Here is a 243793-nt window from a genome sequence, read left to right on the forward strand (position 1 = left end):
TTACTTCTTATTTTTTGTTTGTATATACAATACCTAATTATTAAAAGGGAGAAAGGAAGTATATATTGACTCAGATAACTGCTCAGAATGAAGCAAAAAAAAATTATCAGTTCAATAATTAAACAAAATTATCAAATGACAAAGTTTAAATCATTTTCAGCATCTTTTAACACAATATTTTTGCTTTGATCTGTTAATGTAGATAATAACATTGATTTTTCTAGTGTTTTTTTTTTAAATCTTGTGTTTGTAGGATAGACAGAACTTAAGTATATTGTATCATTTTTTAGACTTGCTGGATTTTTTCTTATCCTATAATGCAGTGTAGTTTATATTATTCCTTACAGGTAAACATAAACCACTAATAACAAGCTATTCAAACAACATATAACAGGGCAGCCATGAGCTGCGGTTCAGTCTGTTTCTTTTAAACTTTCATATACTGAACAACTACTAGATGCCAGTATCAACGCCAGTGTTTCTGAACATTTTGTTTCACTGCAACCTAACCAGATTCTGTCTTTTATTTTCAGTTACAGTTGACATTCATTATTATATTATTTTCAGGTATACAGCATAGTGGTTAAATAGTTATTTAACTTATAAAGAGATCCCCCTCCCCAATAAGTGTAGTACACTCCTGGTACCATATGTAGTTATTATAATATTATTATTAACTATATTCCTTACACTGTATTTCCCTGTGACTATTCTGCCAATTCCTACTTCTTAATCCCTTCGCCTTTATCATCTAGTCCAACACCCCACCCATCCAGCCACCATCAGTTGCTTGGCTAATAATTTAAGATTGTTGTATCTGTGCTTCTGAATGAGATTCACTTGCAATTTTCCTTTCTTGTATTGTTCACATCACGTTTTTGGTATCAAGGTTACAGCTGCCTCATAAAAGTAGTTGGGCAATATTTCCTCTTTTATTCTACTTTAGAATAGTTGTTTTTTTTTTTTTTAATTTAAAGTATCTGTTCCTTTAATATCTGGTTGGACTCCATGTTAAAACCATCTAACATCTGGAGTTTTCTCTGTGAGATTTTTAACTACCTGTCAATTTTGCTAATAGTTAGATGATTGCTCTATGTTTTCTTGAATCAGTTTCGGTAAGGTGCATTTTTCTAGGAATTTGTCCATTAAATATAAATTTTCAAATTAACTGGTATGGAGTTGTTCATACTATCCTTTTACTATGTCCTTAATGCTGGCAGGCAGTTATATCCCTTTTTCATTCTTCATGCTGTTTAGTTGGGACAGCTTTATTTCTTGATCAATCTTGCCAAAGATTTGTCAATTTTATTACTCTTTCCAAACAACTGAATTTTATTTTTGTTCATCTTTTTTATTCAATACTTATATTCTATTATATTAATTTCAGCCCAGGTCTTGTTTCCTTTCTTTCAGAGAGAGAGAAAGAGATGTTTTTAAATTAGTAAGGAACCAATTCTTTATTGGTTTTTCTATTAATAGAATGCCAAGGTTAAATTCTGAATTCTAGTAATTTGAACCAGAAAAGTAAAAAGCCACGGCCATCCATGTGTTCCAAGGCTCTCTAATACTAAGACAGGAAAAGAGAACCAGCTCCATTTATTTTAGGTTCGAAAACAATACCCTTGATCATGCAAAACACAGTGTAGAGTTAAAAAAAATAAAAAAACAAAAAAATGGATAAAATTATGCAGCAAACTCTGCCAAAAAAAGAAAATAAAAGGCCTATTTTTCCAAATAAGTCATAAATATCAATTGGTTAATATAAAATAAAATGTTTTTCATAGCTGCGTGGCTACATCTGACCAAAACTCCGGTGTTTGGTGAGTGTTGCTGCCTCTGTGTGCAAGAATGGGAGAGGCTTGACACTCTAATTTCAGAACATCTAAACCAGACAGGGTCACTGTAAGGATACATGAAAGTTGTTATAATCCTAAATCATAAAAGTAAATATGAACACATCTAAATGCCAATATCTCCTCACTATTATCTCTTGCCAAGTTTGTACTGACAGAACTAATAAAAGGAAAAGTGACATTTTTCCACATTTATCTCATTGGTAAAATATCAACCACATGACTAGCTTTTGAACTGTCAAGATAATGGCAATATTTAACACTTCTCAATGGAAGATGTCAAAGGAGACCCAAACTGTTACTTAATACTGTTACCCCTTTTCAGATATTAAGCTATGATTCCAAGGATAGCAGTATTTCAAGAATGGCACATCTGTAAAACAAAAGTGATCGTGATAGAAGAGTTCTTTTATTTGTTTGTTTGGCTTTTTCCAGATATGTTCTATGGATCAAAGTTACTTTCACAATTCTGAAATGCAAAATAGTCATTAGCCATGCTATGGAAGGATATCAAAATTTAAGAGTACTTAGATATTTCCTCACGAATACAGGAATCATAAGGAAAGTGGAGTTTGAGGTCATCTAAGGTATATCTCCTTTCCCAACTGAGAGACAAGAAAAGCCGGGGAAGTGAGCCAGTCAGGAGACAGTTTGGAGTTAGTGCAAAAGTGTATAGGACCAGTTGTTTACAAGTCCCCAGAAGCAGTCCTGGGGGAGGAATTGATAACTAGGACTTAAAGGAGTGAGGAAGCAGGTTTTGGACACCTGCCTGGCATACAGTGAAACTTTACCCTAGAGTACTAATACACCAAGGCAGGACCAGGACACTCGGCACAATCTGAAACAGCAACAGAGGACAAACAAATATCAGCAACTAGATTGGACACTAATATGAGTCACCAAGGGAAATGCATAGTTAAATATAAGGGCATTAAATTTTTGAGATATAGATACAAGAAAATTGCTGAGTTTATTAATTTCTGAATCTGCTCCCAGCCTTAAACTTGGAGCACATGCTGATGATTGTGTCATTTGAATCATGAGCCATAAATTATCTTAGTTCCAGAACCAAAATAAGAGTCTCTGTGGAGACCAAGCAGTTCTATATCTTAAGGAAGGGGTGCGGGGGGGAGATATCCTGAGCATTTAAAGGATTTTTTTCATCTTCACCTACAATAAAAATTGAGGGCCAAATCAGGCTCCAGAAAGTATTCCCTAAAGCATAACTTCCAACCTACCCAAAAGTCCTTAGTTTTTTACTCCCTAGCACTGTGCCCTGTTGAACCAATTGTATTGTGAGGCCATCCAGTTTAGGACAAATAGGTGTTATACCTATTTTGTGCCAGCAAGGTTTCATGAGACAAACACAAATAAGACATGGTCCTTGCCATGGAGCAAACTTTTTTTTTAATAAAGGATCCATAAAGCCTACTAGGGGAACCCTGTATAGTCACTTATTTCTAGTTTTTATGCAGGGTTTGTGTCCATGGAGCTCTAGACATGGCAAGATGCTCCATAAATATCATTGAACGAAAAAGTATTTACCTCATGCATTAGTTTTCTATTGCTGCCATAACAAATAACCATATATGCCATGGCTTAAAACAATAGCCATTTACTATCTCACAGTTCTCTGGGTCAGAAGTTCAGGAACAATTTATTTCAAGGTATCTCTACTCACGGATTACAAGGCAGAAATCAAGGTGTTAGCCAGGCTGGGATCTTACCTGAAAGCTCTGGGGAAGATTCCATTTTGAGACAGAATTCAGTTCCTGATGTTGTAGGACTGAGAGCCCCATTTATTTTAAATATAGCCTCTTCATCTTCAAGACAAGAACAAGACCTCATGTCTTTGACTTACCCTTCCAATACCAGCCAGAGAAAGATCTCTGTTTTTCAGGACTTGTGTGATTAGATTAGGTCTCCCTAATCTCCCCATTATAAATAAGATCAGCTGATTAGTAACCTTAATTACAATCTGAAAAATCCCTTGTGCCATGTAACTTAACATATTCATAGGAGTAGCATAAGTAGGTCAAAATTCTGCCTACCATAGCTCACTTGATTTCAAGTGATACAAGTCTCCCTCAAGCAATTTAAATTGTGAGGGAATGTATTGACTAACTGGGAAGTTAAGGAGTGATGCTGCGTTTATCATGGATGGAGCCATGCCTAAAGACACCAGATCTCAGCTCTGCCCCCTTCTGGGTATAGGCTCATTATTTCCTACTGCAGACTTATTTCCTTCAATTCCAATTTTTTGTGTTCCCCAATCAGTGACCTACAGAAAAAAAAGGAAGTTTTCTATTCAAATGTCTAATCAGAGCCCCTCTCTCTGAACTTAGAATTTAAGCCGAGTGTTCCATTAATAAGAAAATGGTTTGGTGCTCATTTATTCCAATACCATAATAAATCATTCTTGATACTGATATCCACTGTTGCCTCCAGATCACTCTGGACCCTTGACCTTTTCTGAGTCTTACCTTCTTGCCTTCCTTTAGTAGATGCAAGGGTGTCCTACCTAAATCCTCTTTACCAGCCAGTATATCCATTACTCAGCTTCTGTGTGAACTATATCTAGCGACTTTCTCCAAAGCATTGCCCTTGGCTGACTGGGACACATCACTCAGAGATGCCTGGAAGGTTTTGGTATCTCCCATCCCAAGGCAGCCAATGACTGATTGATAGGAAGGTATGAAAGTCCCAACTCCTTTCCTTAAGATATATACTTCCAAACTAACAGTAGACTTTACCTAAGATCACATCCTTGCTTAGCTCCTCACCCTTACTATATTGCTACAAGTTTTCCTGAAGAGCAAACCAAAACCTCAATAAACCATAAGCACCTCAATCCTTGTCTTGGGCTGTACTTTTAGGGAATCTACCTAAGATACTTCCTTTTAACTCTGCTATTACCTAATGTCCCACCCAAAGTCCCAATTTTGCTCAACTCAACCAGAGTTCATTTCTGCTGTTTAAAATTGAAGAATTCTAACTATACTCTGAGGACAGAGAAAAGGTAGAAAGGGGAGAGTGCTCCATGACAACAATTCCACTAGGGCCTCATGGAGTGGAGAAAAAGGTTGTGATGAGGAAAGTGGTTATTTTTTAGTGTCTTAAATCCCTGACTAGTTTGTAGTATCCAAGAGAGAATCATGTGCTTGTCACCATTATGTCCTCCATAGCATGTTGTTCAAGGCCTTGCACAAAGCAGATACTTAATAAATAAAAATGGTTGATTTTACAGAGGTAAATTCCCCAAAGTGATTACAATTGATCAAAAGACAAAAAGGAAACAAATTGAAAATGAGAGTGTTTCTTCTTACTTACTTTCTTACATGGTAAACTACAGTTTATAAAGTATGCCTACCTACATCATTTCTTTTACTCATTACAGTGATTGTACAAAGTGAGTATTAATAATAGACCCATTTTACAGGTAAGCCTTCAACCACTAGGCATTGGTACAAAATTCACAGCTAGTAAGCATTTAACAAGAACAACTGATTCAAATTCTATATGTCTTCCACTAAACACAACCTGGCAAAGGGGGTCAGTCCCCTGCCCACTTGGTCTTAGGTTCAGTTTTCTTGGCACCTGAGATTAAAGAGAATGACTGAACTGTGATCATGAGAAAATGTGTTGTGTTTTAAATACTCTCATTTTTCTCAAAAGGAGAGTAATCGCAGCATGAAGGGAAGCGACACAGAGTGCCAACATGATGTGTGAAAGATGGTGGGCGACGAAGCATGTCGGGGGCTCAAAGAGTTAGGTTTTATTGCTACTCTTTTTTAATTCCTGGCATCTATTGTTTCAGCTTCTGAGGCCTTTGAGTTTCTTCCCCCCCAAAAAAGGCAGAACTAATCCAATTTTTTTTCAATTATCTAGTTTCACTCACTTTAAAACATAATTAATTAGTGTGGTATATGGCCACTTCCAAACAAGGAGCCCAGATTTTTACCTTACCCATTAGGAAAATATCTCCCACTCAAGGAGAGAGTTCTCCTTGTTCATTCTCAATGCCAAAAAGCAGAACATGAACAGGTCATCTGTCTCAAACATACAGGTATCATGGGCCCCACATCTGATCTTTGAGGTCCAAGAAAACACAGAATCTCATCTGAGTAGCTCGTGAAAAATCCTCCACAAATCTGTTTGAAATTGTCTGCTGGCTGCAACTTTCCCATTCACACTGATGGTGTCTGATTTACCATTATTTTCTTTATTAAGGTTTTTATACCTGGGGCCATTGATTTCAAACTATTTTATTCTTGGGCTGTTAGGCTGCACACCAGCTGGAAAAACAGGAAAACCTTTCCTGGGCTCCAGGCTTCCCCTGCCCGCCTACCACCCTCTAGGGGCTCAAGAGGAGTCGCTCTGATCTTGTCTGGTAATGTTCTAACATCAGCCAGAAAATTCTTCCAAGTGGGATCCAAGCATACACCAAAGATAATACACCTGATGCACTTGTCCTTTGACTAAAAATTTTAAAACACCCTTCAAGAACCAAAAAATGAAATCTCCCTCCATAGACAGAATTTTGTTGGCCTGTATCGTTACAGCCAGAATGGTTCCAGTCACATATCTGTCTACATTCTGATTTAAGGGTCAGAGATGTTAACGGACACATGCTCAGTAACCCAGGGGTTCAGCAGTCAAGAGTGGAGTTTCTTGTCCACACTTCTCTCCCTGGGTCTCAGAATGGTTGTTTAGAAATACCATGTCCGTTGAAAGAGCTTGTAAGTTTGTCTTAAATCAAACTGATTACTTTGGTTCCAGATTCCAAATAAAGGACCACTTCACCACTTCTTTTATCTTTAATCCCTCCTATTTAAAAGATCATTATTTTTCACTAAAATAACATCTAATGCACTCATATATTTCTTAGTGCAAGGGTGTGAGGTTGAGGAAAGTGGGGCTACAATCCATTGGTAGTCCCAACAGGAAAGATAATTGAAAAAGAGGATATATTCTAGGGGTGTGATTCACCAATGTATGGATTTAGGGGAGCAACATGTAGAGAGTGCAATAACCTGGAGACCATGACAGCTGAGGTCTTTCCACCAGTGGCCTTAAAGGGAAGGGAGAAGAAGCAGTTCTCGGAATTCAGAAAGAGAAAGAGTTGGATGGAGTCTGCTGTGTTTTTATTGACTTTTGGTAGAGAGACACAGCCAGGTCTTACAGGGAGCTCACTGTTGTCCCTCTCCCGCAGCTTCCTGCAAGCCTTCCCTTTGGCCAAACCCAGAAGGAAGCCTGAGGGCCTAGGAGCCCCAGTGATGTAGTGCATATAGATCAGCCTGTCAGGACCAATAATTTTGCTGGGTCTTTGTGATCCTTAAGCATAATAACAAGAACCACATATTGTATCACTGGTAGGTACCAGACATCGGGGCTTGCTTTCTCCTAATGACTTTATCACCCTCTACTGTTGGTATTTTATCTCTATCTTACTAATGTGGAAATCAAGGCTCAGAAATTTTCAATAACTTGCTCAGTGTGGTCACACAGCTAATAAGTGCCCTATCCTGGTTTTGAACTCCATTCTGTCTACCACCAAAGTTCTTTTTTAGTATGTCCCACTGCATGCAAAGTATCCATCATTGTGTTTAGTACTTAATGAGGTTCAGTAAAAGCTAGCTTGGCAGGTAATACCATTAATGATGATAAGAAAAGAGCTGCCTCTTATGCAATCACTGTGTGATATGTGCTGTGTCCTTTATATAAGTTATCTCAGTTCATCTTCCAGCCACAAATAGATCTTATCCAAGAGGATCCATTGTCACTGGAGAGATGAGCAAATTTTGAGCAAAGAAAGGACTATGTGGTAGCCATGAGATCATGTCTCTTGGATCTCCCTCTGCAGGGAGTCTAATGGACTAACAGCCCCAGCGGCTGTGTTCTGAAATCTCATTACTACTGCCTTTGCTCCAGTGTCACACTTTCCACCAGCTACTCCCAATAAATGACTGAGTGCAACAAGCTCATGCAATGTCAGGCCCTTTCCTAGGGGATATGGGATTTTTCTGATAAGCAACTTTGGCTTGAGCACTCCTGGTGGCCTCACCAAACTTCTCAGAACTGCGCTCAGTCTAACATGTTTTGGAGCAACCAAGCTCCCTCCCTCTCCTCTCCTTTCTTTCCCCTTTTCCTTCCTTCTGTCCTTCCTTTCTTCTTTCCTTCCCTCCCTCCTTCCCTTATTTGGGGTCAGATCTGCATTATAGTCTGAGGCCTCTCCCAGTCTTTCCCAGCTTCCTTCCTATTTTTGCTGAGGCATTTCCCCTAAATTTTTCTTGGAAGTTTAATTCTGTCTTAGTGTCTACTTTTTGGCAGATCTGCTTCCTAGCAGATCTTAACACAGACCTAGCAGTCTACTGAAACTGTAGTTTTAAATATAGCATTTTACAGATGATTACTGAGTATCTGTTGAGTGCCTGCTATTTACAGAGTTGTATAAAAGATAAAAAGAGAAATAAATCAAGCACCTATCCACAAGTAGTTCACAGCCTAGCACCACAGTTGGTATGTACAAAGATACACATGCTTTAGCTGGTTACCTGATATGCCAGAAGTAGAGACCATACTGGGCAGTCGGATTCCATCTTCTTGTGTCTTATGTTAGTATCAGTGGGAATTCCATGCATGTTCCCTGGCAATGTGTTTCTTTGAAAATTTGGTTCTAAATCCAATATCAAACTGTGGTTTTTTGAATCATAAGTGTAAATGGCTTGGCAGGAAGAAAAAAATGAACCAGCTGTCTTTGTCCAATTGTATAAAATATGTATTTTCCAAGTATCCCATTCTTTCCACTTTTTTTTTTAAAACAAAGACCCCAGAAAATATGTTTGCACTCAGGAAGTCCTCCCCTTCTCTAGGGCAAATGAAGGTAGCAACAAAGTAATTCGTATGAAGTGTTCATTTCACTTACATAACAGATTACTACATCTATCCGTTCCCCACACCCCAAAAAGAAAAAAGAAAATTTTGTTGAAATTTTCTTTCATAGGTATTTTATTTCCTCCATAATGAGTTTTTGGGGTATACATGACACACACAACGAGACAGAGGGAGACACACAAACACACACACACACACACACACACACACACACAGAAAGATAATACTATTTGCCTTTTTTGTTGTTTCTGAAGCATATCTTTTACAAGTCAAAGAATTATGGGATAAAATACAATTTTAATTTTCTATCATTTTCTTGCTTGAAGGAGTCACGGGCTTTTTGTTTAAAAAAGACCTACTGAAATTCATACAAAATAATACTGAATGAAAAATGTAATTTAAAAATAAAATTTAAAAAAATAGAATAAATAAAAAAACAAAAACTCACCTAAAAAAACACCTAAAGTCCTCAAAAATAACAGCCATCATTTTAATATGCATGGAGTCTATCACAACTAATTAATCCCTCTGGAGGCAGAAGTGTCAAGATATATATCATTTATATAACTTCTGGTTACATTGTTATTTTATTTAGATTTCTCTCCTTTGATATATTACTGAAAAAACAAACAACAAACAAAAACTTAGTCAAACTATTGTCTAAGGGAACAGGAAGCCTCTGAAGATTTCAGATACATTCTTACCTGCCAGGATGCCCTCATCATATGTACCAAAACAGCCTATAAAATGTAAGCAAGAGGTTAATGGAGAAAGCCTGTTTTCTAGTGGTCTCTAAATTAGATGGCCAGATGTCTTCAGTTATTACACTGGTGGCATCTAGCTGATTCTGAGAAGCCCAACACTAGTTCTAACTAGAACTCAATGAAACGAGGGTCCCAAGCTCTTTTCTCCTCCACAGTGACACCAGTGAGATCTCCCCCAGCTCCACCTGTCAGAGGCCTCGGGCAGCTGCCTGGCATTCCGGACACCTACTCCACTGCAAGGGCAGCATCCTTTCTTCCTTACATTTCAGACACCCCCAAACAAGTACTCTTATTTTGAAAATAATCTTGACAGAATAAAAATAAGAAAGTGTCCAAAACTCAATGACATGAGTAAAATCTCTGGTCAATTTCATCAACTTTACTGTGGCTCAAGAAAAGCCTTTTTACAGAAACTTACCACCCTTCTGTGTGGTCTTAACATTTCACTCCTATGTAATTTAGTCACTATCTGTTTTAAATGTGCTATGCTTACCTTCTTCTAATGCAGCTTCCTTAGTGTAAGAATCAGTGTATACTCTCCTTCCCCTGAACTATCCCAGCCAGCAAAGTACAGAGTGGTTTGTGCTTACTAGACCAAGAAATAGGCAATGAAAATTGGATGTCCTGTAAAAAATAAATCAATTATTTTTGCCTTCACATATATTTTAACTTTCTGGACTACTGATGAATGACCAAATTATAAAAAGAGAAGAATTTCAAATATTCATAAAGATCTTTCCTGTAAAAAAATATAAATGAACAATATTTGTCTTTGAATTTCTGGGGCCAAAGCTAATTATGTGACCACAGAATTGATAACTGGTTACTTTTGTCATTTAAAATCATTTTTCATTTCTTTCTCATTACTGACTCACTTTCTTCCATTAAGTCTTCCTGGCAAATTTTCCTTTCAAATTGGGTCAAAGGCTACAGATTTCCTCCTTTCTGTGAGGCAGCCCATTGGAGGAAAACAGTAACTGACTAGATGGTACAGAGATAAGACTCCTCTGAGAAATAGTTGAGCTTCAACAGTTATTCTCCAAGGTTATATATAATGGCATTTTGAATTGTGACTGATGTAAGGAATTAGGATTATAGTAGGAAGGTTAAAACATTCAAAAGACAAGGCAGCACTGATCAGAAGATTTAAGGAGCCCTCTGGGAAGCAATTCTGACTCCAAAAGTAGCATTTGCCAGTCTACCCATTTTGTTTCATACTCAAAATTTTTGGAGATGAATTGATAAGAGGAGAGAGCAGGAAGAGGAAAAGTGCTTAAAGAAAGCTTGCCATGCGAAGACTTTTCCTTTATGTTCCCTTAACTAAGCAACAAACCATAATCTTTATTAAAGACAAACACAATGAGGCCATTTTCACCTGAGAATTGCACTCTATAACAAAAAACTATCACGTGCTTTTCCTAGTACATCTGGTGTTACTAATGGCCTGGATTATTGAAAAAATTTTCCAATCCCTCAAACAAAAGCAAAAGTAGCCACATCACTAGTCAGCAATAAAGAGAAGTTTGAGCATCTGGATATTTCAGTAATTAACATGTCCCAGAACACTTCAGTCTGTTATTAAGCACAGACCAAAAAAATCGTTTCTACCATTCACAGACACATTCCCTGCCTTATCTTTGGAAGCTGAGCACTGAACTTAGAGTCTCAAAAACTGTAATTGAGCCCCAGTACTACATGCTATCCTATAACTTTGGGCTAGTTATTTAGTCCCTCTGAGCATAAATTATTCTACCTATAAAATTGGAATATTTTTATTTCAATTAAACAAAAGAGGTTTTTTAAGGCTCAAAAGGGGACATGAATATGAAAACATTTTATAAAGCACAAATCACTGTGAAATAGATTGTGTTAAATGGATTGGCTCGTGCTGGGGGTCTCTTGATGCTCTTTGCTTGAGTTCCCGTACCATAAAACATTTGGATGGTCCTAATCTGACCCTCATTCAGTCCTCAAGCAGACCTTCCATCGCCTGAATCCAAGGTTGGATGGAGCATGAATGAACCGAAAACAAATCAAATCTATATTCTCCTTGTTCCTGACAGATATCCTGGTAATTAGGATTCCATAGTTGTTTTCAAAGATAAAGATTGGAAAAGAAATCACAGCTGCATTGGTTTAGGTCCTTAAAAACTATAGGGAATTTTCTGTTTCATGTATTCTATTAAATTTTTGGGGGGAGCCCAAATTGACTGACATACATTTTTATGTTCCATATAATGTATATAAATACAAAATGGGGCAAAAGTATACAGCTTTTCATATGGAAAAGAATACAATAATTAATACAGAATAATATAAGAATAAACTCTGTGTTTCACGTATTCACAACTGTAAACCTAATTTTGTCCCAACCTATATTCATTTTCTTCATTCAAGTTCTAGAAAACTGTGGTGAAAAATGTTCCTCTGCCCCTTGGATTTCAGTAAAAATGTTTTATTCTTCCTACTAAAACATTTCAAATTACAGTCCATGCCAGGGGTGTGCGTTACACATCTTGCCAGTCAATAACTAGGCTGCAATGGCATTCATCCAGATTCTCATTTTTTACATAAATAATTTTAAAACACACTCTCTATATTACATCCTAATCTCATGCTGCCTAGCAAAATATATATGATTCAATATAATGCAAATAATATATTGTGCGAAAAAGTTACCAAGGAGTCAAAATGATTTTTAAAGACTTACTATAAAATCCATATGCTCACTCTGAAAGTGTTCCAAATAAGCACTACAAACTGACAGTTTAATGTGGTACTGAAAAGGTCAGATCAAGAAGCAGGAAGGCTCATGAAACAGAAGCACATGCAAAAGATATAGCCAAAAGAGTATCATGACTCCTGTAAAGAATTCAATATAACACAAGGCCCAAATTTCTAGCCCCAAGCTTAATATACTTCTGTTCACATAACAGACAAAATATTCTTTTTAGAAGCATTGGAAAAGTAAAGCAATGTAGGTATTATGTGTTTGCACTAATCCAAATAAATGGAAAACTTAGCCACAAGATCCCTTCATAGAATTAATAAATATGAACACTTAGACTTTCAATCTCCCCATATATAAAGATTTTACATATCCATCTGCCATTTAATTCTGTCGTCTGATGAGAATTCTCCATGTACATTATATTTGATGTTTCTACACAGCTTGCTGCCAGCTGTTTTTAAATAATGTTTCAGATATGATTATTGGTTTATATATTCCCATGGTACTTTTTCAGGGTTAATCTCTTAAATAATTTTTGCTTACTTAAATGTAGCTTCAAATGTGCTTCTTTTTAAAGGGAACTTGAGAAGGAGGGAAACATGGAGGAGGAGTGAATGGAAGTCACACTGACCTCCTCCCAGGACCAATCTGGAATTACAACTAAATTGTGGAGAAATCACCTGGAACAAACAACTGAACAATAGTGAGAGAGGAGCCTTATAATCTCGGACAGACAGTAGAATCCACTTTAGCACAACCTAACTGTAAGGAGCACAGTAGAGACTCGAAAAGGCAGGCAGGGCACTCACAGGCAGCAGCACCAGAAGGATATTGAAACAGCCAGTTGGATCACCCTATGAAGAACGGGGTCCAAACCATAAGCGGGATCTCTAGCCTACAGCACCAAAGCCCAAAAAGTAAACAGATAACATCCAGCTGCGAACTGTCATAGTTGCTCTCTACCAGAGACAGGTGACTGGATAAGCAAAGAGCCTTTTAAAGGGCCAATGCATCAATTTTTATTTGCAGCCACTTACCCAGGGCTCTGGCAAAGGCAGGGGCACTGTGCGTGAGAAACATCTGAGGAGGGACTGGGGAAGGAGGCTTTGGAAAGAGAATTGAGAGAGTGGCCAGTGGGATCCCAGTGCTGACTCCTCCCCCATACGGCAGCAGCCATTTGGCTCAGGCAGGCCACCCCTGAGTGGCACCAGCCTGAGAGGACACAACAACCCTGCCCCCCCAGGAGGGACTCTGCCCCACCTTGTGGTGCCTAAGCCTGACTGCTAAGTGCAGAGTAACTATATTAACAAGTGAAGACGACAGCCACAGACAGTAGATCCCTAGAAGCCTTGAACAATCTGCCTAAGGTCAGATGGGTCAATATCTGACATCATCAGAGGCAGATCTGTAAAGAAAAAACATGGTATGGCAGTCTCCTACCATAGAAATTCACACCACAAAGTGAGGAAGTCAAGACAGGTCAATTTAAGAAGCAGAAGCAAAAAGAAGAGTCTCACAAATAATGGGAAGATTAAAAAAAAACAAACCCCAGCTGAAGGGAAAGGAGGAATTCCCAGAAAGAGAAGTAAATGAAAGAGAGACAAGAAAACTATCAGGTATTGAGTTCAAAACAATGGTTGAAGGAAGCTCAATGAGCTGAGTGAGCTCAGAGAGAATTACAAAAAACTACAGGAAAACTACAAGGAACTCACTGCAAACTATATAAGCATGAAAAAGAACATAGAAATTATCAATAAGAGGCAAGAGGAAATGAAGAATACAATTTCCAAATTCGGAAACACAGTAAAAGGAATCAAAAGCAGGCTAGATGAAGCAGAAGATCGAATCAACAAGCTGGAGGATAAGGTAGAAAAAAGCTCCCAGAAATAGCAAGAAATTGAAAAAAAAAGACTCAAAAAGAATGAAGAGGCATTTAGGGACGCGCAGGACAACATGAAACATAATAATATCCATATAATAGGGATACGGGAAGAAGAGGAGCAAGGGATAGAGAACCTGTTTGAAAAAGTAATGATGGAAAACTTCCCTAATTGGAGGAGAGAAAAAGTCACACAAGTCCAGGAAGAACAGAAAGTCCCATTCAAGAGGAACCCAGTGAGGCCCACTCCAAGACACATCATCGTTAAAATGGCAAATATCAAGGATGAACAGAGAATCCTAAAGGCAGCAAGGGAGAAACAGGGAGTAAAATGTAAGGGAGCCCTGATACAGCTAGCAGCTGATTTCTCCACAGCAACACTACAAACCAGAAGGGAATGGCAAGAAATATTCCACGTCATGAAAAGCAAAGGGCTGCACCAAGACTGCTCTACCCAACAAAGTTCTAATTAAAATGGAAGGTGAAATAAGGAGTTTCCCAGACAAAAGAAGCCTAAATGAATACACCTCCACCAAACCAGCACTGCCAGATATGCTAAGGGACTGCTTTAAGAAGATGAAGAAAAAGAGTGAGAAAGAGAGGAACACAGATAAAAAGGAAAAAGATGAATAAGTTCCTATCAATAATAACTTTAAATGAAATGGATTAAATGCTCCAATCAAAAGACATAGGGTAGCTGAATAGATAAGAAAACATGACACGCACATATGCTGCCTACAAGGGACCCAGCTCAAAACAAAAGACCTACAGAGACTGAAAGTAAAGGTATGGAAAAAAGAATATTCCAAGCAAATGAACAGGAAAAGAAAGCCAGGGTAGCAATACTTATATCAGACAAAATAGATTTCAAAACAAAGGCCATAAAAAGAGACCCAGAAGGACACTTCATAACACTCAAAGGAAGAATCCATCAAGACATAAACATTATAAACCTATATGGACCCAACATAGGAACACCCAAATATATAAGGAAGATCTTGGAGGACTTCAAGAAAGATATAGACAGAAACACACTGATAGGAGGGGATTTTAACACCCCACTGTCAATAATGGGTAGATCTTCCAAACAAAACATCAACAAGGGTATTGTGGAACTGAAAGACACATTAGATTAAGTGGACTTAAGTGACATATATAGAAGCTTTCATCCCAAAGAAGCAAAATACACATTCTTTTCAAATGCACGTGGAACATTTTCAAAAGGCTAGATCATATGACAGGACACAACACAAGCCTCAACAAATACAAGAAAATTGAAAGCATAACAAGCATTTTCTCACACCACAAGGGCTTGAAACTAGAAACCAATCTCAAGGAAAAAACTCAAAAACATTCAAACTCATGGAGACTGAATAACATGCTATTAAACAATTAATGGGTAAATAATGAGATCAAAAAGAAATCAAAGTCTCTGGAAACAAGTGAGAATGAAGGTATGTCCAAAACTATACAACAGTCCAAAAACTATGGGACACAGTAAAGGCAGCCCTGAGAGGGAAGTTCATAGCAATATAGGCCTTCCTAAAAAAGATAGAAACATTTCAAATAAACAACCTAAACCTACAGCTTCAAGAACTGGAGAAACAACAACAAACAAAGCCCAGAGAAAGGAGAAGGAAGGAAATAATCAAGATCAGAGCAGAACTGAATGACATAAAGACTAAAAACAATTTAAAGGAACAACAAATCCAGGAGCTGGTTCTTTGAAAAGATAAACAAAATCAAAAAGACTTTAAGTAGACTCATCAAGAAAAAAAGGCAAAAGGCCCAAATAAATAACATCAGAAATGAGAGAGGGGAAAAGCAACTGATACCACAGAAATCAAAGAATTGTAAGAAATAACTTTGAACAACTATATGCCAAGGAATTCAAAAACCTTGATGAAATGGAAAAATTTCTAGAAAAATATAACCTTCCAATAATGAATGAAGAAGAAGCGGAAAGCACGAACAGACTGATAACAGCTGGTGAAATTGAAGCACTAATCAAAAAACTCCTGGCAGACAAAAGCCCTGGATTGGATGGTTTCACAGGAGAATTTTATAAAACATTTAAGGAAGAGCTAACCCCTGTCCTTCTCTGAGTAGTCAAAAAATTCCAAGAGGGAACACTCCCAAATTCTTTTTATGAGGTGAACATCATTTTACTCCCAAAACCAGATAAAGACACAACAAAGAAAGAAATCTCCAGGCCAATTTCACTGATAAACATAGATACTAAAATCCTCAACAAAATATTGGCAAACCGCATCCAGCAATACCTTAAAAAGATCATCCACCATGGTCAAGTGAGATTCATCCCAGGGATGCAAGGATGGTATAATATCCATAAATCAATGAACATAATACATCACATAAAAAAAGGAAAGACAAAAATCACATGATCATATCAATAGATGTGGAAAAGGCATTTGCTAAGGTACAGCACCCATTTATGATAAAAACATTCAGGAAAGTGCAAATAAAGGAGGCATACCTCAACACAATAAAGGCCATATATGAAAATCCTACAGCCAATATCATACTCAAAGGGCAAAAACTAAAAGCTTTCCCACTGAGATCAGGAACAAGACAAGGTTGTGCTCTTTCACTACTTCTATTCAACATAGTATTGGAAGTCCTAGCCACAGTGATCAGAAAAGAAAAAGAAATAAAAGGCATCCAAATTGGAAAGGAGGAAGTAAAACTATCATTTGCAGATGACATGATAGTGTACATAGAAAACCCTATAGGCTCTACCAAAAAACTACTCGATATAATAAGTGATCTTGGCAAAACAGCAGGATACAAAGTCAATTTTCAGAAATCGAAGGCATTTTTGTACACCAACAATGAAATATCAGAAGCAGAAATCAGGGGGAAAAACCCCATTTGCTATAGCAACAAGATAAATAGAGTACCTAGGAATTAACTTAACCAAGGAGGTAAAAAAAAACTATACTCAAGAAACTACACAACACAGAAGAAAGAAATTAAGGAAGACACAAACAAATGGAAACATATACCATGTTCATGGATTCGAAGGATTAACATCATCAAAATGTCCATAGTACCCAAAGCAATTTATATATTTACTGCAATGCTTACTAAAATACCAATGATGTATTTCACAGATATAGAACAAACATTTCAAAAATTTACATGGAACCATAAACGACCCCAAATAGCTGCAGCAACTTTCAGAAAGAAGAACAAAGTAGGAGGTATCACAGTACCTCATATCAAACTATATTACAAGGCTACTGTAATCAAAACAGTCTGGTATTGGCATAAGAACAGACATATAGATCAATGGAATAGAATAGAGAGCCCAGAAATAAATCCATGTCTCTACGGTCAGTTAATATTCGACAAAGGAAGCAGAAGCATAAAATAGAATAAAAATAGCCTCTTCAACGAATGCTGTTGGGAGAGCTCGACAGCTACATGCAAAAAATTGAAATTCGACCCTCAACTTACACCATACACAAATATAAACTCAAGATGGATAAAACACTTAAATATAAGTCATGATACCATAAAAATCGTAAAGGAGAATATAGGCAGGAAACTCTCAGATATTCCACACAGCAATATTTTCATTGATATGTCCCCTAGAGCAAGGGACAAAAAGGAAAGAATAAACAAATGGGACTTCATCAAAATAAGAAGACTCTGCAAGGCTAAAGAAAACACCAGCAAAATGAAAAGGGAACCAACAGTATGGGAAAACACGTTTGCCAATGATACCTCAGGCAATAGTCTGATCTCCAGAATATATAAAGAACTCACAAGACTCCACTCCAGGAAGACAAACAATCCAATTAAAAAATGGGCAAAGGATCTGAACAGGAGAATGTACAGAGGGCCCAGAGACATATGAAAAGATGCTCATCACCACTATCAACCAGAGAAATGCAAATTAAAGCCACAATGAGATACCACTTCACACCAGTCAGAATGGCCATCACAAATAAATGAACAAACAGAGGGTACTGGAGAGGCTGTGGAGAAAAGGGAACCCTAGTACACTGTTGGTGGAAATGTAGACCGGGGCAGCCACTGTGGAAAACAGTTTGATATTTCCTCAGAATTAAAAATGGAACTACCTTTTCACACAGCAATTCAGCTGCTGGGATTATACCCTAAGAATCCCAAAACACCAATTCAAAAGAACCCACGCACCCCAATGTTCATAGCAGCACAATTTACAATAACTAAGTACTGGAATCAACCTAAGTGCCCATAAAAAAATTAGTGGATCAAAAAACTATGGTACATTTAGACAATGGAGTACTATGCAGCAGAAAGAAAGAAAGGACTACTACCCTTCGCGACAGCATGGATGGAACTGGAGAGCATTATGCTACGTGAAATAAGCCAGATAGTGAAAGACAAATACCATATGATCTCACCTATAAGTGGAACCTAATCAATAAAACAAACAAGGAAGAAAAATATAACCAGCAACATTGAAAGAAAAAAACAAACCAACAGTAATGAGAGGAAAGGAGGGAGGGGGGTAATGGGGAAAAGAATGGGAAGGGTCAAGTCAAGGAACATGTATAAAGGACCCATGGAAGAAGCCAAAGTGGGGAAGGACTGAGGGTGAGAGGTGGGGGTGGGTGGGGCAGGGGAAGGTGGTGGGGGGAAAATGGAGACAAATGTTTGTGAACAATAATTTTACCTTTATACATTTGTGTATTTTTTTAAGAAAAGAAAAGAAAAATATACAACAATGATTTGCCAAAGCCTACTTACTGTGTTAACTATGCTAAACTGTGTTAAATGTATGGCCTACTTTCCTGGCTGGGTGGCTCAGTTGGTTGGAGCATTGTTTTGTACATCAAAAGGTTGCAGGTTCTACCCCTAATCAGTGCACATACCTAGGTTGTTGGTTCAGTCCCCAGCTTGGGTGTAAATGAGAGGCAATCGATCAATGTTTCTCTCTCATATCCTCTCTCACAACGATGTTTATCTCTCTTTTCTCTCTTCCTCTCTTCCTCTCTCTCAAATCAATAAACGTATCCTCTAGTGAAAATTTAAAAAATAAAAAAATAATAATAAATAAAATTTTAAAAATGTATGACCTTTTATAATACCATCCCTATAGTTTACCACATTCCGGTATTCCAGAAGGAGAAATTGAGGCAGAAAGTGGAGAATTTGACTGAGATTATTCAGCGATAGAGTCCAGAGAAAGAATTCATGTTTCCAAATTCTTTTATTATGATAGTTTTCTGGAGCTGCCTTAGAAGACCTTCCGCCAGGCATGTTCAGAACTCTGACAAATAACCAACTGCCTTTAAAAACAAGAAACTGACTTCTGTAACTCCATCTAATTGACACTAGTGAAATCAAAAGCCAATAGGACCAAATAACCCTGTACCAGGATGCGGGACAATTCTGACAGTAAACTTCCAAAATGCAAACATGCAAATGTTCAGCAGAAAATAATAAACAGCTTCAACATGTCCCTGGATCCAACATAAATCAAAACAAACAATATTAGAATCATATCAGGTGCTTCCAAATGGACCTAGACAAAGCAAATCACTAAGAAGTGTGAAATATTTAAGAAGCCCTCTTCTTGGAACTTGGCAATGAACCCCAGGGTGATATGTGCTTCCCTCTTTTAATTTTGCCACCAATGCAGGCAGCCACCAGACTCAGTATGAACGGGACCCTGCCTGTGCACCAGGTCCAATGGGAACTTGTAACCAACCCCCAACTTCCATTAAATGAGAATAAGAGTCAACAAAGTATTTAATCAGATATTTTCTGTAATGAGGAAAAGCACAAGAAAAACAAGAAAAGAACAGACATCATAGGCAGAAGGCTATCCCAGGATTCCCCTACCCTAGAATGAGAAGTTGGAACAATGACAAAAAAAAAAGATTAAATTTTGAGGATTTTTTAGTATGTGACTATTGCTCAGTATCCCTATATTTTTATTCAAAATTATTAATTCTTTGATTCAAAATTATTAATTCTTACGGCAATATTGGTAGCAACACGCACTCAGAAATGGGATTTTTGGTTCCAAAATTGAGAGATTATTTCTGCCTCAAAAAGTAGCCTGTAAAGTGAGAATCAGAGAAAAACAGAAATAACATTGCCACAGCAATCACTTGTAAATCAGAAAAAATAAGAGCAACAGAAATAAAATCTTAACTTGCTGGCTTAGGGGCACTACCCCCTTCCTTCAAAACTGCTTGTTACAGGTGTAGTTTCATGTTTACCTCACCATGTATTTCATGACAAGTTCTTCCTCAGTTGAGGAGTCATTTTGAAAATGTTTTCAATGGCAAAGTGTGTTTTGAATCATTCAAGAATACATAGCACATTAAGTTATGCTAAAACAAGTTTTATATAGCTCCTAGACCTATTTCTAAATTGAGAGTCATTCAAAGAAATTTTTTACATATATGAGGGGAGAACCCCCCAAAATGGAATTTATTTATTAAAAAATTGTGTTTATTCTTAGATGTTTAAACTTCACTTACCTTCAAAGTGCTCTCCATCTGATGCAAAACAACTATCGAGGTGTTTTTTCCATTGCTCAAAACAGTTTCTGAACTCTCAATTTTGATGCCTTTTAGTACTTCTGCCATTTTTTCTTTCACCTCTTCCTCATTGGCAAAATGTTTCCCTTTGAGGACTTTTTCCATCCTGGGAAACAACAAAAAAGTCACTTGGGTGGAGATGGGGTGAACAGGGAGAGTAGGGCACAGGGGTCCTGCCATTTTTAGTCAAAAACTGCTGAACACACAGCATGGTATAGGCAAGTGTGCTTGTAAACAACCCATCATGAAATGGGCAAATGCCTTGAAAGAGTCTTAAAAAAAATTCATTAAAGCTGCCCACAGCCTCTCACAACACCACCAGCTGGTACACTGATACAGATGGGTTCCTAGAACACTTACCTAGTGGGGAGAAGCCAATACTACACATAGCCCACTCTCCAGAAGATAATTCCATTTTTTGGGTCCCCCATCATATATAAGTATTTCATCTGTTACAAATTCATGACTTTTTCAATGGAAACCATCCATAACAATCATGAACATGATACGCTTATGAGCATTGGAGACTACCTACCTATTAGAATCCCCTCAATAGAATATGAGACTGGATTGATAATCCTATTCAAACCCTCAGCTAGATAGCTTTAAATAGAAAATAAACCTATTAGTAAGTTGTTCTTTCATTAAAGGCTTATTTCAATCCTTTCTCACTAACTCCAAAAGAGAAAAAAAAATCAAATAAAATCTTGTAACTTGCTTCCTAAATATAAGAAGCTATGAAAATATGCTTAATGTCACTAATCATCAGAGAAATGCAAATTAAAACCACAATGAGATATCATTTTACACCTCTCAGAATGGCTATTATCAGTAAATCAACAAACATCAAGAGTTGGTGAGGATGTGGAAAAAGGGGAACCCTCATGCACTGTTGGTGGGAATGCAGACTGGTGCAGCCACTGTGGGAAACAGTATGGAGATATCTCAAAAAATTAAAAATAGAACTATCTTATGACTCAGTAATTCCACTTCTGGGAATATATCTGAAGAAACCCGAAACACTGATTTAAAAGAATATATGCACTGCTATGTTCATTGCAGCATTATTTACACTAACTGAGATTTGGAAATGGCCCAAAATTCCATCAATACATGAATGGATAAAAAAATCTGTGGTACATTTACACAGTGGAATACTACTCAGCCATAAAAAGGTAAGAAGAACCTCTTACCTTTTGTGACAGCATGGGTGGACCTGGAGAATATTATGCTAAGTGAAATAAGCCAGCTAGAGAAAGACAAATACTGTATGACTTTACTTATATGTGAAATCTAAGAACAAAATTAACAAAACTGAAACAGACTCATAGATACAGAGAACAGACTGACAGCTGTCAGAGAGGAGCAGGGCTGGGGAGCTGGGTGAAATAGGTGAAGGGATTAAGGAAAAACAAAAAACAAAAAACAAAAACCTCATAGATGCAGACAACAGTATGGTTAGATTACCAGAAGAAAGATGTGTGGGGGCAGGTAGAAGAAGGTAAATTGGATAAATTGTGATGGAAGAAGACGAGCTTTGGATGGTAAACACACAATACAATGTACAATTGATGTATTATAGACTTGTAAACTTGAAACCTATATAATTTTATTAACCAGTGTAACTCCAAAAATTCAATAAAAAAGAAGTTATGTGCACACACAGCAAGTGCTTTCTACTTTTGATTTTCATATATTTTTATTTCTATTTTCTTATCCCTTAAGAGAGGTGATTTTCAACCAATGTGCCCCAAGAATTTTTAAAACATGCAAAACCTAACTTTTTAGTCACGGACACTGACCTTTTTCCCTTAGACTGTCAAATTTAAACAAAAATGGCAATCTAAGGGAAAAAGCCAACACAACTATAATTGTCCAGTGTGAATGAATCAAAAATATACCTAGTTTGGTCAGATCAGCAAAAAGTATATTTTTCGGTGTGCCTCAGAATTTTAGTGGTTTATGTGCGCTATGAAATGAAAAAGGTTGAAAATCACTGCCTGAAGATAATAAATTTTTCAAAGCTGTGTGTGGGAAATGTGTGTGTGCATATATATGCATGTATTTTCAAGAAACATGAGCATAGAGGGAACCTGAGTATATACATCTCTGACGCCATTGGAAAAGAGCAAGAATTAGCATTCATGGCTGAATATAATAGATTTTCACTGTTGAAATCACTGGGACAGTCTCAAAACTTCTGAATGATTATAGTAAATATGTCATAAATTACACCTATTCATTGTACTTTCTTCCTGCAAAGAGAATGTACTGAAGTTGTGGGTGTGACTGACATATTAGAACGTGCCGGCTCATGGTTGCCTTTGACCTAAAGAAGAGACTCCACTCGATATCTACTCTTTTATGCCAGATAAATCCGAATTCTAAAAGCCTGTATTTCATTGAAGTTGAAGGGCAGATACAAAGCAGGATGATTCCTGCAAATCCTTGGAAACAAAATTGAAGTTTACCTGTCAAGGAACTATACAACCCTAAAACTGAGACCATCGTATTCAACGTCTCCATTTCCAACATAGTGAGAAACATCAAGCCTAGAAAGGTGAAGTGCCTTCCTCAGTATCACAGACACGGTTAATAACAAGAACAGGCCACTGGAGTTCTCCAGTGGTTCCTCTGAGTGACAAATTCATGAAAAAACATAAGATGGCTTATTGTGGTTCTCCCTGAAATCAGGCTGCAACCTTAGCATTTACTCAAATTTTTTCATTTGTGGTTTTGGATTAGTACTCAACTATCATGTTGATTTGGTACACACATGTTTATAAAATAAAATTAACTCCAACTCCTCTAGACTATTACTATTTAAAATAGACATTGTGTTCCCTCAAACTCTTCTCTTAAAACTTTGACATGAAAGGCCCATCTATAAGTTAAACAATATCTTAGATCCATCTCCTTCATGATGATTTTCCACAGGCCTCAGGCAGAAAAGGAACCTTCTGAGCCCTAGGACATCTCATTTACACCTCCTATTTAGCATTATTGCATACTTCCTTGTATGGGTGTTCTTCCTATGTGCATTTTATCTGCTTCATTAAGTCCAAAACTCTTAAGAGCATAAGTGGGTACAGTGCCTCTTTCTCAGTTTTATTCCTAAAGCACTACCTTTTATCTTTCAGGACAGCCCATCAACCCTTGTGAAGTCAGTCTAATTTGTATTACAGTAGATTATTTATGATTCTGGATCCTGCAACAAATTAGGAAGGCCTGATTTGTTTAGGATTGTGTTTGTTAGTTTTTAAAATTCCCCATTGCATTTATTTATTTTTGTATCCTCCACTTAGGGAAATTATATACTGAAATAATACCATGTCTGGTATATAGTCAGTGCTCAAAAAATATAGCTACACAATACCATGGAAATCTCTCTAAGGTGACATTGTTAAGCTAACCCATTTTTTTAAAAAGGCTGTGCAGTGTTCCATAGCATGAATACACCCATTTTATTCAATCACATCTCTACTAAGAGCATTTAATTTGCTTCCAGTTTTTTTGGCCGCTACAAACAAAGCTTGAATAAACAGTTTTCTAGACTAAATTCTGCTATAGCTTGATAAAAATACCTAAAAATCACCCAGATATGCAAAATTGTGCAATAAAAACCACGGGGCTTCTGGAAAGTAGAATGTGCTAAGGGGGCACCACATACAAAAAACTCCAAAAAAGGCAACATGTTGAGAAATATATAGGAACCTAAAAATAATGGTAGCACAATACGGCACATGTTAAATCGTTAAGAAATACACAAATCCTATAATAAACACCGCACCTGACCCTGAAAGAGACCTGCAATTTGCTTGAGGACGTGGGTATCAGAAGGGTGGGTGTGAGTCACTGTGAAGTGGTGAAAGGAGGGTTCTCTGAAGTCAGAAGGGAAGCGATAGAACAACAGATGTGGGTGGGCGCGTCTCGCACACACAGGGAACTGAGGTAGCTGGAGATGTATGAGGGGTCTGTGTTTTGTGTTTTCCCAGGCAGCCTGGTTCAGCTGGGTGCAGTTTCCTGCCATCCCTTAGTATTTCTTGCAAAGGAAATTGTGCATCAGCCAAAGCGAAATTCATGTTATTCTCAAAGTGTTCCCTAATATATCAATTGCATTGGAACAAATTTGCATTTTCAGAGTAAAGCATTACAGCAAAAGGGACTGCCTATGTATTTTTAGATGCCAGGCTTTCATTCCCATGGATAAGATTTCCAGGATACAGACTGATGGGTTAAAGAATTTGTGCTTGTGTTTTGTTTGTTTGGAGGGTGTGTGTGTGCATGTGCATGAGTTTAGATATTACCAGATTTCATCCTGATCAGTTCTAACAATTTTAAGATGTTTTCTATTATCACATCCTCAGAGAAAACAATTCAGTCCCACACCCAACACTGCATTGATTTTTCCCAGTTTGAGATGATGATTGTGAGACTGGGTGAGATTCCAATAAGGCACCCTGGACCCTGCTTGTTATAGTCAAAGCACCTAAGTGGTTAATCTACAGGACCAGGCACTTCCTGGGACAATTAGGGCTGAGAGCTACTCCTGCATATCTGCCCTTCACCTCTGTCTATGCAGCTCAGGACCAGAAATAGACGATTCTTCAGCACCAGGGTACTTGTTAAAATAATATTTTGTCATATTACAAAAGAAAATCTGTTTTGGTAACAGTTGAAACTTATTTTTAAAAAGAAGAAAATTATTTATTTATGACTCCATCAGGTGAAAATAACCATTTTAATATTCTGGTGAAGGCTATGTGTATTGATAGCATATGATAATTGAGTTTTATCTGGACTATTTTCATGTCATAACTATTATTAAGGTACTTACTTTTAACACTAACTGCAAAATACCCCATTTTACAGTAATTTATCTCGATGTTTTTATTATTAAAATGCTGATTGTTTTCAAATGTATTCTATTATAAATATCTCTTCCATTGCCATTTCTCTGTGTATTTAAATGTATACATATCACACATACACACATTACATATATAATTATTTCTTTAGAATAGTCTCCAAAAAGAAGAATTTCTTGAGTAACATAAGAATATGTTTAAAGCTACTTCTGTCTTCAGTAAAATTCCTTTTCAAAAAAGTTACCCTAATTTACAGCTCCACAAATCCAGACTTAACCAGATTTTAATATTACTTTTTGTAAACCTATCCTAATTTGATGTTTGAAATATATTTCCTTTTAATTTGGATTTCTATTACTGGTAAGAATAAAATATTTTATCTTTCATAGTCACCACCTTTCTTCTACTGAATAACCTCAGGTTCTATCTCATGCCTCTTAATTTATTGCAATATACTCAGATTTAACATATTAAGCATATTAATGCTTTATTGTATTGATTGCAAATATTTTAACAGTTTATTGTTCATTTTTTTATCTTTGTAAGGCTTTTGCATATCACAGAAGTTTTACTAATGTTTAAAATTTTTATCTGGTTAGACTTAAAGTTTAAGTCTTTAAACTTTGATCATTTCAACTTGTTTGCAATGGGAGAGTTTCTTTTTAATTTTTCAATTTACTTACAAATAAAGTCACTCTTGGTGACTTACAGTTCTATGGGTACTGAAAAAATAAATAGAGCCCTATAACACCACCACAATTGTAATAGAGATCAGTTCCATCACAGCAAGAAATTCCCTCATGCTCCCTCCATGTAGCCAGTCACTACCCCGAGGCCTAATTCCTGGCAACTACTAACTTGCTTTTTTATCCATATAGTAATGCCTTTCCCAAACATATGATGGAATCACGAAATATGTAACCTTTGGGGTCTGGCTGCTTTCACTTAGCAAAGTAGAGATTCAGTCTTGTTGTGTGAGTTCATTCTTTTCATGGCTAAGTCTCTCACAGTTTGTTTATCCATTAACTAGATGAAGGACACCTCAGCTGCGTCCAGTTTGGGCAACTCGGGATGAAGCTACTGTAAGCATTTCCTCACATATTTTTGGGTAAATATGTTTCATTTTGCTTGGATAAATACTTAGAAGGATTTCTGCATCATATATTAAGTTTATATTAAACTTTATAAGAAATTTTTCAGGTGACCATAGATTTTTGCATATCTACCAGCAGTGACTCAGAAGTTATAGTTGCTCTAATCTGGCCAGCATCTAGTATTATCAGTTATTTTTAGTTATTTCAATAGATATGAAATAGTATCTTGTTTTGGTTTTAATTTGCATCTCCCTGATGACTAATGAAGTTGTGCATCTTTTCGTGTGTTTGTTTACTATCTGTGCTAATTCTTTGTAGAAGTGTGTATTCAGAGGTTTGTTGCTATGGTTACCCTCTGTGCACCTCAGGCTTCAAATACTGTAGCACTACCTTGAGTTTAGAGTGTGGACAGGTTGCCTAGACATGTTTTCTCAACATGTAATCCACCCTGAGCCTTAGTCTGCCCTTTGCACTAACCTCAGAGAATGTATGGCTCCAGACTCTTGCAATTCTCCCAAGAGTTTTCTGCTGGTATTTGTTACTTTATATTTGAAGGCATCGTGCAGGGGGTGGGAGGGTTGGTGGTGGTGGTGAAAGCATCTGTTTTAATTAAGACTCATTGTGAGACATACACTCTGTCCCTGAGTCTGGAGTGTGTGTCATTCTAAGTGATCCCGCCCCTCCTACAGCTGTAGTGCTAGACCCAGCACTAATGTATACCTGCCCTTCCCTCAGGAATAAAGGGTTTTTCTATTCACTTCCCTCAGATGCAAAAGCTTTTACCAGTGCCTCGTGAGCAACATTTGTTGCCCTCCACAGACACATAGGTTGAAGCTTTTGTTTCATGGACAACATTGGGAAGAAGTGTCCTGGTTGGGCTTTGGACATTCAGCAGTGAGAGTAGCCCTATTAGTCTTGGTGAGTGGGAGCCCATGCTGCTGAGCTCTTGCATAATCTCCGTCCCGGTCACTTAGGGCTCACTGTGCCAGCACTGGGGAGACCAATGGCAAACTGGCTGACAACAACTGGCCAAGACATGGTATCTACTTGGTGTTCTGTACTTATTTGAGGGTTGATACTCTGGTAAGAGTTAACATCCGGTAAAAAGACTTTCACACTTTTTCCCCATGCCATAGATCTAGCCATGTGCCTGCCCCTTCCCCAAACTTCCTTCTCCCCAAGATCCCAATATTCCTCCTTTCCCCACCCTTGTCACCACCCATCCCTGGTCCAACCACCAATCCATTAGCTACAACTCAAGAGTACATGTATATTCTTACCTCAAGCTGCTTCTCTTTCCACACATAGTGGATGGCCAAAGCTCTGCTCATTGAGACAATTTCCCGTCACTACTGTTTTCAGGCTTATTCCAAGCGGTGATGCAAGGCAACGGCAATCCTCTTATAGCTTTCTCCTATGTGTGAAACCTGTACATACATGAAATAAGCTTCTGCCTTCATTAACTGATTTCAAGGAACCCCCATGATCATAAACTGAATGAGAGGCTCTGGTGTAAAAGTTTTATATGGCACGTAGGTATGGCCAAACTGCTCATGCCTGACCCTAGATTTGCCATGATAATGGATTACCATTTGCTTTCTTCCCAATATTCTGCTCATGAGGAACAGCTCACGGGATGTACCTCCACTCTTCCCTAGTCCCAAGCCAAGAGCTATTTTCCAGCAGGTTTATGCTGCAGATGCATAACAATATCTGTTGCATTATAATAATTACAAATGGCATGGCCCTATTTCAAAGCCACAGAGGTCTACATTGTGATTCCTCAACTGGAGCTTTTCATAATCTCCACCTGGCCATCTTTTCCCACCACAGATAAAATTGGGATAGCAGGCCTACTTGGTAGGGCTTATACTGTAGCCTCAGCTGTCAGAGAGGCCTTTTCTGCCTTGAGCCTCACTCAAAACAGTATTCTGTGTCAGCTAGGAAATGAGTCAGAGCAGTACCCAAGTATGGAGTATGCTGCCTCTGGAATCAAAAAGGCCATGAAGGCCCTGTACTTCATTCTTAACAGTAGGAGTTCCCTTCCCATTGGTAGGGTGTCCTGCTCACCTCATTAATATGATGGGTCACTGAATCTTCAGAGCTTATTTCTTATCATGTACCTTGCCAAGGTTTCCAGCATACTTGTTTGTCGGGTCCAGGTAACATGGTATCACCCAATGTGATGTTTTATGGAACACAGAGATGATCTGGGTGCTGTTGGACCATATTATGACAAAAGGTGGAAGACTTATTTGTGGCCCTGAGGTAAGGCCAAAATGTATGTTGTTTTTTATCTCACGTGAATAAGACACACTTCTTGAAGTTTAGTAGTTCTTTTTTTCTTTCTGCTGCGTAGTATTCCATTGTGTATATGTACCATAATTTTTTGATCCAATCATCTACTAATGGGCATTTAGGTTGCTAAGCGAAATAAGCCAGGGGGCGAAAGACAAATACCATATGATCTCACCTATAAGCGGAACCTAACCAACAATACAAAGATGCAAGGAAAATAAGACCAGCAACACTGAAAGGAAATCAACAGAGACAAGAGGGAAGGAGGGGGGAGGCGGGGAAAAGGAAGGGAAGGGGAAAGTCAAGGAACATATAGCAAGGACTCATGGACAAAACCAAAGGGGAAGAGCTGAGGGAAGGAAGGAGGGAGGGAGGGGGCAAGGGAAAGTGGTGGGGGGGAGGCAGAGACAATTGTATTTGAAAAAATAAATTAAAATTAAATTAAAAAAAGAAAGAAAGAAAGAAAGAAAATCCATGGAAAATGCTTGAAATACCAGAATTATATTGCAGGAGGACTATATAGAGGGCAGTCCAATAGGAGAGAAAAAAAAAAAAAGACAGGCTTCTTGATCCTAATTCTTAATAGCTATGGAAAATAAAGTGTTTTTTCAGATCAGTGGTTGCATGCTTTGTACTTGAGTTTCTTTTATTAATCTGTCCTAGTGAAGATACAGAAGCTATAATTGGAAGTATCCTTGGTTGAATTTCCTATCATGCCCTAGCATTCAATCAGGTTTTTGAAATGAAGATGTGATAAGGAACTCTTCCTATGCATCCTTTATTTTTTTAATAGTTTTTTATCATATTTTTTGATTACCATTTATCCCCTTTATATCCTCCTCCACATCCAACCACCCCCTACCACCAGCAATGACCATATTGTTTCCATGTCCATGAATCATTTTTCTTTTTGGCTCGATCCTTCCACACACACCTGCCCCGCTAAGAGTTGTCATCCTGCTATCTATGAGTCTATCTCTATTTTGCTTGTTAGTTCAGTTTGTTCATTAGATTCCACATATGAGTGAAATCATATGGCATTTGTCTTTCTCTGACTGGCTTATTTCACTTAGCATGATATCCTCCTGGTCCATCCATGCTGTCACAATTCTACATGTTTTAAATCTCCAAAGGTGGCATTAATGTATATCCCCACCCATCTACCTGAGATGTGTAATTCACTTTGGTTCACTGTTTTTACAGTGTAGTAGAGGCCAGTTTCAGAGATGCCCTTGATTCTCTGCCAGCATAAATTGCAATAGCAATTATTTTACAGTTTCAGAACTCAACTGGCCTATTCTGCCAGCTACCAAGTATACATCTATTCCAATTATATATTCAGGAACTGGGAAAATAATGGGGTGGGTCCCTAGTTCTAATGAATGCATATAGCTAGTCTTGGGCCAGAACTCCATCCCTTACCTGGCCTCATATAACCCCATTCCAACAAGGGTATTATGATGATATTCAGGGTTCTAGGAGTCAATATCAGCTTGGACCCTGTGTCCACTACTCCTCAAAATATCTGAGTATTCCTCTTTTCCCAATGACATTTATCTGAGTAAGTATTCTAAGTCCCTTTGGGGAAGGACTGAGGGAATTATTGCTCTATATACTTGCCATGGTGTTGCAGGGCCCTTCCTTGTGGGGATCAGTCCTCTCCCTATGTCAGTGGGTCCAGGAAACACAACTTTTATTTAGCTGCCTGCTTTGGTATCTTGAACATCCATTCTTGTGTTTATTTTGTGTAAATTAAGTAATATGCTTATTGGCTGCCCATCTATCCTCACCCTGAGAACCCTCATTATTTTTAATCATCCCATAGCTCCCTGCAGATCAGGTCCTCTGACTGCCATGCTGACTATGCTATTTATTATGATAATTGCACCCACCTTGCTTATCATAGTTAGGTGCTAACACCTAGAGTAGTTGCCTGCCCAATGGAAAGATGACAGCTATCATTTAGCTTCTCAACCATGCAGTCACACCTCTCACAAGCAAATCCCTCACCAATTTAGTAAATAGCATGTCCTCCAGACCCTCCTGTGGAACTTAGTTAGCTGGTGAGTATTCCAACTTTACTTAGATATCTACTCAAGGAGGACTTGTTCTCTCAGTCTTTTGACTCCTACCTCTTTTGTCTACCATGAGAATACTGACATTTCCACTTCACCTAATGTGGTCCATTATTTCTCCCAAGCTTCCAAGAGACATCTTAGTAGTATATTAGCTCCATTTTCTGTGTTGTTGATAGGGAATTAAATCCTACAATCTGTGAGAGTGTTCTCATCTAGATAAAGTCTCTATTTTCCAACTTGATATTCTATATCAAACCTTGATCTATACCCTCAATACACATACACACACACTCATCTATCTCTCTGTATCCTGCCAATACATATTAGCCTGGACTGGTATTTCCCTGAACATAAGAGTCTATCTGTTCCCTTAGGCTTATCACACCTTGGCTGGGTTATGTTGTGCATAACACTAGTTCTTGGTCTAGTGTCCAGGAGTGAAGGTAGGGATAGTTCCTGAAAGGAATGTGTGTTGTCTCTCAAAATCTGGATGTCATCTTCAAGCAATGGGGGAAAGGGTGGCTAACTTTTTATAGAGTGAAATAGGATACTTCTGTGGGCCCAGAGTTTAAGGAAATAGAAAGACTCAAGCTTTTTGAAAACATAAATATATATGCCCCCATTCCAAGACTCAAGGTTCTACTTCTTTCTAACTAGGGCCCTAATCTCAGGAGAGTGAACTTGCTGGGGTTAAAACATCAATATTCTCTGAAGTTCCACTACCCTCACAATTAAGCCCTGAGATTGATACTCATTTTGTTCTTTTTCTAGTTTTAGGAGATAAAATTTTCTTCGTACGCTGCCAAGAATGTCCTCTGGCTTCAAAACTTCACATTAAATTATTAACTACCCTTAGCCTTTAATTCTCTTTCTCCAAAGAATTGCTTGCACATAGAAAAAGCCATATGATTATTTTGGGCCCATAATTCTACTTTACTAGGACCTCTCAAATGTCTGAGATATTGCCCCTGCCAGGTCATTCACATACACTGTACCCTATCCCAGTTCACCACGTAATGAAAATAAACAGCTGCACTGCTACTGCATGCCACAGCCGAGTAGCGTCCTACGTGCCACCAGGGACAGGGTTCTCATTGCCCTCAAGAACCAGCAAGTGATCTACTTCTAAAATTCCATTGTAGAGTGTGGGTCTTCAGATAACAGCAGGTACCAACTAGTATATAAGTCGGGTTCCCAAGAAAATATTCTAATGCTAAACAACAGTCATAAAGGAGAAAAGAATGAGGATTTGGGAGAGGAAGAAGCTGAATGGCAGTTCTGGTATAACTATACCAGAGCCCTCATCAAATCCTTCAAGAAGCTCTGAAGCTAGAATGGCTCTTCAGGGTTTTTTAGAATTGAGGCAAGGATACTGGATCTTTGTACAACCACAAAGATCAATTATTTAATGTGAGCTATCTCCAGGGAAAGGGTGTAACCTTGAGCAAAGCTGCACCATTTATTCTAGAGAATTTTCCAGAAAGATACTCAGCTGCCAGTACTCCTCTCAGATGTATGAATGGGTGCCACACACTATAATAACAAAACAGTGTTTGGAAAAGGTGTTCATGAAAGTCAGCATTATGACAGGTAGAAGGAAAAATGATGTTATAAATGGGGAACTCAATATACTCAGGCAAAATTGAATTTTGCATATTAAAATTATCAGATAAGAAGTTGATAAAAATCTGCATAATTAAATGAATGCAGGTTAGAAGAATAAGCTGTACTATTTTTTAATTTAAATTATATTTTACTGTTTATGCTATTAGTTGTTCCAATTTTCCGCTTTTGGCCCCCTCCACCCAGTCTCCCCCACTCCCTCAGGCAATCCCCACACTGTTGTCCCTGTCTGTGGGTCATGCATATATATTCTTTGGCTACAATATTCCCTATGCTGTCCTTTACATCCCCCTGACTATTCTGTAACAACCAATTTGTACTTGTAATCACTTTACCTTTTTCACTCATCTGCTTCTTACTCCTCCCATCTGGCAACTATCAAAATGTTCTCTGTATCTATAATTCTGTTTCTGTCCTGCTTTTTCATTTATTTGGATTTTGGGATTTCATTATTGAAGGATATGCATTTATTGCCATTTTATTGTTCATACTTTTGATCTTCTATTTCTCTTTAAAGAATACCCTTTAACATTTCATATAATACTGGTTTGGTGGTTGAACTCCTTTAACTTTTTCTTGTCTGAGATGTTCTTTATCTGTCCTTTGATTCGAAATGATAGCTTTGCTGGGGAGAGTAATCTTCATTGTAGGTCATTGCTTTTCATCACTTTGAATATTACTTGTCATTCCCTTCTAGCCTGCAAAGTTTCTTTTGAGAAATCAGCTGACAGTCTTATGGGAGCTCCCTTGTAGGTAACTAACTACTTTTCCCTTGCTGCTTTTAAGATTCTCTCTTTGTCTTTAACCTTTGACATTTTAATTATGTGGCGTGGGCCTTTTGGGGTTCATCTTGTTTGGGACTCTCTATGTTTCCTAGACTTATATGTCTATTTCCTTCATCAAGTTAGGGAAGTTTTCCTTCATTATTTTTTCAAATAGGTTTTCAATTTCTTGCTCTCTCTCTTCTCCTTCCAGCATCCCCATGATGCTAATGTTGGTACACTTGTACACTTGACGTTGTCCCATAGGCTCTTTACACTATCCACATTTTTTGGATTCTTTTTTCTTCTTGCTGTTCTGATTGGCCTTTTTTTTTGCTATCTTATATTCCAAATCACTGATTTGATTCTCCACTTTATCTACTGTACTATTGATTCCCTACACATTTTTCTTTATTTCAGTTAGTAAATCTTTCATTTCTGACTAGTTTCTTAGGGTTTCCATGTCCTTTTTACACTGTTGAAGTTCCCTCTGAGTACATGTGCTCTTCTCCTAAGTTTTTTGAGCATCCTTATAACCAGTGTTTTGAACTCTGCATCTACTAGTTTGCTTCTCCCCATTTTGTTTAGTTCTTTCAGTACTGTTTCTGGAGTTTTGTTTTGTTCTTTCATTTGGGCCATGTTTCTTTGTCTCCTCATTTTGGAAGCCCCCCCCTTGTGTCTGTTTCTATCTATTAGGTAGAGTTGCTATGACTCCCTGGCTTGGTAGGGTTGCCTAATGTAGTAGGTATCCTGTAGGGTCCTTTGGCACAGCTTCCACTATCACCCAAGCTGGATGCTCAAGGTACACCCACTGTGTGGGCTATATGTATCTTCCTCTTGGTTTCTATTGGAAGGTCAATTGGAGGGATTTACCCAGGAAAATCAGCTGCAAGGACTGTCTATGATCACTAACTACCAACCTCAGACCACTGTGGAGGATCATCTGTGTACGGGCCCATTACACAGAGCAGGACTAACTTCAGCAGGACTCTGGTGCATGCTCAGTCCACTTCTTGAGTGTATCACTTGTGGAAGTGGTTGGATGGTGCTGCTCTGATGTGGTCTGATGCTGTCCACTGGGTGCGCAGATACTGGAGTTTTGTGGGAGGTTCAGGTCTAGACAGCCATCACCTGTGTTCTGTCTGGGGCTACCCAGCATAAGCTGCAAAGCAATATGCTGATGGCTGTTTCTTGTGCTGGCTTGAAGGTGCCCAAGTGAGGCCAAGCTGTGAAGCAAGGCCAGCTGCTGCTAGCTTCAGGGCTACTTAGCAAAGAGGTAATGAGATACAGGGTATACAGAGGCCAAATGCTGCTTGTTTGAGATAACTTAGGAAAATCTGAAGCATGAGCCAAGACAGGCCATTCCTATGGAAAAGCCACTGGAAACAGTTTTGGTGGGCTGAAAGGTTGGGTGGGGCAAAGCTTCAGGGAATTAATGGGGTGGAGAAAACAGTGTGAGCCAGGTTGATGGAATCTCCAATATGGCACCCACCTGCTGGCTCTGGGGTGTGGGAGGGCTCAGAAAAGGAACAATGGCCCCTGCCAGCTCTTCTGTCTGGGAGAAAGCTGTCCTTTTGCTCTTGCTCTGATAATGGACACTTCAGTTATTCCTTGTATGCCTCTGGTGCCTTTTGAGCTGCTTCCTGAGCAATGGAACTCAGAATGAGTAAGTGTGGGTAAGTAATATGTAGGCCCTTTAAGAGGAACTGCCTGGGAATTCAGCATTTTCTGTCTTCCACAGCCTCAATTCCCTCCGGTTTTTACAACAGAAGTTATAGGGACTTATCTGCCTGGCCCTGGAACTCCTCGATCCTGAGATATCCCTCCCAATTTTTATCTGCCACACATGGGTGTGCAACCAGACTGTTCTATGTCTCCACCCCTCCTACAAGTCTCAATGTGGTTTCTTATTTAATTCCATAATTGTAGGACTTCCATTCTGCTCAATTTCTGGCAGTAATTAACAATGGTTGTTCTTTAGTTTAGTTGTAAGTTTCATGAGGTTGTACAAGAGGTGAGACGTTCACCTAGTCTTCCATCTTAGCTTTCTTCTCCGAATAAATTGTAGTATAATATAAATGGAGAAATTAGTATCACTTAGCCACTGGTAAATTAAAACATGGAGGGCCAAACAAGTTCTGGTTAAGAGAGAAATCTCATAGTCCAAGATGTGTTCTGTCAGCTGCACAATCTTCCCACCCTTGAATCTCTCTCCACCTTTAAGTTTGTACACTGGTCTACTCTAAGTTTCATCTGCTTCCCTTCCATGCTACCACTCACTGTGTTCAGCCTCAAGGGCAGGAACAACTCTTGGTTTCCAAAATGGATATTGTTTTGTGCAATTACACAATAATTACTATTCAGTCAGCTCTCTTCTTTAACTGGGAAAAAGCAGTAAAGAGAAAAAATTTGGGAAAGGGGATCCGATTTGTGTTTCCACATGTAAGAAGCTCATAAGTTGGCACTCCATCTTAATAAGTAGAAAGCTGACCAGGCTGAAAAATCAACAACTCATCTTCTATCTGTAACAAAAACATCAGGCAAACTGCTTCCCCCAAGATCAGAGAGGCAGACAGGTGAATATGGGGAGTCATGGTTTTTTGGAACAGAGACTCACCTTGGGAATCAAGTGCCACGCAGGAAACCTGAAACTGCAATTAATGAATTGCTGATGGCGGGGCATGGACAGGTCAGAGAATTAAAATCTCTAAGGCAATCTGGTCATAGAGTTACCCCCCAATATTGTGAGATTTACCTCCAGAAGCTTGACCAAAAATATTGGAGAAAAGTCCCCTCCTCCTCAGGCAAAGGGAGGGGGAAAAGGAACTATTCTAAAATACCGCAGAATATTCAGTTCTTCTTAAAAAGGTCTGCCTTCAGAGGAAATTAATTAAGCAGAGGCTAACCTGCTGGGTATTTCAAAAACCCAATTGACCTGGGGGAAAGGAAAAACTTCACTCAGCTCTAGTCATGTTGTTCCACCTAAAGGAAAAGAAAAAAATCTGACAAACATTTGTGAAGTTTACAGCTGAAAGGCATAGTCTCACTAAAAGACAGACCTACTTATAGGGCTAGGGGACACATTCTCCCTCTCTACCTCACTTCACATTACTGAGGGCCTATTTACAGCAGTTCCCTTCACCTAGTATATCATGTACAGCTATCGAGAAAAAATTATAAGGCATGCCAAAAGACAAAACACAATTTGAAAAGACAAAACAAGCATCAGAATCAGATACGGCAGGGATACCAGAATTATCAGACTGGGATTGTAAGCAGAGAAGTAGAAATCCTAAGAAAGAATGAAAAAGAAATGCTAGAAATCAAAACACTGTAACAGGAAAAAACAAAAAAGCCTTTTATAGGTTTATTAGTAGACAGGATATACCTGAGGAAAGACTCTCTGGGCTTGAGGATGTATCAAGAGAACCTCCAAAGTTGAAAAACAGAGTGAACAAATACTTTATTTTTTTTATTTTTTTCAGTTTTTTAATTGATTGTTATTACAGTTGTTCCAATTTTTCCCCTTTTGTTCCCCTCCACCCAGCACCCCTCACTCCCTCTGGTGATCCCCCTCCTTTGTTCATGTCCATGGGTCATGCCTATAAGTTTTTTGGCAATTCCATTTCCTATCCTTGCTCTTAACATCCCCCTGTCTATTCTGTAACTACCAAGTTGTACTTCGTATTCCCTTCACCTTTTCCTCCATTTTTCCAGACTCCCCTCACAACAGGCCACCATCCCAATGTTCTCTATATCTATGATTCTTTTTCTGTTCTACCTGCTTGCTTAGTTTGTTTTTTAGATTCAAATGTTGATAGTTATATATTTATTGCCATTTTAATTTTCATAGTTTTGATCTTCTTTTTCTTAAATAGGTCCCTTTAACATTTCATACAATAGTGGTTTGGTGATGATGAACTCCTTTAGCTTTACCTTGTCTGGGAAGCACTTTATGAGCTTTTGGATTCTAAATGGCAGCTTTGCTGGATAGAGTAATCTATATTGTAGGTCCCTGCTTTTCATCACTTTGAATACTGCTTGCCAATCCCTTCTAGCCTGCAGAGTTTCTTTTGAGCAACCATATAACAGTCTTATGAGAACTCCTTTGTAGGTAACTGTTTTTCTCTTACTGCTTTTAAGACTCTCTCTTTGTCTTTACCCGTTGGAATTTTAATTATGATGTTTTGGTGTGTCCCTCCTTCCATCCATCTTGTTTGGGACTCTCTGTGCTTCCTGGACTTGTATGTCTATTTCCTTCACCAAATTAGGGAAGTTTTCTGTTATTATTTTTTCAAATAGGTTTCCAATTTCTTACTCTTTCTCTTCTCCTTCTGTCTCCCCTGTGATGTAAATGTTGGAATGCTTGAAGTTGTCATAGAGATTCCTTACACTATCCTCATTTTTTGAATTCTTGTTTTCTTCTTGCTGTTCTGATTGGTTGTTTTTTGGCTCCTTATGTTCCAAGCCATTGATTTGATTCTTGGCTTCATCCAGTCTACTGTTGTTTCCCTGTAAATTTGTGTTATTTTACTTAGTATAACCTTCATTTCTGATTGGATCATATTTATGTTTTTGAAGTACCCACTGAGCTCCTCAAGCATCCTTATAACCAGTGTTTTTAATTCTGTATCTGATAGATTGCTTATTTCCATTTTGTTTAGTTCTTTTGCTGGAGTTTTGTTCTGTTCTTTCATTTGGGCCCTATTTCTTTGTCTCCTCATTTGGGCAGCTACCCTGTGTTTGTTTCTATGTATTATGTAAAGCTGCTTTGACTCCATGTCCTGGTAGCATGGCCTAATGTTGTAGGTGTCTTATAGGTTCTAGTGGCACAACTGCCTCTATCCCCAAAGCTGGGTACTCGAATGTGCCCTCTATGTGGGCTGAGTACTCCCTGCTCTTGTGGATGAGTCTTGATTATTGTCAGCAGGTCAATGGAATAGATTTACCTGGCCCAGACAGCTGGCAGCAAAACCTGTCACCCCTGGCCAGCAACCACCTCCCTCCATGGTTGTGGAGGTGGTTGGGTAGTGCTCTGACATGGTCTGTATCTGTCTTCTGGGTGTGCAGGCTCTGGGGTTTCCAGGTGGTGCAGGCCAAGGTGAGTCTCTACCTGTGTTCTGTCTGGGGCCCTTGGTATAAGCTATAGCGCAATCTGCAGATGGCTGCTGCTGGTGCCAGGCCTGAGGCCACTCAGTGAGAGGTATGGGGGCTGGGCTCAGTTGTTACTGGTTTGAGCAGATTTAGGAAGGTCTGAAGCCTGTGCCTAGCCCAGCCCCTCATATGGAAAAGCCACTGTTACCAGCTTGTGTGGATCCTTAGGTAATTGTCAGCATGGGGCTTAATGTGTAAACCAGATTGATGATGGCTCAGGTATGGTGCCACTGCACTGTGGTTCTATGTGAGGGAGGGCTCAAAAAAGATACAGTGGCTGTGGTCTGCAGTTCTGTCTGGGAGGAAGCTGTCCCTGAGCTCTTACCCTAACCGTATACTTCAGTTTTTCCCCATATGGCACTGGTGCCCTTCAAGGTGTTGCCCTGGTGCTAGAGCCCAGAGGGAGTGAATCAGAGTAAGTCCACATTCATGGTCTTCCAAGAGGAGATGCCTGAAAATCCCTCAGTTCCTTCCACCAACCCAACCACCACTGTTTTTTACAGCCAGAAGTAATGGGGACTTTTCTTCCTGACACTGGAACCCTGGGCTGGGTGGTCTGGTGTGGGGCTGGCATCCCTGGATCCTGAGATATCCCTTTGTTTTATATCCACATGTGGGTTTGGAACCAGCCCATTCTACTTCTCTGCATCTCCACCCTTCCATCCCTCCTGTCTGAATAAAACGTGGTTTCTTAAATTCCTTAGTTGTCAGACTTCCATACAGTTCGATTTTCTGACATTTCTGAGTGATATTTGTCATGCAGTTTAGCTGTAATTTTGCGGCATTTATATGAGGAGGTGAGCTTTGTTTATCTCTACCTCCATTTTGACCAGAAGTCAAGAACAAAGACTTTAAAAAACAGAGTAACAGAGTCTTTTTTAAAAAGACTTTAAAGAAAAGGAATATTGGGCAGTAACAAAAGGTGTAACATATTTTGTGTAATGAAAAGACCAGAAAAAAAGAAAGGTAGGAACAGAAGAAATGTTTGAAAAAATAATGATTGAGAGTTCCCCAAATTAATGTTAGGGAACACCAAGCAGGATAAATACCAAAGAAAAAAAACTGGAATTCTTGAATCTTCTTCCCTCCAATCTGAGGGTTATTAATCAGAGTAGGTTATTATAGGAAGAAATATTTCAAAAATTCTGCAGCTTACGTGATTCTGACCAGTTTTCCAGGCCAGTCTTCTTCATTCAATTTGGTGAATAAGCTATTCAGAGACTCTGAGACCCACTAGTGCCACTTCTCCTGTTTTCCATGCCCCCAAAAATTCTTAACCCCGTTAATAGTAGGAATGGCATCATTTTAAATAGAGTTGAATGGTGGTTTCTGAACTTTATTAAAGTCATAAGTAAGTTATCTTGCTATATAAAAAGTATAGAAGTTGTTACATTATAAATATATTTTACTAACCCACCCAATACCAACTTCAATTTGGCCTAGCATAGTCTTTAGATTTAAATAAACATAAGTTCAAGTCCTAGTTCTGCTGACTAGTAGCTTTGTTTTCATGGGCAAATTATGTAATTTGCTTAAGCTTCAGCTGCCTCTTACATAAAATATATATGTGTGATACCTACTTCTTTGAGGTTCAATAAGGATATTTTTCCAATAGCATAAGCAAATAGCTTTGGACCTGGCACTGAGAAAGTCTTTAATTAATGATACTTATTAAAATTAATGTTATATTAATGGGCAAATTATTTCCATCAATATTAGTCACTGTGTAAGTAATCTCCTTTCCCAGTGTTCTTGGGTTGTCAGAACACAGCCTAACAGGAGCAAAAGTCCATTTTTTAGTGTTTTAAATTGTGGGCCCTCCAGTAACCCAACTGTGCTTGTTTAATGTGGTTTGTTCTGCACCATATGCGTGTGGGCTTTTAATAAATGCTATTTGATGATGATGATGAGTTCCTGGAGACAGAGCTGTGTTCAGTAGAGTCACTACATTATGCTTGGCCTCACTTTCTGCTACTCAACTCCAGGAATACTCTTGTGAGCAATACAGAAACTTCTGAAATTTCCATTTGAGGTGAAGGAACACTGCCAGCAAGCCTCATGAAGGGAGTCATTAACCCTCACCCTTTTTTCTTTAGCTCCTTCCAAACTGACCCTCCAAAGGGATTTCTCAGCAGTCTTCCCTGGGGTTCTCAGCAGTCCTGCGCATTCCACAGCAGCATTATCTGCCATACTTCTCAAAACAGCAAAGGGCTAACAGCTGCTGAGCTCAGTGGGCCAACTACCAAAGTCCAAACTATAGAGAACAGTTTATTACAACTCCACCAAAAGGAAAAACAAACCAAACCAAGGACTCAGTCTTCAATCCCTAATAGATACAAAATGAGCTTACAGCTCCAGGAACTCAAACAGGATTTAAACTTTTTTGAAATTTCTGCATTAAAAACAGTGATACATTAAAACACGAAGCCTGAAAACTAAAATCAAAAGCAATGACTTTTGGTGCATGGCTCTCTCTTTCTCTAGAACACATCCAAGCCTTCCCTCCTCTCCTTCCCCCGAGCACATATATCCTTACTTTTTCTCCTAAGCTTCAATGCTCTTTCTTCTGCCTCTGTAAGTTGTTTCCTGAGCCCACGCAGCCCAGCTGGCTCACTTCTTCCATGGCTCACTCCTTCCATGGCTCACTCCTTCCATGGCTCACTTCTTGTACCTCTGTGACTTTCTAAATAAACTCTTGCTTGTATTTGAGTTTTGGCTCTGAATTCTTTCTTAGCAAGAACTCAAGTATTGAGGTTGCTTAAAAAAAAAAAAAAAGCAAAGACTTAGACTTAAAGCGACTGGGAAGCATGAAGGGCATATCATACTCTGGGATCAGGCCATTTCAAAGAGCATAAGCTCTTTTTCACAAGTAGTTCACTTTCCAATCCAAGAAGGCCTTTCAACTGAGTTTTGTGTTGGTAAGTTCTTCTCACTGGTAGAAAACTATATTTACCAACTGTATCTTTTTATTGTTGTTCAAGTACAGTTGTCTCCATTTTCCCCCCACTGCTCTCCCCTGCCCCACCAACACCCACCTCCCACTCTCAATCCTACTCCCCATTGGCTTTGTACATGAGTCCTTTATACATGTTCTTTGATGACTCTTCCCATGAAAGGTATTTAATTTAAAAATGTCTTTTGTTTCAGATGTGCCCTTTGTTTTTAGAAAATAAAGAATTTCTTCTTGGGTAAAATGTCAACTTTCTTACCTATGAAACTTCTACCATTCTTCCCAAGAGTTGTAACTGCAAAGGGATGAGCCCTGGTACAACCTGTCTAAGGAGGATGCTTTGGACAGAGTGCTGTAAATGAACAATGCTTCCTTTCAGACAACCTGGGTTCTCCAAACACAGAGATAGCTGTGATGCTTTGCCAGATCAAAAGAGAGCCTTGTATTTAAAAGTGGTGACCTGGGCCTGTAGCACTGTTATGAGTTTTGCAGACAGTCCGCCTATGCAGGCTTAGACATGGTTTCCAAGGTTCATTGAGACCATTGCCTGAAATAGCAGAGAGAGTAAAAAGAGATTCGAGAGAGCAGAAAGATATCAAATCACATTTGGGGGCAGAGACAACTGTGCTTCTCCTTGAAAAACAACAATAAGACTATAGATTTAATATTACAAAGGTCACAGAAATAAGAAATCTTGCCTTACTGCACCTAAGTTTAAGTGTTCACTGTTATACTCCAAGTCACTCTTTGATCCTTAATCAAATTTTACAGCCACTTGATCAATCATTTCATCAAGTTTTTAAATTCATCCACAGAGACTTTGTAACAATATTCCAAAGATTTTTTTTTTCTTTTGCATTGTGGACAAGTCTGTTGTTACTGGCAATGTGTGTAGGAACCAGTCCTGGTGACCTCTCTGTGAACCCACCAAAAAGTCAAAATTTGCAATTTCTTGCTCAGTGTAAAGCAAAGCTTTGACCTTGAGGACTTTGTTGTGGTGGCTTTCCCCAGGAAATCAAAGAGACTGGTCATTTCCCAAGTCCCTAACAGCAGTTCTGTTATGAAAATCTCTCTGAGGCCTCTGAGTAAGCATCTTTCAACATAATGACTTAAGTACAAGTTTTCATTGGTACACAGAGGCTACAATCTAAATCTCAAGTCTTTCAAGAGGTGACAAGAAGACAGAAAGGAAACTATTTTCAGCTAAGAAAAGGTGAGATAATATAAAACCTAATAGAAGGGGGTCTGTTTGTGTTGCATGACCATATCAGTCTTCCCATCTTTTTGGAATGTCTCATTTCTTTTGTCGGGTCCATTCCATTGTTCTTGCTGGCTCTTCTCATGTAGAGAGCAAATACTTTCTCTGCCAATTACAATTGCATCTCTTACACCTCTGCTGGGAACATTCTGTAGGTTGGACTTTATTCCGATTTACTTGGATGCCCTTTCTGTTGGCCTTATTTTCCTTGTGTCTCACTTATCAGCCCTCCCTAAGAAGTTAGGTACTGCTAATCTACACCTCACTCAGATGTTGACATAACTTTGTCACCAGCAGTTCTACTTGTCAAAAGCAGTTGTGTATGCTATCAGGTGTTCAGAGCCCAGATTATCTTTATGATAAATTTCAGGCAGATGTTCAATTTATAGATTTATTCACTCAAATCCTTCTCATCTTATTTACCCAACCCAAGGGATCACTTCCCTCTCTTAGAACCACATGGATTTGTGAGGGCCAGGATTAGTCTGTATTTATTAAATAAATGCTCACTCATTATTTGCCAAAACTTTGTGAGAGAAATGAAATATAAATCATTAATAGAGCCTAAAATGGCCCTGCAGCTTTAGTCTAAAAATGTCATGTCTCAGACAAAGAAATTGATATCCAGAGAAGTAAAGTCAATTTTTTTCAAGTCATCCTACACCATAGTGGTGGGAATTAAACAAGAAAATTGTTCTTATCACAACCGCTGGACTTTCATATGTCCTTGGGACTTCAAATTCATTTGCAATGACAACTTAAAATTCCATAACATCATGGCCCCAAAACATTTCCATATAAACTTACATGGTCCCCTCTAGTTAAAACCTTTTATGCTGTTTTTAAAATGTTTATTGATGCCTTATCTTCCTAAGGTTTTCCACAAAAGCAAACTTTAAATAGAAAGCTAACAAATTCTTTTATTCTCTTCATTGTTCAAATTCTCACTGACCTCATAGGTCCTGGGAAATCTTCCCTAGCAACAGTCTTACAAGAGTCATAAAGCAACACAGAGTCTGCAGTGACCTTAGTGAATTCAGAGCAGTATGTGACAAGAATCCTCTGAGAAGGAAGCCTCAGAATCACATGTGAGAATTGAAAGATTGTAACTTTTATTTTGTCCAGTAACAATTATAGTAAATTAGGCTGAGCAAATCATGCACAGTTTGTCCAGATTTTCATCCAAACTAATCCATTCACTGCTAAACACATGTCCCAAATCTGGTCCAGAGTCCTTCCATAGTACATGTATGCTTTATTCATACAACTTTCACTTAGTAAGAATCTGTGGAATAACTACAGTGTGCAGAATAGAGGGACTTAGAGAAGAAATAAGAGTCATACTTCCTTGTATTAGGAGCTCAGCCCTCAAACGCACTTGTCTTCATCCAGGAGTCTCATATTTTGACTTGGACTAGATATATCCCAAGGTTGTTGGGAAAGTATATATAAAGAGCATTACCTACTTCAGGCTACCACCACTGCCGAAATGAGCTCCACACAGTTCAACAAGGGGCCCTCGTATGGGCTTTCGGCCAAGGTCAATAACGGGCTCCTATCCAAATATGACCCTCAGAAGGAGGCAGAACTCTGCAGCTGGATTTGGGGACTCATAGGCCTGTCTATCAGTTCTGACTTCCAGAAGGGTCTGAAGGATGTGATTATCCTGTGCACACTCATTGATAAGCTGCAGCCTGGCTTGGTCCCTAAGATCAACTGCTCCATACAAAACTGGCATCAGCTAGAAAACCTCTCCAGCTTCATCAAGGCCATGGTAAGCTATGGCATGACCTCTGCGGACCCGTTTGAAGTCAATGACTTTCTTGAGAGTGGCAACATGACACAGATGCAGGTGTCTCTTCTGGCTCTGGCAGGGAAAGCCAAGACAAAGGGGCTGCAGAGTGGTGTGGACACTGGCATCAAGTACTCAGAAAAGCAAGAGTGGAATTTTGATGACGCTACCATGAAGGCGGGCCAGTGCATCACTGGGCTCCAGATGCACACCAACAAGTGTGCCAGCCGATCTCAGGCATGATGGCATGTGGCACAAGAAGACATCTGTATGATCCCAAGAACCATATCCTGCCACCCACAGACCACTCAACCATCAGCCTCCAAATGGGTACCAACAAGTATACCAGCCAGGTGGCCATGACGGCTCCTGGGACCTGGCGGCACAGTGGTGACACCAAGTTGGGGACCAACAAGTGTGACAATTCATTCATGTCTCTGCAGATGGGCTACACACAAGGCACCAACCAGAGTGGCCTGGTCTTTGACTTGGGCTGGCAAATATACAACCCCAAGTACTGCCCACAAGGCCCAGTGGCCTATGGGGCTCGAGTCAGCAGGCAACTACCCAAGCCCAGGAAAGACCCCAGAGTATCCCCTGCTACTACCAAGAGGAGGCAGGTTACTGAGGCCCTCTTTGTCGGGTGTCTCCCAATATCATCACCCCACCTGGGATTTTAGGTTTTTCTGTGTCTTCATCTTGTTTTTCTATGTGTTCAAGTGCTTCCAGCTGAGGGTCTGTGAAGGCCAGATCCAGATGCTTGTGTTTGGGGGGAGGAGGGCAGGGGAAGGGGTTCCTGCCAGGGCACATCTAGGTAGCAAATTTCCCATCAGGCTTTGGGCCAAGCTGGGGGCACAGGGGAAGAAATCTGTGCAGGGAGGGAAATTGGCCCCAAATGGCTTCAGGTTGCTTCTGCCCTTCTTCCCTTTTCTCTGCTGATCAGTTTATGGTTTCTGTACCCACAAAAGTTTCAGGCGCTTTTAACAAAAGTAATTTTTTGGGTGGTGGATGGTGGGAGGGAGTAGTGCTGAGAAGGAAGTCACCTGGGAGAGGGCCAGGCCACATCCCCCAGATATTTTAGGCATCGTGAGGAGCTGGATTTCTCCAAGGGCCCAGTGAGGAAACCAAGGCCAAGACAGGATAGTGGAGTTCTGAGTGGTTGAGGCAAAGCCAGACCCCCCCCACACACACCTTTTATACTAGTCCCTTCTCCCCAGTGAAGTACTGCACAGGGACCCCCACCAGGAGGCCCTCTCTGGGACCAACCCCACCCAGGGGCCCTGGGAACAAGAGAGAATGTGAAATATCAACTGTGGACCAAAGGCAATAAAAACCTTTTTAGCAAAACAAAACAAAAACAAAAACAAACAAAAAAAAGACCAAAAAGAGCATTAGCTACTTCAAATTTTTTTCTTTATATTTATTCTATGCTGAAGTTCATTCTCGTTTCTGGCATGTGTCTCCACTTCTTCATATCTTTTGAGTCAGATCCTTAACCTCAAGTACAGACCCTTGGCTTGGATTACCAATGCTATGTGGTCTGATCCTTCCTGTACCATTCCCCTTGAAGGTCTTTAAGCATCCTTGCCTGGATTCCCTGTCCCTGCAGCCCCCATTCTCACTGACTTTAACCCAAGACACCTGCTTGCTGTCCCCTTGATCTCTATCTGGATCTGACCTATGATGCTTTTGATACAGTCATTGCTAGTAAATTTCTGACTTTCCAGTATCTTCTATTCCTGATGTTTGAAAGATTCATGTTGACAAACAGAGGACATACGAATGACATCTTAAAAAATATCAGGCTGGGGATAAAACCCTCTGGGTCCCAGCATGATCAAAAGTAATTCACGCCCTGGCTGGTATGGCTCAGTTGGTTGGAGTATTGTCCTGTAAACTGAAAGGTCATGGGTTCTATTACAGGTCAGAGCACAAGCCTAGGTTGCAGATTCAGTTCCCAGTCTGGGCACATATAAAAGGCAACCAACTGATGTTTCTCTCTCCCTCTCTCTCCCTCCCCCCTCCCCCCGCAACCATCTTAAACAACAAACAAAAAATGTCATTCATTAAAATTCAGAATGGCTATGAAAAGAACAGAACCTGCTTAAATCTGACTTTCAAATAATCCAAACATTTTTTAACATGATCAACCCTTTGTTAGAAAATTTTAAAGGCATTAAACAAATTTACATAAGGAATTTGACCTAAAATCTAAAATTTTTTTCCGAGATGTCTATCCTGGGGTCAGTATACATTCAAAATGATATCTTGCATTCTAAATTCAATTCCAAAAATCTCACACTGCCAATCCTGGAGCAATGATAGTCTTTGTATTCATGGTTTAAGATTAAAATGGCCCATGGCCTTGTACAAACTAAGATAGGAGCAAGACACTGATTTCTGTTGAAATAATTTTCAATGTCAAAAGTTTGATTCCTTATTCCTTTGGCAAAAACTAATTAACTTCTAATATTTCAGTTTTAAAATAATGAATACAATGGAACCCATTATAACCTGACTTTTGTATACCTGAGAATGAGTGTCAGTTCCCTAAAATAAGACTCCACTGAGATGTCATCACTAATCCCACATCTACCAATAACTATACTTAATCAAGTAACTGAAAATCTTTACGCCTTAGTTCTCTCAAGTGTAAAATAGGGTGTAAGGTGTTCAACTAAATGACTTTTAAAGTCTCTTCCAGCTGTGAAATAATTTGATTATGTGGGTTTTATAACAAATATGACCCTAATATTAATCCTGTCCTCTGGTAATAACAGAAAAAAAAATAAGCACAAAATAAAGTCTCATATGATGTCTCCAGTGTGCTCAAAGCCTGTAATTCTCATTGACTCTGAAAGGAGTTTTGCAGATGTGGAAGGAAGAACATAAATAGTGTGTCTCTGTGAAATGAAACTGAATGAACCAGCCAGCTGCACCGAGAGTGACTTCACTTGAACTGTGCTTTGATACCTAGTACTCAAACCAGCTGTGCCACAATCCCTGACCCAATTTTACTTGCAACAAGAAAGTGCTGGGAGATGCAAGGGCGACTATTTACTTGTGGAAGATTAGAGATTGAAAGTTAACGAACAAACTTGCAAGTCATTGCTAACTATAGGAAATTTCTCAAACATGCATTTGCTAGGGTTTTTTTTTTGTTTTACTTTATTTTAAACTAATATTTAGTTGAGCATCTGCTGTGTACCAGATTCTAGAGGGATAAAAGACATAGTTCTTGCCTACAATTCTGTAGGGGAGATAAGACATACCCAAAACTATGAACATTAAAATGGTAACAAATTCACAACTATCAACAACTACATCTAAAAGAACAAACTAAGCAAAGAACCAGAACAGGAATAGAATCATAGATATGGAGATCATTTGAAGGGTTATCAGCTGGAAGAGGGAAGAGGGAGAATGGGGGGAAAAAGTACTGCAATTAAGAAGCATCATTGGTAGGTACAAAATAGACAAGGAGGTGTTAATAGTATAGAAAATGGAGAAGCCAAAGAACTTATATGCATGACCCATGGACATGAACTAAGGTGAGGGGGTATTGATGGAGGGAATGAGGGTACCAGGCAGAGGGGAGCAAAGAGGGAAAAATTGGGACAACTGTAATAGCATAATCAATAAAATATATTAAAAAAAAAACCCAAATAGATGTAGCCCAACTATATGGATTGACCCATAGTCACTGACTGATACAACATTATCTAAGAACTCCAAATAGGTTTTTGGCTAATAACAATCAAGTCATTGTGACAAAAGTGATGCACAGATACACACACACTTTTGTTGCATGCCAAGAAGTATGACCATGGTAAATAAATATTTTAAGAAAACATTAGCGAACTGGATAAATAAATGTGGTGAAAATTCAGTGAGTCATGTAATTATAACCCTAATGACCTTGTTTTATCTCATTAACAAAAGTGCTGGCATTGGTTATTCTAGCAGGGATTAGTAAACCTGTTCAAAGTAAATAAATATTTCATACATGTCCCTCTATTAAATGAAACATTTCTTGGAAACACTAAATTGAACACAAAATGGATGACTTCACTCCAACCAACACACGACTCCTTGGAATTTCTGACAATTTTGTTTAAAACTTAAAGCATTACAATTCCTAATTGTCACTGTGTTTTTATCTAACTAGTTTTAATGGAATATTTATTATCTTTAGTGGAAATGGTATATTTAATAGAAAATAACACTGAATTTTTATATACAGGCAGTTTAAACTTCCTTACAAGATTGGCCACATGCATATAATTCCATTCTCCAAAAAATGTGTTTCAATGTCAGAAGAGGAATAAAAAGATGTAGATCTTTCTTAGAAGGACAACAATAATGAGAAAGAAAACAACAAAGCATCAGCAGTTTCGACAACTTTTTGGAATGCAGATGGAGCAACAGTAACTAACTTAACTGGAGGAGGAGTAATTAAATTAACTACAGGCACACCTTGGAGATACTGCAAGTTCAGGTCCAGACCTTTACAGTAACATGAGTACCACAATAAAGAGAGTCATAACCGTTTTGCTCGTGGAGGGTCTTATCTTCAATTTGTAAAAAACAAAACATGTGCAAAGCACAGTGAAACGAGGCATGTATGTTCAATCTGAAGTGCCTGAAAGGAGGGCTGTAAGTAAGGTTCCTTAGAAGCAGACACTGAAATAGGGATTCCTGAATAAATGGTTTATTGAAGAAGTGCTCTCAGGAGAAACTTGTAAGGACATCAATGAGGGGATCAGGCTGGAGGAGAAGAAAAGGCTAAGCAAACGTGACTTTGGAGAAAGTTCTAGTCTCAGCCTGATTCCACAGAAAGCTCTGGAATCCAGGAATGTGCTTTAAAGATTATCCCATTCTTTTGGGGCTGTTATGCCCCCGCATCAGTTACTCCATCGCCATGGGGCTGCCCCAGGGCAGAGGGAGAGAAGTGTAACCTCACATGTATTTCTGGCAAAGAGACTTCTCCTTAGCAAGGACCATCTTTCGAAAAAGTGTGTGCAGGTGTATGCCATTAGCAGCCAGCTTTTACAATGTCTGGGGGGCTGGTGTACACCTCTAATAAAGGGAATCGGGATGGAATACTGTCAGCATCTTTTATCCCTTGTACAGCTGAGTCCACCTGCTTCTCACATTAAGTTTACTCCATCTAGTCAGTCCCTGCTTCTCAAGAATTCTCATTGGTTGTAATTTCCATTAAAATTTAGAGGAGTACAGTTAGTGAGATGAGCTACTGCTCCTCTGCTGAAGTTGGTTCCAAGATCATAACTGACATATATCGCCATTTTGGTCCACACTTTCTAGATTTGCCTCCCAGTCTACTAGTACTTTTGGGGAATTTTGTGACTCCTCTGATGGGATGACCCAGACCCTCATCCTTCAGTAGTCTAAGTCCCTGGTTATCAAGGCTTCATTGCCTCACTTGCCAATTTTCAGTTAAAATTGAGCATGGGAATGCCAAGAGATGTCCCTGTGGGTCATCTGAGTGCCAAATGTAGTCCACTCTACCCCGATTATATAACAGTAACAATTGCTCCTGCCAGCATGGCAATTCCCTCCTTTGACTGCTGGTCTGCTGGAGCCCATTCCAGGTGGCAGCTTTAGTTTAATTTACTTTGGACTCCTACATCCTCAAGGGGGAGAATTCCCCTTCTAGGAACCAGAATCTCTAAAGCCACAGAACTGAGAGGTGCATGGTGATGGTGATGATGACGGTGAGGTGGATCATCCTTACTTATATTCTTTAGGTCCCAGATACATGTACTCTATCTGCCAACAGCAAAGCAACATTGCTGTTGCATTCATTGGTTTAGGGCAAATACTGGATTCTGATGAACAGTGCCCAACATTTGCAGGTGTAATAGGTCCCTAATTGCACCATTAAGAGGTCACTCTAATGTTCTATCAGGTCAGAAGCTTCCACACAAGGCTGTAGATTTAAGCAATTAGCAAGCTAACACCCTCTGAAGCTGGGAATGCCAGCACCAACTTATGAATGGGAATCTGGGTGACACCTACAGTACTTGCTACAGAAAGATCAACCTGAATTGAAAATTGTGCTGATTCACAGCTCAGAACAGTGGATCTGATAACCAAGAATAATACCAAATGACTGATGGGCAGGTAGTGTATACAGCCTAGATACAGTCAACAAAGAGATGATTCATATGCCAGTCAGGATGAAGCAGGACCTTGTGAGATTTCATCACACTACTCAGAATGACACACAAAACTTATGAACTGTTTATATCTGGAGTGAAATGGATATTTATATCCATTTAATATTTTCAGACCACAGCTGACTATGGGTGACTGAAACCATGGAAGACAAAACCATGGATAAGGGGAGACCACCGTATCTGATAAAGGACTTATATCCAGAATATGGAAAGAACTCTGATCCACTTTAAAAAACAAACAATCCGATTTAAAAAAAAACAACAGGTAAAATATTTGAAAAAACACTTTACCAAGGAAATATATGGATGGCAGATAAGCACATAAAACTATGCTCACCATAATTAATTATTAGGGAAGTGAAAAATAATCACAATAAGATACTACTACATTCCTATTATATTGGTTAAAATTAGAGGGATTGTCTATACCAAGTGTTGGCGAGGATATTGAGAAACTGCAACACCTGTACTGCTGGTAAGACTGTAAAATGGTATAATCACTATATAAAATAGTTTGGTGGTTTCCTACAAATTCAGAATATACCATATTTAAACATTTTACCATATGATACAGCCATTCTACTCCTAGATATTTATTTATCCCAGAGAAAAGAAAACATATCCACACAGAGACCTATATATGAATATTAATAACATCTTTATTTATAATAGCCAAAAACTAGGAGTAACCCAAATCATCAATAGATGAATAAATAAAACGAATTGTGGTATATCCATATAGTCAAGTACTACTCAGCAATAATAACTAGTGAATTTAAAAAAATGAATTATTGACTCATTCAACACAGCAACATGGATAAATCTCAAAATAATTGTGCCAAGTGAAAAAAGCCATATAAACAAAAGAGTACATTGTATTATTACTTTTATATAAACTCTAGAAAATGAAATATAATTGATAGTGACAAAAAATAGTGGTTGCTTGGGGAGAAGATATATGGACAGTGGCAGGATAAAGGAATTATGAAGGAGCATGAGATACATTATATATGTTCACCATGTTGATTGTGATGACAGTTTCATGGATGTACACATCTAAACATCAAATTGTACTCTATAAATATGTGCAGATTATTGTAGTTAATTATAACTTGATAGCACTCTCAAAAATATATTCAAAGGAAAATTTTTTAAATGAATATATGAATAAGTAATCCATATTATTCAGGCACAGTCATTAACTAATTCACTCAATAATTAACATATGGCTCCTATGGGATGAGTATTGTACGAGATACTGGGAACATAAATACTTGTAGAATATGATGCCCTTCCCAAGGACTTCATAGATTTGTGAAATAATAGGCACCTACCATTTGGGAAAGGTAAGCTATGATATCTTTTTTGAAGATGGTAGTTCACATTCCTTATGTTACATGTTCATGTGTATGTTAAGTTAGATAAAGCAGAGAACTGAATCAGCGATATGGAAGACAAGATAGCAGAAAATACCCAATCAGATAGTAAAAATAATTGAAAGAAAGAAAGAAAAGAAAGAAAGAAAGAAAGGAAGAAAGAAAGAAAGAAAGAAAGAAAGAAAGAAAGAAAGAAAGAAAGAAAGAAAGAAAATAAGTTAGTTTAAGGGACCTAAAGGGCAATATCAAGCATAACAACATTTTCATCACAGGGGTACCAGAAGGAGAAGAGAGAGAGCAAGAAATTGAAAAACTATTTGAATAACTGAAAACTACCCTAACCTGGCAAAAAAATAGACATACAGTCCAAGAAGCATAGAAAGTACCAAACTAAATGAACCCAAAGAGGCCCACACCAAGCACATCATAATTTAAATGCCAAGGTTAAAAGCAAAGAGGGAACCTTAAAGCAACAAAAGAAAAGCAGTTAGTTATCAAAAGACTGTCAGCTGATATCTCAACAGAAACTTTGCAGGCCAGAAGGGACTGGCATGAAATATTCAAAGTCATGAAAAGGAAGGATCTAAACCAAGTCTATTCTACGCAGCAAGGCTATCATTAAATGTAAATGGATTAAATGTTCCAATCAAAAGACACAGAGTATCTGAATGGATAAGAAAATGAGACCCAAGTGTTCATTGATAGAAGTTTCGATAAAGATGCAGTCATATATAAAGTGGAATACTACTCAGCCATAATAACTAGTGAATGCTAACCATTTGCAAAAACATGGATGAAACTAGAGGGTATTATGCTAAGTGAGTAAGTCAGTCAGAGAAAGACAAACAACACATATGACTTCACTTTATGTGGAATCTATAAAACAATATAAATTAACGAACAACATAGATACACAGAACAAACTGATGGTTGTCAGATGGGAGGAAGACTAGGGGATTGGGTGTAAAAGGTAAAGGGATTAATTAAGCACAAATTGGCAGCTTAAAAACAGTTATAGAGATGTAAAGTACAGAATAGGGAATATGATCAATTATTTTATAATAATTACATATGGTGTCAGGAAGTTTTTAGACTTATTGGGATAATCACTTCATAAATTATATAAATATGTAACCACTATGCTATACAGCTGACACTAATATAATATTGAATGTTAATTATAATAGCAACATAAAAAAATAAAAATAAATTTTAAAAAATAGAGAAATAAGGCATAGGTTAGCTGAATGAATAAGAAAAAAAGACCATTACATTTACTGTCTAAAAGAGACCCATTTAAGATCAAAAGGCATACAGAGACGAGACTGAGAGTAAAGAAATGGAAATAGATATTTCATGCAAATAGAAACAAAAAAAAAAGCGGAGGTTATAATGCTTATATCAGACAAACAGACTTTAAAACAAAGTGTATAACAAGAGACAAAGAACACTAGATAATTATAGAGATCAATCCAACAAGAGAATATAGCCCTTATAAACACTTACATACCCAACCTAAATGTATAAAGCAAATACTGATGGGCATAAAAAGAGAGTTTGGCAGTAACACAGTAATTGTAAAGGACTTTAACACTCTATTTACATCAATGGATAGATCATACAGACAGAAAATCAACAAGGAAGTGGCACCTTAAATGACATGTTAGACCAGGTGGATTTAATTGATAATTTGAATATTTCATCCAAAAGCAGAATTCACATTCTTTCAAGAACACATAGAACATTTACCAGAGTAGACCACATGTTAGGACACAAAACAAGACTCAATAAATTTAAGAAGACTGAAATCATATCAAGCATCTTCTCTAATCACAGTAGTATGAAACTAGAAATCAACTAGTAGAAAAAAACTGAAAAACACACAAACACAAGGAAACTAAATAACATGTTATTAAACAATGAATGGGTTAATGACAAGATCAAGGAAGAAATCAAAAGATACCGTGAGACAAATTAAAAATAAAAACACGATGACTCAAAATCTATGAACATAGCCAAAGCAGTTCTAAAAGGGAAATGCAGCAATACTGGCCTACCACAAGAAACAAGAGAAATCTCAAACAATCTAACTTTATACCTAAAGGAACTAGAAAAGGGACAGCAAACAAAGCCCGAGTCAGTACAAGTAAGGAAATAAAGCTTAGACCAGACATAAATGAAATAGTCTAAAGAAGCAATACAAAATTCAATGGAACCAAGAGCTGATTCTTTGAAAAGATAAAAAAAGTATTGATAAACTTCAACGAGACTCATCAAGAAAAAAAATAAAAAAGAGGACCCAAATAAATAAATCAGAAATGAAAGAACAGAAGTGACAAAATGTCACCACAGAAATACAAATGATTATAAGAAAATACTATGAACAATTATGTGCCAACAAATTAGGCAATCTGGAAGAAATGGATAATTCCTAAAACATACAGTCTTTAAGGACTGAATCAGGAAGAAACAGAAAATCTGAACAGACTGATTACAACCAAAGAAATTGAAGCAGTAATTTAAAAAAAGACTCAAAACAAACAAAAGTCCTGGACCTGATGGCTACCCAGGTAAATTTTACCAAACATCCAAAGAAGAATTAGCATCTATCAAACTATTCCAAAAAAACTCAAGAGGAGGAGAGACTCCCAAATTCATTTTGCAAGGCTAGCATTATCCTGATTCCAAGACCTAACAAAGACAATCCTCAAAAAAAAATCCTCAACAAAACACTAACAAACTGAATTCAGCAATACATTAAAGATCATACACCATGATTAAATGGGATTTATTTCTGGGATGCAAGGTTGGTTCAATATCTGAAAATAAATTACCATGATATAACACATCCACAAAGTGAAGGATAAAAATCATGATCATATCAATATGTGCAGAAAAATCATTTGACAAAATCCAGCACCCATTTATAATAAAAAGTACCAGCAAAGTGCTAATAGAGGGAACATACCTCAACATAATAATGGCCATACATGACAAACCCACAACTAACCTCATACCCAATAGTGAAAAGCTAATAGAATTTTCTTTAAGTTCAGGAACAAAACAGTGATGTCCACTATCACCAGCTTTATTCAACGTAGTATTGGAAGTCCTAGCCACAGCAATTAGACTTGAAAAAATAAATAAGAAGCATCCAAATCAGAAAGGAAAAAGTAAAACTGTCATTATTTACAGATGACATGACACTATATAGAGAGAATCCTAAATATTCCACAAAAACACAATTTGAATTGATCAATGAATTCAGTAAAGTAGCAGAATATAAAATTAATTTTCAGAAATTGGTTGCATTTGTATACAAACTATCCAAAAGAAAAATTAAGGAAACGATCTCATTTACAATTGTAACTAAAAAATCTGGGAATAAATTTACCCAAGGAGGTAAAAGATCTATAGCCAAAAAATTTAAGATATTGAAGAAAGAAATTGAAGAAGATAAAAGTAAATGGAAGCATGTACTGTGCATATACCATGGAAAGAATTAACATTGTTAAATGTCCATACTACACAGAGCAATTTTTGATGCAATGCAATCCCTATCAAAATATCAATGGAATTTTTCAAAGAACTAGAACAAATATTCCAAAAATGTATATGGAACCACAAAAGACCCTGAATAGCCACAACAATCTTGAGAAAGAACACAGATGGAGGTACCATATTACCTAATATTAAACTATTAAAAGCTATAATAATCAAAATGACATGATACTAGCATAAAAAACAAATACATAGCTCAATGGAACAGAATGTAGGTACCAGAAATAAATCCACTTCTATACAATCTATGACAAAGGAGGCAAGAATATACAATAGGGTCAAGACAGTCTGTTTAATACATTGTGTTGGGAAAACTGGACAGACCCATGCAAAAAAAATGAAACTAAACCACTTTCTTACACCATTCACAAGAATAAACTCAAAATTGATTAGAAACTTAAATGTAAGATACAAAACCATAAAACTCCTAGAAGAAAAAACATAGGCAGTAAACTCTCTGACATTGCTTTTAGTAATTTTTAAATATAAATCCTTGGATAAGGGGACCAAAAGGAAAATACAGACAAATGAGGCTACATCAAACTAAACAGATTTTGCACAGCAAAGGAAACCAACAAGACAAAAAGTAATACTACCAATTATGGGAATATATTCTCCAATGATACATCTGATAAGGGGTTAATATCCAAAATTCATAAAGAATTCATACAACTTAACACAAAAAATCAGCAATCCAATTAAAAAATGGCAGATTTGAAGAAACACCACTCCAAGGACATACAGATGGCCAATAGACATGTGAAAAGATCTAAACATCTGAAAATAAATGAACTAATCATCAGAGAAATGCATATTAACACCACAATGAGATACCATCTCACAACTGTCAGAATGGCCACCATCAATAAATTAACAAGCAACAAGTGTTGGTGAGGATGTGGAGAAAAGAGAGCGCTAGTGTGTTGACAGGATCACTAATTGGTGCAGCCACTATGGACATGGAAGTTCCTCAAAGAAACCTACGAATAGAACTATCTTATGACTCAGCAATTGCACTTCTTGTTATTTATGCAAAGAAATCCAAAACACGAATTTGAAAACTATATGTGCACCACTGTATTCACTGCAGCATTATTTACAATAGGCAAGATATATATCAACAGATGACTGGATAAAGAAGATGTGGTACATATCCACAATGGAATGTTAGTTGATCATAAAAAATACATAAAATTTTACCATTTGCAATAACATGGATGGACCTAGGCAAGGGTGTCCAATCTTTTGGTGTCTCTGGGCCACACTGGAAGAAGGGTTGTCTTGGGTGACACATTAAATACATTGCAACAGGTAATCACAAAAAAAAATCTCATGTTTTAAGTGAATTTATGACTTTTTGTTAAGCCACATTCAATAGCCATCGTTGGCCACATGCAGCACACAAGCCACAGGAGGGACACCCCTGACAGAGGATATTATGTAAGTGAAATAAGGAAGACAGAAAAAAACAAAGGCTATATAATTTCAATTGTCTGTGGAACCTAAAGAACAAAGTAAATGAACAAAAAAGAGAAACGGACTCATAGATACAGAGAACAAACTTGGTGCCAGATAGGGTTGGGGAGCTGGGTAAAAAAGAGGAGAGATTAGGAAGTACAAATTGGTAGTTACAGAATAGTCATGGGGATTTAAAACACAGCATAGAGAATATAGTCAATAATATTAAAATAACTATGCATAGTCCCAGGTGGGTACTAGACTTATTGGGAGGATCACTCAATAAATTATATAAATGTCTAACCACTATGCTGAAAATAACATAAAATAACATTGAATGTCAACATAATTGAAGAAAAAAGATTAGTGGCATTATAAGAAGAAGAGCCCCTCTTTCTCTTTTACTCTATCTCCCCACCTCCCTCTCCCCCTCCCCCTCCCATCCTCCACGAGGACACAGCAAGCAAGAAGGTGGCCATCTACAAGCCAGGAAGAGGGCCCTCACCAGAATCTGACCACGCTAGTACCCAGATGTCAGACATCCAGCCTCTAGAAATGTGAGAAAATAAATTTCAGTTCTTAAAGTCACCGTGTCTATGGTAGTGTGTTATTGTAAGCCCTAGTTCACTAATACAGTTAGTCTTAGGAAGACTTTTTTGAAGTCTATCAAGAAATTTTGGGGCTCAAAATACTTTGTTGCACACCTCAAGTCAATTTAAAGGATGCTACAGACTCATTTTTATTGAGATCACGTAACTTAGTCTTAACTTACTGATTTTTACTTTTAACAGAGCACAGAGAATGTGGAAGAAAACGAAAGTTTGTTAAGGGGGAGACAATGACTAGATTCTGGATTGAACTGACTAAGATCATTTAACTTAACTGATCCTCAATTCCTCTTCTATAAAAAGGATTAAAATTTTAAATGATTCCAAAGCTTCCATCCATCTACAGGCACTCTCCAGATCTTTCAATCTAAAAAGATCTTTGAATTAGAAGAAAAGGACACGATTTGTAATCAGTTAGGGTGAATGTTCAAAGAATTTTACAGGTAAGAGGAAGTGATAATTACTTGCTAACAAAGAGCATTATAGAACTCTTCTTAAAGGCATTGAATTTTTCCTATTAAGAATTAAAGTATCCTAAAAGTGAATATTCTTATTATTTAGGGCTCAAGTGTGGAAGGAAAAATAATAGTTGAGGCCTTCAAAATGTAGTTTGTAATTTCCCCCTTCTTTTTTTTTAAAGATTTTATTCTTTTTATTTTCAGAGAGAGGAGAAGGGAAGGAGAAAAAACTCAACATGTGGTTTCCTCTTGCGTGCCCCCAACCAGGGACCCGGCCCACAACCCAGGCATGTGCCCTAACTGGGAATCGAACCAGTGACCTTTTGGTTCACAGGCAAGTGCTCAATCCACAGAGCCACACCATCCAGGGCTTCCTTTCTTTCTAAAATGATTCATTCATTCAGCATACACTACAGACTCAGATACAAAGACAAAGTTTGGTTCCACTCCTGGGTATCAAGAACTGGTAAGTACTCTATTAGTCAGCTTTTCTAGTGAACTCAACCAAACCTTAATACCTGTAGGGCTGTTGATCTGCAATATAATCTGTCTATTTAATACGACAAAACGTACACACTGAAAGGGAATGATATACTAGATTCAGGGATTTATAATGTGGGAAGCCACTTCAGATGACCTCAGGAAGGGCAAGCCACATTCCCCTTGCTGGAACTCCCACAGAATTTGATTCTCTTCCCTGTGACTGCGTCTAGTTATATTGTAATATCCATTTAAATCTGTCTAGATATCAAGGGGCATTAGGCAGAGAAACCAAGCCTTACTTATCTATGTTTCCCACGCACTAGTACCACATCTGATACAAAGCTGGTGCTCAATACTAGAGCCCAAGATGAGAAAAATTAACCTGGTTGAACAGGTTGACGAGGGGCTCAAGTTCACAGTTACTTGTCCAATATCTCATAGACAGGTGTGGTAAAGCCAAGGCTAAGCCCCAGATCTCAGGCTCACAGTTCAGTGTTCTGACATTCTGCAGGTAAGGAACTAGTACCTCACTCAATCCCACTCTGTGTCCATTTGGGAGTAATCAGAAAGTCTAACAGTATAAAGAAAAAAGCAAAATTTAAAACAAGAAAAGATGGTGTAAAAAGAAAGAAAATGAATTTAAGTACACATTTCTCCAAAGAAAGTATACAAAAAGCCAATAAGCACATGAAAATATGTTCAACATCATTAGTCATCATGGAAATGCAAATCAAAACCACAATGAGATACCACTTCATATCTAGTAGAATGGTTATAATTAGGAAGACTGACAACAAGGTTATAATTATTTTTTTAAAAAGACAGGCAATAACAAGTGTTAACAAGGATTTCTACAAAGTGAAACCTTTTTACATTGCTCATGGGAATGTGAAATGGTACTGCCACTTTGGAAAACAGTGTGGCAATTCCTTAAACAATGAGCACAGAGTTACCATATGACCCAGAAACTCCACTCCTAGGATATTCCTGAAAGAAAACATGACTGCACAATACTTTCACATCAATGTTCCTACCACATTATTCATAATATCCAAATAATGGAAACAACCCAAATGTCCCTCAACTGATGAATGGATAAACAAAAATATAGTATATCCACGCAATGGAGTATTATTTGGCAATAAAAAGGTAGCATGAAGTACTGATGCATGCTACAACATGGATGAAGATTGAAAATGTTATATTAGGTGAAAAAACTCAGACCAAAAAAGGCCACATATTGTATGATTTCATTTGTATGAAATAGATTATTATAATAAAAGTAGATTAGTGGTTGGCAGGGTGTAGGAGAACAGAATGGGGTGTAACTGTTCATGGATATGGGTTTCTTTTGGGAATGATGAAATGGTATGGAATTAAATAGTGGTGTTGCTTGAGTAACTCGGTGACTATAAAAATAATCACTGAACTGTACACTTTAAAAGCATGAATTTTATGATATGTGAATTATAAAAATACAATAAAAATACAAAATAAAAGTACAAATATTTTAAAATACAAAAAAGAGAGAGAGAAAATAAAGGAAACTACATAAACTGGCCAAACTTAAGCAAAGTAAATGTCTTTATAAAATAATTTTTTAAACGGTGCTATGTAGACTCTATTGTGTCTCATGAGGGAGACTGAAGGAAACCAGTGTTTATTTAGTGCCTAGTTGTACCAAGTACCAGAATAAGTGTTTTCTGCTTTCTCATTAATCTTTTGAGGAATCTATTAATCACTTTAGAAATGAGGAAAACAGGTCTCAGAGAGGTTGAGTAATTTTCCCAATATTACACCATAATATAGGGCAGACCTAAAATTCCTGTTCAGATGTGCCTAATTCCAAAGTATGTAATCTTTCCACTCTAGCACTCCTTAGATAGACTTCAAATTGCATAAAATCTACTTTCTTGCAAGTTCCTCCAGAAGTTACAAAAAAAAAAACTAGAAAAAAAAAATCTTCAAAAGCTTATGCAAATGTTGGACAAAACTGGTAAGTCCAATGTGCTCTCTTATTTGTCCCACATGCTTTCCTGGCCACCTCCTTCACAACTGCCAAAGTTGGGGAGAGCAGTTTACCCCAGAGCCCCTCCTATGCCTACTGGACGCTGTATCCCTGCAGGATGTCTAGTCCATCATTATAGTTCCCAAGCACTCAACTGCACTTTGAATTCAATAGAAGTTCAATGCATGATTGTGGTGGTTGAGTGAACAAACACTTCTCTTCCCCTTAAAGTTCTCATAATGCATTGATGGCATAAGTTGAAGACACCATAAAATAACCACTTTACCATTTCATGACCAGGTGCACCCCAAGAAACCTTGTTTGTAGGAGAGTGAAGCTATGGACAGACTTGGTAGATGTGAGGCTATTCCCCAACCCTTCTTGTAGAGGGTTATAGACTGATGGCAGTGGCCATCTTCCCCATTAACAATAAGTTTATACTCTATAGTCCTCTGGGGTAGGACCACGTGGCTTGTTCTAGATAATGGGTTGAAAGTTAAGGGGACAGGTGTTACTCCTTGACTGAGCATAATTGCTCATCTCAGACACAGCTCTTTTTCAGTGTGCAGTGGTCTGCAACTTCTGAGATGGTAGCTGCTATATCGGGCACATGAGAAATGTGGTGCAGAGCTTTCAACTGACCCACACGGATATTTCCTAAGTAACTAAACTTTTTAGTTTGTTTTTGTTTTTAAAGCATGATCTAGCCTGTCCTGACTGATTCAAGTGTCTAAAGTCAAGATTATATGTGAAAATAGTGAGAAGTACAATTTAACTGGAGCTGGATGACCCTGAGAAACTGGAGGAGATAGGATCAGACAGACAGTTTGGGGTCAAACAATATAAAGCCTTGAAACACAGACTAATGTTAAAGGTATATGGAAGGAGGAAAGTACTACAGGAGAAAAAAGTTGTTATGTTAACTCCAGAGAAACTACTGGAAGAAAAGAAACTAAAAGTAGAGGAATATACAGTCAGCACAGATATCAAGGCTGGATGATATCTTCCCTTGGAGATACAAAAAGGTTTGAAAATAGATAAATAGGGTCAATATAGAGAGACCACTAGGCAGGAGATACCAAAAGTCAATCTAAGAAGTACAAAATTCCATGGCTCAGAAGGGAGTTCTCTATTGTTGCCATGTCAAATTACCACAAATACAGTGGTTTAAAACAACACAAGTTTATTATCTTGCAGATCTGTAAATCAAAAGTCTAACCTTGCCTATGGTTCTGTTTTGTTCATTAGTTTATGTTGTTCATTAGATTCCTCTTATATGTGAGATCGTATGGTATTTATTTGTCTTTCGCCACCTGGCTTATTTCACTTAACGTAATATTCTCCAGTTCCATCTATGCTGTCACTAAAGGTAGGCGTTCTTTCTTTCTGCTGTGTAGTATTTCATTGTGTAAATGTTAAGAGGAAGGGACTAGACAAAAACATGAATGAATGACCCAAGGACATGGACAAGCAGTATGGGAATTGACTATGGGGGTTAGGGGTGGGATGGTCAGAGGAGGGCAAAGGGGGGACAGTTGGGACAGCTGTAACAGAATAATAATAATACATTTTTAAAAATCTGAAAAAAAAGTCTAACTTTGATTTCACTGTCTAAAATCACAGTATCAGCACATCTGAATTCCTCTATAGAGGCCCTAGGGCAGAATCCATTTCCTTGCCTTTTCCAGCTTCTAGAGGCTGCCTGCATTCCGTGGCAACTCAGCCCCGTCCTGACCCTTCTTCTTCTATCACATCTGTTTCTCTTAACAGAGCTAGGAAAGATTCTGTACATTGGGCCCATCCAGATAATCCAAGATAACCCTAATCTCAATGTACTTAACAATAATCACAGCTGCCAATCCCTGGTGCCACTGAGGTAACATTATTCTCAGATCTGAGAATTAGAACATGGCCATCTTCAGGAGGCCATTACTCTGCGCACCCCAGTAGCCAAGTAGTAAAAATGAGGAACAATGAAGGTATCAAGAAACAGAGTATGATACTGGATAGAAGAATGGCTCCATTTTAATATTGTCTGTGTACAGTGGGTCCTATTCTAAGGCCCTTAAAGAGCAAATTCAATGGACTAAATGAGAAATGATTAGGGCTGTACTTTGCTAGTGTTAAGGAATGGTGTATTACAGAGAGCCATGCCCATGATGCCTTGAGATTATCCCTTTGTATGCACAAAGTAGGTCAATAAATACAGGCTGAGTGAAAAGTGTGTGAATGAAATGTTGACCAAGTAAATAAGACTTGACAATAGTCTAGATACAGAAGGCAGATGAGAGATAAGGATTAAAAAAAAAACAAAAAACAAAAACTGACAATCCTCGCTTGGGGAGGTACAAGGCTAGACATTGAAGAAAAAATGGAAGAGGGTTACATAAAATTTCCTCCTACCTGTGCTCTGAAAATTTCATTGTTTTTCAGAATTTAATTTTTTTCACAAAACTGAAGAAGTGAATATACTGGCAAATCATTATAAGCTAAAGAAATACAAGAAATTATCTTAATCAGATGTTTAGAAAAGGATTACTGGGAAAATGTTTTTCAGGAACCCAAAAGTAGATATACTATTTGTGAAAAGAATTAGGGGAACTGCCAATTAGGAAAGTAGGATCATTTTTAAAGGAGCTTTTATTTTTAAAGAAATCTAAAGATATGGAATCACGTTTTAATTATGAAACAATGTTTTTGAACATCTGTGCCTTAGGTCTCCATAGTGGGGGTAGGCTGCACCTGGGTCTACTGCCTCAGTAACATGTAGTGAAAACTGAAAACCATAACCCATCACAACCCTCATGGACAACACCTGATTAAATTTCTTTCTGGCTTTTGCACAATGGTGGCAATGGCTGTAATCCAGAACATAAACAAAAACTCATATGGAAGCAACAAACACATTTGAAAAAAAACACATTATTCCCCAGCCCCAAGAACTTTTAGTCTAAGACTTCGTCTGTGACTTATTTATATTACTGAGTAACTCTAACCACTGAACGTAATGCACAGATGACTACAAAAAGGCAGCATTTATTTAGTCTAATGATTCCCATATATGGACAATAGATATGCATGCCAAGAAGTTTGGCAATTCCTTTTTGGAAATTGACTTAATAAGATGGTGACAAGTAAAGTGTGTACACTGTCAGTTCGATGATAACCCAGACATTTCTATCCTCATCTCTGGAAAATCAAGCCATTTATTCCCCATTAGCAATGTGCTTTAAAGTAACGTGTAAATAGTGGGCAAACTGACACAAGTTGAATTTGCTTAAAAAACAGTCCCATGGCATAAACAGAAACCAGAGCCATAACCACTACTAATGCAATATGAGGGGGGATAATAAGTGATGAGAATGACACAGTCTTAAATCTCTTATTTTTTAAAGCTTACTCTAGGGACTTGACAAACTGATAAACAGGGACCAGAAAGAATCAATTTGGCCTGCCACTTGAATTATGGGTTCTTTCAGATATCCACGTCAATTATCCTACTAATGTAGATTTTCTCTGGTTATTTGTTAAATTTATGCTGATTATCCCTGTCACCCAGTACATTCTTGTTGACTGTGCTTCTATGTACAACAGTATTGCTTACCAAGGAGCACTGCCCACACAGGAAATAAAAGAAGATTTGAAATTCCCATTGAGTCTTTCTGTTTCTTTATCTAAAGGGGTTGTATAATTGGAAACTACATAAAAAACACTTAAGAAGAACTGATCCCATACTATGAAAAAGTTAACAAATATATGCCAGTGTACAATACGTATAAGATGCAAACGTGAATTTACCACCAATATGTCTAGCGTTTAATAAGGGCATCTAGAGTCGTACCCTCTACACACTCTTGTTCTCCTTCTGTCTCTATTTCCAACACTATTTCAGTTTGCATACAGATACAATCTAGGTATGAGCTTTTGTCTCTTCATCCTGGATACCTTCTTGGACTCAACACAATCCCTGAGTTCCATCCTGCCTGTCCCCACTAGACTTGGTATCCTTACTTGGTATCCTTGTCATTTTTAATCATCAATCCATATTTTCCCATATTTATTGAACATGAATCTATGTTTCAGGCATCGTGATAGGCCCGGAAAATGTATTGGAGACCAAGAGAGATGTCTGATTCTCAACTTTCCTTAACATATCAAGTCTTAGCCTGATTCTTCCACCTATACCCCCTAGATCTTGAATAGTTCAGTGCCCCAAGAGGGTGCCTTTGCCCACTAACCGGGCCCTCATCATAGACAAGCGTCCCAGTCAAAATGACCCTGACCCACTCAGAGAAAGTAGCTTGATGTTAGTGTGGATTAAGGAAAATAAAAACAGTAATGGAAATTTACTGCAAACTACACATGTCAAGAATACATGAATTTCCAAATACAAATTAGGGATAGATGGAAGTTTCCAAACTATTCCAAATGAGTTGTCTATGTTCAGAATGTCTAACAAATCTGTATAAAATTACCTATTACAAAAGAGATGCTTTGTATGGATTTTGAATTTTTCCCCCAAGTTCCCCTTAATTCTATTATAGTCTAATATTGAGTCAATCTGTTTCACATAGGCAAGTTCACTTAGAAAATTGAGTCAAATTACCTGAAGTGTACCTCCCTCCACATGAGACAGTATCTTAAATCATATGGGTATCACCACATAAAGCAGAACATTTTCCTCTAGTCAGAGTGCTAAAAGGGAGCAAAACATTTGCAAAATAAAAAAACAGGGAAAACTTTACTCTTTGTAATTACAAGGATTCTCGAGACATGGACTTGTGTTCTCTTTACTCCAATGCAGCTCAACAACTCTCTTACAACTAAGGAAGCAACTATTGGGATAAGTGTCTATTTTCTCAGCTACTAGATTGTAAAGCAATACACTTGCCTGAAATTAATCACAGCTAATGAAAATGAAATGATACTATATGTGGAAATGTTTTGGAATGCTATCTGGACTAAGAGGGAGTGGTGATGTTGGTATTAATGGTGGTCCTAAGGTGAGGGTGTGGCAATTTTTCTGACAAGGTTTCCCAATTTAGGGCCTGAAGAACACAAGTTCTATGAAAAGTGGCTTGGAGAGAGGACTCAGAGTGGGGTTGGAGAGAGGATTAAGAGTCAAATAATCTTAGAAAACATTATGTATAATACCTCTATGTTTTAGAATTTGAAAAGGCACATAAGCCATTCAAGGCTTGTAATAGCCCTGAAATAAAGAAATCTAATTTCAGTAATGCAGAATTTCTGAAACACAGATTGGAAATATATTTTCTTCATGGCACCCAATAATATTTCATTGCACTAGAGCCCCACTTAGCATTATTAGTCTTCAGACAGAAGAGAGAATTAGATGCTCACCTAATGTTCATTGTACAATAATGGGCTAACTGCTTCCCCTTATGAGATCCCAGACTCTTACCCATACTGACATCATGAAAAGTGGGATTCCCAATTTATTAGAAAAACCAGTGGTCCTGACATACCCTTCAAAAATTAAAACCCAGATTTAGAACCTAAAAATTACGTCCCAAATACCTACCATTTACTATTTTCTATACCTAGGTTTATAAATATTTTAATCATAGAAAGAATATTCAGACAAAAATATACTGGTAGATTTTAGGACATGTAGTCTTCACTGTCTCAAAGTTGAAATAAACCAATGTATTCATTATTAATGTTAGCCCTGTGCTAGCGCTTTGAGTAACACAGTTTCCTGCTTTCAAGGAATTCACAGAATTTCTGACTTCTCAGTTTGAGAAATTAATAACCTAGAAGGCAAAAGTGAGGACAAGATAACACAAATTAAAATAACAAATAATATCCATTTGTGCAGATACAGACATGAGTAATCTTCAGAAATGTCACCATCATCAGGAAATACTTTTGGTCTAGTTAGAGAGAAAGTGGGAAGTGGAAAAACCCCTTATATGCTTAACAGTGTTCTTCCTGTGCCATGTGGCCAGATAAGATCCCAGCACCCAGCTGAAGCTCTGTAATAATAAATCCAATGCCAAAAGTCTAATAAAAATGAAAGCCCCAGAAATCATGCAGAATACACACAAGATAAAATTAAATTGAAAACGAAGAAGGGGAAGAAATTAGAACATGAAAGAAATGAGCATAGGAAAAGATGAAACCAAGATAGAGTCACTTGAACTCCTTCTCTAAAATCCAGTGGGACCAATACTGTAAGTAACAACTTACAAGAATTTCATGGGATCTGGCCACTTTTACAATTCAGTTCTCACTTCTTAACAGGACATTTCTTTTCCCACTACTTTACTTAATGACCTCAAGCTCCATTAAACCACATGTCAGTGGCTATGATGATTTTAAGATTATATTAAAAATAGACTTCCCTATTTCCTTTTGCGTGGATTGAAACCCTTAAGAGTGTAACTTTCCTCCTAGGAAAACAGGTGGGCTTCCAGGAATGAAGATACCTGGTATTGACCCACTGAATATTCTCACAAGACCATATGGTGAGTCTAAGCAGAAATGATAAGGGCCAAACATTATATGTATACATTTAGGAAATAAATTATTGGATAATATAGAAGCCAAGGTATGTGGGAATTTTCACCTTGTTGTCATGGAGGGTCTCTAAGAATATCTTGGACAATGTTTTTCCTTTCAAGGAAATATTTGGAAAACCAACACCATGAGATAGTATCCAGCCATCACAAAGGGTCTGAAAATAAGCAACTCCAGTTCTTGAGTGCCCTCAGCATTAGGAATAGCCTACTGTTCATTCATTTCCTCAGTCAAAACTCAGTGTGTGATGGTGTAAACCAGAAGAGTGTATTTGGGCCCTTTTTATTCCAAAGCAATATGAAAACACATCTGCTCAAATAACCCTTGCACTTCAACTGACTCACCAGGCAGGAAGGCTCAGCTTGCAGGCCAACATGCAGACTGACCCTTCTGATCTCCAACCAAAAACATAAAGCATATCATTGTATTTTCTCCCAATAAGCACAGAGAAGGATGAGAATTTATGTGTATGTGTGTTTCTTGATGTCATTCTCTGACTTACACCTCCTATCCTACGTAACCACCTCAAGGCTCCCCCCAATAAGCAAGGACCTTTTCTAGTTCCCATAGTTCCCAGTACTTACCTCAACCATAGAATTTACAATGTTTGAATGAACATTATCTATTTATCATTCCTTATCCCCTAAAATACTTTAAATTCCCCCAAAATGGGAATCAAGCTATACTGGTCTTTTGAGCCTGGTTTCTACAAGCCTGCCAGAAACATAGTAGCAACTCTAAATGTGTTTTCAAGCCAAATTAGGTAAAAGGGGCTAGAAGTAAAGAAAGGTATGAGAGGGTTTAATGATTTATTTTCAAAAAATGTTTACAATCCACAGATATATATTGACTACCTTCTCTATGGCAAGACTAGTGCCAGGCCTTCAAGGAGAGAGCAGTGAGGTTAAGGAGAACAGAGGTAAATATGTGTATAAAACAGTAGACAGTGAAAAAAAAGTCACAAGAGAAGTACCAATTTCCCTGGGAGATCCAGAAAGATCAGAAAACATTCCTTGAAGAAGGTGGTCTTGAAGAAATAAAGGATTTGAACACGTGTCCACAGGTGGACCTGGTGTGGGAGCTCTATCCACCACCACATAGAAGATGAAAAGTCAAGGGCACTATGAAAAACAAATTGTTTCCCCCTGACTTAAACATAGGGTATATGAGACTAGAAATAAAAACTGGGCTGCGATCTTGGAGAGGAGACTTGAATGCCAGAATACCAATTCAGATTTTTCTATAAGTAGTGTTGTGTCATCAAAAGTGTCTAAACAAAAGTGTGACATAACCATTGTTGGGTTTAGGGTGATTGCTTCGGGGGCAACATGCAAGGTGATTTGGGGACAGGAAAGATATGCCTATAAATACATGCCAGTCTAAGGCCAGAACACCTGTTAGATGTCTCATCTCACATAAACAATTGTGCCTGTAAAGTTAAAGTCTTTCATGAAAATCCTAAATTCCGTAAGTTATATTTCTGAGCAGGAAATACAGCATTTATTAAAAATTGAACATGGGGTTAATAAGAACATAAGAGCATAAACCACAATTAGAAAGAAAGGAAAGTTGAAGATAAAGCAGGATTAAGAATTATTCAACAAGCAAAGTCTAGAATCAAGGCAATTTCCATATTGATAGGGTCTAAGTGGCACAGAGACGAGACGAACTGTATTTCTCTAGTACCCTGCAAGGCCTTCACTTTTCCACTCTTGAGTAGGGAAAAAAAAAAATCCCTGGTTTATATTTCTCCCTCTTCATTGCACAACCACCATGAAAGAATTCCTACAGTGAATTTTTTTAAGTTATAGAAAAAGAATGGAGTGACTTTAGGTGCCATTGATATGGGCAGGGTAAGAGCTGGACAAAAGGCTCAGAGACCCTAGTAAAAGTCTAATAGTTTGGGAAACTAAAAAGAGTTATAATAATTTAGTCTGTATCAAAAAGGGCAATCAAATTTTTCCTAATTAAAAAAATAAAGAGGTGAGGCACTAAAGAGATAAAGAATTTATAGTGAAAATAGAGTACAGAGCTTCTTAGGAAATCAAATCAACTAATTTGGATATGTCAAAAATAGAATTTTTAGAAACCAGGGATTTGGGTGATATGTTTCCATTTCCATCAATCAAAAGGAAAGTTACTGATTCAGAAGGAGAGAGTTAAAAGGCTTCAAGGTTTAGAGCCTGGGGGCTAAATCTGGGGGACTTCTGCTAAATTCTGAGATTTAGAGAGACAACAGTGACAGGTAAGTGACAATAGTACACTCTACCTTTTGGGATTCTGTATCCAGAATACAGGCAAGGTTTAATGTGGGGGTTAATCCCCTTGTAGCAACCACTGGACTAATGCATTTAGAGCTCTTACTCCGATGCCTAAAACTGAGCACCAAGTATCAATGAATGTTGGGTTGACTTCCTGAGGATGTTGATTAAAGGAACATCCACTGATTAGCACACAGCAGGCTTCTGAAAGGTGGAAAGAACTTTAAAGAGTGTCTAGTTAAGCCTTGTTATTCTACATACAGACACTGAATCCAAAAAGCATAAAATGTCTGCCCCAGGTTTTCATGAGTAGTTAGTGGCCGAGCTGGGACTAGACTGCAGATTTCCTGACTGCATCCAGTTCTCTTTACAAAGCCAGTGGGAGCTGTGAGGCAATCATCTGCGGGATCACCTGAGTCAGTCAGCTCTCTACCATCTGGACTAACAGGAAAACAGTGACTCACAGAATCCAACGTGCCTTTGGAGTGCAGGAGAGGTGTGCCTTTCTGCTGTGCTGTGAGCCTTTTCAACTTTTGTAAATAAAACCCTATTTTAAATGCCCTGGGAGAGCTGGTAATTTTAAGTGCCTTGCAAGCCAAGGCCATATTTGGTGATACCTAGATACCTAGCACAAGCTTAAGCTGACTGATGGGTCGCCCATTTCCTAGATGGAGAGAGGATTTCTGTACTTCGAACTTCAAATAGTTAGTGGTGTGTGAATGTGTGTGTGTTTGCGCACGCGCACGGGTATTTTTTTTTTTTTTTTTTTTTTTTTTTTGCTTAGTCCTAAAGCCCTGTTCATTTGCATTCTGAAGCACTTAGGAGTGGCAGGAATAACAGGAGGTTGAAATTTGCCAAGGGTAACACATATAAAACGATTGAAAGTTGGCTGTTTGAAAATGTGCAGGTAAAGCTTTCAAAGCCAGACTCCATTGTTTTCTAATCCAGGAACCCTTGAAAACTCAAGAATCTCATACATCAGACCTCGTATCTTAGGACAGATACTTTTTGATAACTTTAAAGCTATTAACAGGTGAAGAAGAGACTGGTTGCTCTGACACACAGAGCAGACACCACCCTTCACATTAATTCCATCTGTCATCCTGGCCATACCTTGGGAGAATCCTGCCTTCCTCTCCTTACAACCACAAAGGGCGCTATAGAAACACTCTGGGCTACAGCCACCTGTATTTCTGCCACTGCACACAGGCCTCCAAGTCTGCAGGGCAAAGACACTTAGCTTCCTCTATTTCCAAGTATGGTAATAGCCCTAAACTACCAGCAAACATTTACCAGCAAGACTGCTGTAAAGACACTCTTTAAAGAAAAGTGAAATCTTAATAATATGCCATTTCCATCATGTCATGCTTCTGCTCAAAAGTCTCCAATGACTCTTCATGGCCTACATTATACAGTTCAGACTACTGAGGTGACGTTTATGGCCTTCCACAAGCTGACCCCATCTCTCCTTTCCTGTTTCTTAGCCTCATAATTCTGCTACATAGGCCCTTCCCATCAGTCATGCTGACCCATTCACCACCCTCCATTCATGTATCTTTCCCCGCTGAACCCCTTGCCCTACTGTTCATCACCCATCTATGCAAATACTACTTTCCATGTCTCGGCTCAAATACCACCTCCTCTCTGAAGTCTCTTTGCTACCCAGTGACCAGGATTTCATGCTTTTTATCCACCATGAGAACAAATCTACATTCTTGTTTTCCTCTGCTTTACATACCCCACACCATCTGGTGTCCATTCTTAATAAATATGTGTTAATTAACTCCCACTAAGCCCCCAAAATTTCTATTTCCAAAGCTCTTTAAAATAAGGTAGTCATCTGTAGCTGCTATTATATCCACACAATGTAAACGTCATAGTATCTAGTATGTTGTCATTGGATTCCTTTCTCTCCACGGAAGACCAAACTAGGTCATTTCAAACCTCAGTCACTTTCAGAGAGATTCTAGAAGGGCACACTGAGAGTCAGCAAACAGATCACATTCCTAGATTCTTGACTTATTATCCAGGTCTGCTACTGAATCAGATTCAGGGAAGCATGAACTGGAGAAATGAACTAATCATTAGCACCATCCAAACAAAATGAAAGGAGCTCTTCTGTTACATTGGTTAGATATTCAGGTTGGAAAGGAGGGGGTACAGGAGGAAAAATACAGCCATCAATTGCCTTCCTTTCAAATCAATGGGGCATTCCTCAACGTAATAAAGGCCATATATGAAAAACCTACAGCCAATATCATACTCAACGGGCAAAAACTGAAAGCTTTCCCACTAAGATCGGGAACACGACAAGGATGTCCGCTCTCACCGCTTCTTTTCAACATCATATTGGAAGTCCTAGCCACAGCGGTCAGACAAGAGAAAGAGATAAAAGGCATCCAAATAGGAAAGGAGGAAGTAAAACTATCATTGTTTGCAGATGACATGATAGTGTACATAGAGAACCCTGTAGACTCTACCAAAAAACTCCTCAACCTAATAAGTGAATTTGGCAAAACAGCAGGATACAAAGTCAACATTCAGAAATCAAAGGCGTTTTTGTACACCAGCAATGCAATAGAAGAAGAAGAAATCAGGAAAAATATACCATTCGATATAGCACGAAAAAAGATAAAGTACCTAGGGATAAATTTAACCAAAGACACAAAAGACCTGTATGCAGAAAACTATACAACATTGAAAAAAGAAATTAAGGAAGACACAAATAAATGGAAGCATATACCGTGCACATGGATTGGAAGAATTAATATCCTTAAAATGTCCATATTACCAAAAGCAATTTATAGATTCAACGCAATCCCTATTAAGATACCAATGACGTATTTCACAGAAATAGAACAGACATTTCAAAAATTTATATGGAACCATAAACGACCTCGAATAGCTGCAGCAATTTTGAGAAAGAAACACAAAGTAGGAGGGATCACAATACCGGACATCAAACTCTACTACAAAGCCACTATACTCAAAACAATCTGGTACTGGCACAAGAACAGACCCATGGACCAGTGGAACAGAATAGAAAGCCCAGAAATAAGCCCAGGTCTCTATGGACATCTAATATTTGACAAAGGGGGCAGAAGCATAAAATGGAGCAATAACAGCCTCTTCAACAAATGGTGTTGGGAGAGCTGGATGGCTACATGCAAAAAATTGAAATTGGATCATCAGCTGACACCATACACAAAAATAAACTCAAGATGGATAAAAGACTTAAATATAAGTCGCAACACCATCAAAGTCCTAGAGGAGAACATTGGCAGGAAACTCTCAGATATCCCACGCAGCAATTTTTTCACTGATATGTCTCCTAAAGCAAGGGACATAAAGGAAAGAATAAACAAGTGGGACCTCATCAAAATAAGAAGCTTCTGCACGGCTAAAGAAAACATCAGCAAAATGAAAAGGGAGCCAACCATTTGGGAAAATATATTTGCTAATGATACATCAGACAGAGGTTTGATCTCCAAGATATACAAAGAACTCACTCGACTTTACTCCAAGAAGACAAACGATCCAATCAAAAAATGGGCAAAGGACCCGGGCAGATGCTTTTCTAAGGAGGAGATACAGAGGGCCCAGAGGCATTTGAAAGGATGCTCTGCATCACTAGCCATCAGAGAAATGCAGATCAAAACCACCATGAGGTACCACCTCACACCGGTCAGAATGGCCATCATAAACAGATCCACAAACAACAGGTGCTGGCGAGGCTGTGGAGAAAAGGGAACTCTAGTCCACTGTTGGTGGGAATGCAGACTGGTGCAGCCACTATGGAAAGCAGTGTGGAATTTCCTCAGAAAGCTGAAAATGGAACTGCCTTTTGATCCAGCGATTCCCCTGCTGGGACTATACCCTGAGAACACCAAAACGCCAATACAAAAGAACCTATGCACCCCAATGTTCATAGCAGCACAATTTACAATAGCCAAGTGTTGGAAGCAACCTAAATGCCCATCAGTAGATGATTGGATCAAAAAATTATGGTACATATACATAATGGAATACTACGCAGCAGAAAGAAAAAAGAAGTACTAAACTTTGCGACAGCATGGATGGAACTGGAGAGCATCATGCTAAGCGAAATAAGCCAGGGGGCGAAAGACAAATACCATATGATCTCACCTATAAGCGGAACCTAACCAACAATGCAAAGAAGCAAGGCAAATATGACCAGCAACACTGAAAGGAAAAGAAATCAACAGAGACAAGAGAGAAGGGGGGGGCAGGGAAAGGGAAGGGAAGGGGAAAGTCAAGGAACATATAGCAAGGACTCATGGACAAAACCAAAGGGGAAGAGCTGAGGGAGGGAAGGTGGGAGGGGGCAAGGGAAAGAGGGGTGGGGAAGGCAGAGACAAATGTATTTAAAAAGTAAATAAATTAATTTAAAAAAAAAATTGCCTTCCTTTCAAATGTGCTTTTATTATGTCTATTTTTCACAACCATGTGATAGGACTGGAATATTTAGGAAGCATTAAATCAGGATTGAAAAGATCTGCTGCAATCTGATGAGAATATCTACTAACATGTTTATCACCCAAATGCTCCTCTAACTGGGTCCTGTTTAGTTTGTCCAGAACACAGTTCTTTGCTAAAATAAAAAGTGGTACTCTGCCTGTAAAATCACATCTGATTTCAGGGGTCAGCCCCCAAATAGTCAATGCAATCCTATTTCTAGGTCCAGTAACAAGGGTTATTCATTTCATAGACTTCATTTATGGATTTAGCCACACTCTGAAAAACAAGCTGACTTCTTTCAGAAGTGTACTTTTTCAGAAAGAGGAAAGCTGAGTTATGGAGGATAGGAGGAGAATAAAACCAAATAGAAAATGGCTGTAAAGCTAATGTGAAAGTTCTAGCTTTCTAATAGTTCATTAATTCTTTTATTCCTTCATTAAACTAATAAATGCTGACCATTCTTGGTATGAGTGTTCAACAGTCTCATTTATTCAGACTATACCATCAATTAAGTATTTATTTTCTGCTAGCTAGTTAACCACTAGATATAACTTCTTCAAAGTTCAGAAACTTACTGAATATAATTTGAATGAGAGGCATAGAAGTAAAAACTTATACATATTAAGAAAAATAATGAATGTCAAAAATTATAACATTGGATAACTGTTCTAATGTCAAATTTGTTTACAACAGAGATCTTAAAGTTTTCCTCTCATATAACATTAATCTTCCTTCATACTCCAGCACATTGGCTCATAGTTGTTGATTCACAGGTGTACCCAATTGAGAAGAAGCTTAGTTACAAAGGAAGCAATTGAGACTTCAGTCTCTAGAAGCAGACATATAGGAATATGAATGTGTAAAAAAAATAAGTCCAATGTAAACTTAGCACATATGACAGCCAGTATTATTATTATCCAAATACTACTATTGGATATTTTCTTAATAGATTTCTTTAAAATCCTTTTTTATAGTTGCGGACCACTCTAGACCAATGGTTCTTAAAGGGAAGAGGGAATCTTTGACACTCACCCCAGGGGCATTTGGCCAAGTGTAAGGACATTTTTGATCTTCACCACTTCGGTCAGTGGGTGGGTGGAGTGCTACTGGCATCTGGTGGGTAGAAGCCAGGATGCTGCTCAGCATTCTACAATGCACAGAAGAGATCCCTACAACACAGGATTATCTGATCCAAGATGTCAATAGTACCCACTTGGAGAAACCCTGCTCTTGGCCATCATTCTCTTGGAGCCTGGTAACCTCCAAAGACATCAGGATCTAACTTGAGACCAAGCTAAGTGTTTTATCTGGAGGTCAGGTGCAGAGTGTGCAAGCTGTGCAAACTCACTAGTTGTGGCTCCCCCTCTTGTTAGCTTCAGCTAGTTGTTTAACTCCTTTGAGAGTTCTTTCTTTAAGAAAAAAAACCTACACAATAATGGATCATACTTACCTCATAATATGGTTGTGGTGAACACTGAGTCGTTATATATACATTTATATCAAGTTATATGTAGTCATATATAGCTTTATATAGAGTTATGTATAGTTTTATGCATAGTTATATATGGCTATATATAAATATATTCAGTAAAAATTCCCTTATTTTTCCCAGCCCACCCACCCATTCCCCGGCCCCTCCCTAACCCTCATCAGTACCCCCATCCCCAAGGCTCAGGTTCTCTCTTTTAAAATACTTTAATTCCTTTACTAGCAAATACGAAGCTTGGGCTAGGAAGTGAGTCACACTCAGAAGCTAAAGGAGCTTGTTTTTCTTTCTCTGAAAGTATTTGTTAAGAATTTCTGTCTAATCCTTCAGCCTCTTGGTTGAATCCTCTCTTAATGTTTCACACACACACACACACACACACACACACACACACACACAGAGCGAGCTATGGCACCAAGACATTTTCCAATGGTTAGGAATGAGTTTTTTAAATACCGAAAATAACCAGAGGGCAGAGAGCCCTGAAATCCTGTTACATAAGCAGATGTTGGAGGACCGAGGCTGGTTTTTAGGTTCCTTTCTCCACAAGCCAATCTCTGCTGATCCTCCCCAACCTTTGCTGGATTTACCTTAATGCTGCAGAAGTCTCAAGAAGGGTCCCCGGATGCTGCACACTACCGGCAGCAGGAGGAGAACTTTCTTGTAAACTAAGCATGACTGGGGGTGCTGAGTGAAGGGGCTGGGTTTTCCTGCGGGCGGTGGGCTGACCGGCCGGGGGCGCAGGGGGCGGGCGCGTCTGTCGCGCGAGTGGAAGTCCGCCGCCTGCGCTCCTGCCGGCTCCGCGTCTCGTCCGCCCAGCGCCAGGGCTCTCCGACGCCCAGCTTCCCCTCCTTTGCCGGACTTAGGAAGATTTCACTGGCCTGAACCGTTATTTAGCTCTTCGAATCCACAGAAAACACCTTCAGTGATAACAGTCACCCACAACCCCACCTCGCCCCACCAAAATGAAAAATAATCCCATTCCCCTTTTCTTTCGAATCTTGCGTGTTTGGGTGTTTCTCTGTCTCCCGTTTCTTTTCTCCGCAAACCTTTTCCCTACATGTGATCTACATCCCTCTCTCTATTTCTCTTCGTTGTTTTCCTTCTTCCTTCCTCTCCGGTGTCCACTCCTCCCTCTGCTCCTACACCCCCTCCCGCTACCCCCATTTCTCCTCCTTCTCTCGGACTCCTTGCTCTGCCCTCTCCGCCCCTCCCCAGAGAAGGGTGTCCAACTCCTCCCGGGGCTGCCCGCCCGCGGCTCCTTCCCTGCCCACCTACTATGAAGAGCGACTCCTCCCACCTGCCCATAAAAGCCAAGTGCATGTTACCAGCACCGGATCAGAGCCCTTTCCTGGTCTTCTCCTGTGGGAGCCCCCAGCCTCTCTCCTGGACCTTACATGCTCAAGGTAAGATAACACCTCTGCAGGCATCTGACTAATAGGGGTTTCAGCTGGGAGCAAGTCTCTGGTCAGCACACGTACTGCCTAGTTAGAACTGATTCTTAGGGATGCCAGATCAGCTGCTCCTTTAACTAGAAACTGGTTTGAAAACAAACTTCTGTTTGAACGGTAAAATAAAAGTTCATTTGGGGCAGAAACAGAAGCATTAAGTATTGCAAAAACCTTTTCTCTTTTTAAATCACTTTTCCTCTGGTGCTGACTGTTACTGAGCTTAAAATGTATCTGTTTGGGGTGTTTTACTGACGTTTTTCATTGTAAATATCTCACATATCAGTGGGGGCAAGGAAAACTTTGTCCCATTGTCAAAAATGTGCTTTAAAAGAACACAATTAGTTTCCTAAAAATAGCACAGTCAAAAGGTCTGCTAACAATTTTGCGATGTTTTCCAAACCCCCAAGACAGCTTCTGTGAGTCCTTTAAAAAAAATATCTTTCCAGGTTTAAGTGCTTGGAAAAAATGATTATGTGAGCGGGTGCCCTTTCCACAGCGACAGTAATCAGGTGGTTGGTAGATAGGAAAGAGCAAATCCAAGTTTACAAGCCATGGCAGAATATGCTCTCACAAAAAGCTATCTTTTTAAGACACCCTAAAATGAGAATTGGATTGGAAGAAAGTGTATAAAAGGACTTCATGAACTTCTATACAAACACCTAAACATAAAGCGTTTCAATATGTTTCACAGTAGAGAAAAATACAGGCCAGATTATACAGTACTTCTGTATACACCAGTCAGTTATAAAGAAAGATCAGCCAGAAGGCTTTGGAGGCTTGAACCCTGCTTGCCACCCACTTTTCCCTCATCTAGTAAATTAATAGCGACCTGATTGGCAGCCAGTTCTCACAGAGACATCCAGTGGTTAAGATACCCTCATTTTTAAAGTCTTCTCTTTTCTGAGATCTGAGAAGGAGCATTGTGCACCTGTGGAAGGAAAAACATATTCCACTGCTATTTCTGTAAAACCAGACACTTGGTCCATGAAGTTTGCCATCAAAATCTGTGGGCTGTGTGGGATGAAACTCTCTCATGTGGGAGAAAAACCCTCTTCCAATGTTTCCTCTAGGGAATTGCACAAGCCCGCTTACAGACGGCAAATCAAAGCTGGCAGTCAGGAAACCAAACCACTAGTTCAGCTCTTAAGGTTCTTAAAGTAAGAGAGGAAAAGTTTCACTTCTTTTTCTTTTTATTTTTTTTTGGGGGGGGGCGGTTGTTTATATTGTTCAACTTGAAAAGGAAAAACTCACAAAAACTATAAAAAATGCTCCACTATTAAGGAGACTAGAATCATTAGAAGTTTAACTGAGGGTCTCCAAACTTATTCTCCTTACGGTTTGCATATCAAAAGAAATAATAAAGATATTTTAAAATTCTGTTTGTCATGGAGGGGATTCAATGCTATTATTCAAATGAAAGAGTTATATATAAAGCTTTGTGTCATGTGAAATTTTGTTTCATTGGAAAAAATTATTGCAAGGAGTGCGGTTTCCTTTAAGAAAATGATATAAAATTACTGTTGGCCAAGATAATATATGACCTGGGCATATTGAAATAGCTTTTATCTCGAGCCACAGTGCAGACAGCTCGCTTCATATCTGATGTAAATGAGTGATCAACCGTGACAAGAGCACAGGTATGGGACAAGGCCAAACCAAGTGTGTGGCATGTCCAAGTTCATTCTTCTTTTATGGTAGTGCCGGATTCACGCCCATCATCACAAGAGTGGAATACACTGCTTCATTCAGCTGATCCCCTTCAGGGAAGTTATCTTTTCTGGGAGGAAAAAAAAAAAATAGTGCTCCCAGTGTAAGAGAGCTCCCTGTTGTTCTTAAGTTTGGAGATGCAAAGTGTTCTCCCAGGGTTTGCTTCTGCTTTTCCTGGCAGTTGATCCACTTCACCAGCTATGAAACATTTAACAGTAACTGCCTTCCCCACGTGCCATCGAGTTCAACACCCTGAATAACTGGGTGAGATTATCCTAGATTGCTCACGATCTAACTTCCACAGGGGCCTTTACCAGATGCTTAAAGTGATTCTTTCTTCAGGCAAGAGGATACTTCACGTAAATGTTTAACAAAGTAATCAGTGGTGGGATTTCATGGAGTTACCCCAGTGTCTCTCCCTTTGCACAAGATGTGGCAATATAACAGGAGTCTCCTCTTTATGCCATTGTATGGCTACCCCCAGATTGGGTTCATCGCCATACCTGTGCACCATTATCCCAGCAGGCCTTGAGTGACTCCTTTAATGTTTCTCAGAGAAGAAAAGGTGAGTGGCCACTGCGTTCCTCAGAGACACGGGGAGGGTACTCTGCTAATTTTAAGGGCCGCTACTCCCAGGGGAAACACACGTTTTAGATTTTCTACTACTCCCAAAGGTACAAAATCACATTCCTTTCATCATCAGAAAGTATATCCCACTGTGTTTCCATCTGTGAACCAAAATCAAGGAGAGGAGAATGAGAATAAGTAGAGAATTGTGAGGGAAGCTGGGAGGAATTACTCCTAAGTGACCCAGGAGAGTAGAAACCTCAGAATCTCTGTTACAAACATGACTTCTTTTTGCCCCTCTTTATCTGGGATATGAGAAGATGAGAAAGAAGAAAAATGCGTATGTGCCCTCGTTTTTCTTTCTTAAACCAATGAGAGTACTCCCACTAGTAAGTTAAGATGCAGCTCTACTGTGCCCTTCTCTAACAGAAGAGAACAGCTCAGTCCTAAAGACCAGAAAGATTTCTGGTCTGTCCCACATTAAAACCCACACAATTTTACCAATTATAATTTTAGAGGCTATATCATGGGTATAAAAATCCTCAAAACATACTTGTAACTGACGGGTGATTTACATTCAAAAAAACAACCCTAACTCTCCTAAAGAACCCAGGGCTGGGTAATTATTTGTAATTTAGTAGCAGCGATTTACTCCTTCTCATCCATGGCCATCCAGGCTTCGGTATGGCATTTGCAGAGTGATTGAGATGCAGCCTTATTTCTCAAGCTTCAGTCCTCAAGGTGCCCTCTGAGAGTTAAGTCTTTCTTCCTATCTAGGCTTTCTCTACCACCAGGCCTCCACCAACATTGATCTGCATAATTTAAAGAAGATCCAGATCTTGAGACTAAAGTGCAGTCTTCTCCTTGAAGAGGTACATTGCTCCAACTATTGAGGGAAAAAGAAAACAGGAGAGGAAAGGAGAAGGTTAAGGGGAGAATGAATGCCCTTTGGAATTGAGAGACTCTTTCTCTTTAGCTTTGTGTGAAAAGGACCCCTTACGAACCCAAAGCATCCGGAATATTTTTTAAATGACCAGCTCACAAATTGTTACAAAATGGTAAGGACGTAAGGAAACAGATCTTCCAATGACCTGACAGTCCTTAACAGCAGTTTACACCCCACAGTATGAAATTAGAACTCTGCTGAACTTCCCATTTTTAGAGAGACAAGGAGTAACGAGTAGGAGAATTAAGCACATTTCAGCACCAAAAGACAGAAGGCACTAACCTGGCATTCCACAGTCACTTTGGTAAGTGTTTGCCGTTTGAGGAAAATGATTCCGTAGAGTCTTTCCTCGAAGAAATAAATTTGCAGGAAGGGAGTTAAGGGAGTCAAACGCAGTCAGGATGTCTATAATCTGAGGGTCCTATATATGCGAATCTACAAAGCCATTGAAATTACATGGTATCACACTGCAGTGACTGAAACAAGCATGTTTCCAAAACTGATCCTAGAGTAATCAGTTAAATAGTTATGAATGCTAACTTGTCAATGTAGCATAATAGCAAAAGCAGCTTCCAGCTCCCATAGGTGATTATATAAAATACTGAAACACACCTGAAGGTTCACCTTCAATCTCCTCCATTAATTGGGGGAGTAAATTAATTTCCTTCCATTATCTTTCCTGGAAAACAAAAGCTGCCCTTCTGCCGTTCAGCACAGGATTTGCAAATACAGTAATGACCCCCCTGTTCTATCCCTTTTTTGTTTCACTGGAAGAAATCTCTTCTCAGTTCTTATAGATCAAGTTTCTGGAGCACCACTCATACTTGTGGCTTTTCTCATTACCAAAAGCCTCATACTTCTCTTAAGCAGGATGTAAATTTTTACTTCAACATATAAATAAAAAAGCTTTACATTTACTAAAGCTTAATCCATATACCCAGAAGGGGGGGGGAAAAGGTAATTTAAAATTGCTGCTCGCCTTCAATAGGCTCTCTGAAATAAAGTTTCTAAGCAATTTTATTTACCTAGTCCCTATTCTAACATCTTGTGGATTAAAAAACTTATTTAGAAAATCACAGAATATAAGTGTTGGAAGGATCCTTGGAGCAAATTTTAACCGAAGGTAATTTTACAGATGAGAAAAGACCAGAGAGGTTAACGTATTGCCCAGGGTCACCCAGAAGTGCATAGCAGAGCCAGGGCTGGAGCTCAGGGAGCCAGACCCTCCAGCCAGCACTCCGTCTGGCACAACAATAATGGTCTTCCCCACACAGTGTGTATCTAAGATGTCTCTGACTATACTGAGAATCCTGTTGGAACTTAACATTTAGGGTTCTCAGAAACCATAACCTGGTAGAGGTTTTTGGGCCGCAGCTGTACCTCTACTATGGAATGTCTAGAAACATTGATCTAGACCCCTGTAAAGAGTGAAATCACTGATTGTCATCATCACAGGGACTTTGTATGTTTTCTCCATTCCAGGATCTGGTATGTAGTATAAATCTGTGTTGAGTGGGTGGGTGAATGAGGGAAAAAAGTTAAGTATAAAATATATATTTTTCTTTATTTGGTCCAGAAAACTCCTTATAAAGAGTCGATAGGTACTTTTAGGTACTCAGATCTCAACTATATCAAATTTAAGATTCTCCCTTGCTTTAGGAAATTTAGGAGAGTTCTTCAGCCTCATCAATGGCTAAGCCATTTTTCTGCCTGCAGTACTTTCACTAGTCCTCCCACATTTACCCGAATACTAGAAATTATACTATTTTTTTTACAGCAGGCTTAAAAAATCTAGTTCCAATATTAATGTGACAGAACAAATGTATTATTCTGTGATGAGTTTACGGCATAACCTGTTTTTCCCACCCAATAAACACTTGCACCTTCCTGGGTCTGTAATGAGAAAGAAGGCAAAATATGTATAATGGACAGTGAGAGGAAACTTTGAGGGACATACTGGTTGAGAGGTATAGGCATGAGATGTGCTGTTACAAAGGGGAGGGGCCATCAAGGGACTGAGAGTATAGTACCTGAGAGGCAGGATGGTGCAGCTGAGAGGGTTTAACCCTCTGAAACAGAAGAGGGAGAAACTTGAGAGTTTTGAGATGCAGGAGAAGAGGTTGTCTGAACCAAGACCCTCTCAAATGTTTGGGAGATGAGATCCTATTTGGGTCATGCTTCTGTTGGTACAACACCATGTGAGGACTGGCTTACAAGGGAAAGGACTTTATAAGCATTATATTTATCAAAACTCTTTTTAACCCTTGACTACACTTCAAGTAGGGAAAGAGCCTCATTTGACCTCATTTAAACTTGACTCTAACACAGCGTACTAACTCTATGTCAGCAAAATGTTCTCTGCTAAGATCACAATAAACTTTTTGATAGTATATAAAGTTACTCCAATATAGCAAGTGATGGAGGTAGAAAAGAATATTCGTGTAACATTTCTGGAAACACTTTACCCTATATAAGTGGACAGATGTTACCCCAGATGTGTCTTCACTTTCCTCTAAAGCATGCCTGACAATTGTTTGCATATCTTTGAAATAATAATTGTGTTTCTGAAATTGATTTATTGTATGTTAAAACTTACATAGTCTATGACTAAGCATCATTGTGAAAACATTCTTTTAAGTAAGTCTTTCTTGAAGACTGCCTCTCTTAAGCTCTCTATTGATGTGTTTACATCACAGGATATTTAGGCATTGGCATCATTTGATGTGCTGAGATTAAAGACAATTAATCACTTCATATGCTACTTTTCCAACTCTAACTGAATAGGCTTGGGTGTGGGTGTCAGCTGTTGGCTTCTCTGGGAAATAAAATGGATCCAGTCTGTTGGGGAGCTTCTCCATTCCCTTCTGTTAGCTAGATAAAACAGCTGTTTTTCTCAAAGTCTGGGCCAATGGCCTCCATAATTAAGGCTTCATGTACTATGATAATTGTGGCTCGTTTTTTGTAGAAACGTTGCTACCCAGAAGCGGAGTGGCTGAGCCACAGCTGCCTTCAGTTCATCGGAAGGACAGTGAGTCTTGAGCGCTGGTTCAGGAGCATTGTCCTGGGGCAGCCAGGATGCATTTGGGTGGCTGTCATCCCATTTAGTCTGTCACTCCAATTATTGCCATGTGCACTCTAAACATAAACCTAAACTTGGTTCATAAATTCAAAGTGATGACTGTATATCATTAGGTTTCTTTAAAGAGCTCTGCTTAGCAACTATTCATTCTTAAAGTCCAGGGCTCATGGTGTTCATCAGTGCTATAAATTCAGACAAGCAGCTTCCCATTAAAAGGCAGATGCAAGATAAGGCCAAGAAGTACATGAAGGGAGACTCTAGGTGGAGCTAAAAATTTGTGGCTTAGATGGCCAAGATTGTTGAGGTTGGAAGAATGAAGGGAGAAAAGGGATCTGCAGCAAAAATATTCTATTGGATCCACAATTCCTAGTTAAACAACATGTCTAGGACTCCTTCCAGCTCCCAGCTTATTCCAATCCCCTGCTGTTCAAATGAGTGGGGAGGATAGTCCTTGACCAGTAGAGGGAACCAGGGGGCTGAATGTTTCAGAATAGAAAACTGGCCTATTCCCAGAGGGGGCCTTTAGATTTGAATTTTTCTGATAAAAGGCAGAGCAAGGTGTCCTTCGCCACCAGTGGCTAAAATGCACCATGGGAGAATGTCCAGGCTTCTAGAAGTTTTTTTAGAAAATCAGAGCAATCTTAGAAAATGTTATTTCCAAGGCCACCACCAGCCTACACTAAATGCTCAAGACTCACAGCTCAACTCAGGAACAAATAAACCCCAGCAGCTGGGGGTCAACAAGAGACAAACACAGAGAGCCGAGGGCTCTCATGAGTTTAAAAGGGACATTGTGGGGCCCTGCTATGACTAGACCCTCCTGTCAACAGGAGAGAGGGAGGAAATTGGAAGAAAGTAGGAGGCGGAAATGGGCCAACCAGGTTTCTCCAACCAAGATGGCCCAGAACTTGCACTTCTAGTCCTGGGTCTCTTCAGGGAGCAGCTAGAGCCGTGCCTAGACCAAAAGTGAGTAACTTTCCATTGTTCGGTTATGTGGGGATGGCTTGTTAAGACTTGAGATAATTTCATAATTCAGAATCCTTCTGGGGATAGAGATCAATTAGGACAATAAAGAAAAAAGTCCCTGGCACATGAGAGAAGGGCTGCTTGCTTTGTAAAAATTATAACATTCACAGGAAAGCAAAGCAATCCTCTAAGGCTATTTCTAATGTCAGTCGAGATGACACTATGAAGTTGGTATGCTTGTGGCCTGGGAATCCCTGTTCCAGAAAATCTTCAGTGTTTTAATTTCAAAAACACCTTTACTCTTTCTGGGCTTTGGGCAAGTCATTGATCATCTCTGTGCTTTCATTTATCGTACATAGAAGAATGATTCTTAAATAACCACTTTCTTTACCGTTTAGAGATAGAGGCCTTGCCAAGTATTTTACAGAATGATGCTACTCATGCATATGTTGTTACTGTTACTTAGTGTAGTAAATGGATTATACTCACAACATCTGGGAATGGCTCATGGTATTTATACAGTACCAAGTCAAAAAGGAATAAAATTCCAAATAACCACATAACCTTCCAAGATACAGCAAGAACATTTTTGAGTTTTAGAATACAAAGGGTAATACCACATGTCTCAAAGGGTTGGACAAGGTCAAGAGTAAGTAGAAAAGGGAAAGGAAAAAAAATTATGGCTTAAGAGTGTCAGAAGGCCTATATGTTCACTTGTCCATATTTTGACACCAATCAAGAGATAATTACTCACACACACACACACCCAAAAAAAGGGTCTTGCAATTTTAAATTTTTACTTTAACTGGAGAAAGATGGGAATTTTGATAATGGCTGTTGTATTTTGTAAAATCTCTGAATGCTACTTTTCAACATTTTCCAAAGTGTGTTTCAAAACAGCAACACCTGGGGCATTGATATATGTTTGTGCAGAAAAAGGTTGAATGGTCAAATAAATTTTAGAAATAGTCAAGCAATATGATCAATTTTATATACTGCAAGAATTCACAAAGACCTTAATATGCTATGTATATTTTCATTCTACAAAAAAGTTACAGTTAATGGTGTACCCTAAATTGATTCAATAATAAATCTTTCCAAGCGGAGAGAATCTCTTGGGACTGGTGTTCTATGGAACAGTTTAGGAATCACTGTCCAGCTTTACTACTTCAAGATCTATTAGGGCATGGTACTTTCAGTGTTGCTAATTATTTTGTAATACATATTGACTGTCAGTATAAGTTATATGTTATGTCAAACAATAAAATAAGAAACAAGCCCAGTGTGATTTCCAAACCCAGATGAAAAAGGAAGGAGCAGATGAACATGTCTTGGGCCCCCAACTCTGTTTTTTGTATAGTAATAATAAGAGTAGAAATGCCAGAATAATTTAAGTATTTTTAAACTCTAAGGAGATGGATGAATGGATGGGTGGATGAGTGGATGGGTGGGAGGATAAAATAGAAAGAAGAGAGGGAGAGAAGTCGAAGGTTGAACAGATTGAAATGATCTCTTCTTTTCCACTGTCTGAATATTGTATTATAAAGAGAGAAAGGCAACAGTAAGCAATAAATCCAGTAAACAAAAAGCCTAGATAATTCCATGGATTAGCTCAGATATCTCCAAGCTGATAATTCTGTTTTACCTTAATCGTCATTAATTGAGATCATTAGCCAAACATCTTCCTTGAGCATTTACTTCCTCATCATCTGTAGGCAGCTACTTCTTATAATAACACACTTACTGATATTTTTGTGTATCTTGCTACATTGGGGATTATTTGGTTTATCTATGACACTTAGACTTCCCACCCCCAGCAAACTTCCCATTTCTCTTAGTGCCCTATTCTGGGAATTCTCTTTCCCTTTCACAAAGATAATACCTGGAGGCTAGTATCCTTTAAGAAAATAAATAGCCCACAGTCATCCAAGAGAGAAGTTCAAACTCATCATTACTACTTAATAATAATAGATATTATTTATTAAGTGTCTAAAAAGATCAGGCATGGAACTGGTCTCATTATCTCTGTTCCTTATATTAACCCTTATATTATATTATCCTTATATTTAACTTGGTATTATCATTCCCAAGTTAAAGATGAGAAAACTTGAGCCTCTACTTGGTCAAGCAATTTGCCCAGGGTCACACAGCTAGGAAGGAGCAGAGCCAGTATTCCCATCAAAATCACACTCCAGACACCATAGTCTCTGGCTCCTCCGTGCTGCATTTCATGGTGTCATGTCCTGTCATATATGGGAGAAGAAACATCAACTCCCTGTGACAATGCCTCTGACTCATAAAGTGAGAGAATTCCAGTGGCTTTGTTCCTAGACACTGCCGACTGGCTCTGTTTCTTGTTTAATACTGTTTTTAATTTCTTTTTCTTTCTGTATTCCTTCCTAAAAGCATGCTGTCATTTCAGAGCCAAGAAAGTAAGGACTGTGTAACTAAAAAAAAAAAAAAAAAAAGGCAACTAAAGGCAACTATCATTTCTCTCAAGGGTAATTTGTAAGGGCTAAGGTTTCTCCATAAATTCTTCCCAAGTTGTTTGGCATTGATCTTTTAAAGAGAGGGACAACCTAGCCTGTCACTTCTAAGGCAGTAGAAATCCCCGTGATTATATGAGAAACAGATTAGAACAAGAGCACTATGGCACATTAAAGATACTTGAATCTGGCTCATCAGAACATTCTCTTTGGCATTACATTTACTACAATCCATTGCCAGATGGTGAGAGTCAAGACAACTTAAATGATTCCCCCAGGCCATATGAGTCACCTAGACAAATGTCTATGTTGTCTGCACCTACTGCTGAACCTGCCATGAGGGTATACATAGAAATAAGTACACCTCAAGCCCTTCCTTCCTACTGTGCCAAAGACAAAAGAGGAAAGAAGGTCTAGCTCTTTCCATATGACCACGTTCTAAACTTTTTTGCTTTTGTACTTGATCTGCCCTCTCCACATGCAGTATTCCCTACTTAATCTACTGAATTAATCTGCACAACTTCTCCAAAATTCAGATGAGGTGCCCTCCTCCGAGAAGACATGCCTGCAGCCAGCCTGCACCAGGCTACATTGTGTACTGCCTCCAAGCTGCCTAACACTCTGTGCACAGCCCTCTCATGGCATGGCACTCTGCCATGGCCTTGGCTTGTTTTAGGTATAGGACTATGAGCTCCTTGCACAAGGATTTGTCTTATCTGTGTACCCTCAATAGTTAGCACATAATAGGAGCTCAATAAATGTGAAAAAGAAGAAAGAGAAAAGGGGCTGGGGAAATAAAATGCAGTGATGGTGAATGAGAAGACTCTAAATATGCTTTTCTCTATACACATATGTTGTTCCAAAATACAGCTTAATCTAAGTCCGTTCGTGTGCATGCCCACACTTTCAGTGTTACTAGGCTCAACTCTGGAGCTATCAATGGGACACAAGATGAACTCACATTGGTATGCTAATATTAAATACCAGCCTTCTATATACTAAACTATATAAGAAAAAAAATATTTGCTGGGTGGTGCCACTGTCCCAGAACTGTCAGTACTCTGCTCAGAAATACTCCGTGGAATCTGAACTACAGAACAATCAGCTTTGACAGCCATGTTCCTCAATCTCTACCCAGTCCACCTTTCCATCTGTATCCCTTTGCAGCCTGTAACAAGAATTTGACCTAAGCTACATCAGCTATTATTCTCCCAAACATTCCTTTTTTCTTTCTCCACTGAATAGCCCCCATTATCTGTCCCACCTGTCAAAATAGCCAAAATTCAAGTTCCTATTAAAATCTTCCAAAATATTACATCTTGCATTGATCTTTCCCTATTTTCAATTGATAACCAGTTACTATAAATGTCAGATATGTGTTGCCTATACACTGTATTAAAGAAATCAGAGCTACCTCCTAGAACTTTCTGTAGTGATGGAAATGTTCCAAATCTGAGCTGTCTGATATGGTAGCCACAAGCCACATATGGTTCCTGAACACTGAAAATGTGGCTAACATGATTTAGATACTGAATTTTACAATTTTATTTTACTATAACCTTTTTATATTTGAAATTAAATAGCCATGTGTAGCTAGTAACTACTGTATTGGACAACTCAGAATATTAAATGTTCATGTGCTGTGCCTTGATCCCTTGATGAAAATATAAACTACTAAAAAAGTTGAATAAGATGCTTTTTTGGACCCCACTAAATGCCAAGACCACCGTAGTGTTCATTAAATGTTTCATTCAATGCATTGCTTGACTACTGGGTCTGCCTCCAATTATAATATTATCTTAAATAAGTCTCCCCTACATAAATAATTAAAAATAAAATAGTGCAGATGGCATTTGCTTTTTACTTTAATGGCTGAAACTCAGAATGGCACTATATCACTATTTGGATCCTTTATCCCAGAATGAGATGAAGAATGACTTGTATTGAGCCGCTTACAGAGAAAGTTCCATTATTCGTTAGCACTTCTTCCCTTTTGGAGGAAAAACATGTTTTAAATACCTGCTGAGATATAGAATTGCTTCAACTTTCAATAAGACCATTTCTACTGAGAAAGACTGCCCCCATGTATCTAAAGCAAATTCAGTTAACAGATTCTTTTTGCTCTCTCTCTGAAACCCTATCACCTTCTGAAGGAAGTTCTTTATCATAGATTTTCCAGAGCATTTTTGTCTCTACTTCTGGTGAACAACCTGAGGCACTATGAAGAGGGAACCCTCTACCAGCAGGACAAGGGGAGGTGGCAGCATGTCGTTGGAATTTGGCAACGATGTGCCCCTGGCGCATGCTGGCTTACCAATGGCCCTTCAGGAATTATCATGCCAACAGGCCAGCCATGCAATAAAATCCTGTCCCTGGCAAAGCCAAAAGCAAAGTGATCAAACCTTCTGGCTGCGGATTAGATTCTGACTTATTAATAAGCCTTCAGAAAATAAACCAGAGTGAGTCTCTAACAGCAACAGTTTACAGGAGATGTTTAATGATTTCAGAGGTTGGCCACACCACATGCCTTCCTCCTGACTCAGTGAAGAACGGGACAAGGGCAGAGGGGACTCTCAAGAAGCCAGGGCAGTCAGCTGCATCTTTTCCATGAGCAGCTAAGTTTATTTGGAGTGACTGGAAAAACTTTCAATGAAAACTTTTTAAAAATAGTAAAAGAATTTACCCTGTTATCATGAGCCAGACAACATCGAGAAATAATTACGGATCTGTATTTTACCCTGCCTTGTAAAATATTTACAAATTGCAGCATAAGCAAGCTCTAGAGTAAATGGTAAAGATAGCAATAACATTTAACTTGTAAATTTTTTATATTTAGCCATAAAAGAATCACCATGTGTTTAAGTCACATGTGAATATATATGAATAAAATTCTCATCTGCAGACATAAGCCAGTGACTAAAGAAAGAATCCATTATTCCTTTTGTTTTTATGAATCTTGTTTTTATGAAATAAAATTTACTGTTGCCACGTCAGCAAAAGAGTATTAGTAAGTATCATAATTTGTGAACTTTTAAACTTGAAGACAGTGATGATGATGATAAAGTAACTTTGTAGAGAGATGTACAGTTTATGATCTGGATTTTATATACATTCCTTTATTTGAATTAGATAAAGAAGGATTTTGTCTACATTTTACACATGAAGCAGTGGAGGCTTAGAAAGGTTAAGTAAATTTCACATCATTTAGGTAGAGAGTGTTGGAGATGGAATATGAGCCTGGATCACCCCATTCCTGAAGTCCTCCTTTCTGCTAATCCAGACTGAGTCTTAACAGAATCATATCCAAGAATGGTCCAGGACATCCTGGCAGCATAAATGAGAAACTGTAGCAAAGAAAAACAGAATGGTCTGTAAAGGTTACTTTAGTAAGCTAGATTTAGTGATTGAAAATGTGGTTTTCAAGAAGGTAGAACCCAAATTCTCAACAATAATAGCAGTTAATGTGTATTGGAAGTTTACTCTGTGCCAAGCAGGATGCTAAAAGCTCATTCTTATATTAGTGCATTCTATCCCAATCACTTCCTGTGAGGCAGGAAACTGTGTGAGAGGTTAAGTAACTTCCTCAAAGTCAAATAGCTATAAGTAATGGAACCAGAACATGAAAACAATAGATCAGATTCCTATGCTCTCTTCTTTAACTGGTACATCATGGACATTTTATCCCCAAAGAATAATTCACAACATTCTATTAATAGTCTGTGGACAAGCAGATTTGCAGTGGGGGAAGGACCAGCAACATAAGAAATGCCACTGATAATCAGCAGGAATAGTTTTGTAGTTTGTCTGCTGTACAGTTAATGATTTTAAAGAATACACAATCCATTTAAAGCCAGCCTGTATTTTTAAAAGGATGTTTTATAGATTAAGTTTCACTTATAGGTGAGGTCATACGGTATTTATCTTTCACCCCCTAGTTTATTTCACTTAGCATCATGCTCTCCAGTTCCATCCATGCTGTCACAAAGGGTAGGAGCTCCTTCCTTCTTTCTGCTGCATAGTATTCCATTGTGTAAATGTACCATAGTTTTTTGATCCACTCCTTTACTGATGGGCATTTAGGTTTCTTCCAGCACTTGGCTGCTGTAAATTGTGCTGCTATGAACATTGGGGTGCAAAGGTTTTTTGAATTGGTGTTTCAATATTCTTAAGGTGTAATCCCAGCAGTGGAGTTGCTGGGTCAAATGGCAGTTCCATTTTTAGTTTTCTGAGAAAATTCCATACTCTTTTTCACAATGGCTGCACCAGTCTGCATTCCCACCAACAGTGCACTAGGGTTCCCTTTTCTCCACATCCTCACCAACACCTGTTTTTTGTTGATTTGCTTATGATGGCCATTCTGACCAGTGTGAAGTGGTATCTCATTGTGGTTTTAATTTGCATTTCTCTGATAGCTAGTGATTCTGAGCATCCTTTTGTATGTCTCTATGTCTTCCTTGGCAAAGTCTTCAGGTCCTTTGCCCATCTTTTAATTGGATCTCACCTATAAATGGAATCTAATCAACAAAACAAACAAGCAAAATATAACCAGAGACATTGATATGAAGAACAAACTGGAAGTAACAAGAGGGGAGGTAGAGTGGCTAACGGAGGAAAGAAGGGGAAGAGTCATCAAGGAACAGGTATAAGGGACCCATGGACAAAACCAAAGGAGGGTAGGACTGAGGGTGGGAGGTGGGGATGGGTGCAGTGGGGGAAAGTAGTGGCGGGAAAATGAAGACAACTGTACTTGAACAACAAAAAATATAAAATAAATAAATAAAAGGATATTTTAAAATCTCTCTTTTAATTGATGCCAAAATGCATTTATGGGGAAAATAACAAAACGTCTGAAATCATCTATGAGGAGCCACCATAGTGTTGTGAGTTAAAAGCACTGAATGTAGCATAATAATTCACGGGGTCAAATCCTGCTCCTACCACCTCGCAACGCAGCCATACTGATCAAGACAGTGAGTCTCACTGAACCTTCATTTCCTCTGCTCTAAAATAAGTCTACTACTCAGGATTGTCATCTATGTTTGAAAAGATAATATGTGCAAAAGCATCTGGAACTCAGAAGGTGCTCAGTAAAAGTTATTTGATAAGTACTGATTATTGAATGCTTACTTAAGTGCCAGCATAGTGGGCATTTGGATGAGTAGAAGCTTCAAGTGTGGCTTTCTACATATTGCAGATAAGGACACCAAGGATCTCTTTGCCTTGTAGTTTATTGAATGAACTTGATGAACTCCAATGTGCTGCTATTAGCTTGTCATGATGGCAGGGTGGCCTATTTATGCACTAATTTAGATGTCTAGTCTTTTAGGTTTGGGGAGTTTTTGAGGAGGAAGGACGATTTACCTTTTTTGGTTTTGGTTTTGTTCTTGTTATTTGTTTGCTTATACTGAATGGCACTACTTCAATCTCCCTACCAGCTCCCCAAAGGAAGAAATTCCTATGATTTGTACATCCCTTCCAATCCAAGGCCACTCCCTCCTTTCACCATGGCAGCGCACATTGTGTATAGGCAGCTGTGCCATCATCAGGGAAAACATGGCTATCCTCGGTGTCTCAAATAAGGTTTTCGTCCAGCCCGTGGGCTTTTGGAGTTTTATGCTCCTGTGCTCTACAGCACTCCCATTGAGGTTGCCTAACATCCCTGCATTCCCAATGCATCCCAAATGCATCCAGGCCCCTGCATTCTGATGCAGTAATATACCTTAAGCTATGTGCATGCTCCCTATGACATTCAACGTCAGCACACCAGAATCCTACCTTATATAAATATCATTGTCCTGGTTAAAAATAAAAATAAAAAAGTCCTAACCTTTTTTATCACTATACCTTCATTATCAAGAAATCTTTCAATTCAAGCTTCCTCAAAAAAAAAAAAAAAAAAAAAAAAAAGGACTCTGAGAACCCAATATTAGAATAAGGGAAATTGCAAGCTACAGTGAAGGCATCTGAGTTCAAAAAGGCAAAGGACGAAAGAGCAGAGGATTTTAAAAGATTTTGCCCCTCAAGTTCGATTATCCTAGTTTTGTTTGTTTAGGACCCCAATCTCAGCCTCACATACTCATTCAACAAATAACTATGGGGACCCACCATGTTTCAAGTTCTATGCTGTACACCAGGAAGACTGTTTTCACCTACACCATGGTTCGCAGCTGAAAGGCATAGAAACCAGTAAAAAGCCACTTGGAACATAAATGCACAGGAAGTACGAGAACCCCTTTTCATCTTTTTATTCAAAGAGACCACTTTTTCTGCAGTTTTCATGCTAATCAAGGTGTGGCGAGCCTTCCCTGGGGCCGGTGTCCTCTCTCACCATGTCCATCTGCACCAGCAAAGAGCTCCCATTCAGTGACTGTCAAAGATAATAAATTCAAGCTCTGTTCCACTCCCTGGGTGCAAAAAAATAAGAAGTTAGCACCTTATTAGATGTATTTTCAGACTTTCAACACACATGCGCATGCGTGCATACACACATATGGACAAAACAGTAGACTCTCCTTTATTTGATATTCTTTCAACTAAAATTGTTATGAAATCTTCTTAATTTTGTTGCCAACAGGGTACGGTGATTACCGATGGCCCCAAGGACAACCCCAAGCCTTGGGAGATCCCGAGGCTCTGTCTGGAACAGTCGGGCACTTTGCTTTCAATAATTGCTTGTTGGATAAATCCTATCTTACTCACTGGAGAAAAATTCAATTATTCCAAGTTGAGTATTAGAATTAAAATATACTTAAGGCAACTTTTTAATTATCTAGAATTCTAATTCCTGAAAACTTCCACCCTATAGAATACAACTGAGGACAAAAGTCCAAAGGACTCAGAAAATGAAAAAGACAGTGGTCATTAAGGTTTATAGTCATAAGAAATCTCATGAAGTCCTCACTTTAAGCCTGTTCACTTCTACTTTACAAATAATTCTAATAAACATGGTCCTCTGAATCCTAAGAATGGTGCAGATTCAAGTACCTAATTAGAAAAGGGAAAGGGGCTGCAACAAGTAAATATACTGGACAGCAGGAAAACCGGAAGTATGGAAGCCTAGCACAGAAAAAGGAACATAAAGGAACAGAAAAAGAAACTATGAAAAGATAAGAATTACAAAAGCATAAAGGCATTCATTGAAGAGATAGTCATATAGCCTCAGGAAGTTCCTGAAAAAGTCACTGAATTACAGCTGACTATAAATGCTAACATATTTAGTAGCATCTTTTGAGAATTAAGAAAATTATGTAACTTAAATATATTATGTCAAAACAAGCATATTTTGATCCTTATGCATGTAAAATACCAGCTGTTGGGAAAATTTTACTTATCCAAAATGTCTCATTCCATAAAGATTAAGGAAACTTGAGAATAACCATTTTAATATGTATGAGTGTGTATGTATATACACACACACAAATATACACAGTCCACCCTTGACCAATGCAGAGGTTAGGGGCACCAAATGCCCGCACAGCGTAAAACTTTTTACTCCCCCAAAACTTAAGTTGTCCCTGGAAGTCTGCAGGGGATTGACTCCAGGACGCTCCACAGATAACAAAAGCCAGAGATGCTCAAGTCCCCTGTATAAAATGGTGTAGAACAATGCATCCAGTCAGCCCTTGAATCATGAACTCCCAATTGCTGTTGGAAGGAGCACGGGGGAGAAAAATATCCACATATAGGTGGACCCACAGGGTTCAAACCCATGCCGTTCAACAGTCAACTGTATGCATAAATTACATAATGTTAGAATTACTGTTAAGCTAGAAAACCTCATCTCCCTAACACACAGTATAACGGATTATTAACATTTTGATTGTCAGCTTCCAATAAAAGCAAGATCAAAGGGATACCTGGAATCCAAAACCTTGAGTTTTTGCTTTCTTTTCATCTAATGCAACTGAGATCAGGGAAATTACCTCACTGCTCAGTGACTCAATTTATCTATTTGTATAATGAGAAAAACAAAAGCTTACCTCACAAGGGCATGGTGGACTTTGTTCCTGTTTCAAAACTTGGAAATACTTAATATAAATCGCAATAATAGCCTGGTTTGGGGTTATTATTTTTTTAAGCAAACACCCCTCAAGGAAAAGATGCAAAGGAAGTTAGTCTTTTTTTCCCTGCTTTTCTTTCCTTACAATCTTTTCTTTCCAAAGAACACCACAAAGAGACAAAGAGCCAAACACACTGACTCACGTCTTTTTCTAATAGTGTTGTGGTCAATTTGCTCCCACAGAAAAAAGTAGTAGTGAAGCTTTGAACTCTGGGTTTTGGAAGGCCGAGAGTGGAAAAACGTTTTTGCACAAAGAATGGCACATTCCAAATCTGTCCAAATCTGTCCAGTGTTATGCATTTGTGAGAAAAGTCTGCTTGGGCAGGCAGTCCCCATTGAAGCCCTTTTCTGTTGTTAGAACTTTCTGACAAAAGAAGGGGCTGAACTTTGCCTCTCAATGAAATTGTGAGTTGGTTTTTCGTTGGGTTTTGTTTTTTTTTTTTTCAGGCCATAAGATGGTTTCTCAGTTTCAATTTGCTCTTAGGACAAATAGGAAAATGGTGCAGCTTTGTGCCTAGAAAAGCTGGCCCCATCCTTCATTGGTAGGAAAATGTCTAACATGGTTCAGAGAGCTGAGGAGGCACTGAGAATTCGAACCAAGAGATTTCTGATACTGAAAAACATCATTACATCCTAAGATTGATCAGATGTCATGCTTTCTGTTGTCTTAGATGTTACTTTCTTACAATCTGTCACAATCTAATATAGTCATACAACTTTATAGCGTACAAAGAGCTTTTATGCATATTAATTCATTTGTGAGACTTAGTATGTCCCTGACTTCTTAATGTTTTATAGTTGTTTTGGTTTAAATGGTAAATACACTCAAAATCTGAAAAAAAAATAGTTTCTGTACATTTCTAAATAGCTAGTGTCATATAAGCTATTGACACTATGGACGAACACTTACTGTCCTGTGTGATTCTGGGTTGGCTGATAAGATTAAGTCTCTGGTTTATCCTACATATCAAGCAGTTGAAGAATTTATCTCAGTGTGAAACCCTCATTACCTAAAATGCTCTAAGGACATCTCAAGTGTCACTCTTTTCTCCCTGGCAGGAAATTTCTATAATAACATCCTCAACTTACTGTTACCAAACACATCTCACCTGCAGGCCATTCTATCCTTTGCTCCTTTCCTCTTGTTACAGTGGAAGAGATATTTGTCTTCCTAAGTCTCTTCCATCACATGTTCTGTGGGTGCTCTTCATCCCACCCCTCCTGCCTTCTAGAACTTCACTCTGAATCATTTGCACTGTCTGCCTCTTGCAGCTGTAGCCTTCCATCTCAGCACAGACTAGATTGTGACCCAACCATGTATAAAATCTTTCAGAGACACGAGTATTACATGGCCCTCAAATTAAAACCCAAACTCCATCATAGAATTTACCAGGCCTGGTCTGGGCCTGCCCACCTCTTTTCAGATCCATTCCATGCCACCCCACCTGGTGTCCCCAGCCCCACTCTACCCTAGAATCACAGCATTCTCTGAAAGTGCCCTGTCTCTTATCATTAAAGGCTTTCATTCACATAGCTCTGTCTTTCTGCCTGGAACACTCTGCCTTCACATCACCTCCCAGCTCCCTAAACATTCCCAAAAGCCTTCCTTGACCCCCTGGACTGGATCATATCGCCTCATAGTCCTCTGTGGCATCTAATACTTTCTCTGTAGTTGTTTTAATTAACTGGCTGTCTCTCCTGCTGGTCTAGACACCATGATGACCTAAACTGAGTCTGTCTTACTAAGCAAAGTATTCCCAGAACAGAGCCTGAAACCAAGTGCAGGTGCTCAGTGCTGGTTGAATGAAAGAATGAATAAAGGATGCACAAATGATAATCAGAGGAGCACAGATATCAGAGGCAAAATAATAGATTCCAGGCTTGGCTAGGGTTCTATAAAAAGTGAATGGTCACAAGTCTGGTCAAAGTAGTTCAAAGCCAAGAGAAGTCTTTAGTAACCAACAGTGCAAGGCATGAAGGAAGGTCTAAGACAGGCCCTTAGCAATCATGGCAAGGAAGAACTGATTTCACAACACCTAGCCAGTTCCCCTCATCCTCATCCTGGGCAGAGTTTCCCAGAGTGTGTCATAGTGTGGTCCAAGGACTACCTGCATTGAGGTTCCCCACCCCCGGCTAACTCTGATGAGTTAGAATCTCGTGTTTGAAATATGGCCAGAAATTGTACTTTGAATCAGCATCCCAAATAACACTTTTGCACTTTAAGGTCCTAGGCTGGGAGTGGGGACAACTATCATATCTGGTTAAGCATGGAGAATAAGAGTAGGAAGCAAATATCCTTCCCTGATGATGGCTAGCTCAGCACTGTGAGCCCCCAGTTGCTCTGCATATGATATATGTCTCATGGATAATGCATAGCTGACTCGTGGTTGGCCCTTAGAATTTCCAACCAGGGTCATGTGTATGGCAGTAGGGGGGTACTTTATGGCACTTTAGTCAAAACTCCCATTTAAGTTTTCACTGTGGCCTCCCTCCTCCTGTTTGGGGCATGGCCAGTATAATCCATCTATGCATTCTGTCTGGACAGATGAATATTTAACCAGCATTCAATAAAACAATATTTCCTTGTCCAGGGCCTGGACATAAAGGCCAATAATAATAACTATGAAGAATTTATTGTAAGCTATTACTTCTCTGAGGAAAACAAAAAATGTCCCCTTTAGGCCCACTGAGCCTGTGGTTTTAAAGCTCTTTCCAATTTTGCGTTATTGTCAAAGAAAAATAATTAGATATGGCTGCCTGAAAAAAAAGAGAAAAACCTAGAAAGTTCTATCTGAGGAAAAGAGGTTCACCTCAAACCAACATTTCCTGTTTTGGTCTTCTGTCCTGAGCAGTCTCATTTTTTTTCCTTTGCGTTTTACATATAGTTTTGTCATTTATGGTCCTGCCCATCATCTGTCATGCTCGCAATGAGTCCAGAATAAACACTGATTTTTGTTACTCCTCCTATTATTTATAGCTTCAGATTACTCTGCACCTTCCTCCCAAGACTCTGTTCTATCACTGGCCATTTGATGTCAGTGCACACTGCACCTTAGGTCCCCAGTAAACCAGAATGTATGTGATGTGGGCAGGAAAAACAATACATCTGACGTTCCCAAAATCAGTTGAGTCGAATGTTTTAAGTGTAATTGAAAACATATTTTTACAAGCAAATAGAGCCAATAAACTAAAAAAGCTGTATGGAAGCTCCAGGCCCCACTTCTCTGGTTTTTAATAAACTGCAGTAGAGGAGCTTAGGAACAGTGAAACACTTGTGCTCCAACCCAGAATCACACAGGACAGTAAGTGTTCGTCCATAAGCATAGTTCGTCCTTCACAAGTGCTCTGTGGAGAGTCCCCGCAGGGAAAGAAGAGGCAATGTGTAAGGACAAGGTTTCTTTGCAAAACCTCCCTAACGGTAGTGCGGGGACCGCATCTGCCTTTACACAGGTGATATGGTTTAAGGCCAAGAACCTCATTGCTTTTGTCCGCTGCTGGTCCCAAAACCTAAAAGCACGATTATCTTCCTGTAATTATTTTTTAAAATATAAGCACAATATATCCTGATTGGCCAGGTTCTTTTCCCAGTGCCATGAACAACTCCCACCAAGTCTGTGGGACATTGTTGCGCATCGTCCCAGTGACAGACATTTTGGTTCGCTCGGCTCTTCTAGCCCCTGCAACGAAGTCGATGGTGGTGCAGAGGGGCTGGCACTGGGGAAAATTCTGGGCTGAGAGACTGAACCCTTGGCATAGACTTGAGTCATTCTGGCATACTGGCTGCTCCTATAATTTTTCTAGCTATGAATTGGAGTGGATTTATTTACTCAATTTATAAAATGGCACCATTCATTAAACTAAATCACTTAAGGTAAAAGAACTAATTATAGAGCTTTTAGTAAAAAAGCAAAAGCTTTTTACCCTAAGGCTGGGGGCAGAACCAATTTCTAGGTTATAGTTTTTTACTATATGTATGTGTTAAAGGTCCAGGGAACATTATTTGACCAAAATACATTTAATAGCTAACCGTGATGTAACAGGCTTTTACTGTTTGAAGAACAGAGTGGCTGTGTATAAAAATATCCTTTTCAACATCTATGTCAATTTTTATAATATATCTCTTATGTAGTGCTGACAAGGGAATGGAGATGGGGGAATAGTCATACATTATTGGTAAGAGTGTAAATTGGTACAACTTTTGGAGGTTTAACCAGGAATTCCACCCCAAGAACCTATCCTACAAAAATATTCACATTTGCCTTAGGGTATAAGAATAATGATGTTCATAAAAGAACACAATTAATAAAGTGAAAAGTCACCTATGGAATTGGAGAAAATATTTGCAAATCACATATCTAACAAGGGGTTAATATCCAAGGAACTCCTACAATTCAACAAAATAAATAAATAAAACAACCCAATTTTTAAAATGTGCAAATGACTTAAATAGACATTTCTCAAAGGAAGATATACAAATAATCAACAAGTACATGAAAAGATGCTTAACACTAATTATTAAGGAAATGTAAATCAAAACTACAATGAGATACAGTCTCACATCCATTAGGATGGTAACTATTTAAACACACACAAAGTAACAAATATTGGCAGGAATATGGAGAAATTGGAACCATATGCACTGTTGGTAGGAATGTAAAATGGTACACCTACTATGGAAAACAGGGTGGCAGTTCCTTAAACAAATTAAAATAGAATTACCATGTGACCCAGAAGTTGTACTTCTGAATATGAATATATACATATACACATTCATATATATTCATATATATGTATATGCACACAAAAGAATTGAAAGCCTAGCCTCAAAATTATAGTTGTGCACCTCTGTTCATAGCACACTATTCACAATAACCAAAACGTAGAAGCAACCCAAGTGTCCATTGATGGTTGAATGAATGCATAAACAAAATATGGTCTATACATATATAATGGGATATTATTCAGCTTTTAAAATGAGTAAAATTCTGACACATGCTAAAACACAGGTGAAACTTGAGGGAATTATACTAAGTGAAACAAGGCAGTCACAAAATGAAAAATATTGTATGATTTAACTTACATGAAGTCCCTCAAATAGTCAATAGTCAAATTCACAGAGAGAAAATAGAGTGGTTGTCACCAGGAGGTGAGGGGAGTGGGGAATGGAAAGATGTTTAATGGGTATAGAACGACACTTTTGCAAGATGAAAGGAATTCTGGAGATTGCACAACAATACGAATGTACTTAACACTACTGATCTGAAACACTTAAAATGGTTAGGATGGTAAATTTTATATTTTGTGCGTTTTACCACAATTTTTAAAAGAATAATGGTGCTAATTATAGTAGTGGTGAGAACATGCAAATCCTTTAAATGAAAAATAGCCATTGAATAGAATGCCATGCAGCTGTTGAAAAAATGTTGTATACATGTAGTAACTTAGAAGGATGTAGAAGATTAATATTTTAAGTTAAAACAGCAATTTTAAGAACAACATGCTTATAATGACCATATTATTATTTAGCTAAGGCAACTATAACAAAATACCACAAATTAGGTAACTTAAAACAATAGAAATTTATTTCACGATTCTGGCAGCCAGAAGACCAAGATCAATATGCCAGAAGAGTTAGTTCTATTGGAGGGCTGTGGGGAAGACTGTGTTTCATACCTCTCTACAAACTTCTGATGGTTTACTGGCAATTTTTACCAGGATGCATCCCCCCAGTCTCTCCCTTTATCAGTGCTCTCCCTGTGTTCACGTTTATCTCTGTGTCTAAATTTCTCCTTTTTATAAGGACTCCAAGTCACATTGGATTAGGGGCCCACACTTCTTCGGTACGACTTCATCTTAACAGATTACATCTGCAGTAACCTTATCCAAACAAGATCACATTCTAAGGTATTGGGAGTTAGGAGTTTAACATCTGAATTTTGGGGGAAAACAATTAAACCCATAACAATGATCTCATTTATTCTAATTAAAAAATCTATATACATGTACACATGCATATGTGTATGTAAGTGGCATGTGCATGTATGAATATATAAAAGACTGTGGTATACATCAAACTGTTAATTAGATTACCCACTGGGCAATGGTGGCACTAAGGAGGGTAGATGGTTAGTTCTTATACTTTGTATCTCCACACTTTTGAATTGATTGGAAAAGGTTCAACAAACATGTACAGCTATTGCAATATCATGGGGGGGGGCGACGCATTGCAGGGAGCGCAGGGCGCGGGCGCTCCTGGATCTGAGGGTCACTGTCCAGAGCCAGCTGAGGAGGGAGCGGAGCTCTGAATCCCGCAGAGCCCGTCCCGGGGTTGTCACGGATGGGGGAATAAACACGAGTCATCGCAAACACTCCTCTGCCAGGAGAGGGGACATGGCAACTTCCCTCTAGTGGAGAAGGCCCCAAACCCCCCTGTCCAAAGGCTTTTATTGAAAACCATATGCACAGGGGTATGGATGCAAAGCTCATCAATCAATGTCAAAAGGCTATGCTTCCAGAAAACAAATAGAGATCACAGATAACAATTGGAGGTACACAAGGGATCTGCCTCAGGTCAGGATCTATGAATAATGTAAATCTCCTTCTCTGTTGTCATCACTTTTGAGGGAAGAACAAAGCATGCTTAGAGGAACTTACTTCTAGATCTGATTGTCCCTAAGAACTTCCCGATCCAGTTTAGGGCTGTAGCTCCCTTTAGTATTGTCTCAAGCCTGAGCCAGGCAGGGTGGGGCAGAGCCACCAAGAGATAAGGAGACTTCTTTCAGATAGAATGAGGACTCTGGCCATGTCCAAGCTGAGCCAAGGGGTACAGGCCTTTCTGCCCTTTCTCCATGTCCCCCAAGTCCTTGTCTGCTGCCCATACTGGCCGTGTCTGGTTAGGTTGTCCCTCCTCTTGAGGAATTTTACCTTTGACTAACCGACCACCACAGGGCCAAGCAGGGTGATGTGAGGGAGACAGGGGCTGCGCCCCTGCCAGGGGGACAGGTTTCGTCTCCTCAGTGGCCTGTTTTCCCAAGGTCTCCTTGATTAGCTCCAGCCTTGGGGCCCTTTTGCCTGTCAGCAAGGCTACAGTCCCTGAAACCAAACAGGGCGTTGCCCAACATTGCAAATTTAAGAAAGCAACTGAAAAGCTTTTAAGGTGTCTTACAGGTGTCCATCAAGGTAGATAGTCGGCTCCGTTGGAGAGAAGTGGGAACTATAAATTGTTGGAATATTTTTCAGATATCTATGTGCAAAGCAGTAATATTTTATATGTCCCCCTCACCCAGAAAAGGCCTTGTGAGTCAGTGGCAGAGAGAAAATAGCACTGCAGTCGAAGTCCAGAGAGCCAGATGGAGCTCCGTGTCTGGCACCAGATGGCCATGTCACCAGGTTCTTAACCACCCGGCATTTGCATTGTTATCTCTAAAGAGTTCTATGAATTTCAGACATGCAGTCCCTTGGTCTATGTTTTTTCATATCTGCCTCATACATGTATGACATGCATCACAAAAAATTTGAGCCTAAAAGTAGCCAATCTCACTTTTTTCAGGCAAAGATTTGAACAGAGAGGACATTGAGCTGAGCTGTGTGCTTGAAGGACAGCATAAAGGTAGTACCTGATCAGACAGTCTGATTTTGTCTCTGCAAAGTGTCTATGCCGCCCTCCATTATCGCTTTGGGAAGGATAATTTCCACTGAAGAACCTTAAAGCAGACATGGCTGAACTCCACAAACCTGTGTCACTCCTCTGGAGCCTCTGTGTCACTTGTCCATTTAATCAGGAAATAATTATTATAAGTCAGGAATATACCAGGCTCTGGGGATTCAAAGATCAGCAAAATAAACAAGGCCCTCTATTCAGTTGAAGAAGGTCAAGGAAAGTTGCAATTACAAGACAATGTGAAATATAATGTGAAGTAATTACAGGGTGCTTGGGAAAGCCCAGTTCTCTGAGTTAGGTCTCCCCTCACTCAGACTTAAAGGTTTTCCAAAGGTTTCTTCACAGCATTGCATCAACTCAACTTTGAAATCATAAGTAAGATAATTTTGCCCATTACCCCATTGGCTTTCCAAGAAGTCTGTTTTTCGGTTGCATCTGTGCCTATTGGGGAGGGGAATGGCTTGGAAAAAGAGCACTCAAGCCCGTATGCTCAGCTAATCAAAGAAAAAAAACAATGGCATCTCTGACAGAGAGGCATTTTTCAAACTCCTGGATGGTGCCATGTTTTTTCTCTAGGTAAGAGAATCTACTCTGCCAAGTCTAGGTTTAAAAGGATTTCAACATTTGATCACAAGTACTAAGAATAATGAGGAATACTTACTCATTCTTCATCAGAGTCAACATCTACCATAGCCCACTCATCACTTTTACTAACCATTACATCAAGGTGTCCTTTTTTATCAGACCTGTGTTAAAAAGAGCCTTTAAAAAGGCAGTTTAATTGACTTCATAATTGGCTTTTTTATATTTTATTTAATTTTAATTGTATTTTTTCCATCACCCTTTAGTCTCTTTATACCCTCTTCTCCCCAGCAGTCACAACACTGTTATCCATGTCCATGAGTCCTTTCTCCTTTTTGCAAAATCCCCCTACCTCCTACCCTCCCCCACCACAACTAGCTGTCATCCTAATCTCCATTTATTAGTCTGTCCCCATTTTTCTTGTAAGTTCAGTTTGTTCATTAGATTTCACATATGAGTGAAATCATATGGCATTTGTCTTTCTCTGACTGGCTTATTTTACTTAGCATAATGTTCTCTAGGTCCATCCATGCTGTTGCAAAGGGTAAATTTTCTTCTTTCTTATGGCTGAGTAGTAGTCCTTTGTGTAAATGTCCCATAGTTGTTTTATCCACTCATCTATTGATGGAAAAGTTTTTGCACAGCGAAGGAAATCATCAACAAAATAAAAAGACAACCTACGGAATAGGAGAACATATTCAGTGACACATCTGGTAAGGGGTTAATATCCAAAATATATAAAGCACTTACAAAACTCAACATCAAAAAAGAAAGAAACAACCCAACCAAATTGGGCAGAGGACCTGAATAGACACTTCTCCAAAGAGGACATACAGATGGCCAATAGACATATGAAAAGATGTTCAATGTTAGTAATCATCCGAGAGATGCAAATTAAAACCACAATGAGATGTCATCTTACACCTGTCAGGATGGCTATCATCAATAAATCAACAAACAACAAGTGCTGGTGAGAATGTGGAGAAAGGGGAACCCTTTTGCCCTTTTTGTGGAAATGCATATTGGTGCAGCCACTGTGGAAGGCAGTATTAGAGATACCTCAAAAAATTGAAGAAAGATCCGCCTTTTGACCCAGCAATACCACTTCTGGGAATATATTCAAAGGAACCCAAAACACTAATTCAAAAGAACTAAAGCACCTCTATGTTCATGGCAGCATTATTTACAATCACAAAATGTCCTTTTGAAAGTCTTTTAAGTGCATGTTTATTAGTTCTATTAGGCACAGCACATGTCAGGGGAACAGGGCTCACATCCCTTTTCTGTTGTCTCTTAAGTCCCCTCAGAATTCTTGTGTCCTGTACCCATAATGTTTCTTAATGTTGGCCTGCAGAGCTCAAGTAAAAACACAGTTGTTTTTGTTTTAAAGGAACTCTAATCAAAGTGGTGGTGATGGTGTTTTGTTTTTACTTTTCACTGCAAGAAGTCATATAAATTTACCAAATCCCAATGTAAGCTGATGTCTGACTTCTTTCACCTTTAATTCTTATTTTCCAGCAATGCCCACTGTCATTTTTTCCCTATAATTGACTTCTGAAATCATGAGAAATGTACACTAGAGGAAACAAGCTTGGTAAGAAAGGGATGAAAATGACAAGATTTTTTTCCTGCACAGAAAGCGGTATACCTGGATCTCTTATTAAAGCCAGGTTTCTTTGGAGTTTGTAAAAGTCTAGAATATTTTTTAGAATTTCCCCATACATTGAAGAAAAGACAATTAGTTTTGAGTTTTTTCCTAGTCCTGCTAATTGTATAAATTCTTCTACTACAATTTGCTACATACAGTGGACATTTCATCATAATTCACTGATTTGGAAGTTCATAAATCAATCAATCAATTCATCCATCCATCCTACTTTAAAAAAAAAAAAAAGTGTATCTCTTGGTACCAAATACTGAGTATAGCAGCAACCTCAGAGTTGAGTCTATCCATGGGATCTAAGTAAAACAGAATCTCATTCAATTGATTGAATTTTATAAGTACATTCTCCACCACAGAAAGGATATGGTTATGTAGAATTCAGTGTACAACCATACTGTTATCTGTTTGTTGTCTTTCTCCCACTTGAATGTAAGCTCTAAAGCTCAGAGACTTTATTTTGTTCCCTGCTTGCTGAATCTCCAACGCCTGGAACATTGCCAAGCACAATGTAGGCCTTCAACTACTCTTTGTTGAACAAAAGAATGGATGTAACAACAAGGTTATTTTTTCCAGTGGCAAAGGTCAGACTGGCTCCACGGAATTATCTTTGGTTGTCCTTTGAATAGATTCTGAAGCTTACTGGTCACATTCAGCAATTAAACGCTCAATCCAGTTTAAAACTTCATCCTCAGATCTAGTGCAAAGCTTTCTCCTCTCCCTCTGCTCCTTCACTCCTCCCCCCAGCTCAGCACCCTGTTGTGGATGCTGGGCATGCCCTGGCTCTGTTTTTAACACCACTTTTCTTACTCCACCTCTGTGGAGGTCTCGCTTCTCAAGTGTTTGGGGAGGAAGGAGGGAGAAGAAATAGACCAGCTGTGTTTGTTTTACTTAACTGCTATAGCTGAAGTGCTTTTCCCATTGCCTGAAGCATCTCACTGGGTGCTGTTCTGTGCCTCCTCAAGCTCCTCAGTATTGCCATTTCTCAGATTGGAAAGTTAGGGAGCAGGTGCCAGGTTCTCTTCTTGCAGGCATCCTCAGCTTTTATAAGAGGGATTCTTAGAGCTTCCTGCTTTCTAGCCTCAGCCACTAATTTGGCTCTGGAGAGTGGAAAGCACCCACTATTTCCTCCCCCTCTCCCTGCAGGAAAAACTGCTTTCCAAGAATACCGACTCATCTGCTCTCCCCATATTCCTGTACTTTCTCAGGCAGAACAGTGTGAACAGTGTGAAGGGTGTGAGGAGAAGAAACATTAAGTTTAGTTTCCACAGGGCTGGTCCTTCTGGGATCTCTTAGTAAAATCACACTAAAGTGTTAGGAAACCACTGGTGAATCTTTTTAGATTTACCACCTTTCTGGGACCCTACCCATCAACTTCAGTGCAACAAGAAAAATTCCACCAACATCCTGTTATTTGTGCAACTGAAAAGATGGTCTGTCCTTCACATTCACATCTTTCTCAGGGCCTAGCATAGCACCTTCTTCTGTAAGCAGTGATGGAGACACTCAATAAACACTAAATTCTGCATACAGGATTAGGTACTTGAGATGTTAACCAGAAATTCTAGATATCAAACTGAAACCTGCTGGAAAAGCTATGGGTATCATGTCATTAACCCTGGGAGACTTCAGACCCATGGAGAAATTTCTAAACACTCTGAAACTTCAGAGAGTTCATGGTTGGGTTCTACGGATGCTCCAATCATTAAAAAAAAAAAAAAAAATCTTGCATGTGAAAAAAGAACAGAGACAATACTTTTATTAAATGTAATGCATGCTTAGGGTAAATTAAAAACAGAGACATTTGATAAAGAGACAGTCTTTTATCTCTTATTTGCTGAAAGTTCTTTGGGCATCAGAACGTCCCATGAGCTCCTGGAATCTGTCACCAGAATCCCAAAATGGCAACATATTGCCACAGTTTACAGACGTCTAAGGGATCCGACTCCTACTGCGGGCCTTGTCACTGGGTTTTTGCTCTGCCACACCTCAGATAAATAAGTGGGGCAGGCCCTGTGGTTTTGCTTTCATATTCACAATTTCACCAGCTTTTTTTTTTATCTTAAATTAACACATTAGATATATCCCTCTGTAGTATATTTATATATGCACCCAGGGAACAAAAACTCGGGTTAGTGTGAAAAGTTATTGGGGAAAGAGAGAATTAACCTAATTTTGTTGGTTTCAACTTTTCATTGAAACTTGTATCACACCCTTATTTAAACCAATTTCTCCCTCTCTGTACTTTTGTTGCTCTCTTAGTAGTAAGGGGACAACATCTACTTTTCTCAAACAACTGCTATGGCAATTAAATTAAAAAAAAATACTGGTAAAACAAAACTGAGTGTGTGGAGGAAATCACCTTTGTTCCATCAAAAGTCCTGTAATTAACTGTACATCCCTGACAAGTCTTCATTTTCCTAATCTGTCACCTTAAGGTCAGGCTAATTTATTGTCCATTTATTATCTATTCTGCACCAGGCTGTATTGAGGGTATTTATCATATGTTATTTTACTTTGTATTCATGATAACTCTGTATCAAAGGACTCATAATCTGAATATCGTAGGTGGAGAGACAGATTCAGGAAGGTTAAGCAACTTGCACAGCATGTGACATGGCCAATCAGTTATAGAACTTCAACCCAAACTGTCTTTTATGTAGTTCCAAAGCACTAGTTCTTTTTTAAAAATTTTTTCGTATTTTTTTCCATTACCATTTAGTCTCTTCATAACCCCTGGCCCCTGCAGTCACCACACTGTTGTCCACGAGTTAAAAGCCCTAGTTCTAATTGCTGCAGTAGGCTGTCACCTAAATGAGCTCTGAGCTCCTTAAACTGTTCCTTTAGGCTCCATGTTCTGAGCCATGGAACTATTTCCTTTCATTGCAAGAGGCATTATTGGGTAAATTATTATCACTGGTTGTATACATAATAAATATAGTATGACCTTAATATTCTCTAACTACTTTTATGTTGTGGATGGTGGAGGAAAAAAAATCAGGAAGCTTTATCGTCTTTGACTTTTTCCTTCAAAACTATACTACCTAAATAAATCGTTTTCTTCTTGTTTTAAAGATTTCCCCAAATAGAGATTCTATAGCTTCCCTCAAAAGATCATCTTTTGTTTACTCTTAGAAGATGTTTTTCTTCTATCTGATGTGGCTCCCTCCTATTGCAATTTATTGTTAGTACTTAAGAGTGAATTTGATCATTGTTCCCTACCCCCTTTTTATGATGGGAGATAATAAGACAGGATACACTTAAGGGGAGATATAAAAATATTCAGATACCACAAGGAATGTTAACTCTCTTACAATCAGTGTTTCAAGGGTTGTCTGTACAGATTAAAATAGAAGGAAAGAAATGTCCATAGATGACCAGATTAGAAGCCCAAGTCTTACATAAAACAAAAGAGTTCAACATCTCTTCTTTAAACAACAAAAATTCAACATCATCTGTGCCTGAGATTTTGGGCCTTAGAGAAATAACACTTAAAAGGAAGAAGGTGGGGAGGAAGGAAAGGTAGCTCCAACTGACAGGTAACTGATTTCATCAAGATCTAGTGTGCTTAATTAGAATTATTTTCTCTATATGTGCTCACCCAGAAAATGAAAAACGTCTTGTCCATCAGTCTTTGAAAGATTGAATCATGATTTTCCTATCCACAAAACACTAAGTCGAAGGGGAAGAAACATTTGAAAGGATAAAACAGCAAGTTGTTAAAAAATTAGAAATGAATGAGAATTTGTAGACCTCTTTTTTTTTCACTTTTGCAAAGCTATTATAAATAGCGTTTTTTAAAAAACCATCTGGCTAAAACAAAACAAATGTTTCCTGTCAGCATGGAAAAAGAAATTCCTGTCTAAAATCATGTTATCTGGTTTTTAGTCCACTTAATTAAAAAAGCTGTTAAATGTCATGCTACATGTCATCAATGTCCTCTTTAAAACGCATTTTAATTTTGTATGAGTTCATTCCAGGTTTTATGTTATCACTATTTAATCCTGTAGGATTTTTTTAGAGTCATCGTTTGTAAAATTCAAAGATACTATTTTGCCATAACTGTTTTTTACACATCAGAGTCAAAAAGATACCAGAACAGAGAAATGCAATGAAGATCAAGTCATCTACTAAAAGATATTATGCATATCATTAATATCATTAATTTCTCACACATTATTGATATTTACTTTTAAAAAGAAAAACAGATATGGAAATTGCTTCAGCTGAATGGCGCTATAGTAAATCTAACCCGCCTAATTTTAGACATAAGAAAACTTTAGACTCAAAACTTGAATGAAACAAGGGTCATAAAGTTGGTGTCAGAAAGCTTAGCACCTTTCTACAAAGCTGGCAAACTTGCTTCACTACTACACTGTTCAAAAAAATATTTATTAAGCAGCTGCTATGTACCAGGCATAGTGTTAGAGTCTGGTGATACTAAAGTGAATAAGTCAGGGTGTCTAGTCTGAAGAAGTTCATAATTCAATAGAAGAGTAAATCAGATAAATTGATAAGTATATTTTTGTGTTACAAATGACTCAGAAACTTAGCACCTTAAAACAATATACATGTATTGTCCCACAGCGTCATGAGTAAGGCATGGGGCATGGTTTAGCTGAGTCCTCTGCTTCAGGGTCTCTCACAGGCCGCAATCAAGGTGTCTGCCAGCACTGAGGTCTCATCTGAAAGTTCAACTGGGGAAGAATTTGCTTTCAAGCTCATGTGGGGGTTGGCAGAATTCAGTTCCTTGTGGCCTATCAGGCTGTGGTCTTCAGTCTCTTGCTGGCTCTCATCTGAAGATCATCCTCAGTCCCTCACTGCATGGGCCTCCCCCCAGCATGGATGCTTCTTTTATCAAAGTGTCCAAGTCAAAACAGCAATAGAGAATCTGTTAACAAGGTAAAGGCAGGGATAACGGAAGGGCCACTTTAGAGTCTGTCTGCCACAGAATTTTATAGTAAAACATGATAAACAGTGGGTGAGGGAGGGGAGGCACGGGCAGTGGGACCCTAGGGGATAGGCTCTAAACCAGACTAGGGAGACCAGGCTGTCATTGAGCTGAATTTTAAAGGATGAGAAGTCATTAGATGAATGAAGAGGTAAGAAGGTCATTGCAAGCAGGAGCAGGGTCTGTAAATGTGTAGGAGCATTAGAAAGCACAGCATTGCTAATGTCTTTGTAGGTAAGTTGTAATGGCACACTGTCAGATAATTTGGAAGAGCACTTTTTGCTTAGGATCAGCAAATTTTAGAGTTCAAGACTCCAGATGGAGATACTAAGGCTGAGAGACATTAGGCCTAGCACATTGTAACTATTCACTACATGTTGATGAATGAATGAAATGCCCTGGAAATGAGATTCTACTCTTATGCCCCACACAGTATCTGTATAAATTAACCTCCATCTCTTTAAGAAAGATAAAGAGATAAAGTTACAAGTATTAGGAGATAGAGGAAAGGCATGTTGTATAGTAAGAATTACAGAGACAGCCAAAACCTGATGGAAAAGAAACAAAAGTTTATATTCAATTCTAATATCTACTCACAGAAATGAAAATAAAAGATGAAAATTGTTATGGTGTGATACAGCTCTTTGGGTAGGGGTTGCACTTTATAGACACACAAGGTAATAAAATTTTTACAACTAGGTCTTTTATTCCATTCTGGGGAGGGCAGGGGATACTTTTCAAGAAACTTCTTGTGCTCACCAAATCCTATACAATTTCTGACTCAAAAACATATGCAATACATCACCTCTAAGATCCAACATGAGAAATGCTCTATATTTCATATATTTATATTATATTTAGCATTTGTGCCTTCACAGGAAATATATACATATTTTATATTTCAGCTAAAGTGCTTATTTTTTATTTTATTTTTGCTAATGTTTAATTTCTTTTTCTTTTTTTTTGAAGTTTTTATTTATTTATTTTTAGAGAGAGGGGAAGGGAAGGAGAAAGAGAGGGAGAGAAACATCGATGTGTGGTTGCCTCTCTCACGCCCCCCACTGGGGACCTGGCCTGCAACCAGTCACGTGCCCTGAGAATCGAACTGGTAACCTTTTTGGTTCACAGGTCAGCGCTCAATCCACTGAGCCTGACCATCAGGACTGTTTAATTTCTTTTTGAATTTATTGCACTGACACTGGTTAACAAAATAATACAGGTTTCAGGTGCACAATTCTACAATGCATCATCTGTTCACTGTATTGTGTGTTCACCCCCCCTAAGTCAAGGCCCCCTTCATCACCATTTATATCCGCTACACTCCCCTCCACCTGCCCTACCCCCCTTACCCCAGCATTCACCACACAATGGTCTTTGTCCATAAGTTTTTTTCTCCTTTTTTTCTTTTTTGCTCTATCTTGCCACCCCCCCATCCAGTCCCCACCAGCCCACCTCAACACCTGTCAGCCTGCTCTCCATCTATGAGTCTGTCTCTATTTTCCTTGTTAGTTCAGTTTGTTCATTAGATTCCACGCATGAGTGAAATCATATGGTATTTGTCTTTCTCTGCCTGGCTTATTTCATTTAGCATAATGTTCTCCAGGTCCATCCATGCTGTTAAAAAGAGTAAGATTGCCTTCTTTTCTACAGCTGAATAATATTCTGTTGTGTAAATGTACAATAACTGTTTCATCCACTCATCTACTGATTGACACTTGGGCTGCTTCTAAATCTTGACGATTGTAAATAATGCTGAAATGAACATAGCGATAGGGGTGCATATATTCTTTTAAATTAGAATTTTGGGTTTATTTGGATAAAGAGCCTATATTTTAAATGACATAAAAAAATAAGATAATATCACTCTCACATTGAAATAATTACCTAAAAGACACATATATTTAAGTCATAACCATTATAGGAAGTTTTTTAAACCAAAAATGAACTTGAATAATAATGATCATCTCTTCTTGGGGTATCAGGAATGGTTGCATGAAATATATTGAATGAAACTTTTATGATTTTTCCATTCATGTAGTATCAGACATATTGTTGGTCAAATTTAGACATTCTGCTGTCCCATGGTGATAGGTAAACCCAGTTGGAATTAGCTTTCAGAGAGAAAATGGGGCAGGGCAGGAGGAACTGTTAGGGTCTATCAGTGAAGACACCTTCTTTTCACTGTCTTTTGGGGTGCTGGATTGTAGCCTTCTTCTCTTCCCCAGTAGAGGCATATCTGATCTCTTCTGGGGGTCGGGATGTATGTGTGTGGCACTGTGTGTATGGGTGTGTATGGGGTGTTTCAAAAGTATAATTCCTTTCTACTAATTCTCTACAAATCAGCAGCAGAACCAAAATCCTTAGAAGAAAAAAAAATTTTCCTTGGAGGAAAAAAAATTTTAAAGAATATGGAACATGAACCATGAGGAAGGAAGATATCAATGGAATAGGAGAAAATTATTTTTAAATATGAAAAATGCAGGTAATAACTAAGGCATATGTGATAACAAAACATTCTTTGAGCATTGCAGAAATGACAATTTTCAGATGATTTTGAGGAGGGGATGGTCTAAAGTAGAAAACTTAAAGCTCTTGATTATAAACACCAAATTTTGAGATAAGTATTCAATTATCTAAACTAACTCTCCCAAAACTGCTACAAAAGGGAAAATAAAAGAACCAGGACTCTGGGATCTTTATTTATTCACATGATTTGTCTTCCGTAGAACATATTCATTGAATAATACAGAGTTATCCACTTTAGAGCCTGAGAGCTTTTAAAGTGAAAAGACACAGTGACCTCAAACTCATGAAACCTGAAAGGCTCTACACAAAACTAACCCAGAGGGAAGTTCCACAGTTCAGTGCAGGAAAAATTAATTAAAATTTGCATCTTTTCAAAACAGCTATTAAAAAGAGAGATAGAAAACATTGTCTCTGTTTTAATATCTAAATTTCTTACATGTAAATGACATCACTTCTTTTATATAAAAAAATAAGTGTGACCAATTCATAAGATTTTGGTACTTCCATTAGGTGTATATTGGAACTACTCGTCCCTATCTTTCATGTTTTCTAAAGTTCTCTTAGATTTTCCATTTCTTTTTCTCTTTCAGTTACATTCTGAGTGCTTTCATTATACGTTGTTTATCTAGTCCTTTGTTTAGCTCATCTCCTAATTTTTTTATCTTAACAGTATATTTTTGTTTTCAATGAACATATTTCATTTCTATAATTTATATTTGGTTCTTTTTTGTATCATGCTCCCTTTTTCAGTATTCCCTCCTTTTTCTTATGAATTTATCCCCAATATTGACTCTGTTATCACTAATTATTTTTAATATGCTTATTTTTAATTCTCTTTTTGATAATTTTCTATCAATAATTTAACCTTTCTAAAAGGATTCTTCCATTGGTTGAATCAATGAACTCTCTTAAGCAGTAACTTTTCGCTTGTCCTTTTTAACTTCAGTCTATGAGCTCATCTTCGGAGAATGTTGCCTCCTACCTCTATACTGGTTAGGTTATAGCCTGAGGTGTGGAGATTCCTTCTGGAGTAATTTTTCATTGTCCCCCGCTGGAGCTCTGCAAGTTTCACCAGTTCTAGACCAGATTTACCTTAGGCTCACGTTCTGGTCAACTTGAGGTATTCAGATTCTAGTCCCACAACCAGCTTAGATTTAGGCTTCCAGTTTCCCTAAGTCTTTCCACCCATGGCCCAGGGCAAACCATCTGTTCTCATGCTATTTCCCAGGCCTGTTTCTTGAACAGAGTTTTAGAGATACCTTTATGAACTGGATAGACTATTTCCACATATATTTCCCCATCATACAAAGAACTTTAGACCTTAGCTTCTAAGGTATATATCTAGTGCTAATAACCTTGGCCTGCTTGGCATCCACCACTCACTACAATGACTTAAGGAAATTGCCTTTATTTCCTGCCACTTAGAAATTTCCCTTTCTGGCCCTGGCTGGTGTGGTTCAGTGGATTGAGCACCAGCCTATGAAACAAAGGGTCAGGTTACATGCCTGGGTTGTGGGCCAGGTTCCCAGTGGGGGCTCAAGAGAAGCAACCACACATTGATGCTTCTCTCTCTCTCCCTCAATTTCCCTCTCTCTAAAAATATAAATAAATAAATAAATAAGTCTTTTTTAAAAAAAGACAAAGAAATTTCCCTTTCTGGCTTTGAACTCAGCTTTATGGCTAATATTTTAAAACTTTTATCATATGTGACATTACTATGTATTTTCAATTAAAAGAAATGCTTCATGCATCTGCTTAGTCAGCCAACCTTTCCAGAAATCAATTTTTGTAGCAGAAAAAAAATTAATTTGGGAATTTTTGTAGCTAGATACCTTATCGAAGTAGTATTTTAGAAGTGAGAAGTAGACTCACTTCTTTGAATTATCAAATATGAATTTCTGTTAACTTCTATTTTTTGTGACTTTTCTTTTAACATTTAAGGAACCCTTTCTAGTAAAAAATGATACAAGGTCCTAAATCCATCAAAATTACTACATGTTGGTAAAAAGGCAACACATAATTTCATATCACTTGCTTTGATGCCAAATGTGAGGGAGAAAGGTTTGGTTGCCTTCTTTGATTAAGGGTAAAAGTCCTTGAATTTTCAGCCAAAAAGAAATCTCAGTAAATCTTCAGACTCAGATACTAGGGACATCATCCCTCCTTGCCTTCTAAATCCATTATGAGTCTACCATCCATAGGTTTTCTACATTTCTTTTCAATAGAGCTTCTGAAAATGTGAGGTTATTAATTTATTTTTCCTGCTTTAAATCACTTTATATCTCTCTATATATTAAAACATTTTTTTGCCTTTGGTGTAAATAACAAGTTTATTATTCATTGCATTAAACAGTTTCCCTGTTATTAGTCCTTAACATTATATGAAGTAAATTTAGGAACAGTAGGTTGGGAGAAAATATTTTTTGTTGTTTTTGTTATTTATTTTCCTGCCCTTGTTTCACTTTGATTCTGAGACAATTGTTGCTTTGTGGGTATTTTTTAATCTCAATTTATGTACCATTTTTAAAAGAGTAGCAGAGCATAGATGTTAAGATTTCCAGTTCTAGAGTCAGACTGCCTGGGTTTAAGTCCAGCCTTCACCACTGGCAAGCTTTTAAACCTCTGTGTACCTCAGTTTCCACATCTGGACAGTAGGGATGATGTGATGATAATAGTGACTACCACACAGGGTTGTTATGAGGACTAAATTTATATATACATATATATACACACATATACACATGTATATATATTACATATATATACATATATATACATATACATATATATATCACTTAGAACAGCCCTTAATATATACTACTTACAATTATATTTCAAATTTCCATGAGACTTTTTGCATAGGCATCTCAAAGAGAGTGTTCCTAATCATCACCAAGACGAATAATTTCATGGATTTATAGGAAAATCTCAAGTCACAGTATCTTAAGGCACATAGGAAAAAACAATCCTTTGCTATAACTTTCATGATCTCTTGCTTTTATTTTATTTTTTTTCCCATGAATGGATGCCTTAAAGGTAATGAACCCAAATAACCCCTCCTTTTTCCTATCAAAACCCTCTGTTGAAACTCTGTATAGGAAATGTCTTAGAAATGGAAGGAGTTGAGGCAAAAGAGAACCCTTCTGCTTTGCGGCTGGACAGGGCCCTTGCACCCCTGCTAGTCCTGTGGGCCAAGAAAAACATGCTTGGCCAGGAGTGCCTTGCTTCCCCACCCTGTCATTTCGGAGGTAAAGGTTTTGGACTGTGGTATTGGTACTCCACCCAGCTTCTGTTCCATTTTTAATATACCTTTGTGATAAAAGGTATTGTATCCATTTCTCAAAAAGCCCTGAAGGTGTGGCTGAGACAAAGGAAAGCGATATCCTGCCACTGCCTCCTACATGAAAGGTCCTCCAGCCCCAGCTCACGGCTCCCCCTTCCTAATCTAGTGAACAGCTCAGGCTCCACATTTTGTTCAGTAAAAGCAACAGTCACCTACCTCACCTTCTGGGAAAATGCCATAAATTGTCCCAAGTCATGTGTGCTCTGGCAAATACTCAAGTATTATGATTGAGGTCACAATGGCCAGTCACAGAAAGAATATCAGTGCACCTTGCTTTCCTCAACAGATGGGCTGCTGAAACTGCATGAAAACCAAATGTTTGGAAGCTGAGTCACTTCTTGAATGTGTTGGGATCTTGTTGCCTAATGAATATTGCAGAGAGTTATTTATTGAATCATAAAATTCCTTTGTAAAGTAATAATGAACCTTTAGTTTATCTGTTTTTATGTTTAGAATTTTGTAATCTGGTTTTCCTTAAAGCAAGACACAGCTGTAGCATTAATTTCTCCACTATAGGTGCTATGTCATCTTTGGGTGCTCAGCTTTTTTCAGGGAATATTAGGGCACCAGACTCAATGACCTCCGCATTCCCTATGAGCTCAGAATTGACTATCTTAACAAAGGCAATCCAGGAGTAACTAAAGAAATGACCTCTGAGTATTCTTTCTGATTTTATCATTCCATCTGTAGTCTGAGGTACTGTGCTTCTACTACCAGTCTCTCAAATGGCTTGATTTGATGCATTGCAGTGGGGCTGGCCTGACTACCTTGTGCTCATGGCACCAAGAACTAGAGTTCCCTTTCTTTCTATGGCTCCCTTTCCTGCTTTATTTTCAACTTAGAGAAAAATCATAAAAGATCAAGAGTGCCTCTATCGACTTCATAGGTTAGGACCTTCTTTCTGAATATTCCCTGGACCATAAGGCACTTCACAAAATATTTTATTTTATTTTTTTAATCCTCACCTGAGGATATATTTATTGATTATAAAGAGAAAGGAAGGGACAGAGAGACAAACATCAATGTGGAAGAGAAACGAAATATCTCTCAGCTGCTTTTCGTACGTGCCCCAATTGGGAATTGAGCACTCCACCTTTTGGTGTACAGGATGACGTTCCAGTCAACTGAGCCACCCAGTCAGGGCCATACATATTTTATTATTTGCTGTGAGCACCAGAGATGCACAAAGGGAAAAATCATATTAACGCTACTTTATACCCAGGAAAAGAGTACTACAAATTAATTAGGTTACTCACCCAAGTCACCCATTCAGTAACTAACTAAGCTAAAGATGCTCAATTTTGTGCCAGAATTACTAGGCTACACTGCTTGAAGTTGAAATGTCTGACCTGAACTATTTTAGTTAGTAACTTTTAGTAACTTTTGTGATCGTCCCCACTGCACACCACACTCTTCATCCAGGGAGTTTATACGTTCACCAACTCACTGGAATAATCTTAGGAACACAAGGCAGATGACAGGTGATTATTTCAGACATTAATGAGATATTGGTAGTGTATTTCTGTTCACTAAAGCCACAAGACTCCAGACACAAATGTAACTAGTATTTTGACTTCCTCTATAGCTGAAGAAGTACTTCCACATTAGTGTGAACATTTGAAGTCACTCACAGGTATCAAAAAGAGTATGTGATTCACATCAGTATTAGTTCTTCTCATTTGTTAGCATAAATGGATGTGGTAATATGAAATGGCTTGGCAAAATTCAGAGAAGCGATAGTTAGACATTCCTGGAGGAATAGTAGCTAACATTAAAAAGGTCATTAGAAGATATTATGAAACACTTTATGCCAGTAAATATGACGGGTTATGTGAAATCCTACCAAATTTACACAGAAAAAAATAGAAAGTCTGAATGACTTGATATTATTAAAGAAACTGAGCCTGCTTTTATAAAACTTCCCACAAAGAAAACTCCACATCCAGATAGCTTCACCAGTGAATTATTTCAGAATTTAAAGAATAAATAGCACCAATCTAACACAAGCACTTTCAGAGAATAGAAAAAAAGGGAAAGGGGCACTTTCCTATTATTTATCAGCCCAACATAACCTGAGAAGGATGTTACAAGAAAGAAAAATAGCAAAATAGCAACACATAGATGTGAAAATCATAAATACTATTAGCATGACCAAGTAAGTTTTATTTCAGAAATGCCAGGGTGGCAGACAGTTCAAAATCAATGTAATTCACCATATTAACAGAAAAACAATTACATAACAAATAATAGAGTCAGCAAAAACATTTGCTAAAATTCAGCTCTCATCAATGATAAAAAAAGGCCTAGAGCAGATGACAGCTAGTGGCAGGGGCAGATGAGGGGAGGTTAGGGGGTAGAGGGATTGAACAAAAAGGAAAAAGGATTCATGGACACGGACAACAGTGTGGTGATTGCCAGGGGCAGAAGGTATAAAGGGACTAAATGGTAGTGGAAAAAAATATAGTAAAGATTAAATTTTTTAAAAAACATACCTAGCAAACCAAGGTAACCTCCTTAATCTAATAGCATACTTACAAAACTTCTATAGCAAAACTACCCTTATCTGTGACTTGGAAACTAGACAATATTGCTCAGTATCACCATTTTTGTTCAAAATTATCCTGGAGGTCCTATTCAGTGCAGTAAGGCAAAAAACAGAAATAAAAAGCATAAGAATTGGAAAAGAAAAATAAAATTTTATAATTATTAGAATTAATAAATGCATATGTCAAGCCCATTGAACACAAGGTCTAATATTCAAAAGGCAATTAACTTCTATATACAAACATTAAACAGAGGAAATAAAACTTTTTAAAAAGATACCATTTAAAATAACATTGAAAACATGGGTTTAGCAGGTATGTGCAAGGATAAACATCAAGAAATAACTTTTAAGAGTAATAATTTGAGTAATAATCTGCTTAAAAATAGATTAAAAACCCATATAAATATAACATTTTTAATCATTTTCTAAAACCAATACACAAACATTTCTTCCTTTTTGTCTCTTTTGTTAGCTGCTACATTTCTTTCTTTTTTTTTAAAAAAAATCTTCACTATCAAAGACATTTTTCCATAGCTTTTAGAGAGAGAGGAAGGGAAAGAGAGAGAGAAATATTTAAGTGAGAGAGAAACACCAGTTGGTTGCCTTCTCATATCCACCCCCACCACGACTGAACCTACAACCTGGATATGTGCCCTGACTTGGAATCAAACGCACGACCATTCTATGAGATGACACTCCAGCCAACTGAGCCACACTGGCTGGGGCAGCTGCTACATTTCTTAAAAGCAAGATATCATAGCTATTTGAAAATTCACCAGCAGTTCCCTAATACTATCAGAAAATGGAAATAGGCTTCAAGAAGCCACCGGTTTTTAGCTGGTTTTATATCTTAAGGGGAGAATACCAAAAAAGAATAAATTAATACATGATTGTCAGAAGTCTTTCTTGCCCTCCTAAAAGCATGATCCTCCCTATAATAAAATAGCATCTTCATGTGGAACACCTTACAGTGAATCACATGAAAATATACAGGCTTCTAGAGAACTTCTGAATACAGTTGTCCCTTGGTATCCAAGGGGGCATTTGTTCCAGCACCCTTGCAGATACCAGAATTGCGGTTGCTCAGTTCCCTTATATAAGATGACATAGCATTTGCCTACAACCTAGACATGTCCTCCCACGTACTTTAAATCATCTCTAGATTACTTACAATGCTTAATACAATGTAAATGCTATGTAAATAGTTTTCATGCTGTGTTGCTTAGGAAATAACGATGAGGAAAAATTCTGTACATGTTGAGTACAGATGAAACTAGCATAGATCTAACTACATTGTACACATCAGTAACACCATATCATGTTTTTCAAATATTTTCGACTACCAGTTGGTTGAATCCATTCACACAGAACCCACAGATTGAGCTGGCCAACTGTACCCTCTTAGGCAAGGTCATATAAAGGTGACTTTGTATGAATTTGCTAGACACTAGGGCCAACTACAAGTCTTCCTTTCTACTTTTCCATACAGTTTTTCACTCTGAACAGCTCCAGCTGTCTATGGGAGGGCTCTCCAAGACAAAGAGCTGGGATCTGGCCATTTACAGACAGGCCACAAATGAATAACCCAGAGTGTGCTGGCAGAGGGACTTGAACTTAAGGACATGGGACAATCTGTACAGGTTGCCAATGGATTGTGAGAGTTCTGAGGAAAGGAAAGGAAAATTTAAAAAACTTTGCTGGCATAATTTACATTGGACAACATGAGCGCATTCCAGTCAATCCACTTTGTAGACATGATCTCACTGGTCTCCCCAACATCCCTACAAGGAAAGGAGGGGAACAAATGTGGCTCCACCCTTTAGGCCAAAGCCCCACCCTTTCCTCCCACTTGTGGGTAGGAGTGGGTGGAACATATTTATACAGGGGAACAAATTACCATCTTCCTTGTTTTCCAACCCCTCAACACGTGGGTGAACAAAACACGTGGGTGAACAAGTTTGCCTTTCCTGTTTGAGGCCACACAATTCCCAAGACAACTTGTTTGAAATGTTGGGCACTGAGTCACTGGTCAGTGAAAATTCTCAAACAATTTCTGGTTTGTTGCTCAACTGTTGTTTGGCCATGCTGACTTGGACTTGACATACCATATAAGTAAGTGTCTGAGATGAAATTTTCTCATTGGCCTGGAGAGGTCTTTTAGGAAAGGAAAACACAGTGGTGAATATGGAAGGAGAGGCATTTTACACTTGTGTACTAGAATGATATGTTGCTAGCACTGGGCTCATCTAGAAGACAAGCCCAGTGCTAGCAACATATCATTCTAGTACACAAGCCCAGTCCTGGTTTCCTGTGAAACCAGGAAAAGTAAGCACATTGGACATCTAGAAGTCTTCCAGATAGTTAACTGGATCTCTATATTTATGTTGTTTTTTTTCTCTACAACGGTATTGCTTGTCAAGACTTGTTTCACTTCTCCCTTATATGTGATTTAAAAATATATCTGTGGCAGAATTATTCAAATTCTCCATCAAAACAGTTACTAGTTCCCTGGCTGGGTGGCTCAATTGATTGGAGTGTCATCTCGTACACTAAAGAGTTGCAGGTTCAATCTCTGTCAGGGTACATACCTAGGTTGCATGTTTGACCCCAGGTCAGGGCACGTACAGGAGGCAACCAATCAATCTCTCTCTGTCTCTCTCTCTCTCAAATCAATAAATGTATCCTCTTGTGAGGATTAAAGAAAAGTTACTAGTAATTATAATGTTCCACTACAAATACAAATACTGAAGGATAAAAAATACAGAATATAATTCTCCATATAAATGTTGACACACATACTCACTCGACCCACATATGGATATTTCTTACTGATATAGAACTCAGCAGCTTCTAGCAGTCAACCAAGATGAGCACCATATGTGACATAATAATGCATTATTTCACTAAAGCTTTCAGAGCTTAAGAAAATAGCCTGAGGAATAAGACTGCTCCTTTTTGAGCCAAGGTTGCAATCTTCTAAGTCAAAGGCGTGTTTGAAAACAGTCATTAGGTAATTGTAAAAGCCAAGGGAGATCAGTTTAAGAATGAGAAATAATATTACTACCAACTGCCCTTCTCTGTGTTCAATCCAGATGGAAGCTAGGCTCACGGGAAGTGACATTTATATAACAGCAACAAAAAGGAGAAAGAGGGAACAACCTTCCCACCTATGTTCTCTTCGTAGAATTTTATTATTGTACCATCTGCTTTCTCTAATGCTCAGAAAGTGGGAAAATTAAATCTGTTCAATATGTTATGGAAAGTCTCCCTCTATCTTTCTATAACATAGTTTCAGTTTATTGTTAGGCAATTTCATTTCATATATCAACAGTAGTCTGTTAGTTTGTTGAAATCAACAACATTAAAGGCAGTTCCTTTAATAAAATATCACAAAATAAAATATCAAATAAAGAGCCTTGAAAAGGAAGTCAAAATACTTCACTCTCACTGACTTGTTATATGATCTTGAGCAAGTTGCTTAACCTCTCTAAGTCTTGCTTGCCCATTTGTCAAATGAGAGAGGTAAATAGTCTCCACAGGTCTTTCCAGAGTTATTCTGTTCTTTTTGCAAATTAGTTTATGTTTGCAGAAAAGGTTCAATCTGTTTCTGGCATGGCAATAGCCAAGTCAGAATTTCTATTTGGGATAGTAAGAAACATGGGACATTTATAAGGTGAATTACTGTGGCTAAAGATTTATAAATATGGATTGAGGTGTATTTTTAATATACAGAGAAATACTTATCCCTGAGTTACTTCATTAGAAACTGTTTCTTCACTATCTTGGGATATCTAGTTCACTATCAGGGATTACTAGTATCCCTGGCTGAAATTTTCCAGGAACATTAGATTAGCAATTGTAAACTCTACTTTCTAAGAAAAATCTTTTGTATTTATCATATGCAACATTTTCACAACAATGGCCTTGATCCTTAAGGGTCCAAAGAAGACTGAAAGATTAGAGGGGGAGAAAACAAAAGATTCATGTAGAAAGGGTTTCTGACTGGGGAGTGTATTTAGTCTAGAAACAAAAACTCTGAAGTGTGGCTGGCTAAATAAAAGTCATCAAGAATATGAAAGGCCACCTGCTATTTATTTTCTCAGAATTATAACTAGAGGAAACCACCTTTGATTACAACAGAAGGTGGTGCTTTGGGTTAGACACAAAGAATTTCCTGATTGGGTCTCTGAAACAAGTCACTAAGGAGATATTCACCACCTCTCAAGGATATCTTGAGACTTGGAACAGATATGACACAAATAATTGCTTGTGTGTATTAAGGTCTTCTGTATTCAGGCTCTGCACTAAATACCTTATATTTATTATCTCCTTTCATCAGCACATTATGAGAGAAATGTAATTGTTATTTTCATTTTATAGATTAAAAAAAAAAAGACTGAAGTTTGTTAGTAGCTAGCAAGCAGAGGAGCTGAGGTTTGAACCCAGAGAGTTGGACTCCAGAGCCAGCCCTTTTCACCATTGGGCTCGACTGCTTCTCTGCATGCATTGATTCTCACCTAGTTAGTGGCAGCTTTATTTGGAATAGAAATGAAAGCTATTAAATTTGACCAAGTGTAGAAGGACCTTTTATACAGAGAAATATAATCTGACATTCTTCATTTCCACCAACTCCAAAATCACTGGAAATGGTTTAAGTGGCCTGGAATTGTGTAAACAACACAGAACATATCAGAACTTACTATCTTTGTGACCTCGGGCATATCACTTAACCTCTTTGATGATCAGTTTCCCCCTTTCACCTATTCAACACTCTGTTGAGCATCTATGTCCACCAGAAATCCGATGGTGAATAAAATCCGGAAAATGAGAACAATAATTACTACCTCATGGTGTTGTTGTGTTTACCACTCAGTCAATGTTCCCTTCCTGCTTTTGCTTCCGCACAAGGGATTTATGTTCCAGAAGAAAGAATTTTCTGACATCAAGTGTTGTGAAATATGCTTCTAAGTGCAGAAAGGAAGAACAGAGAATTGTTATCTTCTGAATGAAAGATGCTTCTTCCAGGAAAAAGTCCAGGGAGAAAACACACCAGCACAGTTATTATTTGCTTTCTCCTTTGAACTCTCATAGAATTTTTTTATACCTTTATTACAGTGTTTATCATATTTTGATTATTTTTTTTTACATGTCTTTCTTCCCCCATGAAACTCTGGATTCTAGAAGACAAAGTCTGTCCTTTGCTCCTTTCTGTATTTACCAAAATCATACCAAACCCAGTGCCTGGAACATTGTTGTCACTCATAAAACATTTGTTGAAAGAATGAAAAAATAAATAATAACTGAATGAAGGGCTTCTGGTTGGAAAAAGAAGAATATAATTACAGGAGAGAAAATATGAACTGCAACTTATTTCACATACTAAGATTGATAGACCATTCACTGAAAACGGAAGTTGGGTTGTTTGTTTTTGTTTTTGCTTTATTTAGATGTGGGGACTGCTGTAACTAGGCACAATACAAAAGCATCCTTCATAATTGTTTAAAACCTCCAGAACTCCCTCCTCAGCAACTTTTGAGGGACAGGATAAATCCTAGATTGTGAAAGGGAGCGGGTGGTCCTGCTGGGAAGCAGGTGGATGGGACCACATGATTTCATCTAGCATGAGCTTCAGTGACTCAGTGATTCCAAATGAACTCTCAGGAATTCTTCCAGTCAAATGATTCTTTCCACTTACCCTGACTTTGCCTCGAACAAGCTCACATTTTTAAAAAAGAGTCCAGATATTTAAGCCAATATTGTCATATTGCAAACATTCTGCTTTTACAACAGGATTCTCTTAGCCAAACTGAAGTGCTGTGAATGTGGGCTAGTAGAGAGTCTATCTTTATCTCTACAAGACCAAAACTATAGGCTGAAAATTGAACATTTTATGAAACCAGGTTTGGGAGCCAAAATCTGAAATGAGCTAATTTTTTTTAAGTGAATTGACTAAGTAAACCAATCAGAACAGTCCCACAGGTTCAGATCCCGGGAACCTACCTCATTGTCATCAGGTCTGGAATACAGTGTCCTGTATTCACTCAGACCTTTCAGTAGCAGGTGACACTAACCAAACACACTACCAGGAGCACACTTAGAGTATGACTTCATAAGAAGGACTCTCTTCCCAAGTTTAATCACTATGTACCAAGCTCCTTTTGGGTGCTTGGGACTGTACTGGACATTTTATATATTGTGCATTCCTTATAGTCCTAAAAACAATCCTGGAAGGCAGAGGTCATTATCCCATTTTAAATATGTAGAAATGGGGCTTTAGATGGGTTATATAAATTACCCAAAGGTACCTAGCTACTAAGATAGAGTCAAGATTCAGGCTCAATTGCATCTCTTCGCGTGCCTTCCTAAAGTAGGGGGGTTGGCGTACTCTTGGATCATCTACAAGCATTTGAGACCAAAAGCTATGAAAAGATAGATCAACAGACATAAACCATTATTGAGTGATTAGCTACTATTCTTTATAATATAAAGAGTTTGTCATTTGGTTCAAACTAGTTGTAGCTCGTTTTCCTACTGAAATGGAGTGTTGTCAAATCTCAATAACCTATTTCCCATTTCTATTTGCAATTTGTCAGTGCTATTTTAATGATACAATCATTTCTTGAGGTACAGTAGTATATTTTCTTTATAAAGTCTGAATTTGGCACCTTGTAGAATAATTTTCTAAAAGGGAATTGTGCTTCCATTACCTAATTGCAAAAAGTTGCCAAAATTTAAAAAGGCTCTGGGAAGGGGAGGCAGTGCAAGAATTCAAGTGGACCTCAAGGTCTCGCTCTTAAAATAAATGGAAATATTTTTAGACTGGATTATTATCCTATTTGTTGGTGTAACTACAGCTGGAAGAGGAGAATAAAAGGTAATACTTTTCTCCTCACATGTTCAGTGATACCTACAGATGAATAGTGCTATTCATAAAAAAAAGTTTCTAAGTATTTTGCAAAAACTTACCTAAAAATTTTTAATATGCTAGATTAATGCCTTACTCTAAGGAATAAATAAGTTTATTCTTAATGCTTTGAAGACTCTAAGGAAAAAATGATGTCAATCAGCTAAAGTGAACAGGCAGTACGAAGACAAATCCCAAGGAATGCAAAATACAGCATTAAAAGCTATGGAAACAGATAATGCTTAACACTGTCCTACCATCATCAAAAGTGGTGAGAAGGAAAAAGAATTTATATATCCTTGGTATGTCCAAAATATGAATATCTTCCAAATACCACACATTGCAATCTTTTATTTTGAACTGCATTTTATATATATTACCATGAAATAATATTAACTTAGTCACATTCTACTGGATAATAACATTAGTATGCTATTCTTTATATCCTTGCTAATCTATCTTTTTTGGTTTCCTCATGAATTTAAAAATTTCCCAAATTGTGTTGATGTAAAGAAATAAATATCTCTTCCCTGCATAGCCTATCCCACGCCCTATGTCAATATATACTTTTCTCCCCTTTTCTCTATGTTATAGTATTTTAGAGTCTTTTAAAATTTATTCTATATTGGTTTTCCATGTATAATTCTCCTTTTGGCGAATTTCCACATAGAGCAAAAATTTTGCTTTCAATCCAAACATATAGAATTTACTTTTGAATACTTAAAATCTATGGCCGAACCTTGTTGACTTTGTTTATTTCAGTCTACAGTATGGTAATTAATAGAATAAAGTTCTTTATAAGAGTGCTATTTCATTCACCATGGCAGTTTGCTGTGATGTGCGTGTGCAGGTGTGTGTGTGTGTGTTTAATTCTATATATACACACACACACACACACACACACACACACATATATAGAATCCTTGTATTCTGCACCTTCCAACACACTTGATGAATTATTTTACTCATAAATTGTAAAAGAAGGCAGCACAGAGAAAATTAGCTTATATAAGATTCTATCAACCAGCTGTTAAACCCCCCAGCATATCTTCACTGGCATGATCGTTGATGCTTACGCAAAACCACAAAGTGCCTCCTTATACCCTTAGGGAAAAAATGTTCCAAACAGCTATAGGTATAACTGGATTTTGTGTTCTAAAATCTACTTATGCTATATGTGGAAATACATATCCATTCTCAAAGTATGCCAAGGGATAGTGTATTTGTTTCCTATTGCGATATAACAAATCACCACAAACTTGGTTGCATAAAACAACACAAATTTAATATCTTAGAACTTCGGGGGTCTGAAGTCCAAAGAAGCCTTACAGGGTGAAAATCAAAGTGTCAGCAGGGCAACCATCCTTCTGAAGGCTCCAATGCAAAATCTGTTTCCTTGCTTTTTCCATCTTCTAGAGGCTGCCTGTGTTCCTTAGTTCATGGCCCCTTCCTCTGTTTTCAAAGCGCATCGCTCCAACCTGTTTTCATCATCCTGTCTCCTTTTCTGACTCTGACCCTTCTGCCTTTCTCTTTATACTCTTGTGATTAGATTGGGCACACCTGGATAATTTAGGATAACCTCCCCATCGTGAGATCCTTAGCAATTACTTGTGCAAAGTCCATTTTACTATATAAAATAATACATTCACAGGTCCTGGGGATTAGGACATGGGCATTTTGAGGAGTCCATCATTCAGCTTACCACAAATAACGTACTGTGTCATCATTACTTTTTCTCTGAAGGAAGATAATGAGTTAGAAACATAAAATTTTTTTTTCAAATATGCCCAATGAGCCTATGTAACTGAGCTCAGCAAGCATTATGCCAAATTTTTCCTTCCCAAGTCAGTTTAACACAGTTTCTCACCCTTGGCACCAATGACATTTTGAACCAGGTATTTCTTTGTTATCGGGGACTGTCCAGTGCACTGTGGGTATTTTCAAAACATCCTTGGCCTTTACCCACTAGATGCTCCCACAGTTGTGACAACCAAAAATGTCTATACATAACCCAATGTCCCTTATGTAGAAAAAAAAAATCACCCTAAATGGAAAAACAATGATCTAACAGAAAGCAGCCAAAATATTGTAATGGCCTCTTTAAAGGTCGTAACTTACAGAAGGCAAAAGACCTGGTGATATTAGTTGAGCAATAATTTTAAAAGGGCAACTGTGAGTCATTTATCTCAGCATTGTAGTCTAAATGTGCTATTTTTATTTGTCCAAAAGACTAGAAACTCAGAGTTGAGTCATTCATTGACACTAACTCACCTGTGGACACATACAAGCGTAAGTTATGTGTGAGGCTTCCAATTCTTTGGGTATCAGGCTGAGAGTGGTGCCTTAGGAAGACCATCTTGCAAAAGCTATGAGCCTTTTGGCTGCAGGAACCGTGCCTCATTATCTTTGTTCCCACCGACCGTAACCTCCTCCATCTAAACCCAGAAATCTTTCCATTATACTATGATGGTTCTCGAACACAGGGGTGATGGTGTTTCTAAAAGGACGTAGGTCTTCTCACCTGATTCCCCTGTCATTGATTCCCAAACTTTAGTCATTTATACATCTCTTTCATTATTTCTTTTTGCCATTATTTACTTGGTATTTGTCTTTAAATCAACGTACTTTTTTCAGACATAAATACTACTTTAACATTAATATACATGATACCAGATTTTTTAGAATGTGACTAATTTTTATAAACTGCCTTAAATTAAATACATAACTAGAAAATGTTTCACATTTGTCTATGTGACATTTAAACCTATCTCATCATTAGGCGTACATACAATACTTAGAGAAACATTGCCCTGGAGGTGACCAACATCAGCAAAAACCTGATGTTTATTTGTAATTCTAAAAATGGTTTTTTCCATTTATTCTAGTGCCTGTAAGATGAGGGAACATCAGAACATAACATACCAAATTGCTCACAGAGGGAAGCTGGGAGCTATCACAACCAGGGAGAAAGCCAGGGAGAACAGAGCTACTGTTCACATACCCTTTCCTAAAAATGTTCCTTTTCTCTCTCTCTCTCTCTCTCTCCCCCCCGTATGTGTGTGTATATATATATGTAATTATATATTATAAACATTATATTATATATAATTATGTATTAAATTATATATAGTATTATATGTGTTAGTTAAAAATATATGCCCTTAATAGACAAAATTACCAGGCAGCTTATACTGATGTATTTAGCCTAAGACATTAGCAAGATAATCAGAGAAAAAGCAAACTAAAAAATTAGGGAAAATAATCCAGACCAGCATTTCCCACAGCGTATCCTATGGAACAGAATTTTAATAGACATTTCATGAAAAAAATGGGGATTTGGAGGAACTCTATGGTCAAATAATTTGAGAAACTCTGTTAAACAAAATTAAAAGATTTTTTTTATTGTAGGACTTCTCAGAGACTTTTATATTCCACCGTGCTTTGTGAAACTTAAGGGAAATATATATTAAGTAGGGAGTCCTAAATTTATTTATTAGCATAAACCTTTTTCTCTCTAAGAACATCTCAAGAAACTACTATTCTAAAGAACATCTTTTGGGAAATGCTGATCTATCTAAATTTTAGTTTCCTCAGACTAAAGAGAACACACTCTAGGATAATGTACATTTTTAAATTCATGCTATTTTATTTTTTTTTAAGTACCTAGAGGTACAGAATGTCCTTTCTGAGTTAACTTTGTGCATCACTGCCTTGTACCCCTGGGGACTCAAAAAAATATTATTGGATGTGAATAATAACTGAACATAAAAGACAATGTGGAATTCCTTTTGCTGGCTGTCACATGGTTTATGCTGGCTACTTCTTTGCTTTGAGAAATAATTAACTTTTTATCTTAACTCATAAAGCTCCACAGAATGTGGATCCTGATATCTAAAAGCAGTCTTTGCTAAAGCTGACACTACCTGAAAAGCGTTAATGGATAGCTGTTAAAATTCATGGACCCAGCAAATAGGATCTTTTCCTTAGTGGACTCTATTTCCTCTTTATACACAGTATATCAACATGCAAGGATCATTCTACATGGAGATTAAGGCCATGAAGTGAGAATTAGTTCATTCGTCCAATTTAGTTTTTCTAGCAACTACTGCATATGGTTTGAGATGATATTGTGAAAGTGAATAGTGTAGCCAAAACACTGAGCATAGCGTGACTCAGTGTTTTGAATGTGAAGAAATGTGAAGCCATAAAATATTATCAAACGGGAGTTTTAGCATTAGAAGGGATATGAGAGACATAGAAAGTGACATTAGCGTCAAACTCATGGTCATAACACCAGGAGTTTTTCTATGGGGTGCCCTATTCGATTGTTGTATGAGCTTGGGCAAATCACTTTGCCTTTTGAAGACCCACTTTTACTCATCAATGAGAAGGTTGAGGGAAAATCCATCCAGCATCTTGCTACTCAAAGTGTGGTGCATGGACCAATAGCATCAGCATCACTTGGGATCTTATTAGAAATGTGGAAACTCAGACCTCACTGCAGACCTACTGAATCAGAATCTGCATTTTAACAAGATCCCCAGATGAGCAAATACACTGGTTTTCTATCTCTGTTCCCTGCATCTCATACCGACCACCTTCCACTATTCTCACGCCATCCAACCACCCTTATGGATGGGGAACCTAAGGCAGAATTAGCAATAAGGATTCTTTTAAAAGTTCTGGTAATTCAAACCATCTCATTTGATAGATAAGAAAACTGAGACCCAGAGAGGTAAAGCAGATTTACTGAAACCACACGGCTAATTAGTAGCAGAACACAGATTTTTATTGTTAGTTTTTCTAGTGCAGTTGATTGTACTGTTTCACGAGAATGTTACCAACAAGGTACAATGGAGTTGACAAGTGTTAATGTTACAGCAAATGATTAGCAATTTTTTTCTTCTCTTGGGAATGTCTTTTTTTTTTTAGTTTAAAAATGACTGCTATTTAATGAAATTATGTTATTCCTGGAGATAGTTAAAGAATCGAGTTACAGGGTGTCTCAATCCTCTTCCAGGTGGTAGAAAAGCCTCCAAACTCAGGCCAGATGTTTACTCTCCTCTTCCCTCCTTCTATCACTACCTACTGACCCACCCCCCACACACCCCCATACACAGCACCACCACCACAATGTGTAAGTCAGCTATGAATAACAACAGAAACCATACAAGTCCAGCATCCACGATGCTCACAAGTCCAGTTTTAATCAACAACCCCTTCATCAACCAGCATCTTGCCTGAAAGAACTGAAAATTTCTGTAGCTCAAAAACCAGTATCTCAGCACTGGCTGGGTAGCTCATTTGTTAAGAGTGTCATCTCAATATGCCAGGGTTGCAGGTTCAGTCCCTGGTCAGGACACATACAAAAGTCAACCAATAAATGCATAAATAAGTGGAACAACAAATCAGTGTTTCTCTCTCTCCCTTCCTCTCTTTTTCTCTGTTTAAAATCAATTGGGAAAAAAAAAACATTTCTCAAATAGCCACAATGAAATGGATGAACACATCAGTTAAGATAATAATATTATGGTCATATTTAAACAAACTTTACTAAACTTTACTGCGATATCGAGTATAAAGGACATGTACATGTTCCCCCAGTGACAAGTGTCTATTTTCACTTTGGGGCAATTTTTTTCTTTTCTGTTTTATTCCCACTACACTCTTCACTATTCAAATTGAATCATGACCTAGAGACAAGGGAAGTCACAACGACCAAAGTCAGGAATAGTAACACAAACATAGGAATAAACAATTGAGGATATTGAATTTGGCCTTAGTAAATCAGATACTTTCTTCAGTTTACCTCAAGACTGTTATGGGTTTTGCCTGAAGTATAAGTCCCAAGTACAATATTTAAAACAAAGAGAAAATGTAATTGCATTGTACCATCTTTACTCTTTTAAAATGATCTTTACTTCTTCTTCTCCCTTATAGCATTAGCATCTGAGAATTGTCAAAACAAACTTGCCAAACAAAAACTTAATTTCAGTATTTCTTTTGTACTTGATAAATTTATAGTATCTTTCTCATCCATTCCTAATCTCTTTTTCTTATACAAAATCCTAAGACTTTATTGCTAGATCAGCAGTTCCAGTGTGACATGATTAGGTGATGTACGAAGTTTAAACAAATAATAAAAATATCAAGCATGTGGATAGGAAGTAAAGAACAAACTAAAATTCATAACCCCTCTTCTCGGGAAACTTTTGACTGTTGGCAGAGGTAAAAACTGCAGTGGAGCCTTATAAAAGACAGATATTAAAGGATATAATTAATACCCTCTCCAACCAAATTATATCTTTTCTTTCTATAGTAATAATTGTTAAGTGTGAAAATCATAAACCATAATATATCTAAGTAATAAATAAATTTTCCTTTTTAAATTGATTTTACAGATAAGAAGAGAGAGAGACAGAGAGAGAAACATTGAATTGTTGTTCCACTTATTTATGTATCCATTGGTTGATTCTTGTATGTGCCCTGACTAGGGATTGAACCCACAACTTTGGCATATTAGGACAACACTCTGACCAACTGAGCTACCCAGCCAGGGCAGTAATAAATAAATGTTCATACCAAGATTTTGTAGCAGTCTATTCAAGGAACTGTGAGAGCCACATATGTAATTATAAATTTTCTGGCAACTACAGTTAAAAAAAAAAGTGAAACAGGTAAAATTTATTCTACTAATATATTTTATTTAGCATAGTGTGTCTGAAATATTATCACTTCAATATGTAATCATAATAAAAACTACTAAAAAAACCAAATAAGGTATTTTACATTTGTCATAGTAGTCACCTTGAACCATGTAATTCTTAAAAAGATTAGGAGGAGAAAATGGCTAGAATTGAGACAGTTTTTAAGCAATTGAAAAAGCCATTCTCAGTAATAAACTAGCATAAGCCCTAAGACAATTGAATTGTAATGACCTCTTTTTTGAATCAACAAATCTCTAAACTAAATCTTTTCTCATATTTATTCCATGAGTATGAGTTACAGTTAGTGGTCAAGTTTCTTCATAAAAAAATTTTAAATTATAAGACCTGCTGTATGTCCTCTCTCTCCCTCCCTCCTTCTCTGTCTCTCCTTCTTTTTTTTTTTCCACATTGCAAAAAATATTTATTGCAAATAATGTGTACTTAGAATATATAGAAAAAAAGTCTACAAATAAAGAATAAAAAGACAAATGGCCCAATTAAATGTGGCCAAAACTTTCAGTGAATACTTTATGTAAAAAGACACCAACATTATCATTTTTTCAAGGAAATACAAGTTAAAATATTAAAAATGTACTCTTTCACAGACACACACGCACACACATATTTGTTCTCATCTTAGCACTACTAAAATTTGTAATCATTTCATTTATTTGTTGCTTTCCCTTTTTTTTCACACATATCACATAGAATGTAAGTGTCATGATGGCAGGTAATGTTCATTGACATACACAGAGTACCTGACCTCCTGCATGGTACACAAAAATCAGTCATTCAATGTTTATTTAAAGAATTAATAAACAAATTAAGGAAAATCAGCTAGGTCTGTATAAAGGCAAAGGTCTTTTTCATTAAAAGCACATACTAGAATTCTAAATACTGGTAACCCTGTCATTTGAATTGAAAAAGCAGAGAGAGTAAACATATGAAAGTTTCCAACTACTGTAGCACATTCCTGGACATTTAAGAATATCTTCTTCCAAATGTCGAGATTAACAAGATTTAAAGCTTGCCTGGATCTCACCCCTAGGACTAGGAAGGATCTTCTAGGAACACCTACCACAAGCCTGAACCAAGGAATAAGATTCCAAGAGTTGGTATATTTTTACCCAGAGTAGCAAACAGAGGCTCAGTCAGAGAGAGAACTTGAAACCTGGTCAACAGGGGAAAACAAAACAGGCTGAGTGAATATCCAAATGTCCGTCTGAGCCAGGGGCTGGAGGCCTGCTTGCCTGTGGTCAAGGATTCATAGGCTAGACCTGCCAGAGCCGCTCTGTGTAGACACCAAGCAGCCTTTCATTGGGCCCCAGGGTCACTTGGTTACTATACCATCATAACAGAAACTAAAACCAGCCTTGTTCATACTAGATTATGACTATCTGACCTTGAGGTGGGAACCAGGGTAGAAACAGGGGTATTCATTTTGGAATTCATGTGACAGATTTAGGCATAACTGACTCAGATCTGTTTTGTCATACTTTCACCTTCCTCCTCTCAAACCTACATTTTCTTGAGGTTTTTTTTTTTTTCATTTAAAAAAAGTATTGTGTAGTAATTTAGTCAGTTGGCTATAATTCCTGCCTGAAATATACAGAAATGTAAAATCAACACAAAAACCTGAGTTCCTATCTAAGGTATGAAGCATTTCCTGTTAACTACAGGAGACGAAAGGAATAGCTGCTCTAAAGAAACCTTGGGATGATTAGATCTGCTAACACACTTTATAGGTTGATGACTCAGAATTAGTTTGGTCAGATTAGGAAATTAAAAGAAAAACAACCAAATTGTTTAAAATGCTGGCATTCCCTAAAGGGATCATGGAAGCTGAGATAAAAGCATGTTTTAGGGAGTTAACTGAAAATGCTTTGGCACAACAGACGTGGTTTGAGAATCTTTCAGCACCTAGGAGTGACTCTAGCTGAAAAACACACAGTTCCAACAATGAGGGCTATAAATCCTCACTGACAACAGATAGTCAAAGGAGACAAAATTCGCAGCAATGGTGCAGCTGCTTCCATATGAAAGGCCAATTTCTTTGGGAGAGTCTGTGAATACATGTCTGTGTACTTCTTCACTTCTAACATAGAGCCGTCCTCGTACCACACACACACTGATAGCACTACTGCTACCTAGCCAGCTCAGGATACAGATATTAGTGCAATGGAAATGCTAGAATTGATGACAGGACGGGCATAAAACAGCGATTTTCAGCCTTTTTCATCTCACGGCACACATAAGCTAATTACTAAAATTCTCTGGCACACCAAAAAATATATTTTTTGCTGACCTGACAAACATAGGTATAATTTTGATTCATTCACACAGGATAGCTATTGTTGTGTTAGCTCTTGTCATTTTTTTAAATTTGACAATCCAAGGGAAAAGAAGTCAGTGCCCCTGACTAAACAGTCGGGTATTGAAAGTTTTAAAACTCCTAGTGGCTCACCAGTGCACCTCCCGCGGTGTACCAGTTGAAAATCACTGATCTAGAGTAAAGCCTTCAACAGCCACTTACTCATTGATAAGATCTTATTCTGTCATCAGCAGGCCATTCTGTATTATGAAGGATGCCACAGTAACATAAGATTGACCCTCTGCCCTTGAGGGACTTACAGTCTAGTTAGAGATAAAAAAGCATAGACAATTAGAAGCTAAAGCACTCTTTTCAAACCAAATACAATAGTAGCCCCCAGTCACTATCACCTCACTTGGTTTTATTTTTTATGTGGCATTGTCACTGTCTGAAATTGCTTTGTATGTTTATTTGTTGTACGTTTATTTTTGTTTATGATGTGTCTCTCCTACTAGAATATACGTTCCTTGGGAAGAGGGACTCAGTTTGTGCCAGTGCTTGGAACAGAACACTGGTTGAATGAGTACATTAATAATGAATTAAATTGATCATCTACAGCTGTGCATCATTACCTGCTGAGTGGTACAGACAATAACTCAGAGTGAGGTTGCGTTGTCAAGGAAAGCTCTGTCAAAGATGAGTCACGTTTGAGGAAATGGACAGGGACTGTTGCCCAAGTGAGGTAGGAGGTGAACCTCCGAAATAAGTACTGCTGGTAGTACGGTTAGAGACTAGCTCCTGAATTTCTCCATGTGATAAGTGTACAATACTAAAACCTTCCCTCACCACACCTCTCTTCACTAAAAATGCCATTCTCTCCAACACAGAAGCTCAGAGCTGAGCGTTCCAGTTTCCTGCCTCCCCCCAACCCCCTCCTTCACTACTTCCCTATAGCCATGGACTTTGAACTCACTCTTTCTCTTATAGCCTCTCCTCTACTCATACCACCACCACCTTGACAAAGCCCTTATGAACATTTACTCAGACTATTGTGACAGGCTCTATACTGGTCTTCAAAACCTCCACTCTGTTTTTCAAGACCTGATTTCTAGTCTCAGCTCTACCTCTAGGTTTCTGGCATGACACTGAGCAGAGATCACATATATCTCTCCCTATTCTTTAGTCTTTTCATCTGTGCCATGAGGACCCAGGATGGACTAATCATCTCCACAGCCTCTTCTTCTCTCCCCTCATAGGATCCTGTGATATCTCTGACCTCAGCAGAATGTAGCACTGTGCTTTGGGCAGAGAGGATACTCACAGGTTATTCTATTGCAATATAATTGAGTAGTACTTTGCAGATCATAGCACTAAAAAAATAATCTGAGAGTTTCAAATCACAGACCTTTTAAAGTATTTCTTCCCCAGGCTTTACTTTTTCAAATACATTTTCACTCTGAGCAGAGGGCTCTCTCCATTCCAAGCAAATCAATCTATCTTCTCTTTCCCTCTCTCTCTTTCACACACACACACACACACACACACACACACACACATTCTTTCTTGCTCTTTTTAATTATAGATTTAAAAATCTAGTCATAATCAATATAGAATCATGCTTATAATGTGTGTTGAAATTAATAATTGTTGATGAAATAGATGAATGAAAGGAATGTTATGACTCCCAAACATTAACGTGCACATGAACCATCTTGGTGTGTCATAAAAAGGCAGATTCTGATTTAGTCTGGGCTAAGGCCTGAGACAGCATTTCTTTTTTTTTTTTTTTTTTAATTTCCATTCTGTTGTCCATGTCCATGGGTCATTCATACATGTTCTTTGTCTAGTCCCTTCCCCTTCTTTCCAGCATTGTTCTCTTTCCCCATCCCCTCTGGTCACTTTCAGTCTGCTCCATGATTCCATGCCTGCGGTTTATATTGTTCGTTAGTTTATTTCGTTGAATAGAGTCCACTTATACGTGAGATCATATGGTATTTGTCTTTCATCAAGTGGTTTATTTCACTTAGCTTAATATTCTCCAGTTCCATCCATGTTGTCACAAAAGGTGGGAGTTCCATCTCTCTCCCTCTCTTTCTTTCTTTCTTCTTTCTTTCTTTCTTTCTTTGTTTCATGCAGATTGGTTTTATTTATTTTTTAAATGTCAAAGTTAATTATAAAATATTAAGAAATTTAAAACGATTATAAAGTGAGACAGCATTTCTAACAAACTCCCAAGTGATATAGATGCTGCTGCTCCAAGAACCAAAGTGCTGACAGTAAGGTGGGAGAGCACAGGGAACCTTAGAGACCATCATCTCAAACACCCTCATTTTCACAGGTGAGGAAAGCTGAGGTCGGGATTAGCGAAAGATCGTTCCTCAGGGCCCACAGTTAGTACTGGCAGAAATGGACCTGACACAGACATACAGACCTCCCGCCTGAGTGGGCAGCCTCACAGCCCGACTCTGACCCACACAGTGCGAGAGGTCACACTTTTGAAAGAGCACCATGTTTCTAGCCACCTTCTACTGAAAGAGGAAATAAGACCTCAGACCTCATCCTCTTCACTTACTAGCCTTAACTTCCAATCCACCAAAGACAATTAGGAGGGATGTCTTAATTCTGCCAGATCAGTTTGGCTGCCTTTCGCCATCTTTACCACAGCTTTACCCTGAGAGAAAATATGACTGTTTTCTAATTTTCCTCAACCAGCTAATTATGAAATCTGAGAAGCCCAGGCTTAGACACACTTTCACTACCAAGGCACGTTGCTGAGGCACTCTTTGAGATGTATTGTATGTACACATACACACACAAATACATACACGCACATACCCCTTGTAGTGTGTGTGCTGGGCATCTGGACCATGTTTTGTTTACTTGGTGGAAGTTCATCTCTATAGATATGTGGATTGTCTGACTTAGAAAGTTGTAGTAGCTTCTTATGCATAGGCCTCTCTACCCCTCTCCCCATGGCTTCATGATTTTGCATCAGGTATCTGGGTTCAAGAGGAACTTGTTTATTAAAAAAAAAAAAAAAAAAAAGCAAGACAAAGAATATTCAGACACAGTATATGTTTCTCTTTCTCTGCCAAGGACCAGTAAACACAGCTCACTGGAGAGCATGGCAAGGCCCTGGTTGAGGGGACTAGGAAACTGAGCACTCATTCTCAGTTTAGGATATTAAGCAAAATACCAGTCTTGAATTCATTTGGTTTCAATTTACCTTTCACAAAACACATATACACTGAAAGATCTTATGTTTGCATTTTCCTTTCTGCTTGCAAATTTCACACCATTTAAAACATAAAAGGAGAAAAATAATGGTATTGACCAGAGCCAAACATAATATGGGTGGACACAGTACAAGCTTTCCCTTAGAAAGTTTATTCCAGGACTGCATGGGTGATATTTTTCCTTAACAGAAAAAAAAAAAAAAAAAAAGAGCATATCCTTAGGAAGTAGAGTGTTTCACTGTCAATAGGATACAACACATACCTAAGAGGATCCCCATTTTACTTAACTTTTGGGAACCCACCCTCTGTGGCACAGAAAACAAAATTAGACACATTGAGGAAGCAGAAGTGAAACACATTATCCTCCTGATTTTGTCCTCTTGAAAGTAGAAGCATAATGATTATTCTTGAATTGCCAGATCCTTTCTTCCCACTCCTGAATCCCGTCACACTGTGACCTAGGGCATTTATGGAAACTTATGCCCACTCTCTTCCCCATAAAAATAAGTCTAAGCTATCAACTTCCAGTTAATTATGGAACTCTAGAAATCAATAATTTTAGATCTAGAAGATCATTATCAATCATATCCCATGCAAGTGTGACTGAGGCCTTTTTAGTAAAATAACATTTTTTAATGAGAGGCAGGGCCAGGACCTCTAACTCACAATTCCATGTTCTTTTCACTGCACTAGTTTTACATGAAAGAATAAATTCATTAAGTGGAAAGCACTGTTACTGTCCTCTGCCCTCTCATACTTTTGTTGTTCAGAAAGAGTGAGCCTGTAAGAAAAGAATGAGGCAATCTAAGCCAATAACTATGCTTGGGTCAAAAAGTCTTTTCCTTAATGTCATTTCAAGTGCAATAGGAAGACCATCCCTGTTTGCCTTCCCAGCCCTACCACACGTCAACAGCTTCCATCATTACGGATTCTGAGCTTCACATTAAGCGTTAGTCTATCCTTAGTGTCTGTTCTTAAAATTCAAACATTCGAGAGAAATGATACTAAGTCACTAGACATTAACTCTATATTTGTTTATAAGACAACTTCTCTCCATGTTGGGAGACATAAGGCCTTGATCTAAGTGACAAAGTTCAGAAAAGACAGAAAAGTACAAAAGGGGAAGATGAAATATGACAAATTTAATCTGCTTCACAGTCTTAACCATATTACAAACATCACTGGCATACCAAGATATCTAATGGGCAAAACCCATGTAGAGTTTAGTTGCCTCTAATAACTGTAGCTAAGGAATGACTAGTGCTCAAAGAGAATATAAAGATCAGTATATAAAGATTCCAAATGAATCAAGAACTTTTTGGCTACTAATATTCCAGAGATAATCCAGAGGAGATTGCAATTCATGTGGGATAATAATAAAGATGACAACGTTGATGACAACAACAATGACAGGTAACATTAGTTATGCCAGGTGGGTACTATTCTAAGTGCATTCATTCAATCAGTCAGTCAGTCAGTCAACAAATGCTCATTTTGTACTACTTCCTATGTATAAGGCACTATTCTATATGCTGGGGATTCAATGGTAAAGTGGTGAAAAAAATAAACTCCTGCCCTCAAGAAGTCTGTATTCTAGTGGGGAGGCAGATAGCAAGCAAACAAGTAGATGCATAACATGCCAGATAACGTAAAGTACTATGGAGCAAGGAAAGGAAAGAAACAAGTGTTTCAGGTAGAGTTGCCTTGTTATTGACAGGGTCAAAGAAGGCCTCAGTGTAAAAGGTCATATTTGAGCAAAGACCTAAAGGGAATAAATGGGAAAACCAAGAATATTTCTACAGAAGAGTGTTTCTAGCAGAAGGAACAGCAGGTACAAATGTCCTGAACAGGGAGTATGCTTGATGTCTTTGAGGAACATCAAGAAAGCCAATGGGACTAGAGTTTAGTAAGCAATGAGAAGAATGGTAGAAGCTAAAGTCAGACAGGTCAAAGCAGACCCAAGACCTTGGTATTCACAGTGACAGAAATGGGGACTCAGTAGGAGTGTCGAATAGAAGAGTAATAAGGTCTGACTTGTATTTTAAAAGAATCACCACAGTTGCTTTTTTTGGTCAGACTTCTAAGAGGCAAGGACAGATGCTGTTATTAACTCACTTAAGAATCATGAGTTATGAGATTCTTACTTTTCCCCATTTTGCACCTGACAAAACTGAGATAGAGAAGTCACACAGATGGTAAATACAACCAGGATAATAGTCCAGGCAACCTGGCTCCAAAGGTCATGCTTTTAAACTCTACAGTCTACCGCTTCTCAAGAAAGATGTCAAAGGCTGAGGCAAAGAAAATTTATTCAAATACCATTGGATGGAGAAAGGAAGGGATAGTCCTAACTTTGGAAAGAAACATAATTTTCACTTATTCTGCTCTCATTATTTCATGGATTGTATTGCACTTTGTAGACAATGAATCATAAATACCTGGCTTTGTCACTTCTTTTAAAAAAGTCTATTACACTTAGGAATATAAGAGTTATTAGCAGAACCTAATCATAACTTTGTAGTAGGTACCTGTCAACTTCAATACTGCAAGGGAGCCTAGCACATTTCTTTGCCTGCACAGTGTGAAATGAAGGGGACCACAGAAGGAACTGAGATTCCCTTTCAGTAATTTCTCTGTTGATGCCACTTGTCAGTGATTCTCAACCCTTGATCCCAGCCAACTCAGGTTTCCCCAATTATTTAAAACTTGTCAAGAAATTCTTCACAAAATATGTATTGTAATCATGTTGATTCTCCTCTACAATTATTTTTTATGAAACTATAATTGACATACGCTATTATATTAATTTTGGATGTACAGCATACTGATTCAAAATTTATATACCTTATGATGTGATCACCTGAAGTCTAGTTTCCATTTGGCACTGTACAAACCTATTATGATAATATACATGACTCCAATTTTTTTAAAAAAATAGTCTGGTTGCCAAAAGTTTGAAGAGAAGGTTATCATCATTAAGTCTTTTCAACACATCTTTGAACACAAAGAAGCATACCTAAATTAGCTTCTCTTATGATGTGCCAGAGTTTAGAATTTGTAATATTAGTAAAGAGCCATCTATTTTTACATAAATAATACATAAAATGTTACATAAATAATTAGGTAAAAATATAGTGACATATACATAAATGATTATGTAATAAAAATTATAATTAAAGCATGGCATTTTTTTCATTCATTTTATTAGAGATTGTCAAGTCCATTGAATGAATCCCACCAGGTCACCAAAACCTATTTAAGCTCAATGAGAATTTTAGTGCCTTAATACTTTCTAGGAAATACAAAAGAAGTACTAGACATAGACATAGGATTTTCCTACACTCAAGGAACTTACAACCTTGTCAAAGACAAGATTTACATGTCATATATCAAAAAGAAGGGTAGGGGGAATGCAAAGATAGTGGTTAGTAACAGTGCTGAATATGCAGGGCATCAGTCCCCACCCTGCAAGCAGCCTTGGGCTCAGATTCCTGGTGGCACTGGCTCTGTCTCCATGCTCACTCCTCCTGCCAGGCAAATTTTTTCCATTCTCTCTCCAAGCCCTTCAGTCTCTGAACAACCTGGGTTATTTCACTTTATATTATTATACTTCCACAATACCCATCTGAATCTTGTAAAGTACGTATTGCACATACACCTCTAGGAGTATGAAGAGGCTTTCCTCCTCTCACCCATTTGGGGAGCTCTAATCTGACAGAGCAAGAGTTTTGATTGATTTGAGAAAAGAAAGGTTGAGCCAGGCAATTTTGAACATGTATCCCATGAATAGGGTGACAATCCAAGGCCAGGTACCAGTAGGCAGCTTAGCACAGCAAGAAGATCCTACATGTCCAGAAGTTTGGGAAAGAAGATATTAAAAGGTAAAAGAGTGACCTGGCAAGGACTGTACAGGGGTGTCATGTTTCATATTTGACAGGCAGGATTTTATACCCAGGGAATGACAACTTTATCTATGCCCTGTCCTTCTAGCCTACATGTTATTTTGCTTCTGGCCCCCACAAAGCAAGCTAAGGGTAAAGTTATTTGATTCCAAAATCTGTTTTCCCATTAGAATTTCCAAGTACTTCTGATGTGCTGATTCTCGGTAAGAGTTTACTCATTTAACAAATTTGTGGAGCCTCTGTTATGAATTAAGTGAGACTCTAAAGGACCATCCTGGAGCCCAACCACCATCATTTCTATAGGCAACCTATGTGCTAAGTTGCTGACTAATGATTTGCACCATTGGGAACTCTTCCTGGTAGTAAGTAGTAGATTCCTTGTCTTCTTTCTCTATTAGTATTTGCACACTGCCTTCTCTTTAACTTAAGGACAGGATGAAAGTCCACAGAAGAAGGAGCTGTACCCTGCTTAATTTTACTTATTTCCCTTCCTTTTGCTATATTTGAATTATTTGCATGCCAGGAAAAGCTCATACAACAGCATTTTTATAAAGGTCCCAAGAGAGATATTTATCACAGAAGTGGTTGAGAAAATTATAATACAATGCATATTACTTGACTTACATAACAGTCTGCACATAAAAAACAGGTTTATGTTTCAAAAATTGGAAGGAGTCAGAAGCTCGCTTTTTTAAAGAAGCAGGGGACTTCGTTAGAGTTAAAGGGTGAATTAATTCCTGCCACAAGATATGATCTTCTTGGGGGCATAATGAACAAAGTAATTTATTCAGTTTTTTTATTTAATTTTTTCCATTACCATTTAGTCCCCTCATACTCTCCTCCCCCTAGCAATCACCACATTGTTATTCAGTTTACTCAGGTTTAACATCTTCCCAGCATAGAACAAATATTATGATAAATAATTAATAATACCTATATTGAAATGTCAATATATTTTTTTCAGCTCACATTGTTTTTGCATGTCTTTCTATTCTATGTTTTCATAAACATCTCAGGCATTTTTGGAAAAAGTCTGAATTGCATGGTCCTTGAACATAACTACAGTGAACTGAGTGACAGGTAAATGTATTACTACTAAATCAGGAAAAATATGTAGCCTGTGCATACACTTCAGAAAAGCAAAGGGCAACATAGCCTTGTCCTCTCTACAACCCTACTCCACCCCCCAAAACCTCGAGCTTGTGTTTGTACTTGCCCTCCTCAGTACTGGAAAAGTAGTGACAGTGTGAGCTCATGATAAATGGAAAGGATATTAATCTCCACTTTAGGTCTTTGTTTTCCTAACATAACCTCATTAGAAAGAGCAAGGGAAATTTTCTCAATGAAAACCAATTTTTTTCCAGAGTGTTTCTTTTTCCCCTCTTCTTTTTTCTCCTTACCTGGAACCCAGCTAAGGGAACTTGGAGGTTCATTTTCTAAAACAGAAGATGCTTATCCAATACCTGATATGGTCATTCTTCCAAGGGAAAACTGAGAAAAACTGCTGAAACTTTGTCAGAATTCCAGAGTTAGAATTTCAAAATTCTAAACACATTTTCAGACTGATGGCCTTGTGTTCTTACAAAATGTCCTTTATATTTAACTGTGATAAACAGTTCTGCCTCTTTGGCTGGTTGGGACTGGTAGGTCTGGAGTTTGTCAGCTGATTTCTCTATTCCACACAAGTTACATCAATTGAGTAACTTTAATGTGCATTTTTTTATGTCATTTCCAAATAATTAATTCAGATTTGACTTTTCCACTTCTGCAATGGTAGATTTAGTAACAACTTAAAATAGATGTATAATCTTTGCTGTTCATGAGTAATATTGGATTTTCTTGGAATCACTGCAAAGGGAACATCCTCATATAGTATCAAGGAAGAGGGCTAAATGTAAGTAAGGGAGCTGCCAGGATCTGCACCAGTCTTGTTGAATGATCAATGCCTGGGAATGATTTATACAGTATGTGTTTTTTAGAGCTTTAACTCTCCTTGTTCCAAAAGAATGTGGGTCAGCTTATAATGATGCAGACAGTGCAGTAAGATACAATAGATTAAAAATAAGTGAAGAAGATGAGTCACAGAGGAAGTCAGGTAGAAAAATAAAATGAAGAATGGAGAAAAGGGATACACAGAACATGCATCATGATGTGTATATAGTTGCCAGAAGCAGGCTACACAGATAAGACCTGAGTCTTTCTACCGGGTCATGTGAAAGGGAAACATGATTAGTTATAAACACACACACAGAATTAATCCTCTGCTCACACCATTGCTGATGCTGAGGTAGGGTCGTGCTGGCCTGAAGCTAAGGGTTACAGTGCTGCGATCGGAACAGAGTAACTGGCTTTAAGCCTCAAGATGGGATAAGATGTTAACTCAAGTTCATATCCACCTGGAGAGCACTTTTCTCTTTATATTAGTCAGTTAAAAAAAAAGGAAAAAGGAAAAAAAAAAGAGAGAGAGAGCTTCAAAACCTCAGTGAGCTGAACATTACCCTCCTTGCTTCAGCCTGTTAAGGACCCGATGTTCCTCAGGGAAGGCAAGTGCATAACTCCCTGACGAGGCTAGCAAGTGTGTTCAGGAAGAGGCTGTGGGCTATCCCTTGCTTCTATTTCATTTTGGTCTGCATGCCTTAGGTGAGGGCGTAGGAAAGTCAGAGGATCTACGTGATTGGACCCAGGACCTGCCTAACTTGGGACAATATTCCCAGAGAGAAGATTAGGGGACATTCCATTAAGTAAGAAAAATATAAAATAAATAAAAACAAATAAATAATTAAGTTATTGTAAAAGCCTGCTAGCCTGTATTCATGAACATATCCAATAAAATGACAGCATATACTAAGCACTTATTATGTGTAGATACTGCTCTAAGAGCTTTACATCACATTCATGTAATCTTCCCCACAACCCTATATGGTAGATACTATTGCATGTTTTACAGATGTGGAAACTGAGGCAGAAAGGATAGGCAATCTCTCCAAGTCACATAGCTAATAAGAGGTACAATCAGAATTTGAACCCTAAGTGTCTTGCTCCAGAGCTGCTCTCCCATGTGTGAACTCTAACATCCCACCTCACCCCTCACCCTTTAACACACATTCCTGGGTCCACCATTTCAGACTTCTTTCTCCTCAGGTTATCCTGATTTCCCCTCCGGGAGGAAAAAAAAGTAAAGAAAAACCATGCAGTGCTGCCCAGACTGCATCCCCATGCTTCTTCTCAAAGTCATAGCTGCTGGTGACACGCAGCGAGCAGGCATCTGAGGAAGCACTGAGCAAATTCTATCCTAGAAATGGAAACTAAAGAAGATGCCAGAGGCCTCAAGACAGTCTGTGGTCAGAAACATAACTCAGCAGTGGCTGCCCCTAATTCTTCATTTCTCTTTCACCACTGGGTCTTCATTCCTCTTTGCCCCACATCAAACACTCAGATATTCACTTGTCTCACTTGGCCCACTGACTTGCTTTGCCAGAAAATCTCCAGCCTGAATTATTCTGATGGTAAAACCTTCCGCCTGAGGCGAGAGCCCACTTCCTTCGCCCTTCTTTGATCTCTGCAGAATTTTTCTTTTTTGGAAAAACCATACTGGCAAGCACACCAAACTCCTTCCACATACTTGAGATTTTACAGTGGCTTTTTTGGAACTCCACTGTGTTTTACATGTCAGTCGATCTCTGCTGGAGAGAGCCCCACAAAGACCTGTTGACACCTCACGGCAGAATTTCACAAAGTGTTCTAGGAAGAGATAATTTTCTAATTATACCACCAAATTCTACTTAGGAAGGCATTTTCCAACCACTCTGTCTCCAATGGTGGGAATAGTCTGAGGGTGAAATTAGACCCAGGGTGCATACTTTCCTTTCCTTTCTCCACATCTAATTTTTTTTTTCTTTTTTGTATTCGGAAGTACTGCCTGGAAAACTGGGCCTTGCTTTCCAAATGCTCACCTGAGAACGCAACCCTAGTGAAATATTGTTTTCCTCAGATTAACACCTAGAAACTATGGAACTCAGACACTTCCCCTGGACCCTTTGGGTTTGGGGCTCTAGAGGCAGGTAGCCCATTATTCTGTGGCCCTTTTGTCCCAACCCTAACACATTTCTTTCTGCTCTTATCCGCCAGACAGCTCTTCCTCTAACCACCAGTTAGAAGGGCAACTCTTTCTCATCTGTTAGGCCTTGGTTGAGCTTCAGTTCTCAAGGCAGCCTTTCTGGTCAATGCGACCAGTGTTGCCAAAGTGTGGCCTGTGGACCACCTACATCAGAATGATCTGGGCCCAGAAAAATGAATTTTAACAAACTCCCAAGAGATTCGTATGTACATGAAAGTTTGAGAACCTCTGCTCTATACTAATAGCCATGCCCAGCCATGCCCTCCCATCCCACAGCCACTGTCCACTCCTCGCCATACAGGTAACTGACTTGTTTAACATCTTTCCTCTACGTCAGAGTGTAAGCTCCATAAGGTCAAGGACATAGTGGACTTTTAAGACCTTGACACTTTTTGTTTATCACAGGTGTTCAATAAATATTTATTGAATTGAATTGAAGCAAATCAATTTTCAAAACTTTTTTTAAAGAATCCTCCATTTTAGGAATTAATCTAATTCCATTTTTAGCAGGGAGTGATAAAGCAATGAAAACAAGTTTACATGAAGAATTTAGTCAAAAACCAGAAGCCACAGATTGCATATGTGTCTTTTCACATTGCATCTGACCTCGTATCCATTCTGTTTAACCTGTGTAATCACCATCAATGTTTGAATAACAACAGAGACATTGTTGGGGGTTGAAAATTAAATTTTGCCCAGAAGATGAGCATTTTGTTGCAGTGTTTTTTTGAAAGATTCTCAAGGACAAAGCTTAAAAAATGGAGAATTTTTATATCAAAATTTAGTTAAAGACAACGATGTAATACATAAGGATATCCCTTTTAATACGTACCCAACTTCTTCCTCATGCATGTGGAGTGCCTGGCTGTTTAACTCACTGAAAAGGTTACCTCCCAGAAACAAAATTCTGGGTTATATGTTAAACTAGAGAAGAGGACCTAGGAATCCTGGAGCAGAGCACTGTCATCTATGGAACTGTGATATTTCCCAGACTTCAACTGGGCTACCCTTCAAATGTTCTCTGTCCTTACTCCATTTCCCCCAAAATGGAGGAGGTCCTCCCATGGGAGACGACCAGGTTGTAACAGAGGGAAACCACATATAAAGCACATATAAGTACATATAAAACAAACCAGCTCTGTGATCTCCATGTATTCTCTAAGCACCAGTATGAGGATTTAATACAGAGAAATAATAAAAGTATAGCTATTCTAAGGAATGCCAGTTATGTCTGAATAAAATGGACATTGTTATAACCAAGCTAAGTTTCCAGTGTCCCATAAACAAAACCCCAGAAAACACAGAACTGAAGCTAAGGAAATGTGAGCATAAAGGGAAAGGTTTTCACTGACTTTCTCAGATTTTTAATCCACTTACTCAGCTACTGTCAGTCTTGTTAACTTTTAATGATAATGTTTGTTCCAGGCGCCAGTATGATAGCATTTGCACTAGTCACAAGTATTATTACTCCTCTTTTATAGGTGAAATGATAGGGTTAGAGTCATTAAGTAACTAGCCCCTAGTCACATAAAGGACAAGTGATAAAACTAATATATGAGTGGTAAAGTCAACATCCTGGGTTGTCTGGACTGTACAAGTCCAGAGCCCATGCTGCCTGCACTGTTAAGAATCTGGAAACTTTTGCTAAGTCATAATTTCTTGATGAACTGAGTGAATGAGAATAGTATGTTTTCTTATGTAATTTCTGGCCCCACTCCTCCAGGCCCACTTTATCCAGGGCTATATCTGAAGGAGATGAAATTCAACATTTTGGAACTCTACCTCGGTAACAAAAGGGTAATCTGTCCTCAGACCACAAATGGTGGAGAGGAGGGTCCCAAGGTTTGGCTACCATGGGCAATTTATTAGGATATTTCCAAGACTCTTTCCTAGACATTTTTCCCGTTACAAATCTTTGCAGTGATGGGGCACTGCATTTTCACTTCATTATCTCTCATATGAAATCACTTCCTCTTCTGGTCTAGGAGTAAGGAGGCAATTTGAAGCCTTCTGAGTCTGAGAAGCAACAACAACAAAAAGTGAGAAAGCAAAGAAAAAAATGAGAAAATCATTTAGTAGTTACACAAAAATGGAATTGAATTATAGCCTGAAAAATGCAGGAAAAGTGAGTCACTTTAATAAAAACAAGTGTAAGATCAACATATATTTGTTTTCTTTTTTATTTACTTGTTTATTTTAATTAAATGTATTGGAGTGACACTGGTGAATAAGTTTATATAAATTTCAAGTGTGCATTTCTATGATAGATGATTTGTATATTTCGTTATGTTCCCACCACTCAAAGACAAACCTCCTTCTATCACCATATATTTGGCTCCCTTTACCCTTTACTACCCCTCCCTCAACACCCTTCCCTCTGGTAACCACCATACTGTTGTCCATATCTATGAGTTTCAGTTTTATATGCCACATATGAGTGAAACTGTATGGTTCTCAGCTTTTTCTGACTGATTTACTTCATTTAGCATGATAGTCTCAAGGTCCACCCATGTTGTTGCAAATAGCAGTATTTTATATTTCCTACATCTGAGTAGTGTTCCAGTGTGTGTATGTAGTATCTCTTCTTTATCCAATCATCTATTGAAGCACATTTTGGTTGTTTGCATGTCTTGGTCACTGTGAATAATGCTGCAATGAACATAGGGGCGCATATATCTTTGAGAATAAATGTTTTCAAATTTTTTAGGTAGTTTACTCAGAAGAGGAATTGCTGCTATATGGTAGCTCTATTCTTAATATTTTGAGGAAACTCCATACAGTTTTTCATAGTTAGGTTGTACCAGTTTACATTTCTACCAGGACTGAATAAGAGTTCCTTTTTCTCCATAACCTCTCCCAACATTTGTCATTACTTATCTTGTTGATAATAGTCATTCTAACAGGTGTGAGGTGGTTCTCATTGTAGTTTTGATTTGAAGTTCCCTAATAGCTAGTAAAGTTGAACATCTCTTCATATATCTGTTGGCCATTCGTATGTCTTTTGGGAGAAGTGTCCAGTCCTCTGCCCATTTTTTAAATTGGATTGTTTGTTTGTTGTATGAGCTCTGCACAGATTTTGGATAGTAACCCTTTGTTGGAGCTGTTGCTTGCAAATATCATCTCCCATTCAGTTGTTTATTTTTTTGTTTTGTTGGCAGTTTCTTTTGCTGTGCAGAAGCTTTTTAGTTTGATATAGTACCATTCATTTATTTTTTGCCTTTACTTCCCTTGCCTTTAGGGTCAAATTCGTATAAACTTTTCTAAGCCCAAGGTCCCTAAGTTTAGCACTTATGCTTCCTTCTGTGCAATTTATTGTTTCAGATCTTGTATTTAGGTTTGATCCATTTTGAATTAACTTTTGTACATTGGGATAAACTGTAGTCTAGTTTCATTCTTTACATGTGGATTTCCAATTTTCCTGGCACTGTTTAGTGAAGAGGCCTTATATTCTCCATTGTATGTTTTTGGCACCTTTGTCAACAATTATTTGCCCATATACATGTGGATTTATTTCTGGAATCTCAGTTCTCTTCCATTGGGCTCGGTCACTTTTTCTGCCTATACCATGCTGTTTTGATTAGCATTGCTCTGTAGTATAATTGGAAGTCAGGTAGTCTGATACCTCCAGCTTCATTTTTTTTCCTCAGGATTACTTTGGCTATTTCGGGTCCATTATGGTTCCTTATAAATCTGATGATTTTTTTTTCTATTTCATTAGAAAATGTCATTGGAATTTTGATAGGGATTGCATTAAAGCTGTATATTGCTTTGGGTAATATGCACGTTTTAACTATGTTGATTTTTCTAGTCCATGAACACAGAATATCTTTCCATTCATTATTTCTATTTCAGTCTCTTTTAATATTGCTTTGTAGGTTTCAGTATATAGGTCCTTCACATCCTTTGTTAAGTTTATTCCTAGGTATCTATTCATTTGGTTGCAATTGCAAAAGGAATTTTTTTTTCATTTCTTTTTCTAGAATTTCATTGCTAGTATATAGGAATGCAATACAGTTTTGTACATTGATTTTATATCCTGCATCTCTACTGTATTTCTTTATTGTTTCTAATAGATTTTTGGTAAAGTCTTTGGGGTTTTCTATTTAAAGAATCATGTCATGTGCAAAAAGTGGCACTTTTATTTCTTCGTTCCTAATTTGGCTGCCTTTTATTTTTTCCTCTTATCTGATTGTTCTGGCTAGAACTTCCAGTACTTTAATGAATAAGAATATTGAGAGTGGGCACCCTTATCTTATTCCTGATCTTTAAGTAAAAGCTTTCAGTTTTTCACCATTCAGTATGAAATTTGCTGAGGGCTTGTCATGTTAAGGCCTTTATTATGTTGAGGTACTTTCCTTCTATACCCATTTTATTGAGTGTTTTAATCATAAATGAATGTCATATACTATCAAGTGCTTTTTCTTCATCTATTGATGAGATCATATAATTTTATCATTTGTTTTGTTAATCGGATGTATTACATTGATCGATTTGCCCCTGGAATAGACCCCACTTTATTCTGATTAATTTTTAAGTGTATTATTGTAATCAATGTGCTAGTATTTTGTTCAGGGTTTTTGTGTCTGTATTCATGAGAGATAATGTTCTATGGTTTTCTTTTTGTGTGTTATCTTTGCCTGGTTTTGGTATAAGGGTTATATTGTCCTCATATATTGTTTTAGAGAGTACTGCCTCTTCTTCAGACTATTGGAATAGTTTGAGAAGGCTAGGTATCAAATCTTCTTTGAATGTTTGGTAGAATTTACTAGTAAAGCCATCTGGTCCCGGGCTTTTATTTTTGGAAAGCTTTTGCCTGTTTGTTTGTTTTTTAGTATGTTTTATTGATTATGATATTACAGTTGTCCCATTTTTTTTCTCCCCTTTATTCTCCTCCACTCTGCAACCCCCCACCAGCATTCCCCCCTGCCTTTAGTCCATATCCATGGGTCATACATATAAGTTCTTTGGCTTCTCCATTTCCTATACTACTCTTAACCTCCCCCACCCCCATCTATTCTTTATCTACCATTTATGCTTCTTTTTCCCTGTACATTTTCCCCCTTCTCCTCCCTTCCTCCCCAACTGATAAACCTCCGCGTGCTCTCCATTTCTGTGATTCTGTTCCTGTTCTAGTTGTTTATTGCTGAGTGGCACATAGGGGAGCTCCACTGGTCACCGCTCCTCCCGGTCAGGGCAACAACTGCCGCGGGTGGACTGAGCGTGTTGCAGGGAGCACGGTGCTCTGGGATCTGAGAGATCCGTCAGGGCCCAGCTGAGAAGGGAGTGGTTTATTGAAAGGGTTATCAGTGGGGCTAGGTAACAGGAATGCACAGGTTATCTCATTATATCAGTATGTTAATGTTCACAGAGAATGGGTGATGTTTTGAAGAAAACAAATGGCAGGAACACACCGATTTACGTGGGTCCGAGAGGGGACTAGTAAACAAGAGAGACGACTAAACGACTAAACGTGAGAGTGTAGTAAACACAAGAGTGCTCAAGGGTATACATAGCGTTAGGGTCTGTGAATAATGTAAATTTCCTTCCCAGCATGAGATGGGCATGGCTTCTGAGGGAAAAACAAAGCACACTTTAAAGAATTTACTTTTAGGCCTCATTTCCCTGGGAACCGCCAGATCTGGTTTAGGACTGTTTTGAGCCTGAACCAGGCGGAGGGAGGGAGCCACCAAAAGACAAGGAGGCTTCTTTCGGATAGAGTGAGGTCCTGCCGTGTCCAAGCCTAGCAGAGGAGTGAGAGCCTTTTTGCCCTTTCTCCGTGTCCCCCATTCCCTTGTCTGCTGCCCATACCAGCCGATATCTGTCTTAGGTTGTCTTTCTCCACACAAGAAAAACTTACCCATCATGGATCACCGACCATCGCAGGGTCAAGCAGGGGGATACAAGTGAGGCTGGGGCGATGCCCCTGCCAGGGGGACGGGTTACACCACTTCAGGAACATGTTTCTCCAAAACCTCCCTGATTATATCCAGACTTGGGGCCCTCCTGCCTGTCAGTGAGGTTACAGTTCCTAAAACCAGACAGGATGTTTCCCAACAGTTTGCTTTGTTTTTATTTTTGTTTTGTTTTTAGGTTCAGTTGTTGATAGTTGTGTTTGTTGTCATTTTGCTGTTCATAGTTTTGATCTTCTTTTTCTTTGATAAGTCCCTTTAACAGTTCATACAGTAAGGACGTGGTGATAATGAATGCCTTTAAATTGACCTTATCTGGGAAGCACTTTATCTGCCCTTCCATTCTCAATGATAGCTTTGTTGGATAGAGTAATCTATGATGTCGGTCCTTGCTTTTCGTGACTTTGAATACTTCTTTCTAGCCCCTTCTTGCCTGTGAGGTTTCTTTGAAGAAATCAGCTGATAGTCTTATGGGAACTCCTTTGTAGGTAACTGTCTCCTTTTCTCTTGCTGCTTTTAAGATTCTCTCCTTATCTTTCAGCAAGGATAATGTAATTATGATATGCCTTGGTCTGTGCCTCCTTAGGTCCAACTTCTTTGGGGTTCTCTGAGTGTCCTGGACTTCCTAGAAGTCTAATTCCTTTGCCAGATTGGGGAAGTTCTTAATTATTTTTTCAAATGAGTTTTCAATTTCTTGTTCTTCCTCTTCTCCTTCTGGCACCCCTATGATTCAGATGGTGGAACGTTTAAAGTTGTGCCAGAGGTTCCTAAGACTCTCCTCATTTTTTTGAATTCTTATTTCTTCATTATGTTCTGGTTGAATATTTATTTCTTCCTTTTGCTCCAAATCATTGGTTTGAATCCCGGTTTCCTTCCCTTCACTGTTGGTTCCCTGTGTATTTTTCTTTATTTCACTTTGCATAGCCTTTACGTTTTCCTCTATTTTGCATTTCAGAGAGCATCCTGATTACCAGTGTTTCAAACTCTGTAGCTGAAAGTTTGGCTGGATCGTCATAGCTTAATTGTATTTTTCTCTGGAATTTTGATCTGTTGTTTCATTTGGGCCATATTTCTTTGTCTCAGAGCACCTATTATATTGTAAGGGGTGGAGCCTTAGTTATTTGCCAGGGTGGGGCAACCCAGGTTGCTGCATTGTGACGCTGTCTGTGGGGAAGGGGTCCAAGAGGGAACAATGCTGCTTGCTCAGTTCTTGCCCCACTTGCAGTCACTTCCCCCACTACCCACAAGTAAATCGATACCCACAAGTAAATCTGGCAGTTCTGGTTGGTTTTTGTTTTTAAATTTGTTGTTGTCCTTCTTTTGGTTGTGTGAGGGGGCAAAGTGTACCTACCTGTGCCTCAATCTTGGCCAGAAGTCCTATTTTTGGAGAGGTTTTTGATGGTTGTTTCAGTTTCCTCACTGTGGATCAGACTATTTAGAATTCCCATTCTTCATGATTCTGTCTAAAAAGATTATATATCTCTGGGAACTTACCCATTTCTTCTAGGTTATTGAATTTGGTGGCACATAGTCTTTCATAGTATTCTAGTATGATCCTTTGTATTTCTGATGTCTCTGGGAACTTCTCTTTCATTTCTAATTTTATTTGAGTCTCTTCTCTATTTTCTCTAGTGAGTCTAGCCAGGGTTTATCAATTTTATTAAACTTTTCGAAGAACCAGCTCATTTTTGCATCAATTATTTGTATAGTTTTTTTGTTCTCTATTTCATTCAATTCTACATTCATTTTTATTATTCCCTTTCTTCTGCTGACTTTGGGATGCTTGTTCTTGTTTCTCCAGTTCTTTAAGATGTAATGTTACATGAGATTTCCCTTGTTTCTTGCAATAGACCTGTAGCAATATAAACTTCCCTCTTATTGCTGCTTTTGCAGCATCCCAGAAATTTTGATATGCCATATTGTCATTCTCATTTGTCTCTATGTAATTTTTATCTCACCCTGTTTTTTCTGTAACACAGTAATTTTTTAGTAGTATGTTGTTTAACTTCCGCATATTTGTAAGAGTTTTTACCTCCTTTTTGCAGTTGATTTCTAATTTCACAGCATTATGGTCAGAGAATATGCTTGGTATAATTTCAAGCTTCTTAAATTTGTTGGTGCTAGTATTGTGTCCTAACATATGGTTTATCCTTGAGAATGTTTTGCGTGCTCTGGAGAAGAATGTATAATCTGATGTTCTGGGATAAAAGGCTCTGTAAATGTCAATTATGTCCATTTGATCTAGTTTGTCATTTAAGGCTGATATTTCTTCACTGATTTTCTCTTTGAATGATTTATCTAGAGCTGTCATTGAAATATTTAGGTTGGCTACTATGACTGCTTTGTTTTTCAGTTTCTCCCTTCAATTCTAGTGTAGCTGCTTTAAATATTTTGGTGTTCCCTGATTGGGTGCATATCGATTGAGAAGTGTTATGTCTTCTTGATATAGTATCACCTTTATCATTATAAAATGCCATCTTTGTCTTTTGCTACCTTTGTTATCTTGAAATCTATTTTGTCAGATATAAGTATGACTATACCTGCTTTTTTGTGGATGCTCTTTGCATGGAGAAAAATTTTCTACCCTTTCCCTTTGAGTCTATCTTTGTCTTTGCAGTTTAGATGTGTCTTCTGAAGGCAGTGTATGGTTGGGATTTGTTTTTTGATCCAGTCTGCCACTCTGTGCAGATTGGTGAATTCAGTCCATTTATAATTATGGTTATTATTGATATATGAAGATTTCCAATAGCCATTTATCTTTCTTTTTTCTGGTAGCTCCATGCCTTCTCTCATTCTTTTCCATGGTGTTTCTGTCTGTTGTTTTTATTTAGTGGTATTTGATACATTTTTCCCTCAGTTTCTTCTTTTTTTAAGTTACATGCATCAGTTTTGGGATTTTTGTATGTGATTACCATTAGGTTCATGAAAAGAAAGATTCATATATACATTAATCCACTTTCTTTTGAATGCATCTAATTTGCATCTCTCTGCAAATTCAGACCTTTGCCACTAGGTTCATGTAAAAGAAAATTTCATATATACAGTAGTCCTTTTTCTTTTGAATGCATCTAATCTCCATTGCTCTTTGCAAATGGAGACCTTAACCCCTTTCCCTTTGATGTTTTTGTTGTCACAAATTATCCCTATTTACACTGTGAGTTTGTTGGTGATCTTACTCATAGTTTTGTGACCTTTTGTTCTTTGTTTAAGGTTAAATAATCCCCTTGAGTATTTCTTTCAGTTGAGGTCTCCTGGTGATAAATTCCATCAGCTACCATATACCTGTAAAAGTCTTTATTTCACCGTCATAACTAAAGGAAAATTTCACTGGATATATTTTTTGGTTGGTAATTTCTCTGTTTCAGTAGTTTGAATATTTGGTTCTACTTTCTACTAGCTGGTTGAGTTTCTGCTGAGAAGTCCAATGATAATATTATAGGCTTTCCTTTATAAGTTACTTTTTTCTTTTCCCTGGTTTCCTTGAACATTTTTTCTTTGTCATTAATTTTTGACAGTTTTAATACAATATACCTTGGAGAAGGTAATTCTTCTCCAAGACATATTGTATTTTGGATTGAGGTAATTATGTATTTTGTTTGCTTCTTGGATTCAAGGATCTAGCTCTTTTCATAGGTTTGGGCAGTTCTCATCAACTATTTTTTTAATAGATTCTTCACTCCCTTCTCTCTCTCTTCTGGTATGCCTATTATTCTATATTGATCTTTCTGGTGGAGTTAGATAGTCCTCGTAGAGTTTTTTCATTTTTTATGCTGAAATTTCCCTTTTTGTCCTTCTGCATCACTTCTAGATTTCCATCATCAATATTATGAATTCTTTCATTCATCTGGTCAGCTTTATTTTCTATGCTCGCTAGTTCATTCTTTATCTCTTTTATTGAGTTTGTCATCTCCAGTATTTCTATTTGATTCTTCTTTAAAGTACTTATTTTGTTTATTGATTTTGTTTCTGAGTTCTTTAAACTGCCTATCTGTGTTTTCTTGCAACTCATTGAGTTTTTTCAGAACCAAAATCTTGAATTCTCTGTTATTTAAATCACATATTTCCTCGCCTTTAAATTTATTTTCTAGGGATCTTTCCTTTTCTTTCTGACCTGCCTCTTTACTTTGGTTATTCATGGTATTTGATGGATTTCTTCTCTGTCTAGCACCCATATATGAATGACACTTTTCTAGTAGATTGATAAGAAGTCTTTCTATTGTTTTCTAGTAGTTGGCACTGAATCACAAGGGTTTTTTTTAGCCCTCTTGTACTTCTCTGGCTTTTCAGATTGCTGCCAAGTGTTGGAAAATGGCCTGTGTTTTCTGGGGAAGTAGATGCCTTCCCGTGATCCAGCCACCTGGGTCCCAGGGCACCAACCCCACAGGAGAATATGTGGGTGATGGGGATCCAAATACATGTAATCCCAGTGCTGTCCCCGCAGGCAGACACCGCTGGCAGTGCAGCCATGATACATGGAAGTAGGGTGAGCTGGGGAAACCCAGCTGCCTCCCTTGCTGCTTTGCCCTCCTAGCAATGGTGACTAATGGACCTCCACTGCCTCCCCCGTGAGCCTCCATCCAATCCTAGGGTTAGTTACAGAGCACGCCCTTTGCTCAGGGAAAAAGCGTTTCTGTAGTACCAGTTTTCAGGTTCACAGATAATGTGCTCTGCAACCCAACATGAATGATAAGGGCAGGGGAGCTCTGGGAGGTTAATGGAAGGCAGACAGGCTCCATGACTTTGTTTCTTTGTCTGGAATGCTGACTGCCAGACAACCATGGCTACACGTTTGTGCTTCAACCCTGCCCGGGTCACCACACTCAGCTACAGCTAGTACTGCCCACTCCTTCAGGAATGCTCACTATATCTCTTTGCTCCTCCCAGATGAAGGAAGAGCCAGCCACAACCTGATTCCTCCTGTCACCTGTCTGAGCCCCTCAGCTATGGGCTGCAGAGTTGCATCTGTGGCTCAGCTCTTCTCCCTTCTTGCCTCCCCGGTTTGCTCCTACTTGCCCACATTTAGATGTTTTCAATGTGCACATCTCTCAGACATGTTTGTGTGTTGAACAGGGAATCCTTTGTTGAATTATAGCTATTCGAATTGTTAAAACTGCAAGGGGAGTGTCCAAGGGGATCTCTCAAGCTGCCATTCCTCTTATGTCACTTCTCTAATTATTTTGTTTTCAGACTTCTGAAAACACTTTCCCTTATCTTTTCAAAACCCTTTCCCTCTTTTCTTTCTTTATTTCAAAACTCCTGGGACTTTTTTTGCACATCTGCAAAACCAATTTCAGTTCCAGGTTCCTATTCTGGTGCTGAACCAATCTGGCTTCCAGTCTCAGAAAAGGGAGCCAGTTCTCACCAGACAAACAAATCACAGTGACCTAATACCTGGGGGAGGTGGGGGTGGGACTTCAGAGTAATAAATGACAGGATTTCAGGCCTCTCTGACAAAACAGTCACTCTAATGCTCTTAGAGGCAATTGATGGGGTCATGGAAAAACTGGTGAATTTTGCTTTCAGAATAGAGGGAGAGGCTATGGAGTAAAGAGAAATATAAGTATGGTTCTCTTTAACAGAATTTTTTAGGAAAAAAATCAGCAAAATAGGGGTAATATTTTCTACCTATCAACCTTCCCAATGATATCTTATGTCTACAAACCAAGGCTGGTTAAAAAAATAAAAACAACATCATGTTAATGCTATCGATAAATAGAAGTAATGCTCTCAGTTTCTTACTTTTCTTTCCACTTATAAAAATACTTCAGCCTGTCAGATTTTTGTTGACCTCTATTAAATTCAGGTAAACTTGGAAGTGAACAAAACAGAAAATCTGTACTCTTTGGAAAGGAACGAAGTTATCCTTTGGAATCAGAAATTTTAAAAGGTGAAGAGAGAATGCACTTAGGGCCATTTGGGACAGAAACCAAAATCAGATCTTATTATCCCCACCAAGAACCATGAAGAAAAACTGAGTTATTGTGACTATTCAAGTGGTACTTTCTTTGAGGAAAAGATTCCAAACAATTCCTGGAAACTCTACCTCTCTAAGAAGATGGCATTTTTGTGAATTGAGGGTAAAGGCAGAGGAACATATGGAGTACATTTCCCCTTATAACACTGATCTGTTTAAAATTGAGGGGAAAACCACTTGGCAAGGTGTCCTGGCCAAGCCAATGGCAAAAGTCATTTCCGTTTATCCTGATTCCTTTCCATGGTCCACCTCCCAGCCTGCCGGACATCCGAGCCCATGATTTATAAGCCCTGAATTGAAAATCAAGCAGCTGAAGATACCTAAAGAACTCTGCTTTCCTTTGGCACGTGAAACAGAGAACTGCCTCTCGCCCATGTCTGCAGAGATGACATAAAGGAAAAGATCTAAAGATTTTCCAGAAACAAGATGGATTTCAAAGAGCATTAGAGTGACTGTTTTTGAAGGGTTGGTTACCTTGCTAAGGAAGACCTCACAGAACAGGGAATCAAGCACAGGACCTTTCCAAAGGTAGTGTGACTCCCCAGCCTGGTTTTGCCCAGGTCTCTCCTGATTTTGGAACCAAAGGTCCACCATCCCTGGCAACCCCTTAGTCCAGGAAAACTGGGAGAGTTGGTCACCCCAGTAGGAGTGACTTTGTGGCTCAAATGTTGAGAAAGAAAAGTCCTAGCAATACTAAGAATAACGTGTCCAACCTGAACAAGGGAGAAAATTGAAATAAAAATTCTGATAATAGCAGCTAACATTCACAGAGTCCTTGCTTTGTGCTAGGCCCCTCCTATGCGCTCTGCAAACATTATGTTAATCCTGATTATAGTTTTGAGAGTAACTTCTTATTATTGTCCCATTTTACAGATAAGGAAACTGAGGAACAGGGAAACTCAGGTAACTTGCCCAAGTTCACACAAACAGTAAGGACAGAGCCATAATGAATATCATGAAATATTGAACTTAACCAAGAGTGATTTCTTCAACTTTCCACCATTCAAAGACTTCTCATCCCCCGTGTGCAGCCTATTTAAGCTTTAAAGTTGAATTAGAACAGAACATATTTCTCCTCTTTTTGCTGTCCCAGGAACTTGCTAGATACCAGATGCTCCCTCAAGAAATAGACTAGGAAGAGAGAAACCAGTAAAGCTAATGCTTGTTAAATGGCAATTGGTTTAGCACCTCCTAAAACCGAATCCACAAGCTTCTATGGAATAAAGCTATAAACTCTCACAGCAAGGTTATTTGAATCCTGCATCAGTTAAGACCTTTAGTGCCTTCTCCCTAAAGCATTCTTTCAGTCTTTGATCCTAGGCACTGGGCAATCTCTTGCAAGCTAAGCACCCTGCCAGACGGCTTCCTGGAGCCCTGTTTAATCCCTCTCTCAAGGAGCAGGGGTATTGTTTGAATGATGTTGCCACTGTAATTGCTTGGCTTACCAGTTAAGAGTATTACAGGCTTTGGGAGTGGATTTGTGATGAAAATATAATTAAAAGAAATGTTAACAGTGTTCTATTGAAATGCAGAGAGCGTAGTTGCACCCAGAGGAGAAAATTTGCCCCAGATGGCCACTAGAGGGTTTATCTTATGGAGAAAAACTGTTTTACTTAATCTGGTTTCTTGTATAAGAACAGAATGGTGGGAGCTTGAGGCTCTGATGGAAGGGGAGGAGAAAAATGCAGTCTGGATGTATCTACAGGTTAACCCTTAAAATCAGGCTAATGGAAAACACACCCAACTGGGAGTCTAACCACTGATACACTTGAATGACAAGTTGAGACTTTCATCTTTTAAATGACAGTCCCTGATATATCTCTCCCTAGATGTGTCTAAAAACACATGTAATGGCTAGTGGGCCAGAGACCACCACCATACAATTATAATGCAAGCTCTATGGTTTTGGGGTTTTTTCTTTGTTTTTTGTTTTGTTTTGTTTTGTTTTTGGTTGGTTGGTTTTGGGTTTTTTTGTTTTGTTTTGTTTTGTACCAGACCATCTGTTTTTGACTTAGTGCTCTACTGGACTTCCTAAAAACTGACCCACCTCAGTCATGACACTCAATTTTCCCCAAGGGCACCATCCACTACAAAATTACACCATAAGTTTTAGGACCAGCAGGCCAGAAGGAAGCAGCTGCTAAAGCCAATCCCATAAAGTTTCAAGGAAACAAATGACTCATGGAGCTCTTGATGTAGGGTTCTACTGCTTCCCAAAATTACAACAGACATAATGATGAAATGGATCTATCTGAGGAACTGACCTTTGTTCTGGGGCTATTACAACTTAAATACACTTCTACATCCTACTGACCACCTGTGAGCAGCTCCCTTTATGTTTGTTGGCAGTAGTCCCTGGAATCTGTTTCCATTCACCTACCCATCATTCATCTCTCCATCTGTCCATCCGTTCATTCACTCAACAAACATTTAAGGCATGCCTTTAGACCCTTGGAGCATAGCAAAGAACAAGACAGACAAAATTCTTTCTCTAAAGGAGCTCATAGTTTAGTGGAGAGACAGACATAAACAAGAAAACAAATAATAACCAAACTATTTTCAGATGACAAGTGCCATGAAGAATAAGTAGGGAATGCTACAGAGAATGATGTGAGGGAAAAGAGCCACTTTCTATTGGTAAGACCCCTCTGAGGATATGGCATTTGGGCTCAGACCTGAATATTTTAAAATTTTGAAAGAAGAATGTTCCAGGCCAGAAGAATTGTAAATGTAGAGTCTTGAGGAACAAGAGTAAGCTAGGTGTATTACAGGAAGAGCAAGGTCATTGTGTTTATAAGAAAATAAGCACTGCAGAGTAGGGTATAATATGGAGCCTGGGGTTCATCTAGGGCTTTTTAGGGTAAGGTAGTTTGTGTTTTATTCTAAATGCATCAAAAAGCCATTGGAGATTTGGAGTAGAGGGATGATGTGATCTGGTTTACAATTTTAATGGATTCATAGGACTGCTGGGTGGAGAATGAGATGACAAATGGGATGGGGTACAAGCGTGGTCACAGGAAAAACATTTAATAGACTGTTACAGTAAACAAGTGAGAAATGGCCCTGGTTGGTATAGCTCAGTGGATTGAGTGTCGGCCTGTGAACCAAAGGGTCTCTGGTTTGATTACCAGTCTAGGGCACATGCCTGGGTTGCAGGCCAGGTCCCCAGTAGGGGGGATGCGAGAGACAACCAGAAATCGATGTTTCTCTCCCTCTCTTTCTCCCTCCCTTCCCCTCTCTCTAAAAATCAATAAGTAAAATCTTTTTTTTAAAAAGTAATAATCAGATTTCAAAAAAATAATAAAAAACACATGAGAAATGGTGGTGCCCTGGGCTAGCAGTAGAGACAGGTATATATGTATACACACACATATACACACACATATATATGATATATTTTAAAGATAAAGCTGACAGCTTTTACAATGGTTTAGACATGGGAAATAAGAAGAGGAGAATCAAGAATGACCCTGAAGTACTGGGCATATGCCATTGGGTAGGTGGTAGTGCCATGTCCCGACACAGGCTCTCTATGAATAATCCTAATCCAGGTAGGTCAAATGAGTTCTGTTAACTGTTTTCATTTTTATTCCACATCTTCTTGAGACGCAAGAGACTATGCTTTCAGCATTTGGCGTTTATAATGACAGCCTTCTAGTGGCACCCTTTTCTGCATGTACCTCAAAACAAGCAAAAATTGGTTGGAATCAGAGCTATATAAAGTGTCAACAAAGAGAAAATAATTCTCTTTAAAATTTGAGAAAAAGGGAAAATAAACAAAGGCATGCATTCTGATTTTTCAGTCTCCCTTTTCTCCTTGAAAGGAACAATTTGAGTGAATAGAGTTAGGGTGGAGACCTGAAATGTTTACTCTAGACCACCAACCTGCAAAGATTAGTGTACTCCTGGAGATTGCGTCTCAGAACAGTCTATTATATTTCCACATTTCATGGAGTCTATGAGAGAGAATTAAGAAGCCTTGTGCATTCATTCTGGAGCACTTCCCAGATTGCCTTTATTAAAATAAGTACACTTTACACTAGTCTAACCCCTTTCATTAAAGGTGAAAGTGCTTGCAATTAGCAAACTACTTGAATCTAAATTAAATCCTGGTGTGCCACATCTCAGTTTACCATACTCTGGCACACATAGGTTGGTAATTATAGGGCCAGAAGTAACCTGGCATAGAGTAGGGTAATAACTTTCTTAGTAGACTTGTTAACGACAACTGATTGGTACATGAACATATGCAAAAGACTTCTCTGAGTATTCTAATTCTCACATTGGTTGGGAAGCACGCTGTTTATCTAAATTCCATGAGCCTGTGAAAGTTCATCCATCAGACCAGTGTCTTGAATAAGCACCAGGGAGTTAAGCACTGGAAAAAATTACTTCTAAGACAAACATTTTGTCAGAATGATTAGAACCCAAATGCAAATTCATTGATCCCCTGAAGATATCATATAGATTCATTTACTAATACTGACAGAGGAATTTTTATATGCATACTCTAAAACTTGCTACAAAAAGAAAGATTATTAAAAATAAGAATTTCAGTTAGCATACCTTGTTAAAAATGCTGGAAAAAAATAGAAACCCAGACAGAAAATGTAGTAGGTAGCCTTCCTGTCATATCAGATGATTCATCACACCCCTCCTCAGAAGAACTCTTAATGGCACAAGCCACAATTGCAGTCAATCCTCAGCATTTCTTTGTTTGACTTTTGAGCTTAGGAGGAAAAAAGTATTTTGCTAACCCCTTGGTGCTGAATGTTTGACCTTAAAGCTTGCTGTTTGCTCCTTTTTGGTCTCAATCCACATGACTACAAATGCTATTATTAGTCATAAGACTGTTCAGTCCCTTCTAAATTCCAGCGATGGTATTTGACTTTTTGGGCTAAACATAATAAGGAATTCAAAATCCTAATTATTTCTAAGGGGTCTAGTTCTTCTGTCTTTCATATGTGCTTCAAATTTTCCCAGCTCCACTTAGAATAGTACCTGTGTTAAGTTTTAGCAATGTATGCCCCTGAATCATTTACTGAGAAAGGATTTCCTGTTTAAAAAAAAAAAAAAAGGAATAGGTTTATGTGTGGCCAGCTCTGGAACTGAATCTTAGTATTGGTGCTGCTGAGTTAGGTGACTATGGGAAAGTTATTAAAACTCTGTTTTGTGCAATAAATAGAAAATATTTATATCAAGGGTTGTTATATAAATGATACATATTACATGTAAAATTCCTGGTGCAAAGTAAACATTCAGTAAATGGCATACATTATTTATTATAATGATCATCAACATCATTCCATTAACTGAGCACTATTTTTCATTTCAGCCTATGGTTGGCAAGGCTTATTTTAGCCTTAAAATCTTTGATCTTATGATCTGTCTGTTCATAGTCACCTAAAAGTATGACACATCCAACACACTATATAGAACAACCCATTTAAGAGAAAGTCAGCCATTTAGCTAGTTTAGTAAGAAAATCTATCCCAGTGCATCAATTATAAAAGATGATGTGGATGCAAAAGTGAAAAAGTAATCATAAAGTCATAGATCTTAGAGCCCAAAGTTTCCTTAGAAATTAAGTGGTTCAACTCCCATTATTTACAGATGTGAAAACTGAGGTCCACCTAAGATAAGTAACTTTCCCAAAGTCATGCAACTTCGTGATGAGCTAACATCAAAACAGGACCAGGCCCAGTTAGATTTATCACTTAAAACCTCTTCTGTTCCACTAATGGTTCTGATACTTTTTAACTAATTGTGATATTTCAGAGAGCTTGACTTGCTCTGTGTTACAAACCAGTGACAGATCTGGAGCTAGATTATTTGTTGTAAATGGAATTGCCCAGTTCAGGTACTCTCTAAGGGCTCATCTAACTCTTTTTTTTTTTTAATTACTGTTCCGTTCTGCTTGTTATTCTAGGATATCCTTCACCACATGGACACACACTGTTCATCAATCTCCAAAGTGCTTCTTCTCTTCTAACTAGACCAGTGTCTCCACGATCTCACAAACATCAATTCCATTGCCAAATATCTCCCATATGCACAACAATCTCCCTTCTCCTCTTCATTTACCCAACTCCTATTCACTCTGCAAGACCTAGTTTCTCATCTCTTCTATATCTTCCCTCACTTCCCTGTCCCTCGTAAATCTCCCTTCTTTCTGAACTCCTGTGGTCCATAAGGCTAGTACGCACAACTAAGAAGACAATTGTGTATTGTGTATGATGGTCTCCTCATTTCTTGTGTACGTCTCACCTTCCCTGAAGGCCCCTTGGAAAGCAGGACACTATGATGAATGAGCTCATCATGCTAGGTATTCAGTTCATACTCAGCAAACTTGGTAGTGGGCAGAGAGAACAAACTTTTTTTGTTTCTTTAACCATTCTTGATTAACTTCTGAGAACCTGCAAAAACTTAAAGCAGGAGATTTTAATTGAGGTTATGTACTAACTAGAACTAGTTAGGGAGGGCAGGGAAGGACAGCAGATAGACTGTTCCTAATCCTATTCTTCAGTCTTTCCTTTAAAATATAGAGAAAATCCATTTGAAACTGCACAAGTGACTCACAGTTGTTTCTAAATGAGGTTTCTGCTTCTGCAGCGTTGATTTCTGGCAATACGTCCTGTCCTTAGAAGTGAACATTTTTTTTCTGGGATTAAAAAATACTTGCGTCTATGTGATTAAAGATGAATAATATGGAACACTGTGGACCAAAATTAGTAAGAAAAAAATCAACTGCATATTTAGTTGGACCAGAATGCCACAGCTTCATTATATCAGCATGATGTATAACTGGCACATCCTAGGAAACTATTTCTTATTCCAGCTTCTTTTTATTTAGCAAGTATATAATGTTAAGAGCCCAAGTTCAAGTGTCAAGCAACCTAGGTTTGAATTCTGGGTACACTGAGGAGTGAAAATCAGTGGGAGAAATATCAATAACTTCAGATATGCAGATGACACTATGTTGCTGACAGAAAACAATAATTTGAACAACTTCTGATGACAGTAAAAGAACAAAGTACCAAAGCAGAATTGTATTTGAACATCAAGAAGAGAAAAATCATAACTACAGAAGACGTATACAACTTTAACATAGACAATGACGATATCAAAATTGTTAAAGATTTTGCTTATCTTGGGTCAGTCACCAATTCAAATGGGGACCACAGCCAAGAAATCAAGAGAAGGCTGAGATTCAGAAGGGCAATGATGGAAGAATTTGGAAAGATCACCAAGAGCAAAGATGTGTCATTAGAGGCTAAAGATAAAATCATCCACACCTCATATTCCCAATTACTGTGTATGGATGTGAAAATTGGACAGTGAAGCAGAATAATAGGAAAACACTGATTCGCTTAAAATACGATGTTGAGGAGAGTTCTGTGGATACCCTGGACTGCCAGAAAGATGAACAAGTGTGTTCTAGAGAAAATTAAACCTGAAACATCGCTAGAGGCAAAAATGAAATAGCTGAAGCTGTCCTACTTCGGACACATTATGAGAAGGCAGGGTTCTTTGGAAAAGACAATGATACTGGGAAGAATAGAAGGCAGCAGGAAAAAAAGAAGACCAAATATGAGATGGGTTGGATTTCATTAAAGAGGCCATAGGCATGAGTCTACAGGAGCTGTGTAGGGCTACTGAGGACAGGACTTTGTGGCCATCACTCATTAATAGGGTCACCTAGAATTGGAGCTGACCCAATGGTATATGGCGCACACAACTTGTTAATTGTGTGGGCAAGTTACTTTACATTTCTCACTTTCCTCACCTCTTAAATGGGAATAATAATTGTACTAACTCAGAGATTTGTTTTAAGGATTAAAATGAAATAATACCTGAAAAAAAACTGTGTAGAGCGCACAATAAGCATTCAGTAAGTAGCTATTTATCATTACTATTATTATTACTTACAATACGTTAGCACTGTGCTGAGTAAGCCATATGTATATATTTTGTATATATATATAATATATATGCAGATATAAGCTGTAAAAATTTGTGAATATTTTCATTGATATGTTTCAAACACCAAGAGGAGTTCCTAGCATACAGTGGGCTCTGAGAAAATAATTGCTAGGTGGATGAATAGTTTCATTTATTCTTCACAACAGCCTTACAATGTGGCGGGCACTCAGCATATTATAGTGAGAGAGACAGCATCCTAGTCTTCAGGTCTCACGAGGAGGATGGAGGGACATGCAGAAAAGGCAGACGGGTCAGCAGGCAATTCTTATGCTGAGTCATTGCTCTGTAAGATAGTACAGGCCATTTGGGAGAAGGTATGAGGAGCCACTAATTCAAACTTTAGGGCACAGACAAGGCTGCCTGGAGGGAATGACATTTAGGTGAAATAGAAAGACTCTTTTAACCTGGCAAACGAGAAGAAAGAGTATATGGCAAGTTCAGAAGGTTAGAGAGTACACTCACTTCCCTTCACTGCTTGTAGTGCAGTACAGATGAAATGAGGCAGAGAAGAGAAAGGAAGCCGCAGAAGCCAGCAGGGCCCTGAGTGCAGTTCCAGGGATGTGACTCAATCCTAATGGCAAGGGGGCCATTTAGATGGGCTTTAGAGGTTCCTCAATCTTGCTGGGTTCCCAGCATTCTAGCAATTGCTTTCAGCTAGATTATCTTTGGTATTTATTTGCCTCTTTGCACATTTGTGAGTCCCCATTGCCGGAATTATAATTACTTATAGTTTCAGATCCAGGCCTGTCTTTGACCACCTTTGTGGCAACGACCTCTGAGACCAAAGCTGTCTTGAATCTTCTGTACCCAAAGCCCATGGGTGGACAGTTCTTACTGAGAGTAAAGCCAATTGGATCTGTCACTTTTGTAATAAAACTTCTCACTTGGCTACCTCCCCGAAACCATATTCAACCAGTTGATCTCTTTCTGCTAAGATTATAGCACAAGAGGCAAAGTAACCTTTTATATGTGGCTGACCCAACCTCAGAATGAGTATGCCTTATATTATTTTCTAATATTAAATGAGAGACAAATTTTCATGGGAAGAGATAAGTGGCAAGATGAGAAACATAAAAGCTCTGGAATCCTATAGAGCTTCCCTTTTTCGTGTTCTTGATGTCAATTTTTACTGTGCATGGATACTGTATTATTCTGGATGACTTCCTATATGGTCCCCAGCTAACCGGAAGTTTTCCTTCTCAGGGTTCAATGGGATAACATTGCATAAGGATATTAATAATATACAGATTTTCAATAAGGGATTTCAAGGGAATTATATTCACCAAAAAGCAGGCTTTCATACAAATATATCATGTGAGTTGGAGTAATATCTGAGAGAACCTAAGTTAAAACAATCTTTTCCATCATTGTGAGCCATATGTGAATTGGTTTATCATTGTACAATGAGCTACTTAGTGCTTAGGATGTTTCTGAGAGCCAAAACCAATGAGGGAAAAGACCCTCATAATGATTCTCTTAGCCCCACTTTTCCCTCACTACTTTGTGATTTCAGTGTGGTGAGGGGAATGGAGGGCAAGAGGCAGGCAAACAAGGGGCAGGAGAGGGGTGGTGAAGTGGAAGAATGAAAAAGATGAAAAGATGAAAGGTGTGGCAGAGAGCATTTTCTAAGTCACTCAGACTTTCAAAAGTAGCGCTAAAGATCGAGGAGCGCAAGCATGCCATGCCACCAATTCCAACGCCAAAGCCTGGAGGCACACCTGCTGTGTAAATGTTACTCTGGGACATGTAATGTGAGCTGTGTGGAGCAAGACAGGACAAAAACATGAAAAGAACCATTAGAAATGTCAGTTGATTGCTAAGCAGACCAGTCAACGAGCCAGTGAATCCAGAACACTTTGCTTTGTGCTCAGTTGGTACAAAAGTTGCCACCACAGCCTGGATGGACAGGACTGAGAGAGGAAAAGGGGCCGGATGATACCCACAGGAGGGCAAAGAAAATGGCTTAAAATCGGGTAGATTGATTGTTTGTGGCAGAAAAAAAAAATGCTAACAACTTTGTAATAGAAGCAGAATGGCTCAAGGTTATACACTTACTCATCTCATTTTGCTCTCTGGAGTGTGATTAAATTTGGACTTCCCTTGTTTAATTAGCCATTAGGTTTGATGAAGAACATTTTTCAAGCTGAGCAGAAAATGACTTGAAAGTGAGGTGTGTCTGCAAGAGAAGGGGCAAAAGCAGGCCAGGCTGATGCATGAAAAGCAAGAGTACGGGAAAATATCTACCTGAGAATATTTCAGCAGATGTGGCTTTTGAAGTGAAGGAGGTGATGTGGCTAACCCTGGTTTGCTTTGTGATGCTTAATTCAAAGTTCAGCAAAAGTTTAAAAGGAAATGAAGTGAAAATTGATCACTGAATAATAGAATCACTGGGAAAAAGATACACCCCAAAAATATTTCTGTCATGGAATTTTTTAAATGCCCTACTTTTCAAATTTGCTTTCAACATTATAATCTTTTAAATTCCATATTTCTCAAGTGTTGAAATAAAGAAATCATCTCTTAAAGGGAACTCTGTATGTCATATTCTCAAAATGCTCATTGTGTTAGTACAAGCTTTAAAAGATCCCAGGGCATGAAAGACAGGAACAATTTTTACTAAGACATATTTATGTGGATAGAAGAGATGGAGTATTATTACCTCCTTTCCAGTGGACTAAAAGCTATTTAATAAAAACAGTCATATGTGATATCAGTGGCTTTGCAAAAATAGTCAGGTAATAATAAACTGAAAAATGATTTAGCATATGCTAAGACACATACCCTTTGGCATTGATATATCATATAAACAGGAATAGCTACCTGAGAGAATTTATATTAAAATATGTAATTGAGTTAACCTCAATTCAAAATTTTTAAAAATAAAGTTTAGAGGTTCTGGATTGAGAAATCAGTAATAGGATGATGCACATTGACCTTTCTGCACAAAAGTAATGGCAATTAAGAGAAAATAGCTGCTCTTTTTGGCCCAAGGATACTTAGAACATATTCATAGAGTTGTTGGCTTTTAAAGGTAGAAAAACCCTTAAAATTACTGTGTCCATTTTCTCATTTTATATTATAGTTGCAAAGAACAAGGTCTTCCTCCCACTGTGGTATCTAGAGGTAAACTGCTTACCCAAAGAGTTAAGAGCAAGGAAGTGGTCATCAATATGTTGAGACTGTCATCTCACCCACTCCAAGAAAGCATATAATATAAATCCCAATATTCTTTTAGATTTTTATGATCTAATAAATAAGATCTGATTAGAACTAGAGATATGAAACATGTTGGCATGTCAGTGTTTATACGATGAACCTCATGCAATCAATTATGGAAACTCATGAGTTTAAGGGATCTTGGAAAATTACCTTATCTTGAGAAAAAAGCCAGAGGCCAAAGTAATATAGATGACATCTGAAATAGAAGTTCTGTGTGTCCAGGAAAGAAGCCTGAGGTATGTTAACAGCTGTGTTTAGAGAAATGACTATTGGGGGCAGTACTCTCCTCCCTAATGAGGAGAGAAGAGGAAATAAATTTAAATTGCAAATAAAGGAATTTGTTACATGGAAAGATCTTATTGGCAGTGAAGGTTTTATAAACCCTGGGAAAGATTCCTGAGGAGATTTTAAAATTCCCTATCTGAATATATTTAAGAGAAGAGCTGATACCTATCAGCTCAGGGTGGTTGAGGTGGAGATCTGCCTGGAATTCGCTTCCCGCTGAATTCTGCAAGTTCAGATTAATTCTGACAGTGTTCAAGATGTCAAAAACAATAAATGTTGTGCAATGGCAAGAAATGTGGCCCCATGAAAGGAAGAAAGGAAGACGGAAAGAAAGGAAGGAAGGAAAAAAGAGAGTGAGAGAAAGAGAGAGAGAAAGAAAGAGAAAGAAAGAGAGAAATAAAGAGAGAAAGAGAGAGAGAAAGAAAGAAAGAGAGAGAGAGAAAGAGAGAGAAAGAGAGAGAAAGAGAGAGAGAAAGAAAGGAAGGAAAGACTTGCCCAAAGTAATCATTTCCTTGGAAAATCAATTGTCATGTGCTAGTTGGTTGTAAGTGGAATGTACAATTATAATACATTCTGGTTTTTATTTTCTTTTTAGCCTGGTTTCCAGTGGAAAGAGGTTTATGAAATCTCTCTGGCAGGCTATGCTCTGATTAATACTTCTTTTTTTCTTCTTCTTCTTCTTTAAGCTGGTTACAGCTGAATCTCTTAGATGAATTTAGACTTTAGTAGCAATACATGTTCCCTCAGAGGGAATGACTGTGAAAGTAGAAATCTCTCCCCCACCCCATTCTAAAGGAAAACTTTTTCCCTCCTAATTTAAATAGGCAGAATGATTCCACCACTACCATCACCCTCTCCTTCCTTACCCTCACACAGATTTCCAGCAAGTTCTCTGCAACTTGCAGAATTTCCCCTTATTTCCCGCACACAAACAACACTTGCTGGAAAGTGTTTATACCAATCACTTTTGCAATTTATACCAAAATTCTCTAATTTGCTGTACTTCTCTGTTTATACAGCTGTGCATCTCTTTGCCCATTGTGTTCACCACTTTTGTTGTCTGGTTTTTACTGTGAGCTCCTGGAGGCAAGGAATGGAGTCTGTTTAACTGGCTAGACACAGTACTGCACATGTACATGAGGGCAGGCACCACATGACCGTTCTTGACAGCGATGGTTTTTAGATGACTGGGTGCTAAAAAAACAAAGCAAAACAAAACAAAACAAAAAACAACCCTCTGTGGATTAAACAAGCTGGAAAGAAGATTTAGTTCATAGAGTCTGTGTCATCCCACATCCCATGGTCCTCCTATATGCTGCACGCCTAAGGCCGACTGGGTGTCAGGGACCATCAGGAAGTGAGCAGTGTGGGCAAGGATCCAATCAACAACTGGAAAATCTAAAAAACCAGGTCCTGAAATGCAGAGAAAGCAAGGCTGCTCTTCTTTTGGAGCTTGTCCTCCACCATGACCCTCCTTTCACTCTTATGAAAGTCCAATCCTGCTGGGGTTCTCAGCTCAGAACATCATCTGCCAGTCCCACTGCCGCAGGAGGTTTTTATATTTCAGACACTCTGTGAAAGACTATTAAGTTCACCATATCTTGGTTTTCTTATTTCTTTATGTTTATAGCCCAGAAGGAACAAAATCATTTTCATCAGAATGAATATTTCTTCCTTCCCACCAGTTCCCACACATGCCCCCTCAGGCCTTCCTTTACACCCGTCTTCCTCACTGACCCAAGAGGTCAGAGACAAGTTAATCCACATTTCTTAGCTGGATTAAAATTTTTCAATGCCTGTTCATCCTTAAGTCTTCAAAGTTACATCAAAGGACAGAGTGATTAATGAAAGCCCTTTCCTCAGGGAAAGCACAGGAAATAACATTCCATTTAATTCAAGACATTAATTATGAGCCACTCACTGTGTGCTGAGGAGACAGAGAAGCAAAACATAGACTGTATCCTCAAACTCTGTGTGTGTGTGTGTGTGTGTGTGTGTGTGTGTGGGCGCGCGCGCGCATGCGCGATTAAAGTTTTATTAAACTATTAAATATAAAAAAATTACTTTATTGTAGAATTGTGGTGAGGATTAATATACTTAATGCAAAGCCCACCTTATAAGACACTGCCAGTAACTAATAGCTACTACTATGTTATGACTTAATTTAGAACAATATGTTTTTTGAGAGGGCTTTCTCTGGAAACCAGATTTGACCTTGAATTAAGGGCAATGTAGTTTGTCTTGAATAAAAAGAAAACCATGACATTCAAGTTCAGAAAAGCAATGATCTAGAACATATTTTCCCACCGAAAATGGAGCTCAGACTCTTCTTGTGTCCCAGGGGAGTCTGGTTCTCATCCTGCTCTTCCTATGAAGACTTCGAAGTGTTTTAGAACCTCAATCATATCTCAAACACACACATTTTTTTTTCCTTCCTGTTTTCTCCTACCATAGCCTGGAGCATTGCACTTCTACAAGACAAATGACTACAAAGATACACCTGATGTTTTTTAACATTTATTTCAAAGGTAAATAAAGTGATTATTTCAGGGCATCATTTTATTAATTAGCTATTACTGAATCGATATCAACCAGTCTACAGCAAGAATAAATTAACTTTTAATTGGACCTAAAATTAAGTCAAATTTTACTCACTCAAGACATTTCTTTTAAAGTTACTCAAAACAAAGTGCTTCACAAGTTATCTTAGATGAGGTATAATGTTTAATTATTTAATTATGCATTTAATTGTATGGCTGAATATATGAATAGATTATAATATAAATGACAAGACAATTGAACAAGGATATCATAATATACTTACCTAAACAAAGGAATCCACTGATTCTGCACTTTTTAGTTCAATTTAAACATAGCTCTTAATGCCAAATATCTAGAAAACTGAAAGGAGACTTCATTTTAGATACTCCTTGAGTTTATACCTACATTTATACCTACAAAAACATGGTCTTAGTTTTTTTCCTGAACTGTTATTTAGAAGACCTTTGGCCACACCTGGAATCACCATTAGATCCTCAGTATTTTATCCTGTCTGAAGTTTCATCAAATGGTTTCATTTGAAAAAGGTTATTATTTCACCTTCTATATTTTCTCAGCATGGATGAGGGGCTTTTGGAAAGTATTTGATGTATTTCTATCTATTGCAGAAGTATCAGAAAACTGCACCTGAAATAAAAATCTCAGAGGCTATTTCCTGTCAAATATTGCCATTTAAGTTGTATTTAAGGGCCTAATTTTAGATTCAAACCAGTGAAGCTGTTGCTCTCCAGTTCTCTGACCTAAAAATACTGTTTTTCAAATTTACTCACATATTGAAGTGTTGATTAATTTCTCACTCCAACCTTTCTTATTCTAAAATAACAAAATCCAAAGATTTCTGATATATTTTAGATATTCAGATCTTTCAGTCCTTTTATTACTAGATCTTAGCTTTGCACTTTGTGACCATTGAATGCTGTCACGAAACCATAACATGGGTTTTATAAATAAAGGAAAATTAATGTTTATCTAAACATAATGTATCCAAAAGAAGACCAGTGATCCAGCAGTCCAGCCCTCCAGTGGTGGCTTAGTACAGCCTTAGATTTTGTTTCCTTTATTCTGATTTGTCAGAATTTAGTTGTTGGTTTAGAATTGATCCTGTTTTTATAGTATTCTCAATACTAGAGTTTTATCTGAGACTCTGCAACCTTAGGTTTTTATAAAAATCAGCTGAAGGATTAAGGAGTTCCTTCAGATGGGTGGAAAAAGGGAATTGGGTTCTCCCACCCCTTCCAGCGGCTCTCCAAACATTATTAAGCTGCAATGAAATGAAATCAGATGTACTACTCCACAGGACAATAAAAATCATTTCCAGGAACCTCAAGGTGCCTCACCCAATTGTCTTTTTCTAAGTCCTGGCATTTCTAAACAACCCAGATGCACAGTTCCCATAGAAATCTTGTTCCCAATTTAATAGCATTGTTTATCAACAAGTATTAGTTGTGCTCCAGACAATGTCCATGAATCACTAAAGTAAATTATAGCATCCCTTGAAAAACCTGAAGTTAAGCTCTGGGATAATGTCAGTGGGGTTAAGAATAGACGGTTCCTTTGTTTTACAACTTGTATGAAAGAATGGAGTCTATCTTTCCATTGCCTTAACTCATTTGTGCATGGTTATAAAAATTAAATGAGACTATACAGATAACACACTTAGCAAGAAGACTAATCCAAAGAACATGTTTAATAAACATGTATTTCCTTTCCCTTCAAGAATCATAAGAATGTGGGCAGCCCACTTTGCAGTGGAAATTCAAAAGTAGGGATAGATTATGTTGAAATACACATCATTTATATATATCTATATATGTAGATATATAGATATATATAATGAACATTACATAATTTCTGAAATAGCATGGTATTTCTATAGATAGCAACTCAGATTTTTCTCATGGATTTTATAAAAATAGATTTCATTACTGTAGAATCTTATGATCATACCAGACCATTGAAGCCTAACCACTAAAGTTCCTATATTTCAGAGTAAATGGCACTAAGAGGAAGGTTTATTCTTGCTTTTCTTTTATCGAGATATAATTGACATATAAATTTATATTAGTTTTAGGTATATAACATAATGAATCAATATTTATACATGTTATATGTATACAAAATCATCACCACAATAAGTAGTTAATATACACAATCAAACATAGTTAAATTTTTTCTTGTGATGAGAACTTTTAAGACCTCTCTCAGCAATTTTCAAACACATAATACAGAATTATTAAGTATAGTCAACATGCCATGTATTACAAAGAGGAAAAGCTTTAAATCCTGTCCACCCAACAGGGTAATTAAAACAGCTCCTTATTTTAGAGCTAGCCTCAAAAAAATTAAACCCTGTTTTCATCACTTTCAGTACTGAAAGGGGAGTCTAGTTTCTTATCCAGTAAATAAATCACATGTTCACCAGGAATAAAAATATTGGTGGGAGGTGCAGAGTCTTCATTTCAAAGCAAGAAGCCTGTTGAGTGGTCATATAGTTTTAAAAGTGTCTGATTTGACAGAGGAGCTCTCATCACACTCCTGAAATAATTTCATGGTGTTGTGATTTTGTTTGTGGGTTTTTCTTTTTTCAAAATTGAAGCATTGTACTTAATTGTAATCAGAACCATCGAAGCTTTTAAAAATGTCCATATAATTCACAATTTCTGTGCTTTTAAGTGATGTCAAATGCTGTTTTTTCTGCACTACTGAGTTCTGTGTTTCAGAAGTACAAAAAGTATTTGCAAGACATCTAGCAAATATTTACAAAACACCTATCATGTGCCAATCCTAGTCCTGGTCACAGGGGATGTTACAGGAAACAAAACAAGTTTCCTGCTCTCAAAGAGCAGGGGGTGGAGAGAGGAAGAGTTGGTTGAGGCACATGGTAAGTGAATAAAATGTATCATTAAGTAAGGAAGATATAACTATCCCAGTGGAATTAAAGAGAATTATAGATACATGAGTATAAATGGTTGAGTTTAGATTGGATGGTCAAGGAAAACCTCTCTGAGGAAGTGACAGTCAAGTTGAGACCTAAATGGCGAAGGGCCCAGCGGTGTTCTGGAGGAAGAGAATTCCAGGTAGGGGAACAGCAAAGGCCTGAAAGGGGGACCAGCATGATGGTTTTCATAAGTAGAAGGCCCATGTGGCTAGAGAATGGAGGGCAAGGGAGAAAGGGAGCAAATTTGTAGGTAAAGTAGGAAATGTATGAGGCATGGGACTGCCCCTCCAAAAAAATTTTAGGTTTGTTCTTAGTGCTATGGGGACCTATTGGACACAGGGGTGGGAGCCTTAAGCAGGAGAATGGCATGATCTGATTTACTTTTTGGAAGTTTACCACATTGGCTGGTGGAGAGTGGAACAAGAGTATATGCATTTTTTATGCGATTGAAACCACTGAAGAATTTTAAGTGAGAAACCTGACTCATTTATTGTTGTTTTTAATATCTCTCTGACTATGGTGTAGAGACCAAACTCTGGTAAAAAGTGGTATATAGAAGCAACCAGAGTGGAAGAAACTTTAGTGAATTTGGAAAGAGATGTGAATTGGAAAATGGAGCTCAGATGGTATCCTTTGATTATAAGAAAGTAGTTAATACTTACTGAGAAACTATTATGCTTATTTTTTATATACAATTGCATTTAATTATCACTACACCCATTGAAATAGGTATTTTGCCCTATTTTCTTTATATGAAAACTGAAACTCAGAAATATAAATCAAATTTGGAAATATCCAGCTAAAGTAAGTGGCAACTCCAGGATTCAGAGCCTGGTCTATGTGACCTTCAAGTCCCAGCTTTTTTTTGCTCTACTGTTGTGTGCCAAGTTCAGCATTAGCAAATAAAATATCTTTACAATTTTGTCCTAAATAATCAAATAATATTCTGTATTATAAAATACATCATTTATTTAACTGTATTGATTGACATTTCTATTGTTTCTATATTTTTTGCTCCCAGAATTAGACTATAATAAACATTTTAAATTTTACCTCATTGCTGATTACTTCCTAACCTAAATTCCTAGATTCCTAGCAAAGTCAAAGAATATGATATTTTAAAATTTCTGCATATACAGTATCAAATTATTTTCTAAAAGTTTGTGCCGTTTATATTCTCACTCAACCCAAACCAACATTAAATATTATCTTTGTCCTTGCCAATTTGATAACCAAAATTGTAACCCCATTGCTTAATTCAGGTTTTCTTTACTTACTAATGAGATTTAACTTTTTTACATGTTCATTAGACATTTTATTTTTCTTTTGTGAATGTTATGTTCATTTAGTTTTCCTATACAGCACTAGTAATTTGTTCTTGGTGTTTGTAAGATCCTTTTATATAGGAAGGATACTAAGACTGTTATGTCAGTTTTGGCAAATAACCTTCCAGAGTATCTTTTACATTCAATTTTTAAAATTTTTATTGTGAAAATATCATACATAAAAGAAGGTATGCTCCAGTTTTCTGGCTTAACAACCCACATCAATATTTAGTGCCTTAAAACAACAAGCATCTCATTTGATCTCACAGTTGTATAGGTCTTGGCTGGAGTTTTCCCTGCTCTCATGGATTACTCACTTGGCAGACCGGTTGATTTAAAGAGCCCCATACAGCTTTACTCATGTTTAGCGCCCTGGCAGGGACAGAAAGAAGGCCAGCTCTGCTGGCATTGCCACCTGGCACACCACACGTGGATGTTCCTGCACAGTGGTCTCAGGGGATTCAGACTTCTTACTTGGAGGCTCAGGGCCCCAAAGGACAGCATTCCAGTGCATAAGGAAGCACTTTTGTGGTCTTTTATGACTCAGCATCAGAAGCGACATAGTGCCCCCTCTACTGTGCACTGTAGGTAAAAGCAGTCACAAGGCCTCCCAGACTCAGTGGGAGAAAACACAAAAGAGGGTCAAAGAATCTGTGGCCATGTTTTAAAATCTCCAGATGGTATAATTTTTTAAAAAAAATAAAGCAAATTCTCCTTCACCTTTTAATTTCCTTTATAATATTTTTATATGCAACTGGTTCTAATGTTTTTATATAAATAAATGTATCTCTTTTTTTCCCTCCACTTTCTTCCATTGCTTTGTAGTTAGTTTTTAAAAATGATTTTCAAAGCGTCAGTCTAGAAAAATCAAGGACATTATCAATTAATATATTTGGAGATAAGACTTTATGGCCTTTAGATATTTTAAGTACTGTATACTGTGGTTTCATTCATTTAATTTGATTTTGAATCTTTTCACCCTCAAATTTTCATCAGTGACACATTTGAAAAATCTCTAAAAATTCAGATTGAACCATACATTTAATTATGCATTTGTTCTGCAAAGGAAAACAAGAAATCTAACTCAATAGTTCTTGCCTAGTACTTTGCCACATTCTGGCTCATTCTTTGAACATACACTGTAATATAACAAGCTGCATATTGCCTGTATTGCTAATAGTTCCCTTCAGGTCTTGCAATGGTACTTGAAAAACGAATAATTTGATTCATTTCATAAGTTGTGTTTGTAGCACTCACTCTTACAATGTTTTGAATGGAAAAGTAAAAAAAAGAAATTTGTCATCACATAACAGCCATAAAAAGTCTTTTAATTAGTAATTATTTTAAAGGACATTCTCCTGGCTCATAAAGAGGAAAGAATCCCTTTTAAACATATGTGGTAAACACTCAATAAATGCTGGATGTTGATGCTCATCTCATGTTCCAAAAATGGTAATTGAAGTTTTTTAGTTATTTTCTCTGCTTCCAATATTGCATTTAAGAAACTGCTGTCTTCCACTATCGTGGTGTGAAACTGAGAAAGCTGTGCAGAGAGAAGTATATTGAATAAGATGTGTGACACACACCTAATAGTGATCCTCAGCATTTCCATTTATTATGTGTATCTTTCTCCTGTTTTATTTTCATCATATCCAAAGAAAAATAAATTTTGGAAGAAGACATTGGGAAAAAACCTTGTCATCTAAAGCAATTAATCATCATGAGGGCAGGAGCTGTATCTATTTTTTTTTTCCCCAACATTTCATCTCCTACACTAACCATTGTGCCTTGTACCTAGTATTCCTTAAGGAATTTTTATTGAAAAATTATTTGGGGAGAGGTGCCAACGTATTTTTCAGCCTATTTCTGCCATCCAGTCTGAATCTAGAGTTTTTTTTTTTTTCATGGATATAGCTATGTTCATGGAGTATCTCCTTCATATCTGTCTCTGTTACCTGTCAGTCATACCTTAAGTGAAATGGACTGGAAAAATCAAGCCCTTGAGTTAATTTACTGTCATTGAACTTTATTACTGGAGATAATTTGAGAGCCCATGGCTTTCCAGAGACAAAAGGTCCTCAAATCACCCTAGGGCTAACCCAAACTTTATGTCTAAGTATGCACAAGTTGAGCCAAAGTTCAGAGTGCTGCTGTTTCTACCCTTTGGGCCTGTGCACACGTTGTGAGGGCTCCCTGTGGAAGGCCACGTACCAGAGCCTGGGCCTCGTGTTCTGGGGGCACTGATGTTTTATAGACATTTAGCAACTAGAAGACACTCAAATATTTCTTTATTTTGTGTTGAATACTGAATACAGATAACCTCTTAGAACTATAATTTCCAGTAAGGTAGTCACTAGCCACAAGGGGGTATTTAAAATCAAGTTAATTAAAATTAAATAAAACTATAAATTCAGTCCCAGATTTGTACTAGCCACGTTCCACGTTCTCAGTAGCCACACATGGCTAGTGGCTGCCGTGGGGAGCAGTGCAAGTGCAGAGCATTTTCACCGTCACAGGAAATTTTATCGACTAGTGCTGTTCTAGAATATACCACTGATATGACATGGTAGAAATTCTAAATTGGAGCTCCAATTCTGCAATTATTCCCTAATCAGTCAAGCTTAGCTTTCAAATCTTTTCGTTTATCTAAATGTCTGAAGTTGTTCCTAGTTAATCTTTTTTGAAAAACAAATGGCGATAATAGTTCCTAAACAAGTCTCTATGAAATGTAACAAAATAAAATAAAGTATCTATTATTGAAAACACAGAGTTAAATTTCTGAAACTCAGAGTCCCATATGGTTTGTAAAAAGTCTAAATTATAGATGATTCATAAAGTATCTTCAACTAAATTACATGAAAAGCTCAAACAAAAACCTAAAAGTATTGCCAAAGTAAAGCCCTATCAGACCTGATTTGATAAATAACTAAGAGTAATTTCTAGCTCAAACACTGTTCTACACAAATTGATGAAAAATGTGTTGCTGGAAGATTTCATTTTTCTAAAATAAACCTAACTTTTCTCCCTGAGGTATAACTTCCTCATGTATTTGATGTATCTATAGTAAATGCTCAAATCCATTCTGAGTTATCTCAAATCTGTACTGATGACAATTATTTTAGTGAGAATTTAGCCTATGAAATAACCATGATGGGCAATAAAGATACACAATAAATTGTTTATTTGAACAGACACTATATATAGTATATGTGTAAAAATAAATTAAGTGCACATTTGTATATATAGAACACATGCACCAAAAAAAAAAAGTTCTCTCTCCTAATCAGCATACAAAGATCCCTAATATCTCCTAAATGTGCATTTAAATGTTGGCAAATAATAGCATTTTTTACTGGAGTGTGTATTTATTCATTTCTATTAGGTAATTTCTCCTGTGATCCAAAAACAATACACTTTGACAATTCAGCTTCTTATTGTCTTTCCGATTGAGTAAAAGCAGCTACTTTTCAAACTTTTTTCACCTCATGGCACACATAAACTAATTACTAAAATTCTGCGGCACACCAAAACATATAGTTTTGGCCAACCTGGCCAAAAAACATAGGTATAATTTTGATTAATTCACACCAGCCAGTTATTGTTGTGTTGGCTGTTGTCATTTTTTTATTTGACAATCTAAGCAAAAAGTGGTCAGGGCCCCTGACTAAATAGTCAGGCATTGCGTGTATTAAAAATTCTTGTAGCTCACTGGTTGAAGATCGTGAGTAAAATTATCCTTTTTTTTTTTTTTTTTTTTTTTTTTTTTGATGGGGGGGGACTTCAGTTGCTGTTCTGGACGTGGAGCAGCATCTGGTGAAGAGACAGAAACCAGTCCCAGGCGTGCCGCAGGAAGGCACAAGCAAGGACGCTGGTCCTGATTCCACAAGCAGCCACGTCTAAATGTAAGTGTGAGAAGCGAGGGAGGGTTGCACAGCAGCCTGGCTGGCTGGTCCACAGGAGGAGGCAGCTACGGAAGGCACTGGGGGAAGCCCTGGGGCCGTTGGCAGACACTGGGTATCCAGCCTGACTGCATGTCCTATCTCCTATCCCCATCTCCACCACTGCAAAAGCCTTCAGACCATTGCTACTAATGCCAGCTTTTTAAATCCCCGACAGTAAAATACATGTGCAGAGTGTGATTCTAGCTGGTTTTTTAAGTCCAGGCATGTTGAATAGAGTCTTAAAATAATCATTTCCATAGACCCTGACTAGGTTATCCAAGTGTTCACCAGATGCTAGCAGCTAGATTTTGCAGAGGAAAATTGCTAACTTAAGCTGCTTTTCATGATTCAGCAGAGGGTTTTAAGCAATAAAAGATCTGGAGATTTGTAAAATAAATAATTCGAGTGCAAATGGGAAAATTAAAATAATCTTATCATCTCCCAGTCATATTTATATGTGCTTTTCTACCATTATCAAATTTCTCTTAATTGGGCCAATTTTTTTTTCTGGCTGATATTTTATAGTTCTAAGTTATGAGTTGTAATGAAGAAATGATTCCTTTCAGATGACTGCAGTGGCATGTACTAAATTTTCCTAAAGACAATCTAGGAAATATGAAACAGAACATGATATATATAACAAATATGGCTTTATTCACATATGTTATTGAATATATTCACAGTGAAAAACAATAACAGTATACCGGAATCTCTCTTATCCATTAATTGATCTCTCAGTAGAAGCAATTAAAATATGAAGTACATCATTAACTTTTTTACTTTGATGGAAAAAAAATACTATCCATTTCTGACAAGTAGACATTATCTCATAGTGTCCACAGCCATCTTATACTTATTACTATTGCCTGGTTTTAAGTGTGACTTTTGGACACACAAGTAAATATTTCCTAATATTTAATAGTACAATGACTTTTTACAGTCTATTTAATTTTATTCAGTAATTTAAAGAATGAACAGTTAAGATTCCTCAGATTTTCGTGTTCTTGCTGGAGGTGCCTTTCAACAAAACAGAAAAGCACAGCATGAAGCCCTGCAGTTAGTGCCACATGACCACATCCGGTCTAGAATGAGTCAATTCTGAGGTCCTGGAGAAATTCAAATATGTTAATAACTCTCTTAAGGTATCATATTCTTACTACAGGTACCCCTAATTATTTTGTCTGGATTTCATCAAGGCCAGATGTTAATCAAATAAAATATTTATAATGCAAAACCATGGTATAAAAAATATATATGCTCATTTAAGCAACAGGTTATAGGACTCAAGCCTATCACATATTTTGGAGAAGCTGATGAAGGAGTCAGGACTCTGGTGACAGTCATAATGTCAGGGAAAGGCTCTGAACCCAATCCAGATTGTGGCAACCAATGACAGGTTCAGCTTCTGGATTTTTTTGTAACAAAATCTTGCTGCCAAGGGCATTGATGGCCTCACTCAGTAAAAAATTACAATAATAATGTTAAACTAAGTCATAAAAATGCAGAAGGTGGTTATTATAGGGCAGAGGAGAGAAATTGCTTGTAAAGTTATGGTGAAAATATCAAAAATACATTTATTAGACTTTTTAAAAATTAAGCCTTGATTTTAAATTGGGGTGTAAAAGCAATAAAATATAAAATTTACTCAATAAAATATTTCATTCAATGGTCAACAGCAATGAAAATAAAAATTATGTTTATTCAACATGGTCATCAACTCTCAGTGAAAATAAACCTGGCTCATGCTTAATTTCACATAGTATAAAACTATAAATATTTTATGTGATTTTTAAGTTCTGTGAAGAAATTCATTTGCAACAAATATAGGAAAAAGCTCAAGAAATTTAAATATGAAAAACATGATAGGGTTACAGTTAGGAAAAATGGAAATAGGTCATGATAACTCATCCTCTGTGTGCCCTCCAAAAACGAAAGGATGTGACTTTTTAAATTATTTTTGAATAATCTAGAATTTCCTTTCTGATTATCTTTTTACTTCCTGAAAATATGGATCCCTGAATCATATAACATGTACATTTTAGTAAGCATATCCTATATTTTCCTCAAATTAAATAAATATATCTCAAAGTGACAAACTCCTTTTGCTCATTAAAATATCTAATGTGCCTTATACACAGTAAGCAAAAATATAGATTGAAATAAATTATTCTCACTTTCTGTTTGGAGATTAATGTATCACTTGGATTCATACTGGAGAGGTGGTGTCTCACACATGGGAATTAATGAGCTACATCTGTAACCAAAAATAATCCATGGAAAACCTGCTGAATTGATCCATATCTATTTTATTAATCAAACCCACTACAGAAGGGCTTTCTTGTGGTTGTACCATATTTTGGAGATAAATAGAGTGGGGAAACCACAGTCCAATTTAGAAGTTGTTTGAAACTTTGAAGAATGTGGGGTTTTATATTATATGACAGCAATGAAGTCCAATCCTTGGTAGTTGTAGTTTTTATATATAGGCATTTAACTATCCTGTATGTATAATTTTACTGCAGAACATTATGACAGTAGCCAGGAAGACCCTAACTATTCAATATGGAATTTACTTCTTACTGCCCCTCTCTTCCTTCCTCATTTTTTTAATAAAAAGGGTTTGGGGTTTGGGAGGGGGGTTGGGGGGTGTTTTTGTTTGTTTTTTTGTTTTTTTAAGCCAGCTTGGTATGAATAGCCTTTAGTTGAAGCAGATGGCCGAAAGTCAGAAGCCTCAGATTCTATCCTTGATTCTCCTACCAACTTGGAATATGGCCTGGGGCAAGTCATGAGAGTAAATATACAAAAATAAAGGGTAATAATGCCTTACATGTGTATGGTGCTTTATGGCCTAAAAGAGTACTTTCACATAATATCTTATTTAACCTTTCCCACAGTCTCCTATAAGGAGCACTGAAGTTGTTAACAAGCTCCATTATACAGAGTAGGAATTTGAGACCCAGAGAAACTAAATCATTTGTTCATAGCCACATCAATATGAAATGACAGAGCCAGGAACAAATACTGTGATTCCAAGTTAGTCTTCGTCATTTGCTCTCTGCACCACACTGCTGCCCTCTGGTGCCTTCGCAATAGAAATGACTAGAGCTGTGCTGTCCAATATGGTAGCTGTGAGCCACATGTGGTAATGGAGTCCTTGAAATGTGTCTAGTATGCTGAGAGGTACTGTGCATATAAAATCCATGCAGGATTTCTAAGACTTTGAATGAAAAAGATGTAAAATATCTCATTAATTCTTCGTATGCTCTTTGCACATTAAAATATTACTTTAGGCATCTTGAGTTAAATAAAATGTATTATTAAAATTAATCCCACCTGTTTCTTTTAACTTTTTAAATGTGGCTACTGGAAAATATGAAGTCACATATGTGGCTTACACTGATTCTGTTGGACAGTGCTGGACTGGAGGAGTCCATTGTTCAGAGCCCACAGTACAGATTTCACAGCCCAGGACGTGCTTATGCACCTGTCTTGATGTGTCTGAGACAAATTTCCAAAGACTCTGTCAAACATAGAGCAGAGTACATCAGCAGCAATAATTTGGTCATTCTCACACGTCTTCCACATCCAGAGGAAATCTCAGACTTCATTTGTCAATGCCTTAAATTGCTCACTCACTGAAAGGGTTCATGTTATACTTGTTGAATGCTTGAAAGGCTTACAGTAAAAGCACGATGGAAAGAACTATAAATTATATTTATGGCTCTGTAGCACACTTTATTTTAAAATATGTTCCCATTAAACATTATGAATGAATGAGACATTAGACTATTAGGTAATATAGGCAATTTAAAATAACAATTATGTATAACTTTATTATAAAATATAGCATATTTTATTTCCCCCACCCACTCTTTAAGATACTTTATGTGTAATTCCTAAAGAAGTACTTTATTCTTTTTATGGAAAATCTAAGTGAAAATCCTCAGAAAAAAATGTGTTTTTTTTTAAGTAGAAAAAAATAGTAACAAATAGCCCAAATCACTGAAATCTAGTATCTATTTAGCATTTACTACTGGGGCCTAAACACTATGCTAAGAAGTAGACCATTATCTCATTGAAGGCCTTAGCAACAGGGAGCAGAATGGAAACTTTTAACCATTATTGCCCCTTACGTCAGTGCTATTTGAAATCACAATGCAACCTATCAAAACAGTAATAGAATATTTGGAATTGTTTCATTTTATTCATTTGAACTCCACAACTGTTCACCTAGCAAATACAGTGGACCAGGGACAGTTCAAGACACTGAAGGAATATTAGACAATAAGAACAGTGCTCTGCCCTAGAAGAGTGCATAAATCAGTAGGCTTGTACATATGGTTTTGAACAATGCACACTTACAAACAAGACTGTATGAAGGAGGAGTCACTCTTCACTTTCTAAAAAGGCTTCTTTATGTTGCAATAGAATTCTTATAGCATCATTGCCCAGTATGGGAAAACTTACCTATTGTTTATAAAGCCAAGGTCTCATTAAATACATATATATTTATGTAGTATGAATTTCAAAGGGTTGCTTTTCTCTATATAGTATACCCACTTGGAGGAAAGTGGGCTGAAATTACCTTAAATCTTTTCTGCAAAAATAAGGGATGAAAACCAACAAACAAAAAGGGGACGTAAATCAAAATGGCACTGAAAATCACAAAATAGTGATTACACTAGTGATTACAAAGAGTTTTGTAAATAGTTGTACATTAATGTTATCTTTGAAGATAGACATTAAATTTGTGCTTATAAGCTAATATTAACTTTTGAAAGAAGACTTTGCAATATATATAATTTGTTGCCAATTTATTAATGTTCATGTTTACCTAGAATAAAATAAAAAGAAGAATATTAACAATAGCCAGCTTTGGTTGGCAGAATTTTAGATATTTCTATGTCATTATTTACACTTTTCTGTAATAATTCCAGAATAACCATGCATTGCTTTTATAATAAGTAAATAGAAAATTATTCTAATAAACTCTAAAATCTTTTGCAAATGAGAAAGGCAAAAATTATCTGGGGGAAATAAAATGCAAATTTTGTTCTCAATCATAAATTTTAAAATAATAACATTTTAGGTTCTTCTTTCCAGGAGTTATTGCCCTTCCTTTGATTCAAGATAAAGCAACTTGTAGGCTATTCAAGTTCTCTAAACAAGGAAGGTGAAAATTGGATTATTGGTTTTCCTAGATTTTCTTGAAAAAACAGTTTACCCTCAGCTGTGAACATGAAAGTAAAGATCAAGGCTGTAACATGAGCTCTTAAAACTCAGTTATAATTGGAGCAATGAGAAAAGCAGAGAATTATGTAAGTGCACCTACCTTAAAACAAACCTGATCTTCAATTGTATCTAATGGCATCTGCTTAAAACTGGTCCTAGTCTTAGCTTCTGAGATGTGTAAAATTTCATGTCAGAATATATCATATCATAACATCTTTGAGCTGGGTTGAGTTTTAGTGATCCTAAAGAGTAAAATATAGAGCTTTTTTAGGCATCCCATTTAAAAATGCCTGGAGAAATATTTGGTCTGATCATTTCTTTTGTAGAAACAACACTAAAATTTTACTACAAAGACAGCTCAGAAATGAGTTATTTGTACCATTGGGTCATTAAATCATAAATCCACAGACTGTTGGACCTGAAAGGGGCCTTGTAGATTATCTCATCCAATACCAATATTTTTCAGATGAGAAAATTAAGGAACAGAAAAGTTATTTTCTCAGGAAAAAGTAAAATCACTGAAAAATATCCCAAAGAATCCAGGAATTTCTGGAAGCTTACGTAGGAAGGGCTAGGTGTTTCAAATCTTATCAGAACTTTATAATTTGAATTTTAATTTGGTTCTGAATACTCCTGTGCAAGAAAGAAATATGCTAATACTGACTGATACTCATATAATATATGAAGAGCACATTCATAGTCACTGTGTAAAAAGTAAATATCAAAAATATAGCAAAGCCCATGATTTCAGACCAGATCACTCACTCATTACTCAGCTTCCTTTCTTCAGTGAACCAAATAATTGAAAGAAGTTTTCTTTGCCACTTTTCAGACACAACCATCAAATGGGCTTCTTAAACACTGATTCCTTGTCAGCAGGTGTGAGCAGGGATCCAAGAATGTACATTTTTAACAAGTTTCCAGGTGTGCTGAGGTAGGGGTGGGGACCACACTTTCAGAACCGTTAGTTAATCTTAACGTAGGACGAGACAGTCAGTCCTCTTGCCACTTGACACCAGCACACTTGGTATACAAATTCACTATAAGATGTAGTCAGGAGAAACCCAGGCTTCTGTGGGGCTGCTCTAAGGAGAATTGGACGCATATGGGTGAGTCCCAAGAGCAGAAGACAAACTTTGCTGACCTGCTGACCATAACAGTTTTGTTAAAGGCCCACTTTGTCGGGTAGAGGCAGCCCCGAGTTAACAAATCTCGGCGGGAGCCTGTGGCAGCTGAAGTCCCAATGGATCACAATTGCCATCTAGTGACAGCTTTGAGTTACTGCATCTAGGGCTACAGAATGAAACCGTGAACACATTTGGCGACTTTTTTTTTTTACAAAGGTATGCTCAAACTGACAATTCTTTTTTTTTTAAGATTTTATTTATCTATTTTTAGAAAAAGGGGAAGGGAGGGAAAAAGAGAAGGAGAGCAGCATCAATGTATATGGTTGCCTCTCGATCGCCCCCTACTAGGGACCTGGGCCGCAACCTAGGCATGTGCTCTGACTGGGAATCCAACCTCCGGCGCTTTGGTTCGCAGGCGGGCACTCAGTCCTCTGAGCCACACCAGCCAGGGCTCAAGACGAGAATTCTTGAGACAAGCTGTAATATATTCTAGCCTTATGTGCATTAGGTCTAAGTACAATAAAAATAAACAAATATATATATCTCTTTCTGTGTTCTAGGCACTCTCCACTGTGTTCTGTGAATAATTTAGGTTATTCACAGCAACCCAGTGGAATAGATACAATTATTATCCCCATTTCACAGACATGAAATATAACTACAGATGTAAAAAGAAACTAAGAACCATGGCTGAGGTTGCCTGGCCAGTAAACTGGTAGAGCTAAAATTGAACCTAGACAGCTCCTGTAGAGATCGTACTCCAGTCAGCCTCTTTCACATCAGCAATCTAAAATAGTTACTGAAACAAAGACAAATGCTATATGATCTCACTTATATGTGGGATCTAATGAACAAAATAAACTAACGAGTAAAATAGAATCAGAGGCATAGAAACATGGTACATACTGACAGCATTAGAGAGGACAGGATGGTGAGAACAGGTTGAAAGAAGGTGGAGGAATTAGACAAAGAACATGTGCATGATCCATGGGCATGGACAACAGTATAGGGGTTGCCTGAGAGAGAGAGAGCTGGGTGGAGGGGGGCAAATGGAGAAAAACTGGGACAACTGTAGTCGCATAAACAATAAAATGGTATAATTAACATAAAAGTTAATTAATTAATAAAATAGTTACTGAAACAATTGACACCTGTAAATAGTCATTGGTTCCCAGAATGGGTCTGAAAAATGTTATGAAATTTTTCATAACATTTAAAGCAATTAATTTTTTCTGATTCTTCCAAATGAAATCAACCCATGTGCAATAAGGAGATGTTTCTACCTACACACAGACTGTAATGAAACAAAAAGAACACTAACTTGGAATCAACTTCCAACTTGCTATGTAACCTTGGACAAGTTGCTTAACCTCTTTAGGCCCTACTTTTTTCATCGATAAAGTAGAAAAAAATAAAAAAATATAGTTTACATAGTTTTGGAGTTATTTAGAACCAGATTGAATTTTACAGTAGCTGCTCAAGTTATCCAGTGAATGTGATCACAACAGCAAATAAGAAGATGATGAGCAGTACCCATATTGCTTTTTCTCAAATTGTCCTGCAATGTGGGAAAGAGGCTAGGACAGCAGATTTTTTTCTACTTTATTTTTTTATTTTTCAGTTACAGTTGACATACAGTATTATATTAGTTTCAGGTGTACACCCCAGTGATTAAACATGTAACTTACTAGGTGATCATCTGGATAAATCGCCTTCCCATCTGACACCATACATAGTTATTAGAATACTATTGATTATATTCTCTTTGCTGTACTTTATATCCCTGTGACTATCCTGTAACAACCAATTTGTAATTCTTAATCTCTCCACCTTTTTCTCCCATCCCCACAACCTCCTCCCACCTGGCAGCTGTCAGAATGTTCTCCTTATCTATGAGCCTATTTCTGTTCTGCTTGCTTGTTTATTCAATTTTTTTAGATTTAGTTGTTGATAGATATGTATATATTGCCATTTTATTGTCATATTTTCAATTTTTTTCTTCCTTTTTTTAAAGAAGATCCTTTAACTTTTCATGTAATACTGGTTTGGTGATGATGAACTCCTTTAACTTTTCCTTGTCCGGGAAGCTCTTTATCTGTCCTTCCATTCTAAATGATAGCTTTGCTGGGTAGAATAATCTTGGTCATAGATCCTCACTTTTCTCACTTTAAATATTTCTTGCCACTCCCTTCTGGCTTGCTAAGTTTCTGTTGAGAAATCAGCTGACAATCTTGTGGTAGCTCTCTTGTAGGTAACTTACTGCTTCTCTCATGCTTCATTTAATATCCTCTCTCTGCCTTTAACCTTTTGCATTTTAATTGTGATGTCTTGATGTGGGCCATTTTCAATTCATATTGTTTGGGATTCTCTGTGCTTCCAGGCACTGTATGTCTATTTCCTTCACCAGTTTAGGGAAGTTTTCTGTCATCTTTTTCAAAAACATTTTCAATTTCGTGCTCTCTCTTCTCTTTCTGGCAGCCCTGTGATGTGAGTGTTGGTATGCTTGAAATTGTCCCTTTTTATGCTACCTTCATTTTTTTTTTTTAATTCTTTCATCTTTTTGCAGTTCTAATTGGGTGTTTTCTGCTTCCTTATCCTCCAAGTCCCTTACTTAATCCTCTGTTTTATCTGCTCCACTGTTGATACCTTGTAATGTATTCTTCATTTCTGTCTGGTTCTTTTGTTTCCAAGTTCTGTTTTTACGTTTTCTATCTCTTTGTTGAAGTTCTCACTGAGATCATTGAGCATCCTTATAACCAGTGTTTTGAACTCTGCGTCTGGTTCATGCTTGACTCCATTTTGTTTAGTTCATTTTCTGCAGTTTTGTTCTGTTCTATAATCTGAGTCATGTTTCTTTGTCTTCTCATTTTTGCAGCCTCCCTGTGTTGGTTTCTATGTATTAGGTAGTGCTGCTCTGTCTCCTGGGCCTGGTAGAGTGGCCTAATATAGTAGGCATTCTATAAGGTCCAGTGGCTGGACACTCCAGGTCCTGTGGGCCCTGTGCATCCTCCTCTTGTGGTTGATCCTTGATTGATGCTGGCACATCATTGGAAGGGATTTACCACTAGGCTGATCAGCTGCAAGGACTGGCTGCGATCACCGACCACCATGGAGGATCAGCTGTGCAGAGACCCACCCCACAGAGCAGGCCTTACCTCAGCAGAGCTCTGGTGCCCACTGAGTTGACCCCTTGAATATGTTGCTTGTAGAAGTAGTTAAGTGGTGCTTTGACATGGTCTGAAGTTATCCACTGAGTACTCTGGCTCTGGGGCCTCCCGGGAGGTATAGGCCAAGGTCAGCCACTGCCTGTGTTTTGTGCGGGGCCACCAGCATGAGCTAAAAGTGATTTCCAGATGGCTGCTACTGGTGCTAGGATTGGAGGTGGCCAGGCAAAGCCAAGCTGTGAACCAAGAAGTAGCTGCTGCTAGTGCTGGGCCTGGGGCCATTTAGTGAGAGGTACAGAGCATGCTGAGGCCAGATGCTGCTTGTTTGAGAAATTTTAGGAAAGTATGAAGCATGAGCCAAGACAGGCCATTTCTATGGAAAAACCATTGGAAAAAGCTTAGGTGGCCCCACCAGCTGGATGGGATGGAGTCTCAGGGAATCACCAGGGCAGAGCAAATAATGTTAACCAGGTTGATGAAGACTCATAGATGCCACCTGCCTGCCACCTCTGGGTGGGGGTTGTCCCAGCAAAGGAACCATGACCTCTGCCAGAACTTTTGTCTAAGAGAGAACTGCGCCCTCCCCCCAGCTCTCACCCTGATGCCAAGACAATTCAGTTCTTCCCCTTGTGCCCTTGGGTCTTTTTAAGCTGCTGCCCCAGTTCTGGAGCTCAGAAGGAGTAAGTCCAACATATCTGTGTGCTGGCCTTTTTAAGAGAAACTGCCTTGGACTCTAGAAGCCCTTCATCTCACTCAGTCTCAGTCCCCGCTGGTTTTTACAGCCAGATGTTATAGGGCTTTCTTTTCTTGGCACTGGAACCTGGGATGGGGAGCCTGGTGTGGGACTAGGACTCCTTGCTCCTAAGGAGGAACCTCTGTGTGTAAGATATCCCTCCCGATTTTTGTCTACCACACATGGATATGGGACCAGCCTGTTCTGCACCTTCACTGCACCTACCAGTCTCAGTGTGGCTTTTTCCTTAAATACCTAGTTGCAGGACTTCAATTCAGATTGATCTCAGGCAGTTCTGAATGATGATTGTTCTTAGTTGTAATTTTGATGTGATTGTGGGAGGATACAAGTACTGCATTTCCCTGTGCTGCCACCTTGACCAGAAGTAGAACAGCAGATTTGATCTTCTGGTCCATTGTCCAGAAGTGCTAGCAGTAAATAATAACACACCTGGAGTTCGCAGAGAAGTGAAGACTTCAAATAGGGAGGTCTATGTTTCACATCTCTTCCTGGGTGCCTCACTTGGTCTGTGTACCTGAGCTCTGCACCCCTGCCTGTTCTGCTCCCTCAAAGGTCCTCAACAAAGGACTTCTGAGGAAAAGTCCCGTCTTTGCTGGTAGACTGAGGTCCGACCTCCCTCACTCCAGACTTCTTTTACCCAAGATCCCTTGTGTTCAAAAATCTGTGAGCTCCTATCCTTTTAGCTCCTATCTAAGACTTCTCTGTTACTAAACCATCTCCTACCTCAGTAATCCAAACACTACATGACAGTTATCAGACAAAAGTACTGGTAGGTTCTGCCTGGTGTGGCTCAGTTGGTTGGAGCATTGTCCTGTATTCCAACAGTTTGGGGTTTGATTCCTGGTCAGGGCATATGTCTGAGTTATGGGTTTTGTCCCTAGTTGGGGTGTTTACAGGAGACAACTGATAGACGTTTCTTTCTTTCCCTTCCTCTCTCTCTAGAATCAATAAGTGTATTTTCTAAGGTTTTTTTTTTAAGTACTAGTGGTTTCTTTTCACTTGTGTTTGTAAAACATCCCAAGATCTGCTGGCATAAAGACGTATGACAATGAAGAGAAAGAAACATAGATCTAGAGAAATAAAAGGTGATCATTAAAATATAGTGGAGTAAAATATTAGTTTCTCACTTTAACAGATTTCTTTGTTATTCCAAGTACTTCTGTATATTTGGTCATCCCAGCAAATCCAGAATTAGGCTAGCTGAGTTTTATTATCAAGTTCATTTGAAATTGAAGTACTGAAATTTTAAATAGCTTGAAAAAAAATACGTGAATGGTTGAAGGTACATATTTCCTAATTATTAAACCTATGCTTGGCCCAATAAAATTCTGACATCAAATGTCTGTCTTCTGATCCTTGAGTTAGAAAGTTTTCTTATACAAATATGACAGAAGTAATTCAACCTTAAGGATAGCAAAAATTCTTTATTAATCGCTCAAGAAACATATGTTGAGAATCTATTATATGACTGGTACTGTTTTAGGTTTGGGGAATTTAACAGTGAATGAAGCCAAAAATGACATTCCACCTAAGGGCTTACAGTCTACCTAGCTGGAGATAATTCTATAAATAGGAAAACAACTAAATATGCAATACAGTGTCTGGTAATGAAGAAAATCCAAGTAAGGAAAAGGAACAGAGAATGATGGGGGCGAGGTGTTGAGGGCACTGCTCTTAACTGGAGGATCAGGGCAGGTCTCTCTGAAGAGGTGACATTTGATTAGAGGTCTGACAGAGGCCAGGAGTTACATGGGCCTGAAAGTCAATTTAAGCAGAGGGGCCACAAGTGGGAAGTCCAAGGGATGGGAGCCAGGTGGGCTTGTTTCAGAGAACCGAGGAGACCACTGGCCGGGGTGCCATGACTTAAGGAAATGTTGGGAGGTCACACAGGCCTCACAGGTTCTGGCAGGAGCTCAGCGTTTACACAAACTGGGGTAGGGAGGCACAGAGGGTTTTGAACAGGAGAGTGGCAAGGCCTGGTCTACACCTTTAAATCATTACTCTGGTTTCTCTGGGGAGATTAGCCTGAGGCAAGAGTAAAGGCAGGGACTCCAGTTAAGGGCTATTACAGGGTCTAGGCAAAACATGATGGTGCCTTAGTAGTAGTGGCTCAGGTTCTGTTTTTATAGGGGGGTCCTAAAACTTACTGATGGATTGAATATGTAAGAAAAATAGATATCAAAAGCATCTTCTAGGTATGTAAAACAGTCAGATTCATAGAAGCAGAAGTAGGATGGTGGTTGCCACGTGTCGCGGGGAGGAATAAATGGGGAGTTGCTATTGAATGGGTATAAAGTGTCAGGTATACAAAAGGAGTAAGTTCTAGAGGTCTACTGTAAGATGTGCTTATTGTTAATAATTCTGTACTTACACCCTTAAACATTTAAGAGGACAGATCTCATCTGTTCTTGTCATAATAAAAAAAAGAGAGAGAGAGAAAAGAAAAAAGATTATTGCTGTTCAAGTCAGGTTACACTTTAAAAACTGAGGTAATTTTGAGAAACTATATTGTAGGGAAATAGAATTAGTTTTCATCATTATTTTTGTGACCATGCAATGTCATTTAACCATAGCTTTCCTCAAAATTTAAATTTAAAATGTCATTATGCATTTATCAAAATGAGTATTAACTTTAAGATGGGACTACATACCCTCTCAGAATTTTGATGCAAAAATTTTTTAAAAGAACATCTCTTAGACTTTGAACCCAAGCAACTAAATAAATATTAATACCACTTTCCAAAATAGGGGAGCCTAGGGTAGAATTAGTTTTCTTAGAATTAGTAGAAATTTATAACCTTCTAAATGTACTAGTTATTTTGATTTCAGAAGTAATTTTTTAAGGCAAAAGTATTTTTAATTCACGAATCTTTAGGACATGTCATAACCTTTTTAGGGCGAGCCATGTATAGCAACTTGGCTACCACATGAAATCCCACTCTGAGGCAAAATCCTGAACCAGACAATCAGCCTGACCTGGTGTGATGTCTCTACATGTTCTTCTGTAAAATAGTTTTAAAGACCCATTGACCAGAGAATTATAAAATTGTGCCTTCAGTTTAGGACATGTTTATAAATATGAATAATGGAAGCTTAGCTCCTCAGTCTTTCAAGAAGTATAAGGTAAAAGTTCATGGTTCAAAAGAATGTTAAATATCAGGAGATTTATACTCTTGAGAAAGAACCATTACAGTGGAAATGGGGAAGAAATGTGCTGGGTTTGTGAGCCAGTGGCTGTTTAATGGGAGCCAACATATTGAATTTCCAGGCCGCTCTGTTGTACTGAGACTGGCCTCAAAGCATTGGGAACAGTGACATCACATCGCCCATGTGGCATCAGTAACAACCAGAAAACACTTTTGGGCACAAAGACTCACCCCGAATCACCAGTAAATCCAGGGTAGAGCCAAAACTAAGTAAACAGTAGTGTAAAAATGCACACAGAAATTATTTGACTCATATGCAGGGAACACTGAAGGGACACCATAGTCTGAGAAAATGTAATCCTTTTGTGAGGTCCCCACTTTTACAGAGAATGGCTCCTTTTCAACATTTTAGCTTGTCTGATGGATCCTAATAGCTATGATCATTTTTATACATGAAGAAAAAATGAAAATCTGTGAGCATATAAACTCTGTAAAAGACAGAGTTTTTTTTTTCTGTCTTCTTTATTGCTGTGTCCCCAACAATTAAAACTGTACCGGGCACACACTTAATGCTCAGCAAGTCTTTGCTGAATGAACCAATAAGAAAAAGCTTGAATAAATTGCTAAATCTAAGGAAAGAAAGAGTTCTCTTTTTTTCTATTTGTTTTTTATACAAAAAGCCATGATGTCAGGTGAATCCTAGTAAAAACTACAAAAGACACTTTTGTCCCCTGGGAGCAGCTCTTGTCTTTACAGTTCTCCTGTGGTGTCAGAGTTGAGTTCTCTTGCCCTGCCTAGCTATATCATTCATTGATACTGACTGAGCAGTATCACATCTTTATCTTGGGTTCCACCAGTTTTGTTTTGTTTTTTTTTAATTCGCACCTGAGAATATGTTTATTGCTTTTAGAGACAGAGGGAGAGAGAGACAGAGAGAGAGAGAAATGTCGATTGGTTGCCTCCTGTATGAGCCCCGACCAGGGATTGAACCAGCAACCTAGGTATGTGCCCTGACTGGGAATCAAGCTCATAACCTTTTATTGTACAAGACAACTCTCCAACCAACTGAGCCACCCAGACAGAATGGTTCCATCAGTTTTTATGTTGTCTTTCTCACCCATTCTTCATACTCTTTTTTGAGGGGACATTATTAACCTGAGTTTTTGTTAAAAAACTGAATAATTGACAGGCTAACAGCCCCAAAAGTTGATTTCTTTCAACTACCTACTCAATTCTGTCTAACATTCTAAGATCCATGCCCAAGATTCCAATTAACCTTAAACTTACATTAGCACATTCACCCATAACAGTTCTTACCTTGCGCTCAGGCACATCTTTTTCATTGTTATCATGCTATCTGGTCATAGGTATTGAGTAGCTATGAATGGAAATGAGTAAAAAGAGAAAAATAAGAAACAAAAAATGAATTGGATGAGAACCATCCTGTTAGGAAAATATTTGATGGGAAAACAGAAGCCTCACCCTTCAGGTTAGGCTGGCCTGGAATCTAGCCTGGCTTTTAGAGTCTGTTATCATTAGGCCCAGAGTAGAGCAGCATGAATATGTTCTTGTATCGAAAGTAGTTTGAGATCCTTGAATATTTTAGAAATGTATATACTCATTCTAATGTGAGAAATTGAATAAGATACATTCTAGTAGAGAGCCAAGGAAAGATAATAAAATAAAATTTTTTAATCTCTCCTATTGGTGACATTGCACTTTATTTATTTATTTTTCTCTTTTTTGACACCGCACTTTAAAAATAGGTATGGGGAGGAGCCCAAGGAAGGAACTTAAATTAGGCCAATCTACTTACAAATAGAATTTCTTTCAGAATACAAGAGCCTTTGGCAAACATTGGTTGGCACATTCTTTCTAAAAGGTAAAAGGCTTTTTTTTTTTGGCAGGTTTTAAATGACACTTAAAGAGTGTCAGGCAAGCCTTCCAAACCATAGCCTAGAGCAGGTTAATCCAAAACAAACATCCCCAGCCAGCTCAAGATCAACAAGAAAATTAGGCCTAAGGATTACAGGATGTTAATTATGAACCGTAATTCTTTGACATTTATGGCTCCATAAACTGGGCAGAGCTACTCTTGACTATTAAGAAGTACTCCTTGCAGCGTGGCAATTGCTTATACAGTTGTCCCTTAAACGACATGGATTTGTGCTGCTCTGGTCTGCTTACATATGCAGATTTTTTTCAGTAAGTATAAAATTTGCCCTCCATATCTCAGGGCTTACATATGCAGATTTTTTTCAGTAAATATATAAAATCTGCCCTCCATATCTCAGGGTTTTGCACCCTCAGATTCAACCAATTGTGAATTGACTGCAGTATTTTCTGTCTGTGGCTGGGAATCCGTGACTGTGGAAGACCAATTGTATGCATTGTTTTACACCATTTTATGTAAGAAACTTGAGCATCCATGAATTTGGTATCTGGGGGCATTCTAGAACTAATCCCCTGGGGATACTGAGGTATAACTTAAGTTTTAGGGGAGTCAAAAGTTACATAGGAGTTTTTGACTGCCCGGGTGTCAGTGTCGCTAAACCCATGTAGTTCAAGGGTCAACTGCACTTAATGCTGTAACATGTACTGTATTGAAGCAAACTACAGGTTAGTCACAACCTATCTGATAAGATCATGATTTTCAATCTTTAGTGGGCCTAAGAATCAACTTGAACAGCTTGTAGAAAATAGGAATTTTTGGTTCCCTCCCCAAGCCTATCTAGTCAAATACCTTGGACAGAAGACTGGGAACAAGGAAGACCAATGAGTAAGATGCAAATGGTCTGTACATCACAAATTGAGAATCACTGTCCTGGAATCTGGAGAGTTCCCTGAATGAAGTCAGGACTCTCCATGCTTCTCATGCCCTGGGACTGGAACCTGGTGGATACTCAGTGAATATTTAATGAGATAAAGCAGTCAGCATTTATGGATGCCAGGCACTGTTCTAAGCACTCTATGTGTCTTAACTCATTTAATCCTCACAATAAAGAACTATTATTAACCTTGGCACTTGCTGGGAGCTCTGCCTACACATTCACACAGTGGCACGTGACTGGCTTCTTTGTTACGTTCAGTTGCCATCTCTCAGGAGGCTCCTCCCTTACTGCCTGTCTAAAGTAGCATCAATCCACTCCCATCCTATCACAAGATCCTGTTCCTTTTCTCAGTAGCCATTGCCTCTATCTAAAGTTACATTGTTTGTCCTTGGCTGGTGGCTCAGTTGGGTGGAGCGTTGTCCTATACATACCAGAAGGCTGTGGGTTTAACACCTGGGCAGGGCACATGCCTAGGTTGTGGATTTGATCCCCAGTTGGGGCGAGCACAGGAGGCAATGAACGGCTGTTTCTCTCTCTCTAAAATCAGTAAAAACATATCCTCAGATGAGGATCAAAAAAATAAATAAAATTCCCTGGCTTGGTTTATTATCTAGCTCCCTCCACTAAAATATAAGTTCCATGAGAACATGAGTCTTACAGTTCTTATCTGTCACTGTATCTCTAATGCCTGACTCACAGTAGACACCAAAGAAATATTTTTAAATAAATTTATTTAACAAATGCATAACAAATAAGGTGTGTTTGTTAGTTCTCTCAGAGCTTCTTAAAAATTTTATAAATGTAAAAGAGTGAAAGACAGACTTATAACCTCAATATGATTTGCAATCTACCCTGTCCCAAATCATAGCATAGACATGAGGAAAAGGAAGAACTAAGTAAGGGTTAAAACGGAAAGTCTGTGTGTATTTTTTTGCTCAATGACTTCAAAATTTTGTTTGAAATGGACTCAGACACACCCATGTTGAAACATAAATAAGAAGCACATTCCAATATCAAATATACATGATTTTTAGATTAGCCAATGTTTTTATTAGTCACACAGTGACTCTGCTTTACTAGTTTAGAAAGCTGTATTGAGATGACACCAAAAAAGCTAGTTAAATCAGTAAACATCAAGCCAGTTGTTTCAATAGTAAAAAGAACAGAAAGACCAATTTACGCAAAATGGTAATTATGTCAGAATCGTTGATCATTTTACCCTGTGCTGGCAAAATCAAAATTAGGAACTGACTGTAGACTCAGGAGAGAGAAATAAATTCATTTAAAATGGGATACAGAGTGGCTCAAAACCATGGTTGCTTAGAAATGGGACACCTGCTAGTTGATGTCGTATCACTGCTAACCAAACACCTGCAGAATTGTTACCGGGGACAATTGATCTACTCCTCTTCGTTTATGGTTGTGGGTCTCAGGTAAGCAAGAGCTAGGGCCAAGGAACTGCTTGCCGCTGAATGAAGCTTTTTGTTCCAAGTAGTTTTTACCACTTCCACTAAAACGCCAGAGAGTGAATGTTGTCAGTGATGTTGTTGAATAAAACATACTCAAAATCACTAGAGACATTTTTTTAAAATGTTTTCCTTGTTTTATTTTGAGAATATCTTTTCGCTACGATCATGCAGGGAGTTAGCCAGACCTGATTTGGCTTCTCAGAGAATGTGGATGGATCATGGGAGATCTTTCCATTTTTGAGGAATTGCTGATCCTCCATCGCATTCATTTCAGTCAGTTATTGAGGATTCGTATGAAACCTGAAAGTACCAGAGTAGATGCTGGAAGTGGGTGGAGAAAGGAGTACAACCAATAGTGAGGCCTGTTCTTTCTATAGAAAGATAAGACAGATTGTTTGCAAAAGACCTTCACCCAGGAAGAATTTTGCTGCCACCTCACCCCACCCCCTCTGCCGCACACACACTGAGAAAGATTTAGTCAGAATATTTTAAGACAGAGAAGAATTTCCAAGTGCAATCCAGTTAAGAACAAAGATAATTTCAATGGTCATTACTCAAGCCCTCAAAACCATCTGGGTTAACTCAAAGCCAGGTTTAGCACATTTTGTTTTCCATTTTGTGAGCAAAACATGATTTGGATTACAAATTTCTCTGAGGTTCATACATAGAGCTGAGAGACTCTGTCAGTTCCTTATCAGAAGCAGCAGGAGAAATTCCAAATATGAAGAATCACAGAGATTTATTGCCTCAGTTCTCAGCCTGCCACTTGGCTCAGCACCGAGGCTAAACAGCCAAAAAGAAGTCCTTTCCTAAGGTATGAAAGGAGCTGGCTGCTGGCGAAGTCCAGACTTGGGAGTGACGTGGACGGGGGTCTGGGCTTTTACACAGCCAGCAAAACCCAATGTCTTTGAAGTCGGATCAATTGATTTCTTGAACATTTCAAATAAGCAAAACTCGGCAGGAAATGGGAGCCAGATGCATTTTTAACTCAGGAGTTCTTTGGAAGACAGGCAGAAAATAATCAAACAACATCCTCTAGTTTCATTTTGGCCGTCCTTCCAGACTCACTCTCCAGAACTATACCTCTGACATGTATGTGGGGACAATGACTAAATAAACTCGGGGAACAGGCTAAATATTACAATTAAAAATTAAAATAAAAAAAGAAATATATTGAAACAGCAATTTAAATGCATTAATAATTTAAATTTATTTAAATAATTTTAAATGTATTTAAATAATTTTATTTAAATAGAAAAAGAAACTATGTTTCAAATATGAATGTATACAGATTTTGAAATATTACTTGGAAGAGGCTCCAAAATATTATGGAAGCATCTAATATACATCAGGTGCCATGTTGACAATTTTCACAGTAACTCTTTGAGACAGGTGGTTATTATTCACACGGTATTCCTAAGGAAACTGAGGCTCATGGAGATTCGGTGATTTGCTAGAGGCCACAACGATTGTAAATGGAGAGGCTGCCACTGACTTATCAAAGGAGTGCCCTTTGGGTCTCAGGACTGAAATCCAAGTGGAAAGAACCTGATTTCTAAGACTAAGTGTCTTCTATACTAACTATTGCTAGTTCTCACCTTCTCACACATGATACAGAAATAAATTGGCAGCCTGTGCTCAAGCTAGAATCAGGAGGTCAGGAAGAGTTGGCAGCTGCATGCATGCCAGGAATACCACCGCACCAAGGAGGTGCATGCAACTTTCCCTCAAGGGGGACTCCCCTCTCTCCAATAAGCTGTGGCTTCAGACATTTAGAGAAAATATAAGAAATATGAAAAAAAGAGAACAGACACTCTGCCACACCTATCTGCTACTTTGTTAACACTTTATTCTTTGTATATGTGATTTTCACAGAAGATGAAATATTTCTTTTCCTCTTAACTTTACATATGCTTCCCAGAATCCCCCAATTTTCCTGGAATTTTTAGTAAGAATTCCAGATATTCCAGCCATTTTCAGACACTGATCTTGACTGACAGAGAGCAAATACAGGGTCTGGCACAAATAATGCCCCTTTTTTTATTACAAAATCATAAGCATGTAATTCTGTAACATAACAATATCACAGTCAAGCACACCATGTGACATTTTAGGTGAAATGTTCCAAATAAAACTATAAATTATTACACCTATATTATTAACCACACTCAAGCAGGCCTTACTTCTGCCGGACCCTGCATATGCCATGTCTAGCATAACTGATGTCTGGGGATTTTCCCTCTGCTTTCTTCTGCTTTTCCTGCCAATGAAATTGTCCCATTACTGGTTGATTTATTAATGGAGATTATATTTCCTTTCCCAAAAATCTCATTTGCAAGATAATGAAAGAATAAAAATGGTAATGAATTGTCATCCCAGGTATTTTGTCCATTTTCCTTGGCCCTTGCTTGTGAACTGTCTTTGTTTTTTGTGCACTTCTGTGTTGGCAAAGAAAATCACGGACAGTTTCACATGGGACTTTTTTATGTATATCTATGTTAATCAGATCCACTCCTAACATTTGTTTTGTTTTGGGCAAAAGTACAAAGGGAGGTCCACATACCCTACATTTAAATATTTAAAAGTTATGAGTCATGCTAACAAACTGTCAAATCACTAATGTTTTATCCCTCTGGCTTGGCAAATACATATTTATAACAACATGAAATGCCACATTCAAATTTAGAATTCTCAGAATTCTTGAAGTACGGTACCAGACTTCAGAGGATCAGGGAGATAAATTTCCCCCAGGTTCATTTGTTCCCATATCCAACTCAGCAATGAACCAATGAACAATAGGTTCACAGCCATGAATGCAAACACCCCATCTGTGCAGCCAACTGTTCCCATAAGCCCTAACAAACAGCTGCTCCCTAGTCCCACGCTGGAGCCAGAGGTGCAGACCCCAGGGAAGCGGTTCATCTCAGGAAGCTAAAACATGAGGAAAAGCCTATGTAGTCACCAGAAAGAGCAGAAGATCGCCTGGGTTGAGAACTCTAAGGTCCTGCACATCCGGAGCATGGTCTAGAACAGTGTGGGCTCTGGGCAGCACAGTCCCTTGGCTCCTCACCCATGGTCGCTGGAAGACGCGGAGCGGCAGAGTAGAGGCCCTCCTTGGCCCAGTCTGGATGGTACTTGGAGTTAGTGTCCCCTTTGTCATAATGGCTAAGTGAGAATTGACTTTATTTACTGGACTCTTCATCCAAAGCCTTCAAGGAGCAGTGAACAGACCCTCAGAAGAAGATTTAGAGCTAGCAGCTTAGGATCCATATTTTCACATAAGGCAAGGCACGAGTGCCGCAGTATCAGGATCATGGAGGATTATGCAATTTGCTCTTTGAATTGCAAGTGTGGTTATCTGATTCCCTGCTCCAGTTTCATGTCCAGAGCCAATGAAAACACAGAATCTGTTACATATTCAAAAGGAGACATCATTAACAATGAATTATTAGCTAACATGGAAAAACTTTAATTAAAAAAGGGAGTAGGAGTACATGCACATAGCTCATTGTCATAAATCTCTTTAGAAGATGAAACAACCAGAGGCAGAGAAATCTATTCTCAGAGATGGGAGGGAAAAAGGGAGGGAGATACGGGTTCCTTGGGTCTATATTTGTTCCAGCTGAAGTAGGCCGTGCTTCTGCCTATCTAATCCCCTGGACCCGCTTCTGCCTCTGTCAGTGATAATAATAGTAACAGCTAATATGTGCATCGTACTTACTTGGTGCTAGACCTCATTCTAAGAACTTTACCTGTATTTACTTTTGTCTTCATAAAGGCCCTATAAAGTAGGTACTTTTATCCTCATTTTACAGAGGAAAATGAGGCATATAAGGAGTTACCTTTGGGTATGACAATTTATTCTCTTGTCATTATAGTCACAAAAGATTAGAAATTCTCTTTTTTTTCTTTAGTTCCAATTCCTTTACATATAAGAGGTGTTCAGAAAATTTTTAATGAATGGTTTTGCTATATTCATCAATAACCCTGAGTTTTAATCTGGCAGCTCAATGACAATAAAGAGCAGAATAGCATTTGTGGGGGGAAAAAATCTAAATTCAATCATTGTGGGTAGGCATAAATATGGAAAGTCTATGTGTATGCCAGACTCTAGTTGATACTCAAAGTCCCTATTCGATGAGGTGAGAGGGTGTAGTAATTGAGTGCCTAGACCCTGGAGGCAGTCTTTCTGAGTTCAGATTCCAGTCTTGCTACTTACTGGCTATGGGACTGTATTTTTTTAATCCTCACCAGAGGATATGTTTGTTCATTTGAGAGAGAGATAAAGAGAAAGACAGAAATATTGGCATGAGCAAGAAATATTGATCAGTTGCCTTCCATGAACACCTCAACCAGGAATCAAAGCCATAGCCTCAGTAGGTGCCCTGACCAAGAATCAAACATGCAACCTTTTGGTGCAGAGAATGACTCTCCAACCAACTGAACTACCCAGCCAGGGCCTGGCTGTGGGTCTTTTAACACATTATTTAAACTTCCTGTGCCTCAGTTTCCTCATAGGTAAATGGCAATGAGTATGATAATAGCTTCCATTTTGAAGGGATTTTTCTGAGGATTAAATGAGTTCATTGACATAAAGTAGTTAAATGAAGTAATCAGTATAAACCTATATTGACATTGCCCAGCAAATAGTAAGTATGCCATAAATGTTAGCTGTTATGCCAAACCATCCCATAATTTAAGCATAAATATTGTACCATCCTTCAGCACATAAAATAGTTGTATTTTTAAAGGAATTGATAAAGTAGTTAAACTTATTTTATCTTTGTAGTTATTAAGAGAACAATAATTAGTAATAATAATAGTGAACATATACAACCAGGAATAACAGAATATATGAGGTCTGTCTGGAAAAAGTTCAGCCATTGTTAATATAATGAGAACGGTTTGTGTGACATGTAACCAGCAGCCAAGGAGAGTGGACTGGAATGCACATGCATGAACAATGATGAATTCGCTGTACTAGTCAGTAGGGACGGTAGACACTGTTGAGTGAGCATGTGTACTATGTGGCCATCACATTCAAAATGACTGAGCAAGTAGAGTAACAAATATGCATCAAATTTTGCATTAAGCTTGAACATTCCTCCACAGAAACTGTTTGGAGGATTCAGAAGGCCACAGCTGTGGGTGACTGGTGATTGGCAGCTTCATCATAACAATGCACCCACTCATGCCTCACATTTCATGCAGTTTTTTGGTGAAACATCAAATCACCCAGATGACTCAGAACCCCCTACAACCCAGATTTGGTGCCCTGCCACTCTGGGCTTTTCCCAAAACTAAAATAATCTTGGAAAGGGGAGAGATTTCAAACCATTGATCAGATTCAGGAAAATACAATGGGACAGCTGAGGGCAATTGGAAGAACTGTGCGAGGTCCCAGGGTGCGTTCACTGAAGGGGACTGAGGCATCATTGTCCTATGTACAATGTTTCTTGTATCTTGTATCTTCTTCAATAAATGTCTCTATATTTCCTATTACATGACTGGATACCTTCTAGTCAGATCTCCTATATACCTGTGGCAATAGCCACCAAGTATAGGCAATGTAATAAGTTATGTCATGAAAATGTGGCTTACAGAGACATGGTCTTATCTACCATAGAAACAGCTGTCTCACTCTCTCCCTCCCTCCTCTGACCAGGCCTCACATTTCTGAGAATACAAGGATCAGGAATGTAGATCTTAGCTCCAGTCTAGTATTCAAACTCACACCAACAAACTCCTAGAAAATAAAATCCACCTTTCCCAGACCAATATCCCATCCATTCATCAAAGGGTGTCTGATGGGACAGGCAATGAAACAAGCACATATTTCTTCATTTACACTCTCCACAATCAAGTCAGAGGAAAGTACAGCAAGGCTGCAATATTCAAAATGTTCCAAAGCATACACACCAGTTTAAAATCCCTTTTGGAGCTCAAATTCTTTACTTCATGATCTTAACCTATGCTGTACAAACCTTTCCCAAACACCTCTCCAGGCCACTCTTCAAGGCAGAGCATGGGGCCCTCATTGCACGACATCTAGTTACTGTTTACCTCATTGTCATGTGGTTTTCTCGTTATAATATCATTAATATAAGGCAAGATTCCCACTGGTAAGGTAAGCAGAAAAACGCTTTGTTGGTCCTTTAATTTTTTTTTTTTTTTGGTCATGTCTATGTTCTTGACTTCCTATCTAAGGGAGTTAAAATTTCATAGTTTCCTCATATTTCTTTTATTTCTCCAGTTTCATTGGCCTGTTACAGTTTTTCCTAAATTTATTAAAATCACATTTTAGGCCCTGGCTGGTGTGGCTCGGTGGATTGAGTGCTGGCTTGTAAACCAAAGGGTCACTGGTTCGATTCCCAGTAAGGGCACATGCTTGGGTTGAGGGCCATGTCCTCAGTAGGGGGCACATGAAAGGCAGCCACATATTGATATTTCTCTCCCTCTCTCCTTCTCTTCCCCTCTTTATAAGAAGACATAAAATCTTTTAAAAAACACATTTTATATCTACTGGGTATCCTGGGTATTTCTCTTCTGATGCCTACTCAAAAGCATCAAAATTACACTTTTAATTCAGGAAAATGTTCCAAACATCATGCAATACAAGCATGTGTATATCAGGTGCTAGCTCAACAAACCCAGGACAAATTTTCTCTTTTAAGGATGGTTTTGTGTATGGATGTGCCTAAAATACCAGAATTGGTTGATAAAAGCTACATTAATATCCTATTGAATTCTGGAACTAGAGTAATAGCAAGAATACAAAACTATATAATGTTTGCCATAATAGCTGCCCTTTATCGAGTTTCTGATAGTTGCCAAGTTAGCATCAGACATTTGTTATCTAATATGATCCCAACAAAGATTATCATTCCCATTTCCCAGGCTAGGAAGTGGAAGTTCCTAAGGTTACATAGCTGCTAAGTGGCAAAGCCAGGATCCAAATCCAGGTGGCTCAGACTCCCCAGCCCATAGGCTCTCTCTATCTTGCAGCCACCTCTCAGCTCATTGTATCCAATCACTGCAGTACACTTGAGAAGGAAGAACTGAAGCTCAAAAAGCTCAACCAATCCATGCACCCAAGTGTGAGAAGCAAATTATCACTAGAATTAACTGGAAAATGAAAACTAAATTTACATTCCTGCTTCAATATTATACTTCATTTCCCCTAATGTTTTCCTTGAGGGAAAATCTGGTGCTACTAAAAATAATAATCACCATGATAGCTGAACCCAACATTTAGAAGCTACTGAGACTGATAGTTAAAGATGACATTCTCCAGGGAAGGGAGACTCTCTCCTAATATCACATTGCATAGTTGTGTAAAGCATTAACTCTTTTGGCTCCTTCAAATATTTTATTATGTACTAGCTCAACAATAGTAAGTAAGGTAACACGAAACCTTCAAAGAGATGGTGCCTCCTCCAAGCCTTAAATAAGCCATGGTTCATCTTTTCCCTGTGGGTTTTATCCTACAGCACAGAAGCTGACGCCATGTACAATACAACCCCATTCATTCCCTTGAGAGATTTCTTTCTCTGATGATTTGGGATCTTACCTATTTCACCACAGTTTATTAATCCTGGAGCTCCTCAGACACAAGGTTTTCATTTAACATTTAACTTTGGCACAGAGACATTTTTGAGTTTCTCCAGCCCAAAACTTGGAAAAGAGCTAAGGAAAGGTAGCCAGAAGAACTCTACAACAATATTTTTTAAAACTTCTTATGTCCAGATTTAAAAATACATACATTTATCTTTTCTTCAGGAACAGCAATAACTCTGTGCTGACATGATTTTTAATAATGCTCTTGGTAACAGCTGGTGGACCCAGAATGTTTTTTGGAAAAGAAAGAAAAGGGAGGGAGGGACGGAGAGAGGGAGGGAGGTCAAATACCTTCCATTTACCCACAATGACCTGGCTCAGTCCCTGAGAGGATTAAGGTGCATTTCTTTCATAAAGTCACCTCTCATTAGGGTGAACATTTCACTCCAGCCTGAACATATTGCAGCCCATCATCACCATTTCAGTTGATTATCAAAAAGCAGATCAACATATAACGCATCCTGCCACTGGGCCTCATGCAGAGAAAAAATGGAAGCATATGATATTACAAAAGACAAAGCAGATGTCGCAAAATTAAGGAGCAAGAAGTAAGGGTAGTTTGAGCGATAACAATAAGACATAGTTTTCAAAATGAGTTAGCATGAGAAACCAACACTAAAAGAATGATTTCAAATTCCAGGCCCTGTGAAAGGAATGTTGCCCCTCTCCTTTGAATTGTGGTGCAAGGAGATTGTCATAAATTGTAAAATACAGTGGAAACTCATTTGCACAAAGCTAAAATTGGATTGATATTGATTACTATTGACTATTTCAAATAGTTGAAAATTTTAGTTTTTTCAAACTAAAAAAGTAATTGGTAACATTAGGTAAATTTGTAGCAAAGTTATAAAAGGAAATCAAAAGTTCTCTTTAGCCAAAAATGTCCTGTTCCTGGATTTGGGGATGCCATAAATTCAAACCCTAGAGCAGAGGTTTTTCAACCTTTTTCATCTCACGGCACACATAAACTAATTACTAAAATTCTGCAGCACACCAAAAAATATATTTTTTGCTGATCTGACAAAAAATAGGTATAATCTTCATACATTTACATCAGATAGCTATTGTTGTGTTGACTGTTACCATTTTTTATTGACAATCGAAGGGAAAAGAGGTCAGTGTCCCTGACTAAATAGTCAAGTACTGCATGTTTTAAACATTCTTCCAGCACGCGCAGGGAAAATCACTTCTCTAAAGAGATAAACACCTCCAAAAGAGACTCTTTTTTTCTCCCCACAACTGTCTTCACAATCAAGTACCAAACACCTGGTCTGATTCTCCACATACCGAAATGACTACATAAGACAGTCCCACTCCAGCAGCTTGGACTCAGCGGTCGGCACCTTGGGGCCCTGGGGTGGGAAGGGCAGCCGCACACCAGGAGCTGACATTTGCGAGCCCTGGCTACCAGGAACTGTTCAGCGCACTATATATGGGAAAATGTCATTTCCTCCTTAGAACTCCCATAGAATATGTATTACTAGTTACCACCATATTTGAATAGGTGAAGAGTGTGAGGTGCAGAGCGGTAAGTCACTTGCTTAGGTCACACAGGCCATGAGTGGCAAGGGCAGAATTTAAACTTAAGCATCTGGTTTAGATCCCAGCCTGTAACCACCCTGCTATGCTGTGTCTCACACTTACCATCTTCCTTGGCCTACCCATCAGGCTTCCCAGGACACTGTCTTCTGAATAGATACAAAACGATCGCACAGCCCAGCTGGGTGCAGTCCGCAGACCACCACCCTTACCCCAGGGTGCCCCCAGCCTCTCACCCTTTCTCCTCCCTGAGTTGTCAGACTCTCAGAAACTCTACCTGCCCAGTCTCCATTCCAATGCTTGCCTTCTCATGAGATAATGACCTCCATTACAGACTAGCTCAAAGTTGTCAAAGTTATCTTACCAAAATTATTAACATTAATGTGTGAATGACTTAATAGGACAGAGTATTTGCATTTCAAAAGAGGGTTTTATTTACCCAAATGAATTATATGGGAGGGGATTTTGTTGGTATTTGCTTATTTTTGTGGCGCCTGTGGTATAAAGAGCGCAGCATATTGAGCCAGAAGTTGAAAGCCTAGTTCTGCCAATATCAGCTATGTAAAGTTGGGCAACTAACTCAATATTCTGAATCTCTGGTTCCTCATCTGCTTAAAGAAAAAGGCAATTACTCTTTATAGTAGTGTTGTCACAATTAAATACAGTGATATATATTTAGCACTTAACAATACCTAGAACATGATAAACATTCAATTAATGTCAGTCCCCATTCCATTCCATCAGTACTTTCCAGAACAATAGAACCACGGGGCTTACTGCTGTCATTTTACCAGGGAAACTAAATTGACAAAGCTCTCATTGTCAGTAAGGGCAGACATTCTGCTACTTGCCTTTTTGACAGCCTGCCCTCTATTTGTGTGCTCACCAGAAAGGCAAATGAGTCAATCGGGGCTTTGGAAACTGGTGAGAGTGCAGCTTCACTAGACACCAATGTTCATGATGTCGGCATTATGTTGAATGATATGCCAGAAGGGAATAGCCTGTTTTTTAAAGAGAGTCATCGTCATTGCCTACAAACTTATTAATTCACTCAATATGTGTTCACCAACTCCTACGTGCCAAATGTTATGTAAGCTATAGGGAATGCAAAAATAAAAGTAGCCAATGAACTGCCCTGTGCTACCTGACAGCAGAGGTAATAACAGAGAGAATGGCAAAGAAGCCCTTCTCCCTAGCGGCAGGCACATGCAGGCACACTTAGTCATAAGACAGAATTAAACTCAGAGAGCAATCATAGACATCCATGGTGATATCCATTCAATTATTCATTCTCCACATTTTTACTGAGCACATACTATGTGCCAGCCACTGGGGAAACAGCACAGTGAAAGAGACAGGCCAGGTCCCTTCTCGTACAGTTTACAGACATAGCAGGGGAGATAGCCAATGAATATATTAAATAAACAAGATAGTTTCAGCTATTGAGAAATGTTATAAATGAGGCAATGTGATAGAGAATGGTGGGATTTGGGCATTGTCTCAGCCAGAATGGTCAGAAAAGACTTCTCTAAGAAGATACCATTTAGCCAAAACTCACATGACATGAAAAAAAGACAACCATGAGCAGAGCTGGGAAAGGACCATTAGGGCAGAAAGGACAGCAGGTGCAAAGGCTCTGGGAGGAGCAAATTGGAGAATTCAAAGAACAGAGGAAGTCAGTGTGTCTGTCCCTTAGTCAACAGTGGAGGTGGGAGGGACAGGCAGCAAGAGATGAGATGAGGATCTGTAAGCCATGAAAGGAATGGTTTTCAGCAGAAGAGTACTGTGTCTGATTTACATTTTTAAATGTTAAAGAATATTTATATAATCACAATCTAGTAAAGTTAAATGTATTCAGAACAATTATTTTATCACATGCATACAGTAGTTATCAATTTTCAAATAATTATAACATAAAATATACTAATTCTAACTAGAAATATATGTAGTGTCAGCATCACTATGTTAAATGTTAAGATTCAGAAGTCAGTTGGGGACATTTAGCGATTCAGGAGTCCATAACAATCATCATTACCCAGTGGAGGCAAAAAAAAAGAAAGGTATTCTTTAATAAATTTGAACCAAAGAGAGGTCAGGCAAAGTGAACTCCATTTGAAATTAATACTCTTGCAGTCCACTGTGCATTCTACAAAATGGGCATGCTTGAGTTGGAACCTTTCCAGCTCATCAAGCTGGGTATGTGACTCATGTTAATTCCACACAGCTGAGAGTAAGCCAGGGCTTCCTCTGTGGTTTCCATTCCTAAAAATCCCAGCTTGCTAACTGTGAAGGTGCTAATGGACCCGAAGTGTGGCACCTGGCAGGTGCTCAAGGACTCTCAGCTTGCCCCCCTCTCATGATGAGGTGCCCATCTGGTGTGATCTGAAAGTCATCAAGAGGCCGCTTTCCCACAAAGATCCTCCTACTCATCCTCAAACTCCTGGGTGTCCTCATCCCAAATGTCTCCTTGAGGCAATGGAATCTCTATTAAAAGACAAATGTTTTATCCTGGAGGGGTAACCCAGTGATATCATTGTCAGTCATGAAAACCTTCCAAGCGTTTCTTAAATTACCTGGTTGTTGCCCAGCAGAGCCCATATGCAAGTTTTTTTTTTTTAGGTCAGGGGCAAAGTTTAGGAAATCCGAAATGTGCCTTTAAAAAGAGCAGATTGATAAATAAACTGGTACATCCAGACGGTGTTTTTCAGGACCTGAAATAAATCAGCTAGCAGGCCATGAAAAGACATGGAGGAACCATAAATGCATATTATTAAGTGAAAGAAGTCAATCTAAAAAGGCTACATACTGTACGATACCAACAACTATATGTATGACGTTCTGGAAAAGGCAGAACAATGGAGGCAGTAAAATGATCTATAGTTGTCAGGAGGAGGGCAGTCTGAGCAGATAGAGCACAGAGAAGTTTTAGAGCAATAAAACTATTCTGCAGGTACTACAATGGTGGATATCTGTGATTATACCTTTGTCAAAACCCAGAGTATGTAAATCACCAAGCATGAATCCTAATGTAAACTATCGTCTTTGGATGACAATGATGCGTCAATGTGGGTTCATCGATTATAACAAAAGTACCGCTCTGGTGTGGGATGATGAGAGCAGGGAAGGCTGTTTTGTTCAAGTTTGCTGTAAACATAAAACTGCTCTAAAAATAAAGCTTATTTTTTTAAATTAAGTAATACAAGTCATAATACATTTTTTAAGTGAACAGGAAGGTTTATGTGGAGGGCGTGTCTCAGTGAGCAATTCTACGCAGCAGGACAGGGATGCCAAAAGGATAACAGAGTCCCTGGAAAAGAGAGGGAACCATGAACATACTCCCCATGATTTCTCATGGACATTTGCTCTGCGAGGAGCAGGACTTGGAGATGTGGAGAGCAGTGTGGACAGCCTGCTTGGCAATGTTTATCCTGATGGAAACAAAGACCCCAAATATAACAATGATTTTAAGGGTACATTTTAACTTAGTTGAACTGCCTTCCTGAGGCATTGATGCTATGGATTCCTCTAGTGGCTTTAATCCAATATAGTCCGAAAGAGCTGGAGGCAGACCCTCAGATTCTAATCATGCCATGCTACCTGCTAGCTGTGTGACGACCTGGAGCAAATTATTCAACCTCTTCAGGGCTCCTCCAACCCAATTTCTCTATAGCTTCCTCGTTTCTGCAAATGCAAGAATCTATTCTACTCAGGCTTGAAAACTCTTTTCCTTGTTCGCACTCAGTTAATTAAAAGTGTTGCTGACAGCATGCTCTTGAACTCCATGTCATTTCTGTATTCTAAGTTCACGATGATTACCCCTGCCCCGTGGTTTCAATTTGTGACTTGGGTGGGAGGGCACATTTTAAATTGTGTTTCAAAACAGCTTTGCTGGGTCCTTAACTGGGTTGAAAGCACTTTTGCCACATGGAGAAATATATTAATATTTTTTAATTTGTGATGTTCTTCGACAGGGCCCACTATTTCTGAGTCTAATGTGTTTCCCACATTTAGAGAGAATCCAATGAAAACTGATGAATTTTCTTCTCAGTCGTTTGGTAAAAGGAAATTTTTCTAAGTCTAAACTTCTGGGGCACTCATTTCCTTGTCTGCAAAATAAATATAGTAGCATCTTTCTCCCAGAGTTGTTGGGATTGTATTAAATGAGATAATTTAAGTAAAGCACCTAGCACAGAGTCTGGCACTTGGTAAATATTTATTCAATGTTTGTTACTCTTAATATTATTACTAATAGAGTCTAGCAGTACTTAAAACATTCTAAGCCCTCATGAAATATGTGTTCAATGAATTAATAATAACAGGACTTCAGTGAGCCCCTGGTGGTGCCAGTGTCAGAGCGATGGGTAATGCCTGGCTTCCATATCGCAAAGAGCAAGTTATTCCAGATGTTAAGGGCAGTGGGAGCCAAGAGTCTGTCAAGCCATCCTCTAACAAGATTCCACTGTTCTTTGGTGTATTTCTGCTCTGATTGCTATCTATACCTGCATGTTTCATGAATCTGACAGTACACAGAATAAGGTAAAATTCAGGCTAACTTCTCTTCACGTAAGGTCTTTGTTTTGAGGATCTGTATTTTAAAGTAAATTTTTAGCAACTTGACCTATTTGAAGGAAAAGCCTCATGTATATTGTAATACATAATAACATTTTACATGTTGACTCTTTAAGATTGTTTAACAGATGCTGGAAATATCCATTTCTCTACCTAATCAGAAGTCAGAATCAAGCAAATAGCCAACCTTTATGTCTCTGTACCACCATGCCCACGTTGCTAACTACACGTAAATGAGGAGAGAAATGATAGTCTGGAAGATGAACAGGGAGGTAGATAGATGATAAACATATATGAAAAGGAATTTTCAGTTATGCTATTTGATTTTGGTAGAAGCTAGAACAAGTAGAGTTCAGCACTAAGAATCTTGTATGGTTCCTCTAAAAAAAAATCCAAAATGTCACTGTATGCTAATAATATGTAAGTCTAATAATTCTTTGCCTGCCTTAGACTTCTTATAGATAACTCATTATTTTTTAAATGTGCCTCTGTATAAGGCCAGATGCTAATAGAGATAGTTCAAGAGTTAGTTATGTGTGCTATGCAACGTCCTCTGTTTGTATTCCTTGCGAGTCTTGTTGAGACTGATATTAAAATAAGTTTGTTTTTTATGGATACACATCAAGGACTAGAAGGCAGAAGAAGCTTAATCACATGCTGGAAGATGGAGGGAAGCCAGCACGGGATTGTAAAAGTGCTGGCAATTATCCTCCAAGTGAGCTGGTCAGCCCAACACACATAAACAAGAATTGAATGTTTCCCTGTGACTAATTTCACAGAGATGGAAACTGACGCAGGGAAGGAGCCTGAGCAGTCAGCGCTAGCCAACCCCTCTAGACTGTGAGTCATTCCAGGACAGGGACTTCATTCTCCGCTCATTATTGTGTCTACAGCACCTGGCACTTGCTAAGTACTAAACAATTTTGAATGGATGGATCAATGGATTAATTAATGGGTGAGAGCATTTCTCTGCATTTTTTTATTCCTTAGAACTCCAATCCCAAGCAGAGCACTGGAGTAGGATCTGGAAGTTGTTCTGCGTACAAAGGCAAATGTCCAAGCAGCGTTTTTTAGGAAAAATTTACAGAGAGGGAAGCAGTAGTTGGTGTGAGGGTCCCCTGTTGTCTTTGGCATGTTCCAGGCTAGGGTCATGCACAAAGGTCCAGCAGGCCTGGAAGTCAGATTCCAAGAGAAGGAACTTGACCCTTGTGAGACATTTAAACTGTATGCTTAGGGAAGTACCAGCCCTTTGCAGGAGTGATCAGAAGCTAAGATAAAATAGCACAATCGCATGGCCAAACTTGGGCTGCAGCCCTCTCCTGGCCACTCAGTCATGGCCGAGAGGAGAGCCAGCCCTCTCCTGTCTGGGAGATGGGGTCCAAGCCTGGCAAATAATCAGGACTATCATCGTAAGCACAAATTTAGGGTGTGCCGCAGCCACTTTGCAGAGATTGCTGGAGCTCAGCGCCTTTACGGAGAGTCCAACCTGCAGATGATCCCTCTTGAAGACATTAACCCTTCCTTCTCAGTGGTGACACAAATTAATCGTGCCATCATGACCAGCCCTCCTTCCCAGGAGCTGCTAGAGATGCTTCATGGCAAGTCCAGGCTTTTTCCTGCCTTCATCTTATTCCTCTGCCTTCCTAAGATACCTGTTACTCTCTCTCTATTCATTCCCAGCCAGGCAACCCACCTAGAGACCCTAGACTGCCCAAGACCTCCTCCTTCTTCTAAACTCCCTGACTCCTTGTTCCTTAGGCCCTGTTCTCCGTTATAGATCAATCATCTGTCAAAAAAAAAAAATCTGTGGAATGTATTAATTTTCCTAGGTCCCAGAACTTTAACAGAAATTTTAGGAACTCGGCAGACCTACAGAGAAGGTACTTTGGTCCTAGGTAGGGATGGGTATTTATATTTTATTTTTATTTTTATATCCTAAAAGGCCACTTGTCTCGCAGTGATGTCTGCCAGGAGATTGCCTTTGGCTACCTCAGAATCCCCCTTTTGATGTCCCCTGCAATGATTGACTGGTACTTGCTGAGGCCCCTGAAAAGCCTTGAGGAGTTCTAAGATTGGGGGCCCGTATTCGATAGGGCTGTTTTTGGTGGTGAGCATGTAGGACTAGAAAAGCATATTTAGAATCTGTAAACATGTTTGCCCTTTTTCCCTCTGCCAGTGTAAGCACTCGGGTAAGAGCTATTAATTCTGCTAATTGAGCCAAGGAATTGGTAGATAGTGTTTGTACTTCTGTCGTCTGGTGGAGATAAACTACTGCATACCCTGCCTTTCTTTTTCCCTCTAGAACAAAACTGTTCCCATCTGTGAACCCAATAATATCTGGATTGTCTAGGGGCCGATCAGAGAGCTCAGGTGAGGGTTAGATGAGATGGATAGAATTTCAGAGCAGCAATGGAATGGCAAGTCCTCTGCCAAATTGGGAAGGAGGGTGGCAGGATTTAAGGCCCTACAGACAAAAATAGTAACATCAGGGTTTTCTAAAAGTAGCGCCTGGTATCTCAAAAGTTGGTTATCAGAAAGCCAGTAGAGACCCTTAGTTTGTAGGCATTTGGGGATCCAATGACTATTATGTGCCTGGATTTGGGGCCCCAAGAGTCAATTAAAAAGCTTCTTCTAGAAAAAGAATGAGGGCTCCAACAGCTCAAAAACAGGACAACCACTCGTGGGCTGTGGGGTCTAGCCTTTTAGGTATGTAGGCCATGGGTTGGTGGGTATTACCTAACTTTTGGGTGAGGATGCCAAGGGCTATTCTTTCCCTTTCATGCCTGGTAGCTTGGAAAGATTTGGAGGGATTAGGGAATCTTAGGGCCAGGGCCTGAGGGAGTAGGATCTTAAATTGAATGAAAGCATTTTGTTGACTTTGTGCCTATGTTAAAGAGAACTAATCTTCCTGGCCTTTGAGGCTATATCGTAAAGGGGTTATGCAATGAGGCCATAATTAGGTATCCATATTCTGCAATACCCAGTTAGGCTGAGAAAGACCCTCAGTTGCTTCTGGGTGCTAGGTGCCGGGAGCTAAATGATGGCCTGAATTCTGTTTGGGGAAAGGCCCCATTTCCCACAAGTAAGGACCAAGCCCAAATAATGTACTTTCTGTTTAACTGGCTGAGCCTTAGACTTGGAGACATTATATCCCCTTGTAGCTAAGAAATTTAATGTCTGAATAGTGTGCAAAACAGATAGTTTCCAGTTTGGGGAACAAATAAGTATATCATCTACATCAGGGGTCCCCAACTCCCAGGCCTCAGACCAGTACTGGTCCATGGCTTGTTAGGAACCAGGCGTCACAGCAGGAGGTGAGCGGCAGGAGGCGAGTGGCAGGTGAGTGGGGGGCAAAAGATGGAGGTTTCACTCGCATTACCACCTGAGCTCCACCCCCTGCCTCCCCCACCTCAGGAAAAATTGTCTCCCACGAAACTGGTCCCTGGTGCCAAAAAGGTTGGAGACCACTGATCTATGTTCTGAAGCAGTGCCCCGTCTTTTAGCTGCCAGTCAGTCCTCAGCCAGGGCCTGACCGAGTAAATGGAGGCTGTCTCTGAATCCCTGGGGTAGGACACTCCAAGTTAAGTTGTTGGGACTGCCCTTCAGGGAATGTCCATTCCAAGGCAAAAAGAAACTGGAACTTTATGTTCAGCAGAGGGATGAGTACTTTTAATGCCATCCTAGTCATACTGCATTGACATTTCTTCCTTCCTGTAGGAAGTCTGCCTTTGAGTCCTGTGAAGTGGGAAGGTGATTTGATTCATCCCCTCTCTGGCCTTTGAAGGCATTAGTTTTCATTAGGGCTCAAGTTTCAAATGGGCCGCTGAGGTTGCACACACCAGGTAGGAATCAGAAATCTGGAAAAGAGCAAAGCAATTAGGGATAGGGTTGGGGAAGGACAAGGGAAAAAGAAGAAGCCGGTGCAGAAGAAAAAAGGGAAAATAAAGCCAAATAAAGAAAGGAAGCAGGACCAGTTTCCTTGAATTCTACTCATACATGTGTGTCTTTGCCGTGTATTGACATTGAGGCGGAAACACCTTAGTTGTGCTTGAATCCTCAATAGTTCCTAAGGTGGTGGTTCAAAAATGTTCGTTGAATGGGATAAATAAGAAAACTGAAGTGGTATGTGCCAGTGAGCTCGGTGGAATGGGTCATGGTGACACCACCCTATGGTTGTTGCCTGCCATCTGGTTAGCTTCACTTTTTAAGCAAACAAAAGAAGGAATAAATGAAAATAGTTCGTTCTGGTGGTAATTTCCATGACAGTAAGTGAAACCGCCTCCCCCCCCTTCCACCGCCCATCTTTGGGGATTTTTCCTCCTCAATATCCAGATTCTATTATTATTATTATAGCAGAGAAGCCAGAAGCCTAGAGAAGCTGAGAGGCTTACCCAAGGCCACACAGAGGCAAGTGTCAAGCTCAGGACAGACACTCCTCTTTTTCAGTGCTCAAGGCTATGACTGTGAGAAAAAGACACTGAACCTCATCGGATGCTCTGTTCCAGAGCAGCCACAGATTAAATATAAGATTCAAATGAATTAATAAAATATAAAATGTGGGGAAAGTGAAAATAAATCGCAGACTACCCAAAGTAGAAATGGGATCATGACAACCAATCCTTAATCTGTTTGCAATTAGGGTGGAGAGCAAGTTCCTGTTCTGCTCTTCTGGAATTCAGATATACTTTTTATTTATTATTTATAAATTTAAATATTTAAAGAATATAAGGCAAGTTCATACAGGCCAAGCTAGGCCTCTTTATAATGTAAATACTTTTCCAATAGGGAAAAAATTACTGAAAGATGGTTTGTCTTCTGATAATATTTTCTAGACATTTTTTCATTGTTAAAAAAACTCTCTTGGAGTGTAACTAAGAGTTTCTGAGCAGTGGTAAGTTTAAAGTAAGGGAAAGGAAAATTTCAATAAGAATCAACTCCCCTCACTCCCCCTTTATTTTTAAACAGAACCATCAAAGGGCAGCTAACGGAAATATACTTAAGTGGCATTAATTCATCCCTAAGAGGGCTCTCCAAGAGTTTTATTGCTACATAAGGGAAAGCCATAAACCAGCGGGAGGAGAAAGCAAGGAAAATAAGTCTGGGGAGTCGCCTTGTGTAGAGAGTGAGCAGGTGGTCAATAATGTGTCCTTGGCTGGTTTCCACAGCGAGGAGACAGAAATTCATGGCAAGGATATGGCCCACAAAACAGGCAATCGCAGGGAAAAGAATCGTGGATCTTTGCAAAATGCTGTTGAAGAGTTCACATGAATATGGAATAATAAAATGTTCACCTCTCCTCCTTCACTCACCACCCTTCCAATTCATGTTAATACTCACCTCCGCAACCTATGGCCTGACTCTCTTCAGTCTCTGAAATGAACAAGACAGAAAAAAAATAAAAAGACTACTCTGGAGAGAGCGATAGGTAGTGAGTTTTTAGACCTGGGAGTAATATCAGGGGTCGTTTAGCTTAATACACTTGGTTTTACAAACAAGGAACTGGAGTCGCAGAGATTACCTTTATAGAGGAAGGGAATTTCAAAGATTTTCACTTGAGGTCTAAAGTCCTAAATTGCATATTAAGAATGGGGATTAAGAAAATTACTCCCTAATTCTGTCATTCATCTCAAGCCAAGCCTCGGTAAGACCTTTCGAGTCGTCATAGAGAGACTTAAAACATCCTGCAATGAATGAAAATTATTACCCATCTCAAGGTTATTTTACTTTCAACCAACATTTCCCTGTTCCTTACATGATTTTTTTAAATTGTATTTTTTTCCATTGTCATTTAGTCCCCTTATAACCCTGCCCCCCTACAATCACCACACTGTTGTCTGTGTCCACAAGTCCTTTTTCCTTTTTGCTCAATCCCTCCACACCCCACTCTCCTCCCCACAGTGTCATCTTGCTCCCCATCTATGAGTCTGTCTCTATTTTGCTTGTTAGTTCAATTTGTTCATTAGATTCCACATATGAGTGAAATCACATGGTATTTGTCTTTCTCTGACTGGCTCATTTCACTTAGCATTATGTTCTCCAGGTCCATCCATACTGTCGCAAGGGGTAACATTTTCTTCTTTTTTATGGCCAAGTAGTCTTCCCTTGTGTAAATGTTCCATAGTTGTTCATCTACTCATCTTAAGGTTTTTCTAAATAATAAAAAGAAAACTCCTTTATTAATCTTTAAGGAAGAATGGCTATAATGTAGGATATTCCATTCTTGTGAACTGGCAACAGATACCAGGACGCCATATCAGGAGAATGAGAGTAAAATAATAGACAGATGAGTAACATCAATTCGGTGTTTAGAAAACATGCTATCTCTGCCCTTATACCACCCAACGTCTTATTTTAACATTTAGAAAATTGGGGACAGGACAGAATGGAAACTTGTGCTTTTTATATATCTGTTCAACAGCATTTATGAAGTCTATTTTGTGCACAGTTATGAACTAGATGCAGAGAGAATTCCCAAAGATAAAGATCTGATCCTGGCCCTACAGATACTTTGCAAGAGCTCTCATATGGGGCTACTAGCCCCATAACCAGTTCCTAGAACTAATGGCTAAAATTCATTGTTCAAAATAAAATATATTACCAATTTGTTTCATTTGGGGGAAAATTAGTGTTTTCTATTTAAATATATATTTGTGGCTAAATACAGTTTGTATTTATGTGGTATTTTGGATTTGAGGTTACTGCTTTGCACTAACTATAAAAGCAACACATATTGAACTGAGTCGGTGTTTTCTCAGATACAAAACTCAACATATCCCTGAGCAGTGTGGCTTAATTGGTTGGGCATTTTACTGCAAAAAAAACGTTGCTGGCTCGATTTCTGCTCAGGGCACATGCCTAGGATGCAGGTTCAGTACCCGGTCAGAACATGTGCAAGAGCAACCGATCAATGTTTCTCACATTGATGTTTCTCTCTCTCTTTCTCCCTCCTGTCTCCTCTCTCTAAAAATAAATAAATAAATAAAAATTAAAAATTAAAAAAAACAAACTCAGCGTACCATAGTTTTGAGTTACTAAGGGTCTGTGGTGGGAGGGGATTTGAACCTATCAGACACGAGTCTTCAAACATGGTAAACACTAAATAAGTGCTAACTATAGCAATATCATTGTTATTAATAGTAGTAGTCAAGTCCCCAGAAATGGCACAGAAAGGTCAAGCTTCTCAAAAAAATTATTGTAAGTGGGTTACTTTTCTAACCTAAAAGTTTACAGCTATTACTACTTGTGTATTTTACTTCCTATAGCAGGAAAATATAGTCTAAGTTCCGCAGCCTCCCCTACAAGGCCAGCCTGCTGCTCTCAGCTCCCAGAATGTCTTTGGTACTCTGAATTTCAAAGCCAAGGCCTTTTACAGCCAATACATAATGCTGAGTGGCCAGTTCACTGAGAGAGGGGAAGCCAGAAGCTTGCATATGATAAACAGGTGGGGCTCGCTGCACTGAGAGGCAGGAACGCAGGCACAATGCTTGTCATCCATTTATTATGAACTATCTTTACCGTACCTGTCTTTGACATTTCAGCCAAAGGGTCAAGTGGTCAGCCTAATTTTCACAATAGGTCTGGAGCAGAGTGAAGACAGAAATCATTACCTTTAAATTCTCCAAAAACAGGACTGAAATAAAGCAAAATGTCATGGAATGCGTGCTCATAATTCTCTCTACTGCTACTTCCCCTCTTCCTCATCATCCTCCTCTCCTTGTGCTCCTCCTTTTAGAAATAATTCCTAATCCCTTAATAGAATGCTTATTATATCTAGGCACTTTTCTAAGCATTTAACTTGGGCTAATTCCTTTAATCTCCTCAACAACCTCATAAAACAGGTAATGTTATCATCATCCTCAATTTATTGTGACAAAAGGAGACACAGAGAAGTTAAGCAATTTGCTTAAGATCACAGAGCGAGTCAGTGATAGAGCCAGAATTTAATTCAGGCGAATTAGCTCAGAGTTGCAGCTCTGTACCGTTCCTGATAGCTGCTCTTGAACTGTTTTGGCTGCAAGTGTCTGTTTTCAGATGATTTTGATGAAGGGCAAGACATATCCTCCACTTCCCTCTTTCTTCTGCTGGATAATTCCCATTGATTCTTCAACCCTTTCTTCTAACACTGCTCTTCAAGGATCTGTGTCTGACCAACCCTACCCACCTACCCATCTGCTCCATCCAGGTTAAAGTTGACTGAAAGCTTCTTGAGAGTAGGTCCTTGTTTCACTTTCACTTATTTTTATATCTCTTCAGCCACTAACATAGTATTGCCTAAACATTCAACATGAGATTGTTGAATTTAGTAATTAAACTAACCAACTGACATGGTAGAAAGAAACAATGCAGGAGTTAAAAATGTAAGCAAATAAAGGTATAGAAATCCCTCCTACAACATTTTAGAACAAGAGAGATGTTAGACGATCTGGTCTAACAATAAACCATCTGGTACAAAGGTACCCAGCAATGTACAGGCTAGATCCTGCCCACAGAGATGAGGGTGGAGTGATAGAAACCAGCTACCAGACCATGTTTAAAAAAAATAATACTGCCTTGGCTGGTGCAGCCCAGTGGATGAGCGCCAGCCTGTGAACCAAAGGGTCGCCAGTTTAATTCTCAGGGCACAAGCCTGGGTTGCAGGCCAGGTCCCCAGTTGAGGGTGTGTGAAAAGCAACTGATTGATGTATCTCTCACACATCGATGTATCTCTCACACATCCAATGTTTCTCTCCCTGTCTTTACCCCTCCCTTCCCCTCTCTCTATAAATAAATAAATAAAATCTTAAAAAATAATAATAATTGAACTAAAATTTCAAAATGCAGAGATTTCACAAAATGCCCTAATTTTATGGCTTCTCTTGAAAAATTTGAATACCTACCCAAACAAGGCACACAAATATTTGGTTAAACAACTGCCCCACAGGATAGGGCAAAGGCTCCTTAATTCACCACAAACTTGGGCCAGCGAACTCTACTCACTCCCTCATCTCCCTGTTTCCTCCAGGTATTTGTGCTTCCCCTCCCCCATTTAATTCATTGCCTCATTTTATAGTGTAGAAACAAGGGATCCTGAAAGGTACACAAGGGTGTCATGTCAGAGAAGTGGCTTCACCTCCATCTCTCATCTCCAATTCAGTTTCCTATTCACACACTAAGTCCTAAGAAATAACCTCCGCAAAGCATGTATATCAATGGAATTACATGTTTTTGTGAATGCTTTTTGCCTTATGGTGAGTTTTGCTCATAAAAAGAAGAGTCTCTTACACAATCCCAGACTTCTTAACTTAGACATCCCCAAGAACTGGCATTTATTACATAATTCATTGTCTTTTCCTTTCTCCAACTTCCATTTTCTCTGAAAAATGTTCAGTAAATTAACTGTGAAAACCGTATGATTTTTCTTCCCAGACAGCACATCCATCTCTCTCCCCCTCAAAATAAATTCCACCCCTCAAAGAAATGGAACTTCCAATACCAAGATAGCTGTGGTTTAGTTTCTTTCAATGCTTTGCTTGTGTTCAAAGGGCAGGATGCTACCACGTGGGCTAATTATCTAGATGGAACTGTAGTTGAAAAATGGTAGCTGACAATTTATCACAACTTGGTATTTTAGGCTTAGCCCCAGCTTGAGCACTAATTTGTTTTTTAATTTAAATTCATTTTGGGGGGAAACAGTCCATTTTGGGGGGAAGCATTGGAGAATGATCTTGCTATTCTTGAACGATACAACAGAGAAAGAACAAATGCACATTTTACTGACCAAGAAATTTTTAAGATTTATAAAGTTCTTTTATAATTCCAAAATTTTCAGAGCTAAATATTGCAACTTTAATAGAATTGTTGTTCTGACTGGAGATAAGTTCTATGTGTATCGGGGATGGCAATTTTGGAAGAAATTGATTAATTATTTTATTTCCAAATGCTACTGATTTGATTTAATATTTTGCCCATGTGTGATTGAAACTCAAGGGAACTGATTTTTAATATCAAGTCATTCAAGGTTATGTGGCTCAAAGTAATCTTAGCTAAATAAAACTTCAAAAATTAAACCCAAAAAATAACCAGCTCAAAACTGCAAAAAGAAGTCAACAATTTTTTATCTCATGCCCCCTACCTCTTATCTGTAAACCCTCAAAGACACATATGCATCCACTTAATAATTTAATTAATAAATATTTTAGTATTATGGAGAGATTGGAAACAACTAGGATTTCTTCCTTGGTTGAGGGAATTTTTGTTTGTTTCACAGTTTCCTATAAAAATACCAAAATGAACAGTCTACTGCCATAATAGTCTGCTAATAAAATGAGAATGCTAGTACAGGAAGTTAGTTGGCTTGCTCATTTAATCTTCTGAATATACTGATGGAATAAGTACTAAGTGCCAAACAGAATGGAGCAGAGAAAAGAGACTTTGAGTGTTTTCAGTCCTTCCTTGACACTGTCCCAGGAAAGCATTGGAGAAACATCCATGGTGGCAAAGGGCTCTCCCTCCGGCTTCCAGGAAGTGCCCATGCTGGCTGGGAATTGAGCCCACTGTACTTGACATTCAATTTTCAAAATGTTCACTAGAACTTTTCTTTCCTATAGTTGCTATGCTCTGCATTATATCCCCATAATTTATTTATTTTGTAACTGGAAGTCTGTACCTTTTGACCCTCTTTACCTATTTTGCCCAACTCCCTACCCCAACCCCCACTTCTGACAACCACCAGTATGGTCTCTGTATCTACGAACCTAGTGGGGGGTTTTGTTTCGTTTTTTAGATTCCTTATATAAGTGATATCATATGATATTTGTCTCTCTCAGTCTGACATTTCCCTTAGCATAATGTCCTCAAGGTCCATCCATGTTGGCACAAATGGCCAGATCTCATTCTTTTTTATGGCTGAAGAGTAAAATATAGATATATCGATATATATATATATATATATATATATATATATCACATTTTCTTTATCATTTTATTCACCAGTTGTTCCCATGTCTTGCCTATTGTAAATAATGCTGCAGTGAACATGGGGTACAGCTATATTTTAGAGTTAGTCTTTTTGTTTTCTTTTGCTGAAGACACAGAAGAGGAGTTGCTGGATCATATGGCAGTCTATTTTTAATTTTTTGAGAAACCTTCATACTGTTTTCCATAGTGACAGTAGTTTACGTTCCCACATTCTTAATAGTAAAAAAACACAACTAACTTTTGAATTTCACCTGATCTCTCAACTTTTCTTGACTACGATGCTGAACAATAGTGAGACATCTAGAAAGTATACAGAATTATGGAAAAGGAGAAGAGGCAAGGGCTTCTAATTTGACACTGCTCCTCAGGAAAAGTTGGAGTTTATAAGCAAGTCATCTTCTCCTCCTTGTCCCTCCGTCCCACACCTAGACACTGCCCTTGAACACACAACTTCTTTTGCATAACCTGGTTTAAACTGTCTAGTCTCTATGACCTTAGATATTTTGGGAATGAGCATAATTCTAGCACTTTATTTTATTCAGTTCATTCATGTTATTTACAAAGGACTACTTCACTAACTACCAAGTTTTAACTAAGCATATGACAAAGACACTGCTGAGTCCTGTTTGGTTGAAATTCACTTGCAGTCCCATTGGTCTGAACAAAATAGGCTGAGATAAAAGTGCTTGTCGTGAAGAAATGTTCCAGGAAATTTGTAATTTACATAACACATTAGAGTTGTATCGTATATATTGTTTGTTCTAAATAAATATTTTTAAAATATCCAGTTCAATAGATTACATTAGATGAAATTTCCTCATACATGTCCCTTCCTTGCAAAGGCCTAAAAACACCTTTATTTTACTTTGTGTTGTCTACACAAACTGTACGTGTGCATAGAAGGCCAAAGATGCTCATATGAATGACAGAGTGCTCTCCAGTCCTTCTCGAGCCACACCACGAGGGAATGTACTTTCCAACATGTCACCAGGCCTATGGAATAAGGAGAACTCTTTCAGTAAAACCTCCTCATCATCAACTATACTACAGAGCTGCCCCTAGATATTGGATCTTCAATTTTTCTTACAAAATGAACATTGTAGCTCCTGAAACAGGATTATATCACAGCTATTCACTATGCACGCCCCCTTCGCAAGAGGCAGACACTGATACTCGCTAAATGACCCTGGAGGAAGTTTTGAGCCTACCCATTTTAGGTAGTTTTTATCATTTGCAGACATTTTTTAAAATGTCTGAGTGAGTTTTGAGAAATTGAATTGAAAAAATTCAATTTTTATTCAATTTTTAAGTATTGTTACAAATCATTAATTACTTTTTTATCCATAAACTCTTTTTCTTAGTTAGGTTCTGCCTTTGGTTTCTGGTCAAGGAAAGTGAAAAACTGAAAAGTAACTGAAAGTATGAGATTGAACTAACTTTATGATACCCAAAAAGCTTTAACATGTACATTCATGGAATCATTCATTTATGAAGTATGAACATATTATTTAGGTTCACATCTGCCATGAAATTTCAAAACTAGCCAATGTTCCTGTTCTGCAAATGAGGGAACTAATGCCCAGTCAGGAAACGTGACTTCATTAAATCAGAATTAAGATTTAGATAATAACATTCTGAGAACAATGATGCTTTATATTATAGAAAAAAAACAACAAAAATAAAGGAAAGATTGCACTTTAGAATTTTTTCTTTTAAAGGTTCTCTCAAGGGTTTTATAAACAACTTAAAAATTGACATGATTCCAGTTAGAGGAACAAAAGGAGTTAACAGCAAACTTCAAATATGTGAACAATTATTTTAAGAAAAATATTCTCCAGCTCTGACTGCTGTTGCTCAGTGGATTGGGCATCATCCTGCGAACTGAAAAGTCACTGGTTCAATTTCCAATCAAGATACATGCCTGAGTTGTGGACCAGGTCCCTGGTTAGGAGCATGCAAGAGGCAACCGATCAATGTTTCTCTCCCTCTCTGTCTCCCTCTGTTCCTCTCTTTCTCCAAAAATAAATACATAAAATCTTTTTAAAAAAAGAAAAATATTCTCCAGATGTTTCTCACCTCCTTTGAGAATGACAAAGAGTAAATGAGCTTAAAGTTCAGCAAGAAAGATTTGAATTAGATATTAGGAAATACAGGTCTGTGAAATACTGCAGGTGGTTGCTAGGGAATGTTGCCAAATCACCTCCTCTGGAGAACTTCTGGAATGTGGTGGTTGGCCATCCATTTCAGAGGATTATGTGGGTGGCCTATACCTAGAGCTGGGAGCACAACTTAACTGACATCTCAAGTTCTGTATGTTTTGTGAGGTCATGCTCTGCCTATAGCTAACAGGTGGGGTGGTTGTCTGTTCTTACTTGTAGCAAAATTCAGGATTCATCAGTGAAGCACATAGTTCAAGTTCTATGTTATGTTTGCATCAGTCCTAATAGGTGTAAATGAGCAGATTGACTAAAGCTAATGAGTGCTTATTTGATAGTCCTCCCCAATGCCTTCACTGGGCTGACTGACCAGTATCTGAAAGGTTTATTTCTTTGGGCTGCTTCTCAATGTATTCGCCTTGCCAGCAGCTTTCTGATTTTGTGAATACCTTTCAAGCTGTGTCCCTGGTCCAGAAAGAAAAAGGAAGGGATCCATCTTACATAACAGAGAAATTCTCTATTTCAACTAAGAAGACAAGATTGATATTTGGAGGACAAGATGAAGAAGAGTGGCAATACTATTAGATAGATCTGTACCTTGTAAAACAAAGTAGAAAGACTCGTTAGCTAATATATTGGATGACAGCTCCTAAAAGCAATCAAATAAGAATTTTAAATTTCTAACTTGAAGTGTAAGTCTTGAATTTCAGTAAAACAATCAATTATATAAATACAGGATGGGGAGGTATCATTTGAAAGAGTTTAAATGTTTAATAATGCCTAATAGGTGGATATAAGAATAATTATATAACATATTTGAAGTACATTCATTGTGCTGGCATAAAGTTAGTGCTTAAAACTTAGCTAATATAATTATAACTTTGATATTCACTGCCCCTCCTCCCCTAGCCACCTGCTGCTCTGGTTTTCTCAACTACAATTACTAATTCTTCCCAAAGCCAATCTGGAACAGCATTGATTATGCTTCTGCCTATCCCCCCAAAAAATCCCTTCCCAAAAAAGGAATAGAGTTTTTGATGGTTTCTTCAGAACAATTAGGGTTTCTTTACCTCTGAGAAGATTAATGAGGAAATTTACCGTACAGATGCTATAACAAACGTAGAAAGTCCATATGAATGAGTTTTTCTTTACTGACTGCTCCTCCACTGGAAATTTTTCTCTGACTCTCCCCTATGCAGCCATCAACTCCACTCTCAATTAGTCTCCTCCAGAAGCCCCCAGAAAGCCAAATTTCTTTACTTTCCATTATTTAGAGCTGTTGCTTCTTCCTTTAAAATCTAGGAGCTAGCCCATTCAAGCACAGAAGCTCAGTTTCTACAGTGAAATGGATTTCAAAGTACATCATCTCAACAAATATTAACCATCCACCTCCCCCTATCTCCTGCGTTGTTTTTCTCCATATCATTCAGCCATCACATATTTATATTTTTGTTTATTTTTTGTGTCCCCATCAAAGCATTACTCTCAAAATGTTAAAAACACAAGTCTCATTCATAAGTGAACACATCAAAGCTATTTAGCATGATAACAAAGTCAATTTGAAATAAAATGTTAAAAACCTGAGATAAAAAAAATGCTGAGATAATGCTAAGATACACTAATTAATATTCTAAGGGCAATAAAACTATAACCTGAGGGGGTGTAACATGGTTTACAGTGTACGTAGCATTTGTAATATAATCAGTTGTGCAACAAAGTTCCATATCCCTAATTAGAGGACCCTATCGGGTCCTCTAAATAAGGTGGGCTTATTTACATGACAATAAAAGGTCATGTGACTATCTGTTTTTTTTTGCCTTAGCCAATTTTGGGATACATATTTTAATGTCCCCATCCTGACCCCCCACTAAATGTAATTTACATGTGCACTGCCATCTATGAATCAGAAAAGGTCTGTCTGCCCTACAAGCCGCTCAAATAATAAAAATAGTGACAGGATTTGTAAAACAAGGTAATAGGTTGCCTAATGAATGTTTCCATCATTATTAATATTTAAGTAGGAAAACAAGGACTTTCTGTCAGCATCTGTTGTAAGCAGGATTCTGAGTGGGGAGTGAGGCTGAATTATATTTTTTCTAAAGCCCCTATCAACACTATGAGTTTTGTTTGGGAGGATCTATTAACAAATACTGAGAAAGTCAACAGAGTATCACACATTTCCCTTGTCCTCGAGAAGCTTAATCATGTTGAGGTCTAATCGATTAAAACAATAGGAAAAAACATGCGGTTGATCAGAATTACATTTAACTATCTGTTAAACTTCCAATAGGACTAGGAGAATAATGATGGTTGAGAAGGTACTTCCATCTTCCACTTTGCAGAAGGGGTAGTAACTGAGTTGTCTAGAGGAATGGTACATACCATTGAGCTAAGGTGTGTCCCCTAAAAGACCTAACCCCCAGGACCTCAGAATGTAATTGTATTTGGAGACAGAGTCTTTAAAGAGTTAATTAAGTTAAAATGAGTTCACCAGGGTGGATCCTAACCTTCTATGTCTGGTGTCCTTTTAAGAAGAGAAGATGAGAACACAGACACAGAGAGGAAAGGCCATGTGGAGACGCAGGGAGAAGGTGGTTATCTACAAGCCAAGGAGCCCTCGAAAGAAACACACCCTGCCAACACCTTAATCTCAGACTTCTAGGCTCCAGAGCTGTATGAAAATAAATTTCTGTTATTTAAGCCACCAAATGTGAAGTAATTGTAAAGGCAGGCCTAGCAAACTAATATAGTAGGACTGAAATATGGAGACGGATTAAAGAAGAAGAGGAGGAGGAGGATGAAAAGGAGAAGTCCCACAGGAAAAAAAAAAGAGTACAATAAATAAAGAGGTCAAAATGAGGATAGATATAGATGAGGAATAAAGTTTTGAAATGGGAGTTTACATTAGTGAAATGTATCCACAACTTCCATTCTAATAAATAAGACTTTTTTTCAGCATCATGTCCTAAGAGAGAAAAACCTTTTAACCTCCACATCTTTATCCAAAACTTACTTCCTCAGAAATGTTTTCCCCACCACCCTTTCTGAAACAGTGTCTTCCACCCCAAGTCATTCTCAAGACTTTTATCCTGCTTTGTTTTCTTCATAGCACTCAAATATGAAATTAAAAAGTTATTTTTATAGTTTATTGCTGGTCTCCCCACACTAGAATGTGAGTTTAGTAAGATCAGGAACCTCACCTCCCTTATTTACCACTCATCTCTAATACCCAGGACAGTACTAAATATAAATATCTATATAAATAAAAATACAATGTAAATATATAATGAATGAATTGTCCTGAGAAATGAATCAGGAGAGAATTTCTTTGAGAGGCATAGAAAAGCCAAGAAGAGAATTCTGGTGAGTGGAGGAGTAGGATTCTGCCTGACTTTCTCTTGTTTTAGGTGTGGTAAATCTGAGGCCTTGAGAAACTACAAACCTTGTGCAAGGGGGAAAGTAGAGGACTACCTAAGAGCAAAAGAGAGAGACTTGAGCGCACCACATGCAACATGGATACACATGCGTGCGCGCACACGTACACATACACTTACCCAGACGTACCGTATTAGCTCCATGTGAAAGGGAAAGTTGGACACAGGGCAAAGTCTGAAAGTTTAAATACTTAAGCATTCTTTTGGGCAGCAAGCTAACATTTCATGAGGATAAATGTATAAATAAAATGCTGAGGAGTGTCTAAAATAATATATATCACATTATTCTGTTACATACATTACAGGTCACATGAGGAAACCGAAACTCTCCTCAGCCCAGCCCACATACAGGGAACACTTCAGGGCCGCTCACCCACTCACCGTGGGTAGGATTGGCAACTCTGACACCAGAATGAATAACTACCTTTGTTCTGCTGTTCTTTAATTTTCTCTGCCATTTTAATATGTGCATTTTAATGGCCATTGTTTTTCTAATTCATGTTAGGTTTATCGTTATTGCAGTTAACCTCACATTTACTTTGGCTAGTATCCTTCTTTGAAAATCTTTGACATTTCAGTTGGTTTTGATTGGTCTTTTTGGTCACACTCCATTAATAATAAATTTGAATGGTGCTTTTGAGCTCACAAAGAATTCATGTTATCTTTAGTGCCCTTGAATGGCTCTGTGGGAGAGGCAGAGATTATAGTTTCTATTTTATAGGTAAGGTAACTGGGGCTGGAGATAAGGTACTTACCCAAGGTCGCAGACTTGGAGAATCACAGAGCTACAGCTCAATTCTGGTCTTTTGGCTTCTCAGATGCTTTTCCTATGTGACATGACAACCATTACTAAGCCAGCTTAGCTGGCAAAGACCCAGTATCCACACCCATTCTACATGTTTATGTTTATGTATATTCCACACATTATCAAATAGAAATGAAAGAGAACTCAAAACATTATTGTGTTCTGCATCCTCAGAAAAAGAAAAAAAAAGAAAGAAACCACACTCCCACCATTTCTTCCCAGCAGGAACTCTGAGACTCCTTGTTTCCCCTAGGTGTTTGGATAGCATTACACAAATCTAATGTTCTTTTGAGTGATTTGGGGAGAACCACCGCACCACTTTGACCACCAAAAATATCCTCAGGGACAAGAAGGAAATTAGTAAGGATAAGTCAAGCGGTAAATTCTAACCAGAGCTCCTACATAAATATTCAAGTTAAAACCAAACAAAGTTTACTTAAATAAAGTCAAAGAAATGTTGCAGATGGCAGACAGAAGGAGGTGGTTTTGGGGAGAGAAAGGCCAAGCCTGCAAGAGGAAATAATTGTAGTAAAGCAGGATCCCACTGGGCCTTTGGTAGTCAACTAGTGTTCTTCCAGGCACTTTGTCTTCTTCCGGTTTTCCAATGTTTCAGTAGATTGTCCGGGTTGAAACATCATTAAATATAATTCAACACATCCCCTGAATTGATGGGTGGAAGGGTGAAGGGCCAAGCATTCTAGCTTATTAAAGACATCACCACAAATTTAGGATGTAATGATTAAATTAATTTATTCCCAAAGGTAGAATTAAGTCCCAGTTTATACATTACCAGATATTACCACATATTTCTGGTATGGATTAACACTTTCACCTCTCTAGTGACTGCCTTAGACACTGAATGTTAAAGCCAGACAAGACTTTGGAGAACGATCAAGTAGTAGTTTTAACAAATGAAGGAGTTGAAGGGATCTGTTCAGATACACAAACCTGGGATGACAATGTCTCAAGTTCTGGTCTTCCGAGTGAAGAATATAAAGAATAGTTGTGTGTGTAGTATGCTGTAATTAGTGTCTCAAAGGAGTGTACCGTATGTGCATATTCATAAAATATATCTGGAAAAAATGCGAAGAAAAATGGAGAAAGTTGCTGATTCAAAAGGAAGGGATTTTAGATACCAAAGAACAGAAGTGGAGGGGAAATTCACTTTTTTTCTGGATATCCTTTGCTGTTTATTAATAGTTGACACATCTGTCACTCCTACCATAAGCTCCCGAGGGCAGGGCCCACTGGCCATACTATAGTCTTTTTTGTAATCCCTACGTGGGTTTAGCCTTGTTTTTGGTAAGGATTCAATAAATTATTGTTAAGTACTTACAAGCAGATGTTCTTTTTTCACCTGAAATAAATTTGATTATTCTTCAGTATAAATCAGTAATAATCCTGTGGTTTTATACAAATGCTTTATGACATCCATTCTTAGGACAGAAAATAACAGCTTTATATCTTCTCCCATTTTATCAGTACATAAATTATTTAGAGTCCACTTGAAATAAACAGTTCTTGAGACTATTCTTACTTATGAAATGGAGAAATTTTTATAAATCAATTTGCTGACAGATGTTTCTTTATTTTTCCCCCTAGTTTGTATATTTAGAAAACCTGTAAAGCAATGAATTTTATGGTAGGGATTCTTTAATTCAATATTTTCTTAGGTGCTTTTTATTAAACAATTCTTCTGTACCCTGTTTATACTCTTGGCACTACTTTTGAGTAGGATATTGCAAAGCCAATGCACATTTTCTAAGAAGTGGAAAACTACGCTCAAGAATTAAGTAAGGCAGCAGCAAAGAAAATAAACTCTCAGGAGAATGGGAACTAAATTATTTATAGACAGAAGTTTATTTAATTGTTTTCCAGGAGACACATTAAAAATCTCCGTCTCTCTCTGTGACACACACACGCACGCACGCGCGCACGCACGCGCGCGCGCACACACACACACACACACACACACACACACACACACCTCTGCAGCATAATGATGATACTCCACTTAAGATTCAGATTTTCATTAAGTCCCTTAATAAGATTAAGTTGTGAGAGCAAAATAGGTATCTGGTGTTAGCACTGGGGATGAGTTACCGAACAGACTTCAACATGTACCACACTTGCCCTCTAGTGTGTGTTTGCAAATACTGCAGTTTCCTGGGCTGTTGGGTCTTTAGCCCTGGGCATTCTCAGAGGTCTTTTCGAGCTTTTTATAAACAGATACGTAAGCCCCATTTATATTTATTCTGTCAACTGCTAATTTGCAAAGGGTGTTATTAAAGGGATTAGAAACAGTTTATTCTTGAGTACTTAAATGTCTCTATCTTATTTATACAACTAATTTGCTTTGTAAACTCCTTTCTTTCATAATAGTACAAAGATGAACTTTAATGGACTCCAGAGACAATTAGCCAAATTCTAAATGAATGACTTCACAGTATTTAAACAGAAAAAAGAAATGGCATCCTTGTGTGAACATAATCATGATAATAATTTTTATAGTGACATTTCTCAGACTATCACATGAAGAACCTTTACAGTTCAGACTTCTGCATTTGTATTGTTGTTTGCTCTTTAACATTTATATTTATTTGTGACCACACTAAAGCAGCCAAAGGGAATCTGGCAGATGAAAAACCTCAGCCTCTCAGTATAAAACCTATAAATTATCAACTGTTTCCATTTAGAATAAAATTTAGCCCTTACTAACCAAGCCTGATTTGCCACCAAGTTTGTCTCCTTTTGGAGAATCTACTTTATCTGTTAGGATTAAATTCAGTGCTAATGTATGCCACCTCAAATAACTGCGTTTTAAAGAAGGCAGTAGACCTTTATTTCTCTCTTTAATAAACACATTCTAAATTTAAGGATCAATATGATGTCTCCATGGCTGAGGAGATATATTCTCTCATTCTCTCATATATTCTCTTTATATTCTCTCAACCAGGGCTGAGGTTTCTTCTAGCATGTTGCTCCTGAGGGCACAGCTTTCACCTCATGGTCCAAGGTATCCCATCTGTTTCCAGGCAACAAATCCACATCCTAGCCAGCAAGAGGCAAGAAGGATGGTGAGGAAGAACATGCTCACTCCCCATTTAGGATCCTTCTTGGAAGTTGCACCTGTTACAGCTACCTGTTACAGTTAGGGAAGTTGTACCCTAGGATCCATCTGGCCAGGACTTTGTCACATGGCCACACCTGGCTGAAAGATCTTCGTTCTAGGCTACTCTGTTCCAGCTGAAAATAAGGGGCTGAAATACTATGGAAGAAGGCAGAATCAATATTCAGAGACAACTAGCAGTCTCTCCTATGACCTATCGTTCCACCAATCGCCTTCATTTACAGATTCTACTCTCTTCTGTTTTTTCGTTTGTTTAACTTTTCTTTGTTTTCTGTTGAAAAGTGAGGTCTTTTCACTTGCCTCCACTCATGAAGTTCTGATAATAAAGACTGTTTTATTTTTTCTCTTCTTCCTTCTTTCTCTAAATATACTACAATCAGTTGACTTGCAAGCTTTACCATGTTGGTGCGTTCCTTCCTTTTACAGGTGATGGCTGTGCCACCTGCCCCCCTGCAGCTGCTGGGAGTGTTGCTTACCATTTCCCTGGTCTCCATTAGGCGCACTCAGGCTGGTGCCTACTATGGGATCAAGCCGCTGCCTCAAATTCCTCCTCAGATGCCACCACAAATTCCACAATACCAGCCCCTGGGCCAGCAAGTACCTCACATGCCTTTGAGCAAAGATGGCCTTACCATGGGCAAGGAGCTGCCCCACATGCAGTATGGCAAAGAGTATCCACATCTACCCCAATATATGAAGGAAATTCAGCCAATGCCAAGAATGGGCAAGGAAGCAGCTCCCAAGAAAGGCAAAGGTAATGCCATCCTCCTGCACTGTAACAGAACAGCAGCGTTCCAAACCCTCAACTAGGAGATTGGCCAGTAGGGAGGACTAAATTTTAGAAACTTTTATTTTAGAATGTATTACAAATGTTAACTAAATGCTTACTGTTTTCTAAACTCTATCCTTGAAAAGTTTAAGTCTTAAGATACAGACAAAATTACCATTTTATGTTGTGTTTCATTTCAGCAGCATCAAATGGCAGAAAACATATTTAATAACAAGTAGTTTATTTCTTCATTCAGTACATATTTGTTCAAACATTTGGCAATTATTTAATGAGCATCTGTTTTTGTGCCATTTTTGGACTATAGTGGGGGAAAAGCAGTGAAAAAGCAGAGAGGTAACCATCAGCACTCTGAATCAGGAGAGCAGTGTTGTATGTACCTGCTGTGCATTTTTTTAAAAAACCATATGAAAGCATTTTGTGAACTAGGTGCTAGATAAATGCAAGTGTTTTTAAGACTGCTTAAATTAAATTACTACACATGTCAGTAAGTCCATCGACGGAAGGAAACGAAGGAGTATAGACTGCATTTAGAGGTGATACCTGAAGACTTCTTCCATTACTTTTTAGGCATGCTCATTAGTTATTCACCACCTGCAAAATGCCTACCACTGTGAGCAACACTTGCTTATAAATTCAGTGGGTTTATCTGGAGTTATAGAGAGCCTAGCATTTGTAGGAAATGAATGGCATCAGAGTAGCAACTTCCTTTGAGGAAGTGGAGGTCATATCACTGGTCCCTGCAAAAGCAGGAAGCTTTACTACTGGAAACAAGTGGATTTAGCACTAAGAGGCCTGGATGCCCAGAGGCCAGAAATGAAGGAGACCTAGTCTTTTAAACCTCTCTGAAACTACTTTTCTTCATCTGCAAAGTAAGATTGTTGAGGGAATTTTTTAAAAATTACGTAAGATAAATAAAAGTGCTAAGTTAATGCTAAGGCACTGTAAAAACTTTTGAGTTGCTACAGCTGGTTATGCAACAAACCCTAAGTAAGAATAGAGTGGGTTTCAGGCTAGACACCAGAATTCATGATGAGGAAGAATCTGTCCCACGCTCTCCGTTGATATATTAGCTACACAATTCGCTGCTTAGAAATAACACCCCAAGACTAAATTTTCAGGGATCATTTCTATAGTTCCTCAGAAATAACATGCTTTCATAGTACTCTAAAAATATCTATTAGCATAAGAGTAGTATTCGCAATTTTTTTCTCTTTAGGAGCTGATATTTTATTATGGAGATTGTCTCAGCATTTTGTTTTCATCCCTTTCTTTATTGGCCTGCTTTTGGCACTTCCTGCACTTATTCAGATGGAAACCAGATTTCAGTCAGGGAACCTGGAAAAGAATATGAGTCCTGTGCTTCCATTTTGTTTCCTAACAGCATCTCAGTGAAAAATACAATGGTCAGAATTAAGATGTGACCACTGGTTGAAATAAGACTTTAGAACCATAGATTTCATTTATGTGTGTTATCCATTACTCTCAGTAGCATGGAGGAGGCGCCCCAGAGTTAGGTTTTTCTGCAAGGCACAGCATTATCATTTATAATAACATATGCTTTGTATTTTGATAACAATTCAAGAAAGTATAACACCTTTCACGTCCGTTACCTAACTCTGTGGTGTAGGTGTATTATGCTCACTGTACAGATGCGCAAACAGAGCCTCTGATGGCTCAAGTGACCCAATGAAGATCTCAAGGGCAGGAGGAAGAGCTGAGCTTCCTTCTCCTCATCCCAGCTCTATTCCGTGTCTACAATGCTTGTCATTCTAAAATCCTGAATATTTTATTCACTTTTTCCGTTTAAAAACCAAATTCACAAATGAGAAATAGCATATTAAAGAATGAGCATTTAAGCCTTAGAAAATTTACAGTACATGAAATAAATTAATCAAATCTCTTTGACACCAGAAGACAGAAGTGGAAGATGTTATTAAACTGCCAACCAAATAAAATGCTTTGGAGTCCATATAATGACTTTCATCATCCACCTCACACTGTATTTTGCACAAGAAAAATTTTTTTGCCATAAATTAATATATAAAAAATCAAGGACATGGAAAAATGTAACAGTAAGTAGTACAGAAAATTTTTTTTAAATGGAGAAATCCAGTATTCCTTAAAATACACATTTTCACACATACACCTAGAAAATGGAAAAATACATGTAAATCTTCAGTATGGTAATATTTTAAAAATATTTTCATTACTACAAAATAGAATATACATGTGATAAAAAGTTTCCAAGTAGTGTAAAAGTTGTGCAATAAGAAGTATCTTCCTATCACTTCAGAGCGCCAATCTTACTTCTTATTTTTTTCCAATCTTACTTTTGAAAGGTAATATTAACAACAGTCTCATATGTATTCTTCCTAAATTTTTGCCATGGCTATATAGTATACATGAATATCTGTAAGTGCTTCATACTTATGCAAATAAAAGTTTTATACACACACACACACAAAGAAATATACATGTACATGTCAAGTGATCATCTCTGAGTAGTGGGCTTATAAGCAACCTTGAACTTTCTTTACCTTTTTTTTAAATTTTCTAAGTTATATACAGTGAACACACCATAATATCTCCATTTTATATTTGGAAAAATGTCTCTTTATTCCTTTTCAGCTTTATCACTTAACCAATGCTAGTAAAAGTAGCTGAAGATATCAGTTCTCAAAAAACTATCTCGAATATGTCAAAGAAATTATCGTCTTGATTATCCTTTAATTACTGATCATGTACAGTCCTGGAGGATGACCACAGTATGCCTAGTCTTACTTCCCAATAAGTAATAGGCAAATGTGCCAGAACTAAATAATCATTATCATGACTTCCTTAAAATGAAGGATAATCTCTCTCTTTCTCTCTCCCCCCGCCCTTTTTCTCTCCCCCACTCTTCTCCCTCTCTCCTCTTTCCCAGTAGAAATACCATTAGCCAGTTTACGAGGGGAACAAGGTCCCCGTGGAGAGCCTGGCCCAAGAGGACCACCTGGGCCCCCCGGTTTACCAGGTCATGGGATACCTGGAATCAAAGGAAAACCAGGGCCACAGGGATATCCAGGGATTGGAAAGCCAGGTATGCCCGGAATGCCAGGAAAGCCAGGAGCCATGGGGATGCCAGGGGCAAAAGGTGAAATTGGACCCAAAGGGGAGATTGGGCCCATGGGGATCCCAGGGCCACAAGGACCTCCAGGGCCTCATGGACTTCCTGGCATTGGGAAGCCAGGTGGTCCTGGGTTACCAGGGCCACCGGGTGCAAAGGGTGAGAGAGGACCCAAAGGACCACCAGGACCTCCAGGCCTTCAGGGTCCGAAAGGAGAGAAGGGCTTCGGGATGCCAGGTCTGCCAGGCCTGAAGGGTCCTCCAGGGATGCATGGCCCTCCTGGTCCTGTCGGGCTTCCAGGAGTGGGCAAACCAGGAGTGACAGGCTTCCCTGGGCCCCAGGGTCCCCTGGGAAAGCCAGGTCCTCCAGGTGAACCTGGGCCACAAGGCCCTATTGGGATACCAGGGGTTCAAGGACCTCCTGGGATACCTGGAGTTGGAAAACCGGGCCAGGACGGGATCCCTGGCCAGCCAGGATTTCCAGGCGGCAAAGGGGAACAAGGACTGCCAGGGCTGCCGGGACCCCCAGGCCTTCCCGGGGTCGGGAAACCCGGCTTCCCAGGACCCAAAGGTGACAAGGGCATAGGGGGTGTTCCTGGGGCTCTGGGACCAAGAGGGGAGAAAGGGCCAATAGGTGCCCCGGGAGTCGGGGGTCCCCCGGGAGAGCCAGGCCTGCCTGGAATCCCAGGCCCTATGGGCCCTCCAGGTGCTATCGGTTTTCCCGGACCCAAAGGAGAAGGCGGGGTTGTAGGGCCACAGGGGCCGCCAGGTCCCAAGGGTGAGCCCGGGCTTCAAGGCTTCCCGGGAAAGCCAGGTTTCCTTGGTGAAGCAGGGCCCCCTGGCATAAGGGGTTTGCCAGGTCCCATAGGGCCCAAGGGGGAGGCTGGGCATAAAGGTTTGCCAGGGCTCCCTGGTGCTCCAGGACTGATTGGGCCAAAGGGAGAACCAGGAATCCCAGGGGATCAGGGTTTACAGGGCCCCCCAGGCATCCCGGGTATTGCAGGCCCTAGTGGCCCCATTGGACCACCTGGAATTCCAGGACCCAAAGGGGAACCGGGTCTCCCAGGGCCCCCTGGATTCCCTGGAGTGGGGAAGCCCGGAGTAGCAGGACTTCACGGCCCCCCAGGAAAGCCTGGTGCCCTGGGTCCCCAAGGCCAGCCTGGCCTTCCAGGGCCCCCAGGCCCTCCCGGCCCCCCAGGCCCCCCAGCTGTGATGCCCCCTACACCACCTCCCCATGGAGAGTATCTGCCAGATATGGGCCTGGGAATCGATGGAGTGAAACCCCCCCATGCCTACGGGGCTAAGAAAGGCAAGAATGGAGGGCCAGCGTACGAGATGCCTGCGTTTACCGCTGAGCTGACAGCACCTTTCCCGCCCGTGGGCGCCCCGGTGAAGTTTGACAAGCTGCTCTACAACGGCAGACAGAACTACAACCCACAGACGGGCATCTTCACCTGCGAAGTTCCGGGCGTGTACTACTTTGCGTACCACGTTCATTGCAAGGGGGGCAACGTGTGGGTTGCTCTGTTCAAGAACAACGAGCCCATGATGTACACGTACGATGAGTACAAAAAGGGCTTCCTGGACCAGGCGTCGGGGAGCGCAGTGCTGCTGCTCAGGCCCGGAGACCGGGTGTTCCTCCAGATGCCCTCGGAACAGGCTGCGGGACTGTATGCCGGGCAGTATGTCCACTCCTCCTTTTCAGGATATTTATTGTATCCCATGTAAAAAAGAAAAGAAATAGAGATTTAATAGAAGAAAAGAAAATGATGCACCAAAAAATCCAAATGAAAACCGTAATTGCTTCAAAACATTTACACATAGTTGGAAAGTTATATTTAAGTGAAAATTTGAACCATCATGTACAAATAAAAGTTAAGATGCATGTGTAATGCTCTGCACAGCATCTTGTAATGGAAAATGATGGGACAGATGTATGTATCGAGTGCTGACACTTGTGTTGTACCCACTGGAATCATATTAGCTGTTGTATGTTATGTGCTTTCATGATAACCTGCTTATTCAGATCAGTCAAAATACTTCAGTAAGAAAAATGATAGCTAATGAAAGTCACTCATATTGTTTACTTTAAAGTATTTATAAATATGGCTTAAAGAAAGGTCAACGATAACACTTATATACCGTATTTACTTGCATAATTTCCTCTGTATTCGTGCAGATGTTTTGCCATGGAATGTAGGGGAGGAGTTCTGCAGTGTCACTGCCCCGTGGGAGGGGCATGGGAGGGCTTTAGTTGCAAGGGCTCTTCCTCTCCCATCAGAGGCTGTGTCCTTTAGCAACAGGAGTTCTACTCAGAACTGTGTGTCTAGTGTCTCCAGAAGAGCCAACCAACCATTGTGTACTTCCTCAGCGCCTGCTCTGCACCTAGCCCTGGGTGAGACACTTTTGTGGGGCTTAAGACAGTGCCCCACAAGCAGCTAACAACCAGCTGGGAGACAGGAGCAGTAATTAACTCACTTATTTCTCAATGGTCTTGTTTCTTCTTTCTGCTACTTTTTCCTTTTTTCTTCCCTCTATGTAATGTCCACTATGCCCCAAGTAATGTAAATATCTGGAAGTCATAAGGAAAAAAAAATAACCCTCTTCCCCCATAACTTTCCAGTTGTGTGGAATGCTTTTTTATTAAGAGCAATTATTGTGTTTACATGCATGTAAAAATCCCCTCCTTTGCCTATACACGCAAAGGAGGGGCACAGCAATGTATTTTAGTAGCTGCTGGGTTTTGAAGAAATCTCCCTGTATAGTACACGTGCAAATTGGTGTGTCATCTGAGGTTCCAAAATCAATATCCAAAATCCAAACCAACTTTTATTTGGGGGTTGTAGAGGAGAGTGCAGATTTTCAGAATTACATAGGAAAATAATCTTTTTCAAAAGATAATTTCTCAAGTTTTAAATTTAAAAGTAGATGTACTACTTCCTGGTGAGGTAAAATTATAGGAAAAGACCTGTTTCTTTAGAAGCAATGTATGGAAGAACTTCTGCAATGTCAAAGGGCAATAATAGCTCTTGCTTTTCATGTCACCCCACACTCAGCACAAGGAAAGAGTCAATAAAAGTTTAAAGGGAGAAATAAATATTATTCCAGGTTTTCACTTAGGTACACACTAACTGCTTCCGGCACTCAAATCTGGTCTCAAAACACAGAGCATTTTGACTCAGCTTTGAATCTACTGCTGTCACTAAGCCACTGGGGGAAATACTGTGGGGTTATAGGGGTGGTATCTTGTATCTTTTCCTCAATATTAAGAATGGGGAGTTGAGTGGATAGTTACAGATGGATAATGACACAAATAAGTACGGTATAAACACACTTAGAAATGTGTCTATGTCAAATCTGAGTCATTTTAACCATCAAGAAAAGTCTCCGCAACCTAGTATCTGTCTCTTCCCTTATGTGGTATAGGAGTCCTATTTTTTCTCTTCTTAAAAAGAGAAATGGGTTCATTATAACAGGGTTTCTTATTCACTGCTAATTGTACGACAAAATTTTCCCATCAAAAAGATATCTCACCCAACCTTCATTTTCAAAGCAAACAGCATTTATGTTGCCAAATATCCTTTGGGTTGGTCTTGAGGATCCTGGTTTGGAGCTGATGACTATGGGGCAATGTGGATCCTTTGGGCTCCTTCTGCTGAACAGCTGCGTTGGAATGGCTTGGAAGCAAGTCAGATCAACTGATTTGTAAAACTGTATTTATCTGTACATGTATGGGGTTTTTATTTCCACCAAGTAAGAGAGAAAGTACCTATTTAGTTAAAACCAAATTTCACTTTTCAAAATACCTTCCAAGTTATTTATTGGTTGTTACTTGCCTATATGTGTGTGTGTGTATGTATGTGTGTATATTATCAGGCATATGCTCCTAACTTTTAGGTAGGGGAGGAGCAAAATCTATGCCACATACTGTGTATTCTAAAATGGTGCTAATCTCAGAGCAAGTGAATTACTCCATTTAATTTAAAAAAAGAGTTTTAAATAATTATCTATGTGTCTGTGTTTCTCTTTTGAGTGCTGCACATCATGTGAACACATTAGTGTAAACCCAGAAGAAACAACCTGGCATTCTAAAGTGTAGGGATAGTATTATAATCCCTATTTAATTCAAAATCAGCTAGAACTTTTTCATGTACAAAGGGCCCAGCTGGCATTATTGCTATTTAAATACAGAGTTTTAAGCAGTGTGACATCCCACAAGGGTAAAAAAAGTGTCTGCGGTGGGTGACTGTTCTCAAATATTTCACAGAATACCATGGGCAGTGAACAGACTGGTAACTTTTTTGAGTTTCCATGATAGATTTGAAATTTGTCAATAGCAAATCATTTTTGTATTTAAATTTTTGTACTGATTTGAAAAAAAAGTCTTATTAAATATCTTTAAAAGTATGTTTCTCATCTTGTTCATATCACTCAGCTGTCTGAATTTCGTAACACTTTTATTCCCCCCACGTATTGGTTAGCTGCTGAAACAGAGACCTAAAACAGTCATTGCTTAAACAGGACAATTATTTCTCTCTGCCATAACAGCTCTAAGCATACGCAGCCTCCGATTCACGTGGTAGCTCCAGACAGGGCCCCAGGTTCCATCTACCGTGTCCCTTCTTCCCCAGTTTCACTTTCCATGTTTTCAGTCACATGGTCAACTGCAGTCTGAAAATATTAAATGGAAAATTCCAGAAAATAAACAATTCATAAGTTTTCATCTGCATGCCATTCTGAGTATTGTGATGAAATCGCAAGCTGTTTTGTTCTGTTCCGTCCAGGACACGAATCACTCCTCTGTCCAGAGTATCCACGCTGGATACAGCACCCACCCTTAGTCACTTAGTAGTCATGTCGGTTTTCAGAGGGGCTATCTGGGAGAGACCACCTTCACATAACTTTTATTATAGTAGATTGTTATAATTGTTTTATTTTATTAGCAGTAATTGTTGTTAATCTCTTACTGAACCTGACTGATAAATTTTATCATAGGTATGTATGTATAGGAAAAAACAGTATATATAGGGTTTCAACCATCTACTGGGGGGTCTTGGGATGTATTCCCACAGATAAGGGGGGAATACTGCGTCTTGTTGTTCTTCCACCTCACCTCCACGCCCTGGGCTACCCAACCATCAGAGCTATATAGCAGTCAGTGGGAAGGTGAAAGAATGAGGAAGGGGAGGGAATGTTTCTTTATGGACTCAGCCTAGCAGTTGCTTAGATAACTCCCCTCCGCACCTCATTGCTTGAATTTAGTCAAACTGCCACAAGTTGTGAGGGAGTGTGGGAAATTGAGTATTAATTGAGGGTAACCGCATGCCCAACTAGAAATCAGGGGTCCTACTAATATGGAAGGAGGGAGGACAGATATTAGGGGACAATTAGCTGGTCACATCTATTATAAAAGAAAAAACTGCCACAGACCTCTTTTCTCCCACAATCTTCATATATTCTATTATATTTCTCTTTGCCACACTGGAGCCAAATATTTTGAGGGGAGATGGTGGTGAATGGAGCTACAGAGTAGTAGCAGACCTGCTTCAAGATCCTAAGGGTCTTAATAAGTATCACTGATAAGGAAAGAATTCTTTTGTGATGACTTGTCAAGCTCAGAATGACTGTAACTTAAAATGTCTAGAATACTATGAAGAGATTATTCAAATCATGCAGTATGCAAGTATGTAATGTAGCTCCCATCTGTGGCTGGTTAACTCACTTGCTTACACCATCAATCTGGAAACTCAAGACCACAGGTTCCATTTCCATAGAGCACAATTAGTTCTATTTCTTTCTATAGCCAAAGACTCATAATAGGGACCAATCATCTTGTGTGCACACAGTGTTGGTCACAGAAGTAAGTGGAAGGATAGATACAGGAGAGAGGTGGGAAGAAATAAAAGGGTGGAGTTCAGAAGGCTGGACAAGCAGGGCAAATCCATCATTACAATGGGTCTAGTGTAACCCGTTACGTTAAAACAAAACACAAAGCAGCCTCTACTTTGTGCTTGACATTACTACGGCAATGTGAGGGATGTAACAGCAACAGAAAGCATGACCCTTCTCCTTAAAAAAAAGAGATATCATCTATTTGGTGTACATCAAGATGTTCGTTAAACGAGAAATTGACTTCAAGGTAATGTACAAACAAGTGCAGGGTGGTCTGATGCCAACTAATGTAGGTGTGCTACAGAAATTCAGAAAGAAAAAGGCCATTCTGTGTGCTTCCTGCTTGGGAATGCTCTCTCTGGCTTCTCTGCTGCATAACTCCTCTTCACCTTCAGGACACAGCACAAGCACCACCTCTTTTTCCTGCTCCTCAGATTTAGTCACCTTCTCTCACTTGGAACTACCCTGCCTTGTACAGTCTTCCATCCCTTCACCTTTCCTGCTTAGTAATAAACTGTGTTTTACTCTCCTGTTAGAGTGTAAGCTTCTTGAGAACAGGCAACTTGTTTCTTCTCTGCATCCACAGCCCATCACAGAGTGCTGGTCCAGTACCAGGTCTGAGAGAAGAATAAATCTCCCAAGGCTGCAGTGGGAGGCAGTGCCACACTCGATGTGAGGTGTGACTGAATCCAGCTCTGGGATTCCAAGATTATTCAGAAGATTATATATTCCAAGATTATTTAGATGTTCATTGAGGGATGAAACCTAGTCTCAGTTTTTTTGGAGAAGACAATTTTTGTTTTTTAAAAAAAAATTTTTCCAAGTCACTAACAGTTTTATTTTTAATAAACTATTGTTGAACAGTTCTATATTTATAACAAAATTGCAAAAATATTACATGTAGTTTCCATAAACCTGCACCAGTTTCCCCTGTTATTAACATTTGCCATTCAGAATGCATTACATTTAGTCATCATTTCTCTTTAGGCTCCCCTTTGTTATAAAATTTCTCAGACTTTCATTGTTTCCAAGAACTTGATAGTTTTGAGGATCACTGGTCAGGTATTTCAAAGAATTTCCTTCAGTTAAAATTTGCCCAATGGTTACCTCATGATTAGACTGGGGTTATGATTTTTTAGAGGGGAGAAGATACAGAGTTTGCCATTTTTTATCACTTCATATCAAGAATTCATTGTATCATCATGACCTACCCAATCTTTGTGTCTTTACCATATGACTGGCATATTGTATGTCATATTTCTGAAGAAGATGATTTTTAAACAAATATTCATTGATTTGAAGAATTCAGTTGGATGGAACACATGGTATTCCAAGAGGAATAGCCTCTCCTCCTCTAAAGACTGAGTAGGAAACTCTGTGTGTGTGTGTGTGTGTGTGTGTGTGTGTGTGTGTGTGTCCGCCCTGGGGTGGGGATGGGGCAGGGAAGCTGAGATAAGGACAATGGCCTAACTAGATCCTCTGATCTACTTAAGGACTAGGAAAGGAAGTCGACTTACTGATTTAATAACCAAAGGAGAGTCCAGTGATGCAGGGCTTTACATATAGGAAAGAGACATTTATATTTTATGAAATACACAAGAAGAAGACATTATAGGTCCTTAAGTTGGAAAACTGTAAGAAAATGAGTATTTCAGAAAAATTATTTTGATCAATTTTTGGAGAAGATACAGGTAGTACAAGAGGAGAGATCTGAACACTCCAGGAATGGGATGAGAGGTTGATGGTGAAAGGTCCTAACCAAGCCTGAAGAGTAAGAGCCAGATCCCAGGCCAGATGTTAGGCTTTAAAGACTGTAAAACAATGGAGCTGTCTCAAGGGTGAGGAAATAGAATAAAGAGTGGAAAACTGAAAAGATATTTGCAAGAGTGAATTGAACTTGGGGACAATCCAAGGATGGCCTTACGAGGGAACAGGCCGCTTGTTCCAAGGGTGGTTTCTTCACATCGCTACACTTGGAAGACAGGGATGGTGCCACTGACAGAAACATGTCATCCAGCAGCAGAGCCTGCTCCAGGCAGGGAAAGAAGACACTCCATTTATTTAGAGTCTTGACTCCAGATGATCATTTGGTAGGAAGATGACAGGGGAGCCATCATCCACGAGACAGACCTGGTGATCTCAGCAATAAGAGGGAGAAAAAAGACTGACTAGAATTTAGTAGCACTATTTGCAGACAAAAATTATTTAATTGCTTTAAAATCTCCTTTTTTACTTACTGCAGGAATTTATTTAACAAATCCTATAGATACAGCAAAGGTAAATGTCATCCCAATCTAGATGGAATTACAAGTAATTCAAATATACAGGGCCAACACAGAGTATAAATCAATCATGTTTTACTGTATTTCACAAAAAAATTTTTCCTGAATGGCCCTCATTACTCTAAACATGCAAATGTTTATGCTCATGCTATATCATGAAAAATATCTATGGAGGAAGTGTTAAATAACTTTCTTTTAACAAAGACTTAACAGAATTTCTGATGCTTTCTTTCATTTTCAAAACAAATATTTGTGTGTCAGGATAAATTTTATCCTCAAACAAGTTATTCTTTACGTCAAATAGTAGTTAATAATTTTTATTATTAGAAATGTTTTTGCTAAGTCCTGGAGATAAGTGTAGTGGAATTTAAATCAAAAGTGGGGCACATCAACCCTTTTTAACAGGTAATTCAGAAGTTTCTCTGTGTGTTACTAAAGCACAGGACCACCTAATCAAATTTTCCTTCAAGGCATCC

The 243793-nt window shown here is 38.4% G+C and overlaps 1 protein-coding gene and 1 pseudogene across 2 annotated transcripts; both read left to right on the forward strand.

Annotated features, from left to right (window-relative positions):
- Positions 1–44260: 44260 nt before the first annotated feature.
- On the forward strand, positions 44261–45191 carry LOC129073598 (calponin-2-like; annotated as a pseudogene).
- A 31563-nt stretch (positions 45192–76754) lies between these two features.
- COL8A1 (collagen type VIII alpha 1 chain) lies at positions 76755–237107 on the forward strand. Of its 2 annotated transcripts, none has more exons than XM_054577356.1 (4): positions 76755–76887; positions 179163–179280; positions 231675–232002; positions 234962–237107. In XM_054577356.1, the coding sequence occupies exons 3-4, from the start codon at positions 231678–231680 to the stop codon at positions 236869–236871; spliced, it is 2235 nt and encodes a 744-aa protein (XP_054433331.1). In that variant the 5' UTR covers positions 76755–76887; positions 179163–179280; positions 231675–231677; the 3' UTR covers positions 236872–237107. The 2 variants fall into 2 exon arrangements, with proteins under 2 accessions (XP_054433331.1, XP_054433332.1); XM_054577357.1 differs by having other exon boundaries at positions 234965–237107.
- Positions 237108–243793: the final 6686 nt, after the last annotated feature.

Source organism: Pteronotus mesoamericanus, unplaced genomic scaffold (genome assembly GCF_021234165.1).
Source record: "Pteronotus mesoamericanus isolate MK-2021 breed Mesoamerican mustached bat unplaced genomic scaffold, CSHL_Meso_final contig_42, whole genome shotgun sequence".
In the NCBI taxonomy this organism is placed as follows: domain Eukaryota; kingdom Metazoa; phylum Chordata; class Mammalia; order Chiroptera; family Mormoopidae; genus Pteronotus; species Pteronotus mesoamericanus.

Coding starts and splice junctions, on each gene's coding strand:
- COL8A1 (XM_054577356.1), top strand. CDS start 231,678: ATGGCTGTGCCACCTGCCCCCCTGCAGCTGCTGGGAGTGTTGCTTACC. Junction 232,003..234,961: donor AGCTCCCAAGAAAGGCAAAG/GTAATGCCATCC, acceptor CCTCTTTCCCAG/TAGAAATACCATTAGCCAGT.